At 38.0% G+C, this 232,644-nt stretch overlaps 1 protein-coding gene and 2 long non-coding RNA genes across 4 annotated transcripts; 1 reads left to right on the forward strand and 2 right to left on the reverse strand.

The window, feature by feature from the left end:
* Positions 1-92,059: 92,059 nt before the first annotated feature.
* Positions 92,060-132,592, reverse strand: LOC135740158 (uncharacterized). 2 transcript variants are annotated; one of them, XR_012335752.1, is made up of 4 exons: positions 130,717-132,592; positions 117,665-117,803; positions 104,367-104,561; positions 92,060-92,499 (listed from the first exon to the last, which is right to left on the reverse strand). It is a non-coding gene; the product is annotated as an uncharacterized lncRNA (long non-coding RNA). The 2 variants fall into 2 exon arrangements; XR_010529159.2 differs by lacking the exon at positions 117,665-117,803 and adding an exon at positions 124,636-124,729.
* A 5,433-nt stretch (positions 132,593-138,025) lies between these two features.
* LOC135740160 (uncharacterized) lies at positions 138,026-196,072 on the reverse strand. The gene is made up of 4 exons (XR_010529160.2): positions 195,940-196,072; positions 172,565-172,706; positions 141,224-141,284; positions 138,026-139,662 (listed from the first exon to the last, which is right to left on the reverse strand). It is a non-coding gene; the product is annotated as an uncharacterized lncRNA (long non-coding RNA).
* Positions 196,073-213,347: 17,275 nt separating this feature from the next.
* pex2 (peroxisomal biogenesis factor 2) lies at positions 213,348-227,812 on the forward strand. The gene is made up of 2 exons (XM_065258251.2): positions 213,348-213,401; positions 224,526-227,812. Exons 1-2 carry the CDS (start codon positions 213,398-213,400, stop codon positions 225,482-225,484), a joined length of 963 nt encoding a protein of 320 aa, XP_065114323.1. The 5' UTR covers positions 213,348-213,397; the 3' UTR covers positions 225,485-227,812.
* Positions 227,813-232,644: the final 4,832 nt, after the last annotated feature.

Genomic DNA, 232,644 nt, shown 5'->3' on the forward strand with positions numbered 1-232,644 from the left:
AGTGGTTGCAATCAATTTATTTAAGCTACATTTAAACAAAAGTTTTTTGTTTTGTTTTGCCTTACTATTTTTTTTTTTGTTTAAATGTAGCTTAAATAAATTGATTGCAACCACTTACCTTAAAAAATTGAGTAAATTGAATCAATAATTTTTTTCAGATGTGGAGTTTGGCAGATTATGCATTGAATCATAATCACGTTTTTTTTCTAGAGGGACTGAAATACAAAATATATTCTGTTATTATTTACTCACCCACATGTACGTAAATACATGTTTTTAAATTCATATTTTTTAAATTTAAATTCATATATTTTATGAATTACCTCTGTTGCATTGGTTTTTGGTTCAGACCTCTTTGAAGTTCTGTTCTACTTTCAATTACTTTACTTTTAAATGTAGCACAGGCTACCTTTATGGTGCTTTTTTGTTCATTTTCAGAAAACATCTGTGTGAACATCTCACACAAAGAAATACATAAGAACTTTCATGAGTGAGTCCTTTAATAGACATGGCATAAACCGAGGCATACGACTAAGAGTTAAAAAAGGTATCACAGATGGAAGGTACAACAAACCTGTATTTTAATGCACTTTTTGTCCATTGCTGCTTTACTTCTGGACTAAGTACTTTAAGTAAAGTGCATTTTCCTATCTTCAAAGTATGCTTTAAGTGGCCAGTCCTGCTTTCCTGATGATAGAAAGAACAAAAACATATCAGTGAACAGACAGACCGGTTTTGACACTCGAAACAAACAAGCCAGTGTTTGTCATTGAGATTACAAACGATCAAAGGCAGTGGTGACCATAAAATGCATCGCCATATGAGAATGGCAGAGAGAAGGAGAGCAAGAGAGAGAGAGAGGGAGAGAATCAAAAATGAATTGTATCTTTCCCGAGGAGGTGGAAAAATACAATTTCATGTGATAAAAACGTGAGAGAGAAGTACAGTATTGTAGACGGCTCTTTCAATGAGAATCTAAAAGGTAATTTCACATATAAAAAGAGCCTAATGCATGGTAGTGATGTCGTGGGAATGGAACAAAGGCAAACTTTCATCTCTTTAAGCTTGGATGGAGAAAACCTTTGATGCTTTGAAAATGATAATAAAAATCTTAGACGGAACCATTGAATACGATGCCGTGCCCCCCTAGTACTTAATGCAGACATATGGGCCATCTACATGGAGAAAAACCCTCCAAATTGTGACACTTAAGGTGGCCAAATTATAGCCTGAACAAACACAAAAGTACAGGGAATGAAAAAATCTTATTATATCAAAGATTAGTTGAAAGCTCGCTGTGCTAAGAGATGGAATTTACGTTCAAATGACATCCTACATTTCGCAATATTAATATAGAACCGTGATATATTAAAACCAAAGCTGGAAAAGATCTAAAGATGGCTTTAAGCGCAGTAAGGTGGAATGCAAGTGTTATTTCCCATTCTATATGCCAAAAAATACCTTTTTTGGGGGAGAAAGAGAGCAGGCGTGTTCACTGGTGTTAAGGCGAGTAAATTAGGCACAGATTGTCCTCCATAAGGGACAGTCCAGTGGCCCTGTGCCTGGGGTCCAGATGATGTGGAAACTCTTCCTATTCTCAATAAACACATCCCCCCTGAACCTCTGACCCTGGTGTGCATTGAAATAACCCATTAGCTGTGTAATGTACTTAGTCCATGTGGCAGACCAGTGTCATCAGTGTTTTATGCTCCACCCATTCTGACTCCCCATTTTTAGTGACCTACCCCACCCCCATGCTCCGAGTGTTGGGAGTCTATCACTGCTACTAGGAGTACATAATAAAAAATGAAATATTACATATATTTAATCTGGTTATTTTATTCTTTTATTCTGATTATTTTATTCTGATTATTTTATTCGGGAGATGGTGTGGTAATATTCATATCCGTAAAAGTGGCAAAGAAAAAACAAAATTGTGTCCTGAAAAATTTCTTGGCTGGTTTGGGAAGTTTCGGTGAGACAGCATGTACTTATCAAGAAGATAAATGAATTAATATTGTACATTTCAGCTAAATTCACCAGAGGAGAGCTGAAGTTAGAAAACTGAGCAAATTGAGGCGGGGGAGTTTTGAGCTTTCTAATATTATTCAAATATAGTGACCCAATTGCAGAAAAAAACTCTCTTGTTCAAGTCAAGGACATTATCGGGACTTTCATTTTTATATTCAATGCAGTTTTGAGGTTGAATGATATTTTGTATGGGTATTGAAGGCAGACTAAAGGATCGCTTTAAGATAAGTGTTATTGGAGTCAATGTAAGTGTGAATTTGAATGGACAGTTGAGGACATTGCAAAGGAGCTGATTGGATACCAAATGAACTGGTAAAGAAGTAAAGCAGTAATGATCTTGAGTTTTAACCAGATGACCCCCAAAGAGATGAAAAGAGATGGTTCAAACTAAAATGAAAAATTGTTATTTACTTATTCTAATGTTGTACAGTATGACCTTTTTCTTCTTTGGAACACAAAATTGTAATTGACAGCCTCGGTGCGCATTTACTTTCACTATACAGAAAAAAGTAAACATGTTATGGGTGACTGAAAGTCAGACTGCGTAGAAAACTATTAAAAGTATGTTTTTTAGTGGCATATAGTGCAATTGTGAATTGCAACCAACCTCTATTTCGAAACTGAGGGGCAACCTTCCGATCTGATGAAGCCAATATGGAAGTGATTTAAACTGCAATTCATCGACTGGCCCATAGACCCATAGAATTCCCATAGACCTGTAGGTTAAAATGCCCAACTGTACAGTAGAAAATAATATGTTTACAGCCTGGTACAAAAAGTGTTTTTGGTGTATAAAGCTAATTTTGCCCTTCATGACAACTGTGAGAGGGGTAAATGTTGGTTCTGCATAATTAAGGGCGTGGCCACTTGAGTGACGGGTGAACTGCCACTGCTGTCTCTAGAGTCGAGCTAGGCTGCCGTGGTTTCAGCCACCTCTGCTTCAACCACGTCCCGTCTCTTTACCCATTTTCGGTTATCCGCGAGTGATGCCAAGATGGCAACGGCAGGAACCGCCTACTTTAAGCTTCAAAAATGCTCTTCACAAACCTATGAGTGACGTCACGGACACTGCATCCATATTTTTTTACAGTCTATGTTCGAAACGCAATGACAAGCTACGGCAGCTGCCACAGGACAAACATGTCATCATCTGAGACAATGCTCCTGTCCCAAATGGCACACTCTGGACTTGTGGACTTCCTCAAAGTCCACTCTTTGATGACATAATATAGTGCAGATCTTAGGGAACCTTGAAAGCCAATAGGAACCTCCCATCCATCGTCTGATTGCTCTTTCACAAGGACTTCTGGGTTGGTGAAGGGTGTGGAGCCTGCAGAAGTGTGGGCTTATACTTCAGAGCATAAAAATAACAGATGGGACACCTTACAGGCTCGTAGAATAAGCGAAAACGCACAATTTAAGGCCACGAGATCGAAAGTCCACATGAATTGCGCCATTTGGGATAGGACCAACGTAGTGCTGAAATGCACTCTATAGAACAGCTTGTCCATTTTCGACTATTGTGGAAACATGATGCCGATTTCCATGTAAGGAGACCTGTGGTGTATGTAGTCAAGGTAACAAAAACAATACAGTTCATTATGTGAGGTCTTTACACACCACTGATAATATAGTTATGTACTGTTATATTGCATTTTTGTCAAGAGATCCTTCTAAAAGTTACATATTGCACCTTACGTATTAAATAGAAAAGTAGCACTGAGAACTACATTGAAATTAGATAGATTTGTTTGAATTACAGAACCGGTTATTAAACTGTATTCATTTAGAAATCCAACTTTTTATAATGAGGTCTCCCAAGTTTAAGACCTCCAAGAGTGTAAGAAGCTGGCAATTTTTAAACACAGATACGAATTGAAAAAGGAACATTTCTTCAAATTAATGCCAGAGCCCTTTGAAAGACGTAGGGATCTTTTCTTTCAAAAAGAAAGAGGAGAAAAACAGCACTGCTTATCTTTCAGTTTTGTGTTAGGTTGAAACGCTCTGGAGGTGAAGTCAATCCCCATGATAGCAAAGTACGAATCGTGATCTTCACAGCGTAATTGCCGCTTTTGAGAAGTAAAACATAAGAGAATACATAGCTTACACTAACTTTTGTTTCAAACTTTTCCTACACTATAGATTTCAGTATCTTATGAGTAAAGAAAGCTAAGCTATATAATTACTGAAAAGCTAAGCTTGAAATTTTTCATTTTCTGACGTTTTTGTCTGACTTGGCAACAGAGCCCTCATTTTATAAAGGGCGTGTTTGGATAAAAAAGAAAACTGTGCTTTTCTTGAAATTGGGGGATATGGGGTAATGCAACGGAAATGGTCTTTTAATTAAAACTCTCAAAACAGCCTGTATAAACAGAGATTACAGTTCAAAAAGTTTAACATGATGTCATATGCAAAGTATCTGACCATAATTATAAAGAAGGGCATTTCTTTAAAAACCAACAAAAGCAAAACACTTTGAATTTTTGAGGTTGTGCTATATGCCCGACATGAAGCACGATACCTCCCGCAGGGCTCTCAGTGGTAAACAGCCATAAAAAAACTCTCGCCCGCCTCCCTCATAGCCTGGCACAGAGCAGTGCAGGATAACCTCCTCTCCAAAGCATTGCCAAGCCCGGCGTGTACGGCCCTACGGGGATAAACAAGTCTTTAGGTCAAGTCTAAAGCTGCTCAGATGAGTTTCTGGACATATTAATAAGGTCTTAGAGGAGCCGAAGATACCGCTATCGCTCGCAAATATTCATCTGAAGCGCCTACCCTTCCTCGTGCCAGAGCTGAACGGCGAAGGCACTCTAACCCCTTTTAATTGCCCTAGAGGTGTAAGGGTTCGAACGGGCCAAGACCGGTGGAAATAATGCATTATTTATGTCAATCTGCCTGAACCTCACCAAGCATGCATCAGGGCTAATAGATTAATGAGGTCACATTAACATTTCTCTCACAGCCCGGAACAAGATGGCTGTTGATCAAAATTAGATTAAGCCCTCCCAGATTAAGCACATTTACTTCAATCCAATCTCAGGTACTTTCTACTAACAGTATATAATGGCATTGCAGCACGCTTAATGCGTATCCCATTACACGCTGCATTAAAAAAAATCAAATAAAACTATGTAATTTTTGGGCAAAAAGTATGAAACACTCACCAAATGCATCATTACAGCCCCGAACGTCCGTTGTTTAAGGCATTAAGGTAATTTAACAACGTCAAGAGGATAGTGTAATAGCTGTGATGGATTTTTGTTTTTCTCGTGGTCTAAGGCTGATAATATTTTTATAGTCTTTTCTTGTGTACTTAAGCCATTAAAGACTCCAAATGTAAGAAAATTGTCTGTCAATTTGTCAGTTATTTGCTCGCTAAATGTTGTAGCACTTACTGTCATTTGTGGTGATCAATACTTAATAAATTAGGAGTTTTACCTCAGTTTAAGACACGGATGTACAGCACCTTCCCGGTCCCCGGAGGGGTCCGGACTGATGGAGGCTTTTCTCTAATGCAGCCAAAGTGAACCGCCGAGCACTCGGCAGACCCACGGATGTCGACTTTCTGTAAATTGCTTTGTGTAAATTCAGTTGCGCTGAAATACAACTCAACCTCAACTTTCATTAAACCAGACGCTGAAAGTCTGAGAAAGCAAGAAAAAGAGGGTGACGGAGGGGCGGGTGAGAGGGCAGAAGACGTTTACATGCAGCCACTGAGTGTAGTAATGCATTGAAGATTGTACTCTGTCCAAAACAATCCCATTTACAATATTGAATTATCAGCCAGAACATCGATGTTGCTCGTCGCAGAGAAACGCGCTCCATACGTCCAATCCAATTAAATACGTTTGTTAAATAATGTAATGATTGCTTTAACTGTTCTCTCGCTCATAGTCCATTCATTATGAATACTAAAAATGCCATCGGTACAGTACTTGGGGAAAAGGTTATGTAGAGCGATAGAATTAATTGTACCGCTGAAGAAAAATGTCAGGGGAACAATTAGATTTTTGTGACGTCTGATTTTGCCCTCCCAACACCCTGGCCAGTTAATGGCGTGCCGTTTTAATTTGTAACTCGACATGATAATACGCAAGTAGAAGAGGCCAATATATTTCGTGTGATTAAAAGACATGAGGGAGTGAATGTTTCTCTGTGAGGAAAAGCTGGTATATGTGCCTCCCTGTTCATAATTATATCAAGTCCCTTCAGGTTATCATCATAAACACTCTTCAATCAGGCACTGCGGTGGGCAGCTATACAGTATATACAGTACCGGTAGCTTTACAAGCCCAGGATGTGATGTAGGTACTGAATGAGATGAAATGCTTACTTACTGACTGTTAAAGCAGTAGGTACTGTATAGTATGAATCCTAGTAGTTTGAATGCGATTCGGACATACTACACCCGTCATGTTGATACATCATGTGACATACGTCGTCATCACGTCATGTCATACCAGCGCAAAAACAGCTGCATCGTTGCTTTTACCTTTCTTCTTAACTCCACTACTGGGGCATCATGGGATAGTTAAGTGTCCATCGTATGCACGCTTCAAAATCTAACCGAAAGTAGTAGGTCATCCGGGTACTTTTCGCATATTGTTTTTGGAATACTACATATTCGGACACACTACTTGCCTCGCCTACTGCTTTTCACCTACTATATAGTATGGAAGTAGGCGGTTTCGGATGCATCACCAGTTTGCCTCAAGTTAATAATATGGTGGATAGTTTGGTACTGTAGAAATTTCATAGGGCCACACCTTCTTCCTACTTCAGGTCCAAGGTAAGAGTGTTAAAGCTAACAAACTTAAAGGGATGGTTCAGCCAAAAATTATATTAAACCCATGATTTACTCACCCCCAAGCTGTCCGAGATGCATTTGTCCATCATGTTTCCGACAAACACATTTTCATTCATTTTAGAAAATGTTTTAGATCTTTCAGTTAATTAAATATGAAGTTACGGGGTCCACGTCCTTCAAGTCCAAAGAATGTGCATCCATCTTTCACAAAATAAATCCAAACGGCTCCATGATGATAAACAAGGGTCTTCTGAGGGTAATCTGGGCCGTTTTGTTTTAGAAATATCCACATTTAAAACTTTATAAATGAAAATAACTAGCTCATGGTAGCGCCGCCATCTTAGACTCCTCTGTATTCAGGAGAGAGTATAAGCGTAGTGTACGCACTTTTCTTAGTGATGTATGACAAATTCGGAGGGCAGGGCACAGAGCAGCAGCATAGAAACCTCCGTAAACTGCATACGCTCATCTTGAATGTCGACACGACTAAGTTTGCAGCGTTACTGGAAGCTAGTTATTTTAATTTATAAAGTTTCAAATTCGGATATTTCTACAACAACACTGCACGGATTACCCTCAGAAGGCCTTTGTTTATCATCCTGGAGCCGTTTGGATTTATTATGATAGATGCACATTTTTTGGACTTGAAGGTCGTGGACCCCGTAACATTACATTAACTGAAAGATCTAAAACATTTTCTAAAATAACTGAAAATGTGTTAGTCTGAAAAATGATTGACATATGCATCTCCAACAGCTTTGGGGTGAGTACATTGTGGGTTTAATATCATTTTTGGCAGAACTATCCCTTTAATAAAATGCTGATGACTCCCATAGTTTGTGGAATGGCAAAGGACTAAACATGTATCGCCCAAGATGTTCAACCACGGCTTACAGTAACAGGTACTAGGTCATAATGTTTTTATATTTATTACAATAATGTTGTAAGCTAATTTAAGCCAAATCTATAATGACACTAAGAGAGACCGAATGAAGTCATAACAGGTGTAAGTTCACATTTTCATTGTAACACCATTTGGAAGTAATCATATACCTGCGCTGTCACAAGAACCCGAGAATAACGTGTCAGTGGGCTCTTTTCCCGAAAAAATAAATAAATAAAAGCATTGTTCCTGCAGATAAAAAGTGTTCGAATTACAAAAGGAACGGATGGAAAAATAACTGCAATTTACACTCATTTTCACCTTTTGTTGCGAGTTTTCTGTCCTGGGATTGGCACGGCCAGGGAGAGAAGGGTATTCTCTTGGGAACGGGGCGTGTGTGCTGCAGGACAATGGACCGAGGCTCACACCAGGCCCAGCGCGTCACACCTGCTGAGAAAATAAATGACACACTTCGTTTTTCGCTGTCGTCTGCCTGGCATTTCACACACGCTCCAAATTCATCACCTTTGTCTTCAAAACAAAGGCAGAAGGAGGAAAAAGAGACAAAATTGCCTGGTCTGAGGTGAACTTAAGGAAATATTTCCAGAGATGGAGAGGGACAATAACCTTTTGTGTGCATTGTGTGCAGAAAGCTTTAAATACAAACTTGCTTTCATCTGTAAGATGGGTAAGAGACGATCTGACTCCATTATAGATGTTTTATAGAGGTTTGGGTCGCAGAGGCGTAGCTGATACGGGATTCTGGATGTTATGTAGATTAATATTTTGTGAGGTTGTGATTGCAAATTAAACTGAATGGACGTTTCCCAAAGGTCTTGTGGAAATCAGACCGAATGTTGGGTGATTCGTGTATAAATCCACTAGCTGCAATAATCAAAGAGTGGGAAGTGGGGACTTTATGTGTGAAAGACAGTCAATTAAATAGAAAGCAGGCCTAAAGAGAAGTGATTATGACCTGACCTTTAGCAGTGCATTAAAAAGCCCAGCAGCTGAGATCTTCTTGTTCTCAGTGGAGCGCTGAGAATGAGGTGTCACATCTCAGCAGTCCAATGAATTCAGACCAATAAAAATGTAGGAGGATCAGAAATGATATCCAAATATACACAGCCACCTAGATTTATGTACCAACAATCCTACTAGCCCATTTAGGCAGGCGGCGCCGAGGTAAACGCACAAATGTCAGACTTTAACACAGTGCTCATTTACATCATATAACCCTGGAGTCATCTTGTATCTCATGAATCATTTGTTACCCGTTACAGCTTTATTGCCTTTAATTCTTTCTTAAAGCTTTTTGTGGTGGCTGCATTTATGGGGATTAAAGAAGTAAAATCGCAAATTTAGGCTGCCTTGTCTTTAGCCCGTCTATCACAACTGGGTTGTGTTTAGATATAATTACCCACAATGCACTGCATCACTCTTCATCTTACAATTCCAATCACTGCCATAATAATCAGAAATGTATTCTGATTTGATTAAAGTGTGTATTTCCTTAATTAAACTCCTTTCATTATATTAAAGCAGATGTTTCACCAGTTTCCATTTGTTTTAAAACCCAGGTAAAGCCATTTACCAAATGCTTGGTTATTTTCAACCCACCGCTGAGTCAAACCCAAGGTTTAAATGAAACCAGTAAATGTTTATACAGTATTTACCCAAAGCATGGATAAAATAATTGTTACCTTTTTTAACCCAACAATTATTGTCAACCATGGGTTGACAATAACCCAGTTTGTATCTTTAATATTGACTGAGTAAGGTCATGTGGAAGATTGAATTTGATGAGTAAAATCAAACTTTGATGCTCCTAATCTCATAACTAGATTATGAGATTTATGGGCCTGGATTTCACATATTTCTCATGGCAGATGGCTTTGATGTCACCTGAGATCACTGCTAGTGATGACAGTCACATTTAGGTTAGGAATTAAGCTAAATATTTGAGTCCTCATGAAGCAACACTGGAAGCATTCAGGTTAAATTTACGTCAAATAGCACAAGTTTAAAGCTTAGAACAAAATAAATATTCATAATAAAAACAAAACGGTAACACTTTACATGTAGGGGGTGTTCATAAGACTGACATGACACCTTCATAATCATGACATGACACATGTAATGAACATGAAGGAGATTTATGCACATTTATGGCAACTGTCATTAAGTGTCATTTGTTCAATTATGTCATTTTTAATGCAAATATGACATTGTTTGAGATGTTTTTGTTATGACAACTTGACGTAAACATCATAATTGTCATAAATCTATCATAAACATGACATAGCAGAATAATTATCAAACTTAAGAAACTACATAGAGTAGCTTTATGGGTTAACATTACATTAACCTGTCATTTAAATCTCATTAAGTGTTAATACTCTGTCAAATAGTTTTTTAACAAAAACATAAATATTTTTCTTGACCTCAACTACAGTGGTACGAATTGAACTTGTCATTAAAATGTCATTACGTTTTAATACTATGTCAAATCAATATAAATACCTTAACAAAATGCAACAGATACATCAAAAGGTTAATCTCAACTTTAGGTATGTTTAAAAAACTGACAACTAACAGAACTTGTTCTTCCTCACACAGGGAGTTCTGAAATTTTCTTACAAAGAAGAAAAAAAAAAATATGTGATTAACAGTAATAATGTGATTAACAGTTTTCCAGAGATATGGACACAACCCTGCATGGCTTATCCCATTAATGTACTGTTTTCAATTCATTTTAGGTGAATCGTTCTCCAAATGCAATAAAATTATTATTATTATATTAAAATAATAATTATTATTATTGGATTATTGCATTTTATTTCTTAAACACCTGGAGGAAACAAAAAAAACATCATGAACTGAAGAATATTCATGACGTTGTTTTAAAACAATTTGACAGAGTATTAACACTTAATGACATTTTAATGACAAATTATATTTGTACCTCTGTAGTTGAGGTCAAGAAAAATATTCATGACGCTGTTATAAAACCATTTGACAGAGTAACACTTTATAACATTTTAATGACAAATTAAATTTTTTATCACTGGTAAAAATTGTCAGCTATGATGTATTGGTTAATGTCACGTTGTCATAACAAAGACATCTCAAACAATGTCATCTTTGCATTAAAAATGACATAATTGAACAAATGACACTTAATGACAGTTGTCATAAACTTGCATAAAATCTCCTTCATGTTCATGACACGTGTCATGCCATGATTATGAAGATGTCATGTCAGTCTTATGAACACCCCTTCAAGTTAAGTCTGACCAACAAGACAAACCAAAAAGTTATGTTGGTAGACTTTAAACAAGGCAAAAACTTTCTACAAAATCTGTTGTCCTGTTGGAGCAAATTTTGTGCAAGTGAAATAATAATTTAGCTGTCGACTCTTAAGCTTAACAGTTTTGGGCTCCATCTGTTAACACATTTTAACATCGTGGTCAGCACATTCACGTAAAAGCAAGTAATTAAGATATGCATAATTTACAGATTCTACAATTGTTCCTCATCCATGGTTAAGGTGAACTAAACAACTATGGCATTTGCCATATATTGTATTTACATATGTAATGATCTACTAAACAAATAGATTGCCTCCTGTGTGTAGCATTAGTTTATCGGTCCATCCGGTTTGTATAAATGCACTAATGTATTAAACTATGTTTTTATTGCACATAACGTTTTAAACTGCTTTGTTTTCAATCCCTCTGTAGTTTAGAGGAAAATATTACTCTGTAGCTTCTTCATACACCGCCTGAAACTTGGTTTAAAATCAGCTTAATCCCTCAAAATGGTGCTCTAATTTCATAAGCCCCTCTAGGAAAGTAATTTGGAACTTCCAAATGTTTCAAAATAAAAAATGTGAAACTAATGCTTCAATGCATGGGTGGCTCTCACTTTTTTACAATTTTGGTAAAAAATGAAATTGTAACAAAAATCTCTATCATCCTCAGGGGAAGTCCTTTCCTCTCTGGAAAAGAGCTGATTAGCGGGATATTGTAATGCAGAAAACAGCCTCCACCTCTTTTCTGGTATTAAGCCTGAGGGTGTATAGGGTTTGGGCTGTGAGTGACTGTCCCGGGTGTATGCATACACTATTGGTTTCATCTGATCTCACTGCATATAGCTAAACTCTGAGGATATGGTGGTTTAGCATCCTATTGTCTTTGTACTGTGTGTGCCTTCAATTGGCTGAGGATGAGAATGTGTAACTTGAAGCAGAAGATGGTACAGAAGTGAGACCAGTGGTTCAGCACTGGACTTTTGGTTGAGCAGGATGCTGTGGGGAAACTGTGACTGAAACACAGACAAAAAGTTACGTGTCAGGAGATAATGTCTGCCAATGTGGCAAACATACAAATCAATATTAAACTGAAATGATCAGTAAGTTGAAGTTTAGTGGCCACTGAAAAACGAATTTGTTGTTTAATGGTCTAAAAAAAGGTGACAATAAAAAATAAACAATCAACAAGTACTAAAATATGTACAAATAAACAAATCAAATAAAACACTCAAACAATAAAATCACATACTCTCAAAGCAAGCTCATAAAAATATGTACACAAAAAAAATGGTGGGTTATTTTCAAGTAAGCTACGTTTTAGTTTGATTTGCATTCGCTTAGGTGCACTTTAAAAAATATTGGTTATTTCTACCTGATCTCACAAGAAATCGTACATATTTTACGAGTTGGCTGATTTGTATCAATTCATACGAAGTTAATCGTGCAAAATTGTATGATTCTTATGAAAAAAAAAAAAAACGAACCCCACACCTAACCCCAACGACCCAGGGGTCAAGGCAAATCCAAAACTTACGAATGAGGACGTATGAATTGATACAAATTAGCCAACTGGTAAAATATGTCCGAATTCTGATGAGATACTGTAGCGTTGATTATTTTCAGACCAGCGTTGGGTCAAAAAGGGATGAACTCAACTCAAGCATATACCTATATGCTTGGTTGTTTCAACCATAGACTGTAAAAAAAAAATGTCCGGCCACGGTCGCCGCCATGTTACGTAAAAACGTCAGTTTGGAGCCAAGGCATGCGCAGAAGGAATCGTCCGTGGAGCCAGAGGCGGAGCCGCGATATCAAACTTCCGCCCAAACGCCCGACCAATTCAACCACGCCAATAATAACGTCACGCCCCGTTTCTATTGCATCAAATTACATGCTAAAATGAAACTTACCACAATAATGAAGACTTGAACATATACAAGCGTGATAAAAACTACTTGAAAGGACCAAAACCATCTTTCGGAAACTTTTATTGGAAGTGTAAATAATTTTTTTATTTAGAGCAGAGTCCCATTCGTTTGAATGGAGAGGGCGGGGTTTATGACTTGTACTGCAGCCAGCCACCAGGGGGCGATCAAAGAGCCAGAGGCTTCACTTTTTAAGGCTTATGAGGCACACCCGGTTTCAACCCATAAATGCTTGGCTGTTTTAACCCACTGTTGGGTCAAATATAAACATTTCTGGATTAATATAACCCAACGGCTAGGTTTGTCCCTTTTTGACCCAATGCTGGGTTGGAAATAAGACAGCATTTTTTTATGATAGACGTAGAATTTAGAGGGGTGGGGCTTCATTAATGTATTTGATCTAATAAACGTACATTTATTCATACAAATTCTAAATACTGAGAAAATCACCTTTTAAGTTGCCCAAATGAAGTCCTTAGAAACACACATTACTAATAATAATTACATTTTTATATATATTTATGATAGAAAATGTACAAAATATCCTTATGATTTTTGGAATAAAAATTATTGTAAAGTATTGTTGGCTATTGCTGCAAATACACACGTGTGACTTACATCTGGTTTTGTAGTCCATGGTCACACATATACCTGACACATTTAGGGTTAGGGTTAGAGTAAGGCCTTGTCAAAGATTGAAAAAGTGAAATCAAACTTTGATGCTCCTAATCCTATAACAGGATTACGATACTTTATCCTGGATTTCACAGACAGGCTCATAATTGCTATCCATATTTCCTAAAACAAACATGAATTTGTGCAAAAAAGCAAATATGGATGAATCTGGTGCTTTGACTAGAAAAGAGTAAAAGCATTCTCTCTCATTCACACATATTTTGCATTCATGACCAGCTGCTTCAGAGCCGCTATGGTTGATGTTTTGTGCTCTACACGCTGATGCTCCTGAAAGATTTGGAAAGCGTGCATGTTGTAAAGTTCCGTCTCTGATGGAAGTTAATCAGCGGTGCTGCGACTCGCCCTTATTATATGGAATAATGGAGCTAAACGTCTGTATTAACACATCATATCGCTTTCTCCATCACGGCAGTCAATGATATATAAAAAACATTTATAATTATCCCCCCGCAATGAAATGTCATCAGTCCATTTGCCATGAAGAGGAAATCTCATTTCCCCCAAATCACATTCATAGGCAGGGACCGGCAGGTACAGCAGGGGAAGTGCTGAGTGGAGTTTTCCACCATAGGGAAAAAAGACAAAGTCCAGGAGACCCAAGACGTGAAAGATAGCAAAAATATTATGCTAATGCTTCCACGGTGGGCTAATCACCATAACCCTGAATTAAAAGGCCAGATAATTAATTCCGGAGTACGAGGTTATCTACTTTGGCAATTGTCTCCAACGGAGAAAAGAGTTTTCCCTTGTCTGTGTTTAACAAGACAGATAAGGAAGGCCTGAACTTGCCCAGCATGGGCTGTTGGAAATTAGAGCAGGGGCGTCTAAAAAGAGCTTCTCCTTATTGCAAAGTCGAAAAAGGCAAGCTGACCTCCTTCCGGTGTCCTTCTGCCTCAAGAAACTGCTGCTGACTTGTTTAGGCAGCTAAAGTCCTTTGCGGTGATCCTGGGAAGTCTTACATTGTGGTACTTTATTTATCTCATCCTTTTGGCCTCACACAGCCCAAAACAGATCTCATTTAATGGACACACAAGGGTTTTCTCCACAGGCCTACGGATAAATTAGGTGAAATATTGGTAGCCAATAGCTCTAATGTGATTTAAAGTGCTCATTCTAGGTTTTTGGGGGGCTTGTTGACTTTATATGGAAGGACGAAGTAAAGAAATTACAGAAAACAAGACTGAAAACGAATTGGCCCGAATACAAGCCATGCTTATTCCTGCATCTCAATAAGATGGGACTGGACTGAGGTGTTTTTAAGGTCATTTTCAAACTGAGAAGCAATGTACAGTACAGACTGAAAGGTTGTTTTCCCCTGGCTTCACATGCCAACATCATGCATAACCAGAGGATAATAGCCTTTGAGCACAATGTTAACATCAAAACTCTATTAAAATCAATTGCAGTGAAGTCTCCAGGGTGTTTAGTATTTGTGTGGCCTGCAGATCACCTACAGCAATGCCAAGATCAACCAAGTTGCTTTGGATAAAAGTGCCTGCCAAATGTATGTGTGTTAAAAAGTATTGTATTAGACCAGGGGTCTCCAAGACCAGGGGTCTCCAACCATTTTGTGAGCAAGGGCTACCACATTGAATAAAACAATCTGGAGGGCTACTTTTTGATATAGTCTACTCAAAACTGTTTTGTTTTATTTTATTTGTCGATATGTGTTAGTACTGTTCAAAATGTTAGCATACGTAAACAAAGCCAAGCTGATATAAAAAATGTATAATAAATAAATATTACAACTGAGAATGTGCTTTGGCGGGCACCACGTTGGAGACCCCTGTATTAGACTTAGAGGATCATTCGAAAGGCCTTTAATATAACCAAATCTAAAGGAACATCTAAGCATTGTCCGACTATTAAAGCATTGATCTGCTTTTCCCAAGCACGTGGTAGGAGAAATCCTTGCTGTTGTACCTGCAGGATCCTTGCCAAATCCAAGCTTCAACAGGCCAGCCTCAGTTTAAAGTCCTCTCTCCTGGACAGCCTGGGAGTGGAGCGCTGATGCACAATCCCATAATCCACTGTCCACGCTCTGTCAAATGCAAACTTGCCTGCGCCTCCCCAGCAGTGCAGCGGCGAGGTGAATTATTCATCTGTGCCACGGGGTGAGGAGTCAAATAAGCCCATTTTGTCAGCAGTGGGCAGCGGAGTTGATGAGAGAAAAAGAAGGGACTGCTGGGAAGGGGGTGACCATCTCTACCTGTGCTGTCGCTTCTGCTAGCTCAACCAACAGGAGAGAGAGAGAGAAATGTAATGAGAGTAGGTCTCATGCATTATTCAGCAGTAGGTTGTCTCACAAAGAAATATAGAAACATTGGGCAGATTTTTGACAAGGCAGGTCTGCAATCATGCACACAGCATTCCCAGTGGAAATGTGATAACTCTGGTCAGAAGCAGAGGGAGAGAGAGAGAGAGAGAGAGAAAGGGGGGATTGAAGGTGCATGTGATGGCTGGCCTCTACTGAGAAAAGCTGAAGGCTTTTAAATGAAGTGGAATTTACCTAAGCGTCATGCCAAGCTTAGCTGCTTCAGACTCACTGTTTACACCTGTTAATGTTGCTAAGCAGGCATTACTTTGAAGTATCAGACCTCCTATCCCATAGTGGGAGAAATCCGGGCTTCAGAGTGTTTTTAACAGGTATAAAAACATAATATGTCAGGCAGGATGCAGTTACCTGCCAAATTTAAATACGTTAAGTGTGGCAAATGTACGCCGATACATCTGCTTACGGTAAAGCCGATTAAAGGCTGAAAACTTAATGCGTTCATTGTTAAGGTTGACTGGGAAAGGAAAACACAACTGACACGTGAAAAGCTGTCAGGGGTTTGAGGAGAAACAGGAAATGGAAAGGAACGAGTTACAGTAAGCACCCGGTGTATTATAAATAGAATGGAGCAATGAAACAAAGCAGGTGAAGTTAGACACTCGAAATGATTACTGGCATAATCACATTGCCTTCATATTGTACAATGATATCCATTTTACATAGCATTTAAATGATCACATACATCACCAGAGACTGTGAATATTGCATTTGGTTATGCAATTACATTTACAATTTAAGGCTAAAATTACACTTTGAAAGTATAACCCATTATATGCAAATGGCTGTTGTGGCCACGACCCAAAAACTGGTTTCTATCCTTCTATTCTGTTGCAGTATGGGAAACGACGATAAACAAATGCACACTGTAGTAAAAAACTAACCAAACCAAACATACATATATAGCTAAGAATACAAATACCAGGGACGTGCACAGGAATTTTTAGGGGCAGTTGCTCTGACCTAAATAAAGGGCACCCCCCCAAACATTTTGTTAAAAAAACTCACGGCCTATATGAAGGACTGAGAATAACAGGGTCTTTATTAAAATCAGCAAACATGTTTGCCTAATGCCTACCAAAAAAATTGTAGCCTAGGCTGCTTGTCTGCAAGCTATGATAGCTAGCTGCTATCTGTCTGATTATTTAGGCTTAAACGTGGCAACCTCAGCCTAGATTCATGAAGATTTTAACAGAGGTTGAAAGAGTAGCCAAAAACTTTACTCAAGTAAAAGTACAAGTAACTAAATAAATAATTACTCAAGTAGAAGTAAAAAGTATGCAATGAAAATAATACTCAAGTAGCGACTTACTAGTTACTCATGAAAAAATACATCTAGATATACACGTGCAAACACACACACACACACACACACACACACACACACACACACACACACACACACACACACACACACACACACACACACACACACACACACACACACACACACACACACACACACACACACACACACACACACACACACACAATACAGTGCCCTCCATAAGTATCAGAACTGTAAAGACAAGATTTTTCTGTTTGCTGTGGAGACCAGAAATTGATAAGATAAATATCAGTATGTCAGAAGTTTAGAATGTCACATTTTATTAACCTTTGTTTAAGTTTCAACACATACATGCTTTAACAACAAAGAACAACAGCATTAAATGCTGACTTATGTGTGTTGTACACAAATGCACATAAGTGAATCAAACTGATCATACACATTTAATGCTTTTCATGTGTAAACAATCAGGACACAGCTCAGTGACCATTAAAAAAATAATGTGAAAGATTCTGTACTTTTGTCTCATGTTCATCTTTTACAGTTTTTTTCGATTGCTAAACGACAGTGGGCACAACTGGAGCTACATGTGCAAAACTCTAACTACAGTCTGCACTACCAAAAGTCACCTGAGCACAACTCTTAACATATGGCTCAAAACAGCTCCGTGCAGCCAAACACTAAACACAACCCTCACTGAGATAACACACACTGTCACTCACAACACACTGAGAGGAAAAACACTAACATCAAACACCAATACACAAAATACTAACTTTATATCTTTACAGTTTTAACAATTTCAGTGATGTCACACCAAGTAATGTTTTCTTTAAAGAATGATTTATTTATTGATTTATCACAATATTTTTTTTAGAACATCATATTTTTTTAGGGTAAATGAAAATTAGCAGTTTGCTTCAGTTGTCTGTAGTAATTTACGGAATTACAGTAATGAGAAAAAAGGTAGAAACTTAAAGTACATGAAAGGTAATATTATATATAAATGAAATATATATATGAAATTGGAATTTATATTTATATGAAATTGCAATCAGCAGTGTTTGAAAGGCACAAGGCTGAAATCAATTGTGTTTTGAATGTGTGATTTACAGTTTTGACAGCAGTGTGTTAGCATTTGAACAAAGTGCTGTAAATCCACAGTGTTGTGCAGGTTGTGGTTAAAGTCATGGAATAAGTGTGTAAAGTTTTGAAAACTGTGTTCAAGCAATGAAAAACGAACTAGAGTTTGGTCCACATGAACTGCTGCTGTGCAGACTGTAGTTAGAGTTTTGCACATGTGACTCCAGTTGTGCCCACTGGCGTTTAGCAATCGAAAAAAAACTGTAATGTTTAGACATTTCTTGACTCCACAACAAACAGAAGAATACTTATGAAGGGTACAGTATGTGTAAAACTGCAACATACACAAACAGTACAGAAAAAAAGAATACAAACACAGAATAGACAACCATTACAAATTAACAAATGAACTCTAGTCTCAATGTTGATGTAGCTTATAGCTGAAATATCAGACAAGTAAACTGACAACAGTTTTGCATTCACTATGTATAAAGTTAAAATCTCCTAAGATGGTCTATGGACATTGACAGTTTACACTTACATAAAAATGATTTTAGACAAAACTCATGTTTTCTTACGTTGTCATGTCACGTGTGTTTTGTGAGAATCACTTACATCATACAGTACAGACAATCATCAGACGTCAATCATCGATGTATTTTCTTCAATCTGTGCTACAATGCTTCTGAGGGTTGCACGCGTTTAACTGTGTCTGACGACGAACAGGTCGCGTGTTGGTGGGTACATGTGTGAAGTTTTGCTTTTTGTTAAAAGATTGGTAAATTCATTTCCACGTCACCCAACACTGGTTATATTCTGCGTGTTTCTACATAGGTTACGAGTAAAACAGCTTCGGACGATTCCGTTTTTGCAGCGATCTGAACAATTCATTCAAACTGATTCGCGAACCAATTTAAAACGTTTGGCCCATTCGCTTTGTAAAGAATCGACTCAAAAGACTCATTTATTTGCAACACTTTGTAAGGAATCGACAGAAACGAGTCATTAATTCGCGAATGCGCCAGAAACACAAGATAGCAATTTAAAAATAAAATACAAATTTCGTAATTAATTAAAATACAGTAACGAAGTAACGCTGCATAGTGTAAACGAAGTAAAAGTACAATTTATTTTTTTCCACCTCGGAAGGGCAACTTGAGTCGAAAAGGGCATGTGGGCAGTTGCCCGGGCAACCTGAGCAACCCCCCTGTGCACGTCCCTGACAAATACGCTATAAAAACCACATCTTATATTTTTTGTTGTTGATATCAAAACTTGAATATTGATCTATGGGTTGCAAAATTAGACAAATGTAAACATGCATAGGTTGCATGCAGACTGTTCTCACGGAAAGTTGTGTTATAGTCAGAAACAAAATTATGAATTTATTTCTGTCCATGGCAAGAAATTCAGCTTTTTTCGTGCCTTGAGCACAAATGTCTTTTTCGTGTCATTTTATGTATTGTTTTCTCATTGATTTTTCCTTTTTTCTTACCATTTTCACTTGGGGTTAGATCACTTTTTGTTACATTTTTAGATATCCTATTACTAATCCAAACCCCAACTCCAGGTGAGAATAGTTTTAAAAGCGGAAGAAAAACATGTAGAAACCATACGTAAAAGTACATCCTAACCCCAACCCCAAATCTAACCCCAAAGACGATTTAAAAAGAGAGGAAAAAATAAGAAAACAATACATAAAATGACACAAAAGAGAAAGTCGTGCCACGGACACGAAAAACTATTTATAGAAATTCGTGCTGAGTGATACGAAAAAGACATTGTGCTCAAGGCACGAAAAAAAGCTGAATTGCCATGGACAGGAATAAATTAATAAAATTTTTTGTGACTATAACACACGACTTGCCGTGAGATCATGTTGGTGGCGTGATATCATTTATCCTTGAAAACCATAAACATAACAATACAATACAACGCAAACTTTGTTAAATATGGATTCATGCCTTGGAAATGTATGTGGTTTGTGCTACTCAGTCTCACAAGGTTTTGTGATATAGTCACGTAAATTTTTGATTCTTTTTTTCGTGATATTATCACGAATTTCCGCGGTTTTTTCGTGATTGTATAACGAATTCCTTTTTTCGAGGTATTATCACATAATGGTTACTCAACTGCTTTTTCCTATTTTCAAACCATTGTCGCTTCGGTTTAGGGTTAGATTTGGTTCTTGCATTAGAATGTCACTTAATGTATTGGTTTATACTATTTTTTTCTGATTTATTTTATATGTCGCCTGCCGTTAGGGTTAGAGTTGGGTTTGGGTAGGGATATCATTTTATGTAAATCTAACCCTAAACCAAAGCGACAATCACACGAAAACAGGAATTCGTTATACGGTCACGATAAAATGCAGAAATTCGTGATAATATCAATATCAAGAGAGAGTCATGAGAATCATCAAAATTTACATGACTATATAACGAAATTTTGTGAGACTGGGCTGGGTTTATGTTGTCCACACTGTGTTTTATGCTGAAAATTACTGATCGTTTAAAAAACAAACATTTAATAATTTTTTTAAGCCTGAGTTCATGGTAATATTTTAAAGGGATAGTTCACCCCAAAATAAGCATTTACTGAATCTCATGTTGTTCTAAAAGTGTATGAGTTTCTTTGTTGTGTTAAACACTAGTGTTGTAGCTCTCGAGAGCGGTCTCGGTCTCAAGACCACTTTTTAAAGGTTTTGGTCTCGTCTTGGAATCCACCGCATTTTTACTCAGTCTCGTCTCTGACTTGCAATGGTCTTGGTCTTGACTTGGTCTCGGCCTGTCTTGGTCTCGACTCGGTCTTGACCCTTTAATGTCTTGGTCTTGTCTCGGTCTAGGACTGTCTTGGTCTTGGTCATGACTTGGTCTTGGTTTAGGTGGTCTTGACTACAACACTATTAAACACAAAATAAGATATTTTAATAAATTGTAAGTGCAAAGTTGACGTTACCCATCGCTTACCATGATTTATCAAAATTTGAAGATTTTGTTTCCAAAACGAGATCAAAACTCATTTTTTATTGTGGATTCCAATTAATATCAATCAAATTGCAGGTGGTTTGTTTTGAATTAAGCCTTCATAACTAAAAAATAAAGCTAAGTAGCACAATAAAACACAATAAAAACATGATAACATAATAATAACATGTTTTGACAAAAAATTTTGTTATTTCGTTATGGAACCAAACTCTTCATATCTTCTTTTGTGTTCAGTAGAATAAAGAAACTCATACGGGTTTAGAACAACTTGAGGTTGAGTAAATGATGACAGAATTTTCATTTTCATCTCTTTAATGTTTTTTAAGACAAAACCAAGGTGCTATGTTAGTTGTATGAGCTCTGTTTAAGGCCTTGATTTAAACCAGTAGTTTTTCACACAACAGGTAACACAATCGAAGTGAAGAAGGCAACATGCTTCAATTATAAAGGAAACACTTTAAATTCATAGTCCCCCTGATATCCTCCCACAGAAGACGGTTTAAGCACAGTCATAATAAAAATGTCAGTATTTTGCTCATTTCCTTTACACTGTTGACAAATAATACAAACATATCACCTGTTCTCTTAATGGAAAACCCCCAACCAGAATGCATCAAACTGCCATTAGGATTTTCATTTTGCTTGGGTTATTTAACTCGCAACGCGCAACAGAAGTGTTCAGTTCCGTGTAAGCTCACCGAGCGCTCGTAAACCTTTACCGAGAAAATTCCTTGGCTGTTTCTCATTCTTTACACTTCTATCCTGCTATCAATCCTTTATGCTGGATTGCGTTGAATGAATGGAATTTTCTTTCTTTCTCTTCTTCTATGTCTCTCAGGCAGTGATATATGGTTGCAGGCGAGGGCTGAGATGAAGTGAAGAAAAGTAAATACTAATGCAATTATTCCAGCCAAAGTGTCTTATTGATATATAGGCTCCTCTAATCCTCTTTATATCAGTGGTTTCTATATTAGAGAAACAGTGTGAATGCAGTAATAAACATATAAGAGCTTTCTGAATATCTTGGCTTCTTGTTTTTGTTTTAGTTTTTTCGCCTTTGTAGCAAAGAAACTCAGTGAACAATTTACATTTCATTATATCTGTTCTTTTCTTTTGCCCGCCAGTAAAAAGTACAGAAAAAACTCACATATATACAACCAGAAAAGATGGCACCCAAGCTGTCACTGCGGCAGTACCCTTTATGCACCATTTAGGTACAGATAAAAAGTGCATTAGTACCAAATATGTACATTTGACATATAAATATGCACTCTTTGGTACCTCAGAGGTACAAATATAAACTGTTGGGGGGGATGGGGGTAAGTTGTCACACTTTTCACACTGTCTAACATTTTTGAGCACCATACATCGCTATGGTATAAATCCCATACCAAATTAAGGAAGGAAGTCTTGGGCACATTTGTTGTATTCATTACATTTTCATATCTTATCTCATGAACAGATTAGAGCGATCTTGACCACATGTGAACATGAAGTTGACTATTCATGAATATCAGTCATGTGACCTTTTACGTCATCTGCTCTTTTTACAGCTTACTGCCACCATCTTGTGTACCTACCGAGTACCAGTAGGCTACTGACAAGCATAAGCTAGCTTGCTACGATTTATGGATTTCTTATATTTTACTGTCTATGATTCATACGGATACAGTTAATCGCTACGAAAGACAACATTTAGCACCTCGACTGTCATGAAAAGAAACGCTACTTTAAAAAAATATATCTTGGTTAGGGTGTGATGCCTACTCGATCCCTGATGTGTTCTACCAGCCGCTGTCCGCTGCTACCAAACTACCATTATTTTTACAACAATAAGAAGGCGCGACACAACAAGAAACTTAGCTCGAAGTATCAACTAGATCTCTACACATGAAGGCTAGCATTGAGAACATTGTTTGTGTACACAGAGTTTAATAAAAAGAAAGTTTTGTACAACTGACTTTGGCTGTTATGGTGTCCGCTCGCCATCTTTGTCAGACATAAACAAACGATCTCAGAATGCGAATTAATAAATCTTAGTTTTCAATTAGAAGGTCAATATTGTTTTTCACTTGCGACAAAATGTGCATTTATATGAAACTATGCTTTAGGAGCTATCCATCTTTACTCTCATCCCTCCTTACGTTGCATTCAGAGATCGATATATCTTGACTTGCAAGATGGCGGCGAGCGGACACCAAAACAGCCAAAGTCAATTGTTCAAAACCTTCTTTTTAGTAAACTCTGTGTACACAAACAATGTTCTCAATGCTTGAGTTCACATGTAGAGACACAGGTGAGTCCTCGAGCAAAGTATCATGTTGTGTTGAGCCTTCTTAGTATTGTAAAAATAGCGCTATTGATGCTCACAACATTTTGAAGGCATAGATTCTAGTTCTTTTGCGACCACTTCAGCTACTCAAAATGGCGGAAGACAAGTTTGAGATGGGAGTGACGTCAGCTGATATTCATGAATAGAAAAATTTGTCACACAAAGTGGCTATTGATTTTTGAGATAGTGCATCTAGTGTCGGAGTTGGACAGTGTGACAACTTACTCATGTGACAACTTACCTCGCTCTCCCCTTCTTTGGGAAGGAAACATTTTAAATACAGTTTGTAATGCTAAATGTAACATTAATATCATTTAATGGTATATATTGTTTACTTGCATATACATTTAATATGACTGAATGTGATTTCTGAAAGAGCCACCGTGTCCATAAAACCAGCATACAGACTAATATATGCTGTACACGGAGGGAGGTAAGGTGTTCTCAATACTCTAGAAGCCCAGAGGCAGCTAATGTGAAGCAGATTTCAGCTGGCTCTTATTTGGATGATACAAATTCAGATTTGAGACATCATAAACTCACCAATGCACTAAAACAGAGAGGATGAAAACCAAGGCAAAGTACAGTTTAAATGGCAATGGGTCAGTTTATAATTCGGAATCATAACAGCGTACATTAGGTCCTTCTTCTAGGACTGCTTTCAGGTCAATAGATGGCAAAAGCTCTGTTGTTTCTTTAAGAACACGGCTATGACGCTAATCAGATCAAATAAATGATGAACTGAAAGTGGGTCAAGAGCTCTACAGTAAACAAAACAGTAACCAAGTTGTGAATCCAGTCGTGAAAAGCCCTCATCTTCCATTATCTTAATAATCTATACATTCATCTTTCCATACTTGTTTGAAAGAGGCACTCGAGAAGATCAGATCATATGCGGGTTAAATTCTGATGTTACTTGTTTATCTAAGTGGTAAGATAGTCCTGTCTGGGGCTTTTTGGTCTGTAAATTTGGTAAGAGCAAATTCATATATAACAGCGTCAAAGTTAAACTTCTCCACTCTCCCTCGCTCTCTCCCCCACTTTATCTTTTAAAGGTAAGGGAATTTGATCTTAATAAAGTGACCTTTTAATCTGAGCAAGTGCCTTCACCTGATAAGTTATTCCTGACTTGCTTTTAAGCTCCTGTCAAACAATTTCCCTTTAAACTCAGTTTTGTTTTTTGGGGAGGGGCTTTGAGTGAACTCCCTCCGGAGGGGAAAGAAGTGCGCTGACACGATATGTGAGGTGCGGGGAGACATCACGCGGCTGACGGGGCTTTAATTGAAATGACAGATTATTTTAATGTGTAGGAAAGTCATTAAAACTCTGCACGGCAGAGCGGCATCCATTATCCCTGCTGAAAATAGCTCAGCTTCTCAAAAACTTGGTAAATATGCAAAAATTGTAAAATAGGACTGGATCAAACTGTCGTAAGTCGCTTTCACATTTCTGGGTAAATCTGTGTTGGGTGATGTTCAGATTTCCCTAAATGCCCTGAAGGTCTAGAGGACAGATTAACAACTGATTCAAATAATGGTGGGCTGTAAGTGGCACGATTCATAGTGAAGAAGATTTTAAACCTGAAGCTATAAACTATTTAGCATGCAAGCATGGTTGTAAGGAGGAGAATGCAAATTACACTGTCAGTAAAAATGGACAAAATATGTACCCCAGCTGTCACTGGGGCTATACCCTTCCAAAATGTGTACCATTGCAACTAAAGAGTTTAGTACCTCAGAGGTATACAAAATGTATCCATATGGTACATAGGGCCTTTTTAAAGAGGACATATCAAATCTGACTGTTTCCATGTTTAAGTGCAATAATTGGGAACAAAATGCTTTTATTCATCTAGAAAATGTGAAAGAGAACAACTCTGTAACTTAGTTTTGGTAAACCAGTCTCTGCAAGCATGTGAAAAAATAGGTCATTGAAATGTGGCTCCCCTTGTGATGTCAGAAGAGGACAATACCGCCTCTTAATCTGCACTCCATCCAACCACGGAATTCCATTTAGTGAAGAGATCAACTCATTTGCATTTTAAAGGACACACCCACTTTTTGCTCACACCTACAAAGTGGCAATTTAATCATGGTATAATAAATTATCTATGTGGTATTTTGAGCTAAAACTTCACATACGCACTCTGGGGACACCAAATATTTATTTTACATCTTAAAAAAGTCTTGTGAAATGTCCCCTTTAAGCCCGGAATACACTGCAGGATTTTTGTACTCCTATAAGATCTTTACCTTATTACACTGTGCGACATGGATCGTTTAAACTCGGGTACGACAGGTGCGTAGACTGTACAATGATGACACGGAAGCTTCGGCGGCTGCGTATACGTTAGCGCAACGTAAACAGCATGCGTTGTTCATGCTGAATTTCTGACACTGTCAGAAAACTATCGTATCTTTGGATGCAAGACCAGGAAAATGGCCGTCTTTGATCCTCTCTCACTGTACGACATAGGTCCACCGATGAAGAGCCACAATCGCAGAAATGATATTATGCAGTAGCCGAAAATAGTCCCTTTAGTAACTTTCAATGGCAGGGGACTATTTTCGGGAAGTGCGTAATATCACTACGCCTGCTGCAGCCATGTTACAGCAGCAAAGTCCTTGATTATTACGCCAGAATGAGAGTATAGTTCCAAGCCATATCTGCCTAGAAAATCGCAACTTTTAAGTCAAAGTGTAAAAAAAATATCAAAACTCTTTGGTTATTTTTGAGCGTGATACTAATGGTCTAATCAGATTTAATGGATTGTGCTAAGCTATGCTAAAAGTGGTACCGCCAGACCCGGAGATCAGCTGAGTGGATTCCAAAACGGTAAAAATCAAATGTTTAACTCTAGGGGAGCTGGAAAATAAGCATATTTTCAAAAAAAGTGGAGTGTCCCTTTTAGACCGTTATCAATTTTTTGTGGTTTTGTGGTTTAAGATACAAAATAGAATAAAGATTTTTGTTGGTACCTCAGAGGTACATATTGGAACCAATTGTATAAATATCTAATGGTACATATAGGAAATTTTTAAAAGGTGAGAGCTAGAGTATTTACCTACGTACGTTGCAAACGCACCCCAAAGTATGTCAAACGACTGCTCCAACTGCTTAATAACGAGACTAATTGCAACCCATGCAAGCAAATCGAAGTTTTTAAGTGCAATCGGTGGCTATTAGACAAGCAACACATGCAGTAGTTTGTGTTTCTTCCCCAACCTGTGGACAAATGAATAGTAGATTAGAATTCAGCAGAAGTCTTAAACGCCTCGACTCATTTAAATGATCTACTGGGAAACATTAACTGTGATGACTGCAGTAACAATTGATCTAAACGAGCGAGGAAATGTCTTTGATTTATTTCAGTTGTTACCCGTTACCGGCAAGGCGACTCTAATTTTTGTTTAGTTGTTCCACGTGGCTCTTATGGAGAGGTGTGCATGTTGATTTGTCTTTCATTATCTTCCTCTGATGTGCCACGTGCCGCCCAAAAGACGACGCGCTTAGAATTTCGCCAGCTGTCCATCCGCCCTCTCCGATGGACGTTCAATGTGGGAATTGCTTTCCAGACAGCATCTCTATCTCTGTCTTAATTTAGGATTCCCTAAACAATCCTGCCGTGCGGCTCTGTGAATTATAGACACACGACGACCATTGCTGCATTTTGATCAACTGATAGGAAATTCCATTTTCTGGTGCGCAGTGTCTCTAAGCTCTCCACACGACTGCTTAAGACCATAAGCACCAGAGAGGGACTCACAATTTGGAGCTTATTTTCCTCAACTCCCATTGTCATTCAGCAGAGGTAAATATTTAAAGAGGGTATTGAGCAAACCACGGGTACTTTGGGTCGTAGCGGCAATGTATACGAGGGAGAACATTTTATTAAGAGCAATGGCAGTCACATTAAAGTAAAGAATGTCTGACATTGGCAGGAAATTGCCAGTATATGAAATAATTTCTCAATATGTGTCAGTCAGCTGTACTGCAATTTTCCAGGAAAACTCAGTCTGAAACAGCTGATTATGAGCTGAGAGCACATTTAGGTTGATAATTATGCAGGACACAACGTTGGAATATTTCAAAATATGAGCGTGTTTGTTGCGACGAAGTCGTGACGGATCTGGATAACGGATGCTATTTAAGGCAACCATTTTTTCTTTAAGAGCTCTTGGTATTCAACCCGTCGTCGCAGGTATATTTACCTGCCTGCAACGTGTAATCAAACAGGCTCTGACATTAGAAATGGCTTTAATGCAAGTTAAAGGCTGATCTATCTTGGTTCGCACAAGCATATGTTAGTCTTTACTTCAAATTTAGTGCACTTGCTGTGTTTACACAGCGCTCCCAAATAGAAACAAATTGAATCCTGTAAACTTTTGCTTTTGTTGGTATAATTTGTATCTTAGTGTGATCATTTCTGCTCGGCTGTGACTATATTGCTACTTTAAGCCATGCGGCTTATGAAATGTATTTATAGTTCACTTTCAACACCACACGTCAATGATAGCAAATGTCATCACTTATACGCCTGTAAAGCAAATACATTTATGTCTGTATAAAATAAATTTTATTTTTATTTTATATCAGTTTTAAGCACACAGTACATTGCATTTACCAAAAATAATCCATTTACTCTTCAAGGACTTTTATGCCACATACGACTAATGGAGTATAAAAACGCAATCCTGTTTAATTGAATATTATCACAATTTAAAATGTTTTCACACTTAGAGTTCAATTCATGAAAGCCATATTCTGATAAAGAAGCATAATTGCAATATTATAGTTTGCACCACAAACTAATGAAGTACAGCACGTTTTCTATAGCAGACTCCCAACGTCTCCCTACAACATTAGAGATAAAAAGTAGCGGGAAATAATGTCTTTAATTAATATTCAAGCTGAGATAAACACATCCATGAAGCTTAAATCACCATACCCGCAATGATTATTTTAGTTCACAGTCTGAATCAAAATGGGATATAATTATAAACACTCTCGTTCCCCAAACGCGGCACTCGACACACGTCACCGTTTCACACAATGACCATTTTTGATGTAAATGATTACAAGTGATTTGCATCTGTGAAACGCTAAATGCAATAACACATTATGTTTCATGAATAAACAATGCATACTGTAATGAAACCGTGAACTGTTACAGCGAGTCGTGGTCATATGTCAGACAGGGGTTGAGAATAATTTTAACTCAGACTATTATCCCTTCGCTCATGCAATAATAAGACTGCTGTCATACCTTTTATCAAGACATTCTGGTGAGCAAACATCATGCCTCATGTTTAATCTATTTACAGTAATGCGCTTTTTATCAGGATGTTTAATGTTTGCCATTTCTCATACAGAAAAATCAATCTAGACGGTAATAAAGTAATAAACAAAAAAAATTACATTTAATCTGAGATACAGAATGTGTTTCATTCAAGGAAAAAAATTGTTCTTCATACTAAACTCATGCAGAGGTCTTTGTGCTTAGGTTTTTAAATGTCAATAACCAATAGAGGGCAGCAGATGAGAGAGAGAGAGAGAGAGAGAGAGAGAGAGAGTGAGAAACAATGTCAGAGAAACATGTACTTCATGTTAGGGTTTTGACATGAACAGTCCATTGTTACAGTAAGATAATACAACCTAACATGCAAATCATTTATACATTAACCTGCAATAAACATGATGTCAGATTAGGATATTTGTAGCAAATTCAACATCAACTCCTTACAGTTTCCACATCACATCAAACCCAAGCCCATGCTTATCTGATGCTGAGCTATCAAGTGAAAACACATCACCTTAAACTGTCCACAGAACATTTGGGTAAAAACGTCAGGACCTCAAACAAAAACCCTTTTACTAGACAAAATATTCAGCATAATATGATTCAGTTTGGTCAAATTCTAAAATGGACGCCTCTTCCCTGCACCCCAAGCGAGCAGCGATGGAGGCCATTTGTGAAAATGAAGTGAAATGTCCAAATCGAGATAATGACACGCGACAGACGGTCTGCGAGGGGGCTGACTGAGAACGTTATGAATTCAACCCTCACCCATCGGTGTGCTCTTCATAGAAAAATGATAAAGCGAACAGGAAATTACTTCAGGCGTGAGTATTTTTTACTCGAGAACGCACTTGTCTATAGTACAATATTGTGATGATTTATCTTAGTATACAAAAGCCAAAGTGACCAAGTGTCGACAACCACGTCAGTGCCACTTGTTTTTTTATTTTGGTCAGAAAAGGTTTTTTCTACCTCAAATAAGTGATTATTTACATAATTTTATGCATATCCAGCCCAGTCTCATGAAATTTCATTATATAGTCACGTGAATTTTTGATTCTTTTTTCATGATATTATCACGAATTTCTGCGTTTTTTCGTGGCGGTATAATGAATTCCTGTTTTTATGTAATTTCGTCAGTGCCAATTGTTTTTGAATTTGGTCAGAAAAGGTTTTTTCTACCTCAAATAAGTAATTATTTACATAATTTTATGCATATCAGGCCTAGTCTCACGAAATTTTGTCACTTATATTTTTTATTCTTCTTTCGTGATATTATCATGAATTTCCACGTTTTTTTGTGGCCGTATAACGAATTCCTGTTTTCATGTGATTTCGTCAGTGCCAATTGTGTGATTTCGTCAGTGCCAATTGTTTTTGAATTTGGTCAGAAAAGGTTTTTTCTACCTCAAATAAGTAATTATTTACATAATTTTATGCATATCAGGCCTAGTCTCACGAAATTTTGTCACTTATATTTTTTATTCTTCTTTCGTGATATTATCATGAATTTCCACGTTTTTTTGTGGCCGTATAACGAATTCCTGTTTTCATGTGATTTCGTCAGTGCCAATTGTGTGATTTCGTCAGTGCCAATTGTTTTTGAATTTGGTCAGAAAAGGTTTTTTCTACCTCAAATAAGTAATTATTTACATAATTTTATGCATATCCAGCCCAGTCTTACGAAATTTCTTAATATAGTCGCATACATTTTTGATTCTTTTTCATGATATTATCACGAATTTCTGCGTTTTTTCGTGGCCGTATAATGAATTCCTGTTTTTATGTGATTTCGTCAGTGCCAATTGTTTTTGAATTTGGTCAGAAAAAGTTTTTTCTACCTCAAATAAGTAATTATTTACATAATGTTATGCATATCCAGCCCAGTCTCACGAAATTTTGTTATATAGTCAAGTAAATTTTTGATTCTTTTTTCATGATATTATCACAAATTTCCATGTTTTTTTCATGGCCGTATAACGAATTCCTGTTTTCCTGTGATTTCATCAGTGCCAATTGTTTTTAAAATTTGGTCAGAAAAGGTTTTTTCTACCTCAAATAAATAATTATTTACATAATTTTATGCATATCAAACCCAGTCTCATGATATTTGTTTATATAGTTACATACATTTTTGATTATTTCTTCATGATATTATCACGAATTTCCGCGTTTTTTTGTGACCATATAACGAATTCCTGTTTTCATGTGATTTCGTCAGTGCCAATTGTTTTTGAATTTGGTCAGAAAAAGGTTTTTTCTACCTCAAATAAATAATTATTTACATAATTTTATGCATATCCAGCCCAGTCTCATGATATTTCTTTATATAGTTACATACATTTTTGATTATTTCTTCATGATATTATCACGAATTTCCGCGTTTTTTTCTTGGCCGTATAACGAATTCCTGTTTTCATGTGATTTCCTCAGTTTCTCTGTTTTTTAATTTGGTCAGAATAGTTTTTTTCTACCTCAAATAAGTAATTATTTACATAATTTTATGCATATCCAGCCCAGCCTCACGAAATTTTGTCAAGTAAATTTTTGATTCTTTATTCGTGATATTATCACGAATTTCCGCGTTTTTTCGTGACCGTATAACGAATTCCTGTTTTCATGTGATTTCGTCAGTGCCAATTGTTTTTGAATTTGGTCAGAAAAGTTTTTTTCTACCTCAAATAAGTAATTATTTACATAATTTTATGCATTTTCAGCCCAGTCTCACGAAATCTCATTATATAATCATGTAAATTTTTGATTCTTTTTTCGTGATATTATCACAAATTTCCGCATTTTTCGTGACCGTATAACGAATTCCTGTTTTCGTGCGATTATCACGTATTGGTTACTCAATTGTTTTGTCCTATTTTCTTACCATTGTCACTTCGGTTCAGATTTTACATAAAATGACATCCCTACCCAAACCCAACTCTAACCCTAACGCCAGGCGACATATATAAAAAAAAAATCTATAGAAATAGTTTAAACCAATACATAAAGTGATATTCTAATTCAAGGACCAAATCTAACCCTAAACCGAAGCAACAATGGTAAAAAATAAGACAAAACAGTTGAGTAACCAATACGTGATAATCACACGAAAACGCGGAAATTCGTGATAATATCACGAAAATAAAAAATGTACGTGCCTACATCACGAAACCTTGTGAGACTGGGTAGCAATATCATACCACTGCATAACACCATTAGTATTGGTCACATTTATTTTGAGGTCTTTGTTATAATGTAAAACATGTATTAATGAACTATTCTGCCGCTACACAACCACAGAGATGTTTCAAGTGCGAATTAAACAACATCTAACGTAGAAAAGGGTGCACATGATGTAAAAATTCAATGTTATATGAATACGTTGCAATTATCATAATTACTGTTTTATAAAGTGCCCTAATGAAACTGAAATAGGCAGATGGACCATGGGGATATGTTTCATGCCTTGTGCCCTGCCAAATCTACCTTCCTGCTCTACTATAGACACTGAAAGTTGACCTGTAGTCAAGATCTACACAGTACTAACTCAAGCACCACCCAACTCAAACAGCTTGCACTAATCCCCAATGGAAATGAATCCTACCGAACCAATTAAAATTAGCAGAAACATTCAGTGCAATTTAAAATGTGACAGTTGCACTGGGTTTGGAGAAGAAAAAGCAAAAAAGAATAGGTTAAGGATAGGAAAATATTAGACAATGATGTTAATAAAAAAATCGCAGAAGCCCAGGGCTAACAAGCATTTCATTGCCCCCCTTCATACTTTCGGCATTTATCTCTCATCCGAGTTCGACTTTACCATCTAGCGAATGATCTTTGCTGTTACATTCGTGCTTGCGCTTAACACAGCCCACGTGAAAGAAACAAACGTAAAGTATATGGTGGAGGGGTGGCGAGGGGGACAATTGCAGCGTCTGTGGTCAGGCGCCCTGCCAGCGCAAACCGCTATTCCCCCCTGTTCTACTGGAGGCACAAGTGCACCTTATTCAGAACCTACATATCCTCAGCTATTACGACCTGGAACCCTGCCAAGCCAAACTTCTCAAGCATGCCAGAATCTAATGCCCTTTTTGATATGTAGCGGAAAAACCACAGAGGGCTTCTGCAGGGTCCACTAAATTCTTATCATTCACCGGTCTATCCAAGTCTTTTGCGCGCCCTGCCCGCCTACAGTACATTTATATGGAGATCTCTGTGCCGGTGCCATCCTGGACCTTAAACATGCAGAAACACATATTCTCTCCATTTCCGGCCTGCTTTTGATAGAGAAGATTGAGCGCTATATTGGGTTGATGAAATGGAAATGAATGAAGGACCCGATTGGCCCTTCTTTCTAACCCAAATGGAGTTCTCTGTTAGGTGCTGGCATGTCTCTTGTTCCCCCTTGTTTTGATGGAGCTGTCTAAATGAACTCATTTATTTTTTTCACCTCAATGCTCCAGTCGCCATACTGTAGGAAGACGCGCTCGGCGAGGGTCACACTCAATTTTCCTGCAAACGCCTCTAATAGCACACATAGATGAACTTAGTCATCCTAAAAGTCTGCAGACCTGTTTGATATTCGGTTAGATGGAGCGCGCGGGGCCTGAGCATTAGCTATCATCTCCTGTGAACATCTGATGGAAAGTCCGTCAGGAGATGAGATGGTTATCGGTCTGTTTCTCGCCCGTGAGAGAGAGCAAGATTATGAGCTTAGATTTGGCATGAAGCTGTTTAAACGGCACTGCAACTAAATTTATTTAACGCTAAAGTGCATTTACTTAATGTACTTTAATGCATGCATAATGACGGTCATGTATAAATAATGCAAATGTACAGAGATCAGTGATAGGTTACTAACTATGTAGAAAAGAGTCTGACAACAAACAAGAATTAATATACAGTTTTAGAAACTGCCAGCATAGAGCAGAGAAAAAGTAAAGGGATTTGTGGACATGGTTAGTTTCTTTTCATAATCTGTCTATTAGCACTAAACTGTGAAATTCACAAACCCATGACAGGGCTGTAGTTTGACTTCCCTGGAGAACTTTATCTTGCTCGCGCTCTCTTATAAATCCATTTGAATGTCCCCAGTCGCATTACAATGACAGAACCGAATGGTGCACAGACATATTGCCGTAATAGGTGTGAAATTTTTATTGCCAGCCAAAAGGAGGCTTCACTGGAGCAAACTTTCAAAGATACAAGTTTGATTTTAATTCTGCACAATTCTGTCTTTCTGGTTTGATATAGAGGAGAGATGGAGGCCTGTAATTGCATCTGGGTATATGTGACACATTGTGAGCACTGGCTTTGGCGAGTATACGGTCCTAATTTGGCCAAAGCTGCATCCCTTCAAAATAGACTTGTAAAGATGGTGCGAAAAAGAAACTATGAGAGAAAGAAAAGTTATAAAACAGGCCAGGGTTGCAGATGCTGTAGTGATTTACAGGGACAGTTTATCCAAATATATACATTTTCTCAACGTTTATTTACCTTCATCCCATTATAGATGTATACGACTTCCTTTCTTCAGTTTGAAACAAATTATTTTTTTTTTATTAAAAGGCTGTCATGTTGTCTAATACAGGAGGGTCAACATAGTGAAGCTTTAAAAAGCTCATCCATCCATCATTAAAGTAAACCAAATGACTCATGTGGGCAAATAAATGTCTTCTAAAGCAAAACAACACATTTGTGAGAAAAACTAATCATATTTTGAGATTATTTAATGATATGTGATGTAACCATGGCAACAGAGATTAGCATGGTAAGTTTAATGGCAGCATGTAAGGTTGAATCTCATTGGTTCTTGAGTGACTCCTAAGGAAACAAGCATATTTGAAAAAGGCCTGGGTGTGGTCCCCTTTTGACCGTCACAGTGAACGTGATTTTACCAAGTAGGATGTGATCCTGAATCAACACCATTGTTGGTCCTGGAACAACATTTTCATTAACCAATAAGATTGCAGGATTAGGGTGTATGTTAGATTTAGGTTTAGGATTGGGTTAGGGGCTTTTAAAAAGAAACCTCAAACTATTATTTCATACTAATTTGAGGGTTTAAAAATGGTTAGGGTTTGAGTTAAGGGTAAGTTACTTGGTGAAATCACGGCAACCCAAAAGTCACACCTTTGCATCTATAGAGTTCATATTAGTTCCTCAGAGGTACATATTGGTACCAAATGTATACACATCTGTACCTACATGTACATGGTACATTTTAGGACCTTCATAAAGGTATATTGTTCAAAACATGTAATGTAGTACCAGAAGTTTACAAGTTTTGGTACCTGACCTGGGTGACAATGTGTATTCAAAGTTTGGCAAAACATTTGGCAAAACATACACTGTAAAATAAATTCAGCATTTTTTTTTTCAAATCAACATATGAAGAGTTTGGTTCCGGATTTATTGCATTCTGCATTAAGGAGGACTGTCGTTTATAGCGTTTTGTAAAAAAAGGGAGAAAAGATGACAGAATAACATGGCAGATATCGGATTTTGCGTAAAATGAAATATTTTCTTTTAAATACTGACCTGAAAACCATATTTTAAATGCCGTTCATCGTGTTTTGGAACCAAACTCTATATCTTATACATATATAAGTTACTTTAACTTAAAAAAATGAAATTAAACAATTTCAACTTGCTTTTACAAGTGATGATAAAAAAGTCGGTTGAATTGACTTGCAAAACCAATCATGCTGCATTTTTTTACAGCGTGTGAAAATTGTGCATTAACATATGCCTTTATATACTGTATAAGCACCTACAGTATAAACACACTACGATTCGTCTAAATAATTCCTGAACCCAACATTTACATTATTTCATGTTACTTAGCAATAACCTAAATGCAAGCAACTATAGCAAATTATGAGATTAATCTCATGAGACCCCTGAGGTTGTTTGTTTTCATTAATTTAGCATTAATCCGTTAAAGTTGTAATGTAAGGAATACTGTTTACAGGTCCAAGCATGCACTAATTTCAATATAGGATATTTTTAAACAGCTGTTTATAAGCACTATTTATATCACACATATAAGCGAAAATTTGAAGATCTCCAGTCTCAGCAATATATTAATAATTCTTAAAAAAATCCATGTCTGGTCATCTTGTTTTGTTATGGAGACAAACATTAGGATTGGGTATTTTTGGTAGTTTTGCATTATGATACGAGTGTATATAAGCATGTTTTTTTTTCCTGTGGCGGTTGGCCATGGAAGCGGTGCATGACATCAGACTTAATAAGCGAATACTGAGGTTCCGCAGGTACATTTTTGGTATAAATCAAAACCCTATCAAGACCTCAAGCTTAATTTATTGTGACACATCTCGCACGCATGTGTGTGTGGTATATGCATCTTAGTTGGGCTATAAATACTGTTTTATAATAATCACGATCAAAATACAATTATTGAGGAAAACGAGCCATGCGTGAAGGTTTTGGTTGAGTTTTAAATACATTCCCTCATTCCGCGTGTCTGAGTGATGCTGCTGTTATTGTGGGCCTGTCAAATGGTATTTTAGCATTTTGCTTGGATATGTCAGCCTCCATTACGGATCATCTTGATTCAGCGCATACGCGTGTGAGCTCCCTCACTGTTGTCAGATTCTGACATCACACACATTAGCTTGCCATTGGAAGCTCCTGACCTCATGTGACACCTTCATTTTGTCACTCACTGGAAGAGATTACATTGCCGTTGATTTCTTACACTATATATGCTAATGGTGTCTCTGGTTGCACAGGAACAATGGCACCCAGTGGCTTCAAGTGGAAAGGTTGAAAGGAATGGGATTTGTGCTTATATATCTCTGATGGGGACATTAAGAAGACATACTGTACTGTATTTTAATACACACAGATTAGGGATGGGTAACAGTGGGTATATAATAATATACTAGTAGTGAGGTTGACTTTTTATTTAGTATTGTAATATTATCAGTGGTGCTTTATCTTGAGGAGCTACAGTACAAGGACTGTGGCATCTCCAAGATGCTTATAAGATAATACCAAAAACTTTTATCATACATTTATCATATATCATGATAATAAGATCAGATATCTGTGTTTTTAATACAGAACTTTTTCTTCATTATAAATGGATATCACATATTGACATTTTTTCTACACTAAAGCAAAAGATATAAATAAACATCTAAACAATATAACGCTAATAATGTGTAAGACTTTTATAAGGTATGCAGAAATCTCTACCCACAATTCCCCTCTTTAACCCAAAGCAATTAAACTACAGTAAGTGCACAGCACAGAAATAATTTTTCCACCTGATAACAGAACAGCCCTGTCCTAAGATGTCATTAGCTAAAAAATTGAATTATATGATTTTCCTAATATGGAGAATGAAGAGCTCACTGATCTTCATTCGTCAGCCTCCATCTCCAATGAGTGGGCTCGGGGGAGATCATCTCGTTCAGAGGGAGGCTTTCAAGGTTGAATAAAAGAATTGGTGGTGGGTCCCCGGGAGAAGGAAGTGATCATCATTTTCACCTTCAACTTCGCTTTGATGTGGCAGAGTCAATTTTTAATCAGCTACCATCGGGCCCGGCTTCATTTCTCCTTACAAAGTCCTATTACTCCCCACTTTCTGGGCGGAGGTGATAAGGACAATGCTCTCCCCTCTCTCTCCGTAGAGCCTCACGTATGATGAGTCCCTTTGGAGAGCCTTGATAAAAAAGCATAGTAGGATAAAGGTCACCTCTCTTTGGATTAACCCTTACTGTTCCACTCGGACTGAGGGGAGTGAAGAAGATCTTGGGGAGGGGTCAGTGTGCCCTTGATGGGCGGCGCCCGCGTTTCCCCATGGTGGAGAGCTTTTGCACTTTACCCTGATTGTCGATTTCCCAGACACTGTTCAAATGAGCTCGGTCTTTGCATGCAATTGTGCCGGGCCTTCATGTTCAACGGCATGCTGGAAGGTGAAATAAGCCAACCCATTCCCTGCCCCCCGACGGGCAGCTCTGACCTAGGTAGGGTAGTGGAGTGGTTTTACATTTCTCCCCTGCCTCTCTTCACTAATCAGGACTAGTTAGGCTTCCCAATGCATGGTTCTTCGTCTCAAAATGAGCAGGATCCATGACCTCGCATACAAGTTCAAATTCAGATTCCGTAAGGCTGCAGTTGGTAATCAGCATAGAGTGGTCCAATCTAAGCTCAGCGTGGCCCAGACAGACATCTCTCAAACCTCATTTGTAATCCAATCAGGCGCATATGCCCTGCATCTGTCTATTTTTTGGTTCAATCTTAAAAAGGCAATTTAACAAGCGCTGCTCAGGTTTGGTTCACCAATGGGAGATGCCTGCAACGTTGCTATAAAAGATGAGGCTTTTTTCCCATTTATTATCATTTTCTACGCATTTGACAGGTTTAAATATAATGCTTTATCTTTGATGGCAAAATCAGTGAGTTGGCACCAGTTTTATTTTAAAATGGACCATAAGCGCCGATCACACCAAGGCGGACAGCATTTTTTTGTTCACTTTAGAAAAGAGTAGTCCACTGCGAGGTTTTTTAATATTGCTAGGCAACCAACGAAGCAGCTGACCTGTCAATCAAATATTGAAGAACTCTTGAAATTTTGGTTTGCTGTTAACTGTAATATTAGCAGAAACTTTAAAAAGAGGACGCTTTCTCTGACCTTTATCTGGGGTGAATCCTGTCATTCAATTGGCCAATGGAAAAACGTAAATGACGTCGGGGGCTTTTCCTCTCAGAGTTTACTTTTTTCAACTTCAGTCACTCAAAGCATTCCTGCAACTGCAAAAACACGAGTCGTGCGCATAAACAGCGCGAATAGTGCTCACTGGCAAAACGTTAAAAAAAGGCACCTCCCACTTCCATAAACTGTGTGCCCCGCCCCTTTTTAAGTGTTATTTTTGATATTAAAACACTATCCGTCTATTATGGCAGATAGTGCAAGTATTTGGGAAAGGCGATTTTTCCCATTCTGTTGGATGACACCGATGGTACAAAAATTACACACCTGACCTTTAAGCGTATGAAACAAAAATTAAGAAATAATTGGTAATGTTAGGCTTTTCTCACGAAAGTCAGAACTGACCCCAGAACTTGTGAAAGACAAATAAGCTCAGGTGACCCATTAAAGGAAGAAGCTACATACTGTAGTCTGATCTTCATCTACAATAAGGATTTGTTTATTGTTCAAAGTGTTCATTATTATAATGATTAATTTTTTAAACTGTAAAAAATCTGTATAACATTAGTTAAACAAATAGCTAATCAAGAATTGAATGTCATTATTCACTCCCTCTTATTCCTTTTTAAATCTGTATGACTTTTTTCTGTGGAACCCATAAGGTGACAATGATTCATTGTGTGAGGAACAGAGCAAGTTATTATTTACTGATAATGTTCCTCTCTGGTGAACTTTTAACTAGGTACAGCGACCAGATTCAATGAGTCAATGACAATTGGATCAGGCTTATTTCTGAAAGGATCATTCTGTCTGGATTTGGATCAATCGAGCAATTAAAAAGATCCATCTCAAAAGATAAAATAATTTATTTTAAGCAAAAAAAAAATGTGCCTTTTAAAGAAAGAACCTTATACAGTATGTGCTGCAAGACAGGAAGCAGTTTGGGTGTGTAAAAATATGAAGGCGAATAAATAAAATACACAGCAAAAACACAGTCTATAGGCAGAGTTTAACGTTTGTGCTTGGGGAGGCACTTACGGCCAAACAAGGATACTGCAATTCTTCGAAATTAGTGAGAAAGTGTGACTTCAAGTTATAAATATGATTACATGAATTAAATCTAGTTTAGCCTTAAATTACTCAGTCTATTAAAATAAAATTAAAATCTATCAAGAATATACAAATAAAATATAAATTCTTATATTTCTGTTAAATTAATAGCTCTGGTCTGGGGGGACAGTCCCCCTTGCCCCCCACAAACTCCGCCTATGCTGCTTTAGTGAGTAAGAAAGACAGAGCTGGATAAATAAAAGTAATAGGTGGGTGTTCTTGAATACAACACAGAGCTATGTATTTCACATGCCAAAATCAGACTAGAAATTTCCCTCACACATACACACAGCTGGTTTGATAGCTTTGTCATTGATTACAATAGTTACCTTCCAGAAAAACACAACAGAAATTCAACAATCATCTGTGTGCCTCATCTTAATGCCACTTTTATAAAAGCCAAGTTCAGGGTGAGAAAATAAACGCATGTGTAATGCGTTTACATGTGCGTATGCCATGAAGGCCCGGAGTTATTTTCATTTCCAATGGCAAAATAAAATAATACACCATAATCTCATGGGTAATTGTCAGCATCCCTGGCTGGAGAGCGCTCGCCCAGTCTGCATGGAGAGAAACCTAATTTTGGGATGGCCGACAGTACTGCATAGCAATATTTTCACGGTACCATCATTTTCCAGAGGACCACACGCACTTAAACCACATCTTCATTAGCTCAAATTATGGCAGGAAGTCAGGGAGAGGATACCAGTCCCATTTCTTTTTTTTTTAATAAAAAGAGCGCTCACTACGTTGAAAATGAGATCTAGCGCTCGAGTGGGGTGTGTGCGAGCTGTTTTTGCTCTTTTGAGGTGGGGGTAAAATTAATCCCTCTGCAAGGCTAAAACGAGTTAAAAACACATCAAAAGCCAGCTTAACCTAAGAAACCCTCGTCGGCTTTTAAACAACAGCAAAATGATGATTCCACACCATTGTTTCCAAGAGACTCTTTCTTTTCAGTACTTCTGGCTTTGGCTTGGAATCCTAAAAGCCTGTGGTTTTATTTTTAATGACTATGCCATGGATGTGAGGCTAAGATGTGTGTGCATGCATTAAAAAGAAGTATTTTTAACTGTGACATTGCAAATGCCTAATACCACTAACAAGCCATGTCTTCCCTCATTAAAATGTATAATCCTTGGGTTAAAAAAATATCAGTTGGTTAATACAGCTCGCCTCTCGCGGATGATAGTGAATGCCGCAATAAGAGTCCTGCATCTCCAAACAGGTCCTCATTAACACAGAGAAATGGCTTTCTTTCTTCACAGAAGGGCCATTTCAAAGAGCAGTCTTAAAGGTCTATTTGTTTAGCCAACTTAGCTTGGTTCTTTTTAGTTTTTTTGGCTATTATTTATTCCATGGCCTTCACCAACATTTGAGACACATTTCCACTTAAGGGTTTACAGTATGTGTGTGCGCACGTGTGTGCGTGCGTTGTGTGTGTGTGTGACAGAGAGAATGAGAAATAAAGAAGCTCATTGGATGATCAAAGGTGCAAACAGATGTTTTTATGAGACCCAGAAATTTGTACAGTATCACACGCATGTCATATTTAATATTTTACACAGTAAACTTTACAAACTGCAAAGTTTAAATTTTAATAATTTAACGTCAAGTTAAGGGAAGTTAACATCAAACATCAAGTTTTTGGGGAACCACTTACTCGATCGAGTAAAATTTTTTTTTCCAGTTTATGCTTTCTGTGAATAAACCAGCGTTCCCAGTTTAATAACTACAGCTCAAAGGGCTATTTATTTGTTCCTGTATACATCACAACGTTTATAACACACTTTAGTGCATAACTCGTCTGACATTGTTTGTGCAATGGACATTAACTCTTTCCCCGCCATTGACGAGTTATCTCGTCAATTAAAGCAACATCAAAGAGTTTTTTAACCTTAAAATAAAGTTTCCAAAAATGTTTCAGTGGTTCATCCACTCAAAACAGGGTGAATGACACTTTCACATTCGCTTTGCAGCCCTCTATCGGCCAAAACTGCTCTAAAGAAGTTTCCAACCGTCGGGTAGTGGTCCTGTAGTTCGAGTGAAAACTACAAAAACTTGCTTTACGGCAGACCTACAATCCAATCAGAGCCAGCTATGCTGCAGTATTTACAACAGTGCTAATGAACAATTACGCGTCTAACCTGTAGGGGGAGCAAAGAGCAATAACTCTTTAGTGTTGCTTTAAGAGAAAACATTTGAATAAAAGCAAATGTTCCTGATGAGCTTTTATGTTAATCTGCAATACCGCGATTATCCACTACATCCACTTTCCCAATTTATGAAAAAACTCAAGCCAAACTATTATTTACTAATTTTATACTCTGTGTAAGTTTTGATAATCGTTCTGAATCTGATCTCTAACAAAATTCCTTCACAAAAATGCAATTATTATTATTTTTTTTGTTTTTAGAAAAATACCCATGTTTAAGAGTTTTTAAGCAGAGAAAAAAATATAGATAGGATGAAACGTCCCCCCCCCCCCCGTTTTGTTTGTTTGTTTGTTTATTGCTTGTTTGAAAGCAGAGGGTTTGTTCTTTCATTTTATATATTTGTATGTTTATATATTTTTAGAAGACGATTTTCCTGGAAGGCATTTTGTGCAACTTTTGTGAAAATTGCAAAAAATGCTGACGGCCAACTTAAAAAAAAAAATGGCTGGCGAGGAATGAGTTAATGACACCTCACATCAGGCGGCTTGATTCTTGCTTGGCAGACAAAACAGTCAATAAATAAAAAATAAAATTACAATGCAAAAGAAGTCCAAGTCATACCTATTGACCAGGGAATTTTGGGTAATTAAGCAAACGGTTTGTTGGAAAGGACAATATTTCCCTGAGATTATTTTAACTTTTTGAAAATGTGGAATCTAATGGTGCAACTGCTTTTGATATATTTACGGTAGGAAATTTACAAAATATATTCATAAACATGATCTTTACACAATATCCTAACGATGTTCTAGCATAAAAGAAAAATTGATCATTTGGAACCATACATATTGTTGGCTATTGTTACAAATATACCTGTGTGACTTAAAACTGTTTTGTGCTCCAATCATGTCATAATCATACATGCATATCGTCGCTGTGCGATGAAAACCACGTATGTCCATTTTGCCGATTTTGAGATTTTTTTGACGGATTGAATGTCCAGGTTCATTTCCGTATACAGTATGCTTCACATATCTAAATGGCCAATGAAAATTCTAATTAACGATCGGAAGAACGCGTTTCGACCACCGTTACTGTAAAATATGCACGAATGTCCATTTAAACTCAATTTTGATCAAATGTGGATTATATCATTACACTGGCAAGAATATGGTTACATGTAAAGATGCCGTACAACGTAACGCTACATTCAACTGCTTTTGAAATACAGTGTTTTTTTCACTTCCTGAAAAGTAACCATTTTGGATATACGTGAGTTTAATCGGTCAGCGACGATATACTGATGACAAAACCAACCCAATATCCAAATCTATCCCGATGACCCTATCCCACATACCAAAACTTTACTTCCATCATAAAATAATCTTAATATTGACAGCCAATGAGCAAAATCCACATTTAACAATCTCTGTCAACAGTTTTAAAGTTATCTGATTCCACGTGAAAACCACAGACTTGGCAACACTCGTTTGCATACTGCTTTGGAGCGTTTAATATGGCGACAAATTACATATAGTGGCCTGTAGAAATGGCTAATGAGACATCTATGTTTATATATGACCGTAGTAACCACTCAACAATGTTCGAAATAATACTCCTACAATAATACACCTTAGCAACCTTATATCAACACCCTGGGAACTATAAACAACACACTAACAGCATAATACTAAGCATTCTTTTTATTTTATTTAAAATGTAAAAAAACACCACACGGTCTGAATTGCACTTCTAAATACAATCTAAATCTCACTTTTCTTTGCATAAATGACATGACAGTCAAATGATCATACAGTTTTAATGAAACACTGTTATCGTTGTTAGAAAGGACTGGGCATTGTAAGCAAAAAAAGCAATTGGCCAGCCATGGTGGCAACAAACTGGCCCAAAAATAACAATGTGTTATTACAGTGCAGGCAAAGAGTGAATCATCCCTTTGCTTATTTATGAGTAGAATCACTAGGCACCGATGAGAGCTCATTTTCTCTGTAAAATATATGGCCTCAGACCCTGGCCTACAGCTCATGCAAGCATCCACACATGTGGCCATGCACACTCTACATACATTGCTGCATATGGAGATGGGGATGAGGGTACCGTAACTTGGGATGACATTTTTAAGGAAAACACCACCGTTTTTCAATATTTCACTATGTTCTTACCTCAACTTAGATGAATTAATACATACCTATCTTGTTTCAATGTGTGCATTTTTAATCTTTGTACAGCGTTTCTCGAATGTGTTAGCATTTAGCCTAGCCCCATTCATTTCTAATAATGACACGATAAAGAAAGTTGTGCCACAGACACGGCAGATAAACTGTTTATAGAAATTTGTTCTGGGTGACACAAAAAAAGACATTTGTGATCCAGTGGCATGAAAACACAGGAAAATGGTGTCAATAACACAAATAAATGTATACAATTTTTTGTGACTATAACACGACTTGCTGTGAGATACAGTAGGGTAGTTCAAGTCACACTTTAGTTTATGTAAAGCCTGGGATACAATTTGCACAATTTTTGGCTGTCCCAGCCATCGTGAAACAATGGTTGCCATTTCTGTGGCTCTTTAACGGTGGTCCTATGTCGTACAGACCATTTTCCCAGTCTTGCGACCAAAGATAGCCTACGATAATATTGTGACAATGTCAGAAATTGTGACAGTGTGTTTGCTGCTTCGACCTGCATACCGGTATTTGTTTACCAGTAACGCATGCAGGTGATTCTCGCGAAATTAGACTTATAAGGTGTCATGAAACATTTTGATAATAAAAGTAAATGCTATCAAAATAAGAAGCATACAGTTACAAACATCTCTTCATGTACTATTTTGCACATCATACAAACCAATTTTGTTGTTTTTTCCACATTTAAGGGGAACATTTTCACTACCGCAACGTGTCCATGACTGGATTTGGGTTCTTTGACATGGAAATATTTATAATTAAAAAATCTAAAAAATAAAAAGCTTCAGTGCATGTTATACTATAAACATTTACAGTAAAGAAACATGTGGTATTTGGTGATCATTGGTAAATGGAGAGACAATGATAAGGAATATAAATGTGTCGAAGACCAATTTTCTAATCCTCCGCAACAATTTTCAATCATTGTTTAAGCCCTCAAGGAACTAACTTTTTTTATTGTTGGAAGGGACATAATTGACTGTGACACACAAGATGGCTACCAGGTAAGCAGTTCTTATTTTTTCTCTCCAGATAAAAGTTAAAATTTAGTTTGTCATAGTACCTAGACAACTTTTTAGTTCTCATTCCTGAAACATGAGTTTGTAAATGCATATATATAATGTTATATCATGTTGCGGTAATGATAATGTTTGATAATGATAATCTAAAAAAATTTAATAATTCTATAGGAAATATTTTTTCAATCCTCTAAAAATAATGATTGTAGTAAGTTCAGACCTTAACTTCTTTAACTCTGTGGACCCTGTACCGGGTCCAGAATTATCTTATTTTGACTTAATATAAAATATTCCTGTAATTTGTAATGGTCTGTCATGGACCCAGTACCACATATGAGATACTGTTTGAAAGCTTAGACTCTCTACTTTCTGCAGATATGCATCACTTTGACATATCTTTTACTGTAAGAAAGTTATTTACAATTAATTTACACCATCACCCCCCCGATATTTTTTAATATCTTTTAATATTCATATATTTCATGTTTTTCAAGTATGACAAACATGGGCAAGTCTTATATCAAATGAAAGCTCTCAGTCTCAGGAATAAGTCTGCAGCGTTATTTTTGTCCTATTATCATCACCTATCTAACAATCATCGAATGAATAATGAGGTAAAAAATTGTCTTTTGTAAACATATGGGAAACTTGAGTGTGGACTGCCTCAGATAGCACATATAGCCACAAATGATACACCATCTTTTATTTTAGGTCCTACTCTAAAAAATGAGTCCATTCACAGCATTTTCTTTGGTTGTGTGCATAATTAATCCCTTGCTATTTATTATATGTGGAAAACAAAAAATTAATATTTATATGAAAAATTTATTTTCGCACACTTCAGTAAAATGAGAATAACTTTTGAATGCAACATGCTAAAGAGTTCATTCTTTTTTTGGGTGTTTACTGTCTGCTGCTGGTAACAACCAGAACTGTCTGCAGTCTGCTAGAGCACACAGAACCAGAGTTATACACTATCAAAGATAGTATTTACAACATAAAAAAAGAAAATTTGGTGTTTTAGCATATGAAAAACCACATAAATAACACTATTTGTCACAAACAACAGCTTTTTATGTAACTTCAAAGGGATTTTTGCAAAATGATATAGAGATATTGCATTTATTCCACTGTATGTGGTTATGGGAGCACTTCAAATGTTTTTTGGCAGAAATTGTACACCATAAGCGTATTAGTCCTCCCATCAGTTGGAGTAAAATAACTTTTGCATTTATTATGATAGAGAAAAAATTCCTTTTTCCTCTGTAAGCTGGCAATTGCTGGAATCAAACAAAACTGTCTGGAGGTTTCGTTACCACTCAGGGCCAGAGTTATACACTTTTAAATACAGACTTTAGAAAAAAAACATCAAAAAGCGCCTATTTATTTTTGTGCTTATTAGAGAACTGACAACACATACAACCATGTTTAGCACTTTTAACAGTGTTTTATGTAATTTCAAAGGGTTTCCTGTAAAATGATACCAAACTTTTGTATGTGCACCTCTGCATGTGGGTATGGGAAGCTTTTGAAATTGGGTAGGCCAAATCCAGGCAAAAATCCCCAAAATAGCCTCAGTGTAATATGTGCAAAAAATGGCTTCAAGGGCTTTTAAAAATTCTGATGATGGATACCTTTTTAAAGCTGGATTTCGTGAGAATCACCCATGCTGATGAAGTTGTGCTAACGTGTGTCATAGCAGTCATAGCCAACGATTCAATAGGTGTCATCATCGCACAGTCTACATGCTTGTCTACCCATACGGAAATGTAATATATGACATATATGTCCCTATATCAAAACCGATCTTGGCATATATGTTACATATATATGCAATATATTAATATCACATATATAGATCCTCTGGATATATGAATATATAGGTTTAAAACATATATGAAATACTCATATTAAAATGTATATAAATACATATATTAATATCACATATATAGATACTCTTGATATATGAAGATATATGTTTTAAACCTATATGAAATACTCATATTAAAATGTATATAAATACATATATGAATATCACATATATAAATAATCTTGATATATGAGATATATTTTTTAAACCTATATGAAATACTCATATTAAAATGTATATAAATACATATATTAATATCACATATATAGATACTCTTGATATATGAAGATATATGTTTTAAACCTATATGAAATACTCATATTAAAATGTATATAAATACATATATTAATATCACATATATAGATACTCTTGATATATGAAGATATATGTTTTAAACCTATATGGAATACTCATATTAAAATGTATTTAAATACATATATTTAAAATATGTATATGTATGAATTCTTATATGGGTTTGTATTTTACAACCATATAAGATGGATTTTTACATGATACTGTATGCTCCAACCATATGATATCAATATGTTTTATGTCTAGATTTCTAAAACAACATAGCCTATATAGGTCTGTAAATATATTGTTTAAAAATTATTAGGGTCATAACATTATAACCCTGCCTAGTTTCAAACTGCATGCATTTGGCACAATACTATACTTTTATTATGGAGTTATACTCCATGGGGGCGGTTTCCCGGACAGATAGACTAGTCCTAGACTAAAACATTTTTAAGAGCTGTCCAAACTGAAAACAACTTGCACTGACATATCTTAAAATACATCAGGGCCCTTTGTTTTGCCTCAAAATGCATACAGGTAATGTTTTTAGTAAGGCATGTTTGTTAAAACTAGTTATATTTCCTAATTAAACTAATAGGCCTAGTCCTGGATTAAGATAATCCCTGTCCGGGAAACCGCCCCCATATTACTCAATGTACAAGCTAGAAATTAAGCTCTGCACAGCACAGGTCTACTAAAGGGTTAATGGTGCCACATGGTGATCAACAGTAAAAATGACAAATTTGACCTCTTTGCAAAAGGAAAAACCACCAACATTAAAAAATGCATGATAACAAGGTGTCATTGCTCTGCAATCAAAAAATGTGGTTATAATGGAAGTCAATGGGGCAAAAACAGCCACTAACAATAAATGAGGAAGAAAACAATAATCAAAAGCCAATGTTTTTACTTTATATTTGACATGCCCAAGACTGCGAAAAAGGTTAAAAAAATCCAGTCTACAATCACTTTTTGTATTTAAAATTTGTCATTTAGATTTTCCCCAAATCCACTTATGAACTTGGCAATTAAAGAGTTAAAATCATGGAATTTTTGTAAAAATTTGGTAGTTTTGATCAGAACTGACTAACAAATTTATGCAAAAAAAGTGAAAAAATAATCTGATACATTTTTACAGATGTTTAATTTAGTGGATGTATTAAATTTGAACAATGCACAAGGGTTAAATTTGCACTGTGTACCCCTGCATAAAATAAAAACAGGAGGAATAATAAAACGAACACTGTAAAATACAAGCTAAACAGCGCCTACTTCAGTAACACACAAATAGCTTAAGTTGTTTACCACTCCCATCCAACTGCTGGGTGGATCAGTGGATAGCGTGGACGACTTTCAACGTGAGGACCCGGGTTCGAGGCCCGACTGGACTCATCAGGTACATTACAAATAATAAATTGTGTTTGTGTGTTAAGTTGTGTGAATGGGTTGTACGGCCTACCTGTGGTCTGAAACATGCGAAAAATAGATAAAAACCACAGTTCAAATTTAATTATTTTATGATATATGATAAGTATATGTATGCAACATATATTAGACATATATGTGAAGTCATGTATGTCACATATATAAATAATTATATAGATGACATATATGTCTATGTATGTTTTTTGCACACATAGACATATATTTGTATGGGATAGACATATATGTCAATATATGAAATTGTTCCATTTTCGAATAGGTGTCATATATGGTTGTACATATATGTACATATATGTTTCTACTTTATATTACCATATATTTCATATAGGGATATTTCATATATTCACATATATTACATTTCCGTATGGGTACCCAAGTTTAAACACTCCATGTTGCACAGTTTGATAACATCTACAACAAAAATCATATTTCAAGTGACATAAGAGTAACATGACAAATTGGGGAAGATGTGCCGAGGTACAACACTTCTCTCTTGTATGTAGTGGCATGCCAGAGACTGAATAGGACTAACTGGGGTGGGTGAAAGGGTTTTGGAAGAGGGCAGTAAAGGGTGAGATGGAGCATTGTGAACTGCCTGCTTCAGCTGCCAGTCCAGCTGCGTTGTAGAGTTTCCACCTTCCAGCTTCCTGTTCTCCGCGTTTCCCTCTGTTGCACAGCTGTAGGGATATGCACTGGCTTCTCATTACCTACACTGTTTATGGAATTATAGCACATTTGGTCCAATTAAACTCACAGTGTGTGTTTATGCATGTCAGAATCCACTAAGGGAAACAAGGCAATATTTATACAAGCCTGGAGTACAGCAGCTCGCCTGTGAATATTTGGGGCGCGTGCTGATCCAAATTGCACGGGACACTTAATGAAAACTGTTACACTGGCGCTTCGCTTCATTGGTTTGTTGATCATCCGCCCACAGAACTTGCCATTCAGACCTCGAGAGAGGGGAAGTTTCCAAACATGTTTGAATAAACACGCGTGACGTTTAAGAGCCATTAATCGACGACCATTATGCCACAAGAATATTTCTCATGGCTGGTTTCACACATAAGGCCTTGAAAATGCAAATGGGATTTATAATCTGTTTTCTCGGTCGTGTTGCGTTCGGTATTTACGCATAGGCTTGATATACCGGCGCAATTTCACATGAAAATGACCAATTTAATAGATTAGAGCTGTTCATTTACAGACGATTTACAGCCTGAGGCGTGAAACAAAACAAATAATAGCCACTAAACGTGATTAGACAATCGCTTCAAAGAAAACAATGATAAACCATTTATATGGCATTTTGACTGACGATAAGCCATCCTGGTAGAACAAGTTATAATACAGAATTCGTTACAGCAGTAAACCAGGCAAACAATTCAAAGGGGTGCGTACTCAATTCATGAATATAAATATGAAATATTTTGGGGTTTAAATATAATCAACACAATGCAATCGAAGATGTCAATACAGCTCAATTTGTGTTAAACCTGGACAAACGCTCTGATAGCACAAGACCACTCAGCTGTCCACTTCCTCTGTCACATATTTTAAGTAAATAAAAATCATCTTAAATCCAAATAAGCAAATGCAAAACGATTCATTTTTTCTTAAGCATTACAATCTTAGCTCTGGATGATTCTAAAGGCATGCTTATAAATACAGGAGTAATAATGGAATGGAAAATGTGTCTTTGTCCAATCAAAAGATCCCAGATAAGAGTTGATACTGCAGGTGCATTAATCTCACACTGTGATTTATGCCCATCATATTAAGGCCTCTCATCATGAATTTGATATGAATCACACTCCAGAGTATCTATCTAATCATATGGCCTGGAGACTCTGTGATTATAAGCCCATCTAACAGTAATCAATAGAGTGGCCACCCCTGGAAGTATATGAAGTATAATCATATGCATTTCTCATCTGCATAATTCCTCCCAGTCAGAACCTGTTTTGATCAGCTCATACTTAAACCTCCGTCACTTTATTATATGCAACACATATACAGTCTTTCTGATCTTACAGATAGTAGTGAATTTAATCGAATTAAATATTAGATGGGTTAAAAAGGAAAGAATGAGACACGTGAACAAACAATGAACAATACTTTTATGGCATTTTTAGCATTTAATCAAAAGTTGTATAACAGTTAATACACTATGAACAACTTTATTGTCATTAACTAAGATTAATAATATAAAGTTGATAAACTATATTTACATTTTATGCATTTGGGCAGACACTTTTATTTAAAGCAACTTACAGCAAGGTACAGTATACATTTGTATTAGCATGTGTGTTCCCTGGGTTCGAACCCATGTCCATTTGTGCTGCTAATGCAATGGTCTTCCATACAGGGGCAATGCAGAACTATATTGTTCATTGTTAGTTCAAGTTAACTCATGCATTTACTACACTGTAAAACTCTTTGCTGCCTTAAATCTCTAGTCAAGATAAATAATAATAAATTGAAATGACTTGTAAATCCGTGTTGACACAACAAAAAAATTTAAGGCAGAAAAGTATTTTTTACAGTGAACTTTATTATAAAGTGTTACCAATGTATGAAAGAACAAAATTATAAATTAAAATTTAGTTGATATGCTTATGAAAACTGTCTGTGTACACAGTAAAAGTTGGCATCAGTTATTAATCGGCTTAAGGGGGTGTGCTTACCAAAGCTTTAACCCCGGAGGCTGGCGTATGTTTTCAGTTGTTTCCAATGGAAGCTCTGCATTTTTAAAAACCCAGCAGCTGGCGTTTTTTTTTCACGCTGAAAGCGGGCGTTTAGTGTTTTTTCCATGCTTAGGGGGTGTGCACACCAAAGCTTTTACGCCCGCGGCTGGCGCATGTTTTCAATTGTTTCCAATGCAAGCTTGGCGTTTTTCAAATAAGCCAGCAGCTAGTGGATTTTTTGCGGGCTGAAAACCGTCACTTTGCGATTTTCCTGCATTTGGCGCTGAGCGTCGAGAGTTGAAAAAGATTCAACTTTGGGTGAAAAGCTCCGCTCGACAATGTCAGTTCTCACACGACCGTTCAATCACAGTGCAGGAGGGGCGGGACAAGTATCACAACAACCAACCAACTCACAACTCAAGTATCACAGCTATCAAAGCGGCTAAAAAGGCCAGGAGGACACCGATTGCTAGCTGTTTTTTCAGCTGAGCGCCAGCTTTCTTCAGTCGAGCGGTTTGGTAGCTGTGATACTTCCGCTGTGAGCCGGTTGATTCAATTTCCTTCAACTCATTACGCTCAGCGCAGAACACGGAAAAACCACAGTGCCGGTTTTCAGCGCGAAAAAAACCCCTAAGTGCTGGCTTATTTAAAAATGCAGAGTTTTCATTGGAATCAATTGAAAACATGCACCGTCCACGGGCAAAAAAGCTTAGTGCTGAGCGCCGAGAGTTGAAAAATATTCAACTTTGGGTGAAAAGCTCAGCACGTCAATGTCAGTTCTCACACGGCCGTCCAATCACAGTGGAGGTGGGGCGGGACAAGTATCAAAACAACCAATCGGCGCATCGTTCAACGACTAATAAACAAAGCAAACAGCAACCAAAGAGCTCAGCTAAAGAAAGCTGGCAGTCGGCTGAAAAAAAGCTGGTGGTTGGTGTCCGCCAGCCGATTTCAAGCGCGTAAAAAAGCTTTGGTGTGCACACTCCTTAGTCTTTTATACACATATGCATAAGGGACACAACTGGCACCTGTTTTGTAGACCGTCTCAACTGTTTCTCCCCAAGTGATCTTAATTATTTATCTGGATGACCCATCTTAAAGAATTTCTAATTAACTTTGAGTTCAGGACCATTTAATGTTTCTCGGCTTCAGAGGAGTATCACCTCATTATAACAGCTAATAAACATTCTCAAACATTAACCCAAGTGATTACAAGAGGTGGAGGTCTTTCCCTTAACTAACCTAATCTAGTTAAGTGTCATTTTCCACATCAAGGTGGAAATGAGGGAGGAAAACAGACCTGCCTCACGTTTACTTACTGTACCACTATTGAGAATAAACTCTCGTCTGTATGGCACAGGTTCATTTTTAACATACAAAAATAAAAGTGACATCCAATTACACATGGAGTTTTGACAGGCTGTGTTGAAAAAAAAGTTACAATATAACAAGAGACCTTGAAATGAATTTAATTTCAAATCTAAAGTATAAACAAAGGTACAACAAATCACGGTGAGTAAACAGTATGATTTTTTTTTTTGGCAGTCCCTGCATTCAATCTAGTTCATTTCATTCATAAATGGACCTGAATTACAGGCTGTTATGAACAGAGAGTGTAGAAATTAGAAATCAAATCCTGTCCGACTTTATTCCTGCCCTGCAATCTATGCAGATTAGACGGGAGCAATTTAGTCGCAGCTGCCGTGCTCATTTTCCTGCCATTACACTGGAATGAAGTAAGACATTCCATTATTATTTAGAGCGGGAATGACGGCTATAGGGAAGTTGCTGATTTTTTTTACCCGTAGCGCGGTCATTACTTCAAACATCTTAGTTTGAATCAATATCAGTAATGATTCATTCTTTTTGATTAAGAGGCAACTCCATCTGTAAGTGTCAGGTAATTACCGCGATGACCTGTAATGAGAATATTTCACAAGACTTCCACTTTCCTTTTCTGTCTCTATCTACTCGCTTCCCCCTGTTCCCTCTCTCTCTCGTTCGGTGCGGTAATTACCGCCTGTTCTCATCAGAGCTGTCCACAGTTATCAGTCACTGACAACGGACTCGGGGCCGGGCCGCGGCGGTGAGAGATGCGGGGTCTCGCGGTACTTGATTAGCTTGTGTAAGAGGAAACCTCATTAGACGAGTCAGACGATGCTAAGAAAGTAGATTTGATCACAACAAGAAGGCAGATGTTATGGTCCTAAAAGAAAAGGAAAAGCTCAGAGGTCTTTGTAAAATAACCAAATCGAGACCCTCCAAAGGCATTAAACATTCGGTTTGTTCTGAACTTTTTTTTTAGGATCCTGGTGGGTTTTCTCTCTTTTGGTTAAGTGGAGGCATATACAGTATGAACACAGCAATAAGTCTACTTTGCAACTGTAAAGAAAGCAATCTGGAATAGCAGATGAGGAAGTTCTATGCATGATCGAAAAATAAAAAAAAATCACAATAATCTCTATTTAGCAGCCTTATGTGTGACATACAGCAGCATATCCATTGTCCACACCTCCACAAAATGTTGCCTCTAGGCAACAATTCCTCATAACATGCATATAGTGTATAACTCTACATGTTTAATAATGTTTACTCATTAAATTTAAATGATAAATATTGCTTTTCATCTCTTTGTTATTAACGATTGCTATCTAATATGCATTACATTTGCCTATAAAAAAGCTAAGCTGGCCTTTATTTGTATTACAGACAGAATTGAGAAACTGTATGTTTCATACCTGATGATTTTTTGTGGATATGGCAGTCAGTAGTCAAAGTGTGTCTCCTGAAAAAAATCTAAAATTTGTTTAGCAAATGCTTTTCTGCAAAATGTAAATGACAACGTTGTTGATGCAGCTTTAATTTCTAAAAATCATTGTGATTCAAAAAATCCGAACATTAACTAAACTCTTTAAGTCTTTCCCCACCATTGACAAGTTATCTCGTCAATTAAGAGAAAACATTTGCATGAAAAAACATAAATTTTTATGGTTATTTGTAATACTGTATACCGTAATAGTTACCCAATTTATAAAAAAACTGATGCAAATTAATTTTACACTACGTTTATGTTTTGATAATCGTTCTGAATCCGATTCAAAATTTTCCTTCACAAAAATGCAATCAGCTTTTTGTTAAAAAAAATATTGTATAATCTTATAATAAATATGTATACGTTTATAAACAGAAAAAAATATATTTTTATATTTTGTTTTGTTTGTTTACTGTTTGTTTGTAAGCAGGGTTTGTTCTTTCATTTGATATATGTGTATGTTTATATATTTTTAGAAGAATTTTTTCCTTGAAGGCATTTTGTGAAACTTTTGTGAAAATCGCAAAAAATGCTGGCAAGCAACTTTTCAAAAAAGGCTGGCAAATTTAGTCCATATAAATTGAGTTCAGATAAAATTGTGATCATTAAATGTGGGTTTAGATCAAAATATTGTTCATTCAAAGTGTGCCTAGATCCAAACTTACTATAGTTCATCCAGAGTGGGTTTAGAACTAAATTTAGTCAATTCAAAGTGGGTTGTGATCCAAACTTAGTCCAATCAATGTAAGTTTAGTGTAAAATTTTGTCCATTTAATGTGAGTTTTTGGTTTAGATCAAAATGTAGGTAAGTCAAAGTGCGTTTAGATTCAATTTTTTGTCCATTCAAAGTGCGTTTAGATTCATATTTTGTCCATTCAAATTGTGTTTAGATCAAAATTTTGTCCATTCAAAGTGGGGCAGTTTCCAAGATAATTATACCATTAATTCTTCTTTATACGAATGTATTTTTTAAGCAATTACATTCTGTTCAATTCATTGTAAAGTAGTCTGGAATTTTGCTGACCCCTTTTAGTGACTTGAAAGGAACCAAACAAATATCAGCTTGACAGGAGGCAGAACACAAAACATAAATGACTAATTCACATTTTTTTTTATCTCAGCATGGTATGGTGAACATACATTGTATATCTATCAAGCAGGAAACTCACATGGAAAATGTCACTACTTTTACTTTTCCTGATAAGATTTGTTCTCTTTTTATTTTGGGCCTTTGCTGTTTATCTGAGGAAGCGAAACGACTTTTAACTGCTTTTTCAAGTCGAAGTCTTTCATGGTTTTGAAATCAGACAGCAGGTAGAGCATCAGAGCCTGCTGTTCTGATGGGTGGACTCACGGAGGGCCGAGTGACTTCACCTGCTAGTTAAGACAGCAACCGCTCACACGCTGGGTCGTGTGGGCTTTGTCAGGAAGAGCGAGAGATTTTCTTTGTAAAAAGAGTTTCATCTACTGCTTTTAAAGGTTTTTGAACTGCAGTTTGGCATTAAGGGTGAAATGGCATCGCTAAAGTGCTCAGCTGAGCTATTGACTGTTCGCAAGGGAAATGGATTTAGTTACGTGTGCTTTACTATCATCGTAACAACCTCGCAACATACCTGCGGTCTATGAACTCTAACGGTGTCAATATTGGATTTCACTTTGATGGAACGTCATCAATTTTGCTCGAGTTACAGTCAATCAGATTATTCTTTTGACGGCCGTATGTGAGAAAACAGAGCCAACAAGGCACTAAAACATATTGAGGATTAAAACAACTTTGTTGAACACCTGAAAGACCATCTGAGGACTATACTGAGGCTTTAAAGCTTTTAAAATTATCTTCTAAAGCCATACAACAGTTTAGTGACAAATTCAAGTTGTCATTTACACTATCAGAAAAAATGGTCTAAAAATGGTCCCAAGCTTTCACTGAGGCAGCCTTTAAAGGAACACGCTGACTTTTTTGGACTTTAGCTTATTTACCGTATCACCCATAGTTAGATAAGTCCATACATACCCTTTCCATCTCCATGCGTCAAGTAACTCTGTCTGACGCACCCATCGCTAGCTTAGCACAAACACTGGAAGTACTGTAAATGGCTCCAGCTAGCATACAGCTCCCAATAAGTGACAAAATAACGCTAAAATTTTGCTATCTAGATTTGTATATTCACAGCGTGTACAAATAACAAGGTCATATGAGCCATCTTTTAACTATATTCTCAGAAGGTGAAGCACTCCTACTTGGGCGGAGTGATTAACGCAACACTTGCACAATCTCTCTGCTCCTCACCACGGTGCTTCTCAGGTGCTGCGAGCAAATCACTCCGCCCAAGTAGCATTGCTTCGCCTTCTGAGAATATAGTTCCCAGTATGTATATGGTATTGGGAGCAGTAGGCCTATGCTATCTGGAGCCATTTACTTCCAGTCTTTGTGCTAAGCTAGACTAGCCGTGGATGCATCAGACAGAGTTACGACATGCACGGAGATGAAAAAGGTACGTATGGACTTATCTAACTCTGGGGGATACGATGAATAAGTTAAAGTCCCAAAAAGTCTGGGTGTTCTTTTAAAAAGCCCCTAATAGGGACAGATATGTATACATTTGGTACCAATATGTACCCCTGAGGTACCTAAATGGTACCAATACTGTATGTATAGGTAAAGATGGTTAGTTTAAAGCAGAGAGATGGGTTCTAGCAGACCAGTCAGACTTGATGACTGCAATGCCACTAGCTCAGATTTGAAGACATGTGCTCATCACTGCAATAAAAAAGACGATCTAGGTCTCCTGGTCTGCTAAAAAAGTTTCCAACAGTGCATTTATGTGAGGTCAAGAGATATTAGAAAAAATATTTTAATAAAGTTTGATTGACTACCTGGTTCAATGGTTTGGCTCTTATATCTCGAGGTAGCAACGTTTTCAGTAAATATAATTTATAACTTTATCTGTTTCTTACACGAATGTACCATATGGCTTTATAAGACACAAGGGGCCCTATTTGAACGATCTGAAACGCAAGTGCGAAGCGCAACGCGCAAGTGAGTTTGTGGGTGGATCTTGGGCGCTGTTGCTATTTTCCCGGCGTGAGAAATAACTCTTGCGCCGGGCGCAAATCAATAAGGGGTTGGTCTGAAGTAGGTTCATTATTCATAGGTGTGGTTTGGGCGTAACGTCAAATAAACCAATCAGAACGCTATCCAACATTCCCTTTAAACGCATAGGATAGGAGAAACTCGCCAAAATCAGCGTAGGTTAAACAGGCGTGAGAGGAAATAGCCACAATTGTCTCATCAGCTGGCATCCCCAATCGTTGCGCCAAGCGCTACAATGATGTCAGGAGACGGGGGAATCCCAAGCTTGCCAGCATAAATCGGGCACGCCGTCTAACGGGAGGTGGATCTGCCTCTACACAGGACCTGACGCCAGCAGAGGACATCGCTGCGTCCACCCTCACCGCTGAAAGGGTTTGGGGGCTTTGAAATCGGACCCAAGAAACGCAAGGAAGGTCCAACCCCAAAGTACTGTTACAAATCATATACATTAAGGTTTCTTATGAAAACATTTGAATTATTATTTTCATAAAATAAACGTAATACAGCCACACAACAAACTTATGAAAATATTTTAATCGTTATTTGCATGAGAATTTTTTAACGCAGCCACACAATAAATAAAAACTATCACCACAATGCTCACCACTGTGATTCCCCTTATCTCGTGTATTAATATTTTTTAGTGTAACAATTTATGATTTGCAAAAATAACTGTTGCATCTGTGTAGATTAGATAAGCAAAGTGTGTGCGCGTTGTGCACGCTATACATTATGGTCAAGCATGCGCCCTTAAAATAGCATAATGAACAACGCGCAACGCGCCACTGACTTTAAACTTTTTTTTTCTGGTCAGTGGGGCAATTGTTTTTTGAAACTGCAAAATAGCATCAGGGATGGTTTGCGCCAGAACACGCCTCTTTTTTTTGCGCTGAACCGCCCAGGGAGCGCAAGTTCATTCCCTAGTTTGCCGACGTGCGTCTATGGAGGGAAAAACCCGCTGTGTGCCGGTGCAAAATACGAATGATACATGCGTCACTGACAAAGTCAATTGCGCTGGGTGCAAGATAGGGCCCATTGAGTCATATGGATTACTATTATGATACTTTTGTATTCTTTATAAATCTTCTCATCATTAACTATAACGAGAGAAAAGCAATTCCACAGACGAAAAAGCCAAACACCATGAGGATGAGTAATGACATTTTTTTTTAAACCTATTCTTTCATTGCTTTCATGCAGATAATAAATACTTTGTTCTATGCTTCTAAGACCTTGTTTATGAACAGAAGATGTCTTTTCTTTTAATCAAAGCGCAAGAAGATCATTATTAAACATCATGAAGATTCCATAAGAGGCCTCAAATGGACCTGAAAAATGTGAGGGGGAGTTTTAAAGAATGTACTATCTATTAAAATGCTTTAAAAATGACATCCATTTAGTCTCTGAATCTTTTCAAAGGAGTTGGCCGTCTAATTAATCATCTACAGCGTAACATAACCTTCTCTTCCAGCCTTCCAAATACCTCATTTTATGCCCAGATGACCTCATACAGTACAGTTGAGGGCAGGATGCAACTTTTTAAATACTTCTGTGTTTTATGAACGTCAGTCTGTGTCGCCCATTAAAGTACTTCTGATCTTAATTTTCTTTGTACTGACTAACTCAAGTCTCTCGTTTTCGTAAAGAGCAATGAACAGGAAGAGTAGCATCATGCTTGGGTTACTTATTCATCTTTAATGAATTCCATATCCCTCACACAAACTTTGTATCCTATTAGCGATAAAGACTTACAAGATACAACAAGATGCAGACTGAGATGTAACAAGCCAATTATGATGATTTAAAAAACGAAAAATATCAAACTGCGTCTAATCAATCGATATTAAAGACCGCAGTCCACATGGCCATAAAGAAAACAAGAGCAACAAGAGTATTTCTTAATAAAGATTGCAATAACACAGGCCTTGTCGTGGCCCGCGGTAATGAGACCCCATTTCCTAGCATACAAATTGCACGTCTAGAGAACAAAAAGCAGAAAAAAACTAATAAAAAGAAGAGAAAAAGAATTAGAAGAGCAGAACTGTACACCGTTCCAAGATCTCACCAGCCAAATATTTAATATCTGTAACATTTCTGCCAGACATATTCTTTAACTATATGAAGTTTCATCTAATAAAGGGCTAATTGCACCTTCTCTGCTTTCTGTCTGTGGCATTCTGGAACGGGAATAAGCGTTCGCTAATTCTGATCTATATTACAGCTGTACATCTGAGCGCTTTATTAGGATAGCAAAGCAGCTCCAGAGCCAAGATATTCATCGTCTTCCTGTCATTGTGTGCCAGCTGCTAATAAACAAGGTTGAGCTCGATACATCCCTATGGTATGAATATGCCTTATTTTTGCCTTTGTGCAGAAGTAAATCATAAAAGTAATGAAGGTAAAAATCACAGGAAATGTGGTGGCATGCAATCTTGGTATATTTCATTTTTATACACTTTTAATCCATGTTCATTGCTTGCTTTTATATTAGCAGTCTTAAAATATATGAAACACTGAAAACTGTTTGTTGCAAGGGCTGTTTTATTTCCTGTACATATCAGCACCTCTTCAACACATTGCATTACTGGTTGCACAGGTAGGCATCGCATCTGTTTATAAATGAATATATTCATTCTGTACTATTCAAATAGTCACTTTATACTTTTAGATTTTACTTTTTGGAAGAGTGAACTGAAGGCTTTGTTAACAAAGAAAAATGTCTGTAAGCTTTTCGGTTTCTCAGAAAACATATTTACATTCCATTCAATCCTTCAGCAGATGCTTTTATCCAAACCGACAAATAAGGGAGCATTCAAAATTTTGTCTCAAGGGCCAACAATAAGCATAGCACACAAAGCAAACATAAGATTCTGAATCAAAAGATCAATCGCCCAAATGCTTGCTTTCTTTAGTAAGGGTTTTAAGAGCTGGACTTTGCAAATTGTCCAAAATTAGTGTATGAATTCTACCCGTCTTATACATTCGACCCTCCGTAGTTTTTGAAATAGATCTTGGGTAAACAAATGAACACAACAAAGCACACCAGAATACATTCAGGCAAGGGACAAACATAATTAAGTACTGTGAGATTATAACCCAAAAGGTTGAAGTTTGTTTTTTACATATAAAAAAGTGCATAAATAAATAAATAATGCACAATATCACAAAAGATCAATAGAATTAAAAATAGAAAAAGGTTTCATCTTTCTCTGGGCAATATTAACAGAAATACTCAATTGCTTTTTAAAGCAATATATGCAAAAAATAAACACTTCTAAAAATAAAGCAGCTACAATGTTGCTTTAGAAGAATTTTTTTGGTTCCCCAAAGAATCCTTCAGTCTCAAAAGAACCATCTTTTTTAGTCTAAGGGTTTCGTAAGGGCGTGTCGTACCCAAGTAGGTTTGACCCCAAAGTATGGTTCATTTGGCAAGTGTGATCGTTCCGTAGTGTACCAGGGTGCGTGACACTTAGGGGCTGTTTACACTTGGTATTAAGATGTGTTTTCATCGATCGGATCACAAGTGGACAAGAGAGACACATTACGTTTTCACCTGGTATTTAAATCCGTCTCTTTTGTCCACTTTCGACCGCTTCTGTCCTGAATACTGTGGAAGGGCGGTCTGTCGAGACGGTGGGCGAGTCTCTCTGCTGTCATTCAAACGCGAGCGCGAGTAATTATGAGTTTATATGGACGCAAACTAATATTATGGTGGAGTCCACTGCTTGTTTAGCAAGTAAACATGCTGCACAGTGTTTTGTACGTGTATATGTAAGAGCTTTCTCTGAATTTTCAGCGCAATTGATGAAATAGGATCACGCAACTTTCACACACTTTCAAAACGAAACTACGGAGATCAGCCGCTTTAGGTTTATCAATGAAAGGCTAAAAATAGCGCTGTTCACCGTATGTTCACGCCAGAAGTCAAAAAAAGACGTAAAACTTGTGTTTAATACCTCAGATTAGATAAATGGGCGGAGAGAAGGCGGTCGCGTGTGGCTGTTCGAACACATTCAACCACATATGCGTTCTGCAATTCCAAAGCTATCCGATCGAAAGTGGTTTCGACTACCTCTGGATGTGATTGAAAGTGGTCGAAAGTGGACGAGCTCAAAACGTTTTGAACACCGTTTACACCTGGCATTAACGTTGTCCACTTGTGATCCAATCGACGAAAACGCATGTTAATGCCAAGTGTAAACAGCCTCTTAGGGTGCTTTCACCAATGCACTGTTTAGGTCGGCCCAAATCATGTATCGGTCCGAGTACGGTTCATTTAGGTCAGTGTGAACACAACAGCCGTACTCTGGTGTGCACTAAACAGCCACTCCAAACCGCTCTAAACAGGTGATCTCGGACCGGCTATCGCCGAACTCTGCTGCGACCCATCCGTGGTGTGAACGCTGCTGGACTTTCGGGCCAAACCAAATACAGGAAGTTCTTCACATGTTTGAGCCACTGGCTTTCCGTCGTGACGTGAGCCGGGTATTATATTGTGGGTTAACAACAAACAGGGCAATCTTGGTCCGTTGCAGAGATTTGCTGTCTCTTGGATGTTTGAGCTGATGATTTTATAAATGCATAGCTGTCCTTCATTTTTAGCAAACGGCTACGTGGGAAGGGGTTTAATAGAACAGTTGCGCAATTTTGCGTTAAAGCAAAGAAACTTCGCAAAGATGTGCATCGTTTATCTCCATATCTTGCTAGCGTCGCTCTTCCTGTCAGGCTGGTTGTCATGGAAACGTGGGGTGTGGTCATGGGGTAAGAGCTGTCAGAGACCAATGACAGAGCTGACCATTGTCACATGGTGTACGGTTAGGCGTTTCGAGTACAGTAAAAACAACATATGTGACCACGAACCGCTCTAACTGATAAATGATACAATGTAATTTCACGGTGCGCAGCAACATGTGTGTAAACACCCTTAAGCGTACTCAAGCACAGATCATAAAGTGTAGTGTGAGTGCAGACGAGTAGGGGATAATCTTACTTTGGTACGGTTTGGTCTGGTTAAGTATGATGTGAGTGCACCTTACAGAACCTTTATTCACCAAAAATAATGGTGCTTAAAAGGTTCTTCACAGCTTTGCCTTATAAAAATATACGTTTATACTCTACAGAACCTGTTTTCACTACAAAGAACCTTTTGTGAACTTGAAAGGTTTTTGGGATGTTTAAGGCTTTTTATAGCCTGGGTGCCAGCCGATCTTAGCCCCACCCACAACATTTTGAGGACGGGAAGATCGGTCTGGGGTTTCTCCGTTGAGGAGCTACTATGCGAGACCCCAAAGCTGGTCGACCAATCAAATTGTCAGGGCGGGCTTTATACGATGATGGACAGATGATCAACAGTAACGTAATCAACCACGTCACAAAAGAGCGCGTGTGTTGAATCTGTGTACAACGAAATGGCTGCCGCTGAAGAATTCAGATGTGTGGATTCTGACATTGAGTCTGTTCTAAAAGATATCGACAGAGCATTGATTTAAAAAGAGGAACAGAGAAACGCGATCAAGGCTTTTGTTGATCGGAAATATGTTTTTGCCGTCATTCCTACGGGATTCGGCAAAAGTTGGTCACACTTATGGAGGACCAAGTTAAAGAAGCAACTGAAATGGGTATCATGGCGATGCAACTCGGCGTGCATGACAAGATGGATATAATTAGCGGCCGTTGCCAGCTTCTTTTCGGAACCCCGAAATCGTGGCTGTTGAATAAGTGGAGGGACATGCTAGGCTCCGATATTTTTCAAGCAAACGTAATGGGTATCGTGGATGAAGTTCACCTAATGTACAAATGGTAAGAGATAGTCTTGTTGTAATATAAATGAAATGTAGCTGTTGATGTACGTTCGCTAACTCAGACTTAGTATAATCACAAGTGTCATTGTAGCGAAATAACTAGCAGTTCGGTCAGGCTGCAAAAGACGTCATTTCAACATACGTCACACACTCCGTTGCTCTAAATGGTCTATCCAATTGAGTGCAGAGGCATTTTTCGGTTGAGACACGCCTCATAATCATAGCCCAATGGAGCGGTATCAGACTCAAATTCTGACTAGAATTGAGTATGACAACGTCAGGCTAGGTTTTTATATGGAACCTTTATGAAACCTTTTTTTTTTTCTTTTTTTTAAAGAATGATCTGTACTGGTGATGGGTGTAACAGCTATCCTTAGTCTTGCCCATGTGTTTGATTATATAAAAATGGCCAAGACTCTTTTTAATATTATTACTATTTAATTCAATCCTAAAAAGCTAAAGTTCACTGCGGCTTGGAAGCAACTTCACATAAAATTTATGTGACACTTCTCACCCGAGTTGAGCACTCATGTTGACCAAAGCCACTAAACCTCCCCGCATGCCTCTCCGATTTTAAATCCCAATCAGCGTTCCTGTAATTTCACTAATTAGCCTGTGATCTGTTGACAGCTTGACTGGATTACAGGCTGGATGATGGCTTCTGGTGTCTAAGCGCCTGGCGTTGTGTTTATAGCAAGCCACGGTCGTAATCGTTTTCCGTTTGCTAATTAAGAGCAGATAATTGTGGCTTGATTTAACAGCTCTTGCTGAATGCTGACAAATTATTGCCGGCGTTTGGCTGCGAAGGCAGCTGGTAGGGTCGGGAGAAAGATGAGCTTTTATACACGGCAATCTGTGTAGGAACGCTTTCCTAACACATGTTGTCACTCTAATCAGCGACTATTAAACCACAGCTACAAATTTCAAATAACATTATGGCATGCAGCAATTTGCCTATTTCAACATATTTACCTTGGATATTTTTCAGCAAGGTTGACACAACACGAGAGAATTTGCATGATTCTGTTATTGTTTTGTTTTCCAAGCATAACAATGTAAAACGATAATAATGTAGGCAATCCGGTCTATCCGGTGTATTATAATTTCTGAGTATGCCATCTGTACAGAATGAGACAGCTGAGGCCCGGCACAGATGACCAGCGGACCGGCGTACGGTCAGGTCTGGACGCCCCTGAGTGCCTCATCTATAATGCATTTGCTCCAATAAAGGTGCCGATTAGAAGCTAATTTTAGCAGCTAATTCAGGCTTGTGCTCAATATAGAAGCTTACATTTGCATAGAAATAAAAAATGATTGAACATCTGGATATATAGTTAGACAACAGGACAAGCATGAAAGATATGAACCCTCACTTATGAAAGTGGCGTGCATAAGATTTAAAAACTGCGTAATAGTACTAACTGATGTTTGACACCTATGCAAATAATGTAAGTTATCATGGCACGCGTTATGCAAGAAGCAAGCAATACAAATTTGGATCATATATTTAAATTTAAAGACACAACCTTCCCTAACATTCAACTGCCCTTATTGGCTCAGTTTAAATCATTATATGCATTTTTATCAAAATCTGATCGACAGATTTATACGAATACCATTTAGGCAATTATTAAAATAGTCATGGATCTTACTGTCAGCCTCCAAACATTATCCATCATTAAACTGACTGACAGCTTGGCAATGCATCTGAAGCCAATCAGAGCTCAAACAAACAAGAAGGGTATGAACCACTGATCTATATAAATGACTGGATTGCGCATAGAACGCTTGACGTAACTGCGTGAGGTGAAGCCAGCGCAGAGTTCGAGCCGCCATCTTGGTATACCCAACCGGCAGAGAGCATCATTGACTTCCATTCAAAATCATGATCAAAATGTACCCCCTTTACAGCGTATCAGTTACACAAGGTTAATTTTTAGGATATGTGCACGTTAATTATTTGTTAATTCTGGTGTTATTTGCAATGTTTATGTTTTAATCGGGCAGGATAATGGATTTATAAAAAACCGTTGAGGTGAGTGTGTCTGTTGCATTTGTTAATGACACGGGTATAAATAAAGTTTTGTTTGACATGCAGCTACACTGTGACGGTCAGCGTTATTTCTCTAAATAAGTTTAGGTAACTTGTAAGTTTAGATAACATAATTACAAAACTAGCAAATTATTGATTATATTGATTATTAATACATGATTATGTATTTAGATTTCAGAATGAGCACGTTTATTGTCATTAATACTAAATATGCTGCGGTCTGTCTGCTGATCTGATACTGTAATAAAGATGAATGTATAATAACTGATTAAAACGCAAAATGTACAACTTTCAGTAAATAACTATTTACATGCTTTGGACGTTTGTGTTGTAATAATGTACAGGGTAACTTCACATATAAAAACGAAGACGAGAAAAGTGATGTTTTATCATTAAAATCTGATAACGTCCATTGATTTAATAAAACGTTTGGGTATACCAACATGGCAGCGCGGTGGCTTCACAAGTGTGACGTCATGCGCAATCCAGTCATTTATATAGATCAGTGGTATGAACACAAACCCAGGTGGGTCATTAAGGATGCATTAAGGACAGTTCATGATTCCTAATGAGGGGTCAGGCTTTAGGTAGATCATCATTAAATCACTCCTTTTAATCTCTTATTCACCTAATGAAACTAATAGTTGAGCGGCGGTTGATTAATAGCGTTCGACTGAGTCTGGGAATTATTAGTTTGGAGTTTTATCTATCTTTATTTCCTTTGGAGCCGAGGCGTACATTATTTATAAATGTGACGGCTTTATTTTTGATAGACAGAGAGATGAGGTTGTAAGGCCTGTTTTTTATTAAAACCTGTGATGTCATAAATTATCTGTAGAGGGGGAGGGGCCAGACGTAATAATTGGTTGCTTTGTGGGTAAAATTTTTTGTCATAATAATGTACTCACTTTTCCACCTCCAAAAGACCTTGAAGATGATTATGAAGTGCTTTCTGATTAACAGACTGACTGTGGATGGCCTGGGAACTCTTATGGATCCTCTCAGCCAAAAAGGACAGAGGAACAGTCCAGATTCCATGACCGTCAGTTCTGTAGGGGGCAGCACTGTGACCTCACAGCTTATTAGCATATACACTCACCTAAAGGATTATTAGGAACACATGCATTTAGGGGTGTGGTCCTGGTCAAGACAATCTCCTGAACTCCAAACTGAATGTCAGAATGGGAAAGAAAGGTGATTGAAGCAATTTTGAGCTTGGCATGGTTGTTGTTGCCAGACGGGCCGGTCTGAGTATTTCACATTCTGCTCAGTTACTGGGATTTTCATGCACAACCATTTCTAGGGTTTACAAAGAATGGTGTGAAAAGGGAAAAATATCCAGTATGCGGCAGTCCTGTGGCGAAAATGCCTTGTTGACGCTAGAGGTCAGAGGAGAATGGGCCGACTGATTCAAGCTGATAGAAGAGCAACTTTGACTGAAATAACCACTTGTTACAACCGAGGTATGCAGCAAAGCATTTGTGAAGCCACAACACGCACAACCTTGAGGCGGATGGGCTACAACATCAGAAGACCCCACCGGGTACCACTCATCTCCACTACAAATAGGAAAAAGAGGCTACAATTTGCACGAGCTTACCTAAATTGGACAGTTGAAGACTGGAAAAATGTTGCCTGGTCTGATGAGTCTTGATTTCTGTTGAGACATTCAGATGGTAGAGTCAGAATTTGGCATAAACAGAATGAGAACATGGATCCATCATGCCTTGTTACCACTGTGCAGGTTGGTGGTGGTGGTGTAATGATGTGGGAGATGTTTTCTTGGCACACTTTAGGCCTCTTAGTGCAAATTGGGCATCGTTTAAATGCCACGGCCTACCTGAGCATTGTTTCTGACCATGTCCCTCCCTTTATGACCACCATGTACCCATCCTCTGACTCCAGCAGGATAATGCATCATGTCACAAAGCTCGAATCATTTCATATTGGTTTCTTGAACATGACAATGAGTTCACTGTACTAAAATGGCCCCCACAGTCACCAGATCTCAACCCAATAGAGCATCTTTGGGATGTGGTGGAACAGGAGCTTTGTGCCCTGGATGTGCATCCCACAAATCTCCATCAACTGCAAGATGCTATCCTCTGAAGGCGAAAGGGGGTTTTGGATGTAGTTGCATTTCAATGTAATTCGTTGAGAAGCATAGCAAGCATCATCGGCTGCATATCAGTGTACCCCTACTTTTCATCTACTCAAACTGTTAGGGTCCTCAGCATCACCTCAGATGGCTGTCACAGAGAAAACTCACACACGTAAACATACACTGCATGTGACGTTTAGCAAACTTTACAATGCATTAAATACACTGTGCACAATCAAACATTATAAATGCCTGCCTGTAGATGTATACAGTACAGCTTTGTCATGCATTAGAAAGCATATTAAAAACATCTGTAAGCAAACTTATTTAAGACACATTTCTAAAAAGACATTTTACATCTGTGGCACATAACATCATAGATCCCATATGACGAAAATACTTCTATGGCCAAAATATATTAGGAACACATTGTAAATATAAGTTGTAAACAACAGAGTTGCACGGTACGCTGCATTTTCCAAATTAAAAATACATTTTGTTAAAATTGTCCTCTCAAAATGTATTACAAAATATACTTCAGGGACAGAAAAATAAGCAACATAAAGGTCATGGGTTCGAATCCCAGGGAACAAACATGCGGACAAAACATAAAATTAAAGTAAATAGGTTCAGCGTCTGCCAAATTAATTTATACTAACTTCTTTCTAAAATGTATTTGATGGGTTTTAATGTAAAGATACGGTATTCAGACAAAATTTACAATATTGTGCAAAAATCTTAGGCCACCACCAGCTTTGTTGTTTTAGCAAGTTTGTAATGACTGTCCATATTTATTTATCTCTCTCTTTATAGGAATACAACCAGAATTGCAGGAATTATTTACAAAAAAAAAAAAAAAAAAAACACGATTGTCAGGCAAACTTCAGTATTTAGTGTGACCTCTCTTTGCACTAAGTACATCTTGAAGCTTATAATTCATGTTATATATGTAAATATATGTTTTTAATGCTCCATTTCCTGTATATTCTGGTTGTATTCTAATAAAGAGATTGAGAAAAAATTATATATGGTCACTATAGCATTGCAAAAACAACAGATGTAATGGTGGCATTGTGCATAGTACTATTTTAATGTTGAAAAAATCAGGAGTATGTATACAGCTGATCATAAATTAGCACACAAAAAAAACTTAACACATTCTACAAGTAAACTAGACATCAATCTGTTTCTTATCCACATTATCCATAGACTCCCGCTCCTGCCTGCTGTGAGATGGGATGTGTCTAAGCTGTTTTAGCTCATGATCTGATCTGATCTGATCTGATCTGATCTGATGATCTGACCTGACAGCCTCACGATGGTCTCAGTCACTTATGGGAGTCAACATTCCTCGGCATCTGATCGAAGAAATCTAGCCACCTTCAAACGCGTCCTCCTAGAAACCCTGAAAAGCTTAATAAAACATCAATAGCGTAGTACGGTGAACCAATCTGAGGCCTCAATCTGGGTGCAGCCTGACAGGTGAGATGTGACGGCACAAAAAACTCCAAGCGCTTCCTGCGTCTCACTGCGGAGACCACGGGACGTTGCGGCCTGACACTGTCGCTCAGCACGTGGCTTTGATCACACGGAGGGAACCGTGCGACACGTCGCCAGCTGTTTGACGAAACGGTGCATCTGTCAGTTGCAGTTGACAGTTCCCGTCCTGCACACTCAGTGCAGAGATACTGATCTCTATAGATATAAAAACTGATGGATGAATATGACCTAGTTTATAAAAACAACTATTAGCGTAGTTTCTGTAGCATTGGGAGTTAACAATATAACTTTTGATAAACGTGGGGAATTGAGAACAGCGTTTGAAACATATTAGCGATTTGTTCCTCATATGTACAGCTGGCTTCTCCCGTAAATCTTTCATACTGTTTTTTCATGTAGAAAGTCAATATTAGCTATTTTGTATGGTGCAGGTCAGTTAGCAATGTCAGCTAAAATTTGTCTGTGGAAAGACATGAATGTTTGTGAAGACATGAAGGTGAAAAATGAAGAGTTAGGAAGAAAAAAGTGCGTTTGAGATGTTTTCTTGTAAATGAGTATTTTTATCAGGCTTTTAAGTCTAGGTTCAGTATTTTAACACATTTCGCGGCAGCCATTTTTTTTTTTTTTGCAGAAGTTTTTTTTTGCAGAAGTTTCACAAAATGTCATCCAGGAAATTTTTCTTCTAAAAATATATAAACATACAAATATATCAAATGAAAGAACATACCCTCTGCTTTCAAACAATAAATTAACAAATAAACAAACAAACAAAATGGGGAAAAAAAAACATTTCATCCTATCTATATTTTTTTCAGCTTATAAGATCTTAAAGCAGCAAAAAGCTGAAATAATTGCATTTTTGTGAAGGAATTTTGTTAAGAGATCAGATTCAGAAGGATTATCAAAACATACACGCAGTGTAAAGTTCATAAAAACATTTTGCTTCAGTTTTTTTTATAAATTGGGTAATCCAGTGGATAATAGCGGTATTACAGATAACCATAAAACCTCATCAGGAACACGTTTTTTCATGCAAAGGTTTTCTCATAATTGATGAGATAACTCATCAATGGCGGGGAATGAGTTAACTTTAATGTCAATAAAAAGGTTATTAATCAGAAATTAAAATGCCTTATTGTTCTTTCCAAATGTCACTTCGGTCTTTCATTGTTTTTTTTTAACAATAACATATTTCACTGCAAAACCCTCTAAGTGCATGCATGTTTTTATTTAGTTTTTATTTATTTTTTGCAAAAACCTACACTTCTAAAGTTGCGAAATCACTAAAGATGCAACTAGAAACACTGCAAATGATCAAAGTCTGAATATAAAAATGACAAACTGAACCACACATTAGGGGGCGCTGTGATCCATGTGACTGCCACATTCAGGTTGTATTCAGCTTCAAGTCTAACAAGGGATGCAAGTTTGAATGTGATTCACGGTTGTTTCATATTTATCTTCCATGCACGCTGAGGAGTTTAACGAATTCTGCCAAAAAACTGTATTTTTGAATGCCATGAGGCCGGGATTAAGCAGATTTAAAACTAAAGTATTTACATAAGTATTAAACGTATAATACAAGCAGAGAGCATTAGGTTAATATCTAACATGAACTTATGGAAAGTTGTGTTATATTCACGCAAAATTTTATCAATTTATTCGTGTAAATACACAAAATTCTGCTTTTTTACGTGCCTTAAGCAATAATGTCTTTTCCGTGACACTCGCACGAATTTCTATAAATGGTTTCTCATGTCCATGGCACAACGCTTTTTGTTTCATTTTATGTATAGGTTTTTTCCCTTTTTTCACCTTTTTTTAAATCATTGTCACTTGGGGTTAAATTTGGGGTTTGGGTTAGGATGTATTTTTATGTATTAGTTTATACATGTTTTTCTTCCGCTTTTAAAACTATTCTCGCCTGGAGTTGGGGTTTGGGTTAGGATGTCTTAAAATGTAACAGAAGGTGATTCTTACCCCAACCCCAAGCGACAATGGTAAGAAAATAGGAAAAAACGAGAAAACAATACATAAAATGAAACGAAACGAAAAAGAAAGTCGTGCAACACACAAAAAACTATTTATAGAAATTTGTGCAAGTGTCACAAAAAAAAACATTTGTGCTCAAGGCCCAAAAAAGCTGAATTTTGTGCACTGACACAAATAAATTGATCAAATTTGCGTGACTACAAAACGACTTTCCGTGAGATCAGTCTGTTAATATCATTATCTCATTTTTTGACAGAGGTGGCATTAGTGGCTTTTTCATGAGCTGTTCAAATGATGGCACAGTTTTTGTTTAGGTTAACTGTTCTACATAGATTCCAACTACAGTGATGACCATATGCTTTGGTTACGCAGTGATAACAGCACTGGAATAAAGCAAACAGAACAACATAAATGAGTTACAGACCAAGCAATAACATTTAAACTATCATTTAACAGTCTGACGGATAAAGTTCAGCTGCAAATTAAAAATCCATCAACTATCTAAGGGACAAAAATCTGATTATTGTTACAGCTAACAAAAAGCTCGTAGAGAAGACAGACTGATTTGGTTGCCTGTTGACTCCTGTTTCAGACAGTAGAACGTTCCAACTAGAACCAGAGAATGTAAATACCAGGATTCATGACATCTGCCTCTCTTCAGCATTCAGGTCTCATCTGTTACAAATTATTCCCATCTGATGGTGAGGAAAAAGATGGAAAAGTTAGAGATGGAACTTTTTTATAATACGGTCGGCTGTGACTACTCTCAAAACAACTGATTGCTCCAAAACATTTAATAGAAAGGAACATCTAAATCATTTTCTTACTGTCAGGACTCAAGAAAACAGAGAAGATCCCAATGCAGTAAACAGAAGGTTTTATTTAAATAATAATGTGGGTAAACAGACAATTGCGCGTCTGGGCATAAAGCCACACCAGGGCAGACGGCTGAGGCGGGGAGCACACACACAAGCACCGGGGAGGAGAGCCACACACGTTCGGGCTCCGGCCAGACAGCGAACGGTGGGAGAGAGTATATGTGGGGGCCAACCACAAAAGGCCAGATGACAGTCTGACTACAGGCACTCGAGGCAGATGGAAGAGGAGATCCTGTGGCGGGCAGAGAGAGAGCGTTAGTGGTGCTGAAGGGAGAAGCCGTGCAGCTTCAGTGCTGAAGGACCCTCCTACTGGACAGCGGCAATGCCGCGGCGAGTGTGCGCTGCTGTAAGCACAAAAGGCAGTCAATAAAACAGGCAGGCAGTTAAGCAGGCAGAAGGAGAGTGGTCCGTAACTGGTGAGTGAGAAACAGTCTCTGAGAGCCGTCGAGTAATCAGAGTCCACAGAAAAACTCCCAGGTAGCAGAGAGCACAGACTGGGGTAGGAGAGATAATTCCACAACAAGAAACAGACACAAAACACGACTAGGAACTAGCGTAGCTAGAAATGGCAAGAACATACACTGTGACAGACTAGTATAAAGACAAAGTGACAGGCGAGTATCTCAACAAACTATGACAAACGAACTTGCCAGGAACAAACAAACACACAGGGCTTAAATACACAGACATGATGACGGGAAAACAAGCAACAGGTGAGGAAGACGAGAGGAGGCAATCAAACTGAACAGGAACACCTGTGAGGGAAGCACAAGTGAACCTGTAAAACACATACAAACACAAGACAACCACAGTACCCACAAGACAAAACCATAAATATATTTATATATATATAAATATATACAAATATATAAAAACATATACACACATACATACAATATACACATATATACATATAACATCCATACATATATATATATATATATATATATATATATATATATATATATATATATATATATATACACACATACATACACACACACATACAAATACACATACATACACATACATACATCCACATGCACATATACATACATGAAAACAGAACACTAGACTAAACAAGACCTAAAAGACAAAGACTGGAAAATACAAGGGAGCGGGGAAAAATAACACACAATGACAAGAGAATACAAGGGAGCGGGGAAAAGTCACAAGACATGGGAAAAACGTGGTCTGATATGACAATATCAAAACCACGCTCTCCCACACAAAACATTGTACTGTCAGGACCCTGCCATACACAACTAGATATAATTACCAAACCAGACTATGGCAGAGTCCTTACAGGACCCTCCCCTCAAGGGACGCCACCTGGCGGCCCTCAAGGAGAGACACAGGACAAGACAGACTGGACACTGGACAGCACCCACGAAAACATGACAAACACTAACAAGGGAAGACAAGACAGGACAACTAGAGGATTCGGGTGGGACAACAAGAACAACAAACAAGGGAGGGGGGGCGGGGGAACAACAACGTTCACAGGAGGAGGGATGGGACTGGGAACTGGGCGAGCCTTCTGACCCCGGGGAGTAGCTGAGGGTTGGGTACGTGGAGGCCGGGCAGGCCTAACAGGGTTCCGTGGGGAGGAAACAGCTTGGGGCAAGGCAGGAACAACTAGGTCAGGGTTTACAGGTTGAGGGGAAACAGGAACAGTGACAGGGGGCACTGCGGCCGGCAGCGGAGACGAGGCAGGGACAATGACAGGGGGCGCCGCGTCTGGCGGCGGAGACGACATGGAGACAGTGACAATGACAGGGGGCGCTGCATCCGGCAGCGAAGACGACATGGAGACTGTGACAGGGGGCGCAGCGGACGGCTGCGGAGGCGAGACAGGAATAGTGGCAGGAACCGCTGCGGACGGCAGCGGAGACGAGACAGGGACAGTGGCAGGGGCCGCTGCGGACGGCAGCGGAGACGGGACAGAGACAAAGGCTGCTGCGGTTGGCTGCGCAGACGTCAGGGGCTGCAGCGGAGGCTGCGCAGACGGCAGGGGCTGCAGCGGAGGCTGCGCAGACGGCAGGGGCTGCAGCGGAGGCTGCGCAGACGGCAGGGGCTGCAGCGGAGGCTGCGCAGACGGCAGGGGCTGCAGCGGAGGCTGCGCAGACGGCAGGGGCTGCAGCGGAGGCTGCGCAGACGGCAGGGGCTGCAGCGGAGGCTGCGCAGACGGCAGGGGCTGCAGCGGAGGCTGCGCAGACGGCAGGGGCTGCAGCTTCTCAGAGAACTGAGGGGTGGCAGCTGGTTAAAGAGCGGAGGAGTCCTTCTTCCTCTTCTTCCTCCGTCCGGAGACCGGTAATGCAGGAAGGAGATCGGGTGCGGGCGTAGGCTCCGGCGCTGGAGAGATGAAAGTCGACCTCCCCAACCTGATCGCCCCGGTCTGAATGCCCCTTCCCCTTATCGCCAGACGACTACCCCGAAGGCTGGCTGGCGGGGCGGAGCTTATGGAGCTAGATGTGGTGGGTGCTGAGCTCTCCAGGACCATCCTCCCGACAACGCGGCCCTCTGGGACAGGTGACAGAGGTCTGGACTTGGGTTCGGGCCTGTTCATGACGTAGCTCACCATGTCAACGAAGTCTAAGGGCTTGAGCAACTCCACCTCACTGGATTTGAGAGGCTCATCGAGACAGGCATAGAAGATGACCTTTAGCTCGTTCCCGCTAAGACCGGCAAGACGAGCCTCCTCCAAGAACTTGGAGGCGAAGGACCGGATCTCTGCTCCTCTCTGCCGCATGCCAAAGAGTAAACGGGCATGGTGGTTACGGTGGGCAGTGAAGGCCGAATCCTCCTCCTGGGCAGTAGTGGAGAGCTGAGCGGTCGCTGAACAGCCAGATTCTGTATCTGCGGGATCCATTTATGGCAAGTTCGTTCTGTCAGGACTCAAGAAAACAGAGAAGATCCCAATGCAGTAAACAGAAGGTTTTATTTAAATAATAATGTGGGTAAACAGACAATTGCGCGTCTGGGCATAAAGCCACACCAGGGCAGACGGCTGAGGCGGGGAGCACACACACAAGCACCGGGGAGGAGAGCCACACACGTTCGGGCTCCGGCCAGACAGCGAACGGTGGGAGAGAGTATATGTGGGGGCCAACCACAAAAGGCCAGATGACAGTCTGACTACAGGCACTCGAGGCAGATGGAAGAGGAGATCCTGTGGCGGGCAGAGAGAGAGCGTTAGTGGTGCTGAAGGGAGAAGCCGTGCAGCTTCAGTGCTGAAGGACCCTCCTACTGGACAGCGGCAATGCCGCGGCGAGTGTGCGCTGCTGTAAGCACAAAAGGCAGTCAATAAAACAGGCAGGCAGTTAAGCAGGCAGAAGGAGAGTGGTCCGTAACTGGTGAGTGAGAAACAGTCTCTGAGAGCCGTCGAGTAATCAGAGTCCACAGAAAAACTCCCGGGTAGCAGAGAGCACAGACTGGGGTAGGAGAGATAATTCCACAACAAGAAACAGACACAAAACACGACTAGGAACTAGCGTAGCTAGAAATGGCAAGAACATACACTGTGACAGACTAGTATAAAGACAAAGTGACAGGCGAGTATCTCAACAAACTATGACAAACGAACTTGCCAGGAACAAACAAACACACAGGGCTTAAATACACAGACATGATGACGGGAAAACAAGCAACAGGTGAGGAAGACGAGAGGAGGCAATCAAACTGAACAGGAACACCTGTGAGGGAAGCACAAGTGAACCTGTAAAACACATACAAACACAAGACAACCACAGTACCCACAAGACAAAACCATAAATATATTTATATATATATAAATATATACAAATATATAAAAACATATACACACATACATACAATATACACATATATACATATAACATCCATACATATATATATATATATATATATATATACACATACATACACACACACATACAAATACACATACATACACATACATACATCCACATGCACATATACATACATGAAAACAGAACACTAGACTAAACAAGACCTAAAAGACAAAGACTGGAAAATACAAGGGAGCGGGGAAAAATAACACACAATGACAAGAGAATACAAGGGAGCGGGGAAAAGTCACAAGACATGGGAAAAACGTGGTCTGATATGACAATATCAAAACCACGCTCTCCCACACAAAACATTGTACTGTCAGGACCCTGCCATACACAACTAGATATAATTACCAAACCAGACTATGGCAGAGTCCTTACACTTACAAGCATATCCTTTAGGGATGGTGGGTATCTGTGTTTATATGCTTGACTGATCAACAAAACATTATGCATGCATACATACATACATACATACTGTACTATTTACTGCTGTGCATTTATCATCTATTGGAGATGTGCCAGATGTTCCTAATGAAACGACTGAGGAAAGCAGTTAAGCGATAATGTCTTAGTACAGAGGTCTTTAACCTTTTGGATAAAGAGGAACAGGGACCCCCAGTACATGTATCAAATACACAGTCACATACTGTTACTCTACTGAATAGATTTAAAAAAAAATTAAATCTAATGTATTTTTGTTTGATGACTAATTTCATTTATCCAACAAATCATTTTTAATGTTTGGAGGACACGTTATCCTCGCTGACATATCTTCATCATGCAAAGTATCAGTGGAAAAAATAAAGAATGAAATATAAGCATGAGATAAAATATGAGTGAGAAAAATCTGTTCATATCAGACATCAGTATTCTTTTCACTTAAAATGAAATCTGATTAATCTGGCATCAGACAATTCAGCAGTTCGCCAACCTCTTCATAATATCAATGTTTGCCAAAGATGAGACTTACTATCTCAATAGAAGAAATCTGTTTTAATAAAGACAATCTTATTTTAAATACGCATGAGGCAAATTCGCCTATATCGAATTCAGGGCCGAAAACTCGGTAATGGAAGCGCCCATGACAATGGGCTGAGAGATGGAATTGGGAATTGAATGGAAAATAGAGGCATTATTCATGATACGTTCATCTTCACGTGCAAGCGGATCTCTCTTTCCTTCCCTCCAGTTCTTCGTTCTTATAATGGCCTTCCTGCATCGCCATTTCCCAGCTAACCGCATAGATCACATGACACCCGCTCATTTATTTGGGTGTAGCGTGAGATAAGCAAAGGGTGCTCAGAGCAGTGAGCATTAACGTCTTTGTGTCAGATACCTGGACTGTCGAAATGAGGGGTGCAGGGTAGCATTGCTCTAACATACGGCTAACAAACCACTTGGCTTTCAAACCTTTTGATTCTGTCTGAAAGCAGGAGACAATCCTCAGCCAAATTGACAAGATGGCGTGAAGCCAGGAGAGTAGCGGATGAACGGCCCTTTACGTACACCATTAGTCAACCAGAGAGCAGCTCAAAGCTCCACAGAGTCTTCAGCTTGTCTAGCTAGACCTGGCTGCTTGGGTTCATTAACAGAAAGCTGTAAATTGAATGGAGGGATGTTAGGTCTCCCAGCCAAGTGTATCTCATGTGAGAAGGTGAAAGCAACTTTAAAGAACTTTAGAAACAAAGGACTGACAACTCTTTAAGGCAAATGAAGCAAAAACTGATAGATGTTTGTCTTTGCCATTGCCGGGCTGACAGTGATCAATTATTGGCTGGTATTAATGTTATTATTATTTGTGACCCTGTCTGTAAAATCCATGCTAATGTCTCATAATCCAATTATGAGAATAGGAGCATCAAAGTTTGATTTCAACCATTGATTTTAATTTTTGACATGACCTTATGACGAGTTATCTTGTTTATTAAGAGAAAGTATTTGCATAAAATATGTTCCTGATGGATTTTTGTTAATCTGCAATACCGCGTTTATATACCGCACTTACCCAGTTTATACAAAAACTGAAGCAAAAACATTATTTACTAATTTTAAACTCTGTGTGTGTTTTGATAATCTTTCTGAATCTGATCTCTATCAAAATTCTTTCACAAAAATGCAATGATTTCAGCTTTTTGCTAAAGAAATTTGATTTTTAAAGAAAAATGCTCATATTTAGGAGTTTATAAATACACTGTAAAAACTTTCTGTAGAAATGACAGTATTACTGTCAGCTGGTTGCCAGTAACTTATTGTAGATTTTACATTTATGTTATTTACTGACAACAGTTTGATCAAAGTTAAATGAACATGAAACATGTTCAGTCTTTATCTTCTACAGTAAGTTACTGACTGCATAATTACAGCAATTTTTTACAGTTATAGGATGAAATGTTTTTTCCCCATTTTATTTGTTTGTTTGAAAGCAGAGGGTCTGTTCTTTTATTTAATATATTTGCATGTTTATATATTTTCAGAAGAAAATTTTCCTAGAAGGCATTGTGTGAAAATTTTGTGAAAATCACAAAAAATGCTGTTGTGCAACTTTTAAAAAAATGGCTGACGGGGACTGAGTTAATATTAAAGATATCAACGTTATATTTTCACAGAATGATCTACACATTACATAGGATGATTTAATGCAGAAAACAGTAAATAAATTCTGAAGAAATTACAGTGTTACTTGCAGATGGTTGCCGGTAACTTACCGTAGATTTAAATGTATGTTATTTACTGGCAACATTTTGTTCAAAGTTAAATGCATTATAAACATTTACAAGTCTTTTTCTTTAAAGAGTAAAATAACAGCATCAAGCAAAGCACTCTGGGAAACAAAATCTGAAGCAAAAAAACAGAAAAAGGTTGATGATGATTCTGTTTCCCAGAATGCTTTGCATGAGGCTGTTATTGTATAGTTTTATTCTTAACTTTGAACAAACTCTTGCATTAAATAACATAAACTTAAATCTACGGTAAGTTACCGACAACCAGCTGCAAGTAACACTGTAATTTCTACGGAATTTTTTTTAGCTGGGTTTTCCCAGGCAGGGTCACTTTTTTATTTTCAATTTAAAGATGCAATTTGTATAATCCGTGCCACTAGAGGGCGCCAGATCAAATCAATAACAATAACGTAGATTAGTGACGCTCTGAAGCAGCATGGACTGATGGGATTTGTTGTCTTTAACTCAAACGCTGATGGCCATCAATCAGACGGGAACGAGAAATCATGTTACACACGAGGTAAAGTAATCAAGTTTTATAAATGTTGTGTTTGATGACATCATTTTTTTTCATTATGTAAGGTTTCAGGTAATGTTCTAAACGCAATTTTTAGTCATAGATGTTACAGTATTAGTCCAATACGATGGTTTGTTAACACAGCACAGAATTAAGTGTTCAGATGAACAAACTTACCATAAAAAAGTGAGTGGCCCGACAGATGCTATTACTTCCGCATTTGTCCACGACACTGTTGTCATGTGGTTTTGTGGTTGTGTCAGTTAAGGCGGTAAAAAAGGGTAACGTAGATATTAACGTCATTTACAGGCGACTGCACTGTCCCATGTCACTGTTTAGGGCAGCAATTCTCTCATAATTTACAAGTAGTTGATAACATTATAGATATTGTTAGTAATCAGCTGGACAAAATATATATCACCGGACTAGTGGTTTTTGGATATTTTACTGCAAATATCTTACAAATTGTACCTTTAATGTACTGTCCAATAAAATAGAGCATTTGGGAAAGATACTCACAATAAAAAGAATATTTTAATGCAATTTGTGTCTGGGATTACAAAATCCAGTATATCTTTCACAAATATTCTGTTTACTGAAAATTATGGAAAATGTATTATTAAAAAATATGTATTTGTATAATTTATTAGAAAAAATGGTGTTTCAGTTACAAAAGTTTTTGTATTCAAGGGTGCTATCTCACCTGCCTTATTTATTTCTGTTAAATCATACCTGAGTTCGATAGCTCACTTGGTGTGGTTTGTTTGGGCAGGTGAGAATGCAGTAATCGAACGCGGGGGCGCACCAAAAGCGGATGAAACAAGCGGACCGAGACCTCCTTATCGAGCTAGTCTCGGTACGCTTTTAACAAACTCTGGAGCAGTTTGTTTGTGGTGAGAATGCGATCAGACCTCGAACTGACCTAACTGCATGAAAAATTTTTTTCATTTAATTTACTTAATTTTTTAAGGTAAGTGGTCGCAATAAATTTATATAAGAAAACAAAAAATTGTTTTCTTTTTTTCAAATGTAGCTTAAATTGCAACCACTTACCTTAAAAAAAATGAAGTAAATTAAATGAATAATTTTTCCAGTGTGCAAAAATTTCCGAGGTTCCATTGGATTTTCCCGCACGTTTTTCCAACCAACCAAAAAGCAGTTTAGGAAATACGTTCAAAAACATGTGGCCAACGAGTAATGTGGATGTTATCATATGACTGCATTTTGATTTGTTTCAACTGATTCGGACCAAAGCAATCCATGTGATGTGAAAAGGAAGCAAAACTTCTAAAAAAGCTACAATGTATTTTTTTTGGTCTGGACAGATGTGAAAGCACCCTAACTGACTAAATCATGCAATATATTGTTTCCCTGACGACTTTTAGGAAAACAGGCAGCATACATGTTGAGAGATTGGGAACATTGGTGCGCCAAGTCGCGAAAAGCTCCAAAACATGAACTCTGACAACCCTCAAACATAAACTAAGCACTTTTTGTATTTACTGTAGATGAAAGACAGATGCAGAAACATATTTCCAGTATTAAATGCTCAACCTGACCCAACTTTGACTCCCTGGGCGATGGAGTTCAGAGTGAGGTGTCAACAACAAACTTAACTGCATTTTTGTTCCTTTGCTCTAAATTACATTATTGCAAAGACAAACATGGACAGTGGCCTGAAACACCACAGGTCTTAGATTATGTTGGATTTAAATCGTATAACTGTATATCTTTATAGAATTATATAACTTTAAACAACGGGATTCTCAACGTCATTCGATTTTCAGCAAACAGAACGCAATATGCATGCGTAAATGTTGTGGCGTTTAATCCACAGGAAGGTAATTGTGAGCGATAAAGCATTACTAAACAGCATGTAACAACAATGATCCAAGACTCAATGGCTTTCATCAGAGCTGATTGTATCATGATTGGACTTAAATTGCAAATCAAACACTGTAGTTGTAATCAGAGACAGATGAAAAGAGAAAGAGAGAGAGATACAAAGAAAAGCAAATGTGCCCTCTACCAGTACAAACTTGAAATAAAGAACAAAAGCGAGTTTGACCTCTAAAGATAACCTGCCCTGCTCTTCAAAAGGCCTGCATGGGGACCCGTAGGGGCTTTGATATTTTCTTTTGACATTTCTTAATTAACCAGCCAAATTAATGCAACTCTTTATTTTTCAACCAAACCACAAAATGTGGGTGGTCCAGGAACGCTGTTGTGCCACCGGGCCACACATCATTAGGCAATAACCCTTCTATGAGCATTACCACAGACATCACTATAAAAAAGGCATTACTCAAACATTTAAAAGTAATGTGAAATACGGGCCGAGTTTTATGAAGCTCATTTGCAGTGAGGTCTTCGTCAATGTGCTTGGAAGGCATAAGTGTTTAATATGAATGGTAATAATAACCAGGGAAGAGAGAATAGCAATGGGGGAAAAAAAGGGGAAAACAGGGAGAAGAAAAAAAAAAGAACAAGGTGGTTGCTTGGGCATGACAGCCATTAGTACACATGAAAAATACTGAAGTATGCTTAAGTACTTTATAGTAAACTGTAGAAAAATTCCAAGATACCATACTACTTTTTGAACCTGACCATAGTAAATCGTAAGGTATATTACACTATACAGTTCACTATAAATAACATTAACAAAGTGTAGAGGTGCGCGGGGCAAAATCTAATGCAGGGTTAGTTGTAACACGGACTGTTTACATTGTTGCACAAGGTTGAGCGTTTTGGTTTTCCGGTATTTTTTTCACGCTGCCAAAAGACGATCTCCCGCAAATTATTGAAAATGTATCATGTTTTTCCAGAGAGTTATTAATGAACGAGTGTTATGTCATATTTATCAGTGTCTTGTTGACTAAAACATAGCATTGTTTTGAAATATGTCTGCAGCTCTAAGCAACTTTTTGGTGGGCTTGAAAATATTTTGACCCAGCGGGTTTAATTGTAACGCTGTGTTATAACTAACCCCTCAGCACTTACGATATGAAATCCGCTAACTTTAGCGTCATACTTGTCGTTGTTTTAAATAAGCTACACACGAATGATTGCTGGCTGCCAACAAAATAAATGTGCCTGTCTTATCAAAAATTATGTGTCAAAATTATTTTTGTTCATATCTTTAATATTAATTAAATAAAGTCGCGTTAAAGATTGAAATAATAATGAAATGAATGGCTAAAATCAGACTTTGATGCTCATTATCTCAGAATTTGATTTTGAAACTGTAGTATGGTTATTACAGACAGAGTCACATATAAAAAAATGTGTTGTCATAATTGTGCTGCTTTTTCTTACATATTTAGACATTTGTATCCATTTATAATTGAACTATTGTTAGAAAAGGGCTGGATGAATGAATACAGTGTGGATACCGGTCTATTATAGACAGATATATAAACATTATCCACTTCAAGTATATAAACAAAATAGTATTGAAATATTTGCCTGCAAACTTAATTTTTAGCAAGTGTTACAACTAACCCCCTGCCTGTTACAATTAACCCCACCATGGGGTAAGTTGTAACGTTTGCACTTCTGTCACGTTTGATGTAATTGTCCAAGATTAGTAAGTACTAGAAACAAACTTCAAATGTTCATTTGTAGCAGAGATGTGTGTGTGTTGCTTGTGTAAAAATATAATTCATCAAACTGAATAATATGTATAAATTAATACATATTTATACCTCATATCTGTACCAAAATGGCACATATTAGGACCTTTTTAAGGGTACCATCCCAGTGAAAGCTTTTGTAACATAATTTTCTGACATTGTAGTAATGACATCAATTTCAGAACACAAAGGAATATTTTTTGGAGGAACGTTTGTAACCAAACCGATCAGAAGCGCCATTGACTTCCATAGTATTATTTTTCCTACTATGGATGCCAATGGGGCTTAGATGGGGAGAGTAAATGATGACAAAATTTTCATTATTAGGTGAACTATCCCTTTACAGTACTTTACTGTAAAAAAAGTTCAACTTAAAAAGTAAGTTAACTGGTTGCCTTAAAATATTTAAATAATTCAACTTAAAAATATTATTTGACAATTTGTTTTACATATATTTTTAAATTGAATGAACACAACATTTTAAGCTACTGTGCACTATGTATTACGATTGGCTTGTGGGTTGAATATATTTTCAAACAGTATAAGTGTGTCACTTTAATAAAAGCATGCTAAACACCTAAATGTAATGTAAATGTAAAAGCAACTAGCACACTAGAGCATAAGTGACGTATAGCATTTAGGCAAACATTTTGCAAATGTAGCGCCTCTCTAGCGTGCTTGACTATAATGAGAGGTGGCTATCCTGAGTTCTTTAAATACCTTTTCAATTAAATAAGTGAGGTTTCACTAATAAATGTATCAGTGTTTAACTTGTGTGTGTATTTACTACTTGTAAAAATATGAAATACTTTTCCCCTCTGAGCCTTTAAATACTACTTAAGCAGTAATAGGTACCCTTTAACAGAAAATACACTTTTAACAGAAACTGAAATGTCTTTGACTTACTTTTAACCTATAAACACTTTCACCTTTAAATAAACACGTTCACCTTTAAATAAACCTTAAACTCTTTCTTAATTAACTTAAAATATTATCAATAGAGTCAGTAATCACAACCGTTTATAAAAAAATAACAGATTTACTTAGTAAAATGTAGATTAGAAATTAAATGTAAATAATCAAATCACTGTTCAGATCACAAAGGCATTCAAATTCACATTTAACACAGAAGGGCCCAAAACAATAAACTAGCCGGCAACACCCTAGTTTAAAGTGAAAATACCCTTTAAAATGTTCAAAACGATGCAGGCCTGAATGTAGCTCGGGTACGTTGTAGCCTCAAACCAAATGGCTGCTTCACCACACAGGCCAAACAAAAAATATGGTACCTTTACTCAACGTGAATAGCCTCACACGCACAGGATCAAAGGCATCAGCAGCAGAGAACAGGACGAGAGGATTCACGATGGAGAGAAGACGATTGAAGAGAAGATTTCAGATATTTTGACGATCTCAGAAAAGTCCACAACTCGATAACACTATCCGGCTTCGTCAGTGTCTTTCATCATCGTCGATTCCAGTTACACACAGGCTTAACTGAATGAGATCGCTGGCCGCTAACTTATCAGAAAAGTCCATGCAAAAACACTAACCACTTAATCAGCGGCTAACTTTTACTTATTTCTGTCTTTGTGTGATGAGTTTACCACTCACACAGACAAAACTACCACACTTTATGTTCAGTACAAGAGTCCTTGTTGAGCACTTTCACTAAACACGTGCATACATTACATTTTCAATCCCCGTCCATCTCACTCGCTTGCTCACAACTCGCGTGCGTCTCTACTTCCTGGTTCTTTTACCTCTACTCTGATTGGCTCATAAACAAAACTTTCAGAAATAAAATAAATTCACAAACATTTGTGTAACACTTTCTTCTTATTTTTAAAGACATTTTTTAACACATTTTCACATATATTAGTTACCAAAAAATATTTAACACTTTAAATGCTGTATTCATTAAACCATGAACATTACCAAATATGCAGTTCTCTCATTGCAAAATGATAACTTCATTCCTGATCAATACATTTTAGCTTGTTTTAACCTTAAATTCTATTTATTAAATTATGAAATTATTAATTCAAACTTTAATATCTTATACTAATGAACTTTTTAACAGGGTTACACCCTCCCCCCTTTTAAATGTCTGCATGTCCTCATCAGACACTAAAAAACTAACCAAGAAGTCTGAAGGGCATAATAACTAAGGTGTCTAGTGTTTTCCTATTTTAATGACTATCCCTCTGTGAACTATGGTCAAAGGCTCATCTCTTGATTTACCAGGCTCATCATAGGTAAGTCTAATAGTTGGCTTGGCAGTTCTCTTAGGTCTAGGCTCAGGGCTGTGCTGCCTTCTATCCTCCTGGACCTCAGATACTCTGTTTTCAGACTCTGATTCAACTTCACTATCCTCTTCGGAAGCTACTTCTGGATCACACTCCTCATCCTCTGATTCTGGTTCAGTGTTGTGGTCACTCTTTTCCAAGTCTGAATCATTTTCAGGAACAGGTTCCGCTTCAAGGTCATTTTCATATTCTGTCTCATGGTCATCTTCTAATTCAATTACTGGTCTGGCAGTATTTAGCCCCCTTGGGACAGGCTCTCTCTGAGTGACATAGTGAGGGACATAATACTCCATGTCAGAGGACGAATCAGAAAACTCCTGTAACTCTGGATTCACTGGTCTTGAGTCCCTTTGATTTCTCTTATGAGTGTCTGCTCTGGTCTTAGGTTTCTTAGGCGGATCAGCCTCCTGGTCAGTGCTTGGCATTCTTACTAGCTGTCCAATCGGAAGAAGGTGGTCCCGATGTATAGTCTTTGTTCCTAACCTTCCATCTTCTCGTTTGATCTTGAACACAGGTAGGTTGGGCATCTTTCCAATGACAACATACGGATCAGGACTCCATTTACTTTCCAGTTTGTGCTTGCCTCTCAAACCTAGATTCCGGAGCAGTACTCTGTCGCCAATCTCTATGGACTGAAAGGTAACTCGGCGATCATACAATCTCTTGTTTCTCTGGTGCCGTTTGTCTGCAGGATCAGAAGCTAACTTGTAAGCTTGTTTCAAGTCTTCCTTCAGCTTTGTGACATATCGGGTGTGAGACACTTCTTCTATGCCATCTGGGGATGTTCCAAAACACAGATCAACAGGAAGTCTTGCCTCTCGCCCAAACATTAGATGATAAGGCGAGTATCCTGTGGCATCACACTTGGTGCTGTTATACGCGTGTACCAAGTGAGGAACATGTTGACTCCACGTACGCTTCTTCTCCCGGCCTAATGTACTTAGCATAGAGAGCAGAGTACGGTTGAACCTTTCTGGCTGTGGGTCTCCTTGCGGATGATACGGCGTTGTCCGCGACTTGCGTATCCCCATCAAGGTCAACAGTTCTCGGATCAACCGGCTCTCGAAATCCCTTCCTTGATCCGAATGGATCCTTGAAGGCAGTCCATAATGTATGAAATATTTCTCAATTAGGACCTGTGCCACAACATGGGCCTTCTGGCTTTTAGTTGGGAAAGCCTGAGCGTATCTTGTAAAATGGTCTGTGACCACTAGCACATTACTTATTCCTTTGGAGTCAGGTTCCATGGAAAGAAAGTCCATGCACACTAAGTCCATAGGTCCATGGCTTACGATCTGGTGCAATGGAGCAGTTCTCTGTATAGGGGTCTTGTGAGTGATGCACTCCCCACAGTTTTTGATGTATTCCTCCACTTGCATCGACATCCTAGGCCAAAAGAATCTACTACGGAGCAGGTCCACAGTTCTTTCTTGTCCAAGGTGTCCTAAGTCATCATGCATGGCCTTCATAACCATCTCACGGAACTCTCTTGGCAGAACGAGTTGACTAATCACCTCTCCAGATGGTCTCTTGCTGTACCGGTACAATAATCCATCTTTCATTGTCAGCTTTCCCGCTTCCCTTTTCAATCTGGACAACTCAGGACTCATGTTTCCCTCCTCTTGCCAGCATCCCTTCTTGACGGCTTGGATGGCTGGTCCTATGGCTTCATCCTCTTCCTGAGCCTTCCTGAGACTTGGTTTGGACATGAGTTCTAGGGACTTTAACTCCATGTGTGTGGGAAACGCATACAGGTCAGGAACACAGTGAGGAGATGCTCCAAGCTGAGCAACACAGACTGGAGTACTGTTTGTAGACTCTGGGACACAGACTCTTTGGCAGATGGTTTTCACTCCAGACTGAGGTATAGTTACCCAGCCATCATCATCCTCCTCTGACATATTCCTGGACAACAGGTCAGCATCAATGTTCTGTCGGCCTGGGCGATACTGCACATCAAACTCGTATGTCGATAGGGCAGCTAGCCAGCGATGTCCCACCGCATTGAGCTTGGCTGTGGACAACACGTACGTAAGTGGGTTGTTATCTGTGCGTACGGTGAATCTTGCCCCATACAAATAGTCATGGAATTTGTCGACTACTGCCCACTTGAGTGACAAGAATTCTAGCTGATGTATGGGGTAGTTTCTCTCGGCAGAGCTAAGCTTTCGGCTTGCAAAGGCAACTGGTCTTAGGCCTTCAGGATGTTCTTGGTAGATAACAGCACCAAGGCCTTTCAAGCTGGCATCAACATGCAGGATGTATGGACGTTGTGGATTGGCAAATGCCAGGACAGGCGCATGTGTCAGACAGTGGATGATGAGATGAAATGCATCTGTACAGGATTTGTCCCATCTTTCCCCGAACGGCTCTGATTCTTTCAAGTAGACTTTGTTCACATCTTGGACATACTTATTTCTCCTCTGCGTCGGAGCATATCCTTTTGTGAGTTCAGTCAGTGGTCTAACAATTTCAGAATAGTTCTGAATGAATCGGCGGTAATAACCGCAAAATCCAAGGAAAGATTGTAACATCTTCAGGTTTGTTGGCATGGGCCATGTAGTGACTGCCTCAATCTTGTTTGGATCGGGAGCAACTCCTTCCGCAGACACGATGTGCCCCAGGTATTTGACCTTTGGCAGACAGATCTGGCACTTGTCTACTGAAAGTTTCAGCCCAACTTCACCGAGACGATCTAGGACCTTGAGCAACCTCTCTTCGTGCTCCTCAAGAGTTTTCCCAAACACTATCACGTCGTCAAGGTACACCAGCACTTGTAAAAGGTTCATGTCTCCGACAGCCTTTTCCATCAACCTTTGAAAGGTTGCTGGTGCCCCCGTAATGCCTTGTGGCATTCGTTGGAACTGAAAAAATCCTAAAGGACAAATGAATGCCGTCTTCTCTTGGTCCTCTTCAGACATAGCTATCTGGTAGTAGCCCGAGCGCAAATCCAGTACAGAGAACCACTGACTCCCTGTTAAGGCATTTAGTGCATCTTCAATGCATGGTGTTGTGTATTGGTCCGGTATTGTGCGGCTATTCAACAGTCGGTAATCTATACACATCCTAATAGCACCAGTCTTCTTTCTGACTACAACTATTGGGGATGCGTAGGGGCTTCGCGACTCTGTTATTATCCCTGCCTGCAGCAGCTCTTGTAAATGCTTTCTCACATCTTCGATATCTGCTGGGGCTAGCCTGCGTGATCGTTGACGGAAAGGCCGGGAATCAGAAAGACGGATCCTGTGCTCTACTCCTCTTGCTAATCCCACGTCCCACTCGTGCATTGAGAATACATGAGACTTCTGAGACAGTTTCTTACGTAGTCTGTTTTTCCATTGTTCTGAGATTGGAGAGTCCCCGAAGTTGATCATGCTCTCATCGAAACCAGAGGAAGCAGTCTCCTTAGGGGGAATCGTCGCAACTGAATCAATGTGGTACACACATCCAATCAATGATCCCACAGGTATGGAAGTTTCTCTTGAAGAGTCATTTTTTAGTAGTATTCTCAAACTGTTGACATCCAATGCTCCACTAGGCACAACCATGGGATGAAAAATTACATCAGCAGGTAAGGCAGCAGTTGGTGAGGTGTCTATCATCAGGATTTCTTGAGCAACAGGCTTCTTTAGCTCAACTTTGCACACAACCTGCGTGTCACCATCTGGGGGTAAGACCAAGGGGCCTGGGCCCATCCATCGGACACAGCCAGCCTCCTCCTCTTGGACTGGAGCCTCCACACTCTTTACTGCAGGTCGATCTTCCTCAACATGAACACGAAGGCCTAGTGTACGAGTGATATCAATGCCACTATTTTTGCATTGAGTCACCAAACGTCGAACATGGCTTGCATTGGTGCCCACAATGACAGATGTCTTATCTTCAGGCCTAGGATTGGGACATATGAGAGCTAGGACAGTTACAGTATGACTGGTTCCTAAAACCTCAGCTGGATACTCCAAATCAACTACCACATAGCCACGGTAAGGGTAACTAGATCCAGACTCACTTAAGCCCCACAGGGAAAGACCAGATACTGGCTGAATTGGGATATCAGACAAGTACTTCAGGTACCAGGGTTCAAAAATGATCGTCACCTGAGAGCCACTATCTAAAAGAGCAGTGCAGGGTTGTCCATTGACCTTCAGCGGCACCAGGCTAGGTGGTCCAACTAATCCATCTGGAATAGACACACCTTCAGGCATCTCAGCTGTACTTTTCTCAACAGAACAGTTAACTGAATTAGCTGTGGCCTCACTTGATGACTGGTTGTTCTTGGACAGCTTCAGAGCTTGTATAAGTCTCTTAATAACTTTAGCCTGGTTTTCTGGGCCTTGACACTTCCTTGCAAAATGCCCATTCTCACCACATCTGTAACAGAAATGTTCCTCCGATACTTTGAATGATCGTTGTGGGGGGCTGACTACTGGATTTGAGGTGTTCACAGCTGAAATGGCAGCTTGATGTCCAGCTACTTTATTTGTTACTTTCTGTTGCAAACGCTTCATTTGTTTCTTCAAAGCTGTTATCTCACTGTCCGAACCGCACTCACTGTGTACTACAGGTGGGGGAACTTTCTCACTGTTAACTGACAGGTCGTTTGCAGGCTTAGACACGACAGCAGCAACCAAGGCCTTAAGTTCTTTGATCTCAGACTTCAGGTTCTGAATTTCAGTCTGTTTCACATCAACATTCTGCCTTACATTTCCACCTTGCATGACAGGAGTAATCTTCTTTCGTGAGGCCTCATAATCCTCTTCTGTGCGTATCTCCTTTAATAGCTGAAGAAACGTTGGGGGCTTTGCTCTCCTCTCTCTCAGACGAAGGTTAACTAGCATTAGATCAGAGGCTATCGCACCACGCAACAATTGGTCGAGTCTTGCTTTATCTGCACATCCTAGGGGGAGTCCATCCCTCTGCACCACCCTATTCAAGGACTGCTCTAGACGTCTGAGGAAGTCAGACAGCTTCTCACCTGGTTGTTGCTGCAGTAAACGAAATGCGAAATACAACTCTTCTCCTGACTCTGCTGTCCCAAAAGCATGCTCCAGGGCCTCCAAACAGTCTTCGGGGCCCACGTCAGGATCACTGGCCCGTACTGCTTTTACTATGTCCAGCGCCGGGCCTCTAAGACTTTCCATCAGCCTCCGCCTCTTCTCTTTGTGAGAACAGTCACACTCTTCCACCATGAGCCGTGCTTGACCCAACCAGTGGTCGAACTGCTCTTCTCCAGCAGGGGTGGGCAACAACCCAGAGAAAGTTCGTAGGCGGCGATAGCTTCCCTGCTCACTTGAGGACTTGGATGTCTTGTCCAGTAAATCACTCACAGCTCGCAGAATGGCCTCGGTTGACTTAGCAGCAGCCTCATCTTCTGGGAACAATGCGCGCAGGTGTTCAACAGGTTTATCTGGAGCTTGTTGCGTTCCGGACGTATCAACTTGTGGACCGGCTTGTGTAGCTGCATGTGCTGTGATAACCGGCCATGGCCCTCCACCATCTGTAGGAAACACTTCATAGGGGACAATTCCACTTTTTACTACTTCCTTACATTCACACAAGACCAGGTATTGGTTTAGTTGACGGTTGTAAGTTCGGCCTCTGACGCGCACACGTCCCAAACACTTTACAGTTTGCATTGTCTCTTCTATTGCACTTGTGTCTACATCTTCTCGAATGAGCACCAGCACTGCATGAGCCTCATCTAATGCCTCGCCACGGCACCAACCTTTTAATTCGGAAACTAGCTCTTTCTGGTGTTCCATATTAGCTCTATTTAAAGTCTCAAAAGCTAATTTTCAATGAAGAGTGAAGAAAAAAAAATAACTAACAAAAACCCACACTTATTATCCCAGCGGTGCCTCCATTTTATGTAGCGCCTCTCTAGCGTGCTTGACTATAATGAGAGGTGGCTATCCTGAGTTCTTTAAATACCTTTTCAATTAAATAAGTGAGGTTTCACTAATAAATGTATCAGTGTTTAACTTGTGTGTGTATTTACTACTTGTAAAAATATGAAATACTTTTCCCCTCTGAACCTTTAAATACTACTTAAGCAGTAATAGGTACCCTTTAACAGAAAATACACTTTTAACAGAAACTGAAATGTCTTTGACTTACTTTTAACCTATAAACACTTTCACCTTTAAATAAACACGTTCACCTTTAAATAAACCTTAAACTCTTTCTTAATTAACTTAAAATATTATCAATAGAGTCAGTAATCACAACCGTTTATAAAAAAATAACAGATTTACTTAGTAAAATGTAGATTAGAAATTAAATGTAAATAATCAAATCACTGTTCAGATCACAAAGGCATTCAAATTCACATTTAACACAGAAGGGCCCAAAACAATAAACTAGCCGGCAACACCCTAGTTTAAAGTGAAAATACCCTTTAAAATGTTCAAAACGATGCAGGCCTGAATGTAGCTCGGGTACGTTGTAGCCTCAAACCAAATGGCTGCTTCACCACACAGGCCAAACAAAAAATATGGTACCTTTACTCAACGTGAATAGCCTCACACGCACAGGATCAAAGGCATCAGCAGCAGAGAACAGGACGAGAGGATTCACGATGGAGAGAAGACGATTGAAGAGAAGATTTCAGATATTTTGACGATCTCAGAAAAGTCCACAACTCGATAACACTATCCGGCTTCGTCAGTGTCTTTCATCATCGTCGATTCCAGTTACACACAGGCTTAACTGAATGAGATCGCTGGCCGCTAACTTATCAGAAAAGTCCATGCAAAAACACTAACCACTTAATCAGCGGCTAACTTTTACTTATTTCTGTCTTTGTGTGATGAGTTTACCACTCACACAGACAAAACTACCACACTTTATGTTCAGTACAAGAGTCCTTGTTGAGCACTTTCACTAAACACGTGCATACATTACATTTTCAATCCCCGTCCATCTCACTCGCTTGCTCACAACTCGCGTGCGTCTCTACTTCCTGGTTTTTTTACCTCTACTCTGATTGGCTCATAAACAAAACTTTCAGAAATAAAATAAATTCACAAACATTTGTGTAACACTTTCTTCTTATTTTTAAAGACATTTTTTAACACATTTTCACATATATTAGTTACCAAAAAATATTTAACACTTTAAATGCTGTATTCATTAAACCATGAACATTACCAAATATGCAGTTCTCTCATTGCAAAATGATAACTTCATTCCTGATCAATACATTTTAGCTTGTTTTAACCTTAAATTCTATTTATTAAATTATGAAATTATTAATTCAAACTTTAATATCTTATACTAATGAACTTTTTAACAGGGTTACACAAAAAAAAAAAAAAAACCTTGCAAAATGAAGCACAACAAGATTAGAATAGTTTCTGTTTGAACCAGTTCACTTACACAAACCATCTGAATGAACTTTTTTCTGAAACGAATTAGACTTTCCAATGGGCCAACCTTTAGGACACATCTGATAATTTGATTATTTTAAGGCTGCAAGTACAATACAACGCTCACACAACTACTTGTTGAATAAAACATCTTGTTAATGTAAAAGCTTGTCATCTCTGCTTTTAGTTAGGTCCCATCACTGATGTATATGCATGTGACACTCTCTGAATGGCATATGAATTCTGGAAACTTCTGTATTTCTGTAAAAAACTTCTGATCGGTGTGTGTGTGTGTGTGCATTAAACGCGCCCGAGTTGAGGTAGCTGGACGCATTCTTGCTCTTTGATCCAGCGTCTGAGGTTACTGACCAGCGGTGTGCACTCCTGGCAGAAGTCAACGCCGTCTATGTTGAACTCCTCCGGGGCCAGCTTAACCGCCGCAGCTGTGGGAGGGAGAGACAGGATCAAAGCACACCCAATACACACACTATATGAATACACACACTCTCTCCATCACTAATAATAACCACCTCGGCCCGGAATCCAGTCTGTACTCTTGCTGGCCCGGCTCTCGGCTCACATAATCAGGGTTTCCTTCTACATGCTATTAATTGATTCAGTATGCTTGGAAGAAGTGGTTACCGCATTCCCATGTCTCAGATTTTCTTGTTTATTATGCTAACCGTACACGAGACTCCCGCACTCTCAAGGGGGTGGAATTCTAATCAGGTGAATTCAATTATAGAGCTTCTGATTTTGATTTTCTACCGGGGTCCGAGTACACAACAGGTCCCATTGAGAGCGCACTTTGGTGTCAGCTTAAAACTGTCTTTTGGAGTTTCTGTGTTTCACTCCACCCACCTCTCTTACTTTTTTGAGGCATGCATGTATTAAACATTATGCCCGATGGTTGAAGTTCATAACTGGATTTAATTACAAAAGGGGGACCCCACCTAAAACAAAAGCAGACGGCATGTATTATGGGCTAATGTGTAACAAATGTGCCAAGCTTTAGCTCCATGTCCAGTGTTTATTAGCAGCCAAGCAGAAATATATACCTATGTACATACAACACGATGGGCATGACATTTAATATGCTACAAAGAATTGAGAGCAAACACCACACTCGAAAACATGCTGAGTTTTTGGTTGGGTAAAAATTTTAGGGCAACCAGATAACTTACCTTATAAGTTAAACCAAAAATTTTTTTTACAGTGCAACTGTAAAAATCAGGTAAAAAAATAACCAAAGAGTTTTGATATTTTTCCTGTGTAAAACTTCACTCTTCTGAAGTTACATTGTGTACTAAGACCAATGGAAAATTAAAAGTTGCGATTTTCTAAGCCGATATGGCTAGGAACTATACTTTCATTCTGGCCTAATAATCAAGACTGCTGCCGTAACATCATTGCGCCTACTGCAGCCATGTTACAGCAGCAAAGTCCTTGATTATTACACAAAAACAAATGTTGAATGATCTTGGGCATTCAATCGATACATTTTATCTGTATGTGTTTCTGGGATCGAACCCATGACCTTTAGTGTTGCTAATGCAATGCTCTACCAGTTGTGTTACAGTACAAAAAACATAGTGAGTAGTGAGTGGCAGGCATTAAACGGTATGCATGATGTGCTCGCCTTGGATTTTAATAAGTTAAACATGTCAGAAAGTGGGCAAGAGAGATGGGGAAAAAAGAGAGCGAGAGAGACACATACAGACCAAGAAAAAGTTTGTGAAGAGGAGAAACGGAGAAACCTCCTGAATGTTCTGTAAGCCATATGTTGTGCATATGAAGCAACGCTGTTTGCCAAAGTGATTCATGGCTCCAACAGAAAATCCTCATATTTCTCCAGAAGCCGAGACAGTCGCTACATACTCTGTCTAGACAACGCTTGTCAGAATTATGCTGTACGAAGAGACCGGAGAACTTTAAATGATGACTCAATTCCCTCACCCATACATTCTTCTGTCTTACTTCCATTTTGTTCCCATAATGTGCCAGTTCTCAAGCTCCATGTCAAATGTTTTTACATGAGTTCCAGTCTAATGACCAGAGGCTGTATGAACGCTTTGGACCTTCTGCAGATTAAGTTAATGGGGGCAGCTGTATGCATGGCTGCACTGTGGGAATATATACTACATCCAGAACTGATTATAAAGAGAGAGAGAGAGAGAGAGAGAGAGAGAGATTTTCCAAGAGAAATTACAAAGATTGAGAAAAGAAAAATAGATAGCAAAAGAAAACTGCCAGAGATTGGGAGGGTGGCAGCTCGAGATGATTAAAATGGAGATTAAGTAATTTCTGTTATCAGCATGCACATTGGTTTGGCAGTTATCTCGCCTCCTGTAGGCACGTCTCAGTCATCTCCAAAGAAATGCTGTTTCAGAGAAGCTCGGGCCCTGACAGTACACAGACATCTGGGTGTGCATCTGATCTCATATTCTAACATGCAACGAGTGTCAAAAAACAGCTGCTAACAGGTTTTCCAGGAATGAATTTTAATAGGGTTCGATATTTAGCTGCATTACCCTCCCAGCGTGAGACGAGTTTACACCTTGACATACGGTATAGCTGAATGTGTGTGCAATTTCAACACAATTTTACGGCAAGTCGTGTTATAGTCACAAAATATTTGATTAATTTATTCGTGTTCATGGACACGATTTTCAGGGTTTTTTTTTTTTTTTTTTTTAGCCATTGAGCATGAGCATGAATGTAATTTTCGTGTCCGTCAACATAAATTTCGATATAAATAGTTTTTTGTGGCACGACTGTCTTTTTCGTGTAATTTTATGTATTGTTTTCCTCATTGTTTTCCTTTTTTTAAATCATTGTCGCTTGAGGCTGGGGTTAGATTTGGGTTTAGGTTTTTTGTTTTATGTATTGGTTTCTACATGTTTTTTATTTTCAGATTTAAAAAAATATTTTTGCTTGGGGTAGGGGTCAGAGTTGGGGTTTGGGTTAGGATGTCTGAAATGTAATAAAAAGTTATTCTTACCCTAACCCCAAGCGACAATGAAAAGACAATGAAAAAACAATACATAAAATGACACGAAAACGAAAGTCGAGCCACAAACACCAAAAACTATTTATAGAAATTCATGTTGACTGACAAAAGACATTTGTGCTTAATGGCACGAAAAAAAGCGGAAAATCGTGTCCATGAACACTTATAAATGAATCAAACTTGCCGTGAGATTGGGTTTGCAGTTTTCCTTATTACGATGTTTGTAATGAAATTAGTAAGAAAAAAGAAACACATGCAATATTTTACAGCAGTACCACAGTTTTTGCCAGCATACACTTGTTGGGTGATTTTTTTGTCTAAACAATTTTATGACCTTCATATTTACCATAGTAGTAACTGGTGTTTGCCAAGACTACAGCAACTACAGGTTAAAAAGTGGCTTTGCATTACTATGGATATATAAATGCAGCTAGATTCTGAGAAATATGTCATTCATTTTGAATCACTGCCTGAACACTTTTATAAACTATTCACTTGTTCGCCTGTGCATTCAGTCTTAATGACTACGGTAAATAAACTTGGCTTGCTGTCCTCGAAGGGAGCTCTGTACCTGAGCTCTGAACCTTCAGAGAAAGCGAACCTAAGGCTGGGACCCCAAGTTCAACCCCCAAGCGCAATAGAACTGCACAAAGGAAGAAAAAGAGCGGTGAAGGAGGAGATGGGAAGAAGAAGGGATGCCGGAAGAATTGCACCTGGATGCAGAGGCCTGGAGGCTGCATTACTGTATATACGCTCACAATGATGATTGACAAGCCTGAATGTTTAGGCTCCTCCGAACCTACGTTTAGAACTACATAAACTGCATGTCACTGTTACACTGTCAGGAAACAAATGGTCAAAAATCATATTAGTACATCAGAGGTACATATTGGTACCAAATGTATACCTATCCCTACCTAAATGGTACATATTAGGACCTTTTTGATGGTAGTGTCGAGTGACATCATGAGACAGTGTATAAGTAGATTCCCTTTCTTCATTAATATATTTAGCACAAATTGGCTTAACTAGCACCAATTATTTGATTCACGATTTTACATTTCCTTTGTGTAGGTGTGTATTAGTAGGGTCTTGCCACGCTCCATTGCAAAGCGTTACTTCCGTTAAGGAGGGTCCTCTGTTGAAGTTTAAAACTGTTGGATCTGCGCAGAGTCACTCAGGATCTGCCATACGCAGTCGCTAACGTGTGGTCGTGACGTGTATCATACGCCGAAACCGGCCGGAAACAACAAATACGAATAATCAGACCAACAAAACTTAGCAAACCTGGTTCTTGCTCCGGCTTTAACTTCTGTATATTCTGCAGCTTTGCAACAACGGACCGAATAGCTTTTCTCATGTCTTTCTCCGCTGCCATTACTGAACTACAACTCAAACTGATGCACGACCTCAACGTCATCATTTTATAGCCACCCCCCTCTGTTCGCTGATTGGACCTGCAGATTTTTGCAGGAGAAAACGAAACTCTACAGAGCAGGCCCAGACGTACTGCTGAAGCGAAATGAAAATTAAGTGGAAGCACGTAGGAGGGCGGAGCCAGGCTAGTGTATTAGTACATGTTAACAATATGCAAAAGGTACAAACCCCAAAGTCAACGATGACGCGAGTTATCGTCGCCAACATAAATCTCTTTTTTTGGACTACAACAAACACACGGATTGTAGGCAACAGTTTACTTCCTGGGATTGGTGATGTAGACAAGGCCGACATCATCATTATTCCCCCCGCTTCGGACTCAGCCTGTTACCGTGGGTTCACACCAGCCGCGTTTGAGGCGTAAAATTCATGTCTACCGCGTCTAGCTTGCCGCTTGAACATTTTGAGTTTACTCGCTTTATTCGCGCGTGAAATTCTAGTCATCGAGACATTCACGCGGAAATTCGCGTCATGGGAGGGCCTTCCATAGGCTTCTGCAACTTTCTGTAATCACGTCACTACTAGAGCAAGCTCAAGATTTGTTAACGTGGCACGTTTTTCCGCCAAAGCTCAAATTTTCCAACTCGCGCGTTTCCTGCGGCAACGCTCAATTCGGGCCATTTGCGCGAATGAGGTGGAATCGCGTCTATCGCTCTGCGCTAAAGACCTCATTCGCACCGCGAGACCTCCAGATGCGCGTCAGTCGCGCTTGACGCCTCTACCGTGGCTGGTTTGAACGTAGCATTAGCATTGCATTGTGAACAAATCTTTCAAACAGGGTAAGAAGCGTCACATTTCCTGATGACGTCAGAGGTATTCAGGTAAATCACAACGTACAGATTAGCTGACCAATGAGGGACGCAGAGCTTTTCAAATCCGTGCGTTTCAGAAAGAGAGTGAAATCTGGAGCTACAAAAATGTACGCTATGTGGAAAATAATGTGTTGAACCATAAAGCAAGCAAACACATTGTATAATACCAAATACACAATATTATGTTGTTTTTAGCAATGAAATAGGTGCACGTTAACATGTAATTTAAACTTAGTATATGAATCAACATCTCAGCTCACAGTGTGTGTTACACTGTTACTATAGTAAATTATGGTACAATTTTGTACGTCCAAGCATAAAGTTGCTCTCAAAAATCCAGATTTGAAGGTGCCAGGTAGTCGCTCTTCGTACTGCAGATGAGATGTGGAATGACTAAACAAGACAATAACAGCCAGTGGGGTGTCATATTAACAAACTCATCAACAGGACCGGACCACTGTAATTTACAGTGCTGAGCCGGTGGAAATGTGTGTGTGTGTGTGTGTGTGTGTGTGTGTGTGTGTGTGTGTGTGTGTGTGTGTGTGTGTGTGTGTGCATATTAGTGCGACAATGGCACAAGCCACCTCTCAAAGCTGTTAGGGGCTTTTCTTCCCCACCTCATAAAGTAAGACATTAATTCAGTATTAATTATACAACACGTCAAACTACATCTCAGTCCCGGCTCCCCCGGAGTCTCTCGAGCGTTCTTAATGACAGTAATTACCACTCATAAAAAGACCCATCTAAAATTAACATTTCTACTCCGCCCTGATAGAGAAAATGTAAATAGCAGTGAAGTACAGATGTTATGATTAGGTCCAAATTGCACATCGTTCTTTTGTTTCCGTGTGTGTCGGACAGAACAATGGCATCTTGACAAAAGCACCACAGGCCAAATTTCTCAAAAGAAGGGGAATGCGGACCACTTCAGGAGAAACCTGTTTAACATTTAGATTGTTTCTCCTAATGGGGGGTGGCGGACAAGATATTTGTGCCTTTGTGGGTGTGTGTGAGGATAGATTCATTTCTGTACAGCTGCGATGTGTACAATGAAAACGAAAAAGAAGACAAAGTGTCCACTAAAGAGAGATTTGTGTACATATTCTCTGTATAGATGTGACATCGCTTGACATTATCTCTTTCTTTGTGTATGACTTTCATTACACCACAGTATAGGCAAGACGTGTGGCTTTGTTTATTTGTTTTTGTAGCTCAACTGGTAGAGGACAGAATTAGCAATGCAAAGGTCATGGTTCATTCCCAGGTCATGGTTCATTTCTAGGTAGCACACGGTGAGTAAAACAGAAATACCTTGAATGTGCTATGAGTCACTTATAAAAGCATCTCACAAATGTACAGTGTAAATGTAAAAGTTTATTTAGCATCTACTATAGCATGTAGTGTGTGGCTTTCAATCCCTAAAAGGGCTTCAGATGCCACTTGTTTTTAATAATAATACAAAAATGTCAAATTTTACATATTTTGTTTATCAATACACTGTATGTAATACACTCACCTAAAGGATTATTAGGAACACCATACTAATACTGTGTTTGACCCCCTTTCGCCTTCAAAACTGCTTTAATTCTACGTGGCATTGATTCAACAAGGTGCTGAAAGCATTCTTTAGAAATGTTGGCCCATATTGATACGATGGCATCTTGCAGTTGATGGAGATTTGTGGGATGAATATCCAGGGCATGAATCTCCCGTTCCACCACATCCCAAAGATGCTCTATTGGGTTGAGATCTGGTGACTGTGGGGGACATTTTAGTACAGTGAACTCATTGTCATGTTCAAGAAACCAATATGAAATGATTCGATCTTTGTGCCATGGTACATTATCCTGCTGGAAGTAGCCATCAGAGGATGGGTACATGGTTGTCATAAAGGGATGGACATGGTCAGAAACAATGCTCAGGTAGGCCGTGGCATTTAAACGATTCCCAATTGTCACTAAGGGGCCTAAAGAGTGCCAAGAAAACATCCCCCACAACATGTTACCACTGTGCAGGCTGGTGGTGGTGGTGTTAAGGCATGATGGATCCATGTTCTCATTCTGTTTACGCCAAATTCTGACTCTACCATCTGAATGTCTCAACATAAATTGAGACTCATCAGACCAGGCAATATTTTTCCAGTTTCAACTGTCCAATTTTGGTGAGCTTGTGCAAATTGTAGCCTCTTTTTCTTATTTGTAGTGGAGGTGAGTGGTACCTGGTGGGGTCTTCTGCTGTTGTAGCCCATCCGCCTCAAGGTTGTGCGTGTTGTGGCTTCACAAATGCTTTGCTGCATACCTCAGTTGTAGGGAGTGGTTATTTCAGTCAAAGTTGCTCTACTATCAGCTTAAATCAGTCGGCCCATTCTCCTCTGACCTCTAGCATCAACAAGGCATTTTCTCCCACAGGACTGCCACATACTGGATGTTTTTCCCTTTTCACACCATTCTTTGTAAACCCTAGAAATGGTTGTGCGTGAAATTTCCAGTAACTGAGCAGATTGTGAAATACTCAGACCGGCCCGTCTGGCACCAACAACCATGCCACGCTCAAAATTGCTTAAATCACCTTTCTTTCCCATTCTGACATTCAGTTTGGAGTTCAGGACCAGGACCGCACCCCTACTGTAAATGCATTGAAGCAACTACTATTTAATTAGTTGATTAGATAATTGCATTAATGAGAAATTGAACAGGTGTTCCTAATAATCCTTATGTAAGTTTTTTTTTCAGTTCAATGTTTCCCCTCACCAGTATCGTGGTAATATAATGTGTATGGTAAAAAATAAATAGAGACTTTTAGAGACCTCTGGTTGCCAACATGAGATAAACATTAGTGTAAATGATCAGATTTTATAAAAATTTGGGTATAGCAATTTATTGTATTCTTCTCAAATGTTTGGCAGTCTCACTTACACTGATGTTTAATAAATATGAAAGTGCTAATATGATATGATTTTCTCTTTTTTGGCTTTGTCCATCACCTTTCCCATGTTTGAAAGTTTATTCTGGTACATCAAAGCGACAACAGCAATCACTTTCCCTTCTGCGACCAAATTCACTCCTGTGTAATCACCAATGGCTTTCTGAACTTATTACAACAAGACATAGACAGAAAAGGAGAGAGAGAAATAGAGAGAGAGAGAGACATATAGGAATCAAAAGAGAGATTAAAGAAAGGCGATTAAGAGAAAAGGAAACACACACAGTGTTCACTATAATGTGTGAATTACGGCTGCGACGCATACAGTGACTTAAGAGCACCTCACTCTTATGTATGTCAAAGGCGGGCAAAGCTCTTTTGTTAATATATCCCATATTTTTCACAACTGTGCCACACGCGCACATTAATGCTATAAGATAAGCAAGGCATTTCTTCCCAAGTGTTCCCAGACTCCCTGTAGAGACAGAAAGCTTCAGTAGCAACAGTCTAATGAGATTTCAACGGTGTAAAATAAAGGTAATCTATAGATCCATCAATCTGAATGCCACTGCGAGGCACGATTAGTCAGATTTATTCATAAGCACAAACATCAACACAAGATCCAGACAAAATCCAAGAGTTTGACGACACTTGTCAGGAGGGTGGCTGAATAGTGAATGTTTGATTGTACGTTATGAATGATATACAGTACTATGCAAAAGTCTTAGGCCACCATGCTAGCATTAGATTAGTTGTTTTTGCAATTGTATAGTGATCATATACAATTATTTCTCAGTTGCTTTATTAGAATGCACCAGGAAATACAGGAAATACTGTATACTAATGAAAACTGTAAAGTTTGAATGCACTATAAATCACATTGGATAAAAGTGTCAGCAAACGCTTAAATAAATGCACTGTAAGGTGATTTGAATAAAAGTGTCTACCAAATATATTAATGTAAACATCACCTGCATAAAAGATATTATGCAAAAATGTTTCTTAGACTTAAATCCATGAGATCCACCACAACTGTTGGCTTAATTTGGACATTTTTTATTAAAGCCAACTACTTTACATTCAACCAGTTACTTAACACTTTTGAAAGACCTGTAAAGTCACTAGAGGTGAGCTTCTTCACAGAGCAATAAAACGCAAGTGAACATCAAAGTGAACCTTAGTAAACATTCAAATGGAGTTTATGTTTGGCTTACAAAGAAGATGAAGATCCACAAGATAACAGGAATCTAAGTACGTCGCTTCTGAATCTCGGGATATACAGGTAGGTGTTAAATAGTGTTGTAGCGCTTTGTGAAGTTAAGCACTTTTAGATGGCTGTTTGCTCCCTAAACCACTCAATCCCTCTCTGTCTCTCTCTCACCCGCACACTTTCATCCACCACTGCGTTTATGCATATTAAACCTCTTTTACACGGAAGATGTCAACAATGCAGATGCTAGCTGTCTTGTAAATCAGGCTCCTTGCTTTTCCCCCTATGACACACACACACACGCAAACACAAACGGATCCAGAAGTGATTTGTGTCAATTTCCTTTTCCTAGGATTCAATGGTCCCACATCTGCATGGATTAGAGACAGACACACGCAGAATAGTAGGGATGTCGCTCAAGCGCTGAAATAAAGACACATCTGTTATATGATGTGTCAAGCACTGGTGCTCAGGGGATCAGGGATTAAACGGCAGCTATTGACACCGCATGCCCCAAAATGGGGAGGTCTCCACGTTCACTAGAGATGCGGGTTCAAGAATTATTCTAATCCGAAAAGAGTGAAGAAAGTAATAAGATTTAAACTGGAGATGAATGCATGAGTATGTGAAGGATCTGTAGCGTCTGATCGCTAGAATTCGTAACAATGCATGACCAAGTGCACATGGAAACTAAAGCAACTACCAGGTGAAACTACATGTCTGCTTATGTTCAGCATTAAAATATGAAACTAAATAAGAGACACCAGGCCCCATCAAGCACTGCAGGGTTATAATCAATATGACTTAATGAATTAAAATATTGCACACATGTATTGTCAAAGATAACATTAAACATTGATCTCTTTTGCAAATTAAAAGGCTCTGCAGATGATGAATTAGTTAAATAGTTACATTTATAATGCTACGCTACTGAATTAAACATCTGCGTCTGACAAATAAGAAACACACTCATCTTACAGTACAGTATGTACTTATGTGATTGCTCTCGTGGCGTAGTTACGTTTTAAAAACCAGAAGTGGACAGAGTGCACGCGATTCCTTACAGATAACACTAATGGATTCGTTAATTGCTCCGCTACCAGCAACGATTTTCATCCCGACCATCCTAATGCCTTAGTAACGGCACTCCAGTGATGAATAATTGGTGGGATGGAGAAACAGGACAAGAGATGCTTTAAAACAGGGCTATGGAAAGTAATTAAGCAAGCCCCTATACATGGTCCAAAATGCCCTTCACGACGGCGTGCTGTAGGGCTCTCTTCGTCACAGCCAATCATCTGCGGCGGATGGCATGTCCTTCCATCTTGAAACGTGTGGCCTTTTTAAATCAGAGCGGATGAGTGTTTTCAATCAGGGCCAGATGGTAAATAGATTTCGGTAAAAGCTGATGTGTGATTGGAAGGGGGCGGGGGGTCCGTGTAACCCTGTGTCGCACTATACAATGGGGCAAAAACGTGTGCTTGGCCTTCACAACTGTAGGGACACTAAAGAACGGCACGGTTGTTGTGCGTGACACGGCCTTTTGTGGCGACGTCTTGAAGTGTAAGGGTGCGTGGGGCTAAAACTAAAGCGGGGTTAGTTGTAACACGGACTGTTTACATTGTTGCACAAGGTTGAGCATTTTGTTTTTCCGGTATAATTTTCATGCTGGCTAAAGACGATCTCCCGCAAATTATTGGAAATGTATAATGTTTTTCCAGAGAGTTATTTATTTTGGTGAGTTTTGGTTAGTTTTGGTGGCATGAAAGTACATTTTTTCATCATATGTTTTTTCGGTTTCTAAGTTGGGTGTGTAAGATACCAAATCCAATGCTATGTCATATTAATCAGTGTCTTGTTGACTAAAACATAGCATTGTTTTGAAATATGTCTGCAGCTTTTAGCAACTTTTTTGGTGGGCTTGAAAATATTTTGACCCAGCGGGGTTAATTGTAATGCTGTGTTACAACTAACCCCTCAGCACTTACGATAGGAAAACTGTTAGCGTAATTCTTGCCGTTGTTTTAAATAAGCTAAACATGAATGATTGCTGGCTGCCAACAAAATAAATGTGCCTGTCTTATCAAAAATTGTGTGTCAAATATATTTTTGTTCATATCTTTAATATTGATTGAATAAGGTCACGTCAAAGATTGAAATCATAATGAAATGAATGGCTAAAATCAGATTTTGATGCTCATTATCTCAGAATTTTATATTGAAACTGTAGTATGGTTATTACAGACTAGGTCACATATAAAACATATGTTTATTTGTATCCATTTATAATTGAACTATTGTTAGAAAAGGGCTGGTTGAATGAATACAGTGTGGATACCGGTCTATTATAGACAGATATATAAACAATATCCACTTCAAGTAGACAAAATGTATTGAAATATTTGCCTGCAAACTTAATTTTTAGCAAGTGTTACAACTAACCCCCTGCCTGTTACAATGAACCCCACCTATGGGGTAAGTTGTAACGTTTGCACTTCTGTCACGTTTGGTGTAATTGTCCAAGAATGGTAAGAAATAGAAACAAACTTCAAATGGTCATTTGTAGCAGAGATGTGTGTGTTGCTTGTGTAAAAATATAATTAATCAAACTCAAATATTTTTTGAATGATTGAGCCAAAACCAAAAAGCGTTAGGTTGTGCCCCGCTCTCCCCTAGTTATAAACATTGAAACAATTAACGGATTTAGTTTTTAATGTTGGTAGTAGTACAAAAGAAACTAGACTTACATACAAAGACTTAAACTTAAACTCAGAAATGCCCAAATCAAGACCAGAATGAATGACACCCCTGAATAAGGACGACACCATGAATGTGTGTCTGTAGGAATGGCAGAATTATGTGAGAGGTGAGGAAGAGGAGAAAGATAAGAACAGATGAAGGACACTTGTACATATGTACCTTAGTGTTGCAGCATCTGCGTGGACCACAGCTGCCACTGAAGGTCAGTGAAGATTTGCTTTAGTTATTCAGTTTCTTAGCGCAGGTCATCACAGTTTTCTTCAGCTTCACCACCAATGACGTCTCCTCTCCATCACTGTATCGCAGACCCTAATCAGCCTAACGCAGTGGACGGTTGAAAATTGCAGTTGCATGCTGGGAAGTAAAGAACAAATAGGCAGCTTCTCAATATACTAACACCTCATTTTATACAAAATAACATCACAATTGTTAAATTTTTACTAATGTTAGTCTTTGTGTGTGACTTGTACCCATAGCTACCTGGTAGACAGAAGTATGTAATTTTCAATCATTTCTCTTTATTCCCAGGAAATTACAAGTGAAACATTTGTGTAAAAATCCAGCTAAAGTCATTTTTGTGATTTACGGTTTTCTACATAAAATCACCCTACAGTATATAAGATCATTCTATGAGAATATAACCTTGATATATTTGATATTGACTGAGTAAGGCCATGTCAATGATTTAAATCAATGATTGGATCAAACGTTGATGTTCCTAATCTCATAATAACATGATGAGACTTTCCCCTGCATTTCACAGTCGGGGCCACATTTGTACTGAAGTTTAAAATTCAGACAGTAAGCGATCGCATTAAATCAGTGCTGTTCGGCAGAACAATGGCAGGAGGTTCTGTGTTGGAAACCATTTTGTCTCCATTTCTTTTTGGTGCCACTAATAGCAAAGAAATTACACACAGCAACTTTAATCATCATAAACACAGAACATGTACCCCTATGTAAGCTGATTCGGTAGGAAAACTTCTTAGACGAGATTTAAATGATAGCACAGTCGCAACAGAAACAGAAACCGCAGTCGGAGCGTGTTTGCCAAGTATAACAAATTCTTCATCGGTTGAGAAATTGTTGCTTTAATTACAGACTGGAAGTAAAGATGTGCGTATAAACCGCTGACATTTAAAATGAAATAAAGCAAATGATATTGATATAACAAATGGCGAAAGGTAGAAATGAACCCATGACCTCTCTGATCTCCATCTACTTTCATTTGATCTTAATAATACAAATTAATGACATTTCTTAATTTCTGTGTAACAACATCATTGTGTCATTAATCACAACATATCTAAATAAAGTCCCTTGTGATTTGTTCTGATTTAGGGGTCTGAGACTCTACCACATTACAGACCCATCTGACGCTCACCTGACAGACTGGAAACTATAAACTCTTGTGCCTTTAGTACAGGGTCACACAAAACAACTTATGCAACAGCTCATCGTGTCTGAAGAGCTTACGCAGTGCTCTGGTGGTGGAGATAATCAGGTCTGTGTATGAGTGCGAGTATGCATTGCTTGCTGTTGTCGAAACAGCAGGGATTCACAGATGAGATGTAACAAGGTAAAGGAGACAGGGTCTACTCTGTCATCCTTCTTCAAAGCAGGTACACGAAGTCATTTCCCTCTTTCATACAAAGTAGTCTTTTCGCTGCCGTATTAAAACAAATGGGCTAAAAAGGCAAGGTTTCTTGCTTTAAAGTTACACTACACCGAAAAAGCTACATTTATTTAAAGCTGCAATCTGTAACTTTGCTTCTGTATCGCCATCCCTGTTTAAACATAAAATTGCAGGTTGCTTTACAGTCTTTTACTTTTGCTGAATCACAACTGACATTTTCTGACCCAACAGCGTTTTGACGTCAACTCGACATTGGGTTTTAAAGGTAGGGTAACAGATTTGATCCTGAAACATTTTTAGTTATGCAGGTTAAAAGTCTCCTCACATCCTGATAGCAATCACTGTGTTAAGTTGTTTAAATGTATTTGTAAAAATTTATGTCATCTATGAAAGGCGTAGGACCAAAAAATGTTCAACAAATCATAGATTTCGGTCCAAGCGGACGTTTCCTTTTTTGTCCCTCATACGTAAGCGTAATTTGAATATCCACCGCGCAGCGAGTCCACGCAGACACCATACGTCATCGGCGCATTCATGTGCGCTCACCTCCTGTCTGTAAACAGCGAGAACAGCAAACTTTTCTGCTGAATTGACAACTACACAGGAGCCACAAAACTAAAGGCATCTTTTATAACAACAACAGCAAAAACTGCCTGGATCAGCAAGAGCAAAAACCCAAATTAACATCGGTAACTTTACTGCTTTACCACGAGATGCAAACAGCTGCAGGAGGCAGAGTCTGAAAGGGTCGCTGCACTGTTTATTTTGGTAAGGTAGGTACGCGATATGTTTGTATTGAGATGGATTCAGATATTCTACTTTGATGAAACATTGTGTTGCTTATGAAATTTGTGTTCGTTTACGGATTAGACTAACGATATAGTTACTACGTCTACACAACCGAACGTGTGCTTAAACTAATTCTGATGTAAACCAGTTGTTTGGTTATTTTGGAAATGTTATTCACTTTGTACTGCAAAGTTTTCTCACTGCTGAATAAGACATGAGATGTGACCGTCTGATCTGTGCTTGTTCATGTGTTTGGAAAGAGGCGTGACTTTGGATGGCGATTTGACTTGAGGGTGGGATCGGGATTTCATTGCTAGGCGGCTACCGTTAGCATTTTTTAAAATGTGTTACCCTATCTTTAACGTCAGGCCGACATTGGGTTTTGACGTTAGGCCGGCGTTGTGTTTTAACTATTACCCCACCAGCATTTAAAAATAAAAGTTGCCAGCCAGCACCACCATTTTTATGATTTTCACAAATTTTTAACACCTTACAGAAAATGTCCTTCTTTAAATATATAAACAACAGACCCTCTGCTTTAAAAAAAATCCTTTATTTGTTTTCTTTGAAATATGGGTAGGTTTCTTCAAAGATAATTGCATTTTTGTGAAGAACTTTTGATAGAGATCAGATTTAGAGCGATGATCAAAACGTGTTATTCTTACTGTTTGCCCTAAGGGTTTGCTTCTGGGTTTTATGAGCCAGGTAAGAGCGGAAGCTGGTGGATAATAGCGGAAATACGGATTGCCAGAAAACTGTCCGCCGTTGGGTTTTGATCTCAGACCGAGGTTGGGTTCTGACATCAGACCGACGTTGGGTTCTGATGGCAGACCGATGTTGGGTTTTGATGGGAGACCGAAGTTGGGTTTTGACGCTATCCTGACATTGGGCTTTGACATCACTCCAACGTTGGACTTTGAAGTAGTGTTGCTTTCGTCAACGAAAAGTATGACGAAATATAGTCGTCAACGAACCTTTTTCACGTGACGAAAACGAGACGAGACGTAACGAAAATGCTGGTCATGTGACGATGACTATAATAAAATGTATAATGCAATATTGTTGACGAATAAAAACGAGACTAAAAGTGGTTTACAAAATAAAAACTAAGCTAAAATGTCTCTTCATTTTCGTTGACCAAAACGAGACGAGACGAAATGTTATAACGTTATTTCGTCTTTTACCCATCTCATCATCTCCGCGCCCCCACCACCTGACTGCAGGTGATCGCGTGTGTTGTTGGCGCTGCGTAGATCAATCAAAACATGAAAGTACCGCGAGAGTGAGTAGAAAGCATGCGGAGCAGTCTGCTCTCGCGATGCTTTGATATCATACGCCTCCATTTGCACGTTAATGGGCATTTCAAACAGTGTACGCGGCAACCGCGAGACATGCGGAAAGCGGAGAAACGGGGGCGGTTACAGAGGTGAAGCGGAGTTGGTCCACAAGCCTTGCTCGTGCACCTAAGATCCTATCCCTTTTACGGACACGACTCTTCATGGCAGTCGCTGTTGAAGATAAACACATTTCCACTAAATGCTGCACAAAACGCTTCCACTGCATGAGAGAAGCTGTAGCCACGCGGCGATTCCGACCGGGAAGATGCAGCATTCTGGCTCCAAATGTAAAAGAAAAGTCCAAAATAAATTCCGTGCATCACTTTCAGGTCAGTTCAACAAGCCTGTTGAAATCTATAGCTTTGATTGCTGACACCACCAGTATAACAATGTACAAATTTATATCATGTAACAGTTGTTTAAATGACATTGTGCTGCGTTGCGTTTTGAAACATTGTAAATATATCTATGCTAAAGACATTCGTTGTTTTGTATATGCTTAATAACTACACTTATTTATTATTTAAATAAACAAAACATACTTCGCTGAATACTTGAGTATTAAATCAATCAAACACCTGTACTGTTGAGAACATAACCATACATACCAACTTTGCTTTTCTTAATAGACATCTGATGTTTTCTTAAAGCTGACTTTTAATTTACTTACAAGAAAAACATTTAGTAATTCTCCAAAATTGCTTGGATTTATACTGACATTTACAGTTTTTGCCAATTGCTTACACACGTTTTCAAAACTAAGTCTCCTTTTTTCAAAACTCTACACACAATTCTCAAAACTGCACACACAAAATGCAAAATAGCACATATCTCCTTCAAAATGCAACACTGCATTCAAAATGCCACAAACACATGTCAGAATGAAACATTTGCATCAAATGGAAAACACTTCTTTCATAATAATGCATTTTTGGATATTCCATCTAAACACTGCTGTTCAAAATCTAAAGCTCTTTGGTCTTTCATGGGCTTATATCTACATTTCAATACAATGTTCTACAGTGAAAGTAATCTGATGAGAGGGGTAACAAGTACACCGGAAACACCAATGCAATGTAGAAACAGAAAATATTTATAAGGCCAAATATTACTGTTGTATACATTAGCATACAACAAAACTATAAACATGTAAACCAAAAGTATATTCTTTACAGTAGAATACAGTAAATTGTGTGTGGGGTCCTGTTCCAGGATTTGGCGGGGGGGTGCAGATTGACAAAACAGTGACCTTTGACCTATTTATAGGCATATCTATACTACTGTAAAGTAAAGCAGTGATTGGTTAGTGATCAGTAAAGCATTTAGTGTTTGCACATGTGAGGAGTGTGTCTGTGTGACCTGGTGAATGAGTGTAGCATTTTGATTGGTTGTGTTTGGAAAAGGAAAGCAAGTGACTTCCTCATAGATCTTTGTGTTTTAGGTAGAGAATTGTGTGTAGTGTTTTGAAAAAAGTGTTTTATGCAATTGAAAACTGAGTCAAAGGCTGAGAAATAGCTTATGGTTTTGAAGATTTGGCATGTTTTTTTTGCACTTTGAGTGAGAGGTTTTGAAAATTGTGTGACATGAAAAGATTTTGTGTGTAACCAATCGTAAAAAATTGTAAGATCAGCTTTGTCACATTAGATTAAGCCAAAGTCCATTAGGTACACTGGTGGTAACGTACAGATGCAGAAATATAAACTATAATAATATATAATTACATATGTATGATTGTAGTTTGTGCTGCTGTCAAAATACAATTATAAATGTTAACAATAGCATATTTATATTCTCACACATACTATAGTTGTGTGTGACCCATTTGACCTTGTGTGTGTGTGTGTGTGTGTGTGTGTGTGTGTGTGTGTGTGTGTGTGTGTGTGTGTGTGTGTGTGTGTGTGTTTGCTTATGTAGACTTTTATGTAGACTCCTACGAACAGTCAAGTCAGTCACTCAGAGGATAGTAAAATAAATATCTATTCAAATCAGAGCATCTTCCATGTCTGGAATGGATGTATTCTTGGGTCTATAAGGTAACAATAATATAACTTTTGTTTAAAATGGGTTTGGCTAAAAGAAAATATTGTTTTGTCTATAATACTATTAGGTCATTATACTATATGGGTTAAATAGAATGCATTACTAAAAAGAGACTAAATACAATTTCACTGACTAAAACTAGACTAAAATGTCATCAGTTTTCGTCGACTAAAACTAGACTAAAATAGTAATGGATAAGTCTGACTAAAATAAGACTAAAATAGCAAGAATTTTAGTCGACTAAAACTTGACTAGACTAAAAAGAGTATGACGTGACTAAAACTAATAAAAACTAAAATGACAGCTTGACACAAAGACTAGACTAAAACTAAAATGAAAACAGGCTGCCAAAAACAACACTACTTTGAAGTCTGACCAATGTTGGGTTTTGATGTCAACCTGACATTGGGTTTGGACCTCAGTCCGGCGTTGGGTTTTGACGTCAGGCTGGCGTTTGGGTTTTGACGTCAAAGGATAAATTTGTGATAGATAAATATTTAAATATAACTTATTATTCAGTGAAAATCTTAAACTTAAATCAGCTGTGGTCACCATTCATTTTTATTGTATGCAAAAAATGTACATAGAAAAAAGCAGCTTAGAAATTCTGTAAAAAAAATTTTTTTTTGCTGTTGTGTTGAAAAGACACACATTGGGGTTCTTTCACGTCAAATAACGTTGGTTTTTGATGTCAAACTGCATTGGTTTTTGCATCAGACTGACTTTGGGTTTTGGCGGCATGCCGGCGCTGGGTTTGACATCAAAGGATAAATTTGTGATAGATAAATATTTAAATACAACTTATTATTGGGTTTTGTGACACCAAACCGAAGTCCATTTCTGACATCGAACTGACGTCGGATCTTGACGTCGAACCGCCGGCTTTGGGTTTTGATAGAAATATTATTATTTACTGAAAAACTGAAATCAGTTGTGGTCACCATTAATTTTCATTGTATGCAAGTTTACGTAGAAAAAAGCAGCATAGAAATTCTGTTGTAAATTTTATTTCTGTTGTGTAGGACAGACACACATTGGGGTTCTCTTTAAATCTCATGGATAAGCATCAAATAAGTAAAGAGCAGATACTGTCATAAGTAGTGTTATACACTACATACAGTTTATAAACAGTCCTGTCTTTACCAGACTTTTTTAAATGGCTGTCTGTATTGATATGAGCCCTACAGAGAGGAAAATGTTTTTTAAATACAGTACCCTCACACTTCACACCACGGCCTCACAATGACATTGAAAAGCCCACAGTAAACACAAATGCAAGAGTGTCTGGATAATTAAAATATTACTTCTGCACATACTGACAAATGGCCTTCATTCTGCTGTGGTTTCACAAAAGCAGGCGGCAAAATATCTGTCTGGTGAAGGTAATTCTAAACTAATTCTGCAACACTCAAAATCCACTTAGAAGATATAGCAAGTAATGGCTTTGACCCTAGCAGATGAGGCTGTTTCGAAGCCAATTTCCTTCAGATTCATCAAGCTTGACCATTTCTCCAGCCATAATAATCCTCTGGCAGGTTGACTCCTACCATTGCAGGCAAGAGTAGAGAGAAGTTTAATGCTCCATTGGAAAACAGACACACAGGAACAAAGAAAACTCATGATCCAGGCATCATGTCTACATTCAACAGACCCTGTCTGTCCTCATCATGAACACCAATTATCTTCAACTCATTCCAGCACTGACAGGACCTTGTATATTAGGACAGACATTGTTTTAAGAAGTGAAATAGTTTGATGGTAAATTAATTCTGAACTCAACATATGTTTCTGTACATGCTCAAATGGTAAAGCACTGTGTTAGCAACACTACTGGGTTAGTATTGGATAAAACACATGTTGGGTTATGAATAAACCTTTGCTGGGTTGTTGAGTTGAAATAACCCAGCATTGCATTGAAACAACCCAGCATAGGTTTATTTATTAACCCAACATGTGTTCTGTCCAATATTTACCCAGCATTGAGTTAAAATAACATAACAGCAGAATTTCGAGTTTACCAAGTGCTAGACAATCAAACTTAGCTGTGTTTTCGGTACATGACAAATGTAAGGTGAGATTTTCCCCTAGACAGCCAGTAGGGGTGTTCAAGTTCATGCAGCGCTGCGCAGACCGATCAGTGAGGTTTGCCGCTTGCAGTCGAGGGAGGAGTCAGAGCCGTCAAGTCGGACACCTGCTGCTTGCCGTAGTGACATATGTGCCGTGTTTCCTTTATTTTATCGTGAATGAAGTTAATTAAATGGTGAATTTGTTAAAAAACAAACCTTTTAATAGAAAGTTACAACCAGAAACACCTTATATTGAATATGTCGGGGTTTGGCATTGGTTTCTGACGTCGGATTGATGTCAGTTTCTAACGTCGGATCAACGTCGTGTTTTGACATTGGCTCGACGACGTGTTCTGAAGTCGGATCAGCGTCGGTTTCTGACGTTGGATGGATGTCGTGTTTTGACATTGGCTCGACGTGTTCTGACGTCGGATCGACATCGGGTTCTGACGTCAAAGCGACATCGGATTTTGACGTCAAAGCGAAATCAGATTTTGACATCGGTTTCTGATGTCGGATTGACGTTGGGTTCTGACGTTGGATCAATGTCGTGGTTTGAACTGTGCCCTCATGCTGTCAAGCCCAAAGTCAGGGTTTTGATGTGAAGCCGCTGTTGGGTTTTGACGCCGGGCCGATGTTGGGTTTTGATGTCTGGCCGACGTTGGGTTTTGACGTTGGGTTTTGACATCAGATTAACGTTGGGTTTCGACGTCAGGCCAGCGTTGGGTTTTGTCGGTTTTGTACAATGTACATGTATGCATTGTACACATGCAGGTGTACATTTGTTAAAAAACAAACCTTTTAATAAAAAGTTGCAACTAGAAACACCTTATATTTAATATTTTAATTGCTACTTATAATGTATGCCCGGAAATAACGGGAAACATAAGCCTACATTATTAAAATACCAATAGATTTTTTTTTGCTTCTGTTCATTTTTATTACATTACATGACACAACATATTCAGGTATTTTAATGAGTTTTACCTGTTTTTAAACATTAATTTATAAAGTTTATTTAAGTGAAACTGAAGGTTGGATAAAACATGAAACGCACATGATCGTTGTCATCAGTAAGGTGACTAATCACGAAGAGCTGTCTCGTCATCAGAATTCCGCTTCGCCAGCTACTCTCGAAAAGCACTCGCAGTACTTTAAAACCATACATCACAGTCACATCCCTTCAGCGCCAGCTCAAGTCAGACTAAATTTCTAACCGGCATGCACCGCTTCAAGTCAGCCGTTGATCGGTCTGCGCAACGCTGCATGAAGTCGAACACACCTATTCGCTCAATGCCACACCCATTCTGCCTGACCCTCCTACAAACCACACCCACATGAAATTTCAGCTAGTTTTTAGTCTGAAGAAAGCCAGTGATTAAAAATAGAATAAAAGTCTTAAAGAAACATTGTTTTAAGTGAAGTTTCAAAAACAAAGCACATTTTATTTCCTACCTAGTAACAAAACCTAAAAATGAACTCCGCTCAAGGCAGATAGAAGCTGTTCTCTAGTATGTTATTGGAACTTGAATCCTGGACAGATGAAGCATTTAGCCCAACTCCAAGTTAAATACCAGGGGCAACAAGTTAACATACATGTAAAAACTGTTTCTCTTTGACAGGCAAAAGCTTGTAGTGCTTATTAAAAATGTTCAATAAAGCTACAGTAGGGTGACTCTAATATTAATCCTTAATAAAAAGAATGATATAAAAGTTTATTACAGTAAAGTCAGTCTAAATTAAAACACTGGTCCCAGAGGTGATGCTCGGGTAGAAGAACATCTGCTCTCGTCTTGAGAGATTTGTGACATTAATATAAATGAATTTGGAAAATACGTTGGGAAAAAGTGAGAACATTGTTCTCATGCCTAAGATTACGGGTCTGGCTTCCGCTGTACCGTCTTCACCTCTCCCCTCTCTTTTTTTTCCATTTCATCTTCCAGACCTCATTTGGAAAGCATGCGATGGTGGAGAGAAACGGGCTCGCTTGTGCGGACAGCAGGCTCGTTCACGGTAAATGTGTATTACCTTTAATGGAAGCCACTAATTAAAGTGTCTGAGGAAAGCAAAGAAGTGTGGCCTATTCCTGCTGCCATTAGATGAGCAATATTGCGGAAAATGCACGCGTACATTAAAACACATCAGACTGCTGAGGCTGCATTTAGTGCATGCAGCAGTTGTGTTGCATTAAATCAGCATTATTACAAAGCGGCTCGGGTGCATTTGCATTTATCTCCTGATGCAGAGTTGCACTTACTTCAAAAGTATATCAATCGTATTAAACCCCAATAATGCAATTAATTCATTAAACCATGTTAAAGCTTGAATCTAAAAAACAGCATCCAACGCATTCATTTAAAACCTTTTAAATTAGCCAAATTACCCAAACCAGTGCTGCAGTTGTTTTTATGTAATGGCGGTACTGATAATGTTAATGGCCATTATTTGGTGAGGTACTGTGGTTTTATGATGGCCATATAAGCCCATTTTCAGCATAGTAATAGAGACCTGAAGGACACGTAAAAGCAGCATAGCGACCTGTGACACCAGAACACCAACCAGGAACTTGCCAATCATGTTTTCATTTAGTTGGCATCTCCCTTCCTCACTCCCGCAGCATCTAGATTGGCCCGCTCTGTGTCTCTCCGCCGACGGTGCATTTCCAAATCATTTTTAATCGCTATCATTTCAGCGAGTGGGACCAATCAGAGTAAATGAAGATCAATAATGAGCCAATGGGCATGCTTTATTTGGTAGATGAGGTGAAAAAAACACAACGTGCTAATTTGACAGCTGATGCGCCAGGGTGGGCACTTAGAAGTAATGATGCCATCAGAGCAACAGAGAGAAAGAGAAAATAGACTGATACAAAACTGCTTCATTTCACACAGGTAGTAAGAGGCGAGAAATGTACTCCTTAAAATTCTTTTGACATTTTAATGTTACGAATCCACACACACACACCTCATCAAGCCATTACACGTAATGAGGCGATGCACGGGAAGGGTGACATGAATGGAAATGATCATGTTTAAAATGATGTGCATTACCCGACGTTTAGCATGACTGTTTATTACAGGACAATAGCTACACACCAGCCTAAAAGCGCAGTATGGAGAACCCCCTTCCCATCTCACCCTTCTATGTGTTTAAAGTATTCCCACGAAATGTGTGTGTGTGCGTTGAAGAGTGAGAGAGATACAGAGCTGAGAGCGCTCCGGGTCTGTATTGATCCGCAGGCGGATCAGTATCCTTTTCCCACTGCGGTCACTGAATAGGACAAAAGTTCAATACAAAAAAATCGGCTGCTCATCCAGTTCTCACAAAAGCAATTTGTAATATGGATTTATCCCGGCTGTCGACAAAGCCAGCTGCTGTTTTTACTATTTAAAAGCTTTGATCGGATAACCGGAGATGCTTCATCTTTTTTAAGTGTTGGACGGCGTGATTCATTTGCAGTGTAGGTGTCAATTTCATTTTAAATAAACACAGTTATGGATTGCCAGAAATAAAAGAGGATCGAATGCATTTCAACGGGCGTTTGCGTGGACACCCACAGTGGTGTCAAATCTACAAGAGCTTAATCCAGAGCTGCCTTGGCATTAATGGTTATTTTTAAAACTTTAAGAGGCGATTTCCCAAACAGGGTATAGATCAAGCCAGGACTAGGCCTTAGTGGTTTACAAACACACCTTACAAAAGGCATTACTGGTGTGCATCATCAGACAAAACAATGCCACTGATACTGTATATGTTAAGATATTGCAAGCTGTGAGAGAGCTCAAATGCATTTTAGTCTTGGACTAGACTTAAAGGGACACTCCACTTTTTTGAAAATATGCTCATTTTCCAGCTCCCCTAGAGTTAAACATTAGATTTTTACTGTTTTGGAATCCATTCAGCCGATCTCCGGGTCTGGCGCAACCACTTTTAGCATAGCTTAGCATAATCTATTGAATCTGATTAGACCATTAGCATCGCGCTCAAAAATAACCAAAGAGTTTTCATATTTTTCCTATTTAACATGATATTAAGCACTGACCAAAAATAGTCCCCAGCTATTGAAAATTACCAAGGGGACTATTTTCGGGTGCTGCGTAATATCATTGCGCCTGCTGCAGCCATGTTACGGCAGCAAAGTTCTTGATTATTACGCAAGAATAAGAGTATAGTTCCTAGACATATCGACCTAGAAAATCACAACTTTTAATTTTCTGTTGGTCTTAGTACACGATGTAACTATAGAAGAGTCAGGTTTTAAATAGCAAAACTATCTAAACTCTTTGTTTATTTTTGACGGCGATGCTGGTCTAATCAGATTCAATGGATTATGCTAAAAGTGGTAGCGCCAGACCCGGAGATCAGCTGAATGGATTCCAAAACGGTAAAAATCTAATTTTTAACTCTAGGGGAGCTATAAAATAATTATATTTTCAAAAAAGGAGAGTGTCCCTTTAAGCCATGTCCAGGAAACCACCCCTAAATTTTTGACAGCATAAGCAGCATCTAAATCACAACAGCAGATCTGAGTCGTCTAGAAAAGAAGGAAATTTGTTTTTACACAGAGAATTTCCTTTAATAACAAAATGTTCGCAATATCAACTGGTTAAGTGTCTGGATTCAGTCAGATTTACCGAACTTAATGTGTTGTTTAAGGTCCTGTCATTGCATGCGTTACATGCATCAATTTTAATCAGTGTCTAAAATGCGAATGACATTGTTGATAAAAAGGCACAAACAAGGCCATTACGTTGACATTTATGAAAATATCCAAAATGCATTCAACCTATACTGTACATTAGTTTCTAATCAGTGTTTGTGTTCCCTAGGATCAAAGCCATGACCTTTGTGTTGCCACGCAATGCTCTACCAATTAAACTACAGGAACTCTGTATCATTACTGCAACTTACTTGCAGCTAAAGTGACGCTACATAGGATTTTAACACAGTGGCCAAAATAAATAAGCAGCGCTTACGAGTTTGCTCGAGTAGAAAGCCTCGATTTCTTACAAACAAAACCAATGAGGTAAATAAATACCTGCTTTTTGCCAAATGGAAGGGTGCTACTGTGTGAGAAGTGTGAAGTGAATGTGTGAGGTAGCTGATTAAAAATCTCTCTCATTTCTCGCTCGCTCTCTTTCTTGTTCTCACAGAGGTGATGAGAGAGCTGGGCGGTCGATATGACACTGTCTCAGTCCACTGTAATTAGCGGGCGTATGCAGGGTCCATCACGAAGCAAACGGCACATAAAAATGATCCCAATCTCCCTCAGTCACTGTTAAGCTTCCTCAAGCTTTACCTTTGTGAACCCATTGGTGTATTTAACGTACCCCACACCTCAAAGAGAGAAAGAGAGAGAGAGAGAGAGAGAGAGAGAGAGAGAGCAAACATTAATTATTTATCACTGGAAGTTTCTAACCACAGAAAAGACAGAAAGAGTTGAAGGGAGTTTAAATGATTTCAAAGGAGACCTGGATTAATGAACTCTCAGGTTTTGTGAAGCGCCTACCTGACAACAGTTATCCAATCTGAGACCCACATGTACGACATTATGAAATATTACATGTTGGAATTAAGGCTCTAAAGTACCTTTCCACACTTAGTCCTCTCATACTGGAACAAGATAATCCTCGTGGTGTCACATGACATTCCCCGCTAATCAGAGCTGAGAACATCCCAAATCCTCCAGTTCACCTCCTGCGGAGGAGAACTGGCCTGCTGACAGAACCTTCAAGTGCATAAACAAATAAAAAAGAGACGGTTACAGCCTTGTGGTGAATGTAGTGGTATACGTGTGTCAGTCGGTGTACTTGCGTTTCGTATATGTTTTGACTTAGCTGACCTTTAAGGCTGTGAGTGAAAAGTGTAGGAACAGACTTCGATGGCCTTTGAAGAAATTTGGAGTGTTACACTTAGGGGCCAATCACACCAGGCGCATTTTAAACACTTGGAAATGCAAGGCGCGCCGCACTGCCTTTTTTGGTCACTTTAAAAAAGAGCAGTGCAGCGTATTTTTATATTGCTAGACAACCACCAATGCAGCTGTTCTGTCAATCAAATATTGAAGCATGAGCGCTCTTTTGCTGTTAACTGTCAGATTAGGGGGCTTTCTCTGACCTCTATCGAGGGTGAGAGGTGCACAAACACACAGGAGACAGTGAGTGATAGAGTTTGCTTCTTCGCCTCTTACTTTATTCGATTGGACAATGGAAGAAAGCGGATGACGTCATGCACATACCGCGCACAATACCGCTCACTGCCCATAGACGCGTTTGGTGTGAATGGACCCTTAGACAGTGTGAGAGGGCAGAGACATTTTTGCCCTTGTTTCTTTCTGGGGAAATCCTTGAATGGCTTTAAACTGCAAGACAAATGAAAACATGTTGTAATTATTTTTCAAATTTACATTTTATGCATTTGGCATGGTAGTCCATGTGACATCAGTGGCTCAGTTAGAATGTGTTGAAGCATCGAAAATAAATTTTGGTCCAAAAATTACGACTTTATTCGGCATTGTCTTCTCTTCCGCGTCTGTTGTAAAATGCATGGGAACGACTAAAGACATGTTTGCGAAGTTTTCAAACTTACAACGTGTGTCTCCCTCAGACTGTAAACAAAGCCCAGGTGCACAAAAAACACAAACAGCTGGGGCGCACCAGATAACACGTCAGCTGCGTCATACTTCATCCGCGTCACTGCAGTCACGTGACTTTAATCTTGCGCATGTACTTCACAACAGATGTGGAAGAGAAGACAATGCTGAATAAATTTGTCATTTTTATTGTTTTTTGACTAAAATGTATTTTCGATGCTTCAACACATTTTGACTGACTCACTGATGTCACATGGACAACTTTGATTATGTTTTTATTACAGGGTTCCCACCCCTTAGTTAACTTCAAATTCAAGGACCTTTCAAGGACTTTCCAGGTCTAATACCCTCAAATTCAAGGACTAAATGTGGGGACACATTTCAAGTTAGAGCAAGGTTACATTGTGTTACCATTAAAGATACATTGTTACGGTTCCCTTTCAAGGGAACTCGCCCTACGTCACTGCGGTGACACTTTTGTGGACGCCTCCAGGGGTAAGTGCATCTGACTGTGTATATAAAATGAATCAACCAATGGTGAGGCTTAACGACAAAGACAGGGTGACGCGGGAGCCAGGAAGTATATTGCTGTCTGAAATATTGCCAAAGACGGTGTTACAGGGACGCAGGAAGTATGGCAAGGGAGACACAGTGTCTCGTTCCCATCTCATGGAACAACAGTTACACAGTCAAACACAACTATGCCAAAAAGCATTTTGGTATGAATCAACATTTGCATACAGAAGATATAAGCATTTAAAGTGAACAGTTTAGCACGTCTGCTTTAAAAGTCTAGAATTTTTATGATATTATCCTACACTACACAGAGAATAATATGGATTTTTTTTTTTTTTTTGAAAACTTCTTGCATAAAATAGATTCAAGCACTTTCAATGACCTGTATCTATGTATCTATATTCAGATTCACAAACTTTTAAGGATTTCAAGGACCTGTGGGAACCCTGTTATTACCTTTCTGGACATGGACAATATAACGTGCATAGATTTTCAATGAAGCGTCAACAAGCTCTCGGACTAAATATAAAACATCTTAAACTGTGTTCCGAAGATGAACGGAGGTCTTACAAGTTTGGTACGACATGAGGGTTGGTCATTAATGGCTATGCATTTTATCAGTACATGTTTCCCTGGGATTGAACCCATTACCTTTTCGCTGCTACCACTGCGAATGCTTTGCCACTGAGCTATACAGGAGCACGTGAAACACCATATTCTAATCCTTTTTTCTTCATGTGAATGTATTATTTTGAAGGAATAGCACACTGATTAAAATCTTTGTGATAGCAAAAATAACCCTTAATACTTATTAGTTTTAAAAAGAGACATTATTGAACAATTACACTGAAACACATGACTGAAGCATTAGCCCATCATGCACAACATGACTCATATATCTTTTTCCCAGAAACTGTAAGGTCTGTTATTCTGATCCAGATCAAATCTCACCGTTCTCACAGTGCCACATAATGACTCTCATTCAGCAACATTAGCATGAAACTTGAGAGCGGTTTCAAACACTGTCATTCACACAAAGCTTTCTGACATCCATCTCCAGTCCTACTGTAACCGTGGCATCTTAAATCAGCCATAATGACACCCCTCGCAAGCGCGCCAGGTAGCGCGCACTAATCTTACATCAGAGAATGCGGCAGCGGTCCTGGTGCGGCTGAGAAGTTGGATTAAGGCAGAGCTTTCCTCCCGCACGGCGTAAAGATGGTTTTATCAGAGGTCATTCAAATTTCTCTGCATGGGAGACAATGGGACCCGCAGCAGCGGGGACCCTCGTTCCCAAGCCTGGAAGTCTGGCTATAAAGAGGAAATCGATGAAGTGTCTATTTCTGCTCGGCCACAATGGGAACTGGGTGCCGTGGCAAAACGGGATCAATACAACAAATTATTACAATTTCCACAACCTCCACTGGACATTTCGCGGGGTGAGAACGTGCGTGCGGTTACCCCTCCTCCCCGCATTAGTGCAGTCAAATGGCAGGGGGTAAAAAAATAAAGTAGACTTAAACACACACCTCACAAATGCCTATTCAGCCACAATCAGTCAGCTGATATTATGGAGCTGAACCGTTTGAATGATGGTTTATGAATAATTGCAGTGCATGTTGGTTGTTGTGCAGAAATGGCTTTAATAAAGGGTTTGGAAGGTGAGTCCACTCGCTGCGCACGCAAGCCGTGGAGAGCAAAGTAATGATACAACACAGTATGTAGGAATGAGTCTGGCAAACGAAAAGAGTGGCACAGGTTCAAACATGACTGTAGCATGTACTTGTGTTTCAACACGCCACTTCTAATAATGCATCTCAGTCAGCATAGCTGAAATTTGAGTGTTGTAAAGGGAACTACTGTAAGAGGGCTTTGAATGGTAGAGCAAGTAGGCATGTGCCGATATACGATTCTGGTGGTATGCTAACCTTTAACAAAAATACCACGGTTTTACGGTGTTGCGATATTGCCATTGCAACTCTAAAATGTGTTCTTTTAAAATGCCAGGTAAAAATAAAGCCTTTAAATTAGTGGTTCCCAACCTTTTTCACTTCAAGGCCCCCTAGTTGCCCACAACAATATTTGAGGGCCCCCCATTCACTCAATTTTTTCCAAATAAAATTAACTAGAGCTTGTATATGTATATTTTCAACTAAAATGGCCAAAAATAAGAAACATCTTGATATTTGCTTGTTTTCATTTATTTTAATGCTTGTTTTGTCCACCTTTTAATAATTTAAAGTCATCTTGAGGCCCCCTTGGAAATTTGCTGAGGGCCCCCTGGTTGGGAAACACTGCTTTAAATTATAATATGCTTTAAAAAAATATATAATATTTTCGTAATGTATATTAAATGTAAACATTAAATCAATCACATGACTTAATGATGTAATGAATTTTGTATAAACACAGCTCATACCTTGGAGAAGGTTTCAAAGAACATTTTAGTGGTTTTGAAACCTTGACCGTTTAAAACCTCGGTATGCCTTTTAACCAGTAACCTGCCCATGCCTAAGAGCAAGAGAGATAGAAGAGAGGTTATATCTGCATAAATCATACATATCATTAGACAGTATAGTATATAGGTTATAAGTAAAATTAAATTGCATAAAATTATATAGATTATAAAAATGTGAAGCTGTGAAATACAGTAAAAATGCTGTGAATAATAGATTTCAAAATACAGTACTCAAATTTACATACTGAAATTAAAGATTTTAAATACTGAAATATTTTTTTAGTGCCACTAGGGTTTAAAATTAACACTAAATTCAAATTTAGACATGGCTTTACTTGATCTCAGACATGGCTTTACTCAGTCAATATTAAAGAAATCAAGGTTATATTTTATTGAATGTTCTTTACGTTATGTAGGATAAGTAGGATGATGTTATGTAGTAAACAGCAGATATTAACAATAAACTACAATACATTAATAGGCATTACAATAATTCATAGGCTGTACGTTCGCTGAGATTTTATATACTAACATTAACCAAAAAAGAATTGATAAGTCTAGTACAAATAAACAAATGAAGAGTTTCGTTGCAAAACAAGATAACTCCGTTTTTAACATTTTTGTCAAAACATGTTTATTATTATGTTATCATGTCATTATTTTGTTTTATGGTGCTACTTAGCTGTATTTTTTTAAGTTATGAAGGTTTAAATCAAAACAAACCAACTGCAGTTAAATTGATATTAATTGGAATGCACAACCAAAAAACGAGATTTCTGAAAAATAAAAAACAAAAAACTAAACGAAACTTTTCAAATACTGCATATCTGGATGTACTCCTCATGAGATACATTGCACTGTAAAATATTTCTCTAGAAATTACAGTTTTACTGGGTATTACTGGCAACTGCTGCCAGTAACTTACTGTAGATTTTACATTTATGTAATTTATTGGCAACAGTTTGTTCAAAGTTAAATGAACATGAAACATTTTCAGTCTTTATCTTCTACAGTAAGTTACTGGCAACCAGCTGCATAATTACAGCAACTTTTTTACAGTGATGCTTTCTGCATACAAGTGTACAGTAAGGTGACCAGATGTCCCTGTTTTCCGGGGGGCAGTCTCGTTTTTTGGTGTTCGGTTCTCCATAAACCCACAACAATAAAAAGAGGAAAACATTCAAAAGGGTTTTGTCCCCGATTGTAAATTCATAGAAAATAACAAATAAGATTTCAAGGATATTTTAACCATTGAACTAGGATATGTTCCTACTTGTCATTTGAAAAATCTGGTCACCTTAGTGTACAGTAGTAGGCGATTATTCTAACGTGGCCATGAGGAAAAGTACGAAGAACAAGGGAGTTCCCAGAAACAGCTGAAACACATTTTTTCATGAAGCTTTAGCTAAATAATTAACATTTCAGTGCCAAACATGGGATTCGGTCTGCAAGAGGTGGGCGCGCATGTTAACAACTTGCAAAAAAAACCTAAATTGGACTGATTAAGTCATCTGGCAAACACAGATCAAACCAAATACTGCAAAGGGCAAAGCATTTGTTACACGAACGCTTGCTGGTACTGACGCACCACATACAGATTACAGCCAGATGCTGTGTAGATACAACTGTCTCAATACACAAAACAGATACGAGGAAACAGAAAAAAAAAGAAACGGTGAGACTGTGGACAGGGAGGGGCTTAAAATGGGATGTAACTGTAGCTGTAGTTCTGGTAAGATGAGCCTGCTGCAATCACACTGTATTTATAGCAAGAGTGATGTGTAATGGACTGAAATTATAGTTCCTGTGTTTATTTAACTGTATAGGTGTGAAACTAACATTTGTTATTTTGTTTTGTTTTATACTTCCCCTATTTCGTTTTAATAGCAAAGACAGCTGCTATACAGTAAGTAAGCCATTTGAGCTTATGTAGGTTGATTTACCTGAGAAAGGTAAATACAGTAGTGCAATAAAAACATTATTTTATGTTTGAACATGCTAATGATTTTGAAACTGCCGCATTACTTCAACAAAAGGTGTGGAGAGAGAGAGAGAGAGAGAGAGAGAGAGAGAGAGAGAACCATTTCACTTGATTATTGACAAATCAATATCCAAAATGTCTCAAAAATGAATACATATTAAAGCAAATTATATTTTTAAGACCAAATGACATCTGACACATTAATATTGTATCCTAGTTTGTTAACTAATTTTCGTTGTCTTACATCAATAATTATTCTGCAAAACACAGCAGACGGCACAGAGCACAAATCTTTTGTTCACAGCAAAAATGCCTGTCTCCATCAATAGATGGCACTCTTTGCTTTGTGCCTGACATATAAACCCCAGCAAAGACAGAAAACAAAACACTGCCCTGCATCTAATGTATCAACATCAAGTGTGCATACAAAACATATAATTCTAGATATACAGTGCTGAATTTTTACATACAGGGTAATGTTAGAAACAATTTGCAGAGGCATTTTACACCAGTAAAATTGTCCAGTCACAAAAAACACAGATATTTTTAAAATACAGGTTTATTTCAGGGCGAGTATAGTTTTATCTGAGGTTTACTGAGTGGTGATAAATATATTGTATACAGCTTTGAGCATGTCTACTAGATGTGACGGGTGGGGAAGATTCAAAGAGGTTAACTAAAAACCGAATACTAAAATGCACGGCCATAAATGATTCATTTATAGCATTGCGGGGTCCGAACTGTTTAAACACGAGCCCATAGGAAATTGAAAAGCCAAATAAAATCCCTAAATATTTAATGAAGCACAAACATAGAGCCCTCGTTCTGTCCGCCTCAACTAGATTTACAGAACCTCAAGGTAAAACGTTGTTAAAAATCTGCGTAATCGATAAACATCGGCAAGGAGAAAAGAAAGAAATTGTGAATGAAGAGACTTTAAGCTTTGAATACAGTTAGTGCTGAAAGTTAGCTAGTAAGAGCAAATGAATGTTGTCTAGTCTGTTTCATCTCACCAGCCAAAACAGGTAAAGGTCAAGAGTGCTCGAAACGGGATACTGCTTTTCACCGATCTCCACTTTGTTTGTTAAGTGTGTCTGGCTCCTCCGTCTGCAAAAAGAACGAATTTATCCGTTAATATAATTCTGACCGCCTTTGCAAACATGATGCATTATGAATGAATATGTACGTTTTAGGACCTGATACTTATTTTCACCTACAAAATCTGTGTGCCGTTCAAGGGACACTCCACCTTTTATAAATATGCTCATTTTCCAGCTCCCCTAGAGTTAAACATTTAATTTTTTTACTGTTTTTGAATCCATTCAGCTGATCTCCGGGTCTGGCGCTACCACTTTTAGCATAGCTTAGCATAATCCATTGAATCTGATTAGACCATTAGCATCGTGCTAAAAATAATGTTTCGATATTTTTCCTATTTAAAACTTAACTCTTCTGTAGTTACATCGTGTACTAAGACCGACAGAAAATTAAAAGTTGTGATTTTCTAGGCAGATATGGCTAGGAACTATATTTTCATTCTGGCGTAATAATCAAGAACTTTGCTGCTGTAACTTGGCTGCATCAGGCGTATTGATATTACGCAGCACCTAAAAATAGTCCCCTGCTATTGAAAGTAACCAAGGGGACTACTTTCGGGCAGTGCGTAATATCACTACGCCTGCTCCAGCCATGTTACAGCAGCAATGTCCTTGATTATTAGGCTGGAATGAGAGTATAGTTCCTAGCCATATCTGCCTAGAAAATCGCAACTTTTAATTTTCAGTCAGTCTTAATACACAATGTAACTACAGAAGAGTCAAGTTTTAAATATAAAAATATCAAAACTTTCGTTATTTTTTAGCACGATGCTACTGTAATGGTCTAATCAGATTCAATGGATTGTGCTTAAGCTATGCTAAAAGTGGTAGCGCCAGACTCGGAGATCAGCTGAATAGATTCCAAAATGGTAAAAATCAAATGTTTACCTCAAGGGGAGCTGGAAAATGAGCATACACTCAAAAAAATGAACTTGGTTGGAGTCAGTTTTACTAAATAATTTCTTGTTCACTTTACTTAACAAACACAAGTAACGGCATATGATTAATTTAACTTAGTAATTTCAACAAAAGACTGTCTTGTCAGCTTTACTTCAAAATTATTTGTTCAGCCAATGAAACATTGTTGCGTAAAAGTAACAGATTAATAAAACCAATACAGACTTGCATCTCATTGGCTGATGATGCTGCAGTGTATTATGGGTAAATTGTTGTTCAGGCAGAATTGTTGTACCCTCATGCAAAAGTGTAGCACGATTAGATAGGTACCTGAGTAATAAGTGGCCAAGTATTAGTTAATTAACTTGTTCTGATATATTTTAGAACAAAACAAACCAACAAATGGTTTGAAATGTTACATTGCATTTCAAATATGTTTGTGATATGTTTGATAAACTGTAATTAAATAAAGGTTGTATTGAGCAGCTGCACTCTGATGGATTGATTCGTTGTAATGGAGTTATTAAATCATTTTTTTTCATCAATTAAATGTTTCACAATAGTGACTTTACTAGGATTTCTTTAGTCCATGTAACTTTTAAATTGTCAATTTTACCCAAACTTTTTTAGTAAATACAACTTACATTTTATTTGTTGACATTACTTAACAAAGCTATGTGGAACCCACTTGACGAAGTTTTTTTAAGTAAATCCAACTTTTTATTTTTTTGAGTGTATATTTTTTTTCTTCACTTTCATAAGTGGAGTGTCCCTTTAAGTTCTGAGGTGCTGGGGTCTCATGGTCCAGGAGGGGTGCTATATATGGGTAACTGCCCCTACAAGTGTCATCATTCTAACCTCCTATCCCCCAAAGGTATCTTGGGGGCTTTCAAACACAATCTCGGACATACATCCAGACGTATGCAGGTCAATAGGCACTGGGTATCAAATAAAAGTTTATCGGTACTCTGGCTTAGAATCAACTGTAGCCCAAAACCAAATGCACTTACAGCTTCTGCCTTATTTACAGTCCCCTTGGCAGACGTGCACCGGCCCCAGGCTATAACACTGTGTACCTAATGTTAAAACTGGCAGGTAATCTTATGTCAAACATTCCCCTTTGATATAAAGTGATCAATAGATTCTTGTGAAGAAGTAATTTCTCTGATGTTTCAACTCACCATTTTCTTTTATTGCAATACATATATAATTCATATTTTTTCTGATCACTGCAAGGTGCGTTTTGGAGAACACAGGCCATTGTAGGATGGAGCAATAAAGAGAGCGGAGAAATTGTGTGTTTGGATGTTTCCGGAGTACAACAATTTTTCAATCAATACTCTGTGTAACACAATTATCTGCTGTAATCTGGTTGTATTGGAAGAGTTTTGCACCGCCCCACTCCGGGGATTCAGTCTGAAGAGCTAACTGATATTACCATCATGTTTAAAATGTATAACTCGGACAGGATCGCACTTCTCGCAAACTTATAGCATCGGAGGGTGAAAACAATGTAAATGTACATTACAGGAATGAGTGTTCCGTATTTAGCAAAACTTAGCATTGATTTTTACATGCTTCAGAGCTAAATGTAATCCTTTCATTCAAATGCACTGATGCAGCTCGCAGCGGGCGCCCCAGCTCTCCTACAGTAATATTTTTATATGCATCATGAGCGCTGCCTACCGCGGGCTTCGCAACCTCCATCATTCACCCCATTAAGTGGCGATTTTTCACCTTTTCGGAATTAACGGCGTTTGCATTTAAACATTCCTACTGTAGGAAGGATGCGGCGTGGATTCTTCAATTAGAATGCCATGTATCATTTCCAGCAGGCCCTCGCCACGGCAACCCCTGCGCCGCTGATGCGCAAATCAGGATCATAAATCATGTCACCGCCAGCCAATCAGCGGCTGCCGTTTCTGCTGGATAGGCGCAGTCTGCGGCATAAACTTACATTCCTGCATGTAATGTATTATTCCTCAGCTTATTTTAAGGCCTTAATGCAACTGAAAAAACACCTTCAGCTAACAGCTTCAAACCTCTGAGGTCAAAAAACTCATGTAAACCGGCATACAGCACTTCGCTGTGACATATCTTCAATGTCGCAGACATTCGAGGATAAAACTTTGTCGTGGATAAGCGAATTTCTGCTTGAGGAAAACATTCAGAGCTGGGCTAACTACCCTATATGTTGTCAAATAAGGCATTCAACAACAAGGTCTTGGATCGATCATCTGTACAATACTGCACTCGTGGTGTGTGAATAGGTCAAACAAACCTTAGAAAGCGGCCCAAATATGGCATTTATACGTGCTGAGGGCTCATGCTATTCTATTGAATTGAAAAGGGGGCGGAGCCTTATTCTCCACCTGTTTTGTTGAAGCTTGCAACACTCCTCTCATCTACCGGTTTGATTCGGTCCAGCTGCCTTCATACGGTTCAATCACCCACTTGAACTCTCATGGTCACCGACACATCCTTCTTTCCCTCTAATTTTTACCCTCGTTCATCCGTAAAAAAGAGATTTTCAAATGCAATCCATCACTTATGGCCGGTCAACACCGATTCCAATCAAACCGCACCAATATCTTTACGTTTTAAATTTTAAACGCCAGGGAAATCGATACGGCGCGCTGCACCTTGGGAGGCTTTGAAGTTACGGAGGATCTTCGCTCATCTCATCAACTCAAACTGTTGCCGTGACACGCGGGAATGAACACAGGCGAGGTGATAAAACGATGAACCGATCTTATGCACGGGTGAGATGGCGTTGTCCCCGGCAACGCGACCGGCCTCAAAAGCACTCAAATGAGATGTTACTGTCTGACACAAAATTAGACACCGCTAAGGAAAGGATTGAAAACGTACCCATTACGTTACACGCTAACATGCCACATCTGCATCAAAACAGTAAGACGGACCAAGTTAAGATGCATTTGAAGGCGTGCAAAAACAAGCAATGGGGTGTTTATCTGCAGAGGCAGGGTAATGAGGGAGTAAAGATGTTTGGCGTTTACGGTGAGAGACGGTCGGCACTGCATGCTCCAGCGTGAGATCATAACCAGCATGCTGTGGACAAATAGGGCAGTTTCAAATGACTCCTGATAATCAAGGCGCTTGGGTTAGAGGGTCCACTGGCTTTAGGATGTGGATTGATCTATCTCTCCCGCTTTCTGTCGCTACTGTGGATGCCCACGTTAATTCTTAATGAGACATTCCTGCATGCGTAACAACACTGTCTGCACAAAACAACAAAGGCCTCCTAGACTGCAAATGAGTAGTTCTCTACAGAAAGCCCAGCTAGCGTCGCATCATTACCACATGCGCACACAGACACACACATACACACGCAGCTACCATCACATAGCCTATCATTAAGGTGAGCTGTACTTCCTGGCTCTGTGTGTGTGTGTGTGTGTGTGTGTGTGTGTGTGTGTGTGTGTGTGTGTGTGTGTGTGTGTACAGTTTGTGTGCATTGTGCACATGTGGGACTTAGCTGTCTTGTTCAGGCCAGATACAAGCATTAGTTCATACTGGATTTGAAAAAAAAACATATGTATGTGAAATCCAGATTAAGTCTCATAATCAAAGCATCAAAGTTTGATTTCACTTTAATTTCAATCTTGTGACCTTAGTCAGTCAATATTGAAGGTTATATTTTCACAGAATGTTCTTTACATTATGTAGGATGATTGTAGGGGTGTGCGGGGCAAAAACTAACGCAGGGTTAGTTGTAACACGGACTGTTCGCATTGTTGCACAAGGTTGAGTGTTTTTTCTCCCGGTATTTTTTTCAAGCTGCCAAAAGACGATCTCTCGCAAATTATTAGAAATGTATAACGTTTTTCCAGAGTGTTATTGATGTACGAGTGTTTTAGTGGCATGTAAGTAAATTTTTTCATCATATGTTTTTTTCAGTTTCTAAGTTGGGTGCGTAAGATACTGTACCAAATCCAATGTTATGTCATATTAATCAGTGTCTAGTTGACTAAAACATAGCATCATTTTGAAATATGTCTGCAGCTCTTAGCAACTTTTTTGGTGGGCTTGAAAATATTTTCACCCAGCGGGGGTTAATTGTAACGCTGTGTTACAACGAACCCCTCAGCACTTACGATATAAAAACCGCTAACGTTAGCGTAATTCTTGCCGTTGTTTTAAATAGGCTACACACTAACGATTGCTGGCTGCCAACAAAATAAATGTGCCTGTCTTATCAAAAATCGTGTGTCAAATTTATTTTTGTTCATTTTTTAAAATTGATTTAATACGGTCACGTCAAAGATTGAAATCATAATGAAATGAATGGCTTAAATTTTAATTTTAAAAGTTTAGTATGGTTAGTACAGACTGGGTCATATAAAAATGTTGTTGTTTTTGTCATAATTGTGCTGCTTTTTGTAACATATTTAGACATTGTATCCATTTATAATTGAAAAATTGTTAGAAAAAGGCTAGATGAATGCATACAGTGTGGATAGCTGTCTGTTATAGACAGATATATAAACAATATCCACTTCAAGTATATATATGTTATGAAGTGTGAAGGACGAACCCAAATGCAGACAGATATAACTCAAAATAGGACTTTTAATAATGTACAAAACAGAAAACAAAACCCACGAGGGGGCAAAACAATATAAACAGGAAGACTTAAGAACACTAAACTAGACAGGACTAAACTGTGACACTAAACTGGATACACTTAACAATAAACTAGACAAAACACTTGATATATAAAGACTTGACTTGACTTTCAAACAGAGTACTCACAGGTATTTGGAACAATGCACAAGCACAGGACAATGAATACAAGAGGATTAAATAGGGTAACAAATCAAGAGGGGAGCAGGTGATAATCTGATAATCTTAATGATGATCATTAGTATATAATGCAATCTATTCATTTACATATTTTCAATCAATTGACAGCCCCAGAAGTAACATACAGTAAATATTGTTTTATTAATTCAAACACCGTGTGTATAGAGTATGCAGGTGCAATAACTTGGTTATAGCTCACACAATGCATACAAATAACAAGTTCTGCAGGGCATCAAGGCTGTTTTCAGAGCGAATGAAGTGTATTCAACTTACCAATGTCTGTGTTAGCAGGGCTGTTAGCCAGCTGTTGGCTCAGCTGGGCTTCTCAAGGCCTGATCTTCTTCAACCACATGTTTGATGACTTTTGCAGCATTTAAAAGTTCATACGCAAGTCATCCACGGCCACCACTTCCATCTGAGGGTCAAACTATCCAGCTCCTCATACTGCAACCTGCTGAAATACTTCAAATATACTTAATGTAAATGAATTATTAAGACAGATTTGAATGTATCTGATGTTACATATAATCCAGAATCGAAAACGAGTTAATCGCGCTATTAACAATCTTACTGTACATACACTACAAGCAATCCCACAGTGCACATGTTATGATTGCAGATGCCACCATCAGTGTGAAATTTGCATTCTGGGACATTATTTTTTAATCACCCTAATTACGCCCATGTATGTGACAACCCTGCCTATTACAAAACGTGCCTCCGCATAAACCTGAACAAGCACTTAGCATGTATAATACATCAGCACTTAGGTGTTTTAATGTGGCCTTGATAGTCAAATCAGCTCCAAACACAAAACGACCGTTGACGTGACCCTACCAAAACAACACGCCAGCGGGGGCATGTTCTAGCGCTGAAACATGTCTGTTGCCCCAGCTACACATTATTGCTACACGACCCTGTTATTTTCCCTCAGGTGCCCGTGAACGGCTGGTTTTCTCCCTTGGCACAATTCCACGCCATTCTTTATCGGCCCGCTATCACCCGCTCGGCTGATTTGAATATTTAGTGTCCTTTCATGCTTTAATTGGAGTCAATTGCATTCACTTGGCACGTTTTGCTGGAAATTAATCCTAGGGCCTAATTTGTTTCTGTCAGGCAATCAAAGCCTGAGTGAATAATGGCAAATGTTATTACAGATCCCCCTAGTCTCCAAATACCCCAACTATGTATTTAACTAAAGCCTTTAATTATTTGTGCAATGCAGTTGCGCAAGGGCTGAGAGTCAGGCAGGCCAAATGAATGAGGTTTCAAGGGGGCGACTGGGAGTGCTGGCGAGCGCTGCTAACATAACAAACATTTGACAGGAGCGCTCGCAAAAAAACGTTACAGAGGAACGATGCATGGAGACTGAGAGGCTATGTGGAAGTTGGTGAGAGAGGATAATTGACACATACCAGGAGCACACAGCGGATTAGGAGCATGGGAATGTTGCTTTGGGGGAAATTTCTGTGATTTGCATGATACATTGCGACCATCACTATTATAAGAGTAAAGAGTATATATTACTTAAGTACGGACGTTTGTATGTAAATGTAAGTTTGCACCAGCAAATTGCTTTACATTATGTGTTATTGGTTAGCTGACATAATGCATTCTTTATATTCGAATAAACAAATACCTTGTCGAAAATAACAAATGTTTTGGTTTCCTAGGTAAACATGTTGTTTATTTTGCTTGTTATATAAATAAACTACTTTAAAAGGACTTTGTTGATATTTATTCTTATCAAAGTTTACCGGAAGTTACGTGTTGACCACGAAAGGTGCTTGTTTATGTTGTTACTGGTGAAACCGTCTATAACCAAGGCCTAGTCCTGGATTAATCTAAACCCTGTCCGGGAAACCGCACACCTTTGTTCTTAAAACAAGCTAAAAAGTATTACCACAGATATAAATGACAAAATATAAAAACATATTTTTATGTTATGCACTAATAAAAAATGAGCAATAGGTGAAAATAATGCAAATACGAGGGATCTGAGATGTTTTGTCACCTCTCTTCTAGAGTTTCAGAAGAGATCTCAATAAGGTATCAAATGATGCTCGGATGTGCCAAAGTCTTCAATTAGATATCAAGAAATTCAAGTATTATTCAAGTCGAATTTGTATCTTTCTGTCTATTAAGGAATTTAAAAAGGAACATCTGGGACACATTTGAAACAAAGACTAGGTCTCTTGAGATATCCAGCAGCCTCTGAGCAATAAAAAAAACATCTGGGATGGTAATACCATATTGTTTTTATTTGGACATATACAAAATATGGTAGTACCAGATGTATTGTATTGTATTCGATTTTTGTGACAATTTTGATGAAGCGGGTCAAATTGACCCTTATTGGATTCAATGCAATTCCCTAAATATCACATTATGAAAAACAAGGAGGAATTATATATGAACAGGACCATTTTAGTATCAGTATTTGTCATAACAAACACTTAATATCAAATAGTATGAGTTTTTTTAAATGCATTTAACTACAATTTTCACATGTTTGTTTTAACAAATGTTGAAAATAAACTGTTGTAACATTTAACATTTAAAATTTTTATTCAACATTTTTTTTTTTTAAACATACTTATGTTTAAAACATCCTAACTGCTTAACATATTTTTTATATACATTGAAGATTCAAGTGAAGTTCACCTTTACTTTTCTGTGTCTGAGGAAGTCTTTATCAGTACTGAAAATAGTGAGCAAACAAAAAAATCTTAAAAAACAAACAAACATATAAATCGTACAAAGTGACAAAATGTCTGGAAGAAAAAGATAACTTAAAGGGGCCATGGCATGGAAATCTGACTTTTTCCATGTTTAAGTGCTATAATTGGGTCCCCAGTGCTTCTACAAACCTAGAAAATGTGAAAAAGTACAACCAACTTAGTTATAGTAAACCATTTTCTGCAAGCATGTGAAAAAATTGGTCATTGAAATTTGGCTCTCCTTGTGATGTCATAAGGAGATCTTATAATAATAATAATAATAATACCACCCCTTAATCTGTACTATCCAACCACGACACAGCCATTTAGTTTAGAGAGAAAGAGAAAGAGAAAAATAATTGACAGCACAACTGAGTTTGAATTGCATCAAACCACCATCATTGTGATCAGTGTTTGCACTTCATCCGCTCATTTGCATTTTTAAGGACACACCCAAAACGGACCATTTTTGCACACACCTACAAAGTGGCAAATTTTAACATGTTATAATAAATTATCTATATGGTATTTTGAGCTAAAACTTCACATATGTGCCCTGGGGACACCAAAGATTTAGTTTACATCTTAAAAAGTCTTATGCCATGGCCCCTTTAAGTAGTATTTCATATACATTGTAAATAGAAATGATAGCTCACTTTTAATAGCTCGCTTTTACCATCTGTGTCTGTAAAAGTCTTTTCAGTTTTCAGGGTAGTTCGTATTTCAGGGTAGTAAAACACCAATATAGCAACAAACACTGAATATATATATATATATATATATATATATATATATATATATATATATATATATATATATATATATATATATATATATATATATATATATATATATATATATATACATAATTTGAGTCTGTACAGTACAGCGAACCTCAAATTATTACAAAATTATTTGCATACACTTTAAAACAGATCAGCGTATCCTAACTTTCAATGCACGTTCATGGCTGTAAATGAGAAAGTCACAAAATTTCAAGAATAAAACACAGGTTAACCGTTTTTGTCAGACAGCTTAAAAATCAAAACGGCTCAAATTGACCTAGAACATATAAGGTTTAAAGTATAGTGTACATATCATGAACGTGTATATCTTACTCTTCCTCATCTGCCTCATCTGTGAATAAAAATTAAAATTGTATCTTAAATCACCAAATAAAAGTTTTTCTTAGAAGTTTGGAAATATAAGTAATTAAAGACAATAAGAAATTTGACAATTTTATGATTTATACATTTTAATCATCAGTCAAATAATAAGGGCTGTTTCATAAATTGTACATTATTTTCTCCATATTGCATCGAATGTCTTTATATTTGTTGTGTTTATTTATTTTAATAGCAGCATGTTCTCCAACTGTTTGTGCAAAACCTGATGATCCATGTGTGTACCCGCATGATCTGAGGATGTTACAAAGAGCATCTTCTTTAATGGAGGGTTAAAAAGACATTTTGTTTAAAAGGACAACATGTTAATCTTCTCAAATTTCCTTATGTAATAAGAGACTAAGACATTCACTTTTAGAATAAAAGTCACCTTTTGAAAGACATCAACATCAAATCACGATTTTTTAATGTGGTCTATGACTTTTGGACCACACTATATATATGGACAAACGCAGAAGAACATTTTGTGAGTGAAGCATTTATATATTCAAATCAGCAAACAAACCTCTCCAAAACAGATATCACTACATAAAGACAAACTCAGGAGTTTTGCATGAAGATGCAACATTTGTCTTCTTAAAAACATATTTTACAACACAGCAGAAGAAAACATCAGTCCCTGAATGTAACAAAGTATAAAATGCAGTCATTCTTCAAATCGGTAACTCTTTTATAAAACACAAATTAAATTTGATTTGATTAAAATTATATTCCGCCAGTCTGACCTTGTAGGATGCAGTTTAGCTCATACAAATTAAATCTTTCTGCAATATAAAAGATTCATTTTGTTGCCAGACATTGCAAAACCAAAGTGACATCAGGGGTGCCTGATTCATTTGTCACCCCAGGATGCCCTGAACAGGGCAACTTCGGCTAACCAGTATTAATGAACCCTGACGCAGGCACAAAATTGCTTGGCAAGGATAATGCTGGAAGATATTAGTACATTTTGTGTATGCTCCGAATAAACAGACTTTTCTTTAAAACATGAAATATTACTCGTGAGACCAAACAAATGGACACATCACCCTGAAGAAAATAATAATGCATGGAAATATACAAATATATCTAAAGCATGCTTTGCAGAGTTTGCAAAAATCGGGGACAGAGAAAGGTTACATACAGATTTTTGGGTTTGATTACAAAACATTTCTTGGGGACTGCCTACTTTTTCCTTCTAATACTAACATATTTTTCTTCTTCGGCTCTTCAGATTGTCTACGGTTGCTCTCAGCTTTCTGTTAGCTGGTCCATTGTTTTTTCAGCATGTTCAATTCAGTTTATTTATTAAAGATTTCAACTCTTAAAAATGCTTCCATCTTCTTCCTGGACACAACATTACTAAAAAACACCACATACAAATGATTGAAAATAATTTCCAAGGTTTCTAAAAAGCAATAAAGTCTTGCATGGTGACCACATTCTCTGCCAAATTGCCATAGTTACAAAGACTATTTTTTTACTATATTAAAACCCTAGTCATAAGAATTTCATTTAAACAGTTTTAATAGCTTTTGATTTTTTCTCTGTAAGTCATTTTCTTTAATTTCCTCTTTCTGATGTCAGTGGCGGTTTGCCGTGCCGAGCTAGCCAGGTCCCTAATGAAAATTTACTGGTTTTACTGTGGCATCAAAAACTGTAGTAACTAGTCTTTGGATGTTGCTATGATGAGCATTGTGATGTAGCATGCAAGAACCATAGTAAAGGTTTAGTCTGAGACGGGGTCATTAAAAGTTGTAAAATACGACCATGCACTTAGATCGACCCCTGTAATGAATTTAGCATGCGACATTTCAAAGAGCCAACATGCCATCTGAACACAGCAATAATACTAATGTCATAAACCCTCGTTCATCATTTGAAATTCCTTTCATATGGAGCACCTTCCCGAATCCAAATCTTACCCTAAACCTACTAAGCATGCAAAGAAAAATCAACGAATAATTTCTTCCAGAAATTCAGGAATAAAGCTATAGGAAATATTATAATTTACAGACCATACTGACCATACACTGTCGGAAAAAAATGTCCCTAGTCCTGGGGTAGTACCCCTCATACAGTAATTTAGGTACAGATGTGTATACATTTGATAAAAATATGTATCTTTGAGGTATTAATATGCACTCTTTGGTACCAATATTGCTATGAGATTGAAGCGAAGGGAGTTTAATATTCACACTGGCTCAGTTTACCGCATTGCTGTTGTTAAGTTCAAGGTTTATGGGAAATGGCATCATGTTTCCTATGACCTCAAATGAATGTTAAAAGCCCTCGTAGACGTAAGCACAATTAAAGCTTATTTATGTCTAACCCAATCATAGAGATCAAATACTCTGAAACATTATTTGCTTACTAATTTCGATTTGATGAATACACATTCCAGCTAATCTGTATGAAAGACCTGTTTTGTAACCCCAGAATCTGATTACAGTTTTACGGCTTTAAAGAGACTTTCTTTCATTTTATTTGATAAAATGTCTTTGATATGCTGCTCTTATGACTGTAATGTAAAACCTGTGGTCATATCTGCACTTTCAATGACATGTTAACAAAAAACAACACCTCATGCGACCTTGAACACACTACAGTATGTCAGATTGCTGGTCTATTTTATCTTTTACAACACCAAATCACACATTAATGAAGCTAAAATTGTTGTATTCCCCAACGTGATTATAATCTGCAATGAGGCTTTTATCTATAGAAAAGCATAACCCTTTTAAAAAGTACACATTTGTACCTAAAAAGGTCATAATTGTATCTCAGAAGTACGCACTGGTACCAGAAATTTCATATAAGTATCTCAAATGTACATATTGGTATACAAATCTGTACCTAAATGGTACATGGAGCCTTTTTAAAGAGTACTGCCAGATTGACTGCTTGGGATAATTTCTGACAGTGTGATTCAGGGTCGGGGAATGACAAATATGTGACCTTAAAAAGTAAAAAGAGGTCATATTTGTACCTCAGAAGTAGGTATTCAATGCCAGGAATTTCATATAAGTATCGCAAAGGTACATATTGGTATAAAAATCTGTACCTAAATGGTACCTGGGACCTTTTTAAATGGTACTACCAGAGTGACAGCTTGGGAAAATTTCTGACAGTGTGATTCAGGGTCGGGGAATGACAAATATGTGACCTTAAAAGTAAAAAGAGGTCATATTTGTACATCAAAAGTATTGGTACCAGAAATTTTATTTGAGTATCGCAAAGGTGCATACTGATATACAAATTTGTACCTAAATGGTACGTGGGACCTTTTTAAACGGTACTGCCACAGTGAATGCTTGGGATAATTTCTGACCTTAAAAAGTAAAAAGAGGTCATATTTGTACCTTAGAAATAGGTATAGGTACCAGAAATTTCATATAAGTATCTCAAAGGTACATATTGGTATACAAATCTGTACCTAAATGGTACCTGGGACCTTTTTAAAGAGTACTGCCACAGTGACAGCTTGGAATAATTTCTGACAGTGTGATTCAGGGTCGGGCCTGACAAACATGTGACCTTAAAAAGTATGTTAAAGGATTGCAGCTATAAAAACTAAGCTTTATTCATTTGAGCATGTTTTCAAACCGTCTAAACAAAACACCTGCAGTGTAATATCAGCTGAGCATATGCTAGATTTATTTAAAATGCAAATAGTAAGTAATAAATAAACAAATGAACAATAGAGCTATATTTGGGCTCTATTTCACGTTGCGAGAAAGTCAGTGTAACCCAATTAATCTTGCAAAACACCTGCACAGTATTAACTCTTGAAGTCCAGTTACAATTTTGTTGATTTCGCCTTTTTCCAGGGACAATAGCGGGATGCACAGCAAGGATAAACATGTAAGCGCATGTAAGCCACATCTCCGACGTAACAGGATTTTCTGATTCCACTACAGCCTTACTGTTATATCTCTCCTTCTACAGCTGTTTGGTGCTATCAGCCTGAAGCTTTAAGATGTTTATTGGCTTTATTCATTCGCTTCAATTACTCTACATTTACTTATACATGTATTTGTTGCGTTTGATTGACAGCAGCTGCTAACCTGCTGCGGCATTAGTTGCGATTGGCCCGCGGAGCCTCAGTCTGCCTCGCCCCTCCCGGGCCAATCACACGTCTCCTTGGAGATACGTCTCACTCGGCACATGCTCGCGTGGACCTGCAGCCTCCTCACCCCCTCATTAAGCCGGCTAACCTCAGCCCGCCGCCAAACCAGCTACACACACGCATGCCCGGACACCTTCGCGTATACACCAAAGTTCAACATCATCTGTATTCATAGCCTGGCTAAATATTGAAAATTATTCTGCTGCTCCCAAACACACACTCATGAATTTTTCATGAGTCAGTAAACATATGGGTGGCGGTAGAACTGTGGAAGGGGTCAGGGAGGACACACACCTTCTACTCTAAACACGCACACACACATACACACAAGACCTAAAGCACAATACATAACTCTGAGCATCTTTGTAAAAACCCTCGAGTAATGCATACACAGTCTTTTATCTAAATGTCTGCTAAAACACATTCACATTTTCCCATCACAGACTTTCCACACTGTATGAAGTGCAAGCAGTTGTTACGATAAGAAGTTATTTGTAACAGATTAAATCTTAAAAATAACCATTTGTTGGTCAGCACTGTCAAAAAATAGAATATCAAAAATGATCCCAAGCTTTCACAGGGACAGTACCTTTACAAAGGTCCTAATATGTACAATTTACGTACAGATATGTAAACATTTGGTACTAATATGTACCTTTGGACATATTGTGGCGGTTTCCCGGACAGGGATTAGACTAGTCCTAGACTTAAACACTTTTAAGAGCTCTCCAAACTGAAAACAACTTGCACGTACATATCTTAAAATACATCAGGGCCCTTTGTTTTACCTCAAAATGCACACAGGTAATGTTTTTTGTAAGGCATGTTTGTTAAAACTAGTTATATTTCCTAATTAAACTAAGGCCTAGTCCTGGATTAAGCTAATCCTGGTCCGGGAAACCGCCCCGAAGAGTTCACATTAGTACCTTAAAGGTGTAGTTTTTTAAAAGGGTACCACCCCAGTGACAGCTAGGGACCATTTTTTCATCAATGTTTCTAACAGAGAGGTTGATTTAGTTATTTTTTTAACTTTTAAAATATAAAACTGTAGCTTTAGATGTTAGATCTCTAAATTAATTCTGACTAAACCATACAAACCACTTCTGTCAAAAGCACACACCTTCTTATTAAAACAAATACATACCTGACCTCACCTCTTTCCCAGGGTTTAAATATGGCGTATCTTGAATTCACATCCTTTACACCCCTAAAAGACATAAATGGTGACAATCAAGGGTTTGACTCTTTAAAAAACAATCTGAAGGTTTTTATTGGACTTCTGCCATTAAGTTAAAGGAAAACACCACTGATTTTCAACATTTTACTATGTTTTACCTCAATTTAGAGTTAAAGGAATAGTCTACCCTTTTGCCATATTAAACTATGTTATTACCTCAACTTAGACAAATTAATACATATCTATCTTTTTTCAATGTGTGCACTGTACAGCGTGGTGTGATGGTGTTAGCATTTAGCCTAGCCCCATTCATTCCTATGCTACCAAACAGGGAAGCCACCAAACACTTCCGTGTTTTCCCTATTTAAAGACTGTTACATGAGGAGTTATACCAGTAAGTATGGTGCCACAAAATAAAACTTTTTTTGGGTGCCATAGGAATGAATGGGGCATGGCTAAATGCTAACACATTCACAACGCGCTGTACAGTGCACGCATTGAAAAAAGATAGGTATGTATTAATTCATCTAGGTTGAGGTAATAACATAGTTTAATATGGCAAAAGGGTAGACTATTCCTTTAATTAATACATACCTGTCTTGTTTCAATGCGTGCACTTAATCTTTATACAGCGCGTTGTGAATGTGTTAGCATTTAGCCTAGCCCCATTCATTCCTTAGGATCCAAACAGGGATGAATTTAAAAGCCAACAAACATTTCCATGTTTTCCCTATTTAAATACATTTGTAGTTACATGACTAAGTATGGTGGCACACAATAAAACATGGCAATTTTTAAGCGTATAAAAACTAAGAACTATATTGCATGGCGGAAGAGCACTTAGGAGGCGTGCACACCAAAACTTTTACGCCCGCGGCTGGCGCATGTTTTCAATTGTTTCCAATGGAAGCTCTGCTTTTTTCAAATAAGCCAACAGCTAGCGGTTATCTTCCACGCTCAGCGCTGAGCGCCAAGAGTTGGAAAATATTTCACTTTGGGTGAAAAGCTCCGCTCGTCAATGTCAGTTCTCACACGGCTGTCCAATCACAGTGGAGGAGGGGCCGGGCATTACCACAGCAACCAACCGGCTCACAGCTAAAGTATCACAGCTACCAAAGTGCTCAGCTAAAATTGGCACTCAGCTGAAAAAAACTGCTGACATTCGGCATTGTCCAGGCGTTTTCAGCTGCATTTAAAAGTTTTGGTGTGCACAACCACTTAGTCTGCAGCATTCTCAGATGCAGTAATATTGACGGAACCTTGAGCGAGGGGTAGTAGTCAGGAGTGATAATGTTACAGCGCACCAAGGTTTTATTTTATGCCACCATACTTACATGGTAAAACATGGAAGTGTTTGGTGGCTTCTAAATCCATCCCTGTTTGGATCCTTAGGAATGAATGGGGCAAGACTAAATGCTAACATATTCACAATGCGCTGTACAAAGATTAAGTGTATGCATTGATAAAAGATAGATATTAATTAATTCATCTAAATTGAGGTAAGAACATAGTAAAATATTGAAAAACAGTGGTGTTTTCCTTTAAACTATTTGTATTGTCTGAGACCATTGCTGTAATGTTTTTTCCTCACCACCTGCTGTCCATCCTGGGCAATCTTCTTCATGGTTCACAACCTTCAGCTGTAAACTCACCTGCAGGCAACCAACAAACCATGTTGAATAAACAACCGAATCGGTTATAATAGGATATTTAAGATGCTCTATGTGTCAATGTTTTATATTATTAAATATAAGTAGTGCAGTATCCATAGATGGATTATGGATAAGGATCAGTTCGACTAGTGTCTAAAGAAAAGATATAAACTCCCATCACAATTACGTTCTACAGCCAAACACAAAAAGAAGCTGTCAGACTATATGCATTTGTAAAAAAAAGAGGACGAATTGTACAAAAACACAATTCAAAATGACCCCTTTTCAAAAAGCCATTTGCTTTCATGGTCTCCTTTGAGGCAGCCGTGAGTTTTTGTTATTGTTTGTTTATTGTCTCCTGTAAATCTTTAACTTACAAAATCAAAGACGAGAACATTTAGTATTTTAGGTAATTTTAGTTAATTTCTCAAGTTTAATATTCTCAAAGAAAAACTTTTCTGCTTTTACGCTACATGCTTTGTCTTATGCGGCTATCATTTCAAAATAAAAGGCAAACTGTGAAATTAAAAGCTCATGTTATGTTTACAGGTTGTGCAGACATGAGAAGAGATACAACAGTATAGCTTTAAACAGGATTAACAAGTAAATGTATTATAGGTGTGACGTCACTGCCTGCGAGAAGCCTTGTGTAAAGCCTTGTAATGTAAAAATGCATAAAAATTGGTTTCTATAATAAGCAGATTTTTGATAGTCATGTAAACGCACTCACTGTTTGCCTTTTTCTTTCATTTCGACCGTGTGCTCTAATAAGTGTCTTTAAATTCCAAAGAGTTCATCTCTGTTTTCAGCAATATCTTCAATCTCGGTCATGGTACCAGCAGTCTGTTTCTTTAAATGAGGTATTAGCTTCAATCGGCATGTGAAGTGAATGAACCGTGTCCAGAGATCTCGCCACGCTCGGGCGCTCCTGGCAAAACGCGACAGGCGCTTACATAGCCCGTCACCATCGCCTAAACACAGAAATATGTATCGCCCCCAATTCAGCATATAGAGCATCTTATGGGACGCGAAAGGTCGTTTGTAACTGTCCGCACGATTGATGAAGTTAAGATACCTCCTTGACCTTCACCTTGCACTCGTGAAGAACAGTCTCAAATGACAGAGCATCGGAGAACATTGGACTGAAACGTTTCTCACAGCTTTTCCCCGGCTGACTTTTACAGGGGCTGGACAGAGCGCAGAGCCACACAAATGCAGCCTGAGATTTAATTACCTCAGTTTCCCCTTCATTAAGGGCTAACCTGTCATCCAATACAGCTCGCCAATGTCTCCAATTTGCAGTAATTCCCGCATTTCTGTTTGCTTTTGGCTGTCCTTTCAAAGCTATATTCAGAGTTTAATTGCTTTTGTGGCCTATGCAAACATAGTCGGGATCAATCGAAACAGCGCTTAAACAATTTTGTATTGGCCAACTGTCTGTGGATAAAGCCTTCAACTCTGAGACTAAGTAACAAAGGCATTCTAGCTTAAAGCAAGGACGAACGCTCCAGTGCAGGGTGAAGCTGATATTTCTCATGACTGAAATGTCTGGTTTGAGTTCAAACCCTCAACATCCAGTCAGAAGAGAAACCTAGAATAACAATTTAAAGTAAATGGAGTAAGTAAAGTATCAGTTTAAAATAAAAGTTTACAGGTGTTGCTTTAGCAACAATTACTATTGGACTGGGGAATTTTTAGAAAAAACATCACATTCAAAGTTATGTACAGTATTTTGATTTCATAACTCTGTGATGGAAAATACATTTCAAATGAAACATAAAAATAAAGTATGAAGAGCTCAGATGCAAAACCCTGTGTGTCTGACATGTTTTCTTGTGAATAAGCATTTTTTCGGGCTTTTATGTGTAGGTTCAGTATTTATACTTTAATGGCAATGAAAAGGTTATTTGTCAGTAATTGAAATGCCTTATTTTCACAAATGTCACTTCATTGGTATTTAAAAAAATCACAAAATCTTCACTTCTAAATATCTCTCTTCACTGTCCTTCTATTTAAAGTAAAATCAATGTGGTCAATATCCAAATATATTCAGTAAACCACCTTTCCCCAGGTAAAAAAAAAACTTGCACATGTATGCGTGTGACGTACTGTAGGCGCACTGGCGTTCTTTCTATTCTTCTTCCATGCACTTAGAGGACTTTGCTGAAAAATCGTCATGGCGTTTAACAGATTCTGCCAACAAAATGGTATTTTTAAATGGCCTGAGTATTTAATGAACATACACTCACCTAAAGGATTATTAGGAACACCATACTAATACTGTGTTTGACCCCCTTTCGCATTCAGAACTGCCTTAATTCTACGTAGCATCTTGCAGTTGATGGAGATTTGTGGGATGCACATCGAGGGCACGAAGCTCCTGTTCCACCACATCCCAAAGATGCTCTATTGGGTTGAGATCTGGTGACTGTGGGGACCATTTTAGTACAGTGAACTCATTGTCATGTTCAAGAAACCAATTTGAAATGATTCGAGCTTTGTGACATGGTACATTATCCTGCTGGAAATAGCCATCAGAGGATGGGTACATGGTGGTCATAAAGGCATGAACATGGTCAGAAACAATGCTCAGGTAGGCTGTGGCATTTAAATGATGCCCAAGTGGCACTAAGGGGCCTAAAGAGTGCCAAGAAAACATCCCCCACAACATAACACCACCACCACCAGCCTGCACAGTGGTAACAAGGCATGATGGATCCATGTTCTTATTCTGTTTACGCTAAATTCTGACTCTACCATCTGAATGTCTCATCAGAAATTGAGACTCATCAGACCAGGCAATATTTTTCCAGTTTCAACTGTCCAATTTTGGTGAGCTTGTGTAAATTGTAGCCTCTTTTTCCTATTTGTAGTGGAGATGAGTGGTACCCGGTGGGCTCTTCTGCTGTTGTAGTACATCCGCCTCAAGGTTGTGCGTGTTGTGGCTTCACAAATGCTTTGCTGCATACCTTGGTTGTAATGAGTGGTTATTTCAGTTAAAGTTGCTCTTCTATCAGCTTGAATCAGTCCATTCTCCTCTAACCTCTAGCTTCAACAAGTCATGTTTTGAGAAACACTGATCTTCTTCATTCTCTTGTTGTGTATCTGTTGAAAAGTACTTCACTAGGCACAAAAGTGTTAGTAGTGACGCAAATGATGCCATAAATTAATAAATATAAAAGATTTTTCTCAATTCCAAGAACGCAAAGAACAGACTTGCGTTCTCATGGAGATCTTGCTAGGCAACCTTGGAAGAACGAACTCAGAAGTTCGCGAGAACACAGAACGCACTTGTGAGAATTTAGATGTCTGCGATCTTCCTGTTGGTCACCTGACCTCCGCCATTGTTTCGCTGCAATGACTTCTGGGGCATAAAGCGATTTCAGCGCGCAAGTCTGCACTCGATGCATCCTCGATATCAAGAACACATCCGGGTATTTTCATGCGTCCTCTGTACTTGCCTTCTTGAGAATTGGATTTGAACTTCGACGGTTAATGATGACGTAGAGCGAGAACACAAGGACGCAAGATCGCTGAAGAATGCATATTGAGAAACAGCCCTAATTTTTTGTGATGTCCATCTTTCCTAGCTTCCCAGCAAGCAATTCAACAGACATCTAATAGCCATCCAAACACAGCACAGACGTCTAGGCTTAAACAAGGCAAAATTTGGTCTTTCAGTGAAAATTTAGTAGATGTCTAACCATAGCTACAAATAAAATAAATCCAAGACATTAAAAGTATCTTTATTATACTGTGGGTAACCAAAAGTCTCCCAGGTCATCTGTAGTTTGCGCTACGAAAATGAAGATGTGTGCATACGCATGTGTGAAGGTTTTAAGTGAGTTTCTCACGTCCATGAACGCACCATTAGACAGCAGCGCCATTTCGCCGGTAGCCCAAAAAAATTGCATTTAAAATGCATCACAGAATGCATTCCAGAAACTGTATCATATCTGTAGTGCATAATTTCATTGTGTTTGTACATTTCATGCATGCATAATATATTGCGTTACACCCTTCCAAAGCACATTTAACAGGCTCATTGCAGTACAATTTCACAGGCCTGACATCTGATGTGCATCACTGCACAGCGACTGACATTAACCGTATCTGAAAGCAACAGGAGAAAAAAAATCAAGCAAAAAAAAAAGAATGCATCGTGAAAGCATCTCTCCTAAAAGAGGGATGTAACCTTCTCATGAAACATTAAAAGCAAATCAGCTTTTATAGCACATTAGAAATGCAGAAACGGAGGTAGCAAAACAATGTCGTTTGTACTTGTTGTTATTATACACTTCATTTCCATTTTACCTTTGCGATATTCCAGCATCAAATTAAATGTCAAACTACAAGAGCTCATTTAGGACCAACAGATAAATAACTTAAAGACCGGTGGAAAAACTCAAGCGACAGTAGATGAAGCCAGATGATCTGAGTAATAAAATCGAAGCACATCTCATATGAGGCTGTGGCACGCTGACCCCAATATAAAGGTCAACAATATATGGAATTGCATTACGGTGCATTAGAGAGGACGCATAAGAAGTATAACAAAAATAATGTGAAGCACTATAAACTTTTCTCTTAATAAGTTGTGCGGCTGTCGTTTTGTGACAGGCGGGGGCCTTTGTTGAATATTTAGCGAAGAAAGGCAAGTCGCAACCAGCTGGCAAAAAGCTCAAACCCACCGCCAACTGGGTCAATCACTCACAACTTTTAGACGAGAACTTCAAGATGTGCATTACGGACACAAAGCCCCTGAAATCAAAGAGAAGGTATTTTTAAATCAATCACTACCTTTTGCATCTCTACGGCCCCTCCCCTCAACCCGCTCCCTGGCTTCAAATGCTGACAATAAGACGATCCCAGCTGACGTTTAGACATCCTATACAGAGAACAGAAAGAGTGCGGGGAATAAGAGTGATAAACGCAACGAACAAACAAACAGAAAACAAATTGAGTGACACACACATCCAATATGTAGGGGAAAAGAAAGTCAGATTATTGAGACTTTGTAAACTGAACCAGGCTGACGTCCCTTACTTGTAAATCACGCAGGTATAAACATGCTAGCGTTTACCATCTCAAATAAAAAGTAGGGGTGTACGGGGCAAAAACTAACGCGGGGTTAGTTGTAACACGGACTGTTTACATTGTTGCACAAGGTTGAGCGTTTTGTCTTTCCTGTATTTTTTTCACGCTGCCAAAAGTTGATCTCCCACAAATTATTAGAAATGTTTAATGTTTTTCCAGAGAGTTATTGATGAGCGAGTGTTTTGGTGGCATGTAAGTACATTTTTTCATCTTATGTTTTTTTCGGTTTCTAAGTTGGGTGTGTAAGACATCAAATCCAATGCTATGTCATATTAATCAGTGTCTTGTTGACTAAAACATAGCATCGTTTTGAAATATGTCTGCAGCTCTTATCAACTTTTTTGGTAGGCTTGAAAATATTTTGACCCAGCGGGGTTAATTGTAACGCTGTGTTACAACTGACCCCTCAGCACTTACGATATTAAAACCGCTAACGTTAGCGTAATTCTTGCCGTTGTTTTAAATAGGCTACACATGAATGATTGCCAAAAAAATAAATGTGCCTGTCTTTAAAAAATCGTGTGTCAAATTTGTTTTTGTTCATATCTTTAATTTTGATTGAATAAGGTCACGTCAAAGATTGAAATCATAATGAAATGAATGGCTAGAATCAGACTTTGATGCTCTTTATCTCAGAATTTGATTTTGAAGCTGTAGTATGGTTATTACAATCTGGGTCACATATAAAAAAATGTTTTGTCATAATTGTGCTGCTTTTTCTCACATATTTGTATCCATTTATAATTGAACTATTGTTATAAAAGGGCTGGATGAATGCATACAGTGTGGATACCTGTCTATTATAGACAGATATATAAACAATATCCACTTCAAGTATATAAACAAAATAGTATTGAAATATTTGCATGCAAACTTAACTTTTAGCAAGTGTTACAACTAACCCCCTGCCTGTTACAATTAACCCCACCTATGGGGTAAGTTGTAACGTTTGCACTTCTGTCACGTTTGGTGTAATTGTCCAAGAATGGTAAGTACTAGAAACAAACTTCAAATGTTCATTTGTAGCAGAGATGTGTGTGTCGCTTGTGTAAAAATATAATTAATAAAACTCAAATATTTTTTGAATGATTGAGCCAAAACCAAAAAGCGCTAGGTTGTGCCCCGCTCTCCCCTACAATTATTAAGTAATCAAATTGTTCATTAAATATAATTATGACACTTTTTTACATTAACATGAAGCCTATAAAGAATCACTATATGCTGCGATATAATTGTCATGTCATTTGGCCAACTATGACCCTAAGCATACTGTAAAAATCAATGAAAAGACATTAAAACTTCAAGACAGCAGGAGTTGATGTGATTCTGACATTTGATAAGAAGTGCAGAGTACTGCAAAGCCCTAATATCAGGAGCAGGGGCTTATGGGTAATGCATGGATAGGAACGTATCATAACCCCCACAGCGGATTGAGGGCTATGTAATTGTCTCTCTCCTCTGATGTGCACTAACTTCAGAAGGACAAATGATCTTCCCCCATTTCTTGTCTCTAATGGAGGCCACTGAGTTTGCCATCTTTGACGTCTTATTAATTTCGTTGCATTTAGAAAATCCAACCAGGCACGGAGGTAAAAACAAGCCCCATGTACCTCATTCCATTGTGTGGAAAGGATAATCTATTCAAACAAATCCTTTCTTTTTGTCTAGAAATACAAACGAGGGGCTTGGTCCGGCTCTGTTGAAAGCATAAATATCATAACACCAGCAAATGGGAGGAGGGTTTCTTCAAACCAAACTGTTAAGAGTATTTGTTCAGCTGCGCTAACGGAGGAACCTTTCTGGAACAAAAGCTATTACTGTTCAATGCATTTTTTAGCCTCCTCTCCTTTTTTCCAACAGGAAACAGACAGTGGCGAAGTTACAGTAGTTCAACATATGAGATCAGAGAAAAGGTTTTCACAGCGAAACAGAACCAGATGTGAAACAGTAACAGGACCCAAGCAGAACTTAACGTCTGTTTTGTTTGCCTAGGACATCTGAAGATAAAAGTCCAGGAGATTATTCGAAACCCATCCCGGGCACTTGTGTTTGGCTATGTGTATATTTATTCAAAGGGGTTAGGAGGTTAAATAGACGGTTGTTTGTGCAGCGGGGGAATTAAAGGTAAATCACCAAACATCTTCATCTCAGGGAAAATTAGGTTAAAGCTTCACACTTAGACATTTCCACCCTCTCTTCATCTGAAATTTATTTCAAGCGAAAATAAGTCGACAGTTTTGCATTACTAAGTACCTAAGTAGAGACCTTCGCCAGTTTGGATTTGACAGAGCGGCTCTGTTTTCTTTCCACCGAAAGTTAGTCCTTGTGATTATAAAATATTGAAGCGTGCACGTTTCAGCCGATGCCAACACAAATACAAGCTGTCTCTGACTGGTGAAATTTAGATAAGACCCTGTAAAATCTGTGTAATGGACTCCATATTCTTTTAAACAACACATTCGGCATCACAGGGAAGGAGAGGAGAAATTATTTCTTTAAGAGGGTGGAGGAGTCAATGGGAATGTGAGCGAGCAAGAGAAAGAGAGAGAGAGAGAGAGAGAGACTCTTGACTCGTTTTACCTTATTGCCAGCTGTTTTCCTGGTGTCTTTGAGAGTTTGGCTTGCCCTACTTAAAGTCTCCTGCTGCTTGAGAATTTGATCCTGCAGCTGTTGAGACGGTTCTGTCTTTTCCTGTAATTTGGACTTGAACGGGCCGACTTCTAAGCCCGGGCTATTAACTTTCTCCTTATTGGCCTGAAACTAAAACAGAGATAGTGAAAGAGAATAGGAGAGAAATTAAAGGTAAATTAAAATTACCCCATAATTTACTCCCCTTAATGTCATCGTAGGTGTATATGACTTCCTTTCTTCAGCCGAACACATTTAGAGTTATTTTAAATAATATCCTGGATCTTCATATTTTTGCAATTGCATTGAATAGTGCCTAGCCTGTTTTTTAAAGCCCAATCATCATCAAAAAGGAATCCAAAGGACTGTGGTGGGTTAATAGAGGTATTTGTCTTTTGATGCAAAATAATACATTTGTGAGAGAAAATAATTCATATTTTGAACGTATTTACAGATACATTTGAATGTAAAGCATATAAATAAAAAAACTGCTCAATACTTGGGATCGGGTATCGGGCCGATCCGGACCGTTTTTTGTTGGATCGGGTATCGGGCTAACGGGCTAACGGGGACGATACAAATCCGATACGGTGCGTGGAAATTCAGACTATTATAAAAGCACCATAAACCTTTTTATTCACTATATTTAAAGTCTTCCTAATATATTCGACAGCTTTATGAGAAAAAAACAACAAATGCATATATAAAGATATTTAAGGTCACAAAAGCTTTTTAAAGGATTAGTCAATTTTCTTAAAAAAAAATCCAGATAATTTACTCACCACCATATCATCCAAAATGTTGATGTCTTTCTTTGTTCAGTCGAGAAGAAATTATGTTTTTTGAGGAAAACATTCCAGGATTTTTCTCATTTTAATGGACTTTAATGGGCCCCAACACTTAACAGTTTAAAATTGCAGTTTCAAAGGACTATAAAGGATCCCAAACGAGGCATAAGGGTCTTATTTAGCGAAACGATTGTCATTTTTGACAATAAAAATATGCACTTTTAAACTACAACTTCTCGTCTATCTCCGGTCCTGTGACGCGCCAGCAAAACCTCACGTAATACGTCATCACGCCGAAAGGTCACGGATAACGTATATGCAAAACTACGCCCCAGTGTTTACAAGTGTGGAGAAAGAGGACTGTTTCGACGTTGATGTATGTCAATGATGTATGTTTATTGTTTTAAAATGGTCCGCAAATATGCGTTTCATATATGTAACACATAAACTTTCCACAGCATTACGCAATTACTTGAGGTCGCGCTGGCGCGTCACAGGACCGGAGAAAGAAGAGAAGTTGTGATTTAAAACTGCATATTTTTTATTTTTCTTGTCAAAAATGACAATCATTTCACTAGAAAAGACCCTTATGCCTCGATTGGGATCGTTTAGAGTCCATTTTAAACTTTTATGTGTTGGGGTCCATTAAAGTCTATTAAAATGAGAAAATCCTGTAATGTTTTTTCCTCAAAAAACATAATTTCTTCTGGACTGAACAAAGACATCAACATTTTGGATGACATGGTGGTGAGTAAATTATCTGGATTTTTTTAAGAAAACGGACTAATCCTTTAAGGTCACAAAAAACAATTAAGTAAAAATGTACCCTTGACTATTTATTTGCTCAGTTGTATGGCCACTCAAAACTGGCATTATCAATAAACACAATGATCCTTTTTTTTAAGTTTTTACACTTGACATGATATTCTCCTGATTTTGTGTGTATATATGTGTGTGTATATATAGTTATGTGTGCAATTCACAATTCTAAATAAATCAAGAAAAATACTAGTATCGGTATTGTGATCGGAATCGGCTGATACTCAGAATTCAGGTATTGAAATCGGATCGGTATGGAAAAAAGTGGTATCAACCCACCCCTACTAACAACGATCATTGGTTCTTGCCTTTCATGTAATGACTAGTCTTGAGACTATAGTAGGTAACAAATGATCATATACGTACTGACAAGGAGCCGGCTTGTTACCGTTTTTAATCTGCCAACTTTAAATAAGACAATCATTTCAATTTGCTATTGACAGATGTGATGCTGCATTGGTTATATACTTAATGCAACATCATAGCAGCCTTAAAATTTGTCATACTGTAAATCGCACAGGTATATTTGTAGCAACAGCTAACAATACATTGTATGGGTCAAAATTATCGTTAGGATATTAAGTAAAGATCATGTTTCATGAAGACATTTTGTGCATTTAATTTTATAAATATATCCCTATGTATTTATAAACCTTATTTGGACAACTTTAAAGGCGAATTTCTCAATATTTTTTAAACATTTACAAAACCACAGTTACTTTGAAACAATGTAGTTTACCTTGTAAAGAAAGTAGTTAAGCCTAAAACATTATATAAACCAAAAAGATTGTATTTTTTTGCTGTACCACAAGGTAGATTTTCAAAAAGGAAGGTTGCTTGGTAAAATCCTGGAGCTTATAGAAAAAAACTGCAGTGAAACGTATAGATTTGTACTTTAGAGTGTGTAACATCGCTTTATCAATAAACAGCATGTTCCAAAAGCCTGGGTAAATAAAGATGCTTGTACACGCTGTTAGGTTTACATGGACTGCACATCCACAACAAGAAATGAGAATTCAATAAGAGGGACGATTCTGCTGAAACACATTTCTATTGATCTGATAATACTTCACTGCAAATTACTCATTGTCCATCCTGATATTTATCCATTCTGACAGCTATTAACTATTAAAGATAATCATTATTTATTAACCGGATCCACCGATTTCTGATTGCTTTCAGATCTTACATTAGTGATTAATATTAAAACAAAACCCGGCTAAAAATGTGAATAGCTAACGAGTGACATATTAAATCCGAACAGGTGTGTTTAGGAACTTTAAAGGTCAGACAATGATATCAGAAACTAGCTGCTGAAATTTTGCGTCTTTGTTTTCTCAAGGGCAAAATGTTTGGCTACTCCAAATGAGCTATCCCATCATGCACCAGCCGAGGAAAATCAGCGAAAAGTGCTTAAAGGAAAAATCCAAACCCAATTATATTCATCATTAGTATGCTTCCTTAATGTTCTCATTTATTATTCAATGGAAGTCATAAAACGTTAAATTCACTATTTCACATCTCCGCTCAAAATGACATTCAAATGAAGAAAAAGTCCTTCATTTACTCTGCACAAGCCCAATCCACTGCAGGGGCGAGCAGCTCTTGGTTATTAACTATTGTCTGTGATGAACTCTACAGGAAATAAACTCTATTGGTTGGACATTGATTTGCAGGTTGTAGGGAATAGTATGCATGTTGGCACAACCTTGAGATGCTGACAGACACAAACTGGACTTAATAAGTAATAAACTTAATATAATGGTTATTTATAATTTCAACTCATCCCCGAGTTTGTAAAATATACAAAACAGTTTATATGGTAATGCTTTTACAATGAAAGACTAGAAGGCAACTGGGTTTAAATATTTTAAAGCAGAAATGTTAAACTCATGCTTTTGTTGATGCACTGACTAATACCTTTAAAGATAAATATTTGCAGGTGAAGGGAAACGTATTAGGACAAATAGGTCAGTAGTGTTTTTAACTCTTTCCCCGCCATTCACGAATTATATCGTCAATTAAGAGAAAACATTTGCATAAAAAAATTTGTTCCTGATGAATTTTTATGTTAATCTGCAATACCGTGATGATCCACTAGATTATCGCACTTACCCAATTTATGAAAAAAACTAAAGCCTTTATTTAATAATTATTTAATACGTTATTTAATAATTTTAAACCCTGTGTATGTTTTGATAATCGTTCTGAATCTCATCTCTAACAAAATTCCTTCACAGAAATGCATTTATTTCAGCTTTTTCTAAAAAAAAATTATTTTTAAAGAAAAATACCCATATTTAAGAGTTTATAAGCAGAGAAAAAATATATAGATAGGATGAAATGTTTTTCCCCCATTTTGTTTGTTTGTTTATTGTTTGTTTGAAAGCAGAGGGTCTGTTCTTTCATTTGATATATTTGTATGTTTATATATTTTTAGAAGAAAATTTTCCTGGAAGGCACTTTGTGAAACTTTTGTAAAAAAATCACAAAAAATGCTGGTGGGCAACTTTTTTAAAAAAAAATGGATGGCGGAATGAGTTAAACTTATTTTACATTATATTTTTATGTTGTTGAGGCGTTAAATGTTAAGTGTGTTATTTTTGTGCCACTTTTAGCTACAAACAGAATTGCATTATATTTTTTCTGCATTAGAAAGAACAACGGTGGCTTAACCAATGGCATGAGTTTTGGGTGAGGTTAACCATTTGACTGACAACAGTTTGGAATTTAGTTTAAAGCCTAAAAAATGACACAATTGAAAGACAATTCTACATTGTAGCGAATAAAAAAAAGTTTGTCCTAAAATGTTACATGCAAAAGCCGAGTTTTCATAAATTTTCATAGAGATTGTCTCATGCAATATAATAACTGTGAAAATCTATCATGGCAAAAGCAAACACTCTTCTGAACAGACTGAGAAACTTTTGTAAAATTCAGATTAAGAAAATCTTACTCCAGTTTACACATGCCAAGCGTGTTGACAAATAACCCACAAGTAAATTCCACATCACTGTCAGGTCTGTAGCACGCAAAGAGAAAACACAAAGACTGAATGTTTTTTAAAGATAGCATGTAGACTGGGAATTCTAGGGAAACGAGTTTACAGGGAAATTTCGGCTTTCAAATGCCTTCAACTTGGAGAAAGGCTTCTTCCGATAGCTAAAGCCCCAAACCGTCTCTGACAACAATGAACGATTTTGAACACCTGGCTCTTTTAAGTTGGTGAGAGTCTTCTCCAATGACAAGCGCGTCTATGTTGAATGAAAGATTAAAGCTCTGTGGATCACTCTGTCCATTAGAAACAACACTTACGGGAACGTGCTAGAAAAGTCTATTACTAATACATTCACTTTCACTTCAGGATTTGTATTTGCAACAAAAGCTGTCTTTAAACACTGTCACAAAACATACAGCCATCGCTCTGTCACAACTAAGAGAGGACAAAATGGCCGCTGTTTCATTACAATAAACTGCTATGATTGTATGTGACAGTGAGTTATCAAAAAGAAACCAAATCTGTGTATTATTAAAGAAAAAACAAAACTGAATGAGAGACACAAATTAATTCAACTCAACACTTTTGAATAACAAATAATTTGGGATATAGGATATATCCAGACTTAAAAACACCATATCATAATTACACGCAACTCTGCAAAATGCAATGCAATGTGTCCTTTCCTTTTTAATCCGAGTTTTTGTCCTAACAACGATGCCACAACGAGCAACTGTGAATTTTATTTTAGAAACGGTTAATATTTATGTGATGTCGTGACTAACAGCTTCACCCACACAAAGATCTCATTTAATGAAAGTTCTGTGCATTATAAACATTAATCATCAGACATGAACGAGGAGAGACTGATTAGACATTTAAAAGCAAAAATATATATCAAAAATCACTCAAATTGCACATGGAAAGCCATAAAAAGCGCAGGGATGCATCTCTGTATGTTTGGCCGCTCTTTAGGTGGAGAACAAAAGTGCGCACAAACAGAGAAAACCTGTTCTGATTGGCTCTGTTTTGTGATTGATTGTGTCATGCCACACCCCTTTTCTTGCATTCAGTATGGACAGAAAATGTGACTATCGCTGGAATCATAGCGCATCATATATGAATATGATAGTGACTTTTTTTATGTACACACACAAAAATGTTTTTCTTAGGATCATAAAAAATCTTTCCTTTGAAAGTTTATACTTAAATGTTTGTTATTCAATAAAATCAATAAAATCATAAACTAATTTAAATACAGTTTTAGTTTTCTAATGAAATAAATTAATATGTTGTCACAGTTATATTTTTTATCTACACAACTGGGTTATTTTCAAACCAGCGTTGGGTCAAAAAGGAACGAACCCAGCCTGGTTGTAATTTAACCATAGACTGTAAAAAATATAGATGTATAGTGTCCGTGACGTCACCCATAGGTTTGTGAAGAGCTTTTTTAAAGCTTAAAGTAGGCGGTGCCTCCCGTCACCATCTTGGCTGTGCGTCACCGCGCATCACTCGCGGATTACCGAAAAAGAGGCGGGACATGGGTGAAGCTAAGGTGGCTGGTTGCTTAAACCACGCCTGCCTAGGTTGATTCTAGTGACAGCAGTGGCAGTTCACCCCTTACTCAAGTGGCCACGCCCTTAATGATGCAAAACTTTAATGCTGTGTTCAGACCAGCCGCGGTAGAGGCGTCAAGCACAAGTGATTTCAATGTTAAGTCAACGTGAAGACGCGTTGATGCGCATCTGGAGGTCTCGCAGCGCGAATGAGGCGTTTAGTGCAGAGAAGTAGACGCGGTTCCACCTCATTCTCACGTCAAGTTCATGCGAATAGCGCGAATTGAGCGTTGCCGCGGCAAACGCGTGAGTTGAAAAATTTGAACTTTGGCGGAAAAACGCGCCAAGCTTGCTCTAGAAGTGACGTGATTACAGAAAGAAAAGCGGAGTCGCAAAAGCCCCTCCTATGACACGAATTTCCGCGTGAATGTCTCGATGACCAGAATTTCACGTGCGGATGAAGCGAGTAAACTCAAAATGTTCAAGCGGCAAACTAGACGCAGTAGACGCGATTTTGACGCCTCAAACGCGACTGGTGTGAACCCACGGTAAGGCTTAATACAATTTAAACGGATGAGTAATTCACCCCCTCACAGTTGTCATGAAGGGAAAAAATTTGCTATATAGACCAAAACAATTTTTGTACCAGGCAGTAAACATTACTACTGTAAAGATGGGCATTTTAACATGGGGGTCTATGGGAATTGACTCCCTTTTAGAGCCAGCCTCTACCAGCCAGTCAATGAATTGCAGTTTAAATCACTTCAAATATAAACATTTTCTGAGTTAATTTAACCCAACGGCTGGACTTTTTTTAGAGTGAAAAAAAAATATATAACTGCGACGGCATTAATTTCTATTATTAGAAAACTAAAACTGTATTTAAATTCATTTACGATTTTATTGATTTTATTGCATATAAACAAAAACAAAGCCAACTAACACAGAATAGAATCCTTCAATACTATTTAATAAAGCATTTCAAGGTGAGACCTCAAGAAGCTCCTTGATAAAATCAAGAAATCAAGAAATTTTTTTTTACAAATTCTAGGCAAAGGGTGATGTAAAAATATAAAACATAGTATCGATTCATTTTAAATTTGAACATTATTCACAAAGTTAAACGTTTTATTCCATAGTTTGGATGATTTTCCAATTATTCTAAAATTTTGAAAAAATTAAGAATGATTAAGTAGTGTAACAGTAGTGTATAGCTGCACATACTGTACACACCCATATGTGTATAGCATAGGCCTAGTAGAATTCGCACAGTTAAAGCTTTGTCAGCTAACACACCTTTTTAACATCTTTGTGTTTCAGCATAAAGTGTGTTGAAAGCGTGTCATTATGCCCTGTCATATTGCAGCGAACGTTCTAGCAGACAAAGCAGATCTGCGCAGTGACTGGAGCGTCTGTGGCCTCAGGAGGTTCCACAGCAGACGCTCAGTGACTGCAAGGACTCTAGAGGTTCACATTTATCTGAAGCATCGTGGGATGTGTGAGGGACTTTTAATGTTCCCTACTAACACACAGACAGACACATAAGCTGAATATCTCTAGGCAGACCACAGTATATCTGGGGATTCACTAGCGATCTGAGAATAGACTAGGTAGGAAACCCCCAGTCATCTAAAAATACATGATAGCAGCAGACCAAACAACAATCATATTATATAAACATATTTTATATTATATATTACATATATACACATTTATAGATATGCACATAAGCACACACAACCAACTTCTGATCTCCCCAGCTCGACACACAAAATTCCTTCGGGTAAAACATTGCTACAGGCCAATTAAACCTCTCAATATACCACGAGCCAATTAGTGAGATTCGTGAAAGATCTTAAGATAGAAAACCTAAACCTTGTAATTTTTTACCATAGGTTTCATCAACATGTCTGGTGACAGGAAGGATATAAGGTGGTAATGACTAATTCAAATTATTTTTTGTGGAAGTTCTGTTTTCATCGGAATCTTTCCGTGCTTCTTTCCGAGTTTTGCTTTTGGAGTATTTTGAGTCTCAGAGAAAATGAAGAGTATGTGTTTATGACAGGAATGAAGATCTCAACCCTACCATTTCCAAGTCCAGCTCTGCCCTCGAGTTCATTGTCTAGCAGTTGAGCTCTGCGGCTGTGGAGTTTGTTCTCTGTGTTTCTTATCTGTGTAGAGGAAGGTCACAGTGCATTGTGCAAAGTTGAAAGCGCAGGTGAATGGGGTAAGAAATAGTTGCAATGTAAAGAGTGTGGGAGTTTTGCCGGAGAGGAGAAAGTGAAAAAGGTGTAGAGAAACAAACCTCAGTGGTTAAAACGTTTTGTTCGCTTTGTAAGGTGTTGTTTAGTCTTCGAGGCGCGCCTGTAGTCATGGGCTGTTCAGCTCTGTGGTGAGTTGCAGCGAAAGTTACTGAATCTCATATTTGACCCATCTGCTCCAGCAGTCTACCTTCCGGTGATGTCATAAGCCAAATGGTAAAAAAGATGAAAACAAGTAAATAAAGTTGAAAACAGGAAAAACACTGAAATAATTTACTTACCCTTAAATCTTTCCAAACCTTGAAAAGTGCTTTTTATTGCCAAAACCCAGTGCAGCTAGATTTATATACACTGTCAAAAAAAGGTTCCTATGTGGCAGCATTTCAAAAAGTACCCCTTTGCACCTTTACATATTATTACCTAAAATGTACTTTCAGAAATAAAGGTACAAAAGCTGTCACTGGGACAGTACCCTTTCAAAAAGGTACACCTTTGTACCCAAAGAGTGCATATTAGTACTTCAAAGATACATATTTGGCGCTTCTCCATTGCGTAGTACCCCACAGATTGGTTTGAGTCCAACCCAGTCTCACAGAGTTGCATATAAATAGAACGAAGTGTGAAAATTGTGCAATACATATGCCAAATTCCAATTTGGGTGGATATTATACGCCGGTCCTTCCCATTCACTTAAACAGGGCATCTTTTTTTGTTGTTTTATTCATTGGTTTCTCAATTTTTTGCTATTTTTAACCATTGTCGCTTGGGTTTAGGGTTAGAACAACTTTTTGTTAAATAAAAATTACATTCTAACCCAAACCCCAATTCTAACCCCAACTCCAAGAGACCATGGCTTAAAAATACACAAAAACATGGAGAAACCTGTATATTAAATAACCTCCTTAAGCAAATCTCAGATCTAACCCTAAACCCAAGCCAAAATGATTTAAAAAAACAGAAACAATGTGAGAAACCAATAAATAAAACGACAAAAAAAAGATGCACTGTTTAAGTGAATGGGAAGGATTGCGTATCATATGCACGCCAAACTGGAATTTGGCATATGTATTGCACGTTTTTCACACTTCGTGCTATTTATACGCATCTACATGAGACTGGGTAGTTTGGGTCAGCTCGGGTCAGCTCACCTCACTTTGGCTTGGTTAGCTTTTTCATTGAGTTTGGTAACACTTCGGATTAGGAGGGATTATAAGCGTGTCGTTATATTTGCGCTGCCTGCTTCGTTGTACATTCCAATATATTCACTTATTTCTCAGTCCGCCACAGAATTAAAATTGACCATCTTAAATAGATGTTTGCACATCACGTTTATCACTACCTCTGTCTCACATGACAGTTTCTGTACAAACACCGGTGGTGTCAGTCGACGTGCTCCGCTGAGCCTCATTTAAGTTGCTTTTAAGCATGTATGCGAACGTGCGCTTCGGGAATGTGCCGCCACAAACTGCAAGTCTGGAAAAAAACTGTTATGGTGTTCCTGATTCTCAACCTGTGGATGTTTTTCATTGCTAAAAGGGAGTTTGGGAACGTACAGCAAAGCACATATGACAACATGTTTACCCGAGACAGCGCAAGCTAGCATGAAGGTAAAGCTAATCTTTCGATGGCGCTGGTTGTGACGATTCTCTCAGACCAATCAGTGATCTACTGTGTTTTCGCGACACGTTTTGGTATCAGCTCGGGTCGCTTGGAACCCTAACTGAGGTGGTACTAAAAAAAGAATGGGGTACTACGTACTGCACCCAGTGAAAAAGCCCCCAAACCAAACCGTGGGGTACTATGCAATGGAAAAGCGCCAATATGGTACATAATGGGACAGTGTAGTTAAATTACATATAATTTGTACTTAAATGAAAAACTGTTAATTTATATGTCATTATACAAAGTATATTTTAGGTTGACTGACATAACATTTCTAACAGCGCGGCATGATCATTTGCTCAAAACCGTTTTGATTGTTCCATTCATTCTCAATTTCCAAAAGATCTCCAGGACAGAGCAAAACTGTGTGGAAATTTGTCTCGTGAAAAGAACAGTAAATTTCACGCCTTTTCCGACTCAATGGAGAAAATTGATAACCGGTTAGGATCTTACTTCTGCGTAAGGCACGGCTGCGTAAGGCCATAGTCTTCAAACCGGCAAATCAGATGATGAAAACTTCATTTTATAATTTCTGAGGTCTCAATTGACCCCTGCTGAACGGAAGAGCTCCAAATAGAATATCAAATTGCTAAATGTGAAATGAGGGCTTAAACCTAAATATTATTTCACAGGGCTTTGGCGAGAGAAAGGGACCTATCTGGAAAGGACATAATAAGCTAATTATTTTGCCAATCAAAGTCCCCCTGGAGATTTCAACTGGGTCTGTGTGTCCCATTCAGTCCAATACCGAATCCTGTGGCTGAGAGACCCGCCTGCTTTAATCCCTGATTGGCCAAAGCTCTTCCAACACTCCAGATATTAATGAAATCGAAACCAGGACAATGTGCTAGTTAGACTGGCTTTAAGAGCCGTCCGGGTGTTATGAAATAAAGTGATTTATCAAGGACGTACCTCAAAGACAGCGAAAGTTTAAAGTGACAGAGGAAGGTGGGTGATTTTGAATCTCTGTTACAGATAAACTTTAAGACGACTATACTGTCTGCAGAAACCATCATCATTGTACTGCATCTGGACACAAAGCACAGATTGAGACGAGAGGTAAATACAATACATCTTTGACATATATTAATAACCCTCCTTCCTTGCAACAGCATAGAGCTTTATCCTTCGAAATAATTAAACCATTGAAATGTCCCATGTTTTTCCACTTAACAGCCTTTTGAGAAAATGCCGAGGCCACAATGGCAGCTTCACTGTAACCCATCATGCGCCTGGGCTTAAATGGGCCAAGAGGTCATCAAGGTCAAAATTTAATTCACATTCACATTCATGGCCTGATGATGCATAGAGCCGCAAGATGATCAACTCGCAACCCTATTATGGCGGAGATAAAGCCTTACTCGCGCATTCCTAGAAAAGTTTCATTCTGGTGAGTGGAGTGTATTTATTATGATTACGTCAAGGGAGAGTAATCAATCTCCCATTCACAAGCCAGCTCAGGTGAGTCATGTACACATGAGAGAGAGCGTGATTTTTCAGGCATTATGAAGTGTACCTCATGGATACACACTGATAATTTATTGGAGAAATGGCGAAAAGAAGGAAAAATAGATGTTTCATTTACAACAGGCATTCACTTTAATATGTGTGTGTGTGTGTATATATATAATAGTATTAAAAACTGTAAAAAAAAAAATGTAAACTGATGTGTCAAGTTTTTAGGGTAAACTCCCCTTTCACTTGAGAAGGAAACTGCAGGGTCTCTTAAACCTAAATAAACTTAAATCCTAATTTCAAATTTAAAATAAATGTTTTACTTAATTCTGCTCAAAAACACTCAAGATGTGTTTAGTGCCAAGAGAGGTCACACTAAACACCAACAATGCCTAAAGAAGACATTTAGTCCTGAAAATTTATAAAATTTTTACATATTTCCTGTATTTTCTGTTTGTATCTTAATAAAATAGATTGAAAAATATATATGGATGGACATTAAAACTTCTAAAACAACAAGTCTGGTGGTGGTGGCCTATGGTAAGACTTTTGCACAGTACTGTATATATATATAAACATAAACTCAATATATATATATATGCTACCCAGTCTCACAAAATGATGTACCTATAGACGGTTTCAGCAGTAACAACATAAACAAACGGCTTTCGTGGTCATCACGTAACTTCCGGTAAACTCCGCAAAGAATAAATAACAACAAAGTCTTTTTAAAGTAGTTTATTTTTATAAAAAGCAAAATAAACAACACGTAGATTAGATAGGAACCCAAAACATTTTTTATTTTCGACGAGGTATTTGTTTAAGAGTTCAGTTTAAGCAACTTGTCAGACCAATAAACAAACAGAAACCGGAAGTAAAATTCGGACCAGACGCTTATCGCGTCACCACACGTGCGCCAGATGAAACGGTCTATAGTAACTTCATTTTTTGATTCTTTTTCGTGATACTGTAATGAATTTTCGCGTTTTTTCGTGATCGTGTCACGAATTTCTGTTTATGTGTCATTGTCACGTATACTCAACTGCTTTCTCCTATCTTCAAACCATTTTCGATTCGGTTTAGGGTTAGATTTGGTGTTTGCATTAGGATGTCACTTTAAGTATTTGGTTTATACAAATTTTTCTGATTTTATATTTTCTAAATTAAAAAAAATTGTCGCGTGGCGTTAGGGTTAGAGTTGGGTAAGGATGTCATTTTATGTCAATCTAACCCTAAACCGAAGCGACAATGGTAAGAAAAGGATTCTGTAAGAAAACAGAAATTTGTGATACGATCAGGAAAAACACGGAAATGGGCTGGTTTATACTTTATGTTTATTACCCTTCCTGGATCACGTCTGCATTCCGTCACACTGAAAATAAACATCCCATATCTTTGAAGCACATCTAGGAAAAATGTTGTGCATGCAGCTACCTATATATATATATATTGAGGTAATGGACGGTCAATGTGATCAGCTATATATTTCAATTCATCAATATAACAAGTTCAGTTTCCAGAAGAACAGCTGATCACATTGACCGTCCATTACCTCAACGTGCAGAGGAGCATAAAACTTGGACTATCTATAGAGTCTATAAATGACGCAGGTTATGCTTTCCCAGAAACCACAGCCAATGGTGTTAAAATTGAGAAAAAGCTTCTTAGCTTTCAGCACAAACACTAGGTATCACTTGAATATTTAATATAATCTGAACTGACACTGGAACCAGAGACTTGGTTATTAAGCCCTATATCTAGCTTTTCCCGAACCAGGCCTTCTGTGGACAAACGCTCTCAATCAATTTCTATCCAATTGCTTAAGTCACCGCAGCAGCGTAAAACATCCCTCGCCACTCCTGTTTGCCCGAAAACCCAACACAGAGGTCGTAAAAGTGCAGTTAGCCAAATGTTCTCGGGATAATAATACGCCGAATTCGATAATGTATGCTAACGTCCTAAATGGTGATGCGACGGGGTTGTTCTTCGTAGAAGAAGGGTAAAAATTAGATTTGGATGCGAGAGGACAATGCGAGGAGATTAAACGCATGCAAAATGCGTAACATTAGGGTATGTTGGAAAAAGCTAGATGGAGATGTATAGTACCATTGTCAGTTTTAGTGTTTAGACAAACAGGGAGAGCATACAAATGATGTTTGAAATCTTTTCAGTGTTAAAATACCTTCTCCTATTTCAGCCTAATGTGTAAAGGCAAGTATAAGCAAGCCATTTGTAGGCAAATTTCCTCAATGAGCATAAACACCGTGTGATCAAAACAATGTCCTGACTATAAAATCTCGATTTGTACAAAGTACAAGGTCCATCACTAGCAACCGGCCAATCTGCCACTGCAGATATTTCCCCAACATTAAATTATTACAATGTTGTTACAATGCTAAAACAAAGTTGTGAATGCTGAGTTTGCGCTATATGCTAACGTTTAAGCTGAAGTATTGACGTTACATTTGCAGGTCTATAGCCTACTGAAAAAAACATAAAATTATTACAATTGATATTCCTTAAATTCCGTATCTTTATCTGATACAGGCTCAACCATAACCGCCAATCAGAGCAGAGCTCAATATTATTATTCATGACCCTTTCAAATAAGGTAATAATAGACTATTTCATCCTAGGGTTGTAAATGAACCGTAAAGCGGTCTCCGTATAATTTTTGCGCTAAATAAAGCCATACGAATTTTCAGTAATACCAGGAACAGGAATACAACATGCCAACACGGCAAGTCAAATCGAATTGACAGATTGCCAACCTGCCTGCCAATGTAAAGATGACAGAGATTTGCCAACGTGAGCACGGGGTGCAAAAGCAGAGGGCAAAGCAGATCTGACTGTACGACTGAGGAAAAGTGATAGATATCGAGTAGTGAGAGACATACAGACATTTAGAAAGAGAGCGAAAAGATAGAGGAGCTCAAAAGGCTGGCAGCAGCCGTAGCTCGTTGATGGATGGTGACACACACCCTCTCCGGATCACGTCACGCTGAAAATAAACATCTCATATCTTTGAAGCACATCTAGGGAAAAATATATATATGCATACGCAACACGCAAGTCTAAATTATACAGCTACCTCAGGAACCCTCACACAAACGCACTCGGAAGCGGGGTGATTTAGTATGAGGAAGCGACATTCTCAACGGGTACTCGAGCGCAAACGCTGCCATATGGAGCGTCTACACCTCTCATTACGAGAGCGTGACGGGGAGAAATTATCGCCGGGACGGGATTTCATCAAACACGCTAAACTGGTGCCAAGGCCAAACATGGGATAATGAAGACGCAGCGCGAACGGGCGCCACAGACAATTCATTAAGTAATTAGGCTAATGACTTCTTTACTCAAGTCCTTTTCCTTTGGCTGTAGATATGAATTAATTAGCACGGGTAATTGAATTAAGCAGGTTGTAATTTCACAGCTGTTGGTGTAGACCTCCTCCCCTTGCTGCTCTGAGGCTAATAAGCATTGGCTCCAGGTGGGAAAAACCATCTCTGATGTCTTCTTCAGCGAAACCCTGGCAAGCCCCCAAAAATCCCACTCATATGCAGATCAAGTGCACGCATGTGTGCGTTTTTTTCTTCTGCGCTCTGACATTTGGAGATGAGAGGTTTCCTCAAAGGCGGCTTTAGCCTTGAAAGCACAACCATCACAGGCGACTGCGGAAAATGAGCAAATAAAATAAATCACACATTACAGAATGATGCCAATAAGTGGCTTGATACAAGCGCAGCATCGATGAGCCTATTATAATGAACTACAGCTACACTCGTACCCGGCCTGTGTTCTTGATTTCGCTCTGACGCTGGCAAAATCATTATGTATAACAACAGGCAATGATCAAAGGCCCTGTGTGCGGGGAGGAGAGGCATTTGCCTCCTTTAGAGAGGCTGCAGGATGACTCGACCGCATGTGTGTCTGCTGTGAGACGCTCCATTAAAACAGCCAGACCCTCATTCATCTGTCTCGGCCTTCTTCGCTCTGATTCTCATGCATGTGCTCTGTTTTTTTTTTTTTGTCTAAATGTGGATCTGAAATGAATATATGTTACGTATTAATAATTAAAAGGCAATTTACAAGTATACATGATGAGTGGTATTTGTTTCAATTGTAAGCAATTTAAACCTAAAATACCACCTGCTCCTATTTTTCCTACAACTCAGTTGGGTGATTCTCACGAAATCCAGACTTAGAAGGTGTCCAGCATCAGATTTTTTTTTTAAAAAGCCATTGAAGCCAATTTGCTTTTGCATATATAAGATTAAGGTCTGAACTTACTATAACCATTATTTTTAGAGGATTAAAAAAATATTTCCTATAGCATTATTTACATTTTTTAGATGAAAAATATCATTACCGCAACATGATATTACATTAAATATATGCATTTACAAACTCATGTTTCAGTAATGAAAACTAAAAAGTTGTCTAGTTACTATGACAAACAAAATTTCAACTTTTATCTGGAGAGAAAAAATAAGAACTGCTTACCTGGTAGCCATCTTGTGTGTCACAGTCAATTATGTCCCTTCCAACAAATTATTATTTTTTTTTTTTGAAAATCTTAGTTCCTTGAGGGCTTAAACAATGAAAAATTTTCTTCGACACATTTATATTCCTTATTATTGTCTCTACATTTACCAATGATCACCAAATACCACATGTTTCTTTACTGTAAATGTTTATAGTATAACATGCACTAAAGCTTTTTATTTTTTAGATTTTTTAATTATAAATTTTCCATGCCAAAGAACCCAAATCCAGTCATGGACACGTTGCGGTAATGAAAATTTTCCCCTTAAATGTGGAAAAAAAAATTGGTTTGTATGATGTCATTTAAAATCATGTGCAAAATAGTACATGAAGAGATGTTTGTAACTGTACGCTTCTTATTTTGATACTCTTACTTTGCATTTACTTTTTATATCAAATGTTTCATGACACCACATAAGTATAATTTCGCGAGAATCACCCAGTTGGGAAAGCGTTGTGCTCGTAGCATTAATGTTGTGGGTTCAATTCCCAGGAAATACAATGTATAAAATGAATGCACTGTAAGAGCTTGCCAAATGCATAAATGTAAATGTGTTTACAAGTGTATATACTGGCCAAAACAATATAAAGTTAAGTGCTCTCATTAAGCTGTGGGCAAAATGTCAATAGCGAATATACGCCTTATCTAAACAGGATGAGAGAGAAAAGTATTATTGAAAAATTATATGGGCAGGATGGGAAAATAAAGCATATTAACCATGCAATAACCATTCACTGTGATCTGAACGCCATCTGCTATTTATTTATCCAAGAAGGGGCGACTTGGTATCCCATACAATGTTCACAGACATATGAATGGTGATGCATGAAATTTAAGGCCGATGATTCTTCGGATTCTCTTTCCTGTTGCGTCCCCTTGAGAGTGAATGCACATCTGGACATATGGCCATAGCTCAAGGTTTCCAACTACACACACACACGCTGGAATCTGACTTTTCCGGTCTGTGCGAACAGAAATCTGCCATTCAAACATACATTAATAAAGAGAGGGGGTCTGAGCACTTCAAGGTGCCCCCCACCATTCTCTCTTCCCCATCACCTTCATCCCAGCATGCACCGGGGCACGGCAGGGTTCTGAGTGCAGGAACAATTGGGCCAAATGTGGTGAAAATGAGGAGGAAGAGTGCAATGGGGCAGAAGGTGGGGGTCTGTCACTTGGCAGTGATACAGCTAGTAAATCAAAGTTAAAAAGAAGCAGTATTTTTCATCAGATTCACAGATGGAGACTGATCTCATCTTTCACGTGGTCGTATATGTGAACGGAATGCCTTTCAAACCGTCCGAATGAGCGAAAGATCACAATACCTATCTGAGTGACAATTAAATAGGACATGTCATGATAAGAATATAAACACAACGTAAATACTTATCTCCTCTCTTAGCATCTCACAGACATGCATTAATCAACCAACCAAAACATTGTGCAAATATAACAGATTTTAAGCCAAAGGATGATGCCCTGACACAATAATTTAATATTTATGATTTTCCCCATTAGCATCACAGTTTCTCTTCCCACAGCGTGGACTTAAAATGTTGTTAATCAAGGTTACATTTCAAATGTGAGAAGTGTGAGGTGAAAGGGGAGGAAGTTTTCCTGATATGGTAATTTGAAGCAGATATATCATTTTGTTAATAAAATGCTACGGCCCGTGATTAACTGGCGCTCACTAGAGATGTTACGCTGATTAATTTCACCCTCTTCAACCAATGCCAAAGTCCTTACACTTTTACCCTGAAAATTAAATCGGTTCCTTTTCAAATTTCTTAATAACCTTGTGCCATTTTTTTCATTTCACGAGGAGCGGTAAGCATTCTTAAGCATTTACTGTTCAGCTCTTGATAAAGACAACAAAAACCATATGAAATAATTTTTTGCAGCCCATGCTAGTTATCACACTTGTTTTAAAGGTAACATACACTGTAAGGTTTTTTTAATGGTCCTAAACTGTCACTGGGACAGTACCCTTTATAATGGTCCTATAATTTACCATTGTGGTACAGATACAGATGATCCATGTGATACAAGTATGTGCCTTTGGGGTATTAATATGCACTTTTTGTACCAATAAGTACCTTAGATGTACTAATAGGCATTCTGTGGTACCAATATGTACCTCTGGGGTACTAATGTGCACTCTTGGTACCAGTATGTACCTTAGATGTACTAATAGGCATTCTTTGGTGCCAATATGTACCTCTGGAGTATTAATATGCACTCTTTGATACCATTATGTACCTCTGGGGTACTAATGTGCACTCTTTGGTACCACTATGTACCTTAGATGTACTAATAGGCATTCTGTGGTACCAATATGTACCTCTGGAGTATTAATATGCACTCTTTGATACCATTATGTACCTCTGGGGTACTAATGTGCACTCTTTGGTACCACTATGTACCTTAGATGTACTAATAGGCATTCTGTGGTACCAATATGTACCTCTGGGGTACTAATGTGCACTCTTGGTACCAGTATGTACCTCAGATGTATTAATATGCACTATTTGGTACCATTATGTACCTCAAAGGTACTAATAGGCATTCTTTGGTACCAATATGTACCTCTGGAGTATTAATATGCACTCTTTAGTACCAATATGTACCTCTGGGGTACTAATGTGCATTCTTTGGTACCAATTTGTACCTCTGGGGTACTAATGTGCACTCTTTGGTACCGTAATGTATCTCAGATGTACTAATAGGCATTCTTTGGTACCAATATGTACCTCTGGGGTACTAATGTGCACTCTTGGTACCAGTATGTACCTCAAAATGTATTAATATGCACTAATTGGTACCAATATGTACCTCTGGGGTACTAATGTGCACTCTTTGGTACCATTATGTACCTCTGGGGTACTCATTTGATCTCTTGGTACCAGTATGTACCTCGGATGTATTAATATGCACTATTTGGTACCAATATGTACCTCTGGGGTACTAATGTGCACTCTTTGGTATCAGTATGTACCTCAGATGTACTAATAGGCATTCTTTGGTACCAATATGTACCTCTGGGGTACTAATGTGCACTCTTTGGTACCACTATGTACCTTAGATAATAGGCATTCTGTGGTACCAATATGTACCTCTGGGGTACTAATGTGCACTCTTGGTACCAGTATGTACCTCAGATGTATTAATATGCACTCTTTGGTACCAATATGTACCTCTGGGGTACTAATGTGCACTCTTGGTACCAGTATGTACCTCAGATGTATTAATATGCACTATTTGGTACCATTATGTACCTCAGAGGTACTAATAGGCATTCTTTGGTACCAATATGTACCTCTGGAGTATTAATATACACTATTTAGTACCAATATGTACCTCTGGGGTACTAATGTGCACTCTTTGGTACCAGTATGTACCTCAGATATACTAATAGGCATTCTTTGGTACCAATATGTACCTCTGGGGTACTAATGTGCACTCTTTGGTACCAGTATGTACCTTAGATGTACTAATAGGCATTCTGTGGTACCAATTTGTACCTCTGGGGTATTAATGTGCACTCTTGGTACCAAATATGTACCTCTGGGGTACTAATGTGCACTCTTTGGTACCAGTATGTGCCTTAGATGTACTAATAGGCATTATTTGGTACCAATATGTACCTCTGGGGTACTAATGTGCACTCTTGGTAACAGTATGTACATCAGATGTATTAATATGCACTATTTGGCACCATTATGTACCTCAGAGGTACTAATAGGCATTCTTTGGTACCAATATGTACCTCTGGAGTATTAATATGCACTCTTTGGTACCATTATGTACCTCTGGGGTACTAATGTGCACTCTTGGTACCAGTATGTACCTCAGATGTATTAATATGCACTCTTTGGTATCAATATGTACCTCTGGGGTACTAATGTGCACTCTTGGTACCAGAATGTACATCTGATGTATTAATATGCACTATTTGGTACCATTATGTACCTCAGAGGTACTAATAGGCATTATTTGGTACCAATATGTACCTCTGGAGTATTAATATGCACTCTTTGGTACCATTATGTACCTCTGGGGTACTAATGTGCACTCTTGGTACCAGTATGTACCTCAGATGTATTAATATGCACTCTTTGGTACCAATATGTACCTCTGGGGTACTAATGTGCACTCTTGGTACCAGTATGTACCTCAGATGTATTAATATGCACTATTTGGTACCATTATGTACCTCAGAGGTACTAATAGGCATTCTTTGGTACCAATATGTACCTCTGGAGTATTAATATGCACTCTTTGGTACCATTATGTACCTCTGGGGTACTAATGTGCACTCTTTGGTACCAATATGTACCTCTGGAGTATTAATATGCACTATTTGGTATCAATATGTACCTCTGGGGTACTAATGTCCACTCTTTGTACCAGTATGTACCTCAGATGTACTAATAGGCATTCTTTGGTACCAATATGTACCTCTGGGGTACTAATGTCCACTCTTTGGTGCCAGTATGTACCTCTGAGGTACTAATAGGCACTTTTTGGTACCAATATGTACCACTGAGGTATTAATATGCACTCTTTGGTACCACTATCAGTTAACTCTTCAATTAAGAGAAAACGCTTCCCTGCCAATGACGAGTATTTCTGCAATACCGTCATTATCCACCGGGCGACGCAACTTATAAAACCCGGAAGTCTCGCCCTAGGGCAAACAGCTGTATGTTCGTGTAAGTTTTGGGGATTGTTCTGAATCTGATCTCTATCAAAAGTCCTTCACAAAAATATAACTATCTCAGCTTTTTGCTCAGAATTTGGTGTTTTTGAAGAAACCTTCCCATATTTGAGAGGTGGTGAAAAGAGAACTAATAAAGGTAGGATAAAACTTTTTTTCTTTAAAAGCAGAGGGTCTGTTCTTTCATTTGGTATATCACCCTAACCTGTATGTTTATATATTTCAGGAAGAAAATATTCTGGAAGGCATTAAACTTGTGTGAACAACATGAAAAATGCTGGCGCTGGCTGGCAAATTTTTAAAAACCGCTGGCGGGGAAAGAGTTAATATGTACCTTTAAGGTATTAATATGAAATAATATAATGCATACACAGTCAAAAAAAATTTTTTAAATGGTCACAAGCTGTCACTGGGGCAGTAAACTTTATAAAGATCCTGATACACCATTTAGGTACAGTTATGTATAGATTTGATACCAGAATGTACCTTCAATGTATTACTATACTCCTTGGCACCAATATGCATCATATGAACTCTTTAGGTGCAAAAGTGTGCTTTGTAAAAGGGTACCGCCCCAGTGACAGCCATTTTTTACCATTTATTTCTGACAGTGTTTAGGAAATGTTGCACACATCTAAACAACATATTGGGGAATTGTATTTAAGCATTTCTAAATCTCATACTATCTGAACTTGACACATATTCCTTCTAAACAAAGAATCAAAGTGCTTTTTTTTCAGCGCCTCAACCCATACTGATAATTGGGCCTTTCATTTTGGTACCCGCCAAATCTTCAGGGTATACCTCTGTCAATAAACACGCCAGTTACACCTATACGCACAAATAAAGATATTAATAAAACTCAGCTGCAATAAACAGAATCACAAAGAAAGTATTTGATTCCCGTTATATCAATATCGCCGTATTTGTTCAAGGTCGTGTCTAAATACGTATAGGCAGCACAGTACCAAAATAATTCCCAGGTGAAACATAAGCAGTCAACGTGTTGGTAGACAGACATCTTGCTTGTACTGCACACCCAAACGCACATACACTCTCACAAACATCACTTACTCTTCAACTGCCATGCTAAATTTCATATTTTCAGGTTCTAATCAGCAAACACGTTATCGCCCCCTGGATCCCATGCTTAGAAAATTGAATTTTTCTATGCACTTTTATCTAGAAAAATGACGGCAATAATGAGAAATTGGAAATAATAAGGGAAATACAATAAGCAAACTGCACATCATTAAGGTGGCATTTGCTTGTTGATGCAAGCAGGGAATAATCAAAATCATGCCTTGATAATATAATAGTGTCATAGGAATCACAGAATGATCAAATTACAGGATTTAGTTAATGAAAAAAATGGTCAGACTAAAAGCAGGTCCCTGTTCATTTTATCAACAGGAAAAGTCTACTGTAGGGATACTAACGTAGAAAGCTACACATTTCTCATATGCAAAACCTTCATTGCCCTTATTGCCGGACAACGTTGTAAAGCCATCATCTTGTTTATAGAGGTTTAATTGAAGGCAGCATAAAACGATAAACTAAGAAACATGCATGGTTGACTTCTCCAATTCGAGCCATAAATCATTGTGATGTTCAGACAAGTCAGCCAGACACAAATTCAGATGATAGATGACCCATTTAACTTTGATTTTTGAGAGCAATGAGCTCTCCTGCAATAGCTCACACTGAGTAATGCCACAAAAGCACGGGCAGGAGGCGATGAGAAATCCCCTTTTCCTTCGCGCCGCGGATGCTTTAAAATAATCGCACAAATGACCGTTATTAAAATGACGCTGTCCGACTCAGACACACCACTGGTGAGCGAGCGAGCGAGCGAGCGAGAGAGAGAGAGAGAATTTGCATTAGCAGGCTGTAATGTTCAGAAGATTTGTGATATAAAACAGTCATCAGCAAACTAATTTATCAGCCCCTGTATCTATAATGATACATGCATATACGCGGCTATAAATATTAGTATAGCAAAATAGACAGGCAAAGAGACATAAATCAGGGCAGCGGCACGGTTATACGACGAAGGCCTTAATGCCATCATGATAAGACTTTTACTATAAAAACAACATATGAACTCGCCTTGAAATGATAACTTCTTTATTTATTTATTTTTATGCGAAGATGACTCAGAAGAGACCAAAAAAAGATTAAGCTCGATTCAGGCAACACAATTGCAGAAATTAGACGCCGCCGGTAAGTTTAGGAGTCATTACTTTTTTATATCTCCTCTCACTGCGCTTTAAATTAGCGAATGTCCTGGGCTTGTTCAAGCCGTCAATTATTCATTCTAGACATGCAAAAGCAGTTAGTAGGAGGAGATGAAGCTGACAGTGAGTCACTAAACACAGGAAAAACCAGCTGGTGGCTCTCTCTGCCCATGTGCACCGCTGTGTATGTGTGTGGAGAGAGAAAGGATACTGAGCGGGTATTCTAATGCATGGCCGGAGGAGGGAGGGATAGAGCAAAAGAGAAATGGAGGAAGAGAGGGATTGAGAAAGAGAGAGAGAGAAAGCTTCACTCCCCGGGGAACCTGTTTAGCTCCACGCCGTAATGCCAGACTTTCGGTCTTGTTAGTAAGCAGTCTGCCAGGATATGAGGTAGGAGAGGTTCGAGAACAGTAAACATTAAATTGAATTCATTAACAAAGGCCACCATTTGCTGGTGGATGAAAGGTCCCAATGCCCAGCTCAACCCTCTCTAAACCCTCTATGTGTCACCTGTTTTATTCATCAGTCTTTTGTTTGTGTATCCAGCTTTGTTTGCAGGGCAGTAGAGAGCCGGTTGGTTAATTTGGCCTCGGCTGATGAAGGTTTTGTAGGTCTCTCTGAAGGCTGCTGTCTTTTACGTCTGATGTTCCTTCTGTAAAAGAGACAGAAAGTGATTTTGTATCTAGCATTGGCTGCTTTGGAGTCAGGACTTAAAACTAAAAAGAAGGCACATAAGATTAGAACTTGGGCTAAATAAATGGTAGTTACATCAGGAAAAAACGCTGCCTTAATAAGCCTCACGATGCCTTAAAATCCTGTAAGTAGACAGCTCACTACAGTAGGACTTAGTAGGACAGCTCTCAATGAAATAAATGACAAAAATTATTTATTCATTAAATTAAATTAAATTATTATTATTTTATTATTAAAAGGATAGTTCACCCAAAAATAAAAATTCTGTCATTTTCTCCTCCTCAACCTGTATGAATTTCTGTTTTCTGATGAATTTCTATTTTGATAAATGATTGTAAGCACACAGCCGATTATAACCATTGACTTCCATAGTAGGAAAAACAAATACGATGGAATTCAATGGGTACCATCAACCGTGTGCTTGCAATCATTTATCAAAATATCTTCTTTATCATTTATCACAATGCATCACAATATTTGTTTTAATGACAGAATTTTAATTTTTTAACTCTAAAAATGTCTGGGTTATTTTTGACCTATGATGGGTAAATATTGGACTGAACATGTGCTGGGTTTAAATTACCACATGCTGGTTTAAATATTACCCAATCTTGGGTTGCTGTTATGCAACCATTGGGTACAATAACCCAGCAGTTGTGTTAAAACAACCCAGCATTGGCTCAGTTTTAACCCAGCTGTGTGTTCTGTCCAATATTTTCCCATAATGGGTCAAAAATAACCCAGACATTTTTAGAATGCATACATTTTTATTAGGGCTGTCAAAAGATTAATCGCGATTAATCGTATACAAAATAAAAGTCTGTTTGCATAATATATTTGTGTGTGTTTTGTGTGTAATTATTATGTGTATATAAAAATACACATATACACATTTAAGAAAAATTTTATTTATGTATTTTTTATATATAAAATATATCAAAATGTAAATAAATAAATTAAATTAATAAATAAATTATATATATATATATATATATATATATATATATATATATATATATATATATATATATCAAAATCAAAATATTAATTAATTAAATTATATATTTAATTTATTAATTTATTTTATTTTTATTTTGATATATTTTATATATAAAAATACATAATAAAAATGTTCTTAAATGTATACATGTATATGTGTATTTATACATACTGTATATTTTTTCTCAAATACATGTATGTGTGTGTGCTTGTATATACAAAATAGTTATAAACTGTGCACATACATATATTTTGCAACAAACTTTTATTTTGTATGCGATTAATCTTTTGACAGCCCTTATTTTTTATAAATTTTTAAAAGTTTGAACATTTGTAACCCAGTTTGTTTTTCATATAGTTTATTTTATAAACTTATTTTTTTTACGTAATTTTTTATTTACATTAAAGTATCCTACATATTGTAAAGAACATTCTGTGAAAATATAACCTTGATGTCTTTTTTACTGACTAAGGTTGTGTCAAAGATTGATCTATGTGAAATCAATAAGTAAAATCAAACTTTGATGACATGGATTTCACAGACAGGGTTAAAACTTTGACCTTTGCCATTTTTTCACATTATTATTTACCAAAATAATACCAATAAATAATTACCAAAAATTACCAAAAAATAATTTTTGTCAACTAAAATACTGTTTAATTTAGCTAGAGTAAACAAAAATCCCTAAGAACTAAAATAAATATATATGGCATGATAAAAGACTATAAAATACTTACATTTAAAACACCTTTTTCATCACAAGGCCCTAACTAAAACAAAAATAATGTCAAAATAACACTGGTTTTAGAACAAAGCTAATAAAGAAGAGGACAAGAACGCAACACAAACAGATGTAAAAACATCATACTGCACATAACAAAGATTAAGTGAGCATACATGAAATTAAATTGATGACGGATGAAACTAAGAGCAATGGGAGGCAACCAGCGAGGGGACACCGAAGAAAAATCTGAAATGTGAGACCTCATGTCCATCCCTGACTCGTCTGACCCATCAGATCTCCTCGGCCCCTCCTCCAGCCCACAGAAAAAAGCAAAGAACAGTGATATTTAGATGGATGAGACCAGCACCAGCAGCAGAAAACTACCAAACAGCGACCTAAAGCGATACCCTGTCTTCACATGGTTGATTTCATCCGTTAATTAGAGTCATTCATCAACGGTCTTGAGATACGAGGTCTCACCCTTGGCTCCCGCCTCACCACACCTTGCCAGCTGTCAAAATTACAGCGTTCAGTTCATGCGCCATCCCTCAAATAGTTATTTTCTACAAGCTTGGCTGCATCTCACAATTCACTATTTACTGTATTGTCTCGCTCCTTGTTGTGCAGCCCACACATACACGCGCGCATGTGCAAGCTCGCACATGCACGCTCACCCAGGGGAGTAGGCGTAATGTCAGATGGTGCTAATAGTCATTAAGTCTGAGCTCAATTCCAATTAAAGGTCATTAGCCATGTTATTACAGAGATGATTATTGTTTTTAGACTTGAGCCAAACAACAGGCTGCTTGTCCTTGGCTGGCGTGTAAGAAAACAGAGCAGAGCTTAATGAGCTAACGGCGTATAGATTTGTTATGCATTATGAAAGAAGACCAAGGTGGATGTAAAAGAAGGAAAACATCATATTTCAAGGTTGACAGAGCAAACTTTGGATCTATGTTGGGAACGTTTAGGAAAGTGGTTAAATTCGGTGTAAGCTCCATCAATAATTTAAATTTGTATAATAATGCTTTAATTCATTGAATATTACTGTTTATTTGCAAATAGAAATATGTGGCAGGACATCAATAATGCTTTTCAGGTGAGTCTGCTGGCATCATTAGCTTGGCTGTAGTCTCGTCCTCATTACAGAGCTCCAGGTTCTGAAGGAACCTCTGTTCCAGAAGAGAAACATTCGATTTAAGGAGCAAGAAGGTGGTGGACCGGGTGTTCAGCCGGAGCTAAAATGCCTGACCTAGAGCACTCCTGCAGGCTCTTTACTGAAACTACAAAAAACACTATGATACAGGGTCTCCTCCATTCCTTGATATTCCACCTGCCAAGTAGTATTTAGTTTTAACAAGGATGAGGGATTGAAACAAGGCTAATGAATGGACCATTATGACATTCAGACATCTATAAATCTTTTACAGCTTTCATGCATAAACTTTTTTGAAAATGAACAGCATCCATGACCGATAAAACACTGGACTAAATCAAACACACATGAAGCATTTAGATAAACACATTTATAGGACATAGGATGAAAATACACTTCAAGGCCCTGTTCACAGTATAAAATATTTAAAGGTGGGTTTAAGCCATGCATTCAGAATGTTTAACACTGTTGAAGAGTTGGATTCCTCATACCAAACACAGGCAAAGTATCAAAATAGCAGTTGGACGTACTGTATGACGGAATATTTATTTGCCGAATGCACCCCGCCAGTGTTCAAGTTTCTGAAAGTTTTTATCGAACATAAAATATTCATACACTGTAAAAAATACTTTGAAGCCTTAAATTTTTTGTTAAATAAACTCAGATTTACTCAAGTCATGTCAACAGAGAAATATAGTTGAGAAAAGTCTACTTTATAAGTTATAACAACTCATCTGTAGTTATAACAACTCATCTCTAGCCAAGATAAATAATAGTAAGTTGAAATGACTTGTAAATCCGAGTTGATTTAACAAAAAATTTTAAGGCAGCAAAGTTTTTTAACAGTGTACTTAACAACCTGTATGGGTAATTTCAGTGCAGGAAGTACAGTGGAAGCCCTTATATGGCACTTTATTCGGAATAGCACAAACACAAACACCAAACAAGAGCGGACCCGTAATCAATGTCACCAAAGAAGTGTGTTGGTGTTTGTGAGGGAAATTTAAGCTTGTTCAGCTTTCGAAAGTACACAGCATTATGGAAACCATGGATATACTGTAGTTTGTTTATCCACGGTAGCAGCGGATAGTGTGTGTGTGTTGGTTTAATGCTGGATTATGTTGCAATAGGGGTGGTCCCAACCGGGTCATGAGTCGCAGGCGGTAAGTTAAACGGCATCAGTTGTCTGTGTTTTGTTGGCAATTGGTCGTAAGTGCATAAAAATGTAAACGACAGGAACAAGTAGTGAATCATAAGTTATCCAGTGGGATAATATTTGTGTGTGTTGCTTGCTTGTGACTCGCTCCTCCCGCAGTACGCCTCAAGAATCTCGTGTTTTCCGGAAACTATCGGTAGAGCGGATCTGTCTTTTATAAATCTGATAACACTAAATACTCTTTGTAGATATGAAGGATGTAATATTACTGTATAAGTACTCAAGATTTACATTAGATAGGCAGAAACAGCGTCTGAGCTTTAAGGACAAATATTTTTAACTTTTAATAAAACAAAACAAAATAAATGAAGAGTTTGGTTCCAAAACGCAATAAATCCATTTTGATTGGTTTTGGTAAAAATGTGTTTCTATACCAAGAAAGTGACAAGATGAAAACCACTATTTTCTGTTACAAACTTTCACATAGCATCTTTAGGTTATATAAACATTTAAAATTCAAATCCATAATTTGATTTTCAAAGATTTATTATAAAAACTGTTTTTTTTTTCAAAATGCTATAAATCAATTGAATCAATATATAAATGTGCATTCATCTTTGTCATGTTTTATTCATTTAGTGGACTAGTGGTATACACTGATTTAAAAAATAAACATTAATAGCATTAATCAAAACACATCCTTGGGACGTCATCGCTGAACTTTTTTGACAGCGATCAGCTGTAAAATGTTTTGGTCCTGCACGATTTGCATTGACTTCAAGTAAAATAATGGAAAGTTTTTTCATAAGATCCCCGGGGGTCAATGTGTTAGCATGACAGAAGCTTGATGTTGTCGTGTGAGAACAAGCAACAGCCGGCATTTTTCCATCGCCCAAGTGCCTGAGTGGCTTACCTGCCACAGAAAACCACTGCAGGTTTATCAATGCCATCAAAATTATTATTTTTGTTTTGTTTTATTTAGGATTTCTTGTATTCAACGCGCCACCATTGTTGTTTACAATGCGTGGAATGGTGCGCTGTGATTTGTTGAGCGGATTTATTGCGTTCTGCAGAGAAGGAGGACTGGCATTTATCACGTTTTGGGGGGGAAACGGAAAAAAGATGACAGAATAATACAGGCGGATATCGGATTTTGCGTAAAATTAAGAATTTACTTTTTAATACTGACTTGATACAGTACTGATTTTGGTGGTAAAAAAAAATGTTGTTTATCGCATTTTGGAACCAAACTCTTCAAATACTTATTTTAGGTTTTCTGTAGCTTAAAGGGGATCGCACACCGGCCGTGCCGCTCAACGCCGGGCAGTTCAAAAAAAAAATCGAACACATTGTTTTCTATGAGTATACGCACACCGGCGCCGCCAGGTGGCGCCTGTCCGCGCCGCCCAGCTGTGACTCACAGCGCCACTCACATAGTTTAACATTAAATAACATCCTATTTGTCCCAAATCATTAACGATTAACATTGGCTGCTAAAGTATATTTAGCATTTTGAAGTAGACGCTATCTGACGAAGCTCGCGCTATTTAATGTGCACTTCCAGTTTACAATACCTCTGAGTTGTCCTAGACGCGACGCGGCGCGACGTTGAGCTGTGCGGCCGGTGTGCGATCCCCTTAACAGGCAGAATACAGATGCAGCCAAAAAGAACGTGGGTTTGATCCTAGGAAACACACATACTGATAAAATGTAAATCTTGAATTTACTGCAAGTCGGTTGGGATAAAACTATGCCAAACGTGTAAATGGAATAAAAAAATATAGTAGTATGAATAATTATTTAAAATTTTCAAAATGTTAAAAAATATATGCACAAAAACAATTTGCGTCAACCGAAAAAAAAAATTGAAAGTTTGGAAAAATAAACAGGGACAACCACAAAGGACTGGTGTGAAGAACATAATACATTACAAAATGTTGTGTTTTTGGCATGCCAGAAATTCTCACTTTGTGTATTTTTTATGATGACCATCTTTCACACATTGCAAGACTAATGAAAGATTTTATAAAGCCTTAGTATGCAGATAATAGTGTCCACTGGTATGATCTGCTTGTGTTGTTTATGAATGGCAGCATTCATCAAATTCAATCGCAGCCGGACATCTTCAACGTGACAGCACGCTTCTCTCTTCCTCTCAGTCATTCCATCACACCATCTCAAACACATTCTTTACCTTCATTTCATCCCCCGAGTCTTCCGAGACGTAATGAAACAGTCGGCCATTTTTAAAGCACGAGGCAGTCACGAGGGGAATTCAAGATTAAACAACAACAATGAAAAATCTCTATCTGTCATAATTACAACTGGGTATTAATAACACAGCAAATATTAATCTTAGAAGTAAACACTAAGCGGCTTAGAGAAGATTGCAAATAAATCAGATTATCCAATAGGAATATCCTTACAAAGGATCTGAGGGGTAATGAGAAAGCCAGCCCTGATTTTTTTCATAAATATTTGTAATAGGTAGACAGTACAAAGCAATTCATAAGATATTTGGCTCGGGTGCATACATATTTCAGCTTCAATTTCATTTTTTCATAAAATCGCACAGCCACAAGGTAGATTCAATTAGGTTTTCTGATTGGGTCACTGGCATTCTGTCGGGTCATTCAAAGGTTAAGGAATTCAGCACTACAAACATGATTAGGCCACGCGGCGTCTGATCAAGCTTTCTGTTTATCATGCGGGCCTACTGGGTTTTTCAAGTCTGACAGTAATGATAGCAGGAAGCTTTGCTCCAGGTAACGAACGGCCGGGGTATTTTACATCCTAAATTGCTTTATTACCAGTTTTACGTTTAAACACTTTAGGGGAAAGAAAAAAATGGGAAGTCACCACAGGAGTGACATCGTCGCTGCTCGACGCTGAAAGCGGAGTACATATTAAATCATTTTTATGTACTGAAGGTATGGGCAACATAATGTCATTTCCCCTCACTACATGACTCTGAAAGAGGGAGGGAAATGGAGAAAGACAGAGCGAAGCAGAAAAAAATTATTAGATAGAAAATCTGATCTGTCTGGACTATTCTGCGTCCACCTGCTTTCTGTTCTCTCTTCCATTTATGCGTCATGTTATAAATGTTCATGGGTTTAGGTTATTGTGGCACAGTTTTTGTTTTTTAATAATTACGAGGAGACGAGCAAAGGGGAAAAGCAAGATAAAGTGCAGCCCATGTGAATTACAAAAATAACCCGCAGAGCAGGACAATAAGTTGTGTCTTTCTTTAAAAACACAGGGTTCTTCACAATAACAAACTGATGTGGATGAAATGGCTTCCAGCACATGATCTGACCAAGGAAATATAATTATAAAACACAGTTTCACTGGAGATGTAAGGGCACTTGAACCCAAAAGCTAAAGCGGCCATTTGTGGCAAATTTGCTTAGATTTAGACAAAAGAGCTGCCTTTTATTTTTGACAGTTTTAAACATTTTTCTAAAAGACATATTTAAAGTTGCAAGGCATTTCAGTTTAATTTTGTATAGCCGGGCAGCCAAGCATAGTTGTCGTGTATAGAAGTCTTTACAAACATCTCAGTAACTAGAAGGTTTTAGTTTAAACTTTTGTTTCATAATTGTTTTAATGTATTGGTTTTCATATTTGCAAAAATATTTTAGCATTAAAAATGTATTAAATGCAAAAAAGATGATTTGCCAAAAATGAATTATTACCAGTGGATTATAATACAATAACAGCTACTTTTGTATTAAAAGACATTAATGTGTTAAATAGAAATTATGAACCCATGATGATTAATGTTGAATAATAATAATAATAATAATAATAATATAACAAAAGAGGGGGCACATTATTATTATTACTATTATTATTAATATTATTTTCATAAATTACTTACTACTACTACTACTACTACTACTACTAATAATAATAATAATAATAATAGTAAAAATAATAATAATAAACTTACTACTACTACTACTACTACTACTACTACTACTACTACTACTACTACTACTACTTCTACTACTACTACTACTACTACTACTACTACTACTACTACTACTACTACTACTACTAATAGTAATAATAATAATAATATAATAATAAACTTACTACTACTACTACTACTAATAATAATAATAATAATAATAAACTAACTACTACTACTAATAAAAAAAATAATAATAATAATAACAAACTTACTACTACTACTACTACTACTACTACTACTACTACTACTACTACTACTAATAATAATAATAATAATAATAATAATAATAATAAACTTACTACTACTACTACTACTACTACTACTACTATTAATAATAATAATAATAATAGTAATAATAAACTTACTACTACTACTACTACTCCAACTAATAATAATAATAATCATAATAATAATAATAAACTTACTACTACTAGTAATAATAATACTAATGATAATAATAATAATAATAATAAACTTACTACTACTACTAATAATAATAATAAAAATGTACATTTATGCATTTATCCAAAGTGACTTAGAGTGCATTACAAGGTATACATTTTATCAACATGTGTTCCCTGGGTTCGAACCAATGACCTTTTGCGCAGCTAACACAAAGCTCTACCACTGAGCTATACAGTAGCACAACAATAATAGAATAATAATTCTACAATAGCAGCAATAACTCTGAACAGTAGTTGTTTTAAAGTGCAACTTGCATTTGTACACACTGTGTCTTACACACTGAAATCTCTCATCAACTCATATTTCTTTCATATCCACCAGTGCACAGCTGTCTCTCTCTCTCTTTCTCTTTCTCTCTCTCTCTCTCTCTCTCTCTCTCTCTCTCTCTCTCTCTCTCTCTCTCTCTCTCTCTCTCTCTCTCTCTCTCTCTCTCTCTCTCTCTCTCTCTCTCTCTCTCTCTCTCTCACCATTGCTGGTCCCCAGATGCTGTGTGTCTACTCCGTCTATCTCAAACACACATACACACACAAAACACTCCAACAACAAGGGATAGCTCGAAGTCTGAATAATGCATGAAGTATTTTATATTGGGATTGATGGTTGTCAATCACGTCTGCCTAAATCAAGACAGCACAGATCATTTCCATTTCAACTATTGGATATCTACAGTAAGTTAAAAAGCACTTTTGCAGAACCACACATAGCCCCAGCATCAGCACAGGGAAGATCCCTCGCCGTGCCTTAATTAACATCAGGAAGACCAAAGTCTCACCCGGACCTCGCTTATTCAACCTATGCATTCAATATCAGTATTTACATGCCAGCATTACTGAGCAAACAAGCTCATTTAAAAGTTCATATGCTAATGTGTGACATTTAAAGCAAACTTTACACGAGAAAAGGACATACAACAATAGGCTTTGATTCTTTTCCGTGCAGCGAACTTATGCCGTTTCCATATTTATGACCTTAAAACTGTCACACCTTTGGAGTAAAAGCTTGCAATGGTATTTCTCCTGCAGTAAAAAGCATCAAATGCTGTATAAGAAGGAATGAAGGGTTAAACATTTAGCAAAATTAATTTGATCTCATTGTAATGTGAGAGTGCCGTTCTGTAATGATCACATTGCACTTTTACATTTAGGCATTTAGCAGATGCTTTTATCCAAAGTGACCTGAAGAAAAACACAATGATTCGTCTTAGGGAGGCAATAGTAAAGTGCTACACAAAGTTACGATTATAAAGTTTCAGCATTTTATAAATAATAATCCTGTTAAGGGTGAAAGGATTGTATTTTTTAATATGTATATAGGCAGAACAATCAACATTAAACTTGACATTATATAATATTACATGTATGCATTTGGAAGATCCTTTTATCCAAAGTGACTTCCAGTTACACCTTTAATCAATATGGGATCGAACCCATTACCTTTTGAACAGCTACCAAGCCCTCTACCAACTGAACAACATGAACCCTATTTAAAAATGTACAATTATGCACACAGATCAAATGCATGTTGCTGCCATTTTTTGTTTGTTTGTTGTGTTTAATGACATTGACAGAGAAGAGGCAAAACAGGATCAAAATCGAACGCAGGAGCAGGTGTGCTATCCATCAGCGTGTACCTCTGAATGTATTAACTGGTTTAAATACAGTGTTTGTATCCTGACTGTCATGAACAATTCAAACACATGTGTGTGAATTTAAAGTACCTGACATCTCAAGCACACAGCGGGACATCTAGTCTGTTTTGGCAGATGCTGTGTGTGTTTCATCTGGGAGGTCAATCTCTGCTTTTCTCTCATTGATCTGAACCATCAGATACTTCTCCTGAACATAAACACACATACACACACAGCCTCAAGCACACGCTTTATTATTATAGGCAAAACAGATGACACAATACACTATTTGAACTCAAAGAGTTATTTTTAATCAAACCAATTCTTGATATATTTTAACATGTGTGAATAGATAGACCTCTATCATCGACCGTGTTTTTACACCAAGCATTGCTGCATTGAAACAGCTGGAAAGAAGAAACTCCTGTTGCGTCTTCGATTACGCTTCCCAAGCCTGCGAGTTTTGACATGAAGGATAAACCACAATGTCAACCAATTGGACCTCACTTAAAGACCTTCATGATCGATTGGCCAGGCAGCAGATGAATGGTGGCCCATTTCAGCAGTTTGCTGTACAAACTGCACGTTCATTAAAAGATGCTCTTCCTTATTGATTTAAGCTTAAGTAATGAGGAAGCTTATCCAAAAATCTTTAGCGTTTGGTCTTAAGTAAAAAAAATCAATGCCGGCGTTCCCATATGAACGACATAAGTTTATGTGCAAAACACGAGGCAAATCCAAAATTGGATAAATCAATAAGCATTGTCGATTTAATGTACAGCCGTCTTACCGCGGTTTTGGCACTCGATGTGAGCTGTAAAATTATGGAGGCTAATTATATTATTAGCGGTTTAACATGTAAATCTTGATATACCTGCATAAATATGTGACCCAGTCTGTAAAACCCAGCTAAAGTCACTTTTTGTGATTTACATAAAATCAACCTTGGTGATGTAAAGAAAAATTTTTAAAATATAACTTTGATATAAAGACTGAAATGCATGTGAAATCAGACTTAATTTCTCAGACTGGGTCAAGCATGACAAAACAAACAGAAACAAAACATAGTTTTTATGAAAGGAAGTACAACTAAAACCACGACAAGCAACTCAAATTTGTACTACTTTCCATGTAAGTCAAAAGTTTTTAAAACAAGTCAAATGTTCAAGGTGAAACCAGTCTCTAATCCTTATATAAAGCTCATACTGGCATTAGCATTAAAGTGGGAATCTTGCTAAAGCTGAAGGTGGAGAAATGTGGAGAAACGTGTAGGTATAAGCTCAGAGCGATAGGGCTGTGTATTAAACTCCAGTCACCTTTTGAGTTCTTCTGTGTGCAAAGAGTTCTTTTAAAGTTCAATCAATGGATCTAAGCTAATCTCTGCTACTCAATAGCGTACAGTTTTAAGCAATGGACCAGTCGGCGGTGGTGCACTTGAAAGTTGCCAGAAAGTTGTTAATAAAGTGTACGTTATTATCTATGTATCTATCTATGAATCTATGTCATGGGTCTTCAACAGGGGGTCCGGGGGGCCCTTGGGGGTTCATGATGGCATTACTGGGGGGGGCTCCAAATATTGTTTAAATTAATTATGATTTTGAATGAAATTAGGCATCCAACAAAAATGCATTAAAAGTCTAATAATAGAAATAGAAAAAAAACTTGATTGAAATGATGGTTCCCACATAAAATGATATTAAACTTGATTAAAATGGGGAACCTTCATAACATAAATTTAAAATGTTATGTAGTATTTAAAGTATTTGTGTATACAAAAAATATGGTTTAAATATCTTTGTAAAGTAACTGTTATAAAAAGTATTTAAATCCAAAAATTGATTTGATACATGTACCGGGGGTCCCTGCTCCTCCTCTCTATCCATTAAAGGAATAGTTCACCCAAAAAATGAAAATAATGTCATAAATGACCCTCATGTCGCTCCAAACTCGTATGACCTCCGTTCATCTTTGGAAACAGAGTTTAAGATGTTTAAGATTTAGTCTGAGAGCTTTCTGACCCTCCATTGAAAATCTATGTACGGTATACTGCTCATGTCCAGAAAGGTAATAAAAACATCATCAAAGTAGTCCATGTGACATCAGTGGTTCAGTTAGAATTTGTTGAAGCATCAAAAATACATTTTGGTGTATTTTATTCAGCATTGACTTCCGCATCTGTTGCAAATGCGCATGCACAGTGACGCTGCTGACGTACAATGCTGCTGAAGTGTTATCCTCAGACATTTTTACAAAGATTTTTTTTCAAACTTACAGCGTGCATCTCCCTCAGACTGTAAACGAAGCTCGGGTGCAAAAAAAGCTGGGACGCACCTGACAACACGTCACTTTTTGTAATTTTTGTTATTTTTGGACCAAAATGTATTTTCGATGCTTCAACAAATTCTTACTGACACACTGATGTCACATGGAATACTTTGATTATGTTTATATTTAAAAGTATACCATACATAGATTTTCAATGGAAGGTCAGAAAGCTCTCGGACTAAATCTAAAGCATCTTAAACTGTGTTTCCAAAAATGAACGGAGGTCTTATGAGTTTGGAATGACATGAGGGTGAGTCATTAATAACATAATTTTCATTTTTTGTGTGAACTATCCCTTTAATGGTTCATTGCCCTAAAAAAGGTTGAAGTCCTCTGATCTATGTATCTATTTATGAATCTATGTATCTATTAATGTAATTCCCTACCAACCTACACACCTACCGTACCTACCTATCCCTGAGGGTAAGTAAATGGTTAAAGAATTTTCATTACTGACTGACTTATTCAGTTAATGCAAACAAACACTTTTGATAGTGTTGTAATTTACCCAGACATTTCCTCTAAATAATAAAAACCCTATTTTGCTGTGTTAATATTGCTGTTTGCATTGCAAAGTATCCCATTTGACATGCACATTGCTCCAGAATCCACAGATATTGCAAGCCGGAGATTTCCTTTCACACGTTCCTATCATCATCAAAAAAGTAGTGGCGAGAAGAAAGTGAGAAATACACGGAGTAATAAAAAGATAGAGACAGACAGAGGGAAAAAATGACATCCAAATATAGCAGCCGCCAAAGCTGGGATTTCCATCTCTGAAGCCAGCAAGCCAAAGGTGAGCTGTATGTTAGTAAAGCTAAGCTGCAGACAACATTTCCCAGAGGTAATTGTTACACTCATTAATATTCATTCGAACCTGATTTCCTTACATCACTGACACGTTTGGGCTTTGATGCGACATATCGTGCCACTTTCCCCATGCCCGGATATGCAAAACATGTCATAAAAAAACGGCAGCACATTTGCTCTGTTCTCTTTCCTTAATTTTGTTGTCTGGTCCAGCAGTGTTTTCCATAGCAGGGATGGTTTAATCACGCGTTAAAAATTACAGGCTCCCCTGTTGGCCAAGCATGACATTTCAATCGTGCAGCCAATAAAAGTAGTACACGAAGAGGGCCGAGATGATGGACTAACCGAGGTTACCATGGTGAACTGCCTTGTCCATGCATGCAAGGTCATAAGGGAGACGCCTGATGCAAAGACCTCCGGTCTTACATACGATAATAACAGATCAAATTAAATTTCTATGTAATTGTCACCTGTATGTCTATGCATACTATAGATAAATAGATAGATATATATATAGACAGACAGACATATAGATACGTCCATATATACGTGCATGGAACAGATTTGAGATGTCTGCAAATAGCATATTTTTTTATTTATTTAACATCAAAGTATCTTGCTTTTAAACAAAATCACTGATCTCAAAACCTGCCTAATAAAACGTAAATATCGTTCATCTCAAGAACTGAAAATGCACAACTTCACACTCAGAAATTAGTCATTCGATTTCAGTTTCAGAAGTGAGTTTTGATACGCTGTAAGAAAAAAGCGTTTCTGGTTTTGATTTGTCTGGGTTTGGAGATGTGGCTATAAAATATTCAGGATGGATATCCAGCAACAGATAGCAGCTGTCATGTGTAAGCTAGTGAATGTTATGACAAGAGATTTCAAACATTCATGTGTATAGTGTATAAAAGACTTATTAGGTCCAAGGAACCAGGACATCTCGTACATATGGTTACCAAGCTAAAAGTGAAAGCTAAGATCAGAAACAAGTACACATAGCAGACAGGAACAAGCACAACCTAAAAATGATATAGCTGACTGTGACATGTACTCTACAATACCTGTATTTTGCACTGTACCAGCAAGATTCACGGTTAATTGGGGGTCCAAATTGGTGTCTATGATCAATTGAGTGTGGTCAAGGGATGCTGTCTGGGTTGACCAGCATATATTATATTTTCCACGGGCGTGTGAAGTCAGGAAATGAGCTGTAACGTTTGTCTCTTTGTATGTCTAATTTAGTTTTTCTCACCTCATATGCCAAGTACATAACCTAAGAATTAGAAAATATCTCTAAAAACAACACCTGCTGCTATAACAAATCATTACTTTATGTATTACAATGCTATCCATCTACATCTTTTAAAGCTTAAAACTGACCAGCATGAACCGCCACGACTCAAACTGCCAAATCAAGAGACAAAGTCTTTTATCAACAAGAAACAATATCTCACTTTTAATCAGAAAGAGGTGTCAACCACTCAAACGTACCGGCATGCGTAAAATATATCAAAGTCTGACTCCCATAATCTGATCAAAGAAAGACATTAGGATCGTTAGAAGAGCAAATCATTTAGACTAATGCACCTCTGCCGAATGCTACTTCATCTTCTAGCACGAGATGTAAAGTTAATCTATTATATACCTCCGCTACCCCAAAACCGTCCCCCATCCCAAATGGACACCACTATTTGCAATTCTGATGCGATGGATTGTAATTAGAGGCCAAATCATTTTACACAATCAGACAAGGGCACAGGACTGGTGAATCAGCGAATCTGATAAATTATCTTTTCATGGCAATGTACTCCCATTAGGGCTGCGTGTTGGTGTGCTTTTTAAAGTTTCATGCAAAGACCCCCAGCTCAATTCAAAGCACATTTCCCCATTAGCGCGCGTAATGGACACTTCTTATGCAAAGTGGCCAAGAGTGAGGACGCGGTGGCAAAAATGGGATTAAATCTTGCTAACTCCTCAAGATTTAGCGGCGGAACGCAGCGGGACGGGCGACATAACTCTGGCGTTCTCTCCCTCTTTCTTTTTTCTCGTCCAAGAGAACAACAGTGTTTTGAAAGCCGCCGTCTAATCACGCTGTGTTTTAGAGGCCCTCTGGGAACGCGCTTACCTCGACTAATATGCTCTAATGACTTTGAACTAACTTTCATTTTTGCTGCTTTGCATTTTAGTGTCCCGAGGATTTTAGAGCGAGGATTATGATGATGGAGAGAACGACAGCACAGCCACCACAGGTTTCAGAGATGGGAGACTTATTTGTTGGGAGAATTATTTGAGTTAACCCTTTAATGCATTGATGGCGATGATATTTAACATGAACAAAGCTACAAACAACAATAGTAATGTCAAACTCAATAAATAAAATAAATAAAGAAAATTGATACAGTATGGTGTATCACATGGCCTAAGTGACGGTCAAATACATTGAGCTACACATAACACAATGCTCTTGTTTATATCATTCACTTCATTTCAAAAATATTTTATATGAACTAAGCTGAGGTTAGATTATGAAACTTTAGACTGGATTTCACAAATTAAAGGCATCAATTATGTTTTAAAGAACACAATACACACATACATATATACATGCCAAAAGTCAGTATAGTGACCAAAGTTATCACGGTCATCAATATTATCATGGTTTTGTTCAAATGAGATGGAAATGTTCAAAAAGAATTGATACACACACTGAATTTTTTTTTGTTTGTTTTATTTTTGAAAATCACAATTTAATATTTTATGTCCCTGAAATAATTTCTGTGGTAAAAAAAAAATCAGTCTAATTAGTTTACAGTGAATGAATACAATACATTATCCCTTAAATGCCTTCTTGTGCAAAAAACTACACTGTAAAAAAATCCCGTAGAAATTACAATGTTATTGCAGCTGGGTTGCCGGTAATTTACCGTAGATTTAAATTGATGTTATTTACTGGCAAGAGTTTGTTCAAAGTTAAATAAATTTAAAAAGTCTTTATCTTTACAGAATAAAACTATACAATAACAGCCTCATGCAAAGCATTCTGGGAACCAGAAATCATCATCAACCTTTTTCTGTTTTTTGCTTCAGATTTTGTTTCCCAAAATGTTTTGCTTGATGCTGTTTTTTTACTTTTACTCTGTAAAGACAAAGACTTGTAAACGTTTACTGTTTATTTAACTTTGAACAAAATGTTGCCAGTAAAAAACATAAATTTAAATCTACGGTAAATTACGGGCAACCCAGCTGCAATTTCTACGGAATTTTTTTACAGTGTATGTTGCATGCACTGAAAAAAATATTCATTCAGTTTACTTTTTTTTTTTTAAGGTAAGTGGTTGCAATCAATTTATTTAAGCTACATTTAAACAAAAGTTTTTTATTTTATTTTATAATTTTTTTTGTTTAAATGTAGCTTAACTAAATTGATTGCAACCACTTACCTTAAAAAATTGAGTAAATTGAATGAATCCTTTTTTCAGTGTGCGCGCCTGCGTCAAACTGATTCTGGCTGGACAGGATTTAGTGCGAGTTTTCAAAATCACGGTAATCACACACGGTTGTAATGATAATTAAATTTTAAACGATAATACTTATCGTCAGAGCATTTTCTCGTGATTATCGTGGAACAGGTAATCGTCCCATCCCTACTAAGTACCTCATTTGAACAACTTTAATGCGATTTTCTCAATATATTGATTTTATTTTTTGCAGATTCCAGATTTCGAAATTGTTGTATTTATGCCAAATGTTGTCCAATCTTAACATATCCTAATATTTTATTATGTTCTTACCTCAACTTAGATGAATTAATACATACATATCTTTATTCAATGCATGCACTTTATTCTTTGTACAGCCCTTCTTGAATGTGTTAGCATTTAGCCTAGCCTCATTCATTCCTATGGCTCCAAACAAAAGTTTTATTTTTTGCCCCCATACTTACTTGTGTAACTACTCATGTAACAGTCTTTAAACAGGAAAAACATGGAAGTGTTTGGTGGCTTCTAAATTCATCCCTGTTTGGATCCTAAGGAATGAATGGGGCTAGGCTAAATGCTAACACATTCACGACGCGCTGTTCAAAGATTAAGGGCATGCATTGAAAAAATACAGAGATGTATTAATTCTTGAGGTAAGAACATAAAATATTGAAAAACAGTGGTGTTTTACTTTAAAAAATGGACCCTTATGACTGGTTTTGTGGTCTAGGGTCACATATTTATAAAATATGCTACACATACAGTACACTAAACCGTCCGCATAAAACATAAAAGAATTCTGTTACACTCGTACCACAAATAACACTTGCTTGACTTACTCACTCATGCAGCCTGTGGTCGAGACACAAGGCCGCATGAGCTATATATCACGAGTCAACACAAAGCCAAAAGAAAACACGATGCAAAAAGAATAAAAACAAAACCAATTTCCAAATGTGTTTAATTGGAAAAGCCGTAAACCCAGTAAACACGTCATGCGTTTATCCTCTGCACTTTCAGTGTCGCTGCAAATGAAATGTTTGGCATAAAGCACGACCAGTTCCTGTTAAACATAAATCTCAGCCGGGGTTCCCCTCAATACCACTGTCTCTTTAAGTAGATGCCTGTGGTTCACCCACCGCGTTTTATGTGCCATGCCAAGACATTTAAAGAACCGTGATGAGTCCGCCGCCGCAGTGGAAAGTCGTCTTTCCTCCTATATGAACACGGAATGGGATTTCTCCACCTCTGTAAGCAACAAAGGCATCTTGTCTCAGCTGTTTTTTCATCCCACATTCATAATAAATGTCAAATGCTGTGGTTGGGATCAAAGATGGCTCCACGTCTTGCTTTTTACCACTTTTCTGACCGGGAACAGAGTCTCTTTCATTCAGATGCAATAATAATCACTCTGCAAAACTAAAGGAAATAAATCGTACAATTAGGACCCATTCGCCCTTAATCTTTACGTAAACACTGCCCACTTCAGCCGTATTAAATTACTTCATCCACGCACCACAGACTGTTCATCCCATCCTAATACACCTTACTCAACAATTCTACAAAGTTGTCAAAACAGGACCCGGCTGAAAGCAAAACAGAAACGTTCACGTCTGAACGCGTGCTACAATACGACGAAAACCGGTGATGTTTAAAGCTGCGGCAAGCATTATCCAAAACCAGAGGCTGGTCTAGCTTGCTCGAGAGAACAAAAATAGAAATGTAAGCCGGCCGCTGGTTAATAGAATAAATATGGTCATGGTGCCACTAAAATCTGGAGGCTTTGTCACAGTGTCTTGGCCTTATGAAGACACACGGTGCTTTGGCCTCTTATTCCACCGCTTCTGTGCTTGATGAGAATTACAACTCCCATTTAGATGCAAATACAATTAGCTCTCCCTGGTGCGCACATTAGTGTCGATAGCAAACACAAGTGGGGTTTTTCTGGCACTTGAGAGGGCATCTGTGCCCCAGAACATAGCAGGTGTGGGGTGCCAGCCATCATCACGGTTGGCACGGTGTCAAGATGCGGTGGGTAAACGCCTCCGCTACAATATGTCTCATTATGAGGTTATTAGTAGAGGCGGCACCCCTCCACTTTCACTCGACGCAAGGGTGCCATGCACAAGCAAACGCACGGGTGCGCGCCGAAACGTGCGACGTTACACTAGACAAATATTTGTTCTGACAGTTTGACACATCAGACTATGTCATCGCCTGTTACTTTGATAATTCACAACGTGTGAATATCATGCTCGCCGCATAATATGCTCATTAGCAAAACCTCGAGTTCATTAACATGCAGACATTAACGCAACGACAAACATGAATCGTCTTGTTGGCAAATTTCCAACGAGCACTCGTACCGCAGGCCCGCTTTGATCAGCACGAAAATACGAAAGCGCGCACTCGTCCACCGTGCGCCACTGAGGTTAATGATATTATTGCACCTATCTGCATATTTAATTAGGCTCCTTGTTAACGATAAGTGCTGTTCATTTAATTTGCCTCGTTCTGTAGCTGGCACGTTTTCAATGGGACTCCGCCAGCGAGGCTGTCGGGGAGTAGAGACAATTAAAAATGCATTCATCAAATCTGTAAAACAGATGCTAACAATCAGGTGCTTTTTCTCAACAAGATCTCTTCAATCTTTCATTACCATTATGCCGGTTAGACATAATTATCCTGTTGCCAGCCCTTGCCAGCTTGCTCCTTATTCCAGAAGGTTGCAAGAGTGTTTTTCTGAAGTATCAACAGCAGTGGGGCTCTACAACACAGACACGTTTAGCGAAATTAAGCATTTTCTCATTAGCCAGAGGCTATTGGGTTTATAAATAATTCATTTCATTCCTCACAAAAGAGCATTAATCAATTATGAAGATATAAAGAAATTAAACACGGGGAGAAGGACGAGACTTTCATATTAATATGCAGACAGATGGTACTGCTAGCGCTTGAAAATCAATACTTGTGTGAGTAATCTGCGAGGTTCGGCTGCAATATGAATGTGTAAGCAGGATTCATGATCCATGGGCCTTCGTTGCTCCATATACGGAGTATCTCCCAAAAATTAGCTCTTTAAGTAAATAAATAAGGTAAAGAAATAAAATCACCTTTGCAAAAGCGTAAAGCGGTGCAAGTGAAATTGTGGTATTTTGAAATGCAGACGCACCACCGGGGATCGCGGCCGAACGAGCCGTGCAATTGGTTTGAACCCTGTGGCGCACAAATTTGTTTTTAATGCATTTTTAAAGTTTTACTGCCATTCAAGGACACTCGGGGAATAAAACTCATCCATTCAAAGCGTTGACCTGATTGGTATTAACAGCTGAAACAAATCTGCTCGGCTCTATCAGCACTCCCTAAGCTAAGAGACACGACCCTGTCTTCTATGAAAGGGCAGGCGTGGTGCGATTCACATACTCTGCCCGTTCGACAAATCATTTGCAGTGCGCTGACCAAATAACTTCTGATCTTCGTTTGATCACTGATTTAAAGTCATTTAACCAATCTCACTGCATGTTTATGATGAATGACAGCATGGTTTTGTCTGACTTTTAAACAACCTTAAATAAGAAGGACATATTTGAAGCAAGGTAAAAAGACTACTGAATTAATACATTTAGAAAATGCACCATGTCGTATGCAAAAGAAAAACATGAGTATCATTGAGATCAGTGTATTTAATTTCTGTCTCTGTTATTCAAAGCTGTGCATGTTTTGACCAATGAGGTCAAGGGAAGTTGCATAACCATAATTCCCTTCGTGCCCACTGTGATGTCTCCATGTTTATCTCTCTGCTTTTGTAAACACAAAGATAAATCCATTCTCAATTAAAGATATATGACAGAGGCTCTGCAATGAAATAAAATCAGTAGGAAAGGTTCTGTTAATATATCTCTTGCCTGTATCATAATAACCCTTTTTCTCTTGCTTCTGGAAAGTTACTGTATATAGAGCGTGTTCACACCGAACTGACAAAATCATTGTTCATAAGCTGATAAGCTAATTCACTCCTCATCGTACCGGTTTATATCACCTTTTCAATTTCTGACTCTGTGTCAGATTGTTATTTTTAAGTACTGGCCACAAATTGTGTTCATTGTAAGGAGGTCTATTCATTGTTCATGTACAGCAGCCAATCTGTGACCCTGCTGTGAGTTTCTCATTAAAAACCTTCAATTTTTGGATGTGCTGCAAATTAATGTAATTGTGTGATACAGCAAAAGGTTATAAGGGTGATGGTTATATTTGCTTTTTACACATTCACCTGTTAAGGAACTGTATTTTCACTGAAGATCATTACAGCACAGGTGAATATTTGACAGAGCTTTTCTTCATAATTTTCACATAGTGAATATATATCTATATATCTATATCTATATCTATATCTATATCTATATCTATATATATATATATATATATATATATATATATATATTGTACTTGTCAAGCTACAAGACATGGTATATAACATAACTAGCACTGAGGTATGTAAACTAAGTTAAACTAAACCATGATTTGATATTTATGTTAATCTCTTTTTTGTATGATACATTTTACAACTAGGTTTATGAAAAAAATCTGCAAAAAAAAAAAAATCTTTCAGATTTTGCAAAAACTACAAAGAGAAAAAGACATTTAAACAAATCAGACAGAACATATTTCTGTTAACAAGTTGCCATTTTTCATCTTTCAAGCTGTGCCCAGCAACTTAGCAAAAATAGCAAATAGTGACTACACTGTTTTGCAAGTCAATTCAACCTACTATTTTAAGTTTTGGCTAGTGAAAAGTAAAAATATCTACTTATAGACCACTTTCATGTTTGCAAACAGAGATGACGTTTTTTGTGGGCGGAGCCAAACTGGTTGCAGAAAGTGATATCTCAGCAGTAGGGTTGTGAAGTGTTTTAGCATTAAATCGTGATTGTTATGGATCCGGTTTTCTGTCGAAGTCTGATTCCCCTATGTGTCCCTTTAGTGGAATGTTTCTTATAGCGTTTTAATCACGTTACGTTTATTTTTTTTGATAAATAAAAAGTTTAAATGGCTTGGCTACTGATATGCATGTATGTAATGTATATGTATTGTTCTTTTTTGCTAAATCAATTATTTTTACAGTCTGAATCGCTAAAGTACATATAAGAGCAATACTCTCATGTATTCTATATAATAACGTTTATTAAATATTTCATAATTTTCCTGCTTTCTATTATTTCTTCCTTATATTTATAGCCTACGTGTTTGTTCTAAAACTGTTATAAAGGTATTATGTTTACACACAAATTAAAAAGGCCTGTTTATATATAAATAACACTTTACATCGTGTGTGTGTGTGTGTGCTATATTTATATATTTATGAAGTATGTAAACATAGAAATATAATAAAATAAATTAACATTTTAGAAAAAAACAGGAAGAAGACATAAGCTAAGATATAAGGAAATAAAAAGAAATAATAGAAAACAAAAAAAAATTGTGAAATATAAAAAATGTTGATATCATTGCTTTTTCAGTATAAAAAAAGCATTTATTCTAAATAAATTATAAACATAACTATTATAAGAAACACATAGAGGGAACAGACTTCGACAGAACACCGGACATCTTCTCTTTTCTAATTATTAATAGATTTCCAGATGATTTCATCGCTCCAGTCTGTCCGTTTAAGAGCTTATTGCAAACATAAACCCATACATTTATCTTCAAATGGTGTCTTCGACGATGGTATTCTATAAAAATGAAAGCCATCTTTTTTGGCATTCCTATTCTGACAGGACATTTTCTAGTGAGTTATCTTGCTCGTGTCACTCGTCTCTAATTCATTTCCACAGTTTTTCTGCAACCACATTGCGCGCGCAGCTTGCAGTGACGTAACTGTGACGTCTACTCGAAATTGGTCTATAACTTAACTAAAACATAACTTAAAAGATCAAGTTTAAAAGTTAAAGTAACATAAAATATTTAAAAATTTACAGTGTGTAAAAAGAATGTTAGACTGTTTATTCATAAAACATACCCATTTGTATAAATCACCAAAAATGGCACAAATTACAATATAATTACAGTAATCTAAAAATATTACCTGAAGTGCATAAACTCATTATTGCTGGCTGTACCATTTATGACAAACACCCTGTTTATATTTAGGATAACCACAACCATCAATTTGTCAAGCCAAACCCACAGACAATAAAACAGCAGTGGTTTTAATTTGGTGACACCTCAAATGGAGGGGTAGGGGAGGCAGTAAAAGCCAGTCTCAGCTGAGATGCCATATTACAGAGCCTTCAGGGCTTACAATATTTGCCTTTTGTCGCAGAACAAGAGCACCATCTAATACACAACACACGTAACGCTTAGAGCTCAATCGGTGAGCAATATTATAAAAAAATCAAAAGCATCTCAAAATTGTTTCAATATAATCATACATAACGGGAAAAGGGGATTTTGCCATCCCCGTACCTCAATTCCTCTTTTGTGCGCGCTGGAACAAAGGACTGTTAATTTCCTCTTTCAGACTTTGAATAATCCTGCTCTTGGCCTTGAGTTGTTTCTTCAGATCTTCCACCTGAGCCTTCAGAAGGTCTTCTGGCTTTGGACTGTGAACAAGAGACCAGAAATATTAAGTGCGACTTCCAGCCCTTTCAAATCTCACATACACAGAGACGCAAACAGACCAGGATTTCGCTTAAGAAAACATCTACTGTGCAAAACACTGTACATTCCTGTTTTGCCCTCCAAAAACAAAAATTAGCAAATATGCTTAAAATACACTTGCATCAACGCATTTGAGCTGTAAAACAACACGCACCCTTTCAAAAGATGCCCACAATTTGCGAGACATTTAAAAGGAGCCATTAGTTGTTCTCGTGAAAAGCTGACTAAAATTGTTCCAGACACTATTCTCCTCCTAATGGCACCTCTGTGGCTTTGTTAGAGTTTCAAAGGTAATGGGGCTCTAATGAGAAAGTCTTAATGAATCTCCCAATCTGCATTGTATAGTTTGTATAGTTTTTCCTCTTTTCTTTCGCCTTCCTTTCTCCTCAGAGCCCCCCGGTGAGCTCCATAATTACTATGTAGTGAGTAGGGCATTCTTTACTCTGTTAATTCTGTGTGGCCTGTGGATCTCACACCCCTCCTTTCCGGCATCATTATTGTCAAACTGTCACTCACCGGGAGGCGGGCGTTCAACCGCACACCTGGAGTGCAGCGGAATCGAGGTTTAACCACATACGGAGCACGAATTCGTGCGTAAGAACAACACATACGTCTGGTGTCTCCGTGGTCATTATTTTAGCAGACAATGACGACTTGCATGGGACAGATGCACGAAACAATTTCCCTAAACCTGCGCTGTATTCGCTAACCATTCATAAATGAGAGCTTTGCATTGTGCATATTTAAACAAAGTCACTATTTAAATACAAAACTTTATTTATCAGTATGTGTGTAAGCTGCACTCAAACCTGCACATGTGAATAAAATGAATATTCGAAATGTAAATGGAAAAAACTACCACAAGGCCTCTTTCCAAACGCTATCAAAAACAATAAATCAGGTTTGTATAGCGGCATCCGTGTACACAAAAAACATGCCGAGCTCAACAGGAAGCAGTTAGGCCCTGACCAGCATGACACTCATCAACAGCGATGAGGAAAGAGAGGCGGAGGCTGAGCTCTGGCAGATTTTGGACAGGCGATCCAGAGGGGCCGGGAAGCAGGGAAGGCTCTTGATGTGACATGAGATGGAGGCTTGTAGGAGTAAGAAGTCTGTGCACTTCCTTCACACTGAGCTCGGCTCCCTGAACCTCTCCAGCTCAGCACGACACTGTAAACTTCTCTGACAGAGCGGGCAGACAGTGCAGGCTTCCTGACGGGCTCTGCGAAGCTGCTAGCGACAGCTGTCAAGCGCCATGCTATCAACCACCTCTCGACTGATATCCAAGCCACATCCTATAAATATTGCTTCTTAATGTTTCCACCGCCAAACCTCATCTGTTCCATGCTTATATTTGGATATGTAAATACAGGCTGTATAGGAAACTAACAGAGAGACGTGTAGGCAAACGTTCTTTTCCCTGAATGTTGTCCCGTGTCATCAAAGGAGGCACGAGGAGGTATTGATGTAAGGAATCAGGTACTTAACAGGAGGGGTATGTGAGATGCTCTACATCATAGAGAAACTACAAAGAAAAACATAAAGAATTGACTGTAGGACTCAAAACACTGGCTTGCGCTTTTTTTCTTCTTTTCTTGTTTTGGATGAGATAATAAAGTATGGACAGGAAGAAGATGGATATACCCTCAATGAAACATGAAAAATTGATTTATAAAACAAGAAACAGAGCAGGGTCTAAAGGTCTGAGAGCACAGTGAAAATCTAAAAACAAGCTTTGCTCAAGTGCATGGGCGTTAAAGGGATAGTTCACCAAAAAATTAAAATTCTGTCATCATTTACTCATTCTTGTGTTGTTACAAACCCGCATAAATGTCTTTGTTCTGATGAACACAAATGAAGATATTTTGAGAAATGTTTGTAACCAAAACGTTCGGGTCCACGTTTTGGTTACAAACATTTCTCAAAAAATCTTCTTTTGTGTTCATCAGAACAAAAAAAATTATACAGGTTTGTAACATAATGAGTTAGTAAATTATGACAGAATTTGCATTTTTGGGTGAACTATCCCTTTAAAGCAATAGCCGAAAATAGTAAACGAAATAAGATTAGGAGCATCAATCATTGATTACTCAGTCAATATTAAAGGTATAAATGTTTTACTGTCACAGACCTTATGTAGGATGCTTTATGTAGAAAATAATAAATCACAAAAAAAAATGACTTTATCTCGGTTTATATAAAATTGTTCAATTTCACTAGTAGTGCCAAATGAGATTTTCAAAAAAGCCGAAAGTCCATTTTTAACCAATTTCTAGTACAGGACTGATTTGTTTCAATTACTTGCAATTACGTCACAGATTCGAGCACTTTATCTAGTGCGGCTTGCCAAATATCAATCATCTGACATTCATGGAAAAACTTGTGAAGTGCGAGATGAAAATGAAAGCTTGGTGAATAGAGGAGAGGTTTTTGAAAGGTAACTAACTGCAGTCAATTTGAGTCCCATTTCCTCTCTGAGAGATTTTCAAAAAGCAGCCTGTTCCACTGCTGGATTGTTCAGGCTTCTCCCATGCTGGGTAAAAGGCTCCTGTCTCTTTTCTTTGGGGCCCAGATTTCTCTCCACACACACCCCTGACAACCAGTCAATGCACAGGGGCCAAGGGAGGCGTGCAAATTGCCACTCTCAGACTCCAAAACCCAGAGGGCATCCATTTAGCCCTTCGCTACAGCCGTGTGTGTGTGCAGGGGCGCGTGTGCATGTTAGCGCCGCGTACTGCGCCCCCTTAACGTGTCAGTGCATCAGCGTTCGCGTTGTAGCCTCTGATGCCAAAATGATATGCGATTAATCATTCATCGTGACATGCATATGGTTACGTTTTTCGTATCAAAAATACATGCCGAAAAGAATGCACAGATACACAAAATTGCATGCACAGGAATAACTCTGGGATCACCTAGTGGCATTCTCGCATCCAGACGTGCTTGCTATCTCATTTACATTCTTTTATTTCATCGGCGAGAACAACGTGCCATAATTAACGCGCTTCGCACATGAAACTTCACATATGTTATTGTTTAATATGCGCCAGCTCCACACCGAAACACAATTTCAGAATGTGAACATGTCATATTGTGCCATTGTAAAGTGTGGTAAAAAATGGCTTCCGTGTACTAGGATAAAATTAGAGCGCTAAACAGATTACATCATGTCAGGCTGACAAATGAAACAACCTGCTATACTTAGCAGCTAAAGTATCTTAATGATCACTCGGCGCCTGGTGTTGTAAACCATCGAGAGAAATGCCGGTGTGTTTTGCTGGCTATAAAAACAACTTTTCAATTTTTCAATCCGTCATTCTGCTCTATTAGCAAAGCCTAACGCAATTAGTTATGAATATGGAGTAATAACATGCAAATTGTTCCCTACCAATTGGCCCTAGGCAGTGGTCTTTTGCCTCTCTAAACTCAATTCTTTCTACATCATTACAGAGGCATGGCATAATTCATCAGAAACAGGCGAAATTCACCTCTGCCCAATGGCCCGCACCCGGCCAGGGTAACCATTCGGTGACTGTTAACCGAAGTGTGCCGGTGGCAGCGAGCGGCGTTAACCAAGCTTTCCCCGCCACCTTTCCACTCTGTCACTTGTACACATCTCCCTTGGGTAATGTTAGACAGTGCATTTGAGCTTGCCAGAACAATTAACCCTTCTGTTAATTAGACGGGAATGTCAGGCGCACAGATGGCATAAGCTGGCATCCGGCCATCCCGCCAACTGACGCTGAAAGAGCCTCCCCTGCTGCTGACAGCTGCTCGCTCGCATCCCGAACCAGCAGATGTCAAAACCCTCCAGCTGGGGAGGACTGAAGGGGGAGTTTGAAGGTGGGGGGTGTTGTACTCCCTATGAGTGACAGCACTTTACAGATATGGGATTTGTTGCTTCGGATCAAAACATAAACAACATCTGCCAGACATCCTATGAAAATCTCGGTAAACACCAAAGTCATGCAGCACCAATGAAATACAAAATATTTCTTATGTTGTTTTCTATGGAGCGTTCTTTATTTATATAAATTTATTTATACCTCACTTAAGTATGTTGATTCACAATATTATATCACTTTAGGTAATGAACAGGAATAATGTAGAGGAACTTGACTTCTGGAATGCAAATGGCCAAACAAGAAGTCTAAAGAACGTGGCAGATGATTGGTTGGATTGTTAGTGACAGCGGGCCGGAGCTTTCATGTCTACACTCCAGCCACAGTGTAGTATATTGATTTGTTTGCTTCCCTAATAAGCGGAGAAGACGAGAACCTGGAAAAAGTCAATAGAAGAAAAAAATCGTGTACGCCCCCAAAGCAAAGCTTGCTGAAAAGTGAAATTTCACTCTTTCTAAACCATTGCTGTTTCTTCCCTCAACAGATGAGAAAATGACAAAACAAATAGGACATTGAAAAATTAATACATATAATTTATGTTTATAATAATTACATAAATATTACATAATAATAACAATTTGCGTTTATATCTTTTTGAAGTTCTGTTTAAGCATAATATCTGTAATCTCAATGGTTTATTCTGCACACAAACGGAAAATCGTACTTATTTTAGAAGATTGTATTGTTTAAAGGGACACTCCACTTTTTTGAAAATATGCTCATTTTCCAGCTTCCCTAGAGTTAAATATTTGATTTTTACCGTTTTGGAATCCATTCAGCTGATCAACGGGTCTGGCGGTATCCTTTTTAGCATAGCTTAGCATAATCCATTGAATCTGATTAGACCATTAGCATTGCGCTAAAATAACCAAAGAGTTTCAATATTTTTCTTATTTAAAACTTGACTCTTCTGTAGTTTCATTGTGTACTAGTTCTAAGTACTAAATTAAAAGTTGCAATTTTCCAGGCAGATATGGCTAGGAACTATACTTTCATTCTGGTGTAATTATCAAGGACTTTGCTGCCGTAGCATGGCTGCAGCAGGCGCAATGATATTACACAGCAACTGAAAGTAGTCCCCTGTGGAGTGTCCCTTTAACATTAGCTTTTAGTATCTCTGTTGCAAATGATTAAAAAATATACAATCAGAAGAGTAACACAGACAAAGAGAGAGAATGAGAGAGATAAATAAATCACTTTTCCTCAATCTGCGTTATTTTCTTGACATAAATTTGCAGATAGGAAAAAAGAAACCAGATAAAATTCCATCATCCACCACGGTGATGCTTCCCCAAGGATCATTTCAATCCACTACCTTTAATGTTGACGCTGGTGTCAGGATGCTGCCTCTATTTCAAATTTACATGAACTGATGCCAGAACTACTGCATAGCATTAGATATAGGTATGTATTACTATACATACATACATACATATATATATATTTAATGTCTAAAATCAGGTGAGTGAACAACTACACAATGTAAAAGGCAGCACCACCACCCAACACATTCCTTTCTGAAAGCACTTATTTACTTATTTGCACTGCCTTGCCTGTCGAAGAAAATAAAAATATGTTTCTAGAACTTTCTTTTGTAAGTAATGGCAACAAAAGAGGAAAATATAACAATTTCAAAAGGTGTAGAGAGGAGACTTGTGGAACATTTGCTTTTAGACATTCATTTTATCTAACAAATGGAAAGTTAAGAGTTCTTTTATAGTTTGAAATATATCCTGTATATCATCAAGTCACTTTTTAAAGCAAATAATTTTTTATTTTCCCCTAGATATTTGCTTGAGTTGCAGTAAAAGTCGGTTTATCAGTTAACAATACCAAACAAACACATGAACCAGTTCACTTACACACGTGTTTATTGCTCATTCAGTATTGGTGACCACCTCCTCGACCCATTCCCAAAGAAAGCTCCATTAAGAGTTAAAGTGGATTTTTAGAAAACATTATAACCTCACAAACAGATGGATTCATTTGCTTAAATTTTAAGACACATGGCAGCTTTGAATGACTGAATGGCACCTTATGATTCAGACACCTGAATCTGTCTTTTTCTCTAAATCTGAATATTCCAGCCTTTGATTTGTAATTTACTAAAGAATCGCTCTTTGACTTCGGCTGTCCTATGTACCGAGTGTACTAGCCACTCTAATTGAAAAATGAAAATAAAAACCTAGGAGCTGTCAATTCTGAGAATACGCAATAAATCCTTTAACAGCAAATGCTGTACAGGAGTGGGCGGTTTGACCACGACATTATATACAGTTACCTTGAAATTATCACAATATAGTTTGTTTTGCTGGAAATTCAATGGTTCAGTGGAGGCTATTAAATACATTAGATTTAAATGGTCAACTAAAATTATTAAACAAAGTCACATTCAAAGCCAATGTACAATGAGCCAATGAGTTTGTTGAAAAATATTAGGGACTCTGTCCAACAGACAAACCTGCTACAGCAGACAAACACTACATCTAATTGGTCTCTCCTCACCGTGCTTGGTGTTGTTTTGGAAAGCTGGGGTTTGACATTGGCCGTGTAGGTGAAATATAGTGTGTATTTGTGTTTAGGGGGTTGAAGGGTACGGTGACATGCGTCACTCTTGGGAAAAGGAAATCAATGTTGATGTTAATTACCCACAGGTCAAGTCCCCAAACCACATGGCCTTTTCTCTCCCTGACCTGGTTCAACAGTGAGCTCTGACTCAAACAACAGCAGACCTGCACTCTTAAAATACTCTATGCTAGGTGTTTCAACCAATGGTTGAGTAAAATAAGGACAAACCCAATCGTTGGGTTAAATTACCAATAGAAAATATCCATATTTGACCCAATCATGACTTGAAACAACCCAGCAATTTTACCTCTTCTTCATCTTTCTCAAAAATAGTGTTAAAATATTCTAATAGTATTTAAAAAAAAAAAAAGAATTTTGAAAAAAAAACATAGTTTACCCCTAACATGGCTCTGTGTCAAACCAATTTCAAAGAGATTCTAGAAACAAAAAACATGGTTAATGTGTCCAAGATTTGTCCTATAGGATAATTTGATTCTAGTTCATTCCCTCTGCAACAGATTTTCTGGAATCTATGCATGCGTTCACATACATTCCGTAAATATCCATCAATTGACAGACAACTGCCGTAATTTTTCCGAATTTTCTTACATTTGCTTATAATTTGCGATTTCTCGAGAAACCACTCATGTGTCATTTTTGTTGCGACGGCACAAGCTTTCTCACTCCAACACACCGCATTGTTCCTGCCTTTTGTTTACACAGGGCAATGTTACTAGGTCCTCATCCAGGGATCAATCCCAGGAACGGTTCCAGGGTGTGTTTGCGTTCACACAGAAGGCAATTTTTTGACACACGTGCTGTGTGAAAGTGGTTTTGCAATGCTTAACATGTAAATGTCATCCTAAAATTAAAAAATGAGGAATAATGTTTTACATTTCTCCTTGAACAGAGGACAACTTTAGTAAAAGGTGGCACAGCTTATCCCAACTCTCCTTTCGGCCACAAGAGCTGACGCCTTTCAGCGACTTCCAGATGAGTAGAGCACTCTTCCCATCAAGTGCATTAGGGGAGCAAACATGGACACGGTTGTTGTTTTTTAGGGTGGGGGAGGCACAATACTCAAAGACAGGGGTCAAGATACAGCCATTAAAGGCAGGGTAATATTTTATGCATGATCCAGAGATAAAACTCTTTGCTATTATTTTGCTCTAATGCTTGGCTTTTTAGGTCAGCCAAGATTCCCTTAATGCACAAGTCAACAAACAAGAAGGAACACTGATGGATCTCACGCACTTTAGAAAAAACACAGAAGGAATTGCCAATTATACAGCATGGCTGAAAAAGCACCAATTTTCCCCCACAAACGGCCATGTTAAGGATTTCTCAACTATTCAATTTCATAAGGGGAAAAGATTAAAGTAAAACTAGCTTTGCTCAGTGCACTTTGCAATTCCCCCTAAGTAGATTAATGCTAACAACAAAATGGAAACTGAGGGGAAAATTAGGTGAGCTCTGTGTGTGTGTCATCATATTTTTGGATCACGGTGCGAGCGGGCGAGCGTGTGCACGTGAGGCTAATTAAGCAGAGAGTCTGAGCCGCGGGACAGCTCGCTCATCGGAGGTGCGTGCTTTATATTGTTGAGTAAAGCAGGATGGGGCGGTCGCACTCGCATGCATCGAGGGGAATTAAACTGCGAGAGGAAAACAATAAAAGCGTGCTGGAGGAGCGATGCACGGAGCACTTGCTTAAAAGACTAAACGGAACGCTGATCAGGAAGCTCGAGAGCCCCCCATTAAGTGCTACATCTCAGACAAAAAATAATCTCACTGGCCACCGTGAAGAGACAATAACTGAAATTAAATTCCATACAGCCTCTTGCTTTAAGCCCCGGGAGAAATCGTTGCTATATCGGTTGCTTTAAAAACTGGTGCGTGTAACAGCTTTTCACTAGCATTTTTTATTTATTTATTACGTTTAATAGCGCAATTTGATTAAGAAGGTCAAAAAATCCTATTATTTGGCATTATTGTTTTTCTTGTATTTAACAGTTATATTAAAAGCAGCAGTCCAGGTGCTACAGGCGGGGGTGGCTCCTCAAGGGCCGATGTCTCTGCAGGGTTTTGCTCGAACACTAATCAAACACACCTGATGCAGCTAATCAAGGTCTCATTTCTAAAAACTTTCAGGCAGGTGTATTATGGAAAGTTTTAGCTAAACTTTGCAGGACCGAGTTTGGACACTTCTGGCCTAAGGGGTGGTTCACATGTAGCGTCTAAAACTGCACAGAAAATGCGTCCGCACCGCTTTCCTCCTTTTTTCCAAGCACTTTCCAAAGCAGCAGATGAAGTATTTTCAAATCGATCACGTCACACCTCTCTTTTTCTATTTCATCTTTATTCAAAATAACGCAAAAGACGCGAAATGTGAACCACCCCTAAGAATACAAAAGGGATGAATCCATTTTTTCGTGATCATATCACAAATTTCTGTTTATGTGTCATTGTCACATATTGGTTACTCAACTGTTTTGTCCTATTGTCTTACCATAAATGCTTCGGTTTAGGGTTAGATTTACATAAAATGACATCCTTATCCAAACTCAACTTTAACCCTAACGGCACAATGGTTAAAAAATCTGAAAATATAAAAAAAATTATCAGAAAAATAGTAGAAAGTAGGGGTAGGCCGATCTGATATTATGTATCGATATTAGTCCGATATTGACGTAAATGGTCAGATTGAATATTATAGAAGTCGGGGGGTTCATACCAACACAGACCTTAACTGTCATGGAAACTCGTCGTAAAGTCGGCTTACAGAGCAACATGCCGTAAAAGCGTGACATAAGCAACATGCGCTGTAAAGCACGGCAAGTAATAGATGGGACCTGTCCAGAGGTACTTTTTTGTTCATCATACTTAATTTACTTTACTTTTTAAGGCTAACAAATGTGTTATTTGCAGCTTAAGTGATTAAAAGGGCGATAGAGGTGGTACTGGATCGGGATCGGTATCAGCACATACTCAAGGTTGTGGTATCGACATCGGTATCAGACATGAAAAAGTGGTATTGGCCCAGCCCTAGTATAAACCAATACTTAAAGTGACATCCTAACGCAAACACCAAATCTAATTCTAAACCGAAGCGACAATGGTTTGAAAATAGGAAAAAGCAGTTGAGTAACCAATACGTGACAATGACACATAAACAGAAATTTGTGATACGATCACAAAAAAAAACCGCGGAAATAAGTGACAGTATCATGAAAAAGAAAAATGTTGTGACTATAGGTACACGTTGTTGCGTTTAATTACCTAAGGTTGCTATCAATACGAATTGGGAAAAAAGTCACTTTAAATAGAAACAGCCACTATAAAATGAAGCAGCAGGAGCACACGTTTAGCTTAGCTGTTTGTAGTGTGAAGTTTCTTTTATTGGACTTGCCATTCCGGACCTTTTGGATTATCACTTTAATTGTATATACACTGGTGGACCCCTAAATATGGTTACAACTGCAGTACGGTTTAAACAGTACTTTCCTAAAATCACCTGTGTTCAATCATCAAAAAACACTAAAATAATGCTTTCATATAACCACAGACACCCCAACAAAGTTGTTCCCTGAACGAGCAACATCTGAAACAAAAGCTATTTTCTCCTGCTTAGCTCAGCTGTAGCATTGCATTGGCAGTGCAAAAGGTCATGGGTTCAAACCCAGGGAACACACATAGTGAAAAAAATGTATACCTTGTAAGTCACTTTGGATAAAAGCATCTGCCGAATGCATGAAAGTAAATGTAGACAAGAAGACAAGAAAAGACTAAACATATAGACGTCTATATTCTACTTATTCAGAAAATTGGAAGATTAATAAAGAAAATAAAAAACATTAGCTGATTAAGAAATGTTGGGGGAAGTGCCGGTCCTAATTTAGTAGCAACACTGAGTGTCCAGAGAAAGGTCCTATTTGTGATTCGTCAATGCAGCTCTCAGCCTTTATGAAAAGCCATGCAATTTATGGTAATGAGCTTTTTGAAGGTTATGACCACAGTAAACTAATTTGTTAGAGGAATGGCAAAAGCTGGCACAAACACTACTCAATCATTAAAGCTTGTGTGGGGAAAAAACTATTAAAGTAATGGTCAACTACCCTGCAGAGAAAAAGCGTGCAACACAAGCCCAGTAAAGCCGTACTGATATATAACAGGGCAAAACATGGATGTCACATCACACAAATTACTTTTCGGGACCATTTTGAACATTAATATGGTTGAAATAAGAGCAGAAAATGTAACAAGTAGCTGGAAAAGGCGTCAGAGATCAGACCACCGCCCAAAGCGGCAACAGAAGGATAAATAACCTGGCTTACTGGCTGAAAATGTACCATCAAGGTTGTGCTACTGACATCTTAGATTAATGCAAGAATTTAGGTCAGCGCTGGCCTTCCAATCTATGCTGGCTCTGTCAGACATAGTCGGGATTTTACATAATTCTCCACCTTCTTATTAGGGGTTTGGAGACAGCCGCACACCAGGGTGGGGTGCATCTGTCCTAAATATGGCATCCGGCGTGAGCCAATAAAATAAATCCTGTGGCGGTCGAGGAGAAAAAACAGATAGTTAATGAAAGAGCAATAAGCCGTCGTTTTGTCTGATGCAATCACAACATATTGTTTGTGACCTTGTTCCAGGCAGGTCCTTAATAATTGCCATCACGGATGTCTCGATAAAAATCAAACAACACCTCTATAATATTCTGCTATTTGAATCTCATTCCGTGTGGCGTCTGGTCTGTGCCCAATATCGGATAATCGCCTACTTAAAGGGATAGTTCGCCCTCATTTACTCACCCTCATGTTGTTTTAGACCTGTATGGGTTTCTTTATTCGGTTGAGCACAAAAGAAGATTTTCTGATAAATGATGGTAATCAGACAGTTGATGGTACCCACTGACTCCCATAGTATCTACTATGGTAGGAATCCATTTAACGTTTACTTAACAAAAAACAGGGGAGGCCGTTCAAAGATAGATGATAGCACCCGACACCATTCTGACCTGATATATTAACCAAAGGTTTACAAGGCCATTCGACTACATATGTAGGTTTGCCCTTATTGCTGACCTTACAATGCACTTAGTATCCTGTACTTGAATAATGCTGTCTCGGCTCCTCCGTGCCATTTATTCCAGCTAATGACCATCAAGGGCCCATAAATCAGCATTAGGTTCCTTTAAACCGAACTGGTGACTCGGGCAGAGCACGGATAGAGACCGCAGCCGGATGTCTAACCTTGTATTGGCACCTTTTATTGATTTTAATTAGTCTAATTAGTTCATTATTTCGAAAATCAAACGGTGCATTCATTACAGGGACCTTTACTCCAGTGACATAGCATTACAGACAAATATGGTAATGAAGCTGATCAATTATCACTCAAAAGTAGGCCATTAACTTACGAATTAACATAACCTCCGATAGTGACCTGGAAGACCCCTCCCCGGCAGCCAGTCATCACCCCTACCCATACTGCTCACAGCGCTCGAGTTTGCCGCAGCTAATGGGAGCTTCGCCTGGAGGAGCTTCAATTAGTGCAGACGCCAGGCTGCTGCACCTGTGATTTCACAAACTCACCTCACCTAGCCTGAGCCTTTCTGACAGTGCTTCCTCCCCTGTGTTTATCATCCAGCAAAACAAACTGACACAAGAAAGCATAGTGTTATTATCCTCTAACGCTGCAATGGGGGCGTGCGGTGCGGCGATGAGGCGAGCGCACCAGCCCTCATTACTGCCAACGCCGCCCCGCGGGCACAGCTGGAACAGAAGCCGAGTGCTGTCATGGCTAAAGCATGGGGATCTTGGCACGGGCAGTGTTGTACACAGTAGACCCATGCAGCAGAGGCGTTTAAGCAGTTCCTGTTGCTCGACACAGTGCCAGCGACACAAAGGTCACAGGTTCCAAGGAATAAAGCAAAAATATAATTTAAAAAAAATATTTTTAAAAAGTTTTAGTATCACTTTTTCTCTATGCAAGTTGAAAGAAGCTCTACTCGCAGTACTGGAAATAGCAGCCTGAGGGTGTTATCAATACGACCGCTGAGTGAACCAATTTTCCTTCAAGAGATTTTGACTTCAGAGTATCTAGCATTGACAATGCTTCACTAACCTTCTACAACACCTTCACAATGTTCTGCATTGGAGGTCATGCTATATAAACAGTGACAAGGGACGAAGAGGAGGCGTATTATGCAGATCAAAGTCAGGGCTGAGGAGTACAGAGTAGTTTGATTGAAAAAGTATTGGAGGTGTTCAGCACAGAAGGGCGGAGGGAGCTGGGTCTCATCAACTGCGGCCAGAGGGGCCCAGAGGAGCCATGAGGTCAAGTGGAACCCACTGAGTCGCATCAGTGTGGCAGGCCTGGAAATGAGTCCCACGCTGGCGTGCTGGATCAAAGCCCTGCTCCGCTGATCCCTCATGCCCAAAGGCCAGCAGTCAAGGTGAAGCCAGAATTAAAAATCCTGAGCTCAAGGGCGGAAAATGAGTTTTGAAAAATGAATGAGGGACCGTCCCGTGACTTTGGGGTGAGAGAGAAAATGGAGAATGAGTGAGTGAGTGAGTGAGTGAGTGAGTGAGTGAGTGAGGGAGGGAGGGAATAAAGCAAGGGAATATAGTCATATGACTCACATCCAGGCCAAGCGTGTGTTGAGTGCGATGGATCACTTATGTGAAAAGCTAATGTCAGTTTTCAGCTCCTGGATCTCAGCTCGCAGACAGCTGCTGTTCTCCTCAAGGCATAAGGTCCAAATCCTGCCAAAATCACAAAGGCAACATCTCCAACCCCTCCACACTTCTGCAAATCCAATCTGTCTAAACGAACACTTTAGCCTGAGCTTTGATATAAGCTTTGGAACATGTGCTCCAGGTTGGCTGTAGGAGACCACTTGGCCATAAGCTTAGCTTATCACAAGGTTTCTGGGCTTGATTAATCCTATGTGTGGTTCAAACTGATAAAAGACAACAACATGGATATAACTAAGTTATTACAAGAGGTCATGTGGAGAAAGGATAGATCTTTAAAAATGTCTGATATGTGTTCCAAACCAATGGTTACCGGTGGGTTGCAAAGCAAAAACAGCATGCAGATAAGAGGGGAGGCAAAGCTAAAACAAAATAATACAGTGCTATTTAACTAATTATGCACAGATAGGATACCAAAATGGGCTATTAGCTTTGAAAAAAAACATTATTCTCAAATCTGTGTTGTTGCCAAAATCATAATAAAGTACTCAACTACAATATTTTGGAACATGATCTCACGGAAAGTCGTGTTATAGTCACACAAAATTCTTATGACACTCGCACAAATTCTATAAATAGCTTTTTGTGTCTGTGGCACGACTTTCTTTTTCGTTTAATTGTATGTATTGCTTTTTTTTCATATTTTTAAATCATTGTTGCTTGGGGTTAGAATCACTTTCTGTTACATTTTTAGACATCCTAACCCAAACCCCAACTCTAATCCCAACTCCAGGCGAGAATAGTTTTAATAAACGGGGTTGGGGTTAGATTTGGGGTTTGGGTTACACTCTCAGAAAAAAAAGTACACAACTGTACCTTTTTTGTCGCTGGGGTGGTACCCCAAGGTACCGTTTTGTACCTTTACAGGAATATTAACATAATACAATGTTGTACCTTTTGAGGTACATAACTGTTCCTTAAGGATCTATCGTGTACCTTTAAAGGTACAGTTAACTGTTTTGTACCCCTAAAATTTAACTGGTACAAAATTGTTCCTTCAGGTACACATTTGGTCCTTAGGGTATAATATTGTACCCCATAAGGTACAACATTTCAATGTGTTCTATACCCATAAAGGTACAAAAAGGTACCTTTTAGGGTACCACCCCAGTGACAGAAAAAGGTACAACTTTGTATCTTTTTTCTGACAGTGGGATCTACTTTTATGTATTGGTTTCTACATGTTTTTCTTCCACTTTTAAAACTATTCTCGGCTGGAGTTGGGGTTAGAGTTGGGGTTTGGGTTAGGATGTCTAAAAATGTAACAGAAAGTGATTCTAACCCCAAACGACATTGGTAAGAAAATAGGAAAAACAATGAGAAAACAATACATAAAATGAAATGAAAAAGAAAGTCGTGCAACGCACACGAAAAACTATAGAAATTTGTCCTATTTTGTCCTAATTTGAGTGTCACGAAAAAGACATTCGAGATTTGTGCTCAAGGCACGAAAAAAAGCTGAATTTTGTGCCATGGACAAGAATAAATTGATCAAATTTTGCGTGACTATTACTCGACTTTCTGTCTGATATTTTGGCATTTGGTAAACAAATCAGACATGTTTTTCTCAAAAACCATGAAAAAATAAAACACTGTAAATATATGTTCATCACACAATAGTTTGTTTAACTTCTATTTGTGTAACACTTTTTTTAAATCTACACATTTTTACTCTGATCTTGATTCCTGTTGTAAGTCTAAAGTCCGAATGCTGAGGCAATGCGAGAACCACTGTATGAAACTGCAACGTTTTATAAACTCATTTTAATCATGTTTATGCGTAAACAGTTTGCAATAAACAGTAGTGCTTTAAAAAGCCCATTTCTTTAAAACAATTACAATCCTGCAAAATTGGTTAATAAATCTGGTTATGTATTGCAACCATTCAATCAGTACATTTTGGTGCTCGTATTACCAGTTTCAAAGCATTCTTTACATTACGAGAGGCAAATAAGCAGCTTTTAATGCTCTGAATCTATTCAATTGCCAATTATGTACATTAGAACAATGGTTAATGCAGTCAAGGGACAACAGCATAATATGCCCTTGGGACAGTGGAAATGCAGTCTTCAATCTAATTTTGCTGATTCTTGAAAACATAAAGGGATGGAAACAGAGTCCATGCGCAACCATGTCATCAATATTGTGCGGTCTAGCTAATGAACTCCAGTGTAATCCGAGTAACACATGCTGGTTTGTTTTTCGTTGGATTTTAGAGGTCGTTTGCAGTAATAAAAGCTAATATTGACATAAGTCTAAACATTAACTGAATGTACATGACGGTAGTTGCATGAGACATGGGGTGTAACTTAAAACCTACCTACTTTACCCTAAATCTGCAATCTTACCTTTGTTAGGGACAGTGGCTTCAAATTAAGTTCAACGGCACCAATGACCATACAGAGAGGTAAATAATTTACAATACATACTGATAAATTATTAAAAGACCTATTAGCGAGGCACATGCTAAATAGCAGTCCATATTGAGGAGGGTAATGTGAATGTTCACCTAGAGAGGGCTACAAACCTTGCTGTCCCCATTAGTGATCTTGATTGAACATATTTGGTTTCTCTTATAGGAGAAGGCCAACTTTCCCAATGAGCAAAATTGGATTAGCACACACAAAAATATAATATAATATAGCCTAATTCATCGGTGTCAAGTCTCTATCAGGTGTACACCAAACTGTAAACCTTCACTGAACATAAAAACATTATTCTTTAAACATGTGAATTCATAAAGGATGATTGTTCATGAAAACCTAAACCTTGAGGATTTTGAAAAGGACAGAAGGACACGAGTCCTCTACACAATAGTCAACAACCTATTTTACTAACAGTAAACATCTTTAAGAAATATTGTTGCCTGATCAACAATCAATAAATTCTGCACAATATAATACATTTATATAATAAAGATCATGAAAAATTCAAAAGAAAAATAAATAATACTTTCATGTGATGATTAGAAGTATTAACACATTTTTTTTCCTTATTTTTTTTAAAGAAAGGTTTTAAACACTTTATGTATAAAGAAATATATTATCTGATTATTGCATAGGATCATCTAAATTTAAAACCATTTAATGTGAATAGGTAAAAGTAGATTAATTAAAAAATACTGTAGTATACAGTAGTTTTGACTATATATGTAGTGAATTGTAGTATATTGTTATTATTATTGTAGTATAATTGCATATTATTGTTTGACTACACATTAATAGTAATAGTTTATTCTGTGTACAGGTGAATTGTTAAACTTGGGTAAAAACTGTAGTATAATTTAAAATAGTCGAAAACACTATTATATATAGGAATTTACTGTAATTTACTATAATAAATATTTAAGTGAACTAAAGTAATCCTGTGAAAACTAATTAAAAATACATTAGTCACGTTGTTACACCAAAAACGTAATTATCATAAAACTTCCAGATAAAAAACTGCCCGAAAACCAGACAGTTTCGGTTTTTCTGACAACAAAACTGTATTTGAAAATATATTTTACTAAAGTGAATCGTTATAACGTGCCTTGCTATGGCTGCTTTGCTGCTCGTCTGCTTTTCTCTCGGATGCTTGCTGCAAACAATCACCTCCGTCCGTCTCCAGCTTTCCCGTACACATACTGCTCATCAGAGCCCGCCTTCTCTTGAATTCGATTGGTCAAGGCATGCGGTCGATCAAATACGCACTATTTTGATTGGACTACAGTTTCCTAGACGCAAACGCCTGAAGGGAAATGTTGCGTCATGAGACTCCTCCCTAACATGCAGTTCACGTCTGCCTCGCTGGACCAGATACGGCTTCAAAGCGGTATTTTCGAATGCTCTCGCGATGTTTTGATCTCATACGCTGATCAGTCTGCGCAGTACTGTATGCAGTTGAAAACGCCTCATAATGCTGCAAAATGCGATTGGATGCGTGTTATCAAAATGCTCTTTGCAATTGGCTCATCATATTTGAAGGCGTGGTTTAACGGCATAACCCGGAAACGAAGAAGAAGCTTAGTTCCGACCATAGGCAGTCATTCTTGTCATGGGTAATTATTCTGCATTTGAATCTTATACTGAAATCTGTAGTTTAGACATAGGATATGTTTGAAAACAAACTGTAAATAGTTTAATGCAGGAGATGATTCAATCCAATATTTATGCTTGTTGTCAAGCGTTTTCTTCACTTACTGATGGTGTTTCTTATTTGTTCCCTGAAATAGTGGTTATTACACTATTTCAACGATACGGCAACTGTTTAATGTCAAAATCGCGCTATAAGCTGTTTTAAAAGTCGTATGTTAAACTGTTTTAAGGATTATCATACTTACCGCTAACGCCTTCTTTTATATTACGTTACTGAACGGAACTTTTCCTGTCGATACTCTCTTGATCGTATAGTATAAATCCACGTGGTTTCTGTTTGTTATGAAACTAAAGATTATTTAGATTCTTTCATTGATGGAAATTATTAAAATTGCCGTAATTTATTATTAGCCACCACTGACATCAAATAAGGACAAAGATAGCCTATTTTAAAAGCTCACTTTTTTGACTGAGGTCCATGTTAATTTATTAGTAACAATATAGCATTTATCATATTTTTCTATTTCTATAGTTACCATTGTAAATTTTTTTAATGTTTGTAAATTCATCGTATAAAAAAATAGATCTATTGTTTTCCCCACAGTTGTTGTTTTAGATTAAAGTGTCTGCTAAAAGTGAATGTTCAGATATGACGTCATCATCCATATTTAGGACAGTTTCTTTTTTTTGTGGGTTTGATTGGGGTCTAAGTGCCCATAGCACACTTAAAATAATGAATAGAGTTCAAGTCAGACCGCAGTATGATCTCAGTCCAGGTCAAAAGGTTGTTTATAGATTTGTGCCAGTGTCGCATTTAAATAGATTAAGATTTGAAAAGCAGGCTATATTTTCGGGTTGTTTTGCCAATGTGTTTGAAACTGATCTTAAATCTTTATGCCATTTGTGGTTAAAACAAGTTGTAATTTCCATATAAACCTGAAGACCTTTAATATTACATTACACGACCGCTGTAGGCTAAACCTGTATGAGGATGGAAAGAAATATAATTTTCAAAAAATAGTTTAATAGCAGGATTTAAGACATTGTGTCATTGATTAAAGATGTTTGCTGTTGCTGCCTCCATTAAAAGAAAAAAAAACACTTAAAGAAATGATCAAATGTTTTTCTGCATCGTCTTATAAAGGTGATGAAAAATTATGGGACAGATGTATTGAAACAGAGATGCTTTATGTGGACACAGCACAACCTTACTGCCCTCTGCACACTGTAATATGCATCTTCACAATTTTCTCATTTATTAACTGTTGAGTCGCTCCTGCTGGCTCAGCCTTTAAATGTTTCATGAGATTTTAAGCTGTATTTTTTTCTGTATTTAATACTTAAGGCTTTAAATCTTCCACCTTCATACTTGCAAAATCAATTGCTTCTTTTAAATAATTTACATTTTGTGCAAACAAGATTTAGCAGTGCATATCTTTGTGTCAGACTTGCTTTAAAATATATGTTCCTTAGACCTTAAGTTTTGTTAGATCGTGGCTCTTGTGACTCATTGGTAATTAGGGAAATGGGGCAGTCATTAGGCCAGACCTTCGAGTGCTTTTGCAGGCATTCATATTTTATGATACAGACATTTAACAATTAGAACAGTCACAGGACAGGTATTTGAGCAGTCCTCTAATCCCATTTCAGAATGACATCACCTTTAAAATTCTGAAACTGACATCCCCATCAATTTTTATAATAAAACAGATACTTCGGGGACGGAGTTAAAAGTTAAATGTATAACAGGAAGGCTGTCTCATTCTTCTGCCAGCTGAAAATGGCGCCAAAGCTCAGTAACCTAAATCAGATTCGGCAGAGGACGCTTTAGGCTGCAGGATTAAAGAGTTTTCATGTTACTGAGTGACACCTCTACTAGAAATGCAGTAAAAATTTGCAGTAAAAAATACAATGACAATTGGTTATAAAAGTATTACAAAATGCATATTATAAGTCATGATACATTTATATGCCAATTCATATATATGACTGTTAAATCATATGCTTCAGCTGGTGAAATGTTTTTTATGTGTAGGGGAGAGCGAGGCACAAAATATTGTTCAAAAAATATTTAAATTAGATCATTTTTTAACACAATCAACACACATCTCTGTTATGAATGAACATTTAAAGTTTGTTTGTGGGACCTACCATTAAGTGTCAGGAGTGCAAATGTTACAACTTATTATCCCATAGGTCGGGTTAATTGTAACAAACAGAGGGTTTGTTGTAACACATACTAGAAAATTTTGTCTAAACACAAATAATTCAATAAAGTTCTGTCTGTATACTAAACATGGATATGGTTTATATACAGTATCTGCCTATAATAGATATCCACACATTCATCTATCCATGATCCTTCATTTAACCATTGTGGTATTATGCATCAATGCAATATACACAACTAAGACAAAAAAAATCATAATTGTGAGTTATTTCCCCTGATATTGTTTTAACAAACATCATTTTGATTAATAGTATTTGCATTGTTTTCATTTAATTATCATTGTATACCCGAGGCTTAATTGTAATACTGTGTTACAACTAACCCCGCTGCGTCCTTTTTTTTTCAATCCCAGCAGTTCTTGGAGTTGCTGACATGTTTCAAAATAGTGTTATGTTTTAAGTAATAAGACAGTTAATAAAACTAGATATGCAATTCCCAAGGAATTACCAGTGCATGAAAATGCAAAAAGTTGATTGCCAGAAATGTAAAATAAATTTAGTCTAGTAGTTTACCTGGCTGTTGACATGTTTTAGTGTGAAGCTAGCATGATTTAAAAAAGTTATCATGATGAAATATGATGCTAGCATGATTAGCATGATTCAGCATGACGTTAGCATGATGCTAGCATGATTAGCATGAAGCTAGCATGAAGCTAGCATGACTAGCATGAAGCTAGCATGATGCTAGCATGATTAGCATGAAGCTAGCATAAAGCTAGCATGATTAGCATGAAGCTAGCATGATGATAGCATGATTAGCATGAAGCTAGCATGATGCTAGCATGATTAGCATGAAGCTAACATGATGTTAGCATGATTAGCATGAAGCTAGCATGATGCTAGCATGATTAGCATGAAGCTAGCATGATGTTAGCATGATTAGCATGAAGCTAGCATGATGCTAACATGATTATCATGCTGCTAGCATGATTAGCATGATGCTAGCATGAAGCTAGCACGATGCTAGCATGAAGCTAGCAGGATGCTAGCATGATTAGCATGAAGCTAGCAGGATGCTAGCATGATTAGCATGAAGCTAGCACAATGCTAGCATGATTAGCATGAAGCTAGCACGATGCTAGCATGATTAACATGAAGTTAGAACGTTGCTAGCATGATTAGCATGAAGCTAGCACGATGCTAGCATGATTAGCATGAAGCTAGCACAATGTTATCATGATAAACACGAAGCTAGCATGATTAGCATGAAGATAACACGATGCTAGCATGATTACCATTAAGCTAGCACGAAGCTAGCATGACTAGCATTAAGCTAGCATGATGCTAGCATGATGCTAGCATGACGTTAGCATGATGCTAGCATGATTAGCATGAAGCTAGCATGAAGCTAGCATGACTAGCATGAAGCTAGCATGATGCTAGCATGATTAGCATGAAGCTAGCATGATGCTAGCATGACTAGCATGAAGCTAGCATGATGCTAGCATGACTAGCATGAAGCTAGCACGATGTTAGCATGACTAGCATGAAGCTAGCACGATGCTAGCATGATTAACATGAAGCTAGCACGATGCTAGCATGATTAGCATGAAGCTAGCACGATGCTAGCATGATTAGCATGAAGCTAGCACGATGCTAGCATGATTAGCATGAAGCTAGCACGATGCTAGCATGATTAGCATGAAGCTAGCACGATGTTGGCATGATTAGCATGAAGCTAGCACGATGTTAGCATGATTAGCATGAAGCTAGCACGATGCTAGCATTATTAGCATGAAGCTAGCACGATGCTAGTATGATTAGCATGAAGCTAGCACGATGTTATCATGATTAGCATGAAGCTAACACGATGTTAGTATGATTAGCATGAAGCTAGCACGATGTTATCATGATTAGCATAAAGCTAACATGATGTTAGTATGATTAGCATGAAGCTAGCATAATTTGCATGAAGCTAGCATGATGCTAGCATGATTACCATGAAGTTAGCATGAATTTAGCATGAAATTAGCATGATCCTAGCATTATTAGCATGATGCTAGCATGATTAAGATGATGCTAGCATGACTAGCATGAAGCTAGCATGATTTAGCATGAAGCTAACAAGATTTAGCATGAAGCTAGCATGATTTAACATTAAGTTAGCAAGATTTATTATAAAATTAGCATAAAGCTAGCATGAAACTAGCACGAAGCTAGCATGACTTAGCATGAAGCAAGCATGAAGCTAATATGACCCAAAGACCCAACCCCCATGTCTCTATGATGTCCGGATCCAGAGATATAAGGCTTTGTTTATTATGTTGCTAGGCTGCTCATATTTGGTTGCTAGGGGCGTGGCTTAATACCTCAATAAGGATGGTGAGAGACTGATTGGATGCCTGAGTAAAATGAGCCCACCCCCATGTCTCTGTGACACTGTGCTGCAAAGATATCCATCTGGGCATTTTATAATGGCAGTCTATGGGAGATGTTGCTAGGGTGCCCAAAATGGTTGCTAGGGGCGTGGCTTGATAGCTCAATAAGGATCCTAAGGGACTGATTGGATGCCTGAGTAAAATGAGCCCACCCCCATGTCTCTACGACACTGCGCTGCAAAGATATCCCATCTGGGACGTTTTTATTTCCTTATATGGGCATGATTCCTGCCCCATTATAAGTCTATGGGGAAATTTGGGGGCCTCTTACACCCCAGGGGTACAACTTACACCCCATTGTGAGGTATGTTCTTACAGAGCCTGCCAGCCTCTTCAAATGTGGCAAGTCACAAGTTTCTGTGAAATTCTAGGTCTGAGCTACGACTCGTCAAAGTTTGTCTCCATGTTAAGTCAATGGGATTTTTCGGCTGCTTTTTCGCCCCTGGGGCGAAGACCGTACCCCCGATCGCTTATAAAAGTCATAGCCCACTATTCCCGAATAGTCCGCACGTTTGAGAGTTTGAATGAAGTTTCTAAGTTAAGCGGTTCGAGCCGTATTAATTGCCGAAATTTGGTTGGAAGAATAATAATAATAATAATAATAACTAGATATGCAATTCCCAAGGAATTACCAGTGCATGAAAATGCAAAAAGTTGATTGCCAGAAATGTAAAAGAAATTTAGTCTAGTAGTTTACCTGGCTGTTGACATGTTTTAGTGTGAAGCTAGCATGATTTAAAAAAGTTATCATGATGAAATATGATGCTAGCATGATTAGCATGATTCAGCATGACGTTAGCATGATGCTAGCATGATTAGCATGAAGCTAGCATGAAGCTAGCATGACTAGCATGAAGCTAGCATGATGCTAGCATGATTAGCATGAAGCTAGCATAAAGCTAGCATGATTAGCATGAAGCTAGCATGATGATAGCATGATTAGCATGAAGCTAGCATGATGCTAGCATGATTAGCATGAAGCTAACATGATGTTAGCATTATTAGCATGAAGCTAGCATGATGCTAGCATGATTAGCATGAAGCTAGCATGATGTTAGCATGATTAGCATGAAGCTAGCATGATGCTAACATGATTATCATGCTGCTAGCATGATTAGCATGATGCTAGCATGAAGCTAGCACGATGCTAGCATGAAGCTAGCAGGATGCTAGCATGATTAGCATGAAGCTAGCAGGATGCTAGCATGATTAGCATGAAGCTAGCACGATGCTAGCATGATTAGCATGAAGCTAGCACGATGCTAGCATGATTAACATGAAGTTAGAACGTTGCTAGCATGATTAGCATGAAGCTAGCACGATGCTAGCATGATTAGCATGAAGCTAGCACAATGTTATCATGATAAACACGAAGCTAGCATGATTAGCATGAAGATAACACGATGCTAGCATGATTACCATGAAGCTAGCACGAAGCTAGCATGACTAGCATTAAGCTAGCATGATGCTAGCATGATTAGCATGACGTTAGCATGATGCTAGCATGATTAGCATGAAGCTAGCATGAAGCTAGCATGACTAGCATGAAGCTAGCATGACTAGCATGAAGCTAGCACGATGTTAGCATGACTAGCATGAAGCTAGCACGATGCTAGCATGATTAACATGAAGCTAGCACGATGCTAGCATGATTAGCATGAAGCTAGCACGATGCTAGCATGATTAGCATGAAGCTAGCACGATGCTAGCATGATTAGCATGAAGCTAGCACGATGCTAGCATGATTAGCATGAAGCTAGCACGATGTTGGCATGATTAGCATGAAGCTAGCACGATGTTAGCATGATTAGCATGAAGCTAGCACGATGCTAGCATTATTAGCATGAAGCTAGCACGATGCTAGTATGATTAGCATGAAGCTAGCACGATGTTATCATGATTAGCATGAAGCTAACACGATATTAGTATGATTAGCATGAAGCTAGCACGATGTTATCATGATTAGCATAAAGCTAACATGATGTTAGTATGATTAGCATGAAGCTAGCATAATTTGCATGAAGCTAGCATGATGCTAGCATGATTACCATGAAGTTAGCATGAATTTAGCATGAAATTAGCATGATCCTAGCATTATTAGCATGATGCTAGCATGATTAAGATGATGCTAGCATGACTAGCATGAAGCTAGCATGATTTAGCATGAAGCTAACAAGATTTAGCATGAAGCTAGCATGATTTAACATTAAGTTAGCAAGATTTATTATAAAATTAGCATAAAGCTAGCATGAAACTAGCACGAAGCTAGCATGACTTAGCATGAAGCTAGCATGAAGCTAATATGACCCAAAGACCCAACCCCCATGTCTCTATGATGTCCGGATCCAGAGATATAAGGCTTTGTTTATTATGTTGCTAGGCTGCTCATATTTGGTTGCTAGGGGCGTGGCTTAATACCTCAATAAGGATGGTGAGAGACTGATTGGATGCCTGAGTAAAATGAGCCCACCCCCATGTCTCTGTGACACTGTGCTGCAAAGATATCCATCTGGGCATTTTATAATGGCAGTCTATGGGAGATGTTGCTAGGGTGCCCAAAATGGTTGCTAGGGGCGTGGCTTGATAGCTCAATAAGGATCCTAAGGGACTGATTGGATGCCTGAGTAAAATGAGCCCACCCCCATGTCTCTACGACACTGCGCTGCAAAGATATCCCATCTGGGACGTTTTTATTTCCTTATATGGGCATGATTCCTGCCCCATTATAAGTCTATGGGGAAATTTGGGGGCCTCTTACACCCCAGGGGTACAACTTACACCCCATTGTGAGGTATGTTCTTACAGAGCCTGCCAGCCTCTTCAAATGTGGCAAGTCACAAGTTTCTGTGAAATTCTAGGTCTGAGCTACGACTCGTCAAAGTTTGTCTCCATGTTAAGTCAATGGGATTTTTCGGCTGCTTTTTCGCCCCTGGGGCGAAGACCGTACCCCCGATCGCTTATAAAAGTCATAGCCCACTATTCCCGAATAGTCCGCACGTTTGAGAGTTTGAATGAAGTTTCTAAGTTAAGCGGTTCGAGCCGTATTAATTGCCGAAATTTGGTTGGAAGAATAATAATAATAATAATAATAATAAAAAGCCCAGTAAGAACAGTACAGCGCATTTTCAATGCACTGTAATAAAAAGCCCAGTAAGAACAGTACAGCGCATTTTCAATGCACTGTAATAATATAATTTTGGATTTGGTGACTTGACTGGCACACTAGGGCTGGGTATCGATTCAGATGTTCCAAATCGATTCGATTTTGATTCATAAGCTATCGATTCGATTCTTGGACCAATTTTTATACTTGATTCAACTCAATGAATATAGATTTAATACAAATACTTTATTTATAAAAAAAACAAGAGCCAAATTAAGAGCCACCAACCTGCATATTACACTTTTCTATTTTAGGTACACTTGGGTACTTCCCCATCTCTAATTTTCAAATGCATACAATTATGTTAAATACAATACAATTTTGATGCAAGATGAAAAATGTATGCTGAAAAAAGTCAAAACAGTCACATACCTTTATTAAACAAGATCAGGTTATTTCATAAAAAAAAACAATTGTGGCCTTTCAGAATCGATTTTTAATCGACCACGTTTTAAAAAATTATTAATCGAAAAATCGATTTTTTGCCCTATTACACACCCAACATAGAAATCCTAAAAACATAAGATGAAGAAATGTATTTTGATGCCTCCAAAACACTCCCTTTATTCAATATCTTAACAAAAACACATCAAAACTTTTCATAAATTCACAGGAGATCATCATCTGACAGTAAGAGAAAAACACCAAAATCGCAGATTGCTCATCCCTGTATAAATATATAAAGTATCCGTGTTACAATTAATCCTGCGTTAGTTTGTGCTCTGCTCACCCCATATATGTGTATGTTTGTGTATTATAGTTTTTATATAACGCTATACTATAGTTACACATGATACACACAAACACACATAAAAATAAAGCAATAGGAAAAATGTGTGCTGTTATATGGATTCAATGGCGACAAAAGGCTGCTTTTGATCAAGAAATATGGAGTATAAAAGGCTAAATTCTCCCACAAGCCCGAAAGGTGCATAGGCTGTGGCACGGTCAAAGGCAAGGTTAAGAAAACATGGGCTTTCTTTAAAAAAATCTGGATTCCAAATTGTCCACTAGATGCGTTATAATGCTATGCCCAAGGTGACACTGTGACCCAGCTTATCAGTTGCAGAACTGCGGTCCTGAGCCTCCAGTGGGCTGCCTCAGGAGAACATGTTTTATAGCCCTCGCTGGTGTCAGGCATTTGTCATTTAATGCTGCTTGTCAGGACATTGACTTGGCTGATATAACCTTATATGCGCGTTCCTCATCCATTTTGCGGCCCCAAGATGAGCTCGATTTCCCAGAAAATTCAGCTTATTTGTTGGAGCGGGGTGGATTCCACATCATAAATATCGAAGCGGGCACATTCGGTTGAAGTATATATAGCAAATGAGAATGTCTCAAGAAATATCAGTTTGCAAATACGTACTCATTTTCAGCAGAAGATAACATAAAACGGTCATACTGCCGTAAACAAGAACAATTATTTTGTTTTTAGCTAAGCTACAGTCTCTCTTAGTGATTTTTATCTAGCGTCGATGGATTGTGGAACTGCATAGTAAATATGTGAATTCATATGAATGACACAATATATGTGACTGATCACAATAGATGTAAACACAGCCTTTGATTATGAATTTGTCCGATGACATAAGTCGCATAGATTTTTCAGCTATCCGGTTAAAGCCCTGTACATTCAAATGCTTAATTTTTATAGGCAGTTCACATTGACAAACGTGTCTAGTTGTTATATATTTGGCAAGTACTTTGAGTCTGAAAGAACATGTCAATAGTAATCCTGATATTGATAGCAGTCCTGTAAGAGATGTTACTTGCCCAAGCTAACATCTGTGGTCCTCTAAATCATAATTACATTACTATTGACAGCCCCTTGACAATAGTCACATTACTATTGATAGGTGCTGTCAATAATATGTTCTCAAATAAAACATATTCATTCATAACTTGTAAACTGCTCAATAAACGCTTGTGAATAGAACGTGGAAAAGCTGTATCCCCAGTGTGGCCTGCCGCTTTGATTTGTCTCACCTGGTCGAATGCTGCTTTGCAGGGAAAGGTTTTTCTCAGCCTGACAATTTATTATACAGCCCAGTACAACGATGCCATAGAAGAACCATTTTTGGTTCCCCAAAGAACCATTCAGTCAAAGGTTCTTAAAGGGACAATCCACTTTTTTGAAAATATGCTCTTTTCCAGCTGCCCTAGAGTTAAACATGATCATTACAGTTTTGGGATCCATTCAGCTGATCTCCAGATCTGGCGGTACCACTTTTAGCATAGCTTAGAATAATCCATTGAATCTGATTAGACCATAAGCATCACACTCAAAAATAACCAAAGAATTTCCGTATTTTCTTATTTAAAACTTGACTCTTCTGTAGTTAGATCGTGTACTAAGACCGACGGAAAATTAAAATTTGCAATTTTCAAGGCCGATATGGATTCTGGCGTAATAATCAAGGACTTTGCTTCCCTAACATGGCTGCAGGAGGCGTAATCATTGCCAAACTCTTTGGTTATTTTTAGGTGCGATGCTAAATGGTCTAATCAGATTCAATGGATTGTGCTAAGGTATGCTAAAACTGGTACTGCCAGACCGGGAGATCGACTAAATGGATTCCAAAACGGTTAAATGTTTAACTCTAGGGGAGCTGAAAAATGAGCATATTTTAAAAAAAAAGTGGAGTGTCCCTTTAAAGGAGCTGAAGAAGAGCTGAATGGCTCTTTGTGAACCATATAGCCAAAAATGCTTCTTTTATGGAATCGTGTAGTACCTGTATTTTAAAAGTGTGCATGAAACGAAACTGTTGCTTTTTAAAAGTGACGAAAAAGTTACTTTTCAGTACGTCACAAGCAAATGCATTAGGCACAAACAATGTTAAAAGCCTGAAATAAGACTTTCTCTAAAGATTTTCAGACCTTTTCAGAGATTTCTATAAGCCAGTTTATTTCAGATATTGTCCAAATCCAGTCTTCTGATGCATTGAAAGCTAAGAGGTGGTCACCGCAGCCCATGGCTCTCATTTTTTAACCATCGCATTTAAAGAGATAAACTTGGGCTGATACAAACGTCTTCCGTGAAAAATTGCCAAACGTCACAGTTCTTAGATTCCATATAAAAGCCGTCAAAGTAGTTCCACATAGCGGATGTTTACTGCCTTTCCAAGCCTTTGCTGTTGGGATAATCTCCTGTGATGTGATTTGTCCTCAGACTGAATCTCAAGGGAGAGCAGCATAAGACCTCCTGTGCTTCTGCCCTGCATGGCTAAAAGGGAATTTAGGATGGGTTTTACACGTGAAAAGTGATTTTAACTGAAATGCATAAATGCATAACCATTTGCTTCTTCTGCTTGTAGCTGAAGCTGGAGGTGACAAGCCATCCGCCGATCCTGGCCCAAGCTCTTTATCTCGGGTTTTGAGAATCAGTCAGCTGGATGCTTTTGAACTGGATGGGGCACTGGAACAGCTTGTTTGGTCACAGTTCACCCAGTGTTTCCAGCATTTCAAGCCTGGGCTTCTGACCCCTGTGGAACCAGAACTGAAAGCCCTGCTACAGCTTCTCCTGTGGAGGTTCACAGTCTACTCAAATAGTGCCACAGCGGGCCAATCGCTTCTCAACATACGCTACAAAGACGTTCTGGTATCGGGACCGAAGTATAGGCCCATAAGCCGACAGAAGAAACTGTGGTTTGCTCTGCTAACTATAGGTGATAAGTGGCTGAGGGAACGTTCCCATAGTTTGTTCCTCAGCCAGCCTGCGGAGTCCAACATCCACAATGCCGGAAAACTGCTGTCCGTCATCACGGGTTTCATGAAAGCAGCCAGTCTGGTCAACTTTCTTCTCTTCCTCCAGACTGGAACCTATCCTACCCTAACAGAAAGATCGTTGGGAGTGCAACCTGTATTCATCCGATCCCAAGGACCGCGGGACGTTAACTTTCAATACCTGAACCGAGAGCTTTTGTGGCACGGATTTGCAGAATTCCTCATTTTCCTGCTACCTCTCATTAACGTGTGGAAGCTGAAGGCTTGCCTGTCCACCTGGTTCTCCCCTGTAAAGGAACTGAAGGAAGGAGGTTCAGCGGACACCTTTTACAAGGAGTGTGCCATCTGCGGGGAGTGGCCCACCATGCCCCACTCAATCGGCTGCGCCCATGTGTTCTGCTACTACTGCCTAAAGAGCCACACCATTGCAGAAGTCTCCTTTACCTGTCCTAAATGCGGTGTGGATGCGACGGGAACAATCCAGCCGGTCATGCTTCAGATAGAGATGACTGAGTTGCATCAGAGTCGAGTTCCCGCAGGAAGACCGTGATTGACTTGATCTTGAATTCTCTGCTGTATGTGTATTTCAAGTGTCGAGCGTTTGAGTCGATCACAGAGATTGGTTGATGAAAGCACACGGCTCGTGCCTTTTTACTGAAACGAGAGTATTTGTTGCCATGAAATATGCAGGGTTTTGTACAAAGACTGACTGGAGACGAACTTAATGATGTAAAATTCTCAAACAACATCGTTTGTGTCGCTAATTTATTCATCCTCATTAAAGTTTGATAAATAAAGTGTATCAGAGGTCCACTTTTCGGAGTTCTCGGATGGAGCGCTGAGCAAATGAATAAACATCAAAACAACCCTTTGCTCAACAGCCTGCACGATCCAATTCCCCTCATCCCTTATGAAGTGAAAAATTTGCACAAGATCAAGGAGAGGCCATGATAGCACCGGGGGGCTAGTTGGGTTGGATGCAGATTGACAGACATTCCATTATAATCTCCTTCGCCCTTCTTAATACGCCAGTAAACTGTAACAAACTCAAGTAGGACCAGTGCACATTTTCAAGCATATTATACTCTAAGCCTAATAATGACTGCAAAGATGGGTATTTATTCTAATGTTAACTCTCTCCAGTGAGCCATGCCTCGGGCCAAACACATCCGAATAGCCTGCTGGAATCTCTCACTTTGTTTTTTTGACCACATTGACTTAATTGACCATTGTGCAGGCAGTCACTTCTCTGGGCACGAGGGGTCCTGTGGTTTTCTGTGTTTTGTAATCGCCTTTGTTCACATGTGCCATGTTCAAATTTGGAAGAAGACACACAGGACCGCTCTGCCCTTGTGTGTGTTCACTGATGTTATGCGACAGGACCACCACGAAGTCTAGTTCTCACCATATCCAGTACTGTGCAAGTTTACTCATGCACTCGGTTAAGAAATGTTCAAAAGATACTTAATGTGAAACAGAATACAGTTATAAGCTTTGTTTTGTTTCACAGGATTAAAGGAATTAGCCGCCACTGTTCTGGAAATGTCCTGCAGTTATTCTCTCCTGTTTACAGTATGCACAACATATGGTACTGGGTTTTTTTACAACTACACCAGGTCCAAGAATAAACCGTTATTGCTTCAGAGGTTTATTTCAGGACTGAACATTACTTTTAATATTAAAAGTATCTTTATTTAATCTTAAAACACACATTATAATACACAAATCGGGATATTGTACAGTATAGATTCAATATACTCATCAGTTTTATGTACAGTACTGTGCAAAAGTCTAAAGCCACCACCAGACTTGTTGTTTTAGAGGTTTTAATGTCCATTCATATTAATCTATTTTATTAAGATACAAACAGAAAATATAGGAAATATGTACAAAAAATAAAAACAAACATTTTCAGGACTAAATGTCTTCTTTAGGCATTGTTAGTGTTTAGTGTGACCTCTCTTGGCATTAAACACATCTTGAGAGTTTTTGAGCGGAATGAAGTAAAAAGACTCATTTCTTTCTTTCTATAATTAGAAATTAGGATTTAATTTTATTTAGGTTTAAGAGATCTGTAGTTTTCTGTAACTGTTTAAGTGGAAGGGGAGTTTACCCTAAAAACGTACATCTTACATTTATTAGTGCTGGGCAAAGATTAATCGCATACAAAATAAAAGTGATTTGTAATATATTGATTTGTGTGTGCTGTGTGTACTTATTAAGTATATAAATAACACGCACATTCATGTATGTATTTAAAAAACAAAAATTTCATGTGTATTACATTAATTACACACAGCACACATATATTGTGCAAAAAATAACTTTTTTTGTATGCGATTAATCTTTGCCCAGCACAAATTTTTATAGAGTTTTTAAAACTATTTTCTGTATGTATTATATTAAAAAGACTGAGAAACAATTATATATGATCACTATAACATTGCAAAAACAACAAATCTAATTGTGGAATTGTGGCCTAAGACAGTACAGTGTGTATATATTTATGATTACAGGAATGCATATATGTAGAAATTGAAATGAAATAAGAGTGAGCAGACAAAAAATTTCAAAAATTGTAGCGTTCACTTAAAAATTTTAAGGCAGCAATATTTTATTTAATCCTTCAAGTACATTCAATTGGCTGTGCCATTTCAACTTACCTGTACTATTTTAAATTTTAAGCACACAGTAAAAACATTCCTTGTTGCACTTACATTTTTAAGTTTAATCAACTTAACTTGCAATAAATTATAAAAATGCTAATTCAACTTTATTGTTCCTCTATTTTTATATTTTAAGTGCAACAAGGACTTAGTCAGTGTAGCTTTTCTAACCTATTTCAACTTTTTTTGAGTTAAAGTTATGTAAATATATGTTGATATGACTCATTGGCCACATAATTTTTTACAGTGTATGTTCTCTGTATGTATATAATATGCATTTTACAAAGCTATTGAAAAAACATATGTAAGTTAAATTCAAAGCACTTTAACTCTGTATTGGTTTATACAAGAAATGGTTAAAAAATTGTCTCTACACTCTAAAAAACAAACGGTGCTATATAGCACCAAAACAGTTGCTTTGGATCGTAACGATAGAAGAACCATTTTTAGTGCCATATAGCACCGGTGAAGAACCAGTGAAGCACCAGTGAAGCACCTGTGTAGAACCATATAGTGCTATGTAGAACCATATGTGGTGCTATATGGCCCCTATATGGTTCTACACTGGTGCTTCACTGGTGCTTCACTGGTGCTTCACTGGTTCTTCACCGGTGCTATATGGCACTAAAATGGTTCTTCTATCGTTACGATCCAAAGCAATTGTTTTGGTGCTATATAGCACCGTTTGTTTTTTTAGAGTGTATAGACGGTTTCATCGGATGGTCGTGCGTTTACACGATTACGTGTCTGAGCAAAGTTCCGGTCTCTGTTTGTTTAATGGTCTGACTAGTGTCTAAACTGAACTCTGAAACAAATACCTCGTCGAAAATGTTTTGGTTTCCTAAAGACGAGGGAAGACGCCCTATTTAATGGAAGGTTTGGCACCTGATCAAGATTTTATACATAGTAAACATTTTACAGTAACGTTAGCTAAGTAGTTTTTTTTTTACACTTAAGCTATGATTTAAACTAAGGTAATCTACTTGTTCTTTATTTTGCTTGAAATTAACTACTCTAAAAGGAATTATTATTGATTCTTTGCGGAGTTTACCGGAAGTTACGTGTGTTCCACGAATGCCGTTTGTTTATGTTTTTACTGCTGAAACCGTCTGTTACCAGGGTGGTACCCCTTCAAAAAGTACACCTTTGCCCTGAAAGAGTTCGTATTAGTATCTCAGAACTACATGTTGGTACCAAAGAGTGCATATTAGTACTGCAAATGTATATATTGGTACCAAATGTACCTAGATGGTACATTTAAAAAAATACTTTACTGCCTTAAAACATTTTGTTGAATTAACTCGGATTTACAAGTCATTTCAAGTTACTATTATTTATCTTGACTATAGAGATGAGTTGTTACAGGTGAGTTGTTATAACCTATAAAATTAAGTTGACTTTTCTCAACTATATTTTATAAGTTGTGACAACTCGTCTCTGTTGACATGACTTGTAAATCTGAGTTGATTTAACAAAAAATTTTAAGGCAGCAAAGTATTTTTTACAGTATAGGAACTTTTTAAAGGCTACTGCCTCAGTGACAGCTTGGACTATTATTTGACCATTTGTTTTTGAAAGTGAATGATCTTCTTCAGTCAGCTATAAAATCGTTTGATTTCCTTTTACAAATTGTCCATATGTGTTTAATGTGTACTGGATGTGACAGTGGACATTCAGACTTTGATCAGATACCTTATTACAATCCACATTCTTCATTCATTGATGTCAGACATTAATTTCTGATTAATACAGGTAGGTTTAAAATTAAATATCATAATACCTATAATTACCTTTATAACCATTCCTTGCTCAATTAAATACTTCACAGTATACAAAAAAATCTGATTCTTACTGTATCCTAAAAAGTTGGATGTCTGGGTATAAATACAATGATTGTACAGGAGTTAGTTTGTTTTCTGCCTGCATGCCCGTGTAAGTTCGAAAACAGCAAAGTCATTAAAAACAAACAATAGAGATAAAATACTTCAACCGGCTCATTGCTATGTTCTGCAATCTGCTGTGGACTCTTAACTAAATGTGAGCACCTAAAGTTCATGGTTAAAAAGCGAATCTAACACCGCTTCTGGACAAACTTGTCAACAGTGGCCAATTATCTGTGTTTCTTCACCGTTGGAAGGGCATTTGCACTCTAAACCGGGAATCAATGAGACAAAAAATTTATATATTTCTTGACACCCACTGATTTCTCAACATAAATGGTTCACTATGGACCAGTGGAACAAACAGGGATCCGTTTCTCTTGCTATAATTGACCCAGTTTCTGATTCATGTCAAACTCACATTACAGGACGCCTTTAAAATGCATCACCATTAAGCCGGGTCATATTTAAGTGGCTTTTCTTCAGAAACGATGGACTTTTAGAAATGAAAGTTCTGTGTTGAAAATAACAGACGTTTGTAGGAAGGATTAGTACTCTATTATCTCATAAGATTATATATTTAGTATAAATTACATATTTGTCCTTTGGGTTTGATGGTAATGAATGCTGGCACGGACATTATCTACTGGTACCATCTGAGGTGGAGGGGAATGAGTTTGGCACGGCAAGCGATAGCCTCACTGACTCCTGTGGAGAACTACAAAGACGGACTACATGCCCTCGAGGTAAAGCCAATACCTGTGTGCCTCCGTTCATTGGCCGTGCTGGACTGGAGCGTCTTAAAGTGAGAATGAACGACAACTAGGAATTAAGGTGGATTATGGGCCAGTCTGCTCTGTAATGAGCCTGAGGTGAGGTGGGCTCCAGCCAAACTCTGAGCAGGGCTCTCATTGATGTCTACTGCACACAAAATTGCAAATAATCTGCAGACATCCTTCCAGATGTCCCCTTGAATTTCCTGCGGCTTAGGACAAATCGAAAGTGCTTTGAAAGTTTTGATAATCAAATAGCAAGTTTGATTGAAACCTTGCACGTGGAAGAATGTAGCGTGCAAGCATCAAAAAATGTTTAACTTGTGCCATAATGACAGTCATCCCATCTCAAGGGAATCTTATGGGATCTTAAGGCAATATAATATGTGCATTATCTAGTAATACTTTTCTGAAAGACAATGCATTATACTGTATATGGAATTTTTCTGTGTCTAGATTTTATAATTAAAAATTAGTTTTATAACTATTTTTTTTGTAAATGCAATTGTTAAATTTTAATACATTTGTACTCTATAGTGTTTACAGAGCAGAAATGCAAATGCAAAGCTGTTTAAACCAGGGTTCCCACGGGTCCTGGAAATCCTTGAAAGTTTGTGAATCTGGGGAAAAAATTCAAGGCCCTGGGAAGTTTTTGAAAATATACATACATAGATACAGGTCATTGAAAGTGCTTGAATCTATTTTATGCAAGAAGATTTCTGGAAAAAATCCATATAATTCCATGTGCAGTGTAGGATAATATCATAAAAATTCTATACTTTGTAAGCACACGTGCTAAACTGTTTGCTTTAAATGATGCTTATATCTTCTGTATGCGAATGTTGATTCATACCAAAATGCTTTTTTGCATAGTTGTGTTTGACACATGAAAATGTTTTGGGTTATTCCCTGAGAAGGGAACGAGACGCTGCGTCTCCTTTGCCATACTTCCTTCCTGTGTACTTGTAACACCGTTTTTGGCAATATTTCAGATAGCGATATATTTTCTGGCTCCCACTTCACCCTGTCTTTGTTGTTAAGCCTCACCATTGGTTGAATTTGATATATACATTCAGTCGCACTTACCCCTGGAGGCATCCCCAAAGTGTCACCGCAGTGACTCAGCGCGAGTTCCCTCGAAACTGCTCGGAACTGTAACAATAGATCTATGTAAAATGTTTAAAAAAACACCATTTTAACTGTAAAAGGTAACACAATGTAACCTTGCTCTCACTTAAAAATGTGTCCCCACATATAGTCCTTGAATTTGAGGGTATTTGACCTGGAAAGTTCTTGAAAGGTCCTTGAATTTGAAGTTAACTAAGGTGTGGGAACCCCGTTAAACCCATGGTTGAGTCAAGTATGCACACTTGTTAATTCAATCCAAAGGTTGGGTTTGTCCATACTTTACCTAACCATGGGTTAAAACAACCCAGCATATTTTAAAGTGCATGACCCACCAGTCTTATTGTTTATAATACACCTGCCAAATGTAAGCTGAATACATCTAATGTGCAAATACCCTGAAAGGTACTGACAACATACAGATGTTCATTTCGATGCAGTCGGCCAGAAAAATCATCCCCCCGTTTCCATGGAAACCATACTGCGAAAGGTGTCTGCCTGATCTTCAGCTGGAAATCATCGAAGCAGACGCGTCCGCAAAGATTAACCCCCGAAACCGAATTTGTTCTGTTTGCAAATTTACCACCAAACACGAAAGCACTGTTATCATTTCTTTTTACAGATGTGGGCCTTCTGCTCACCCTATGCTTTGAAATTTTATTTACCTCTATTGTTTGCCCACCCCCAAAAAAGTGAAATGTGAAAAATGTGTCGGATATTAAAACATTCCACATATTTTCGTGTTGAATACCAAGGCATTTCTATTCATCAATGAATGGCATGCCTTCCCATGTGTTTTAATCCACCGAGCCTTGCTTTACCAGAGGTCATTGTCACCACACCACAATGAAAGTCAAGCCTAAGATATCGTCAAAAGCAGGGGTCCGTCTTTAACAGACCGGGTTGTTCACCTCTATATGCCCCAGATGATTGCTTTGCATTCACAACAGCTGTGGCTCTGCAGCAATTTGCGAGCGTGCATGATCTTTCTTGCTGGATGCAAACCTATGAAAAGATCAAATTTGCCCATCTACACTGTATTGTGTTTAGTTTAGAAACAGATGTCACGTTGAAGGATCTGCATTGTATTTGTGCAGCTTGCACGCTAATTTACAACAGGATCATTTGTGAGCTGCGCCATACAAATTAGAATAAATATGTAAAATTGATGGACATTTTCATCATGATTTTGGTCTCTTGCACATTCAACCTCATTGAAACGCTTTTCTTTGTGCATTTAGGCACTATCTCACAGCAGTGTTTGTG

The sequence above is a fragment of the Paramisgurnus dabryanus genome, chromosome 22 (assembly GCF_030506205.2).
Source record: "Paramisgurnus dabryanus chromosome 22, PD_genome_1.1, whole genome shotgun sequence".
Classification (NCBI taxonomy): Eukaryota; Metazoa; Chordata; class Actinopteri; order Cypriniformes; family Cobitidae; genus Paramisgurnus; species Paramisgurnus dabryanus.